The sequence below is a fragment of the Hemiscyllium ocellatum genome, chromosome 36 (genome assembly GCF_020745735.1).
Source record: "Hemiscyllium ocellatum isolate sHemOce1 chromosome 36, sHemOce1.pat.X.cur, whole genome shotgun sequence".
NCBI lineage: Eukaryota > Metazoa > Chordata > Chondrichthyes > Orectolobiformes > Hemiscylliidae > Hemiscyllium > Hemiscyllium ocellatum.
The window spans coordinates 19,327,614-19,571,406 of NC_083436.1; the positions used below are offsets into that span (position 1 = coordinate 19,327,614).

Here is a 243,793-nt window from a genome sequence, read left to right on the forward strand (position 1 = left end):
CCTACTTAACCCTATCCTGTTTTTACTCAGGGTCCTGCACCCTGCTAAACCCTATCCTGTTAATACTCAGGGACCTGCAACCTGCTAAACCCCATTGTTTTAATACTCAGGGACCTGCACCCTGCTCAACCTCACCCTGTTAATACTCAGGAACTTGCACCCTGCTAAACCCCATCCTGTTTTTACTCAGGGACCTGCTCCCTGCTAAACCCCATGCTGTTAATTCACAGGGATCTGCACCCTGCTAAACCCCATCTGTTATTACTGAGGGACCTGCACCCTGCTAAACCCCATCATTTTAATGCTCAGGGACCTGTACATTGCTAAATCCCATTCTGTTAATACACAGGGACCTACACCCTGCTAAACCCCATTCTGTTAATACTCAGAGACCTGCACCTGCTAAACCCAATCGTGTTAATACTCAGGGGCCTTCAACCTGCTGGATCCCATTCTGTTAATACTCAGGTACCTCAACCCTGCTATGCCCCATCCTGTTAATAGTCAGGGACCTGCACCTGCTAATCCCCATCCTGTTAGTACTCATGGATCTTCACCCTGCTGATCTCCATCCTGATAATTCTCAGGTACTTGCACCCTGCTAAAACCCATTCTGTTAATACTCAGGTACCTGCACCCTGCTAAACCCCATCCTGTTAATGCTAAGAGGCCTGTACCCTGCTAAACCCAATCCTGTTAATACACAGGGACCTGCACCCTGCTTAACCCCGTCCTGATAATACTCAGGAACCTGCACCCTGCTAAACCCCATCCTGTTAATACTCAGGGACCTGCACCATGCTGCCCGAAATGTGCATTTTCCTGCTCCCCGGATGCTGCCTGAACTGCTGTGCTTTTCCAGCACCACTCTACTCCAGAATCTGGTTTCCAGCATCTGGAGTTATTGTTTTTACCATGCTAAACCCTATCCTGTTGATACCCAGGGACCCGTATCCTGCTAAACCCCATCCTCTTAATCCTGAGGGACTGCACCCTGCTAAGCCCCATCCTGTTAATACTCAGGGACCTACACCCTGCTAAGCCCCATCCTGTTAATATTCAGGGACCTGGACCCTACTAAACCCCATCCTGTTAATACTCAGTGTCCAGCACCCTTCTAAACCTCAATCTGTTAATACTCTGGAACCTGCACCCTGATAAACCCCATTCTCTTAGTAAACAGGGACCTGCGCACTGTTAAACCCCATCCTGTTAATACTCAGGAATATGCACCCTCTATATCCCATCCTGTTCATGCTCAGGGACCTGCACCCTGCTAAATCCCATCCACTTTATCATCCACTTTACCAATACCTTCCATCCTGATCTCAAATTTACCTGGACCGTCTCAGACTCCTCCCTCCCCTTTCTCGCCCTTTCCCACCCTGCTAAATCCCATCCTGTTATTACTCAGGGTCCTGCACCCTGCTAATCCCTATCCTGTTAATACTCAGGGACCTGCACCCTGCTAAATCCCATCCTGTTAATACTCAGGGTCCTGCCACCTGCTAAATCCCATCCTGTTAATACTCAGGTACCTGCACCCTGCTAAATCCCATCCCGATATTACTCAGGGTCCTGCACCCTGCTAAATCCCATCCTGTTAATACTCAGGTACCTGCACCCTGCTAAATCCCATCCCGATATTACTCAGGGTCCTGCACCCTGCTAAACCTTATCCTGTTAATACTCAGGGACCTGCAACCTGCTAAAACCCATCCTGTTAATACACAGGGACCTGCACCCTGCTAAGCCCCATGCTGTTAATTCACAGGGATCTGCACCCTGCTAAACCTCAATCTGTTAGTACTCAGGGACCTGCACCCTGCTAAACCCATCCTGTTAATCCTCAGGGACCTGCACCCTGCTAAACCCCATCGTGTTAATACTCAGGTATCTGCACCCTGCTAAACCCTATCCTGTTAATACTCAGGGACCTGCACCTTGCTTACCCCATCCTGTTAATACTCAGGGACCTGCACCCTGCTAAACCCCATCATATTAATACTCAGGTACCTACATCCTGCTAAGCCACATCCCAGTAATACTCAGGGACCTGCACCCTGCTCAACCTCACCCTGTTAATACTCAGGAACCTGCACCCTGCTAAATCCCATCCTGTTAATACTTCGGGACCTGCACCCTGCTGAACTCCTTCCTGTTAATTCTCCGGGATCTGCAGCCTGCTACACCCCTTCCTGTTAATACTCAGTGCCTGCACCCTGCTACACCGCATCCCGATATCACTCAGGGACCTGCACCCTGCTAAATCGCATCCTGTTACTACTCAGGGTCCTGCATCCTGCTAAACCACATCCTCTTATTACTCAGTGTCCTGTACCCTGCTAAACCACATCCCGATATTACTCAGGGACCTGCACCCTGCTATACCTCAATCTGTTAATTCTCAGGGGCCTGCGCCCTGCTAAACCTCAACCTGTTTATACTCTGGGACCTGCACCCTACTAAACCCTATCCTGTTAATTCTCAGGGTCCTGCACCCTGCTAATCCCCATGCTGTTAATTCTCAGGGTCCTGCACCCTGCTAATCCCCATGCTGTTAATGCTCAGTGACCTGCACCCTGCTAAATTCCATCCTGGTAATACTCAGGATCCTGCACCCTGCTAAATCCCATCCTGTTCTTACTCAGGGACCTGCACCCTACTAAACCCCACCCTGTTAATACACAGGTACCTGCATCCTGCTGAACTCCAATCTGTCAGCACTCAGCACCCGCTCCATTCCAAACTCCTCCTGCCTAGGCCTTTCATCTTGTGTTCTGTAAGTACCCAACCAGCATCCAGGCCATTCTCCCTTTACCCCATGCTGTCACTGTGGCCACGCTGTTTCTGCTGTAGGGCTCTCACCAAGTGCCTTTCTTCCCCTGCCCCCACCTTCCTAATAATCTCTCAGGCTCTGCAACCTCCCTGCAGCCAGCACGCAGGTCCCTGTGCCCTCCCCCCTTCCTGGCCATTCCCAACACTCAGACACTGGCTCCCTCTTTCCTGGTACTTCAGGCCTGGCCCCTCCATCCTCTCACTCCTGTCCAACACTGGGGGCCACATATCTTTTTCCTCGAGCCCATCCCCTTCCCATAGTCGGGGCATTCTCCCCTCTCTTCCACTCCTGACCCCTGACCTTTGTGTCCTTCTCTGTCTTCCCCCATCTCCCTTCTCCATCATCCACTCTGTACCCACTGCCCACTCCTCCTCTCCCACCATAGACCGAACTCTCCTAGTACATGCAGAAAGAACATTTGAAAAATTCTTCAGGGAGAAGTGTTTGAAAATTGGAAGCCCGCTTGTTTTCTGTCGGCGCTGTAATTTCGGGAAGTTGATGCAATGTGGTGTCCTGCTGTCTTGGAGCTGGAATTCATGGAAGGAAATCTGTTCATGCTGCTTTCCCATTGAGCAGCTGCAGTTCCTTCTGGCCCTTCTGGGCAGTGCCATACTGCTAAGGTAGAAACTAATTTGTGTTGTAATGTGTACGAAATTGTGTAAAAACTGTGCGATTACGGCCCAGTGCCCAGACCAGTGGCAGTACTCCAACTGTCTTGCGCAACTGAAGACAGAGTCTTTGGTTTGATCAGGCTTTAAAGAATCCTATTGCCATGCCGTCTGATTTCACTCAGGTAGAAAGTTGGTAAAGTGGGTAGGGTTGTGGCAGTAACAATCATGGTATACAGTTAATACAGCACCTCTGACAGAGAGAGATATCCCAAAAGACTTCACAGAGGCATAATCAAAAACTGCGACTTAGATCACTTACAGTGTGGAAACAGGCCCTTCGGCCCAACAAGTCCACACTGACCTGCCGAAGCGCAACCCACCCATGCCCCCTACATTTACCCCTTACCTAACACTAGGGGCAATTTAGCATGGCCAATTCACCTGACCTGCACATCCTTGGACTGTGGGAGGAAACCGGAGCACCCGGAGAAAACCCACGCAGACACGGGGAGAACGTGCAAACTCCACACAGTCAGTCACCTGAGGCAGGAATTGAACCCAGGTCTCTGGCGCTGTGAGGCAGCAGTGCGAACCACTGTGCCACCGTGCCGCCCAAAGAAGGAGCTGCTAAGAGGGGCAGTGACCTAAATGAAGCCAGGGTATTAAAGGCTGTTGTAAAGATGAATAGGCTGTGCCATAATACAGAATCCCTAAAAGTGTGGAAGCAGGAAATTCGGCCCATCGTTTCTGCACTGATCCTCCGAAGCGCATCCCACACAGACCCACTCCTCTCTCCTACCTCTGTAACCTTACATTTCCCATGGCTAATCCACTCTGTGTGTACATCTGTGGACACAGCATGGTCAATCCACCTAACCTGCACACCTTCGGACTGTGGAAGAAAACCAGAGCATCCAGAGGAAACCCATGCACACATGTGGAGAACGTGCAAACTCCACACAGACAGTTGCCCGAGGCTGGAATCGAATCAGGGTGCCTGGCGCTGGACGGCAGCAGTGCTAAGCACTGAACCACTGTGCCATTCAATATGGGACTGAGCAGGCCAAAGGTATGGTGTTAATGCTTGGACAAAGGGAGGAGGCATGCAGAAGAGTTGAGTAGTTATGCTGGACTCCATTAAAATGAATTGACAGAACTCTTGCAGATAATGGCAGAATAAAGGAGGGGTGAGATCATGAAGGCTTGACAACATCAGGAAGAGAATTTCAATTCTGTGGCAAGAGTAGAGATGATGTGAGTGGAGAAATGGTGTGGAAAAACTTCAGATAAGCTGAATGGGAGATAGAGGATAAAAGTTTGGTTTAGTCATTGGGATAGTCTAGATAACAAAGACATAAATGAAGTTTTCACCAGGAGATGGACTGAATTCTGAACAGATGTACTTAGGAACAGATTAGCTGGGTTTTCACAGCGTCATGAAGACTCGACTGACCTTTAAAAATGACAAGTTGGACTAGGTGCTAAAACTCTAATTTCCAACACATCCCATGATCTTTTGCAGGGAAAGGGGCAGGCAGTGACTCTCACATGAGGATTCAGCAGGGCCATTTGAATTCAGCGCTATTGTCAAACAAACCCCAAATTCACTGTAGCAAGTGCCTTGGGAGTCTCACATTTATGGAGAAGATATATATGGAGGAACTTTTATGGAGGAAATTTAAATACCCATGAAGGACAGTTGAAGTATGACAACTGTCAGGCTGTCAAATTATTTAAATCTTAAATCCTTTCAAAATTAAAAAGTTTACTTGCCTATGTCATAAGACCATACGACACAGCAGAATTAGTCTATTCAGGCATTGAGTCTGTTCTACCAGTCAGTGGTAGATCTGGTAATCCTCAACTCCACTTCCCTGCCTTCTCCCTATAACCTCCAATTTCCTTACTGATTAAAAATCTCTCTCTTTGAATGTATGTAATGACTACCCTCTACAGTCCTCTGCAGCCAAGGAATTCTATAAATTAACTACATTCAGAAAACACATTTCTGCTTTATCTGTAACTTCATATTCTGAGATTGTGCCTTCTGGTCCGAGACTACCACAAGTGGTGACAACTCTCCACATCTACCCTGTCAAGTTCCCTCAGAATCTTATGTGTTTCAATGAAGTCACTTCACATTCTTCCATATTCTAGTAACCACTGGCAGTCTATCTGTGCCTGGTCTCAGCCTACTGAACCTGTTGTGTACTTCCTCCAATGCCAGTATGTCTTTATTTAGGTACGGGCCAAACTGTTCCAAGTAATCCAGCTGAAGTCCAACTGATGCATTCTGTAGTTTTAACATAACCTCCCTACTTTTATACTCAATTCCTTTTGAATAATGGCCAACAATCCATTTACTCTCCTCTTTACTGCTAAAGTTGGATGCTAGAATTTTGTGATTCATCATCCTTCTGTTCCTTAGCTTTCTCAATTTAAATAATATTCAGCTCCTCTATTCTTCCTGCCAATGTGCATAACCTCACAATTCCTTGCATCATATTGCATCTGGTAAACTTTTGCCCTTCACTTGACCTGTCTGTTTTCCTCTACAGACTCTCACTGGTATCCCCTCATCCACAAACCTAGCGAGAGTACATTCTGTGCTGGAAGAGTTAAAATACCAGACTTATTAAACTTCAAAGCCTGAATAGCCTGTCACATTGGCAGGCTATTGGTGTGTAAACTGCTAAAACGTGCAATGATGTAGCTTGCGTTCCCAGCCCAAAATCTCAGCCTGCCTGTGTCATAAATGTTGAAAAAGATCTGCTCTAGCAGTTATATTCACTGTTTGTAGCCACTCCCCCTTAAGCTGTCATTATTAAAGCTTAACAACTCAATAGGTCAATACATTAATGGCTGCCATCAATGTGGGTTATGAATGTAAACCTTGTTTCTTTTGATAAGTAAATACTGAAGTGTCTTCTAAAGGTTTTGGATGGACCTTCATGAATGGATTTTTTTTTAAGTAAGATATTTAGTTTAGTTTTGTTTTATCTGTACATGATGAATACTGTGTGATTTGGCATGGAGAGGGTAAAGGCCAAGACTGGTGGGCACAGCTACGCAGGTTGGTATTAAGGTGTCGTACGACAATGGGAGATAGCTTGGGAGGAATGAGTTGACATTGAGATGATGAGGGATCACAGGACTGGGTGGGGGCATGATTTGGCATGGGGCTATGCGTAGCTGTGGAGATGATGGGGCATAAAGTAGGCATGGGTGGAGCCTGGAGAGTGGGGGGTGGGAAGGTGAGGGCTGCTGAAACCTAATATTTAACAAAATTAAGTACAGAGAATGGAGGCAGACCATTTAAGCAGCCTACTTCAGCAGTGGACACCTCCAGTCTGAGGTGGTTGAGCCAAGCCACAATACTTCCCAACTGAAGCAGTCGGAGTGAAAAGTCAGTCCGATACCACAAGGTCCGACCTATTAGGGTATGTGTTAAGCTTTACAGTAAACTGGCAAGGCAGATCATTGGTCTTTCATATGATTTCAATGGAATAAAGATTAAACAGGTTGTCTAAATGAAGGGTAATCCATTCGACACGATTACTACCCAAGTAAGGATGAAAACTACCAAATTGTGAAAGTAGGAATTACAAAATCTGTCTGTTTGTCTAAATAGGGCATCTCATGAGGAATTTGCATGAGTGAATTTACCGTCGTTCAGATCCAGTAGTGGTAATATGTGTTGTTTAAGCAAGATAAAGAACCTTTAATATTGAAATTGAAATCAGGTGTGGAAGAGCATCACACATCTGACAGTCCAATGGGCAAATCCGAAAGATTCGACCACCGATTTAGCTAATCTCAGTTGGAGTCATGGTGTGAATGTTATAGTTTGCTACAATCTCCCAGGGTATTGGATTACTGATCTTCTCAATAATTCTTCTCACTAGAAAGCACTATTGGGTGGAGAGAGACTGGAGTTTCCTCTGGGAGGCAGTGAGAAAGGTGGTTCAGATCTAAGTTATCACCAGGGTTCCCTCTCTTGTGTTTTTTTCAAAGTGCATTCATGGAGCATCATGGTTCAGCCAGCATTTATTGCATACCCCAGAGGGCAATTAGGAGTCAATCCCATTGCTGTGGGCCTGGAGTCACATGTAGGCCAGACCAGGTGACAATGGTATATTTCCTTCCTTGAAGAGCTTTAGTGAACGAGATGGGTTTTTCTGAACAATCAAACATGGTTTCATGGCCATCCTAGATTTTGGATTCCACAACCTACTGAAAATGTCAGGAAAGGCATCTAAGTCGTTCATGGTTGAACCCAGGTCCCCAGGTCGTTATTTGGCTGTGTGGACTACCAGTCCAACAATAATATCATTAGACCATCAGCTCCATTGTATCATCTTTTATGGGGTGAGGGTCTTAATGACCCCAGAGATAGATATCCCACCCAATTAATGGCAGGGAAAGGGAATGAAGCACAGGGGAGTGTACCACATTAGGGCATAAATCAGCAGCTTTTCCTACTGTCTGTGCGTAGCATTAAAAACAAGAGAGGATCAGCAACTTCAAAGTAGGCTGAGCAAGTGGAGAGCTGGGAGAGGTTGGTAGAAAGTTAGTAACGTTTTACTACTCAGTAGTATTTTGTCCAAAAGTTCATGTTTTTAAATTAGTCATGGGAAATAGCTGTTGCTGGGTACAGACACATTTGTTGACTGTCCCTTATTGCATGCAGAAAGTGGTGGTGAGCTGCATCCCATGATGACTGAGACCACAGTGCAGTTAGGGGGGGGGAGTTCCAGGCTTTTGACTCAGTGACAGTGAAAGAATTGACAATACAGTTCCGAATCAGGATGGTGTTGTCTGGAGGGAAGGTTGGAAGTCTCACTGTACCCTTGTATATGCTGCCCTTTTCCTTCTAGCCAGCAGCACTCACAGACACAAGACACCACTGTTGGAGAACAAGAGATTGTGTGGGTGAGAAGCAAACAGAGAGGAAATGCCTTTGTAAAACACTTTGGCCTGGAAATTCCACAAGAGCTCAAGGACCCCGGCTGTGACTGTAGCAGGAAACAGCAGATCTGTGGCTGAAGTGGGGCCTTTGAACATTTCTCCATGTCATCCAGTAAAAGTAACAGTGCGAGATCAGAAAAGGGGCACTGTTTTAAACAGTTGCAACTATCTTGTAATTTATATCGGTTATCACAAACCGAAAAAGTTTGTGACCGTTAATAACAGGTTCGTGTCTGACAGGGTAAGTTGGTGCAAGCTCGCAGTCATGTTGCAGATGGCAGAATACCACAACCCTGAAAGCAGCACTGGCAGAGGTCTCACTCAGCTTGGACAAGTGAAGGAAGTTGTGTCGTACCATTGCCAGATCACAGTAGATTGAAGTTCAAACGTGATACTGAGTTTGTTTTGTTCCAGTTTGGTTCTGACACCGATGTTCTTTTCATTTTCCAAGATTTTGTAAGCCACATTTGGGTTTGGAAAGGAGAACTGTTACAAAAAGGGGAGAAAAATCAAGTAACTTTTATTTTATTTTAATGACCATGCCGAAAAGAATTTATTCTTTAGAAAATGGAGAAATTGAAAAACGCTGTTGAGGAGGCATTATCTCTTCACTGGAGATCGTAACCATTGCTGTGGCTTAAACTATGATAATAGTGATTATAATAGTAAATAGGAGCACTTCTTTCCCCAGATCTGTATTGGCAAAAATTAATGGGTTTATTTTCCTTTTTTTTCCATCAGCAGCAGCAGCTACAACAGCAGCAGCAGCAGCAGCACGATCAGATGCAGAGGCATCTCCCCAGAACACATTCACAGTGCAAAGACCAGCAGAGGAATCCATATCCTGTTCAACAGGTCAACCAGTTCCAAGGTAGGCCAGTCAATTATTAACTCTCTCTTAAGTATTTGCAAATGATATGTGTTGTTTGCCCTGTGAGATTGAAAGTTTGATATTAAACTAACCAGCAAGTACATTAAGAACCCATAATGTTCATAGGTTATATTTGTAGAATAAATGGAACAGACTTCAATCAGGGAATAGCCTTCACTTCATAAAAAACTGTTTAAAAAGCAGCCTGTTCTTTAAAATTTATTCATTGTGGGATGTGGGCATTGCTAGCTGGGCCAGCATTTATTCCCAGTCCCTAGCTGCCCTTGAGAAGGTAGTGGAGAGCTACCTTCTTCAACTGCTGCAGTCCACCTGCAGTGGGTTGACCCACAATGCCATTAACGAGGGAATTTCCAAGATTTTGACCCAAGCACAGCAAAGGAACAGTGATCTATTTCCAAGTCAGGATAGTGAGTGGCTTGGAGGGAACTTGAAGATGGTGGTTTTCCCATGTATCAGCTTGCCTTGTTCTTCTCGATTGACTATATTCCAATCCAGAGGGACATAATAACCCTCAGTTTCTCTGGACTGGAGAAAAGAAATACCTTCCCAGCTACTAAGGCAAATATATACAAATGGGCATCAAATAAAGAATAGCTCAGGTTTGATTACAAGACCATAGTAGTGAACTGGCTAGTCAGTACTTCGGGCAGAACTTTGCAAGGGCTTATATCACTGAAGGCTGGCAGTGAGTGACTTATCAGAACAACTTAGGTGCCTTCGCTGATACTTTCCTCACATTAGTAGCAGTGGACAAAAAAAATTGCAGAGCAAAGTACTTTTCTACCTGTGTTTTGTGAAGCTCTGCTGTTGGTATGGCACATAGTGAAGTACCCTCGGTGACTGGGCACATATGTCAGTATGAGGGTATCATTGAGCAAGCTTAATTGTGGAAATTCTCAGACAGGAAAACCCATTGAGGCACTGGCATGGAGATAGCAGGAGAGCATCAGAAACAGAACAAAGCTGGGACAGAGGAGATTGAGATGTTAAGCTTATTCCTTCTGTAGATCTTCCATAGTTGGCTGTGACACTGCCTCCTTGTTTAGCGAAATAGAAGGGGTCGCTGGCAGCTGAACAATGTGACAGAACATTTGCATGTTCCACTCTGGAAACATCACAAAAATGGTGCTTCTTGATTAGGCGCCAGCTCATGAATATTTAACTTCAAAGTAATTTCTCCTTAAGTTTCGAGCTTATATGACATTGCTCGTGGTGACTCAAAGGATACGATGTTGCATAGCAATGGGAGTGTGCTGCCATGTGCTAAATAATGTACTTACCCGGGTTATTCACTTATGGCGATGAATGAATCAAACCTTTGTTAAACACAACTAATTTCCTGTGAAAGCCACAAATGAATGACATTGCTTGTCAGGCTAGCTTTGTGAAATTTAATGGCAGTTGGAGTATTGGTATGTGTGTTGTTTTATCTTTCCTGTGATTGAAAGTGACTCAACTTAGAGTACACTTTTGGAGGTACCTTTACCATTCTGGTACTTGACAGAAGGGACTACCTTACTCCTGTCAGACCAATGAGTGTTGGGAGGGAACTGAGTGCCTGATGTCCAGTTGTACGAAGTTTCTGGTGAATAACTGGCATTCAAAACCGAATGCAGTTCTGTTATACACCTCGTGTTTCAGGCAGAACTCTCCAAAGAAGTTGACACAATGAATTATATTTGGAAGTTTGTTAATTGTCAGGTGGACGAACTGTGCACTACCATTATCCAGGGAGCCATAATACTAATCACTTAGGTGGTGTTGATATGAGAGAAGAATTTTCATCAAGGCACCAGGACAAGTCCTTGTTCATTGTCACTTGAGGCTATAGGATCTTGTAACCCCCAATATCTAATTCAGGGAATGATGCTGTTATTCTCTGGCAGAACACTATTACATTGAAATACAAACCTGAATTATTCACCGAAATCTCAATATGGGGTTCACACCCACAGATTCTGATCCAAAAATGTAAGTGTCAGTATCTGACATACGTAAATATACCTAACGATCAGAGGTAATAGCCTCTGCTGGTTTTTTCTTCTTCCTATTTAAGGGATACTGTGACCAGTGTCACACAGGGGCACTGTCCTGAGCTGTATCAGCTGCCCCAGTTCAGAGAAATGATCAGACCGTGGCCCATGAGACTGAGCCATTAACTGCATTATGAGGTGCCTGAAAAATCGGGGAGACCTTTCAGAATTTATTTTTTCAGAAGTGCGTTTCTTTTTCTGGCTTTCTCAATCTTACACTTTTTCAAAGTTAAGTAAAAAGGATTTTGCATGCATTTCTAAAGCTGTTGTACTGTGAAAATAAGCTAATGTTCAGAGTCAGAGAATTTGAGAATTATCGCTTTTCTGTGTAATTCAAAATGAATCATGTAATAATCAGTCTGCACCCCTTTCCCATTGTATGTTCATGTTACTTAAGCAAGGCTTACATTGGAAAAGAAGTAGATGTTCCAGGAAAACTCTGATGTCTTTACAATTACTAATACTCAAGTGTTGAGCTTCCAAATCCTCTGAATGAAACAGTATTAAATCAAAATATGAAATTCAAGTGTAACTAACATTTTTCTGGGGAGCCAGGCAGTTGGTGTTGATAGACTGCCAGTGGATTCTACACTGAATCGTTTGTTAGTCCAGTAGCCTGTTACTGCAATCACAATTAGAATCTTCCACACCCCTTCCCAAATCTACTCTGCTGCTTCCCAACCCTGGAGTTGCCTGGAACCCTCACTTAGTTCTCCTGTGAGCAGTTAGCAACTGCTATGAGAAATATCCATCTCAGCAACACAAAATAGAATGGTTAGAATGGCCAGCCAACCCGATTGGGTGTCAACGTTAGCTGAAGTTCATGGAATCCTGTGGAGATGATCACTTTCCTCTACTGATGCAGTGCCAGGATGAGACTTTAGGTGGCAGTGTTAGACCAAACCACATGCTAGGGGAGTCTCAGTTATGGGAGCCATGACCTGTTTTCACTCCTTTCCTTGTATCAGCGCTCCAATCTCTTTTAAGGACAGCAATCTAGTGCTTAAGGCCTGCCAGCAAACTGCAGGACCAGAAACTATTTGGTACCAGCAGCACCACCAGTTGCAGTGGCCTACTCCAGGGACTGTAATTAAACAGGAGCAGTAACAATGGAGCAAGTCCAGCAATGGGCCACTGGAGCCATGCAGACAGGCCACTATGAGAGGTGGGAGGGGTTGGTAGATGAGTTATTTTAATCACTGGGCATCGCTGGCTGGCCAGCATTGATGGCCCATCCCTATTTTCCCCTAAGAAGATGGAGATGAGCTGCCTTTTTGAATCGCTGCAGTCCACTTGCTGTGGGTTGACCCACAATACTGGTAGGGAGGGAGTTCCAGGATTTTGACCCTGGAGGACTGGCGGTATATTTCCAAGTCAGGATGGTGAGTGGCTTGGAGGGAACTTGCAGGTGGTGGTATTTCCAAGTACCTGCTGCCCTTGTCCTTCTAGATGGAAGTGGTCATGGCTTTGGAAGGTGCTGTCTAAGGATCTTTGGAGTGTGGGCAGGGGGTGTTGTTATGGAATGGGCCCTTTAACAAAGAAGTAGGCCTCTTGTGGGCCACTTTGAGCCTGATTGGGCATGTGGAAGGGTTGGTTGGGTGGAAGGGAGGCTGCGGGGAAGGAAGCTGTCAGGGTATACATGGCGATCTCCGTTAGCAGTGGGAGCATACTGCTGCTGACAGAGTACCTGCGGTTACCTCACCCTCTCATTATCACTAAATCATTGTGTACCAGGGCCAAAGCTGGAGAGGTAAATCAGGACCAAATAACTGGGACTCGGGGCAGTGCTAAGAACAGGGGCGGGGCCCATGTACTTGGATTAGGAGACATGGGATGGGGGTCCTGGCCTGGAGCAGTTTTATGATTTCTGTACCAACCCCTGCTCTCTGCAGACAGGCTCACTATTACCTAAGGACAGTATCTAACTATTCAATCGGGGGGGGTCCTCTCCATATTGTTTTATTGCACCTCTTTGGAAGCCAAGAAAATGTTTTGCAAAGTAGCTGGTGAGAATGTAAGGCTTGATGGATGCTGCTGAACTTCAACTGGAGGGATCCAACATTTAGCTCGATTCTTCACTTTGATGTTTGTTTTTTTTAAACCAAATCATGTTCCCAGCAGCTATCAACTTTCTCCCCATGACTTTTCTTTTGTTATTTGTAAAGTCGCGTCTTTGTTGAATGAATCATTTCACATATGGTATTTGCCCACAAAGTATTCAGATTGTTTTAGCTTTCTGGGGAACTGTGAAACTAAATGTTAACACTAACACAATGACTCACTCGTCAGTGGAATCACAGCAACCCAAAACAGATCTGTTAATTTAATGCTTCATTCCTGCTAAGGCCCTGTTCAGCAATGCACCTCACATGACAGAATTGGAAGTTTTCAAGTGCACTCAACAGAAGTTTAAAAAAAAATTCCACTAAACTAAACTGAAAAATTTAGTGTAATAGTATTTTACATGTAATTATCCTGACGTTTTAGCTAGCCTGTGTGGTTCATATGGTAAATGCATGGCTTATGGAATCGAGAGATCAGTGAGGATCCAACTTCCATCTGCAGATGGCCCTGTGGCAGCTGCTCTCAGTCAGATGATATTTGATGTTATATAATTAGACCAGACACTCCTGAGATGAATTTGGAAAATTAGTTCAGGTACCTGCTCCTGGACGACTAGAAATTGCAATACTAAACGTAGACGTGGATAATGCATATTGTAATCACCCCCTCCCTGATTCAATATGATGCCAGTCGTCACTGATACAGTGAAAGGTCTAAACGACGACGTGCAGCAACTTGCATTTATGTAGCACCTGTAGCAGTGTAAAATGCCCACAGGACGCTTTGCAGGAGCATTGACCAAATGAACTAAGACAAAATCTGATGCCTTTGGAACTACATGACAATATAAACCACCTCCTGCAGTGAGAGGAGAAGAGGAATTTGAGGCATTTGACAGTTACTGATCATTTTGGCACCTGCTTCATAGAGCACACATGCAAAAGGACAAAGTAATCCCATCAAGTTCTGCTGCATCGTATTGTTTACCCCTGTTTTTGTGTACATAAAGCCTCATTGCTAAAAACCCTGGCTGCAGAATCCAATATAAAATACTTAGCGCATTAAACTGAATTTCTTTTCTCAGCTATTTTAGCAGAGGTGTTGCTCTATTTATTTTAAACATGTTAAAACCTCAGCACAAATAGCCAAAGGTGGAATTTCAGCCAAAAGCATTAGCATTTGTACGCTTAATGCCATGGTATAATTTTAGAGTCTTTTTGTTTTCAAACTGTACTATATCTAGCAAGCATTTCTTTTATGTTTTCTTTTGCCAAACAGCAATTTATTCCATCTCGTTTCCATTTGTTTCCCAGTGAAATTCTGGCAGGAACAGCCATGATGAACAGCATGGTTACCACCAGTGATTACAGCACTACTGTTGCTATGCTATTATTCACCACCATCTTCCATCAGTAGCCCCCACAATCAACGGTGACTTTTTTTTTAACTATAACAACCAATTTTGGTTGAATGCTCTTTGAGTTTTTACTTGATTGATATATTTGGGGACCTTGTACATCCTGTGTCCCCTCTCACAGAGAATACCTCACAATCCTCAAGAAGCTCAATTGTGTAGTTTATTCATTGAAATTACCTGGATAATTTATATCAAATAATTTTATTAATGAGTTAACTATGCACATGTGGAGTTACTGGTCCCAATAAATATTCCATTTATTGCACGTATTTTTAGCTAGAGGATTCCCAATTTATATTCAGCTTTTTCCTTTGATGTTTACCCTTTCCTATCTTAAAGATACTGACTCGTGCTTACATTCTGTATCTTACTCCAGTGTCTATTCTGTTTCTTTGATAGTCAATCTTAGCAAACCATTCGATCATGTGGAAAATCAAGGTTGAGTCCAATGTCAGCTCAGGCATTTGGGCGGGAATTATTAGCTGGCAAATTTCCATGGGGCGCCTCCTGATCCCTCACTGTAACTTCAGTGAAAATCCCCAGCAGTGCAGTGGCCATCAACCGTGTTTCCCAGGTCTTATACTGTAGCACAGAATCAAGAGAACCCACCCCATTGCAATTTGCACTCAGGTCTTTTGAAGAACTGCACTGTTTTTGTTTCAGTATTCCAATTTTGTTTCCCAGAAAAAAACAGTGGTATTTTCTGACTTGAAAATGTGTTGCTGGAAAAGGAATCCTGAAGAAGGGCTTATGCCCGAAACGTCGAATCTCCTGCTCCTTGGATGCTGCCTGACCTGCTGCGCTTTTCCGGCAACACATTTTCAGCTCTGATCTCCAGCATCTGCAGACCTCACTTTCTCCTCGAAGATTATTTTCTGACTTGGCATACTTCAGAAATTTAAACATGAAAGGTCATCTGCAAGGTGTTAGAAAGGATTCTGAGGGATAGGATTTATGACCATCTGGAAGAGCATGGCTTGATTAAATGCAGTCAGCATGGCTTTATGAGGGGCAGGTCATGCCTCACAAATCTTATTGAGTTCTTTTGAGGATGTTACTAGACAAATTGATGAGGGTCAAGCGGTGCATGTGGTGTGTATGGACTTCAGCAAGGCGTTTGATAAGGTTCCCCATGATAGGTTTGGTCAGGAGGAATGGGATACAGGGAAATTTAGCTGTCTGGATACAGAATTGGCTGGTCGACAGAAGACATCGAGTGGTAGTGGAAGGAAAATAATCTGCCTGGAGGTGAGTGGTGTTCCACAGGGCTCTGTTCTTGGGCCTCTACTCTTTGTAATTTTTATTAATGACTTGTATGAGGAGATTGAAGGATGGGTCAGCAAGTTTGCAACGACTCAAAAGTTGGGAGGTGTTGTTGACAATATAGAGGACTGTTGTAGGCTGCAGCGTGACATTGACAGGATGCAGAGATGGGCTGAGAAGTGGCAGATGGAGTTCAACCTGGATAAATGCAAAGTGATGCATTTTGGAAGGTCGAACTTGAAAGTTGAGTACAGGATTAAAGACAGGATTCTTGGCAGTGTGGAGGAACAGCACGATCTTGGCATGCAGGTACATAGATGCCTTAAAATTGCCACCCAAGTGGACAGGGTTCTTAAGAAAGCATATGGTGTTTTGGCTTTAACAGGGGGATTGAGTTTAAGAGCCGTGAGATCTTGTTGCAGCTCTGTAAAACTTTGGTTAGACCGCACTTGGAATACTATGTCCAGTCTGGTTGCCCTATTATAGGAAAGATGTGGATGCTTTGGAAAGGGTTCAGAGGAGGTTTACCAGGATGCTGCCTGGAATGGAGGGCTTATCTTACGAATATAGGTTGACTGAGCTCTGACTTTTTTCATTGGATAAAAGCAGTAAGAAAAGGGACCTAATTGAGGGGTACCAAGATAATGAGAGGCATAGATAGAGTTGATAGACAGAGACATTTTCCCAGGGCAGAAATTGTTAGCACGAGGGGTTATAGTTTAAGCTGTTTGGAGGAAAGTATAGAGGGGATGTCAGAGATGGGTTCTTTACGCAGAGAGTTGTGAGAGCATGGAATGCGTTGCCAGCAGCAGTTGTAGAAGCGAGGTCATTGGGGATATTTAAGAGACTACTGGGCATGCATACGGTCACAGAAATTTGAGGGTTCGTACATTAGGTTTACCTTACATGAGGATCAATGGTCCGCACAACATCTTGGGCTGAGGGCCTGTTCTATGCTGTACTGTCCTATGTTCTATGTTCCAACAATATATTGAGAGGGTGATCCAGAATAATTTGGGTCCCTTTGTGATAGATTTAGATGATTTGTGATACCACTTGTATCCATTATAAAATACAGAGAGGTGCATGGAAACTAAGAATAAATCACAGGAGGAATGAACTAGGTTCAATATAAATACCAGAAATATTGATAGTGGAACTAATGAGCTTAAAGATAAAGAAATATTCTGTGATTTGATAGTTTCCATGACAGAATATTAAAAGAATTAGGTGAGGACATTGTTAAAGCATTAATCGTGATCTTCCAAAATATTCAGGAATTGTCAACTTGGATTGGAAAATTGCCAGTGTCACTCAATATTTAAAATGGCTAAGAGATTGAGCTTGGAAATTATCGACCTAATGCAGGGAAGTTACTAGAATCTGTTATAGGACAGAGTGACTGAACACTTGGAGAGATAATGAGCTGATCAGAGAAAATAGCATGTCTTTTATAAAGGTTATGTCATGTCCAACGAAGCTAGTTGCATTTTTGAGGAAGTAATACAGTAAATGAGGTGGGATCTATAGCAGTTATTTATATGGTCTTCCAGGAGACATTTATTTTTAAAGTGGCTACTGCACTTGACTACAGAGCTCCACAAATACATTAGCTGACTTTTGACAAATGATTTTGTTACAGTTCCACAGAAGAGACTGTTAACAAATACGAGAGCACATGGAATTGGAAAGCAACCTATGGCTTTAATAGGGAATTGGTTAGAACGAACAATGAGTGGGGATAATGGGAATATACACAAATTGGCAGCATGCTGTGATCCCCAGAGATCTGCACCGGGCTGCAGCTTTTTACTATATTTATAAATGATTTGGATGAAGGACAAGAGAGCCATATATCTGAAGGTACCTGTCGACAATAAGTTAGTTGGCACAGTAAATAATGTAGATGGGAATAGGAAGTTGCAAAAGGACAGAGATAGATTAAGTGAATGGGCAAGACCATGGCAGATAAAATAAAAGGTAGGAAAGTATGAGGTCATTCACTTTGAACCTAAGAACCATAAATCAGAATATATTCTAAATGGAAACAGGAACTGTGGTTAAGGGGAGCGATCTAAGGGCCCAAGTCCAGTAATTGCTCAAAGCTAGAGAGCAGATACAGAAACTGATTGAACAGGGAAATGGAATTTTGCCCTTAAAATGAAGAGGAATGGAATAGAATGGGTTGGGAGTGTATTCCAGATACACAGTGCTTTGTTTTAAATTTATCTGGAGTGCTGCCTTCAATTCTGGGGCACTGCATTTCAGTAGGAATATAATAGCCTTGGATTGAATGCATTATAGGTTAACCAGATAGATGCTGGGATTAAAAGGGTATTTTGCATTATGAGAAGAGATTTTATAGGTTTGTATGGAAGGATTGCAGGATGATCCAAATCAAGTGTTTAAGATGATCAAAGTCTTCAGACTCACAGGATCCCTACAGTGTGGAAACAGGCCATTTGGCCCATCAAGTCAACACTGACCCTTGAAAGAGCATCCCACCCAGACCCACCCCCTCCCTATAACCCTGCATTTCCCATGGCTAATCCACCTAGCCTGCATATCCCTGGACACTATGGACAATTTAGCATGGCTAATTCACCTAACCCACACATCGCTGGACATCATCTGATGTTAATATCTCAGGCATTTTATGAATAAAATGCTTTGAAAAAAAATGAGAAAAACAGACTTAAGGTGGCCAGTTATATCAAGGTTATGAAACCAACAATGAGCAAAAAAATCACCCCCAAGTCAAAAGTGCTGGAAAGCTATAAAACGGCACTGAACCTCATGTATTTGTTTGTTGATTCAGACCTTTTTTGGAAGTTAATAAACTGCAATGAGAGGTGCCTACAAACTATCCTGTTTGAAGGAACTAAAATGCTGATCATGAGAACAGATAAGTGAACTATATTCCAGGCAATAGCTTTTGGAGAGGGCAAATGGACATTATCAGCAGATTTGGAAGATATTCTTTCTTCTCCGGTTTTCTTAGGCTCTGAAAAGCAGCATCAACTGGGTAACATATTCATGAGCGAAAAACTATTTTTCTCAGTTAGGAGAGTCCAGAAACAGGGGTTGTAACCTTAAAATTCAAGCTAGGCGACTTGGTGTGATGTTAAAATGCATTTCTTTACATAAATAGGAGTGGAAATGTGTCACCAACCAGTTGTTAAATTGAAAACATGTCATTTGAAAACATTAAAACCAATTCAGATACATTTTTATGATGTAAGGGAAGGAAGGGTAATGGAACCAAAGTGGGTAGTTGGAGTTAAAGTGCACTTATGATTTAATAACCTGGTGATTTAATAACCTGATTTAATAACCAGGTTTAATAACCTGGCTTGAGGAGCTCAGTAGGCCACTCATAAAACTATTTGGCTACAATTCATGGGATCTTCCTGGCAAATGCGGTTCCTTTCTAAACCGTAAAGTGCATTTACCTGCTGAGTTACCAAACTTATTAGAAATATAAACATTAAGAAAAGTGCTTAAAAACTTTTAACTTCTAACTTGGGAGAGAGAAAAGAGATGAGTTAGAACACATTGCGGCATGAAACGATTCACAACTCAATCTGCCAAAATGACTCATATCACTGGGAAAGGAATGGTCAGAGGACAAGTTTGTCACTAAGTGGCATCAACAGCAGCCTTGGAAGATGTCACGTACACATCCACCCTCTCACCATCAATTGGTCTGTTACCCCAAAAACAGAACTGACTATTAAAGAGAAAATACTTTTTAAAACAGGTGGGTGGGGGGGGCGGCACTGGTTACTGGTTTGTTCCATCATAATTGAGACATTAAGGGTACTTCAGAATAGATTATATTAATAATTGCCTGCAAAAGAGATACCAGGAATCAGTCAAGAGCAGTGTCCAAAGTCCAAAAATCCACCTGATTTCCGTATGCATTTGAAAACATCAACATTCGTCACATGCTCTGGACTCAGCAATGTTTTCCTTTTTCTTAGTAGCCCCTCACCCCCACCCTCCCAGCGATTTTTATTAACAAATTTTGCAAATTTCATCCCAATTTGTTAGTTCTGTGCAAAGCTTAACTTATAATACTTGAAGGGTCTGCTACTCCATATATCACAGAGACCTTTAAATGACACGGTGGTTCTATAGTAACCCACCAGCTCCTCCATACATAAAATGCTGAGTTCAAATTACTGCCTTACGTGGAATGTTTAGAGAAATCTGCAGTGCAAGAGCAGGCCATTGAGTCCACGTTGACTGTCCAAAACACATCCCACCCAGACCCACCCCACTACACTATTCCCATAAACCTGCATTTCCCATGGCTAATGTATGTAGCCTTCACATCCTTGGTCACTACAGGGCAATTCAGCATGACCAGTCCACCTAGCCTGTACTTCTTTGGATTGTCGGAGGAAAACAGAGCACTCGGAGGAAACCCACAGACATGGAGAGAATGTGCAAACTGCACAGAGACAGTCACCTAAGGATGGTATCGATCTCAGGTCCCTGGTGGTGTGAGGGAACAGTGCTAACCACTGAGCCACCATGCCATCATTGTTGCAGGGGCTCCACTAAATCCTCAATGGAGATTGGCTTGGGAATGAGCCTATCAGAGCCTTGCAAACCAGAACAGGACGTAGAAAGGAAACTGTGAAATCCTAGTCTGCATCCAAACAAAGATGCTTGACACAAGTCACCAATTTGCTTACTTCTTATAGACCTTGTATGTGTTAAAAAAAAACAAAATCTACACTATTTTAGTGCCAATATCATTTCAGCGGGGTGGCTACATTTTGCCTCAGTACCTCTGATGGGGACGGAAATCAAAAGAATTATCAGTGAAGGTTCAAGCTTTTGATTGCTATCTTATGACTAGTGAAGAATGAGGTGAGGATCAGGTTGAAGTGGGATATCATTCATGGTTATAAGGCCTTGTGGCATGGATTGTCCCGACTCCCATTTGAACAACAGCAGACACAGCAGAGACCTGGCACTTCACCAGGATGTTTCCTCTAATAGTAATCAGGGATTCCTTATTTAAAACAGAGAGGTGGGAAAATATTTTCTCTCAATGGTTATGGGTCTTCCTGAAAAGAGTTCTTGACAATTTTGAAGGCAGAGATAGATAGATTCTGAAACAACAGGCTGAAGGGTCACTGGACTTGAAATGTTGGTTCTGTTTTTCTTTCAAAAGATGCTGCGGATTTGAATTTCTCCAGCACTTTCTGTCTCTGGCTCAGATCTGCAGCATCCACAGTACCTTGCTTTAAACTATTATAGATGATTCTCATTAAGAAAGGAGGTGAAAGGTTATTGGGGTGGACAGGAATGTGGATTTGGGGTGACAATCAGATCATCCATGATCTTTTGCATGTCGAATGGCCTGGTCCTTTTTTATATGTCTGTACAAGAGAAGGAATTTGGAGAGGAAGGCAAACTTTTACACTGTTTGTTCTTTATCTTCATGCTCTGTCAATCAGGCGATCTTCCCATATTTTTGCTCCTGCTGAGCTGATTTCCATGTGATTGCATTCAAATGGAACACATTACATTATCGCATCAGAGTGATTCACTAAATAATGACGTGAGTGAAATCTGCACTGCAGCCCTAATGAACAGGCTTTCCTCTGTCGGCAGTGAGCAACATAGTGAAACCACAAGTGGCAAGCTGCATTTTTCGGTAGTCCAGCCTTTGTGATGTTGAAGAGACCAGAGGGGTCCATCCGTTGTTTTTGTTTTGCTGGAGTATAGATGGATTGCATAATGAGCATTAGTTTAAGTTCAGCTTATTCTGCAGCCAGTGTCACTGTATCCTTAGATAAGGGTATATGCCTTTGTGTTAGTCGCGACACTGTTTACATTTGAATAGCTTGGTTGGGTTTATGAAGAATGATTGATTTAGCATTGAAAGGGCTGGAGACCTGACAATGCCTGTGGAATTGTACTCTGTCTCCTGCCAGTATATCCACACGTGGAAAACAGGGTCTTTTAGCTCGGATGTGGGAGGCCATCACCAATGTTTGCATCAGCAAACCTACCCAGTCTCCTTTACATAGATGAATTAAGATGAATCTTAATGATGGAACGAGAATATTGTGTAATGTCTGAGGTGGAGGCCATACTGTTTTCTAATCTGAAAACAGAATTTCAGTAATGTTTTATCCAGTGCTTGAAAACTAATGGGTAGAATTTCCATAGGTATTCACTGATTTTCTGCTGTGACTGGCAGAATTGTACCATTTCTTTCGGGGTTTCTGCCAAAGCTGTGCAGGAGAATGGAAGAGCCATGACAGAAATGACTGGCCTAGAGATTACCCTGGGCCAGACCGGACAGGGTTAGAATGGCAGGTTTGAATTACCCCCAGCACTGATGGGTGTCTCTAGTCTTAGCAAGTCTTGCCACTTTTCATCCTGGAAATTTATAACCTATTTGGTCACTTTGTGTGCAGAAAGTACTTTCCTGATGCCGTGTCTCTGACAATTTTATATCAAACTCTAATCTTGCTATTTAACAAAATATTTGGTTCACTATTGCCACTTGTTAATGATTTTTCAGACATCTACAAATTTTCAGATATTTCTTGACAAGGTGGAAAAGCCTAATTTTCTCAAGTCTTTTCTCGTAGCTCAATCTCTCGACCTTTGGAATGACCTTTGTAACTTGTGCTCCAGTGTGTCTCTCTTCCTGTTCTGAATCAAACAGAATTGGATGCATTATTCAAGGAATACACTGAACAGAATACTGTACCATTTGGTCACACTTCCTCTAACTGATAGCTGTTTTGCCTGTGTAGTAAAACATTGATATTTTTGTTTGTTTCTCCATATTAGTTGAACATGCTGAGAGTCTAGAGTCAAAATGCGTGGCACTGGAAAAGCGCAGCAGGTCAAGTAGCATCCGAGGAGCAGGAGAGTTGACGTTTTGGGCATAAGCCCTTCATCAGGAATATGGGGGAGGGGAGGCAAAAGGGGCTGAGAGATAAATAGGAGGCGGTTGGGCCTGGGGGAAGGTAGCTTGAAAGGCGAAAGGTAGATGAAGATGGAGGGTGATGGTGATAGATCGGACCAAAGGGTGGAGCAGATAGGTGGGAAGGAAGATAAGACAGGTAAGACAGTTCAAGAGGGTGGTGCTGAGTCAGAGGGTTGGATCCGGGATGTGGTGGGTTGAAGGGAGATGAAGAAACTGGTGAATTCGATATCGATGCTGTGTGGTTGGAGGGTCCCAAGGTGAAAGATGAAGCGTTTTCCTCTAGGCGTCAGGTGGCTAGGATTTGGAGGTGGAGGAGGCTCAGGACTTGCATGTTCTTGGCGGAGTGGGGGAGTGGGAGAGGGAGTTGAAGTGGTCAATCACAGGGCGGTGGGGTTGTGTTGTACTTGTGTCCCAGAGATGTTCTCTGAAATGTTCCGCAAGTTGGCATCCTGTCTCCCCAGTGCAGAGGAGACCACATTGAGAGCGATGGACACAGTAGTTGAGATGTTTGGAGGTGCAGGAAAATCTCTGCCGGATGTGGAAGGATCCTTTGGGGCCTTGGATCGAGGTGAGTGGAGGGGGGGAGGTGTGGGCACAGGTTTTACACCTCTTGCGGCGGCAAGAGAAGGTGTGGGAGTGGTGGGTGGGTTGGTGGGGGGCGTGGACCTAATGAGGGCATCATGGAGGCAATGGAGATGGAGAGGGGAGGGGAAGGAGGTGTCCTCAAACTCGGCACCACCCTCTTGAACTGTCCTACCTGTCCATCTTCCTTCCCACCTATCCGCTCCACCGTCCACTCCAACTTATCACCATCCCCCGCCCATCTTCATCTACCTATCTCATTCCCAGCTACCTTTCCCCCAGTCCCACCCCTCTCCTGTTTACCTGTCAGCCCCTTGGGCTCCCCCTACAGTCCTGATGAAGGGAAAACACCTGAAACTTTGACTTTTCCGCCCTTCAGATGCTGCCTGACCTGCTGTGCTTTTCCAGCACCACACATTTTCACTCTGATCTCCAGTATCTGCAGTCCTCACTTTCTTCTATATTGAGAGTGAAGCCTGCTAGAACAATGCTCAGTTTCGTCCTTAACTATTTCAATACTATCTGTGGGGTGTACATGTTACATTTCTCCTTTCTGTAAGCAGTATTCCTCCAGCTGTCTGCACTGAATTACGTATGCCATTTTTACAGCTGCTTACATATTTTCTGAGCTTCCTCCCTAATGTTCCCCCAGTGTTTTCAGGCAGCAGTTTATTGTCTGGTCACCTCAGTGAAAAGGCTCAAAGGAAGGATCAGCCAGGAGCTCCTGAGGAAGGTGAACCTAAAGCCTGCCTCAAAATGGAATCATTAAACACTAGGCCTGAGGTTTCTTAATGAGGAGATGGGATCCTTACACCTCATTGAAGTCTGCTTTTGCAGCAACCTCCAATCAACCTCTGACCTCCCACTGAGGGACTCCTTCAATCAGGTTGGTGCTGGGCACTTGACAAAGCAGGTGGTCCATATGATGCCTGAAAACTTGCACCACTCCTCTACGTCTTAATTAAAACCTTCGTTATCCCGATTACCTGTTCTTCTACATTGAGCAAGTTGCTAATTCCAATTCCAGTGAAAACTCTCCCTGGGAGACAAAGAGAGAGAAAGAAGAATCTCAAGCATGCTGTACATCTCTATGACTCTATAAGAGAGAGACAAATTGATTCCCCTCTTTTTGACCTACTGCTCAGCTGTCCACGACAAATATTTAGCACACAGCTATCGCACGTCAATTAGAATGTTAACTGAAAGAGAGATTTTGTTAGCAACTAACCCTAAAATAATATAAAATGTGATGCAAGTAATAAATCTTGGAGGGAAAGTCTTCTTGCAGATCAGGAGAATAAAGTTTATACAGTCAAGTAGTCCTCGGAGAACCTGAGGTGTTAGATTCTTTATCTGAGGCCACAGCTGTTTAATCGCTAATCAGCATTCTCAGCTTTTTTCTGCATATTTTTGAGCTCTGTGAATCGTTGTTTTTCTAATTTGCTTTTTCACCAGGCCCTGTTCATTGAGATAATGATGGAACAGGGAGGTATAGAGAGAGTTCCAGCCTTTTTCTTGCAAAATCATCTACCATTTTTAAACAAAAATCTCAATGAGATGAAGAAAATTCATTTTCCTTCTTTTTGCTACTGCTCAAATGCAGCCATTGTAATATAATTCAAAGTGTATTCTTGAGTCTAGCTCCATTGTCTTTCCAAGCTGTTTAACTAGCAGACAAGGTTTTCATTTACCAATAAGTGAAATCATAGAAGCATGAAATAGAGCAGATGCTTCGGATTTCTTAAGGCAGGGATGTACTTCTAAGCCTCGATAAGGCTCTGGTCAGACCACATTTGAACTATTGTGCCCAGTTTTGGGCTCCATATCTCAGGAAGGATGTACTGGCCCTGGAGCGTGTTCAGAGGCGGTACATGAGAATGGTCCCTGGAATGAAAGTTTAATATATGAGGAACGTTTGAGGACTCTGGGTTCATACTTGATGAAGTTTAGAAGGATGAGGGGGGATCTAATTAAAACTACAGAATACTGAATGGCCTGGACAGAGTAGACATTGGGAAGATGTTTCCATTCGTACGAAAGACTAGGACCCGAGGGCATAGCCTTAGAATAAAGGAAAGACCCTTTAGAATGAAAATGAGGAGAAACTTCTTCAACCAGAAAGTGGTAATCAATGGAATTCATTGCCACAGAAGGCCATGGAGGCCATTTCATTGTGTGTATTTAAGACTGAGATAGACAGGTTCTTGAGTATCAAGAAGATCAAGTGTTGCGGGGAGAAAGCAGGAGAATGCGGTTGAGGAACTTATCAGCCATGATTGAATGGCAGAGTAGGACTGAATGGTCCTATTGCCTGGTTTTGATTATTCTTTTCAATTAAAAATTAGGACACCTCAGAATCATTAACACCTCATTTACCTTCCCACGATATTTAGTATTTAAAAAATTCTTTATTGAATTATATTACTTTCACAATACAAATGTCAGATTAAATTATATAGTGCGTTCTGAAGATGATTGACTTATCGACTTTACAGTGTATGATGTGAGACTAGTGCTTTCCTAATTTTCTTCTGTAAATCTTGTTGTGGTACTTGCTGCATATTTACTGCTTCTCTCCGGTATCTCTCACAAGTGGTCCTTTTGCATGTGGGCCTAGACCACATGTATCAATATGACTGTTTGCTTGTGAAGTACCTCATTGCTGAGCTTCTCAACCCAACATCTGCATTTATAGCTATGTTAGTCCAAGTCAACAGAGAATAGGCCCTGATGACTGATGCTGTTTTTTCCTCTTTAGGATGGGGGCAGGGGGGAAGAAGTACTTTGGTACCTGGTACCTAGGCACTGTTTCCGTTAAGATCAACTGACTGAGTACAGATTCAGAACTGAATCTGGGGCATTCAGTCTGTGTGACTGAGTACTTCACCAAGTGCTGTGTTTAACCATGTAGAGTCTACTTTAAGTTGGAAAGCAGTTCATTTATCCTCAGGCACATTCACTACTGTGGATTCATCAGGATGATATCAGCAATAAGGATAGATAGTTATGAGAAATAAATTTTGATAGTATTTGTATTTCTGAGGGAGCAAAGAAGACTATGATCAAGTTTAATGCACATATTTAAAGTGAAGAATTTTGACGCAGTGAATAAGAGAACACTTCACTGATCAGGGAAACCATCAATCACTAGCAGAGTTAGGAAAAGAAAAGGACATAGGGTCATACAACATGGAAACAGAACCTTCAGTCCAACCAGTCCCGGCCAACCATAATCCCAAACTAAACTAGTCTCACCTGCCTGCATTTTACCCATATCCCTCCAAACATTTCTTCCTCATGTCCTTAACCAAATGTATGTTAAACATTGTACCTGTACCCACGTCACTACTACACCTGGAAGTTCATTCCACACAGGAACACGCTCTGTATATTAAAAAAAAACTGACCCCATGTCTTTTTTAAATCTTCCTCCTCTCACCTTAAAAATGTGCCTGCTAGTTTTGAACTCCCCCCACCTTGGGGAAAAGACCTTTGCTATTTACCTTATGATTTTATAAACCTTTATAAAGTCATCCCTCAACCTCCATTGCTCCAGGGAAAGAAAGTCTCAGCCTATTCAGGGTCACCTTATAACTCAAACCCTCCATTCCAGGCAGCATCCTGGTAAACCCTCTGCAGCTTAATAGTTTAAAATATAATACAATGATAGATGTCTGCTAAGCTGTGAGGTTTGAGTTGCTTCAGACAAAGCTGCATCTTAACACATTTCCCTTTCCCTTGAGGGGATAATGGGGAGGTAGTCGAAGGATTCCTAGGCCGATGATCAACCATCAAACTGTCATGAACACTCCCTCTGTGGCCAGTGAATCCTGCTGTGTACTTGAACTGGGAATCTCAGGTCCAGGAAGTAGGAACAACCCACCACACCATAAAGTCTCTTTAGGAACTGCTTCTGTTAAAGGGGAAGAGTTAATAAACACAGATCACATGGAAAGATTGACTTCACTATCGTGCAGTTTGAGTTTGCTGCTCTTACCTGACAATTTGTCACTGCCGGCAATATTTTGGGAATGCTTTAGGGGAAGAAAGGCCTTGTGTTGTGTAATCCTCATCAATGGACCTTTAACATGCCAGGGCAGGGTGTTACTCCAGTGGAGACTTCCCAACTTCCTGATGGAGGTCAGACAAGTTTTTCTTACTTTTACTCAAATACAACGCCAAGTCATCAGTGTGCTTATCCCTCTGTAGGCAGCACTTAACTCAATTCTAATGTGGTCCTTTGAAAAAGACATATTCAGAAACTATGTCTTCAAAATCTTTGTTTATGGTTCAGGGCTGGAGAGAAGGAGGTTGGAAAACACAACAATTGTCAAGTAATAGCTTAGTGCAATGACAGGAGGTCCAAATGTCGCCAACAGGTGTATTGTTGTGATTCTTCGTTAAGTAAGTTTCCAATCTTAGCTTTGTGTGGGGACAGGTTTTCCAGCAAAGGTGCATGCTGGGTGGTTCCTTGTAGAGAAGGAGAGATTGGGGTGTCAGTCATTGCAAGGTGGTGTTACAGATCGAACTCATGGTGGAGTGGTAAGAAATAAGCTGCCTTTTTAAACACTATCAGTTAACTGATAGTTTCTCTGGTGGCTTAATGTGGAATTTTGTTGCATGCTGTCGTCCTGAAGAGTAAAGAAGAGAAAACTCCCAGGTTCAAAACCTGCTAGGTGCTGAGTTGGAAGGTCTCACCTCACACAGTGACAACAGTGCAGAGGTAAATGTAACTACTTGAGTGGAGAAACCAGTTAGTGGATTTTGCTCCCATTTACTGTCCTGCAATCCTTGCTGTAACGTAAGTTGTGCTTATTAAGGTGTCATTCATAGAACATAGAACAATACAGCGCAGAACAGGCCCTTTGGCCCTCGATGTTGCGCCAATCTGTGAACTAATCTAAGCCCATCACCCTACACTATCCCATCATCATCCATATGCTTATCCAAGGGCCAAGGGCTGTTTAAATGCCCCTAATGTAGCTGAGTTAACTACATTGGCAGACAGGGCATTCCACGCCCTTACCGCTTTCTGATTAAGCAACCTGCCTCTGGCATATGTTTTAAATCTATCATCCCTCAAGTTGCAGCTCTGCCCCCTTGTACAAGCAGATGTCACCATCCTCAGAAAAAGACTCTCACTGTCCACCCTACATAATCCTCTGATCATCCTGGGTATGTCTCTATTAAATCCCCTCTTAGCCTTTTTCTCTCCAATGAGAACAGACCCAAGTCCCTCAGCCTTTCCTCATAAGACCTTCCCTCCAGACCAGGCAACATCCTGGTAAATCTACTCTGTACCTTTTCAATGCTTCCACATCCTTCCTGTAATGGGGGGACCAGAACTGGACACAGTACTCCAAGTGAGGCCGCACTAGCGTTCTGTGCAATTGCAGCATGACATCACTGTTCCACCAAGGCAGCTTCAAGGGCTGACATCTGCAAAGACAAAGATTCTGACATTCTAGACTTGTGTGAAGAATTCCCACTGAGCTGAGGTACTAGAGGGCCATCATGCCAGCAAATTAAAGCATGACATATTTCAGTTCCAAGCGACAGTCTTGGTTTCAGTGGTACTGAACCCAGTGAAATATTTGATGCTGTACTACAGTCATACTAAACGACAGAAATAGTCTGATCACAGATGGAATATGGTCTTAAAATGGTTCGGTATCATGTAACAAAATCCAACTAGCGTCTACCTCTTTCTCGTTGTAGGTGCCGCCCAGGAATTGGCAGCTGCACGGAACCAGGCGCTCCAAAATGCAATTCGTCCCCGAATGATGGCACACAATCCAGGCATGATACAGATGACAGCAGTCCAGAATTCTGGTGCGATACCTGCCACCACTGGACAGTCAGAGATTGGCATGGTGTCCTACAGTAATGCCCAGAGTAGCCAACAAGGAATGTACAGTATGAGTCCAGGCATGAACCAAATTCTTCAACATTCAAACCAAAGTAACACGAGCATGGCACGTAATGTTAGCCAGATGCAGAAACAGCCTATTGCAGGACAAGGGGTTGGAATGGTACCTGGTTATGGACAAAACCTACTTGGGAACCCTGTACTAGCCCAACAACAACAGCAACAGCAACAACACGTCAAAGGACCAGGCGGGCAAGCAATGCCCAAGGCTCAAGCTCAAAGACTACAGCTCATTGGAAGCTCCGGTACTCCAGCTCAGAGCTGGCAGCAACACAGTTTGCAGAGCTTGCCCAACAGAACTCAAGCAAACAGTGAGTTGAGTCCATTCAGCAACAAATCAGCTTATCCAATGCAACCTGGTCAAACTAAGATGGCCAAACAGCATTTTTCCCAGACGATGGGGCAGCCAGTTCTTGACACTGCCGGTACAGTTGGAGGACAAATGATGCCTCATTTTGCAGGACACGCAAGGACCAACCAACCGAGACAGATAGTCATGTCTGGCATGACCCAGACAATCCACAGCATGGCTGGTTTTAATCAGGCCACAGGTCAACAGTTGACAGCAGGTTGCTACGCACAGAGCAACCCGGGTCAAGGGTATCACACAAGAACCACAAATCAGGATATGTCCTTTAATTACGTCAGCCAATCAGGGGCTGGCTCCTTCTCTAACTTATCAGACAGTGGCGATCTGATGGACTCTCTTATCAAAAGTGGATCGACGGAAGGCTGGATGCAAGAGTTTGATGAAATATTTGGTAACCAGCAGTAGATTGGATGAAAATGAGTTTTTAATTATTAAAAAAAAGCTGTTAAATTAAGGCTTCCTCTAAATAAAAGTGTTTAGGGACCAAGTAAAGTAGGCCTAGTTTTGTAGTTGCACTGCTGTTGCATTACGGTGCTGATGTACATGTAGATGTGATCCAAACTGTAATGGTTTCATGTAAATAGATTTTTATATAAGTCCAAATATAAGGCTTACCATTGGGTCTACTTCCTGTAAAGAATGGCTCTTAGTTTAACAGAACGTTGAAGTATTTTTATTTCATTTTACAGTTTTCAATTCATCAAGAAAGCAATGATATTGCACTTCAGACAATGTCTAACTAATTATTTTTACTGTAAACTCTAAACAGATGTGTTCATTGAATACAATTTTTTTGTAGATTTCATTTTTACTCTGTATCTTAAGCAGTGCTTGGAACCTGAGCTCAGTTCTTTTTAAATCTGTACAGAATCCTTGACTGTGTAAAAGTGTGATGTTGAATAACATTTTCTTTGGGGCGGGTGGGAGGTGGGAGGTGTCAGGGGATAGGGAGAATGTTATGTCAATGAATCATGAGATCTTATTAAAAAAGAACTTTAATGTGAATTTGCAATATTGGAGGTTTTATTTTTCCAGAGAAGCTTTTGAATATACAATAGCATGAGGAAGCAGGATTCTTCCCAGCCATTTGCCCCCATCCCGGAAGGCAGATGTATCCACCCAACCGTAGTTCACGCTCCTGGGTGTTACTCCACTGAACATGTGTGTGAAATTCAGATGAGAATAGTCGGAGCTACAGTGTATCCACTTAGCCTGCTGTCACCCACTGTTGTAACTCACAGAGAAAGATAGTCTGTGTAGCTATTCGAGGAAGGGAAAATCAATGCCTTCACAAGGAAAAGGTTAGGGGAAACACGACATTTAAAAAACTAGGAGTGTTAACAAAATAGGAAATTGTACACTTCAGAAGGAGACCTGTACCACCTCCTGTCTTTGTTACCTCCAAGGTGCAGAAATATGTTGCTGCCCACCAAACCCTGCCCATCTTTTCTCCAATTCCAAGTTTAAATCGTTCCCATCAGGTTCCTTCCCAGTCCGCAGACTGAAATGGTCCTTTTTAAGGTTACAAATACCGTCTGACCCGGCTGTGTTAAACTGTCACTCCTCAACCTCCTTTAGTCAATGTGCAATCCTTAACACATTGGATCCTACCCTTCACCTCCAGTGTGTCTCTGCATTCTCGCTGGCTGGCTAGTCTACTCTTACCTATCCTGTTGCAGTCTTTGAATCACCTGCAATGAGTTTCAGCTCCAGCATCATAATCTGCTGTATCCCACACACCTGTTCTTAGCACTGTCATATTTCTCAGCTGCAAACTCCTCCTTGACATCATCATTGTACTGTTAGTGATGAACCCTGATGTTACTAGCTTCTCCCACTGATTACCTCATCAATTTTCAGACTGCTTGTCTCTGACAAAATGAACAAAAACCTTCTGAAACCAAATATTAGTAAGACCAAAACCATTGTCTTCAGTCCCTGCCGTTCCTCAGCCACCTATTGCATCTTGCTTTCTTGCAACTATCTAAAATTGAATGAGATTTTTGCAACCTTATTATCCTATTTGATCCTTTCAGAACTTCTGACCAGATTTCTGCTCCAGCACCAAGACAATGTATTTTCGCAGCATCATTCTTCACTCTAGTTTTGCCTCAACTCATCTGCAGCTCGTCCATGCCTTTGTTGTGTGTAGACTTCACCGCTCCTCTACTTTCTTTCCCAGATTCCATTATTCAACCCTATGTAAACTCGAATGGATCCAGCACTCTGTCGTCATCTATCCCTGGCCTTGCCCATCCCTAGTTCTGTTACCTCCTCCAGCCCTTACACGCCTTTATGATCTTCTCACTTCTCAAATTACACCTCTTGTGTAATCTGGCAGCTAATTGCTCCATTATTTGTGCTTTTAGCTGTCTAGCTTCTAATCTCTGGAATTTCTTCCCTCACCCTCTTGGGATTAATGCTTCACTCTCTCATTTAAAACACTGTGTAAAAATTAACAATTTGCCCAAGCTATTAACCATCTGTTTTAGTACGCCTCGTGGCTTGGTGTTGATGTTTGTTTGATTATGGTCCTGAGGAGCTTTGTGACAGTCTCCCATGTTAAATGCATGATAAAGGTGCAAGTTGTTGTTATAAATTTTGTTACCAATTTCGGTGTGGCCAATCTTGACAATAAATTTATTTATATAGTATTGGAATGTTTAGGTTTTATGCATTCCCTGCATGACAGTATTTTCTTGTAAAACTTGCAACTGATTTTCCACAATTATATTTATTAGCCAGTATTGATTAATGCTAAATCCCCTGAAAAATACATTGTAATGTAACAATTAATTCATTCAGAAAACCTTGGATACATTTTCAGCGGCAGCACAGCGGAGAATTAGTATTGCACAGTGTTTTGAAAGTTTATATCTTTGTTGGTAACCTCCTTATGGTCTATGCAATCGTGATATTGGATCAGTGGTGCTGGAAGAGCACAGCAGTTCAGGCAGCATCCAAAGTGCAGCGAAATCGACGTTTTGGGCAAAAGCCCTTCATCAGGAATAAAAATCGTGATACCCCCCTGTTCCACATAATGTAACAACTGCAGTCATCAAATTAGAAACTAGGTTGGAATGAAAATAACTCATTAAGTTGGCTATATTGGACTAATACCTTATAGATAAATGTATATAGTTAATTTTACATAAAAGCCAAGTACAACAGATACAGTACTCGAGATCTGAAATAAACAAAGTGCTGGAAAACCCAGCAAGTCTGGCAGCACCTGTGGAAGAAAAAAAAGAGTTAAAATTTGGAGTCCAATGTGACTATTCTTGGGACCAGTTAATTTTATCAAAAAAGAGCTGGCTGGAAGATGATGAGAGTTTTGAAAGCCTGAGTAGTTTGTTTTTGTTTCTTGCTGCACTTAGTGAGCACCTCGTGTTGGTAAATCTAGACTTAGGAGGAGGCTACTGCTAAACATCCAAACTGCTCTGCAGTCGTAATCGTCGGCTATATTTAAGGCTTTTCTGAATTAAATACACAGCACAGAATACGGTCACTCAGCCTCTCAGGCCCCTGTCATGCCAGCTGTTAGGAAGAACAATGCTATTATTATGGAATGGTGGAGATGGTCGCAATGAGTTAGTATAGACAACAAGGAGAGTGCCAGAAAACCCCAGTAACAGCTGCACAATGAAGACAGTTGAGATGTGTTGGAAGGAGCCATGTATCCATAAGATTGCAGCCTGTATGAGAGGCGAACATGCATTCTGAGGAAAGAAGAGAAAATATTCAAATTATCTTTCATGAGATGTGATTCATCCAATCTAAAATGTCAATTGCTTAAAGTAGTAAATTCGACAGGTCAATGGATTAACCAGGTACAGGGGATGGGTTTGGACAAGATGAATCCCACATCCCATTGAACTGCTCTGAAGAGGTATTAACTGGAAGCCAGACAACTCCCCGGAACAAGGGGGAAACAGTAGCACAAACAGCCCCTGATTTCTAATGGCATACGTTAATATTACTTAAGCCGTCATAAGTTAGAGTAGATTCTGGATCTACCTGAGGTCCTCACATTTAAAATACAGTCCGAATTCCAGGAAGTTGAAAGTGGATGTGACTCTTCCCTTCGTAAAATAACTGCTTTGAAGCAAGGGAGGGAATTCCACAGCTAGTCTACCCAGTGCACCAATAGTCTCCTACTTGACTTCAACAAAGTCCAGGAAAAATCACTGCATTGTAAAGATAATCCCCTAAAGGGACTCGTTGTCATTGCCATAACATGTTGAAACTTGGCATCACTGCAATGGAAGGTTCTAGCCACTTGGGAAATTAGAATTTAATGGAAATGCGGATAGAAAGGAATCTGGGAGGATGAACACCCAAATCACTACAACTTGTGATGCAGGTCAATAAAGTCAGAACAATGGCACATACTAGAGTCGAAAGGGAAGCGGTGAAACCTTAGTTAGACCACACAGAGTACTGTATCCAGCTCTGCTTGTCAAATCATAAAAAAGATTTTAAAGCACTGGACATGACTTGCAAGGAGGAGATCAGATCTGCATAGTATCTACCATAAAGAAAATGAAAAAAGTGAATCTCCTGAAAAAGGCTGAGGGGGTGATTGTGTGGTGTTCTTTCAAATTATGAAAGGTTTTGACAGAAGCCACAGAGAGAGTGTTTTCATATGTGGGGAACAGCAAAACTGGAGGCTGTCAGAAACCAAGTAGTGAATTCAGATTAAACCTCTTCATTGAGAACGTGCAAGTCACTGAATTGGATTAGTTCAGGCCTCATGCTCTTAATGGGGAAACTAGATTTACATAAGAGGGAAAAGAGAACAGAGCGTTATGCTGACAGAGTTTGATGAAAAATAGGAGGTGGCTCAGGATCGAATAAACATTGGGATGGAGTGGTTGAGCCAGATGGCCAATTATGTGCCAATGTTTTTGTCAATACTCTTTTGATAGCCCCATTGCTTGGTCCTTTGAATTTCCACCATATCATTAGAGTAAATGTTTTCATTTCAGCTCCACACTCACAGACTGTCCACCCAGATTTTTAAAGTGGCCCAGCCCTAAGCTCTGGAACAATGATACTATATTTCTATAATACTGTAATGTACAGTAATAAAATGTCCCATAACGCTTCATGGGAACATTATTAAATTAGAAATATCACCGCTGGACATGAAGAGATAGTGAGGTGGATCACCAGAGACTTGTTCAAAGAGTTATGTTTAAGACTTGGACATCTTTAATTACGGCATCTGCCATTTTAATTTAGCACAGATATATCAGAGGTTGCAGAGCTGGGAGATATGGAGTTAAGGAAGAGAGAAACCATGGAAACAAGAATGAGATTTTTAAACTTGGGGCATTATCATCTGGAAAGCAATGGCTTGCACTGTTCACAGGCGTGATGGGTAAATGGGATTTCGTGCAAGATCAGATAGAAGAAAGGGGATCTTTGAATAACCTCGAGTTATCAGACAGTGTTAGTGGGAGATCTCCCCAAGAAATTAATGAAATAGTTGAGTCTAGATGTGACAAGTGTTTATGTGTTGAAGCACAGTTGGAGACAGGCATTGTTCCAGAGATGGATTTTAGTGAAAGAGAAAATGAGGATTGCAGGTGCTGGAAAGTCAAGAGTCATAAAATGTAGGTGGAGCTGGAAAAAGCACAGCAGGTCAGGCAGCATCAGAAGAGCACGAGAGTTGACTTTTCAGACAGGACCCTTCATCAGGATCGGGGGAGGGGAAAGGGAGCTGAGAAATAAATGGGGAGTAGGGCTAGGGGGAAAGATAGATGGATGGGATTGGTCAGTGGGAAGGGTGGAGCAGATAGGGTGGGAAGGAAGATGGACAGGTTAGGTCAGGTCAAGGGGGCAGGGCGGAGAAAGAGGGCTAGGCCTGGGATGAGGTGGGGAGATTTGGAAGCTGGTGAATTCTAAGTTGAGGCCAGAAGGTTGTAAGGTCCCGAGGCGGAAGATGAGGTGTTCTTCCTCCAGTTTACGTGTGGTCTTATTTTAACGGCTGAGGAAGCTCAGGATGGATGTGTCATTATGGAAGTGGGGGGTGGGAGTAGAAATAGCTGGCAACCAAGAGGTGGGGTTGGTTGGAGCATGCGGACTGTAGATGTTCCCTGAACCAGTCCCCAAATTTGCACTCAGTCTCTATGATGTAGAGGAGACCACATCAGGAGCAACAGATGCAATCAATCAGGTTGGAATTAATCTCTGCTGGACTTGGAATAACTCTTTGGGGACTTGGACAGAGGTAAGGAGGGGGTGCAGATAAGGGGAGGGGTGGGGGACAGGTAAGAGGGAAGGTGTGGGGAACAAGTACGAGGGGAGGTGTGGGGTGCAGGTACAAGGGGAGGTGTGGAGGGCAGATACGAGTGGAGGTGTGGGGGGAAGGTAAGACGGGAGGTGTGGAGGGCAGGTAAGAGGGGAGGTGTGGGGGGCAGGTAAGAGGGGAGGTGTGGGGGGAAGGTAAGAGGGGAGTTGTGAGGGGCAGGTACGAGGGGAGGTGTGAGGGGCAAGTACGAAGGGGTGGTGTGAGGGGTAGGTACGAAGGGAGGTGTGGAGGGGCAGGTACGGAGGGGTGGTGTGAGGGGCAGGTACGGAGGGAGGTGTGGGGGGCAGGTACGAAGGGAGGTGTGGGGGGCAGGTACGAAGGGAGGTGTGGGGGGCAGGTACGGAGGGGTGGTGTGAGGGGCAGGTACGGAGGGAGGTGTGGGGGGCAGGTACGGAGGGGTGGTGTGAGGGGCAGGTACGGAGGGAGGTGTGGGGGGCAGGTACGAAGGGAGGTGTGGGGGGCAGGTGAAAGGGGAGGTGTGAGGGGCAGGTACGAGGGGAGGTGTGAGGGGCAGGTACGGAGGGGTGGTGTGAGGGACAGGTACGGAGGGAGGTGTGGGGGGCAGGTACGAAGGGGTGGTGTGGGGGGCAGGTACGAGGGGAGGTGTGGGGGGCAGGTGAAAGGGGAGGTGTGAGGGGCAGGTAAGAGGGGAGGTGTGAGGGGCAGGTACGGAGGGGAGGTGTGAGGGACAGGTACGGAGGGAGGTGTGGGGGGCAGGTACGAAGGGGAGGTGTGGGGGCAGGTACATGGGGAGGTGTGAGGGACAGATAAGAGGGAAGGTGTGGGGGGCAGGTACGAGGGGAGGTGTGAGGGGCAGGTAAGAGGGGAGGTGTGAGGGACAGATAAGAGGGAAGGTGTGGGGGGCAGGTACGAGGGGAGGTGTGAGGGGCAGGTACGGAGGGGTGGTGTGAGGGACAGGTACGGAGGGAGGTGTGGGGGGCAGGTAAGAGGGAAGGTGTGGGGGGCAGGTACGAGGGGAGGTGTGAGGGGCAGGTAAGAGGGGAGGTGTGAGGGGCAGGTACGAAGGGGTGGTGTGGGGGGCAGGTGAAAGGGGAGGTGTGAGGGGCAGGTACGAGGGGAGGTGTGGGGGGCAGGTTTTGCACCTCCTGGGGCTGCAGGGAAAGGTGCCAGGTGTGCTGGAGAGGTTGGTGGGGCGTGTGGACCTAACAAGGGAGTCGCGGAGGAAACAATCCCTGCCAAAGGCAGATGGGGTGGGGAGAGAAATATCATTTTGGTGCTGGATTCAAACTATAGGTGTGTCAATAGCAGAGAGTAATGTGTTGCATTTAGCGATTACTAGGTGGAATGTGAGGACCAGGGAGTTTCTGTCCTTACTGTGGTTGAGGCGGGGGAGGGAAACAGTTTGCGAGCAGAGATGTGGGAAATGTAGGAGATGTAGTTGAGGGCACAAGGGAGAGAGGGAATTGCAGTCTTTCAAGTAGGAGGACACTGGGATGTCCTGGAGTGAAATCTCTCATCCTGGGAGCAGGCACGGCAAAGGTAGGGGAATTGGGAGAATGGAATGGCATTTTTGCAGGAGGACTTGGAATGTCACCACTGTAGCTGCCTATGGCAAGGGGTGAGTAGACTGAAGGTGTGGTACACCCTACTGCCTGCCGATGCTCCATAAAATTCGGCCCATGAGGTTTGAAGTTCAACTCGGCGATTAATTGGATGTGAAGATCACAAATGACTAATTTCTCAAACTCAGTCACGGCCAGCAAGGGGGCTGGAGATCAGGGATAATGGTTACCATCGATTCCCAGACCCAATAAAAATCTGCCAATCTCAATCCAGAAAATTCCAATTGATTCAGCAATGGCCTTTCAGGGGAAAACAGATTTTCTTTTCATGAATAGGAATTCTCCTAAATAACTTTGCTCTAATAACATCATTCTGGATTAGTGATGCTGGAAGAGCACAGCAGATCAGGCAGCATCCAACGAGCAGTAAAATCGACGTTTTGGGCAAAAGCCCTTCATCAGGAATAAAGGCAGAGAGCCTGAAGTGTGGAGAGATAAGCTAGAGGAGGGTGGGAGTGGGGAGAAAGTAGCATAGAGTACAATAGGTGAGTGGGGGAGGGGATGAAGGTGATAGGTCAGGGAGGAGGGTGGAGTGGATAGGTGGAAAAGAAGATAGGCAGGTAGGACAAGTCATGGGGACAGTGCTGGGCTGGAAGTTTGGAACTAGGGTGAGGTGGGGGAAGGGGAAATGAGGAATCTGTTGAAGTCCACATTGATGCCCTGGGGTTGAAGCTTCCGAGGCGGAAGATGAGGCGTTCTTCCTCCAGGCATCTGGTGGTGAGGGAGCGGTGGTGAAGGAAGCCCAGGACCTCCATGTCCTCGGTAGAGTGGGAGGGACAGTTGAAATGTTGGGCCACAGGGCGGTGGGGTTGATTGGTGCTGGTGTCCCAGAGATGTTCCTTAAAGCGCTCTGCTAGGAGGCGCCCAGTCTCCCCAATGTAGAGGAGACCACATCGAGAGCAACGGATACAATAAATGATATTAGTGGATGTGCAGGTAAAACTTTGATGGATGTGGAAGGCTCCTTTAGGGCCTTGGATGGAGGTGAGGGAGGAGGTGTGGGCGCAGGTTTTGCAGTTCCTGCGGTGGCAGGGGAAGGTGCCAGGATGGGAGGGTGGGTTGTAGGGGGGCGTGGTCCTGACCAGGTAGCCACGGAGGGAACAGTCTTTGCGGAAGGCGGAAAGCGGGGGCAAAGGGAAATATATCCCTGGTGGTGGGGTCTTTTTGGAGGTGGTGGAAATGTCAGCGGATGATTTGGTTTATGCGAAGGTTGGTAGGGTGGAAGGTGAGCACCAGGGGTGTTCTGTCCTTGTTACGGTTAGAGGGATGGGGTCTGAGGGCGGAGGTGCAGGATGTGGATGAGATACGTTGGAGGGCATCTCTAACCACATGGGAAGGCAAATTGCGGCCTCTAAAGAAGGAGGCCATCTGGTGCGTTCTGTGGTGGAACTGGTCCTCTTGGGAGCAGATACGGCGGAGGCGGAGGAATTGGGAATACAGGATGGCATTTTTGCAAGAGGTAGAGTGGGAAGAGGTGTAATCCAGGTAGCTGTGGGAGTCGGTGGGTTTGTAAAAACTGTCAGTGTCAAGTCTGTCGTCATTAATGGAGATGGAGAGGTCCAGGGAAGGGGAGGGAGATGTCAGAGATGGTCCAGGTAAATTTAAGTTCAGGGTGGAATGTGTTGGTGAAGTTGATGAATTGCTCAACCTCCTCACGGGAGCACGAGGTGGCGACAATGCAGTCGTCAATATAGCGGAGGAAGAGGTGGGGAATGGTGCCTGTGCAATTACGGAAGATTGACTGTTCTATGTAGCCAACAAAGAGACAGGCATAGCTGGGGCCCATACGTGTGTCCATGGCTACCCCTTTGGTCTGGAGGAAGTGGTAGAATTCGAAGGAGAAATTGTTAAGTGTGAGGAGCAGTTAGGCCAAACGAATGAGAGTGTCGGTGGAAGGGTACTGTTGGGGACGTCGGGAGAGGGAAAAACAGAGGGCTTGGAGGCCCTGTTCTTGGCGGATGGAGGTGTAGAGGGATTGGATATCCATGGTGAAGATGAGGCATTGGGGGCCGGGGAAATGGAAGGAGGTGGAGGGTGTGAGTGGTGTCTCGAACGTATGTGGGGAGTTCCTGGACAAGGGAATAGGGTAGTGTCGAGGTAGGTAGACTTCCTTCTTTAGAGACCGCAATTTCCCTTCCCACGTGGTTAAGATGCCCTCCAACGCATCTCGTCCACATCCCGCACCTCCGCCCTCAGACCCCATCCCTCCAACCGTAACAAGGACAGAACACCCCTAGTGCTCACCTTCCACCCTACCAACCTTCGCATAAACCAAATCATCCGCCAACATTTCCACCACCTCCAAAAAGACCCCACCACCAGGGATATATTTCCCTCCCCACCCCTTTCCACTTTCTGCAAAGACTGTTCCCTCCTTGACTACCTGGTCAGGTCCACACCCCCCTACCACCCACCCTCCCATCCTGGCACCTTCCCCTGCCACCTCAGGAACTGCAGAACCTGCGCCCACATCTTCTCCCTCACCTCCATCCAAGGCCCTAAAGGAGCCTTCCACATCCATCAAAGTTTTACCTGCACATCCACTAATATCATTATTTGTATCCGTTGCTCTTGATGCGTTCTCCTCTACATTGGGGAGACTGGGCGTCTCCTATCGGAGCGCTTTAGGGAACATCTCCGGGACATCTGCACCAATCAACCATACCGCCCTGTGGCCCAACATTTCAACTCCCCCTCCCACTCTGCTGAGGACATGGAGGTTCTGGACCTCCTTCACCACCGCTCCCTCACCACCAGATGCCTGGAGAAAAACGCCTCATCTTCCGCCTTGGAACACTTCAACCCCAGGGCATCAATGTGGACTTCAACAGTTTCCTCATTTCCCCTTCCCCCACCTCACCCTAGTTCCAAACTTCCAGCTCAGCACTGTCCCCATGACTTGTCCGACCTGCCTATCTTCTTTTCCACCTATCCACTCCACCCTCCTCCCTGACCCATCACCTTCACCCCCTCCCCCACTCTTCCAGCACCACTAATCCAGAATCTGGTTTCCAGCATCTGCAGGCATTGTTTTAATCTAATAACATCATGTCCAGTGCTGCCTCATCACCTTCTGGACTAATGTTCTTGGCATAAATTGGTGAACAGGTGCTATCATCGACCGCCAAGTTAATTCTATCATCCAGATTTTTAGGATTGCTTAGCTTGGCAAAAGAATATAAAATGCCAGTTTGTTCTAGATAAAATGTAAATGTAATTCCTGTAAATCCAGGGAAGGTAAATCACCGTTAACCTGGCAGTAGTTATCGTATTGCCTGGAAGGTTGGTGGAGTAAGGATTGATTAAGACATTCAAGAGGGCACTGGATGATTATTTTCATAAATGTGATGTGTAGAGTTACAGGTTAAAGCTTTGTATTAAGTTAAAATTACAGGGAGCCAGTGCAAATAGAAATGTTCCACACCATCACAGTCCTGGGATTCTGTGATTCTGCCACACGCCAATGTTCAATTGCCCTCTGCTTTCTGACCCCTGGGAGAGGATACAAATCCCTCTCAATAAAAAGGCAAATATCCCCAAATTCCCATATTTGAACCCCACCCACTGGCAACTACAATTAGAATGTAGGATCAGGACAGTGTGATGCTATGGTGTCCTCTCCAATCAAATAACCTGGAAACAGTCACTGTCTGGGACCACACACTGTCAGTCACTGTCTGGGACCATACACTGTCAGACAGTCACTGTCTGGGATCATACACTGTCAGACAGTCACTGTCTGGGACCATACATTGTCAGACAGTCACTGTCTGGGACCACACACTGTCAGACAGTCACTGTCTGGGACCACACACTGTCAGACAGTCACTGTCGGGGACCATACATTGTCAGACAGTCACTGTCTGGGACCACTCACTGTCAGACAGTCACTGTCTGGGACCACACACTGTCAGACAGTCACTGTCTGGGATCATACACTGTCAGACAGTCACTGTCTGGGACCACACACTGTCAGACAGTCACTGTCTGGGACCACACACTGTCAGACAGTCATTGTCTGGGACCACACACTGTCAGACAGTCACTGTCTGGGACCACACACTGTCAGTCACTGTGATCATACACTGTCAGACAGTCACTGTCTGGAACCACACACTGTCAGACAGTCACTGTCTGGGATCGTACACTGTCAGACAGTCACTGTCTGGGACCATACATTGTCAGACAGTCACTGTCTGGGCTGAAAATGTGTTGCTGGTTAAAGCGCAGCAGGTCAGGCAGCATCTAAGAAACAGGAAATTCGACGTTTCGGGCATAAGCCCTTCATCAGAAATGAAGGGCTTATGCCTGAAACATCGAATTTCCTGTTCCTTGGATGCTGCCTGACCTGCTGCGCTTAAACCAGCAACACATTTTCAGCTCTGATCTGCAGCATCTGCAGACCTCACTTTTTAACTCGAGTCACTGTCTGGGATCGTACACTGTCAGACAGTCACTGTCTGGGACCACACACTGTCAGACAGTCACTGTCGGGGACCATACACTGTCAGACAGTCACTGTCTGGGACCACACACGGTCAGACAGTCACTGTCTGGGACCACACACTGTCAGACAGTCACTGTCTGGGACCACAGACTGTCAGACAGTCACTGTCTGGGACGATACACTGTCAGACAGTCACTGTCTGGGACCACACACTGTCAGACAGTCACCGCTTGGAACCATACACTGTCAGACAGTCACTGTCTGGGACCACACACTGTCAGACAGTCACTGTCTGGGATCATACACTGTCAGACAGTCACTGTCTGGGACCAAACACTGTCAGTCACTGTCTGAGACCACACACTGTCAGACAGTCACTGTCTGGGACCACACACTGTCAGACAGTTACTGTCTGGGACCACACAATGTCAGACAGTCACCGCTTGGGACCACACGCTGTCAGTCACTGTCTGGGACCACACACTGTCAGACAGTCATTGTCTGGGACCACACACTGTCAGACAGTCACTGTCTGGGATCGTACACTGTCAGACAGTCACTGTCTGGGACCATACATTGTCAGATAGTCACTGTCTGGGCTGAAAATGTGTTGCTGGTTAAAGCGCAGCAGGTCAGGCAGCATCTAAGAAACAGGAAATTCGACGTTTCGGGCATAAGCCCTTCATCAGAAATGAAGGGCTTATGCCTGAAACATCGAATTTCCTGTTCCTTGGATGCTGCCTGACCTACTGCGCTTTAACCAGCAACACATTTTCAGCTCTGATCTGCAGCATCTGCAGACCTCACTTTTTAACTCGAGTCACTGTCTGGGATCGTACACTGTCAGACAGTCACTGTCTGGGACCACACACTGTCAGACAGTCACTGTCGGGGACCATACACTGTCAGACAGTCACTGTCTGGGACCACACACGGTCAGACAGTCACTGTCTGGGACCACACACTGTCAGACAGTCACTGTCTGGGAACACAGACTGTCAGACAGTCACTGTCTGGGACGATACACTGTCAGACAGTCACTGTCTGGGACCACACACTGTCAGACAGTCACCGCTTGGGACCATACACTGTCAGACAGTCACTGTCTGGGACCACACACTGTCAGACAGTCACTGTCTGGGATCATACACTGTCAGACAGTCACTGTCTGGGACCACACACTGTCAGTCACTGTCTGAGACCACACACTGTCAGACAGTCACTGTCTGGGACCACACACTGTCAGACAGTCACTGTCTGGGACCACACAATGTCAGACAGTCACCGCTTGGGACCACATGCTGTCAGTCACTGTCTGGGACCACACACTGTCAGACAGTCATTGTCTGGGACCACACACTGTCAGACAGTCACTGTCTGGGACCACACACTGTCAGTCACTGTGATCATACACTGTCAGACAGTCACTGTCTGGGATCGTACACTGTCAGACAGTCACTGTCTGGGACCATACATTGTCAGATAGTCACTGTCTGGGCTGAAAATGTGTTGCTGGTTAAAGCGCAGCAGGTCAGGCAGCATATAAGGAACAGGAAATTCGACGTTTCGGGCATAAGCCCTTCATCAGAAATGAAGGGCTTATGCCTGAAACATCGAATTTCCTGTTCCTTGGATGCTGCCTGACCTGCTGCGCTTTAACCAGCAACACATTTTCAGCTCTGATCTGCAGACCTCACTTTTTAACTCGAGTCACTGTCTGGGATCGTACACTGTCAGACAGTCACTGTCTGGGACCACACACTGTCAGACAGTCACTGTCGGGGACCATACACTGTCAGACAGTCACTGTCTGGGACCACACACGGTCAGACAGTCACTGTCTGGGACCACACACTGTCAGACAGTCACTGTCTGGGACCACAGACTGTCAGACAGTCACTGTCTGGGACGATACACTGTCAGACAGTCACTGTCTGGGACCACACACTGTCAGACAGTCACCGCTTGGGACCATACACTGTCAGACAGTCACTGTCTGGGACCACACACTGTCAGACAGTCACTGTCTGGGATCATACACTGTCAGTCACTGTCTGGGACCACATACTGTCAGTCACTGTCTGGGACCACACACTGTCAGACAGTCACTGTCTGGGACCACACAATGTCAGACAGTCACCGCTTGGGACCACACGCTGTCAGTCACTGTCTCGGACCACACACTGTCAGACAGTCACTGTCTGGGACTACACACTGTCAGACAGTCACTGTTTGGGACCACACACTGTCAGACAGTCACCGCTTGGGACCACACACTGTCAGTCACTGTCTGAGACCACACACTGTCAGACAGTCACTGTCTGGGACCACACACTGTCAGACAGTCACCGCTTGGGACCACACACTGTCAGTCACTGTCTGAGACCACACACTGTCAGACAGTCACTGTCGGGGACCACACACTGTCAGACAGTCACTGTCTGGGATCATACACTGTCAGACAGTCACTGTCTGGGACCACACACTGTCAGTCACTGTCTGAGACCACACACTGTCAGACAGTCACTGTCTGGGACCACACACTGTCAGACAGTCACTGCCGGGGACCACACACTGTCAAACTGACCACTTGAAGAGTTTGGAAGAGTACAAGACAAGGATTGAAATGAACACAAAATGGGTTTTCCATACCACTGTTCCTCAACCATATAATCAATGACCCCTTTCAACTAGTGCTACTCCACCTCCTCGGTTCAGTCTTGTTGCATTAACCATAGCCAGCCCTTTTGTGGTGCAGTGGATGTGTCCCTACCCCTATACTGGGAGGCCCAGGTTCAAGCCCCACCTGCTCCAGAGGTGGGCAATGACAACTCCGAACAGATTGAGTAGGAAAACAGGTGATGTTAAAATATATATATATTTTTATATATATAGTGTGTAACACAAAATGTATATTAGAATGTGTGTGTTTAATGCATGGACAGCATAACAATGATTTCAGCACCAATTAAACAAGTTCATAATTATTTCTCAAAGAAGAATTCATTCAGTGGATGATTCTTTCTTTAGAAGGATTCATCAAATTTCCTCGACCTGGAATTGCAGCAGAAATATTCCAATAAATACAGTTGACAAAAAACACAATGTTTGATGCAGTTTTCCATTTGCTCATCTCAAATATACTCTTGAGACTACTGGTTCTGTTCCAATCCACCAGAGATTCTAAATATGTGTGTGGTTACGTTTCAACTTATCATGTCAAAATGATGTTGGATTCCTGGTTCATCAGTAACACCACATCATTACTTGGCCTGACAGAGGAACAACTCACACCAACATCCGATCCAACACAGATGCAGCATCATATAGCAAACCTTAGCAGTGCACAATAGAATTTAAACAAGGAGAAAGACAGCTCTCCAGTGCATTTGGAGAAAACTCGTGCCTTTAATAGATGTAATTCTAGAAATAAGCCAATTTCCACTTAGGGAAAGAAATACATTTGACACAAAATACTGCAGCTTTAAAGAGAAATAAATGTTCCCAAATTAGGCAGAGAATACACAAGAATAGGAATACCTCCTGCATATATCTTGATTCCAATCTGGATCTCTCTTTAACAATACAATTATTCAAAAGCAGTTTGCACATTATACTGTAAGCCCACATAAATCCCATTGCAGCTCAGGGCTGGTGATTGATTCTCAGAGTATTAGGAGTTGTAACATGCCATACATTTCAAATATTACAGACAACTTGAAGGGTCTTTATGTCAAGTTCTTACTTCAAAAAAGTTATTACTGGCTTAGAAGAGAAAATCAATGTTAAAATCTGTCATTTTCAGTTTAGTCCCTGAAACAGTTGCCGGGGCAGGAGAATAGAAGGGAACGGATCATTTAAATAAGGTTTCTAGTGAATAAAAATGGGATGGAAGGGATGAGCTTCATTGGAAAATCCACTTCAAACTAATACAGTAAAATATTCAACAAACAATGGGATTTTCTTTGAACATTCCCCACAGTATATAGAGATGCACACGCGCACTTATACTGAATATACATTTCTGTCACACTTTTCCAGATGAATGACGGCTGATGTGACAAGTCAGCATGATGGAATACTCGACTTGCCTGCATCAACAGAGCTCCAACATCACTCCAGAAGCTTGACATCATCAGATCAAAGTAAGCTGCTTGAGTGGCATCCAAACCATAACACTCACGCTCTCCACCAGTTGCCCACAATGAAAGCTGCGAGTGTCATTCATAAACTGCACAACGGCAGCTCAAAGGTCCTCCAACTGTCCCTTCCAAATCAGTGATGTTTCCTGTAGTATAACGAGAATGGGTTTGTTAGTGGTACAATATGCTGACGTAACAATGAAGCCAACAGTTACATGCTGAGACTCTGAGAAGAAAGGAATGGAAGAACTGTATTGGAGAGCCATAACATAAAGGTCTGGTACAAACATAATAACTGTGTTCATTAGAATGTAAGGAACAAGTTTGTCGGAACTCCTGAAAGTCAACCAACAGTCACTCAGAGATACAGCAACCTCGGAGTAGGAACAACCCAGAACAAGAGAGAGCAGCCTCAGCAGTGCAAGATAGAATCCAGACTTCATAATGTCAGTGCAATCATGGAGTCAACTCAAACCACGGTGACAGCTAGAGAGACTTCAATGTTACTGTGAATTGATATATTCAAAAATCCACAAGGAATAGCAAAAGGGAACAAAAGGAAGACTTCAAACAGCAACGATTAAAATGGAAAAATTCCAACAAAGGGAAAAAAAAGTTGGAAGACTTACCTAGGTCAGTGGTGTACTAGAATCTGAAAGGATTCCAGTTTATTCTCTCCCATTCCCACCGCCACTAAAGATTACAGAACGCTCACAGGGAACTGTGGAAACAGCATTTCCAACGTCAGAAAGCATCAGGTCTGCATGGCAAAGAGCATGGATCTTCGTAAAGGCCTAAAGCTGACAACATCCTCATGTGAAAACGACATAGAAGAAACAAAACAGATTTCAAGCCCATTCTTTTGTCAAGAATTTCTTCCACAAGGATTAGATAAGTTACAGAGTCATACAGCACAGAAACAGACTCTTCGGTCCAAATCGTCCATGCTGACCAGATATCCCAACCTAATCTAGTCCCATTTGCCAGCACTTGGCCCATATCCCTTTAAACCCTTCCTGTTCATGTACCCATCCAGATGCATTTTAAATGTTGTAATTGTACCAGCCTCCACCATTTCCTCTGGCAGCTCATTCCACATGTGCACTCACACACACACTCACACTCAGCGTGAAAAGGTTGCTCCTCAGGTCTCTTTTATATCTTTCCCCTCTCACCCTAAGCTTATGCCCTCTAGTTCTGACTCTCCCACCCCAGGGAAAAGACTTCGTCTTTGTATCCTATCCATGCCCCTCATGATTTTATAAACTACTATAAGGTTCACCCCTCAGTCTCCAACGCATGAGTGGGAGCAGCGGCTGAGTAAAAACGAACCTGGAAGACTACAGCTAAGGTAGGACAGTTTGTTTTAAAATTACTTACCTGTAGCGGGCAGCGGTGTTTTTTTTTCTCTTTACAGAAAGAGCGGAAGCAGCAGAGGAAGTGACGGTGAGCAGAGGGACAGCTGGGAAGGAAAGCAGTGAGTATATAAATCAGGAAGGTGGCTAAACCCGAGATTCTACACCTGTAGTATCTCCCACCCACCCTCCTCCTCTAACCTCCTTAACTACACTGCTTTTTTTTTAAGGTAAGGATTTTCTATTTCTTTACCAGTGACTAGTTAAAAATTTATTTCGTTTTTGTGTGTGTGTATATATTATTTTTTTAGGGAAAGACTATAGCAGAGAGGTATCAGTAAGTATTCTAACTCAAACTTGTACAAAGTAACTAAGTAATTAACTAACTAAGCAGAGATGGCTGGGCAGGTGATGTGCTGTAGCTGTATTATATGGGAGCTGGCTGATCCCATTGTGAATGGCAGTGACCACATCTGCAGCAAGTGTTGGTTGCTGGAAGAACTCCGGATCAGAGTTGATGATCTGGAATCTGAGCTTCAAACACTGCGGCACATCCGGGAGGGGGAGAGTTACCTGGACGCTTTGTTTCAGGAGGCAGTCACACCTGGGAGATTAAGTAATTCACATTCAGCTAGTGATCAGGCACATCAGAGTGTGACTGTAAGTGAGGCAGGTAGGGGGAACCTGAGTTCAGGAGTGGAGGAGCCTCAGCCCTTGACCTTGTCCAACAGGTATGAGATTCTTGCTCCCTGTTCGGATGAGGAAAAGGGCTCTGGACAGGATGAGCCAACTGACCAAGGCACCATAGTGCAGAAGGCCATTCAAGAGGGGGGAGCTAATAGACAAGTAGTGGTTATAGGGGATTCTATAATTAGGGGGACAGATAGTATCCTTTGCAAGCCGGATCGGGAGTCTCGCATGGTGTGTTGCCTGCCCGGTGCCAGGGTGCAGGACATCTCCGACCGACTTGAAAGGATATTGGAGCGGGAGGGGGAGGATCCAGTTGTTGTGGTCCACGTTGGTACTAACAACATAGGCAAGACTAGGGTGGAGGACCTGTTTGGGGATTACGAAGTACTAGGCAGGAAATTGAAGCACAGGTCCTCAAGGATCATAATCTCCGGATTACTGCCCGAGCCACGTGCCAATTGGCATAGGGACAAGAAAATTAGGCAAGTAAACACGTGGCTAAGGGATTGGTGTGGGAAAGAGAGATTTCACTTCGTGGGGCATTGGCATCAGTTTTGGAATGGGGGGATCTGTACCGTTGGGATGGTCCCCACCTGAACCGATCAGGTACCAATGTTCTAGCGAAGAGGATAAATAGGGTGGTCAGTAGGACTTTAAACTTCTGAGTTGGGGGGAAGGGAAAGTGAAAGCGACAGGGAGTATGGCGTTAAATGGAAAGATAAGCAGCAGGATAGCATGTGTCCAGGCGGATTTAAAATTGAGGCAGACTTGCAATGCAGAAAAAAGCAAGGATAACTTAGGACATCATATGACTTCCAATATCTCTAATGATAAGAAAGTTAGCATTAAGGCACTTTACCTGAATGCTCGTAGCATTCATAACAAAGCAGATGAACTAATGGCACAGATAATAGTGAATGATTATGATGTGGTAGGCATCACAGAGACTTGGTTACAGGGGGGTCAGGACTGGCAGTTAAACCTCCATGGTTTTTCAACTTATTGAAAAGACAGGGAGGTGGGCAGAGGGGGTGGGGTTGCCTTGTTAGTTAAGAACAAAATTAAATCTATGGCATTGAATGACATAGCGTCGGATGATGTGGAGTCTGTGTGGGTGGAATTGAGGAACCACAAAGGCAAAAAAACCATAATTGGAGTTGTGTATAGACCTCCTCACAGTGGTCAGGACCAGGGACGCAACATGTACCGGGAAATAGAGAAGGCATGTCAGAAAGGCAAGGTCACATTGATCATGGGAGAATTCAATGTGCAGGTGGACTGGGTAAATAATGTTGCTAGTGGATCCAAAGAAAGGGAATTCATGGAATGCTTACAGGATGGCTTTTTGGAACAGCTTGTTATGGAGCCCACAAGGGAGCAGGCTATTCTGGACCTAGTGCTTTGCAATGAACCAGACTCTATAAAAGATCTTAAAGTAAGGGAACCCTTAGGAATTAGCAATCATAATATGGTAGAGTTCACTCTGGAGTTTGAAAGACCGAAGGCAAAATCGGATGTAATGGTGTTACAGTTAAATAAAGATAATTATGAGGACATGAGAGAGGAACTGACAAAAATAGACTGGAAGCAGAGGCCTGTGGGGAAGACAGTAGAGCAAAAATGGCAGGAGTTTGTGGGTATAATTGAGGACACTGTACAGAGGTTCATCCCCAAGAAAAGAAAGATTATCTGGGGAGGGATTAGACAACCATGGCTGACAAAGGAAGTCAGGAAATGTATTAAAGAAAAAGAGAGATCCTATAAAGTGGCCAGGAACAGTGGGAAATCAGAAGATTGGGAAGGCTACAAAAACAAACAGAGGATAACAAAGAGTGTAATAAGAAATGAGAGGATCAAATATGAAGGTAAGCTAGCCAGTAATATTAGAAATGATAGTAAAAGTTTATTTCAGTACATAAGAAACAAACGACAGGCAAAAATAGACATTGGGCCACTTCAGACTGATGCAGGAAGCCTAGTGATGGGAGATAAGGAAATAGCAGGAGAACTTAACAAGTACTTTGCATCAGTTTTCACAGTGGAAGACATGAGTAATATCCCAACAATTAAAGGGAGTCAGGGGGCTGAGTTGAGTATGGTTGCCATTACAAAAGAGATAGTGCTAGAAAAGTTAAAAAGTCTTAAAATTGATAAATGTCGTGGCCCCGATGGGATACACCCTAGAGTTCTGAGAGAGGTGGCTGAGGAAATAGCGGAGGCATTGGTTGAGATCTTTCAAGAGTCACTGGAGTCAGGGAAGGTCCCGGATGATTGGAAGATGGCTGTTGTAACCCCCTTGTTCAAGAAAGGATCAAGACAAAAGATGGAAAATTATAGGCCAATTAGCTTAACCTTGGTTGCTGGTAAAATTCTAGAATCCATCATTAAGGATGAGGTTCCTAAATTCTTGGGAGAGCAGAGTCTGATTAGAACAAGTCAACATGGATTTAGTAAGGGGAGGTCATGCCTGACAAACCTGTTGGAATTCTTTGAAGAGGTGACAAGTAGGTTAGACCAGGGAAACCCAGTGGATGTGGTCTATCTAGACTTTCAAAAGGCCTTTGTTAAGGTGCCACAAGGGAGGCTGCTGAGCAAGGTGAGGGCCCATGGTGTTCGAGGTGAGCTGCTGGGATGGATTGAGGATTGGCTGTCTGACAGAAGGCAGAGAGTTGGGATAAAAGGTTCTTTTTCGGAATGGCAGCCGGTAACGAGCGGTGTCCCGCAGGGTTCAGTGTTGGGGCCACTGCTGTTCACATTATATATTAATGATTTGGATGAAGGGAATGGGGGCATTCTAACGAAGTTTGCAAATGATACAAAGTTAGGTGGACAGGCAGGTGGTACTGAGGAAGTGGGGAGGCTGCAGAAGGATCTAGACAGTTTGGGAGAGTGGTCCAGGAAATGGCTGATGGAATTCAATGTGAGCAAATGCGAGGTCTTGCTCTTTGGCAAAAAGAATAAAAGCATACACTACTTTCTAAATGGTGAGAAAATTAGTAAAGCCAAAGTACAAAGGGATCTGGGAGTGCTGGTCAAGGATTCTCTAAAGGTAAACATGCAGGTTGAGTCCGTGATTATTAAAGCGAATGCAATGTTGTCATTTATCTCAAGAGGGTTGGAATATAAAAGTAGAGATGTGCTACTGAGACTTTATAAAGGCCCCATTTGGAGTACTGCGTCCAGTTTTGGTCCCCACACCTCAGGAAGGACATACTGGCACTGGAATGTGTCCAGCGGAGATTCACACGGATGATCCCTGGAATGGTAGGTCTAACATATGAGGAACGGCTGAGGATCCTGGGAGTGTATTCATTGGAGTTTAGAAGATTAAGGGGAGACTTAATAGAGACGTACAAGATAATACATGGCTTGGAAAGGGTGGACGCTAGGAAATTGTTTCCATTAGGCGAGGAGATTAGGACCCGTGGACACAGCCTTAGAATTAGAGGGGTCAATTCAGAACAGAAATGCGGAGACATTTCTTCAGCCAGAGGGTGGTGGGCCTGTGGAATTCATTGCCACGGAGTGCAGTGGAGGCCGGGTCGCTAAATGTCTTCAAGGCAGAGATTGATAGATTCTTGTTATCTCGAGGAATTAAGGGCTACGGGGAGAACGCTGGTAAATGGAGTTGAAATGCCCATCAGCCATGATTGAATGGCGGAGTGGACTCAATGGGCCGAATGGCCTTACTTCCACTCCTATGTCTTATGGTCTTATGGTCTTAGGGAAAACAGCCCCTGTCTATTCAACCTCTCGCTAGAGCTCAAATCCACCAATCCTGGCAACATCCTTGTAAATCCTTTCCGAACCCTTTCAAGTTTCACAACATCATTCCAATAGGAAGATCAGAATTGCAGTGTCTAGGTTAGAGTAGTGCTGGAAAAGCACAGCAAGTCAGGCAGCATCTGAGGAGCAGGAAAGCCTGATGAAGGGCTTTTGCCTGAAACGTCCATTTTCCTGCTCCTAGGATGCTGCCTGACCTGCTGTGCTTTTCCAGCACCACTCTAACCTAGACTCTGGTTTCCAGCATCTGCAGTCCTTGTTTTTACCTGATCAGAATTGCACACAATACTCCAAAAGTGGCCTAACCAATGTCCTGTACCGCCACAACATGATTTCCCAATATTCAATACTCTGAACAATAAAGGAAAGCATACCTAACGCGTTCTTCACTATCCCATCTACCTGCGACTCCACTTTCAAGGAGCTATGAACCTGCAGTACAAGGTCTCTTTGTTCAGCAACACTCCTCAGGACCTTACCATTAAGTGCATAAGTTTTGGTCTGATTTGTTTTTCCAAAATGCAGCACCTCACATTTATCTAAATTAAATTCCACCTGCCACTCCTCGACCAATTGGCCCATCTGATTAAGATCCTGTTGTAATCTGAGGTAACCTTCTTAGCTGTCCACTACACCTCCAATTTTGAAACCATCTGCAAACTTACTAGCAATACCTCCTATGTTATCCAAATCTTTTACGTAATGACGAAAAGTAGTGGACCCAGCACCGATCCTTGTGGCACTCCACTGGTCACAGGCCTCCAGTCTGTAAAACAACCCTCCACCACCACCCTCTGTCTTCTACCATTGAACCAGCGCTGTATCCAAATGGCTAGCTCTCACTCTATTCCATGAGACCTAACCTTACTAACCAGTCTACCATGAGGAAACTTGTTAAACACCTTACTGAAGCCCATATAGATCATGTCCGCCGCTCTGCCCTCATCAATCCTCTTTGTTACTTCTTCAAAAAACTCAATCAAGTTCATAAGACATGATTTCCGATGCAGAAAGCCATACTGACTAACCCTAATCAGTCCTTGCCTTTTAAAATACGTGTAAATCCTGTCACTCAGAATTCCCTTCAACAACTTGCCGATCACCGATTTCAGGCTCACTGGTCTATCATTCCCTACCTTTTCCTTATCACATTTTTTAAACAGTGGCACCACGTTTGCCAACTTCCAGCCTTCTGGCACCTCACCTGTGACTATCGATGATACAAATAACTCAGTGAGAGGCCCAGCAATCACTTCCCTAGCTTCCCATAGAGTTCTCAGGTACACCTGATCAGGTCCACTTTTATGCATTTCAAGACACACAGCACTTCCTCCTCTGTAATATGGATATTTTTCAAGATGTCACCATCTATTCCCCTACATTCTATATCTTCCATGTCCTTCTCCACAGTAAACACTGATGTAAAATACTCGTTTGGTATCTCCCCCATCTCCTGTGGTTCCACATATAGGCTGCCTTGCTGATCCTCTTGTCCTTAATGTATTTATGAAATCCTTTTGGATTCCCCTTAACCCTATTTGCCAATGTCCCCTTTTTGACATCCTGATTTCACTCTTAAGTATACCCCTATGGCCTTTATACTCTAAGGATTCATTCAATCTATCCTGTCTTTACCTGACGTATGCTTCCTTCTTTTTCTTAACCAAAACCTCAATTTCTTTAGTCATCCAGCATTCCCTATACCTACCAGCCTTCCCTTTCACCCTAACAGGAATATATTTTCTCTGGATTCTTGTTATCTCATTTTTGAAGGCTTCTCATTTTCTATGATTTGGCGATGCCGGTGTTGGACTGGAGTGTACAAAGTTAAAAATCACACAACACCAGGTTTAATCCAACAGGTTTAATTGGAAGCACACTAGCTTTCGGAACAACTATCACCTGATAAAGGAACATCACTCCGAAAGCTAGTGTGCTTCCAATTAAACCTGTTGGACTATAACATGGTGTTGTGTGATTTTTAACTCTCATTTTCTAGCTATCCCTTTACCTGCAAACAATCAACTTTTGAAAGTTCTTGCCTAATACCGTCAAAATTGGTCTTCCTCCAATTTAGAATTTCAACTTTTAGATCTGGTCTATCCTTTTCCATCACTATTTTAAATCTAATAGAATTATGGTCCCTGGCCCCAAAGTGCTCCCCCATTGACATCTCAGTCACCTGCCCTGCCATATTTCCCAAGAATAGGTCAAGTTTTGCACTGTCTCTCATAGGTACATCCACATATTAAATCAGAAAACTTCCTTGTATACACTTAACAAATTCCTCTCCATCTAAACCCTTAACACTATGGCAGTCCCAGTCTATATTTGGAAAGTTAAAATCCCCTACCATAACCACCCTATTATTCTTACAGATAGCTGAGATCTCCTTAAAAGTTTATTTCTCATTTTCCCTTTGACTATAATACAATCCCAATAAGATGATCATCCCTTTCTTATTTCTCAGTTCTGCTCAAAAAATTTCCCTGGATGTATTCCCAGTAATGGTATCCTTTTTTAAAAACACCATGCCCCCTCCTCTCTTGCCTCGTTTTCTATCCTTCCTGTAGCATTTGTATCCTGGAACATTAAGCTGCCAGTCCTGCCCACCCCTGAGCCACGTCTCTGTAATTGCTATGGTATCCCAGTCCCATATTCTTAACCATGCCCTGAGTTCATCTGCCTTTCCTGTTAGGCCTCTTGCATTGAAATAAATGCAGTTTAATATATCAGTCCTACCTTGTTCTCTGCTTTGTTCCTGCCTCCCCTGACTGACTTGCTCCTTTTTCCAACTCTACCAGTCTCAGATTGATCTCTTTCCTCACTATTTCCCTGGATTCCATCCCCTCACCTTAGTAGTTTAAATCGTCCTGAGCAGCTCTAGCAAATCTCCCTGCCTGTACATTAGTCCCCTTCCAATTCAGGTGCAACCTGTCCTTCTTGTACAGGTCACTTTTACACGAGAAGAGATTCCAATGATCCCAAAATGTGAATCCTTCTCCCCTGCACCAGCTCCTCAGCCACATATTCATCCGCTCTATCTCCCTATTCCTGCCCACACTAGCTCATAGCACTAGGAATAATCCAGATATCACTACCCTCAATGACCTCCTTTTTAAATACCTGTCTAACTCTCTATATTCCCCCTTCAGAATCTCATCCTTTTCCCTTCCTATGTTGTTAGTTCCATTGTATACAATGACTCTACTAAAGGCTGTCTTTGCTCCTTCACAATCTACAGACCCAGAAAACAGCACTGTCTTATTGCTCAAAAAAAGAAGTGCTCTGTGCTAATTGAGTAGTTATGTTTATATTATTTTAAAATATATTTTTATTGCAAAAAATGGACATTTTGAATATTTCAACAAATACAAAACATAACAATACAAAGGAACCCACTACTTATATAAATAAATAATAACTAACAATTAACTAATAAATCAAGACAATAGTAATAATTTAACAAAGCTTAATGAAACAAAATAATAGCCCTTGACCACCTAGACCATAAATTTATACATATTCATGTGTTTGTAGTTCCTCCTCTCTGGATACCAGACTCACATTAAACACAATCATCATGCTTATTTAAAGGCCCTTATTACTAAGGCAGATAAATCTGCACCCAAGTATTCCAAAAAGGGCTGCCACGTCTTATAACAATTCTCAGTTTTATATAAAAGTCCACGGGGATGTGTTCCATGACTAGCTTACTCCAGCCTGCCAGTCCCGGGGGGGGGGCGGTTTCAGACACCCACCTGAACAGAATGTTCTTTCTTGCACAAAAGGTGAGGATACTGAAAAGCTTTTTGTTTGTGCGTGTCTAATGGAAGTGGATTAACAAGGCCAACAGGAGGAGATACCAGGTCCATCTCCACTTCCATCCCCAAGACCCTCTCGATTTCACCCACTACAGTGCTGCAGTATGCCCGCGGTCTGTGGCAGGAACAGAGACAATGAGTGAGTGTGCCCATACTCACGTTACATTTAGGACACATTGGAGACGCTCCTGCTTTAAATTTTGAAAGGCCATCTGAAGCCAAGTGGACCCTGTGGAGAATCTTCAATTGCAAGGCATGGGGCCTGTTGCAAATCAAGATCCTTCTTGCATTTTCCCAAATATCCTCCCATTTTTCAGAAGAGATCTCAACGTCCAGCTCCCTCTCCCAAACCTTACAGAGCCGTTCAGACTTGTCCAAGGGATCCTCTCCCAATAGGTGGTAGACATTACTGACAGAAAGTGTGTTCTCAGCACTCAGTACCCTCATCTCCATGTCAGATCTATAAGGATCAGTTAGAAGTGTGGCCTCTTTTTGTATAAAATTTCTACTTTGAAAAAAAATGGAAGAGGTCCCTACTGGGCAACTCGTATTTCCGAGCCAACTGGTCAAAGGACATCAATATGTCCCCTTCGACTAAATCACCCAGGCAAGACACATCCCTAGCTGCCCATAGTTTAAATCCCAAGTCCATCACACCAACTATGGGTGTAAAAAAATGACGTTTTGGCAATATTGCCCTCACTCTGACATACTGCCCTCCATGCTTTTACAGTATTAATAACTATTGGGCTACGGCAATGTTCCTTAACTGTTCTCATTCTGTCTAAGAACATCAAGTTAGTAAGGGGGATCTTGCCTGAGATGCTTCAATGTCCAAGCATAATGAGTGAGGGTCCTCCCAGGGCCCAATCATTCACATAAGATAGCAACGAGCTTAACTGATAGTTGTTGATAGCTGGGAGGCCCACTCCTCCCCATCTGTGAGGTAACTGCAGTTTAGTCAGTTTAATTAGGGGCTGCTTGTGATACCAAATAAAGGAACTGAACCAGCTGTTCAGTTTGCTGTGTTAAAAAGCAGAGGAAGCATTCGCATAGGATACAGCAGACGGAAGAGAATGTTCATTTTAATGAGGGCTATCTGACCAAGAGATGGGAAGCGCCTCTCATCTTCGAAGATCTTGTTTGATTCTGTCAAATAAATGGGCAAAATTGGTTTTAAATAACCGATCGAAGACGAGGGTAATTTATATACCCAAGTAGGGAGAGCCTCCTGTAACCACTTAAAGGGAAATCGAGATTCATCCTCAGGACCAGGCATCCTTGGGAGACCACCCATGGGCATATGATTTCGCAAAGTTGATCTTGTAACCTGAAAAGCCGCCAAACAAATTAATGCATTGTATCAGATGAAACTGTTGAGTTTGATAAGAAGACAAGAACATCATCCACATACAGTGCGATCTTACGTGTTTTTGTCCCCACTTCTGGAGCAGATATGTTGAGATCCCTACATATTGCCTCCACCAGCGGCTCAATCACTAATGTGAAAAGCAATGGTGATAGGGGATAGCCCTGTCCCTCAGAATATTGAAATTGCTTGGCCACACCCTTGGTGAGAACCGCGGCAAGAGGGTCATTGTACAAAACCTTTACCTATCTGATAAAGGCTTCACCCAGGCCAAAGTATAAAAAGATATGGTCGCTTGACCCAGTCAAATGTCTTCTCCACTTTTAGAGAGATCACTAATCCCTGTACCGATTGCTGTTGACATTTTTGGATCATGTTAAATAACCTCCTGACATTATTTGACAATCTGCAAGCTTTTGTAAAACCCGTCTGGTCCTCCTTAATGATAGAGGGCAGCGCAGTTTCTAGTTTTAGTGCAAGAGTCTTAGATAGGATTTTGAAATCAACATTCAGGAGAGAGATGGGCCTATAGAAAGCACAGTCCTTTTTTAAGGATAAGAGAGATGTTCGCCTCTCTTAAAGATGGCAGGAAGAGGCCATGACTATGTGAATTGCTAAACATACTAAGCATCAGTCCTGACAATATACTCATAAATTCCTTATAAAACTCACTGGGAAGTCGGTCAGGACCAGGCGCCTTTCCATTCTGAAGCTGCCTCACAGTCTCCTACACCAACAATGGGGCATTGAGGAGAGATACTTGCTCAGGGGTCACTCCCGGAAGGCCCAAATTCTTAAAAAAAGATTCCATCCTAGCCATCCCAATCTCACAGCTTTCAGACTGGTATAGCTCAGAGTAAAATTTCTGAAAATATTACGCTAATTCCAGTATCTTCCCTGATCGAGGTAATGGCTTGGAGAGCATTCCTTAACCTGGCAGATACGCTAGGTACTTGCCTGGCTTATCCCTATGCTTAACCTTTGGTTTACAAATGTGAGCTCCCTCTAAGCTGTCTATGTGAGCATGGAGTTCGGTGTAGACCGAAGCGTTGTGATCCTCTGCAGTTTAGCCAATGAGGGTCTATTAAAGTATGCCTTTTCAACTGCCTTCAGATGTGTCTTGAGCAAGCATTGCTGCTAACCCTTCTGCCATTTCTCACTGACAGAGTAGAAAATAATTAACTCCCTAGCATAGACGTTAGCAGTTTCCCAAAAAACGGATGGGTTCCTGACTGAGCCTGAATTAATGACTAAAAAAAAACCTGAACTCAGTAGAAAAGAGTTCAGTAAACTTGCTATCCTTGAGGATGAAGGGGCCCAGTCGTCAGTGCTTTGAACCTACCACAATATCCTTACTGTTGACCATTAGGTACACTGGAACATGATTAGAAAAGGTGATATTGCCAATTGGACAGGACACCATCGAGCCCAGATACGCTGGGGGAGTCAAAAAGAGATCAATCCTGCTATGGCATTTGTGCAGATTTGAGAAAACATAAAATCCCTGCTGGTAGGGTGAAGGTGTCTCCAAACATCTACCAATCCTAGTTGAACACACAAATTCCTTAATTGCTTAAATCATGAAGATGATATCGGTGGGTGGGCAATCTGTCTACCATAGGATCTACTGACAATTAAAATTCCCCACTACCATAATATGCTGAGATGTGAGATTAACCAGTTTAGAAAGTGTGCCTATCAAGAACTTGAGGGGCTGGGTTGGAAGACAATAAACATTTAAGATCCAGTATTCTTCCCCATTTATCAAGGCTTTAAGGATTACTGTGGTTGTCTTTAATGTACTGTAATAACTTAAATGGGAGATTCTTCCTAACAAGTGTGGCCACTCCCTACTCCTAGTATTGAAGGATGAGAAATAAACTCAGTCTTACTCATTCTGTTGCAGTTTCAATTGCTCTGCATCATGTAGGTGTATTGCTTGTAACAAGGCAACATCCACCATCTCCCTTTTAAGACTGAAGAGTACTTCTTCCTCTTGATTGGTGAGTGATTCCCCTTAATGTTCCAGGTACACTACTTGAACACGTCCTTAGCCATAACCTTCGACAGCACCATTTAGACTCCAGAGAGGAAGAACTCGAACAACGGGTTGCTAAGCTTCGGAATAAAAAAGTCCTCAAAACACAAAAACTACATAAACTAAAAACAGCTACAACCAAAAAATTTACAAAACTTGCAAAAACTATGTGCACCAAAAACAGAAAAGTGCCAGAGGCACTGATGAGAGGAATTTACCTCCCATTCAAAGGGGTACTTACACATCCTGAAACCCTACTAACTGTCCCAACCAACGTCCAGCACCACAAACACAGGCAGCCCAGGATAAAAGAGCAAAGAAAAGGTAAGAAAAAACAAAATTAGTAATATACACAAGTAAGTTAAAAGTAAATACTCACCCATCTCTTGGTAAAATTTAGAAAGTAAAGGTAAACACTCTATCCATCTCAAGCATAATTTAACACAACTTATTACCAACAAAAGGAGACTCCACCAGGTCCTCTCTGAAGAAGGACAAACCTGAACAACTCTGTTATCTGTACCTATTCAATCATCTGGCTTAAGTTAGTGTATCCACTTTCTCGCTTTCTCTGGCGAATCAAATAAATGTACAGATGCATTATAATTATAATTATTCCAAAGCACCGCTGTGTGTCTTAGAGAGTACTAGTTCCCAAGCTCTCTCAATCTCTTCTTTTCTGGATCATTGCCACTGAAAAGTCTTGGAAAAACATGACCCTGGAGATTTTGCACACCAAGGCCCTCAGATCCTTCCCTTGGGCTCTGGAAGTTTCCATGACTCTGTTTGTCTTTACAATAATGGAACCATACCAGGACAGGGCCAGGGCGTTGGTCCATTCCTGGCCTCAGTGCTGCGACCCGATGGGCTCTCTCAATCTTTATCCTTCCCTTTTCAGCCTCCAAACTAAGGAATTCTGGGAACCACTTCTCAAAGAGTTCCACTGGCCACTCACTTTACATCCCCTACAGCATGCCAACAACACAAAGATTCTTTCTTCTGCCCCTGCTCCAGATCCAGCAAACCACGGACCTGTGTTTCCAGGGCTCCAATCCAACTCTTGGATGAATCAGCCTCTGCTTCCATCCCTGTGGCCTAGCGTTCGAGTTCATCAGTCCTTTACACCAGGTCTTCCAGCTGCTGTTTATGCTTTAGCAGCATAGCAGGGGCCGGGGCCAGCTATTCCTCGATTGTTTTCTTCAGACTGCTTGCTCAGGACTTCACAAGATTTGATGTTCTCCTCGACTAAGGCCTGGTGAGTAAGCAAGTCTGCCACTTCGGTGGATTGAGCCGTGGCCACAGCCCCAGTCAAACTCCCTCTTTTCTTCAGCATTCTCCCACAGTAAAAACGAAGGTAAGTGAAACTTGCAGGTTCTGTAGCTCTTTTACTGTATTTTTGTTGACAGTAACATGGATGGGATGGATTCTAGCTCTCTGTCCTGCCAATGTTGTGGGGCAGAGCCCAGCAACGTGATCCTCCTAGGTCGCCACCATCTTGGATCCCCCAGTTTATATTTTTAAAACTTGATTAAGAGACAGATCTCAATAAAACATATAATCAAGAAAGAACCATGAGTTCAATCAAGAGTATCACATGGCATTATTTAAAGTTGCCTAGATATGTACACTTCCAGGAGGAAGACACAGTTTGATAACCCACATCACAGTGGAGGAATGTCCATTGTCGAGCTGCTCTCAAAGCAGGCTCGGGGCTAAGAACAGTTCTCTACTCCATTAGGGAGCTCCGATTATGTGTTGACACCAAACAATGGAACAAGGGCGTTCAGCAAGAAGGCTATTGATATGATCAGTGAATGAAGATCTGACTAAACATACTAATAGTGTATTCTACACACGCAGCTTTTGACAAAAGTCCCTAAAACAGGAGTCAAGATTATTAGCCACTTACATCATCCCATGCAGTTGAGTAATTTTGGTTGAATCACCTACATTTTGAATTTGGTCAACACCAGATATATTTCCATGTGCAATGTTTCAAATCCTCAAAAGGAAACAGGGAGTATTCTGTCATATGTTGTACCCAATACTTCAGAAAAGGATCATAACCACATAGCTTGTGAAGGCTCTGCAGAGTACAGGCCTCATGTTCAATGAGAAGTATCAAGTTGCAAAGATAAGACATATTATTGAGCGAAATCATACAAGAGAAAGGATTCCCAGTATACCATAGGAAGGTGAAGGCCATAGAGAGTTCCCACAGCCAAACAAAGTCCATGGTATTCAACGCATTTTAGGAACAGTCAGCCTGTGGAGAAATTCATTCTAAATTTGGCTAAATATGGCTAGTGGGGAATATAGTAGAGCAACAATGGCAGGAGTTTCTGGGGTAATTGAGGACACAGTACAGAGGTTTATCCCAAAGAAAAGAAATATAATCCGGAGGGGAATTAGACAGCCATGACTGACAAAGGAAGTCAGGAAATGTATCAAAGAAAAAAGCTAGAGCCTATAAAGAGACCAAGAGCACTGGGAAATCAGAAGATTAGGAAGACTACAAAAACAAATAGAAGATAACAAAGAGAGAAATAAGGAAGGAGAGGGTCAAATATGAAGAGAGGCTAGCCAGTAATATTAGAAATGATAGTAAAAGTTTCTTTCAATACATAAGAAACAAACGAGAGGCAAAAGTAGACATTGGGCTGCTTCACATTGATGCAGGAAGGCGATAACTAAGATAAGGAAATAGCTGAAGAACTTAATAAGTACTTTGCTTCAATCTTCACAGTGGAAGACATGAATAATATCCCAAGAATTATGGAGAGTCGGAGGCAGAGTTGAATATGGTAGGCATTACAAAAGAGGAAGTGCTAGAAAAGCTAAAAGGTCTAAAAACCAATAAATCACCTTGGCCCAATGGGCTACATCCTAGAGTTCTGAGGGAGGTAGCTGAGGAAATAGCAGAGGCGTTGTTTGCAATCTTTCAAAAGTCACTGGAGTCAGGCAAAGTCCCTGATGATTGGAAAATTGTTGTTGTAACCCTCTTGTTCAAGAAACGATCAAGATGGAAAATTATAGGCCAATTAGCCTAACCTTGGTTGTTGGTAAAATTCTAGAATCCATAATTAAGGATGAGACTTCTAAATTCTTGGAAGTGCAGGGTTGGATTAGGACAAGTCAGCATGGATTTAGTAAGGGAAGGTTATGCCTAACAAACCTGTTAAAATTCTTTGAAGAGGTGACAAGTAAGTTAGACCAGGGATACCCAGTGGATGTGGTCTATCTAGACTTCGAAAAGGCCTTTGACAAGGTGCCTCTTGGGAGACTGCTAAGTAAGGTGAGGGCCCATGGTGTTCGAGGTGAGCTACTGGCATGAATTGAGGATTGGCTGTCTGACAGAAGGGAGAGAGTTGGGATAACAGGTTCTTTTTTGGAATGGCAGCTGGTGACAAGTGGTGTCCCACAGGGTTCAGTGTTGAGGCCGCAGCTGTTCACTTTCTATATTAATGATCTGGATGAAGGGACTGGCAGCATTCTGATGAAGTTTGCCAATGATACAAAGTTAGGTGGACAGGCAGGTAGTACTGAGGAGGTGGGGAGGCTGCAGAAAGATTTAGCCAGTTTCTGGGAGTGGTCCAGGAAATGGCTGATGGAAGTCAACGTGAGCAAATGAGAGGTCTTGCACTTTGGCAAAAAGAATACAGGCATGAATTATTTTCTAAACAGTGAGAAAATTCATAAAGCCAATGTACAAAGGGATCTAGGAGGGCGAGTCCAGGATTCTCTAAAGGTTAACGTGCAGTTGAGTCCGTGATTAAGAAAGCAAATGTAATGTCATTTATCTCAAGAGGGTTGGAATATAAAAGCGGCGATGTGCTTCTGAGACTTTATAAAGCTCTAGTTAGGCCCCATTTAGAATATTGTGTCCAATTTTGGGCCCCACACCTCAGGAAGGACATACTGGCACTGGAATGTGTTCAGTGGAGATTCACATGGATGATCCCTGGAATGGTAGGCCTAACATACAATGAACAGCTGAGGAACTCACAAGGAATTAAGGGATATGGGGAGAGTGCAGGTAAGTGGAGTTGAAATGCCCATCAGCCATGATTAAATGGTTGGGTGGACACATTGGGCCGAATGACCTTACTTCTACTCCTAGGTCTTCTGATCTTATGATCACACAATCCCCAAAGGATCTTTTGTGAAAATGTCAACTTGACTTTGGAATTTGGAGCAGAACACTGCATTAAGAAAATGTTAATTTTTTTTATTCACTAACTCATTACAATCCCAGATTGCCCACAATAGGGCCTGCAGGTGCATCTTATACTGAACAAGGCACAATACTTATTCAGGTTAAGGATGATATGAGTAGGAAGCCAATTGACTTTCCATCTAAGGGGCAAACTGAAACAGACCAATGCAGTTCAACTCTAGATGAAGATAATTTAGCTGTTACTTGAGGATGTGAATCTTTCTCAGATTGCCTAGTGGGATTGAAGAAACCATAGCATTAGATTCCAAGGAAGAAGTCAAAATGCCACTAAGAATTCAAAGGTTCTGACTCAGATTGACGAGCTATGACTATTCGACAGTCTATGTCCCAGTGTAGTTACAGATTACAGCTAATGCACTATTCAAAGCAACAATGGGTCAAGCTGAAGATTTCGTCCTTAATGAAGATGGAGCGCCATTTTAACTGTAATAAATTATGTTCTGAGAGAAGCTACCGGAAATTTGTGAGCTCAAAAGGCAGGTGTGGAATGCAGGCAACTTAGAAACTTCTGTTGAGACAGATTGGTTTAAGTATAGTCCAATAAACTAGCTTTTAAATAAATATCATGAACAACAATAAGTCTCGACCATAATAGATGACCTGTTAAATTTTTTATTCACTGTCTGACAATATCAAAACCCATGACTGAATAAATTTTAAGAACTCACAAAGGGCACTGAGGAATAAATACGTTTGTAGGGTTGCCAGGACTTTCAAAAGAAATTGAGAAGTTCATGTCATCTTGCCACACATGTGCAGTTATTGGACATCACCAGTGGAGCCCTTAATATCTTTGAACTTCCTGCTCAGGTCTTCTCAAAGATTAGGGCTAGACACATTCAACTTTCAAAGGAAAGCACAGTTGATATTTGTAGGTTCCTCTTCTAGAAAGATAGATGTTACTCAATATACCTGATTCAATGGTCAAAACATTGAAGAAAATATTTTCCACATAGGTTCCCAGATGAGATGGTTTCAGACAATAATCCATAAATTATGAACAAAACGTTTAAGAGGTTCACAACAGAATCAGGAATCCATTACGTTAGTGGGAGATGGAGGTATAGTAGTAGGATTGAGGTTTCTGGCTAGCACTTAGGGAGCATGGGTTCAAATCCCATCAAGCCAGCTTGTTTAATTAATATATTCTGGAATGAAAAATAAAAAAGCCAGTGTAAGGAATAACATTAGGGCAGCACAGTGGCTCAGTGGTTAGCACTGCTGCCTCACAACACCAGGGACGTGGGTTCAAATCCAGCCTTGGTTGACTGTCTATGTAGAGTTTGCACATTTTCCCAGTTTCTGCTGGTTGCTCTGTTTTTCTCCCACAGTCCATGCTAGATTGGCCATGCTCAATTGCCCTGTATTGTGCATGCTTGGGAGGATTGGCCATGGTATAGTTGGTGCAGGCTCAATGAGCCAAACAGCCTCTTTCTGCATTGTAGGGATTCTATGATTATTCTTTTGCTATGGGCTAAAAATGGGAAAAAATGGACACTGCTTTAACTAAGGAGAGAAAAGTTAGAAGGCTATTTGCACCTTTCAGAACACAAGCAAACCCAACTGGTCCATATAAAACCATTTTTTGGGGGGGACAGATACTTTCTAATCACCGTGTGCAGGGACATTCTTACACAACCCTGGAGCAGATAGAACTTGAATGTGGCCTCCTTGCACAGAGATAGTGCTCACTATCACTTAACCATAAGAGCCCCTTACCTTTCGACAGCATTGAGCCCAGATAAATCTACACCACATGAGTATGTTCAGGGTAATTTTGCCCAGAGACATCTTTTCATTGGCTCCTCAATTAGCATCATTCGTTATGTATTCAGGAGAGCTAAATATAGCAGTAAGCCTCTGATTGGTCAGGATGCAGTTCAGCTCAAACTCTGTGGGGGGTGTGAATCAGACCGAGAGAAGCAAGGAGACCAGTTACTCCAAGTAGGAAGCCATCAGAGTTATAGAGATGTACAGCACGGAAACAGACCCTTTGGTCCAACCTGTCCATGCCGACCAGACATCCCAACCCAATCAAGTCCCACCTGCCAGCACCCGGCCCATATCCCTCCAAACCCTTCCTATTCATATACCCATCCAGATGCTTTTTAAATGTTGTAATTGTACCAGCCTCCACCACTTCCTCTGGCAGCTCATTCCATTTACGCACCACCCTCTGTGTGAAAAAGTTGTCCCTTAGGTCCCTTTTATATCTTTCCCCTCTCATCCTAAACCTCTAGTTCTGGACTCCCTGACCCCAGGGAAAAGATTTTGTCTATTTATCGTATCCAAAGCCCTCGTGATTTTATAAATCTCTATAAAGTTGCTCCTCAGCCTTCAACGCTCCAGGGGGAAAACAGCGCCAGCCTGTTCAGCCTCTCCCTATAGCTCAAATCCTCCAACCCTGGCAACATCCTTGTAAATCTTTTCTGAACCCTTTCAAGTTTCACAACATCTTTCCAATAGGAACAAGACCAGAATTACACGCAATATTCCAACAGTGGCCTAACCAATGTCCTGTACAGCCGCGACATTACCTCCCAACTCCTGTATTCAATACTCTGACCAATACAGGAAAGCATACCAAACGCCTTCTTCACTATCCTATCTACCTGCGACTCTATTTTCAAGGAGCTATGAACATGCAGTTCATATTGACTTAAGAGTTAAAGCACCTTGAGAATGACAAACAAAATGAAATGAGAAATGAGGAAAGGCAGAGGGAACTGAAAAGAACAGAGGTACAAAAAAAATTTTGTATCTCAGAGAGAAGACACAACACAAGAACAAAGGCTTAAAATGGCACAATTTAAAAAAAAACAGAAGCTAAATGGGCTCTGATGAGAGAAATTCTAGATATAATCTAAAATCTATAAGGAAATATTTTAAGTTTGTACAGACCCTAGCAAAATTTGAGATGAAGGTTGTGGAGATATTCCTTATGTCAGTCAAGTGAATAGTGAGATAAATGAAACGGCTGAAGCAACACAGGCCTTCACCCATGCACAGTAACATACAGCTCTAGTGCAGGAAAATGTTGTTTCTCTGTCAAAGGAGTTTCTGAATATTATGATGCTCTGAAGCACATTATTCTGGGTGCGCATGGGTTACTTCCTGAAGCATATAGCAAAAGTTTCAGAATGTAAAAAACCAGGCTCTGTTGAAAGTGGAGTTGAGGCTGAGATGAGATCAGCTATGATGATATTGAATATGGGAGCAGGCTTGAGGGACTGAAATGCCTGCTCCTGCTCTTAGTAGTTATGTAAACCTATAAGAAATTTGAAAGAGTCAAACAGACTAATTTTGAAAGGCGAATAAGGGCATTTGGAATAAATACCATGTACAAAGCCTTTTGGAGAGATAAGTCTCTTAGAAGAATTTAAAACCTTTCCGAAAAAGGAGTCATATTGAAGATCAGAAGGCTACATCCATTAGACAAGCAGAAGTCATAGCTGATGATGACGATCTAATCTATAAAACTAAACATTTTTTTTGTGTCACTCCAACAAACTCGAGAAGGGCTGAGAGTGGGAGAGTGAAAAGAAGACAAGTAGCCAGGATCAATTAAAGGACAGCTGGGAATGTCCCCAGATCAGAAAGCAAGGTGCTGAGGGTGTAGGTGAAAACTAAAAGCTGAAGTAGATGCATTATAACAAAGTGGGAGATTCTTGGTCAGAATGTCAGAATTTGTGAGGGAAATAGATGAGCCATTTTGCAGTGAGTCCAAAAAGGGACTCAAAGGGACAATAATCTGGACAAAATTATAACGTTATATCCAAGCAGGAGACTGAAGGTGAGAACAGGCAAGGTGAATAGGGCAAATGATGTAAAAGAATCTTGTCAAAAGGGAAAATAATTCCTTATCCTTCCAATGATGCTGCTAAACAGGTAAGAACATTAAGAGACATGGGTAATACTCAAACTCTTTTTCTGGAGAAGGATATACCTTTCCCTCCAGATGAGATGAGGAGGAATTTCTTCAGTCAGGGGGTGGTGAATCTGTGGACCTCATTACCTCAGAAGTGTGTGGAGGCCAGGTGTAAGTCAGAGGTAGATTACTAATGTTTTGATTAGTATGGGGGAGAAGGTAGGAGAATGGCGTGGAGAAACCTATCAGTCATGGTCAAATGGTGAAGCAGACTTGATAGGCCAAAGGGTCTAAATCCATTTCTACATCAAATGGTCTTATAATTTCATTACAGAAAGCAAAATGAATGTATAACATGTTAACCTGAACAGTGGTAGTAGGAGTTACTAAGTGATTACCCACAAATGGAGTTGAATTACTCTTAGGGAATGATTTGGCTAGAGTAAAAGGTTAGAGCTGCACTCATAATCACAGAAAGTCTGAATAAGGTTAAAGAGTTCAAACAGGTATAGGAACAAGTTCCAGGTAGTTTTCCATCACTAGAGCAATGGCTAAACAAAACAAAAACAAATATTGCTGGAGAAACTCAGCAGGACAGGCAGCCACTGTGGAAAGAAAGCAGAATTAATGTTTCGAGTCTAGTGATCCTGCATCAGAACTGATGCTGCCAGACCTGCTCAGTTTAGGCAAATGTTAAAATATCTGAAACTTTACTGAAGGAAGGGGGTAATTCAAAAGAAATATTCAGCACGTCTTTGCTAATTGATTCTGAGAAAGTAAATCTGGAGATAAAACAAGTGAGCACAGGCAGCTCACATTGATGCTGAGGCTGAAGGAATTTTGAAGTATTTTTACATTAAAAATGCAGTTCTCCTGAGGAAGTGGAGACATCCATATTGACCTGCAGATGAGGAATGGATAATTATTCATCAGTAGTGGTACTGTCCAAATATCAGAAGGAGATTTTGCAAACAGCACATGAAATTCTGATGGCAGGACATGGAGGAACATGGAAAACACAAACATCGATCAACAGAATTTTACATGGCCCAGACTGAATTAGGATGTGTAAATGAAATGTCTCTATTTATTTCACCACATTATCTATCTCCCATATCCTTCTCCACAATGAACACTGATCCCCCATTTCCTGTAGTTCCACACACAGGCTGCCTTGCTGATCGTTAAGAGGCCTATTCTCTTCTTAATTGCCCTTTTGTCCTTAAGGTGTTTGTAGTATCCCTTTGGATTCTCCTTAACCCTATTTGCCAAAGCTGCCTCATGTCCCTTTTTGCTCTCTTGATTTCCCTCTTAGGGTATATTCCTACTGCCTTAATGCTGTTCCAGGGATTCACTTAATCTCTGCTGTTTATACCTAACAAATACTTCCTTCTAATTCTTAAACAAAACCTCAATTTCTCTAGTCATCCAGCATTTCCTACACCTACCAGATTTGCCCTTTACCCTAACAGGAGCATACTTTCTCTGGACTCTCGTTGTCTCATTTTTGAAGGCTTCCCATTTTCTAGCCATCCTTTTACCTGCAAACGTCCACCCCCAATCAACTTTTGAAAGTTCTTGCCTCAAAATACCATTAAAGTTGGCCTTCCTCCAATTTTAAACTTTAACTTTTAGATTCAGTCTATCTTTTTCCGACACTATTTTAAAAGTAATGGAATTATGGTCACTCCTCCACTGATACCTCAGTCACCTGCTCTGCCTTATTTTCCAAGAGTAGGTCAAGCTTTGCTCCTTCTCTAGTAATCAAAGAGTGTGGTGTTGGAAAGTCACAGCTGGTCCAGCAGCATCTGAGAAGCAGGAGAACTTACGTTCCAGACATAGGCCCTTCATCAGGAATGAGACTCAATATGCCTGAAACATTGATTCTCCTGCTCCTCAGATGTTGCCTGACTGGCTGTGCTCTTCCAGAACCACACTCTTCAACTCTGATCTCCAGCATCTGTAGTCCTTACTTTCTCGTACATTCTCTAGTAGGTACATCCACATACCGGATCAGAAAAATTTCTTGTGCCCACTTAACAAATTCCTTTCCATCCAAGCCCTTTACACTATGACAATCCCAATGTATATTTGGAAAGTTAAAATCCCCTAATATAACTACTCAATTATTCTGACAGATAACTGAGATGTCCTTTTGTTTTTCAACTTCCAGTTGGCTATGAGGGGGGAATCTATAGTACAATCCCAATCAGGTGATCATCCCTTGCTTATTTCTCAGTACCACCCAAATAACTTGGCTGGACATTTTCCAAAGAATATCCTCCCTCAGTACAGCAGTAATGCTATCCCTTATCAAAAACACTATTCCTCCTCCTCTCTTGCCCTCTAACTGCCACTCCAACCGATCCACGTGATCTGATAGGAGTTGCAACCAAACACACTTCCTGCAGACATAATCATCAGTAACACGGAAACTCTCCCTAACCTCCCACATCTGACAGGAAGAGCACATCACTCTACTAAAGACCACCTTTGCACCTTCACAATCTGCAGACCCAGAAAATAATACAGTTTTACTGCTCTAAAAACATTGCTCCAGGCCATCGTAATATCTATGTTTTTATATTTATTAAGTTTAATCAAGAGACAGATCTCAATAAAAACATATACTTAAAAAAAATCCACTCTACTCAGTATTGTAGATTTCTAAACAAACACAGTAAGGTTACACATTAAAATTAAGTCACTTAACTGCTCCCCTGCTCTGAGTTCCCCCACACAGGTTTCTCCAGGTCAGTTGTGAATTTCAATGTTTGTTCATTTTTCTTAAACTGAACTCAGATGTCCAGAGATACTTGAAACCAAACAGTAAAAGCAGTTAGCTGTGCAGGTTACTGCTGGGTCATGCAGCTGTGCAGGTTACTGCTCCATTTGAGTCACTTCCATGTGGTCACTGCCTTGGTCTCTCTTCTTCCTTTTAAAGTGCTTTTTTGTGATTTTTTTTCCAAAAGTTCCAAAATAATGCAATAGCTTATAATATAGTAATTACTGCTCCTAGAATTTGAGGAAATCAGCTCCAATGCTGAAAATATCTCAAAAAGGAGCAGCTGATACAGCCACAACTTTTCCTGTCCTCTGTCTTGGATTACCCAGAATCCTTTCCATCAGATCTGTCCAAAGAAACTAAGTAGAAAGTGGGTTGTTGGGACAGGACAAGGGAACTCTGCCACAGGAAGGAGATTTGGCAAATTATTTTTCTGGACTGAGGACTACAGGCTGGGGAAGGAGATAAACATATCTGGAAAGAGTAAATTGTGAACAGGGAGGGGCGGTGAAGGATGGCTCTTTGTTCAATAGCAGCCTGGCGTCGAGTAAGGAGCAGTGTATAACCACACCTAGCACGGTCACCTCATATTCCATGCGTTGTGAGGTTAGGAAATGCAGGTTCACTTTGACGGTTTGGGTGGGGAAACCTGGAAGGTATAAAGCAGATGGGGTTCATGAAAAAAACTAAGAGGAAGGGGAATTGGTTGTTTGAAGATTTACCAACACCTAGAGCTGAAAGTGGAAGTCACTGATCAAGGAGCACCATCTATTTCTTTCCATAATGTTGGAAATCGAAAGTATGCAATCAGGGAAAAACAAACAACTGCAAACACACTCGGAGTGAGCAGAGTATGGTGTGTCCCAGACTGTGTGAGGGGCTGCAAGAATCTCTGTTGTAAGGCCCTTTAGAGGGCAAGAACATTACACACAGATTCACTGTACAAGATACAACCCTGTAGGGACCCTAATCCCTGGCTATCCTAATCCATTGCTGTGCAGCTCCCTTTTTCAGAAATTCCTGACCAACTCATTCACACCAACACTTTTGGACGTAGAGGTTAGGGGAAGAATAGGGACATTGAAGGATGGGGGCTAACAACAGGACTGTGTAAACACCTCGTTCCTCTTGCAGACAGATGCTGCAGCAGGCTCTCAGGACAGGCATCAATCCGTGGTACATCCGATGTGACCATGATGTAATGTCTCAAACTAGACAGTTACATTCAGGGCTACACAGAGAGATAGTTATAACGTCATAGCTAAATGACATATAGTGTGTCACCAGCTGTGCCACCAAAGTGACGTCAATAGGATTTCTTCTTTCTCTCCCTCCCAACACACCTTAGTGTTGTAAAGTCTAAATCTTCTTACTTTTCTTTATTTTTAATTACAAGACTCCTCTCCTTTGCCCCATCCCCTTGACCTAGACCTCCATGTTGTTTGGTGGATATCTGGGATGTAGAAAGTTGATTGGGGGGTGGATGTTTGCAGGTAAAGGGATGGCTAGAAAATGGGAAGCCTTCAAAAATGAGACAACGAGAGTCCAGGAATGGCATTTGGTAAGATAAGGCACGAATCGGAATGAGGGACACCATGGGTGTGGGATCAGTAATTATTAAGGTAAGTGTGACAGAATATGGAGAGAAAACTTGCTGGACCCCATGGCCAAACTCTTGACACAACTTGCACTTTGTCAAAAAGAATAAAATTCAGTCACTATTTTGTTTGGGTTAAGAACACTGAGTGCTAACAGAATTCTTTCTGAGAAATACTTTCTTTTTGTTGAGAAAAGTGCAGAAGAGTTTAACATGGTCAAATTAATAATGAGAATATTTGAAAGCTTTCTTCTATGCTGCAGTAAATTTTTCTCATAAAACTATGATCTATTTCTCATACATAAAATTATCCATAGCAGGGACATTTTACAGATTGCAAAAATTACAGAATAAGTTAAGAATTTAAGAGAAAGATTATAACAGACTATTAATTCTGTAAAGGAACTGAATAAGGATGAATGTTTTGTTGTCTATGTGCTATGTACATGGTAATGAAATGCATTTAAAAATGTGTTTCGTTTCTTTTAAGGGTAGAATTAAATAAAAGACCACAATATTGCTTGATGGAAAAAGGGAAAAAATGACATTGCTTTAAAGAGGGAAAAAAAAGTACAAGGAGTTGCTTGCAGTATTAAAGAAATATGTTAAGCTGATACATAGGAAACAATATTACTTTTTGGGGACATTGAGTGCAAATAAACTGGCACCATCAGGGTGTAGTCTTTTGATTGGCTTTTCAATTAAAATCAGTATAATGGGTTCAGGACAGCTCAGCATAGCAACAAGCCTCTGATTGGTCAGAGAGTGATGGTAGTGAATCAGACAGATTGGAGGTTTCCTGAAGTTATCAATCTTTTCTCCTCTTTCTCTGTAAAGTTGCTCTCTCCCATTTGAAAGAGAAGGAAAACTACATGCAGAGACATTGAAAGAAATAAATTTAAAACCTAAAGAAAGACCCTGTATGGATCGTGGATGAATGTGGGAAAAGATAGTGCTCTAATGCAAGGAAACTGTGGAAGAGGATGTTTGCAGTTTTAAAAACAAATTACTGGAATAATATTGTGGGTTGATTAACAATGTTGCCTGATTCAAATAGTGAGGGACAATTCCAGACAAAATGAGCATCTGTGTGTTTAGGGCAACTTTGTCCAGACATTGTCAGCACCAGTTGTGGGCTCAGCATAATAACAGCCATTTGATTGGCTCCCAGGCAGGTGGCTACAGCCCTGTGTGTGGATAACACAGCAGCAACATCCAGCCTAGGAAGACAAAAACATTCATGTCTCTCTTTCTCTCCCTCGTGTGGGAAGGAAAATTCCTAGCAGCTAGCTACTGTTCCTCACTTTTGTCTGTGAAATGCTCTCTCTGCAAATCCCCTGTTAAAAGGAAAAGGGATTAGGACCATCAGTAAAATTATCAACTGATGAACGAAAGGGTGTGAATCAGTGCAGCCAGAATCTTGCATCATTAGGAAAGAATGGGAAGGACTTCAAAGGATCTGAAACAACTCAGGAACGTCTATGCTCCAGGCTGATACCAGAACTGTGCTTCTTTGTTTCCTTGCCTCCTCTGCCTACCCACCAAATAACTGTCCTGTCTACAGTGTGTACCTATTTGTATATGTATGGGAATTTTGAGAAAGGGTTCATTTTAGAGCTATAAATTTTCCATGTTGACCTTTTTTTGCGATTGGTTGCAAACAGTTTGGTCATAAATTATTATTTTCTTGCTAATGGGAAGAATCTGGTGCAAATGTTGTTTTAACCTAAATTAGACAGTTTTTAGATTAGATTAGATTAGATTAGATTACTTACAGTGTGGAAACAGGCCTTTCGCCCAACAAGTCCACACCGACCCGCCGAAGCGCAACCCACCCATTCCCCTACATTTACCCCTTTACCTAACACTACGGGCAATTTAGCATGGCCAATTCACCTGACCTGCACATCTTTGGACTGTGGGAGGAAACCGGAGCACCCGGAGGAAACCCACGCAGACACGGGGAGAATGTGCAAACTCCACACAGTCAGTCGCCTGAGTCGGGAATTGTATCCGGGTCTCTGGCACTGTGAGGCAGCAGTGCTAACCACTGTGCCACCATGCTGCCCACAAAAGTTGATGGGGGCCATCTTGTGGCACTGTGGTAGCGTCCCTATTCCTGAACTGAGAGTCCTGGGTTCAAGTCCCACCTGCTCCAGAGGTGTGTAGTAACATCTCTGAAAAGGCTGATATGCAAACTATGTTACATTTTAAAAAATTAGATAGTTACATAGAATTTGTTTTTTAGTTACTTAATCAATGGTTTTTTAAAAACTTGTCATGACGCTGGGAATAATTGGGGTGTGATTTGCTGTGCACTCTCCCAGTGGGTCATGACACCAACCAGTGAACTACAGACCGATCATTGCTGTGCAAGTAACATCAGGGCATCACTGAAGAATTGAGGATTGCAAAACTAACCCATTTAGTTTTATGATTTTTTTTGGACTGGTGATACAGAAATATGTTCCTTTAATTTTCCTTTCCTGTCCACTCATAATAATTGTGCATTTTTCCCCAAGTGTGTCTGTTGAAGTTTTTCAAAAGAATAACGTTTAAATTTCACAAGTTAGAAATCCTTTTACTGTTATTGTTTAACCTAAGATTGTTATAATATTTTTTTTAATGGTTCCTAAAGGGATCATGTTTATCCTGGTCAGCAGTCAGTCAAAGACAATTTGGGATTCTTGGCAGTCAAAGTAAATCTTCATGTTTATCACAACTCTAGGCTTCATTTCTAGTGCACTAATCCAGTGAATTGTGACATTAGTCTCAATAATTGTGACAATGAAACATCATAGCTCATTGTACAAACTCATCTGGTTCACTTTTAGGAAGGAAACTGCCATCCTTACCTGATCTTACCTACATGTGACTCTAGACTCATGGCAGTGAGGTTGATGCTAAACTAACCTCAGAAAATGGAGTTCAAGGGCAATTAGGGATGAGAAATAAAAACTGGCCTTTCCAGTGTTTCCCACCTGTCATAAGGAAATAAAGAAAAGTGACATGTTCTCATCTTCCTCCAGTGATGTTGTTAAAGCCCTTATAAATGGAGAGGAATATGGGATTTTAAATTTGTATTGCCCCCTGGCACATCCTTTTAAATTTATAACCGAAGCCTTCTCAAAATTGATGGCTCTCGGTGCTCGTCATTCAATTATAGCGCAAGATTTTAATTTTATTATGGATCCGGAAATAGACAGGATTCCCAAGAGTACTGCAGGAGTATCTCCCAGATCTAGACAATTGGTGGATTTGAACAAAGAATTAGGATTAGTAGATGTATGGAGATGTCTTCATCCACAGGGCAGAGATATTTCTTTTTACTCCAATCCACATAAATGCCACACCAGAATTGATATGTTTTTTGCCCCCTCAATTTTTTAAAATTCCATATCATCCTGTAAAATAGGTAGTATAGCAATTTCCGATCACGCTGCTGTATATATGGAAATCAAGGCGAGGAACAATGGGACATCCCCTTGGCATTGGCACATGGACCCCTTCCTGATGAAAGTAACTTTGTAAAGTACTTCTCTCAAGAATTCAAAACTTTTTTAGAAATTAATTCAGGTACGGCTAGCAACCCATCAATGACGTGGGAGACCATCAAAGCTTACACGCGAGGTTTGATCATCTCCTACTCAGCGACCCAGAAAAAATTAAAAGGAGAACAACAGTGTCTGCTCGAAGCTTACTGAAAAGAGGCTGATACAGCATACGGTGACAGACCTTCTATTATTAAATTACAAACGATTATGGCCCTTAGGACAGCTCTAAACACCACGCTTACCCAAACGGCTAAGAGGGAAACATTATTTGCAAAACAAAGTTTATATGAATTTGGCGATAAACCAGGTAGGTATCTAGCATTTCTCGTAAAGAGAAAGAAGGCCCCATAAACTATCACATCTATCAAGGAAAGTACAGGTACCTTGACTCATGATCATAAAAGGATTAACGCAATCTTTAGGAAATTTTATTCTGATTTATATAAATCGCAGTATTGCGAAGACAGGACTAGGAGGATGCAGTCATTTTTTTAAAACCTGACCTTTCCGGACCTAACTTCGAACAGGTATCGGGCTTGAATGTTCCCCTAACAATCCAAGAAATACTTGATGCAATCAGGCAACTTCAGAGCGGTAAGGCACCTGGCCCAGATGGTTTTCAAGCTGAATTCTATAAAGAATTTATAAGAATATTGGCTGGTCCACTTATGGACTTGTGTAACTATTCATACAGTCACGGTTGTCTCCGCCTTCACTGAAAGAGGCGAATATCTCTCTTATCCTTAAAAAAATGAAAGGACCCAGAAGATTGCGCGTCATACAGACCAATGTCCTTGCTAAATGTAGATTTTAAAATCCTCTCTATAACATTAGCATTGAGGCTAGAAAGGGTATTGCCACATATTATAAAGGAAGATCAAACGGGGTTTATTAAGGGCCGTAGATCATCCAATAATATTAGAAGGGTTTTGAATGTGATTCAAGCCTGCCATCAGGGAAAGATACCAGGAGTAGTAGTCTCATTAGACGCGGAAAAGGCATTCGATAGGGTTGAATGGTCATATTTGTTTTACACATTGGAAAGGTTTGGCGTTGGAAAAGTGTTTACCAAATGGGTCTCAACATTATATAGTGATCCCAAAGCAGTTGTGGTTACCAATGGATTAGGCTCGGATAGCTTCAGTGTGGATAGGGGCTGCCGTAGGGATGTCCTCTCTCGCCATTGCTATTTACGCTAATAATCAAGACATTAGCAGAAGCTATACAGGCTGACCCTAATATAACGGCCCCGAGGATTGGTACAGGTAAACATAAAATGACCCTTTATGCAGACGATGTTCTTCTATTTCTCAGTAATCCCCTGATGTCCGTGCCTCGCTTAATCCAAGTTATTAATACATTTAGTGTATTTCCAGGCTACAAAATCAATTTCTCAAAATTGGAGGCTATGCCAATGGGTGGTCTTGCTAGTATATCTTATTGGACGGATCCCACTTTCTCTTTCTGTGATCCCTGGAGGGTTTCTTATATTTAGGCATTTTTATTACCCCAGTATTTGGTCAGTTATACAAGGCTAACTTTGTGCATTTACTGGAAAGGATAAGGCAGGATCTCCAGCGATGGGGAGACCTTCCAATTTCCTGGCTGGGTAGAATAGCACTAATTAAAATGAATGTCCTGCCCTGTCTCGTATACCCTAAGAGAATGCTTCCGGTGATGCTGCTGAGGCTGGCACTACGTAAATTATGTGGCTGGTTGGGTTCCTTTATCTGGAATCATAGACGGCCCCTCATTAAGCTGAAGAAGCTACAGCTTCCACAGGCAAGGGGAGGATTGGACTTGCCAGATTTTAGGAAATCACAGTTAAGTTCCCTATTAAGTTACATAGCTGATTGGGTCTTGTCTGACCCGCAATCAAACTAGCTGGACATCAAGGCTTCTCAAGAAAAATGCCCACTTATTAACCTTTTATTTTCAGACAAGAGGAAAATCATTATGGATCAATGTAAAAACCCTATAATACTAAACACAATTAAAGCTTGGAATATAATGCGGCAAAATGAGGGCAGCTCACATAAAACATCCCCCTATGCCCAGATAGTGGGAACATGGGGATTTCAACCGGGGCTTACAGCTGCCACTTTCAAACTCTGGAGATCCAGGGGTGTCTCCTGTTTAGGGGATCTGTTTAAAGGGGTCCTGAAGTCTTTTGACCGGCTGCGTCAGAAATTTAGATTACCTAATGGAGACATCTTTTGATACTTCCAAATTTGAGACTACATACAGAAGAAGACTACGTTATTAGATAGTCTTTATAACTCAGATAGAGAATGTAGAGTGCTACGGCCAATGGGGGTATCTTCCATCAGCACTATTTATCATTGATCACATGATGAATTATTGGGAGATATGCACAATCAGGATTTGGGACTGGAAATCTCTATAGAAACGTGGAATGACATTTGGGAAAATGCCAGAAGAATCACCATCTGCAACAGAACTCAGGCCATTCAGTTGAAGATACTTCATAGGGCCCATATAGCACTGGACCGATTGGCAAAATTTAAGGCAGGAGCATCTCCAATGTGTCCCAAATGTAAAATAGAGGTGGGCACTCTTGTACATTGCCTATGGACCTGTCATAAGATCCGTAGATATTGGACTAAAGTAGCAAGTGCTCTGACAGAAATCTTAGGAACGGAAATTAAAGTGGACCCTGTATCTCTCCTTTTGAGCTTTTCGAACTTACCCACCCTGGATATGCACGGGAAGAGATTATTTTCTATTCTCTCTTTCTGTGCAAGGAAAAATATTTTGGTGAACTGGGTGGCTGAGGGCCCCGCTGGACTTTCAAATTGGCACAGATTAATTATGGAATGTATTCCCACTGACTTCCTTACAAATATGGTGCACCGAAAGACTGAATTATTCCATAAAATATGGCAGCCCTTCTTGAATTACATAAATACAGATATTTCGGCCATCCTAACATGGGCTTTTATTTAATTGAGATGGCGAAGCTGGCTGGTCTGGGGCTCCTTGGGAGAGGAATCCCGTATGAATACGGGTTTTGTTACGATTTGATGTTAATACATTCCGAGCATGTATCTCACCACCCAATTTCTGTGTTATCCATCATTTTTTTTCCTCTTCTTTGAATAACATAAGAGACATAATTATACACTCTGCTTAGTTGTAGGTTAGATTAGTAGTTAGTTGAGTTTTGTTTTTTTTTCTTGGTTTTTTTTGTTTGATAAATTTTGGTTATTATTTAAGATTTAATTGTATATCAATGTTTATACTTTTTTTTATTTGTAAACTTGTAGAAATATGTTAAATTTTCAATAAAAATATCTATAAAAAAAGTAGGTCCTTTATTTGCAAACAAAAAACTGTGACACTGAGAAAGCAGATTCTCAAATGCCCTGAATCTCAGGGTCCATGGACATTTATTTTTTATATCATATTTCTGTGAGCTTATCAGCATGTCCAACAATATTAATCAAACTACCTTACTCTAGCTACACAATAAACCAGTGATGTTAGTTCCCATTATCTCTTTAGTTGCACATTCTACTTAATGTTATTCTAATGTCACAGTTACATATTTAGTGCTAACTCTGCTACAGTGATCTTCCATGTCATGATAGATATTTAGTTAGTCTATCTATTACAATAGTCTCATGTCTCAAGCTGACTCTACTAGCTATTAATTACATATTTTAATGTCATGTCCCAAATATTTATGGTCCCAATCCAATCATAACACTTAACAGACAAACTTGCTTTATTACACGTGTTATCTCATATCGCCAGTGACCTTTCAACCTTAACCTTACTCTGCTAACTGGTGTAAGAATGTTCCACTATTCTTATCCCATCCTGCCTTCCACAGACCACATATTGCCAGTGGTCTTCATGCTTTAACCCTTCCCATGCTTTCATATTTTTTTATTTTCCATAGTATATCCCTCGGCAAAGACAGGACATGCACTGCCTTACATTGCTTGAACATCAGCAACAAGGTTTGGAAGGTACAGACCAGCTTTGGTTTCATGTGAAGCAGCAAGAACGAATGATTATGATTACCGTAGAATATGGGACAGTGAGAACTAAACAACATCAACCATCTTGCAAAATGGCACAGAACTGGGTTAGAGAGATGATGGAGAACCATCAACCTCATTCAAAAGCAGGTGGTGGGGTGGCTTTTGGTAGAGCGAGGTGAGGGAGTTGCAGGGAAGGAAGATATGGAATAAATGTAAACAATTTAACAAATGTTTTGAAATTCTGTTAAAATAATTCAAAAGAAACTTAAGGTAAGATTTAGTATAATGGGAAAGCATATGTTAATGGCATGGTGATGTATCTCGGACATCAATCACATGCTCTTAATGCAAAGAAGAGGAATGGGAGAACTGATGAGAGTTCTGACACAAAGATCACTGTTCTGTACTTTAGTACACAAGTAAAAGTATTTATTGGAATTCCTAAGGGTCAGACAGTTATTCTGAAGTCAAAGACAGAGCAGACTCAGAGTAGGGACAATCCAATGTAAGACAACAGCCTCTAAGCATAGGGATACAATCCAGGGTTCACAGTATCAGTACAATCCATGAGGATCTATCATCTAAAAAGACAAGGGCAGCAGTTGCACGGAAACACCATCACCCACAAAGCTCTCCTCCAAGCCAAATACCATTATGAATTGAATCTACATCACCAGTCCTTCATTGTCACTTGGTCAGAATCCTCGAGCTCCCTCACGAACAGCATTATGGGTATACCTGCATCACCTGGATACCAACAGGTCAAGATGATGGCTCACCGTCACCTCTGCAAGGCCAATGATGTAGAAGCAGTAGATCCTGGTCTCACCATGATGACCACTTTACCTGAGGTAATGAGGAAACCTCCTTCTCAGCTTATCTCGATCAGGTAAAGAGACGAAGCACTTTACTGCCTGTAATCCTCACCAGTGGCAAAAACAAGAATTTTGTTTAAGATCAGTGCCAAGATTGGGCAATCATGTTGTGCTCAAACCATTGATATCCTCTACTCCTGGGCATTAGATATATTTTAAGATTCCCAACAGTGTGGAAACAGGCCCTTCAGCCCAACAAGTCCACACTGACCCTCTGAAGAGCAACCCACCCTGACTAGTGCACCTATCACTACGGGCAATTTTAGCATGGCCAATTCACCTGACCTGCACATCTTTGGACTGTGGGAGGAAACCGGAGCACCCAGAAGAAACCCATGCAGACACGGGGAGAATGTGCAAACTCCACACAGACAATTGCCCAAGATGGGAATTGAATCTGGGTCCCTGGCGCTGTGAGGTAGCAGTGCTAACATTGATGTAATCATCAATGGGAAATGATTACATCGATACTCCTCTGGGAAATAAAATCATCAATAAGTAATGCAAGAACTCGATTTTCTCTCAGCTAACTTTGCACAAGAAGACAATTAATAATGAAGGAGTTTGGTGGGAGCATAAAACCTGGTGTATGAATGACAACATCAAATTTACTTTTGGGATTTATTTATCTTTTTACTTCTTAAAAGTTTGTGAAACAATTACTTCAGTAAGTATCCGTGTGAATATTCAAGTTACAAACAATCAAAAATGATTTTACACCATGTCTTAAATGAGAAACGCCACTTACACAGGAGATTCATGTAAGAACATAGTGAAGGTTTGGGCATGGTTGAAGACTGGTCTCAGCTAACCTTTCCTGGTGAAGTAAATGGATACAGAAAACATTGAGGTGGGGTGGGATTCTGAGTGTCTAAGTTTGGAATGGAGGTTCAGAACTGGTTTCTAATGAATAGTCACCTAGAGCTTAACCTACTCTTTTTTTTAGAAAAGGCAAGTGTGACGAAGTGTGTAATTCCATTGGTCAAGCTACCAGGCTTGAAGCAAAACATACTTTATTCTGACACTATAGTTAAAATATAAATAAAAGAAAGAATAATTGGAATCACTTTATTGGAAAGCTTAACAGAATAATAGATTATTTAATTACCAAACAGCAACTGTTCCAAGATAATAACATTCCATAAACAAATCTTTGACAAAGACAAATTCAACAAAATAGACTGTCTCACATGCAATTCTCCAGTCCAGGAGGAAAGAACATCAAGAGAAAACTTAGAGAGTGAAAGAACTCAAGTGTTTTGCTGTCACAGGGAAAGATGTATCGCAGTTTCCAAACCCTAACAGCTGCTGAAAGTTAAACTAAAATCCTGGATCTGTGGGAGCTTGACCTCACCCCATCAGGCTGCTTATATTGTTCCAACTTTAAAAACCCAAGGCCTCACAAGCTGTTTACTTGACTGGCTTGGACAGACTGCTCTTCACCTTTTGTCTCAACCACTCTTCAGGAAAACAAAAACAGGACCAAGTACACCTCTTAAAGCTGTAGTATGACCACACTAGAAAACCCCAGCTGGACTGGCAGCAGTTGTGGAGAGAAAACAGTTAACATTTCGGGTCCAGTGACCCTTCAATCAATTCTAAAGAAGTGTCACTGGGCCTGAAAATTTTAATGTTTTCTCTCCACAGATGCTGCTGGATTTGCTGAATTTTTCCAGCAACTTCTGATTTCCAGCCTCCGCAGCTCTTTCGGTTTTTTGATGAAAATGTCAACTCTGTTCCTCTCTCTCTAAAGTGGCTGCCTGCCCTGGTGAATATTCCTGGCATTTTCTGATTTCACATTTCTAGTATCTATACTATTTTATTTTGAATCCTGGAATCTAAATGTTTATTTAAGCAGAACGTTCACAATACACAGAATGATGTTGTAGAAAAATAAGACACTGAAAAGACATGTTAAACCTAGCTTACATTTACATATTTATAATCAAAACTATCCTAAGATGCATGGCCAAGGGAACAATTGTATCGGTGCAATTGAGATCCAGGAGGAAAATTAATTAATGTTTTTATTCAGTCAGGAATGAAATATTGTTTTTCAGTAAAAATGAAATTGTGTTTTTGAGCTGATCTCTTACAAAATACTTTGCAAATTCTTTAAATGGAGGTGTAGAATACCTCCTGTCTACAGTGACAGTTTAATTTATTTTGCATCACGTGACATGGAGATTGGAAGCATTTCTTTATCCTGAAGGTTTTAATCTGACAATGTTTCTAGAGGAACAGGTTTCATCAATGTGTAATACACTTGCCTTCAACTTTAGAAGTTGTGGCTGTGACACAGTTCTGAATATGAACTCGATTCAAGATTAAGCGCGTGGGCCAGCACTTTGGCACAAAACTGTTGGAAATGCTACATTTTTCAAGATCAGATGTTACGTGAGGCAAATTCTTCCTGAGGTGGATGTAATGGGTCCTATGAGACTACTTCAAGAAGAGGAAGGTGTTTCCGCGTCAATAATTTTCCTGCAACAAAATACTTCATGCATCTCAGTTGCTGTTTGTGTCTCAGCGATAGTATTATTGGCTTTTAAGACAAAAGACTTGAAGTCAAGCCCCACACCAGACAGGCGTGATGAGAAGTTATCGCAGTGAATGGCTGACAAGCTGCATCTGATGGGTGCAATGCACCTCACTAAAGTCTTTAGCCTTCAGAAAGTATTCCAAAAATAACCACCATTGGGAAGGAATGCCATCTCAGCCACACTTCATCAGTACATGACCATGTGTAGACTTGAGTTCAGACTTGAGCGTAGGATAAACATAGCAAATGGCCTGAAGATAGTAAACTCCACCTGTACTTTGAAGGGATGAGTGTGTCATGGCTACAGCAGCATTCACTACCCATTCCTAATTGCCCAGAGGGCAGTTAAGTGTCAACCGCATTGCTGTGGGTCTGGCATCACATGTAGGCCAGATAAGGATCGCAATTTCCTTTCCTAAAGGACGTTAGTGAAACCAGAGTGGTTTTTCCATCAATCAACAATGGTTTCATACTTAAAACAAAGAGATCACAGCTGGTCTGAAAAGTCATCCAGACTCAAAATGTTATATTGCTTTCTCTCTAAGCATACTGCCTGACCCACTGTGATTCCAGTACAGATTCCAAAATCTGCAGTAATTTGCTCTGGCAATGGTTACATTGTCATCATAGAATTGAATTGAATTTATTGTCACGTGTATGGAGGCACAGTGAAAAGCTTTGTAAATTCCAGATTTTTAAAACTGAATTCTAATTTCACCATCTGTCCATAGCAGGATTTGAACCCAGGTCCCCAAAACATAGCCTTGATCTCTGGATTAATAGTCTAGTGATAATACTGCTAGGCCATCACCTCTCCTGTGGAAATGTTAATGGTATAAAATGTGTGTGAAACTGAATGTAAATATTTGGATTTGAAAATGACTGCAAGAAAATTAATGCTAATTTACCTGAGCTTGTTAAAAATGCAACTAACTAAATAGTTACAAAGTAAGGTTGTGTACATAAATGAACATTAGATTTTTTAAAAAGCCTAGATGATGTGAAAAGTGCTGTTTTTATTTTACCATTTTAAAGTCACACATAAAATCACAGAATGGCTTCAGAGAATGTCTTCATAATAATCATTTTAAAGCAATATTCCCTTTTGTAGTCAACAGCTTTCACATTATGGAAACAATTTGCTGATCTTTTTAGCTATGTTGAAATCAAAATACTCGTCCATCATGCAATTTATGATCGCGACAGAACTAAGACCCAACAGTATGAACAACACTGCGATACCAATTTTGAATCCAGGAATCCTGAAACCAGAAATGCACACGTTAAAACAATGATCAGCCAACTACAATTTATTTTTAAAAATACATGATGGTTTATGTTCTTGTTTTCCTATTTCGGCTTTCAGTAACTCGATGGGCATGTATATCAATTACTGTAGCCTGATAGAACAGCTGACATCAGAGGTACTGTTGGGCTTCATTGCAACTTTCTTCATATCCAAGACAGTGGGGAGAGCAAGTAAAATGCTAAAAAACATACTTTCCTAAACATTAGAATTCCTTCTGATAATCTAAGGGGTGGAAATCAGGTGGGAATCTCAGATCACGGACATGATCCAAGTCAATTGACAGCCTCTGGTCATTCACACGATGAAAGGTATTGGATTTCAGCCAGCACCCATCATCCTACAGTATCAGTGTTGGTGAAGTGGTAATATTCTGACCTACAAAACAGAAGGTTGCAGACTCATGTCCTACTTCAGGGGCTTGAGTGCTTAATCTAAACCGCTGCTCCAACATATCGTAAAGAGAAAACTGTTCTGTCAGAGCTGCCACCTTCCTGATGACATAATGAACCGTGATCCTGACTGGTCTCTCAGATGCAGACAAGACCCTTTGGCACCAATTGATAGGAATATTAATTCCCCTTATATTGGCCACTTTCATCCCTTGTAACATCTAAAAATAGATCATTGTAATTTATTTTATTGCTGCTTTTGGGATCTAGTTGGACCCTAATTATCTGCTGGGTCTCTCACACTACAAATTGCCAAATTTAAGAAAGTACTTTATTCGCAAGACATGTAAGTTCTTTCTTTTTTTTACCTCAGTGTGGTGTCTGGATGACTGTTCAGACCTGCACAGTCAGCCAAGTTTCTTGGTTGTCACTTCTTGAGTGCAGCTGGTAAGCATGAAAGTTCATTTGTCCCTACGCAGTATAGTAAGTGATGCACTTCCAGCTGGATCTGTACATATGCTTCTTACCTACCATGTTAAGGCCTCAGTAGTCTGAGCTGTGTGGACCAAATTCCTGGCTGTATTCTACATGTTCTCAAATAGACTTCAGTGGACAACGAATTTGGATTTCATCATGCACTACTTTATATGCAACATTAATAAATGGCAGCTATTATTTTGGGGCAAGTCACCTTCTCTTCTTCCCCTTCCTACCACACAAAATAGGGGGCAAAAAGTATTGGAGGCAGAATTATAATGAATCTTTTTTATAAAAGGTTTCAAACTTACGACAATCAACATGGGAAGTAAATTACTGATCTTTCAGAGAAGATTGTGCACAGCATGGAAAGATCATCGTGAGAGACAAAAACCGAAAAACAGAAAAAGAAAGTAAATTAGGAAGAGCCTTTAAACACCTACCTTCCTTTCATTGACTCTGCATATCCAGTAAAGTACATGTGTCGACTAAACAGATATACAAGACCCAAGATTGAGGTGATTTCTGAATGAAGGCAAGTAACAAACTATTATTTTAGGTAATTGAAAATGAAATTAATCATATTACACTTTATCAATGTTATGACTGTTGTTTCCGTACCCCAAGAACAAATATAAAGTTTAATTTACTTGTTCCATATGATGATATATGCAATAATCATGAAGACAGTTATACTGAAGTAACCAATGTAATTTCTTGGTTCAGACATCACTTCGAGTGATGATACAGAGTGTTTCCCACTGTGTTAATTCATACAACACACAAGACTGGGTTCTTGGTGAGACAGATGTGTTGAAGTTTATTAACAGTACTATTTATAAGATCTCAGTCTTTCACAAAGTCTGTGTTCCATGCTCACTAATATTACGGCTACATTCCATGACTAACACAAAACACTGCCGACTATGAGCACACTGCTCTGACCCCATTGCACTGTGACTACTGTAGGTGAGGTGAGGAGTTTCTTCCTAAATGGTCATATGTCATGGTACCATCTAACAGTCTTCAAGGTAACTTTTTTGCAATCTATGCAATAATACAATAGTAATGACGTTTAATCCTCAGGTAACCAGGGAATAAACTGAAGTGATAGCAATGTATCTTTATAGCAACAACAAAACACAGTAACCAGTCTCAAAGTCTCCATGCCAGTGACTGGTCCATGTCAAGGGGCAATGATGAGAGAACTGAAGAAATTGCACTCAAGTTCCAGCACTTAACTATGATCCAATTACACAACTCAAAAGTGACATTTATGGACACAAGGTAAGTACTGGATTGTGACAAACTATGATTCTTCTTCAGTTAAGTGTGGGATACTCATATTTCAGGTTGCCATATAAAGAATGGCAATGTAAGTGAGGTGCTGGTGACCCATGCAGTTTGCTGTGGGCTGCAAAGAGACAATCAAATTGCTACAGCTCTGGAGTCGCAAATAGGTCCAACATGGTAGTTTTTCATTCCTAAAGGGTATTTTGATTTCTACAACAACTGATGATAGTTGTCAAAGTTACCTTTATGGAGTTTAGCTTTATATTGCAGAGTTATGAATTGAATTTTGAATTCCATCTGCTGCCATGGTAGGATTTGAACCAGTGGTCCCAGAGCATTAGCCTAGGATCATATCCAGTGTGATTTTCCTGCTGTGGAGACCAAGCCAGTTATCAATGCGTTTACAAGCTAATTTGCACCTCGAATTGGCCTAGAGGGAATATTGTCCTGAATATCTGGATTATTGACCCAGCGACCTTACCAAGTCATACCATCACCCCAGGTAAAGGAAATTGCAAACAAGAGTCTATATTATGATATGGTTCCTGGCAATGAAACGGTATAAATGAACATGCTAAAGTCCTAGGCAATGTCTTTAAAGTAATCCAAGATTGCTTTGAGATATGTTATATGTGATCAATCAGATACCCAAAAGAATGGGGCAACAGATAAATGGGAACATCAACATCTGCAAATGCCCCTCATTTCCAAACCTGACTTGGCACTGTGTCACCATTCCTTCGCTGTAGCTGAATCAAAATCCTCAAACTCCTAACCTAACAGGGCGTACCTACACTACATGGATTGAAGCTCTTCAAGAAATTGGAGAACCGTCATAGTTTTATGAACAATTAGGGATGGGCAATAAATGCTGGTTCAGCCAGTGATGCTCACAACTCATTAAAGAAGAAGAAAATTAAATGACTGCAAATCTGGACAATGTTCTGTCTTGGCAAACTGTCAAGATAAACATGTTCCTGATTGGTCTTTCTTCCCTTCAGTCAAAACTCATCAAACCGAAAATAACTAATCAATATGATCTTCCCTTGATTTTCTACGTTGTTAAAATGTCACATATAAGTCAAGGCTTGAGGTTGTACGAGCAGATCAAAAGAAGGAAGTAGCTATCTGGTAATAGAGAATTTGGGTGCTGCAGAAAGAAGCCACATTTTGTCATAGCTATTCTTCTTGCATTCACTGGGATATTCACAAGAATACCAGTGATAAGGGGGAAACAACATTTCCTATTGCAAGAGAAAGGAACACTAAGTGATTAGCAAGAGGGATCCAATTGGTGGATGTACCATGTTGAATACTCCAATTAGATGATGACTAACAGTTAACTGCCAAGTTAATTTTTAAAAATTAAAGCAGACATGTTGACTGATTTGACTCAGGGCATTTCCCTGAGTAATGAATCAGAAAATGGCAGCCACCTACTTTGTTGAGTTGAAACAGGTGCAGTGCGCGTACATGTTCTGACTGCAAAGAACATGGCCCTGTATTTTAATAGATGTACCTTTCAGTATGTCAAGTGTGCCAGTCTTTGAACCTAATAATCTGAAATTAGTGGTCAGTGTAAATGTTGTCCAGTCATGGAACTGAATCAAATATTGGACATTCTGTTTTGATTTTTGTGAGGACATGGCTGTTTGGGTACAGTCATGACCTTGCCTTTTCCAACGGCTGAAGGGACATGCTGTTTGATACAATTCTCCAGTTTTTGGGATGGGCAGCCTACATATCTAATGGTATATCAACACTGAAGCTCATTAATCATTTGGAGGATGGGTAGAATGTAGCTTTCAGTTTGATGGCAGCAATATGTTAGTGGCAAAGACCATTCTGAATTTGCAGATGGCACCAAATTTTGAGGTGGTGTGGTGTGGCAGGTACAAAAAAATTGAGAATTGGACTGGAGCAAATAAAAAGGGATATTAATAAGCTTGCAGAATATGGTAAACAATTTGAGAATGAAGTTCAACACAGATAAATGAGAGCGCATTTTTGATAGAAAGAATAGAAATATCACTTACTACTTTCAATGTGTCCATCTAGGTAGGAAAGTGGAAGACAGAGATCTCAGGTACATATCACAAAACGCTATCTCAGAGATTAGTAAGGCTATTAGAGGATTACAACTATAAAAATAGGTTTGTTATGTTAACAGTATCAAATGTTGGATAGACCAAACTTACAGGTACTGAGAGAACAGTTCTAGTTGGCATATGATAAAAAGAATATCAAGGCAATGGAGAGGTTGCACAGAGGATTTACTAATACAATATTAGAAAAAAACATGTCTATGCAGATCAGGAAAGGATCAACATGCTAGTTCTCTTCTCTCATGGAAAAGCAAGGCTGAGAGGGTGACCCAAATGAATTTGAGACAATGAATATGAAGAGAATTCTCTCTCATGTGGGGAAGCAAGTAACTAGAAGCCATTAATACGAGATAATCATTCACAAATCCAATTGGACTTCTTTTCAAAACTCTATTCTAATAGTTGTGAGAATATGTAACTCAGAACTACACAGAGTGGTTGAAACAAATAATATAGTTGTGTTTAAGAGGAAGCTGAATAAACATCATGGAAAAGGGAAAGAAGGCTCAAAATTATAGACTTAGATGAATCCTGGGAGGGGAATGACTGGAATGTAAAGACTGTAATCTTATACAATTGTACATATTATAGCACCATGATAAGTAGACATTATAGTAAGAAATCAGTGGTAGAAGTGAGTCTTCAAAAAAATCAGAGAATATTGGGTTTTAACTTGGGAGTAATACAGTTTCATTGCCAAACAGCGTGACAGGAACGATTAGACAATCATGGGCTCTGATTGAAATCTTACTTGACCTGTTCATTTTCATAAAAGGAAGCGAGCTTTATTACAAATGCTCACTTAATACATTTTACAAATGTTCAGAACATCAAGGGTGCAAAATCTGTAAAAATCTATCATATTTTGTCTATATACAAGTGTTTTGCTGGATTATTTGAATCGCATGTTTAAAAAATCATTAAACAACTAATTCTATTTATATTGCACTGTTAAAACAACTAAACATTCCAAGGTGATTTGCAGGAGCATGATAAAGTGAATTACAGCACCCAACCATGTAAGGAGAGATTCGGTCAAATGACCAAAACTTTGAACAAAGTGAAAGTATCTTGGAAGGCAAGCAATGTATACAGATGTAGAGCGTGGGCCTAAGCAACTGAAGGCAGGACCACCAATAGTGGGACAATTATGTTTGGGAATACACAACAGGCCAGAATGCAGGAAGCACAGATATCTCAGAGGGTTTGCAGATTAGAGATAGGCAGAAATAAGGCCATGAAGAGATTTGAAAACAAGGATGATTTGATTTGATTTATTACTCACATGTGTACCAAAGTATAGAGAGAATTGTTGTCTTATGTGCTTTATGGGCAGGCATACTATACCAAGACATCAGGGTAACAGAACAGAGTGCAGGAGACAGGGTTACAGCTGTTGAGAAGGTGCGGAGACATATCAACATTAATATTAAAGAGGTCCATTAAAAATCTGATAACAGTAGGGAAGAGGCAGTTCTTGAATATGTTCATACTTGTGTACAAACTTTTATAGCTTCTGCCTGACTGAGACAGTGGAAGGCAATATAACTAGAGTGGGAGATCTCTTTGATTATGTTAGTTGCTTTCCTAATGCAACAGGACATATAGATGAAGTCAGTGGATGGGAGGTTGGGTTGTGTGATGGACAGTGTTCATAACTCTGTTGTTTCTTTCAGTCTTGGGAAGAATGGTTGCCATACCACACTGTGGTCCATCTGGGTAGAATGTTTTCTTTGGTGCATCTATAAAAAAATTGTAAAGGTCTTTACGGACATTCTGAATTTCCTTAATCTCCTGTGGAAGTAGAGGTGCTGATGTGGCTCCAACTTACAGCTGACCTTTCTTTAGGCTGTCATTCCAAACTGTGATGAAATTCTTTTTTTTCCTGCTCTATCCATTTGTACTCTGTAAGCCACAATTTTTACAATTGGCTGGCTTTTGGGGAACTTATTGGCACCTAGCAATCGTAGCAGGGCCTAATAAATTTTTTTTATAGATCACTTATGAAGATATGGGTGTACCTTTAAGAAAGTTAAAAGGAGCAGAACTACCAGACACAGCACCAAGTGTTCTCAAGAAGGCAACAATGAATGTAACACTGGGTTGAACAACTCAAGTAGTTTGTTGCCTAGAGACAAAAACAAATTTGAATTCGACCAATCAGTTTAAATTATACCCCGATAAAAATATCAATTTCCAATCAAGTTTGAATTGAGTATATTGACAATTTTAAAATCCAATGCTCTGGGGTATAAGACCAGGAGAAAATTGAACAGTTGAGAGGAGAACTGCCAAGCCTAATATTGTATCAGACTGCTTGGAAAAAAAACTCTCTCTTAAAAGTATCTTTTTGATCAGTAACCTGTGACACAAAAAATCCTAACAAGGAGAAGAAAAAGACAGGAAGATCCGAAGACAAGAACCTACAACTGCCTGGTTTTGAGATAAGAAGTGTTGTGTTGTAAATCTTAATGGGAGTTTTATTGGACTAGTATTATAGAAGGGAAGGTAAAAAGATAGGTTAGAGAAAGAAATTGTAAATAGTGGTTAGTTAATTATTCTCTGTTATATGTTAAGAAATAAAGTTGTTAATTTTTGCTTTACATTGTTCTTACCCATTCGAATTTTACAGATTACTGCATGGAATAAATCGTTTCTGTGTTGGTGGGTTTAAATTAAGCAGGAGAGTTTACTCCATGTCGTAACAGTTTGGGGGCTTGAGTCTATGATTTGAACTGATTTAGACAGAATCGAATAGATTTTGGGGTACGAAAAATCCCAGCAGATTTAAACACTTCTAGGTTAGTGTCCTCGAACTCTAAATAAAACGCAGGTGAGACAAATTGTTTAATTTTGGTGATTTGCAGAAGAGGTTCTGGGATTTGAAGATGATTCTTAAATTTGCTGAGAAAGTTCAGAAGGAAAGAAAAAGGCCAGACTTTTAGAATTAGCAAGTAAGTTAGATTTGGGCTTAACCATGGACAAAAATAAAGCTGAAATTGTAAGGGAATTACTCAAACACTTAGGTGTGTCAGAGAAACAGACAGATGCAGGAGAGGTGGAAAAACTTAAATTACAATTGAGGAAAATGGAGTTAGAAGATAAAGGGAGAGAGTAAGGGAGAGAGAGAGAGAGAGAGAATTTGAACTTGAGAAGTTGAGACTTAGTCAGCAAAGTCAAGTTAACAGGATGGACATTATATATATCGCTACCTTCTCTTTTAAACATGTCAAAACTGCCACATTTTGAGAAAGATGTTGAAGTCTTCTTTATTACATTCGAATAATTGGCTAAGCAGATGGAATGGTCTGAGGATTTATGGTAGTTCAGACTAAATTGGTAGGCAGAGCTAGTGAGGTATTTGCTGCATTGTCAGATGAGCTGTCAAGGGATTGTGAAGAGGTTAAACAGGCTATTTTAAGTGCTTATGAATTGGTACCATAAACATATAGACACCGGTTCAGAAACAAAGAAGGAACCAGGTCAGACTTATGTTGAGCTCGCAAGAATTAAGCATAGTCACTTTGATTGATGGGTGAATGCTTAGAAAATAGATAGGATATTTGAGGCTTTAAGTGAGATTATTCTGCTGAAGGAGTTGAAAAACTCACTTCCAGAGATGGTAAGAATTCAGGTGGAAGAACAGAAAGTTCAGGAAGCGAGAAGGGCAGCAAAATTAGCAGATGAGTACAAGCTTCCGGCCAGAATTTTGTCCTCTGAGGGATGTAAGTTGGGAGAAAGGGCGATCCTACACTACTAAACCAAGATTAGAGAGCACTGGTAAGATGTTACCACAGGATTAAAAAGAAGTCCAAGAGAGTGGAAAGGAGATGAAAGGCCTCAGGTGTTTACACTGTGGTAAAGCGGGACACGTAAAGACACAGTGCTGGTCATTAAAGAAGGGTGCTGTGGTAAAAGAAGCTAAGCTAGTGGCATTAGTGAACGTAGTAAAGGAGATTCTAAGAAGAGCTGAGGAGCAGCAGGAGAGTGCACAGCCTAGGCAGGGGCTGGGTATGGAGTTAGTACCTGATCTCTCCAAAGAATTCGCCTCGGTGGGTAAAGTTTACTCAGAAAGACCAAGGGGACAAGGACAAGACGTTATAATTTTGAGAGATACAGGATCTAACCAATCGCTGATAGTAAGGGATGAGTGAATATGAACTCTTTCTGATCTGTTACCCGAGATTGTGGTAATTTGTGGGATTGATGGACAGAAATTTAACGTTCCCTTATGTAAGATCAGGTTGGAATACCAACTGAAGACTGGGGAAGTTACAGTGAGAGTGATTGACAGAGTGTCAACTCCGGGAATTCAGTTTGTTCTTGGGAATGATTTGGCAGGATCCATGGTGGGAGTGACACCACTTGTTGTGGAGAAGCCCAAGGCAGACCAAGAAACTAAGGAGTTAAAACAGAAATATCCTGGTATTTCCCAGACTGTGTGGTAACCAGATCCGACTATCATAAGTCACAACACAAAGTGAAAAGTAAAGAGAAAGATGAAGGAGTTGAGGTTCAGTTAGCAGTTACCTATTTGAGGTAATGGTGCAGGAAAAACCTGAACATCCAGAGGGTCAGACAGAAGTGTTTAGTCCTGAAAGGCTAAGAGACTTACAACACCAAGATGATAAAAAGATATGGATGGATGCATACTCTGAAAACAAGGCAGAGAATATTCCGGAGGGTTATTATCTGAAAGATAGAAACCACAAGATGGAAATGGAGACCGCGGCAGGGTAGTGCAGAGGAGAAATGGGCCGAAGTGCACCAGATTGTGTTGCCTGTAGCATACAGACAGGTGGTGTTACGGGTAGCACATGAACTACCTGTAGGAAGTCACCTGGGGATACGAAAGACTCAGGTTCAGGTACAAAAACATTTTAATTGGCTTGGAATACACAAGGATATGGTTAACTTTTGCCGTACGTGTCATACATGCCAAATAATAGGTAAACCATAGGCGGTAATAAAACCAGCACTTTTGTTGCCAATTCCCACATTTGAAGAACCTTTCATGCGAGTTATAACAGACTATGTAGGTCCCCTCCTGAGAAATAAAAGTGGGTGCCAGTATTTGTTAACCATAATGGATGATTCTACCAGATTTTCAGTGCAATTCCATTATGCAGTATCAAGGCAAAAAAAAAAGGTGGTAGAGGAGCTTTCTTCACATGGAATGGGCTACCTGGAGATTCAATCGGACTAACAGTCAAATTTTACTGCTAGGCTGTTTAAGGAGGTTATAGATAGCTTCAGTATACAGCTCTTTAAATCTAGTGCATACCATCCTGAATCCCAGGGACCTTTAGAAATGTGGCATCAGACCTTGAGATTTATGTTGAGAGTATACTGTCAGGATTACCTGAGTGATTGGGTAAAGGTATCCCCCATTTGTATTGTTTGCCATTAGAGATGTCCCAAACTAATCTATTTTAGTTCACTCCCTTTGAGTTAATATTCATTCATGAAGTGAGAGACCCCTTTGAAATTAATTAAAGAAAAATTAACAGGACCAAAGTCGGAGATCTCACCATTAGATTACTTTTGGAGGAGAAGAGGAGATTAAATAGAGTAGGTGAATTAGCTAAACAGAACCTAAAGAGGACACAGTGTAGAATGAAGAAGGTGGCAGATAGAAACTCTAAGACTTGGACATTTTCCCAAGGGGACAATGTCTGTAGCAAGTAGTTTGTTGCCTGGAGACAAAAACAAATTTGAATTCGACCAGTTCAAATTATACCTCGATAAAAATACCAATTTCCAATCAAGATTTAATTGAATATCTTGACAATATTAAAAGCCAATAACACAATCCGATGCTCTTGGATAGAAGATCAGGGGGAAATTGAACGGTTGAGAGGAGAACTGCTAAGCCCAGCATGTACCAGACTGCTTGAAAAAATTTCTCGCGCTCTCTCTCTCTTTAAAAGTACCTTTTCAATCAGTAACCTGTGATGCACAAATGACTAAGGAGGAGAACAGAAGACCCAGGAAGATCCAAAGATAAGAACCTACAGCTGTCTGGTACTGAGATAACAAATATTGTTTTGTAAGTCTTATCGGCCTAGTGTTATAGAAGGGAAGATAAAAGATAGGTTAGAGAAAGAAATTGTAAATAGTGGTTAGTTAATTATTCTCTGTTATATGTTAAGAAATAAAGTTAATTTTTACTTTACACAGTTCTTTTTATAAATGACTGCATGGAATAAATCTTTTCTGTGTGGCTGTTTAAATTAAACAGGAGAGTTTACCCCATGTCGTAACAATCACTCTGAACATGTCAAGGATCACTGAAGAGCAATTATAGGACTATAGTCAGTTCGAGCTTGTCAGGGAGTAAAAAGTATGCTCACTGCAACAAGAGTGTTAGAAATCGTCCTAATTAGGTGATTAAAAGCCATTGGTTTGGTGTTGGGGCTTAGAAAAATGTCCCAGAAATTATATGATATTTCTGTGTGATTAGGACTCTGGCGAGATCCCAGAAGCTAGTGGATGAAACTGAGCGTCGCAGTTAGGACTCTAAGTCCTGGGAGCCATGAGGGTCTTAGAAAAAGCCAGTGAGCAGTTATTTCAATGCAGAGAGTGGCATGATAGAAGCCTAGAAGTTGGACTTGTTTGGTGCAATTAAGCAACATTAGAGCTCAGGGGGAAAAAAAACTACCCTCTCTTTCCTATCGGAAAGATGTTGTGAAACTTGAAGGGGTTCAGAAAAGATTTACAAGGATGTTGCCGGGGTTGGAGGATATGAGCTATAGGGAGAGGCTGAACAGGCTGGGGTTGTTTTCCCTGGAGCGTTGTAGGCTGAGGGGTGACCTTATAGAGATTTACAAAATTATGAGGGGCATGGATAGGGTAAATAGGCAAAGTCTTTTCTCTGCGGCCAGGGAGTCCAGAACTAGAGGGTATTGGTTTAGGGTGAGAGGAGAAAGATATAAAAGAGACCTACGGGGCAACTTTTCCATGCAAAGGGTGGTACGTGTATGGACTGAGCTGCCAGAGGATGTGGTGGAGGCTGGTACAATTGTAACATTTAAGAGGCATTTGGATGGGTATATGAATAGGAAGGGTTTGCAGGGATATGGGCCGGCTGCTGGCAGGTGGGACTAGATTGGGTTGGGATATCTGGTCAGCATGGATGGGTTGGATCAAAAGGTCTGTTTTCATGCTGTACATCTCTATGACTCTAGTACTAGCTTGGTGAAGGTATCTTTCTATGAAAATCTTAAATTGTGCCTGTGACCAGGTGCTGGAGTGCTACATCCAGAATCCAAGGGGCACAGTTCCCAGAACGGAGAGAAATACCAGGATATGGGAAATCCATGACCGAGTGCCTTTTGAGGGACATCTGAGGTTAATTCCTCATGTGAGATGAATTAGAATCTATTTTAATGCTGTGTCATGAAATCTCATTATATTATGCCACTAACTATTGTGTCTGGAAAGATGGTTAAGAAATCCATAGGTTCTGTCTTACTTACATTTTCTATTTGGAATGGTCTAGAGGGTGACTTACTCTAGTTACTAATTTGCCTCATGCTAAGTCCAGCTTTTAGAACAGTATATCGAACCTTGCGCAATCTAAACCTCTTTGACAAAAATATTTGCATTTTTTGGATAAGTTTTGTTTTAAAGCACTTGTTAATATTATTTAACACAAGAAATCTTTGACATTTTTAAAATACAAACCTAATACAATTGGAGACCTATTGCATTGATAATATCATTCCCCATTAACTTTATTGCGAACAATGGAAGAGCGCAAGTAGATAAGGACTCAGTGCACCAATCAACTTCAGTCATAACATCTTTCATCAAGTGAACATGGACAGCTATAAACCTGCAGAACTGAACTCTAAGTGAGGGAGACCAGGAACAGAGGACACCAGCCCCTTGAGACTCTTTTTGCAGTTCCCTTAGATCTTGTCTTTCATTTCTATTTAGCCCCCACCTTCTCGCTGTATTCTCCATACTCCGTGATTTCTTTACAACGTACGGGTCTGTATGTGCGATAGAACGAGTGAATGTGAAAATAGAACAGGTTGGGAGTGGGCGAGGGTTGGGATGGAGAGCATGGAAGGGACGGGTTGGGAGGGGGGGAAAAATATCAAAAAATGGGTGAGAGGCAGGAAGGAGGCAGATTCAAAAATGGGTGAGGGTGGTGAAGGTGGGAGGGTCAAGAGCAGGCGAGGCAGGGAAGAGAGGCAGGAGGGAGGCAGTGATCAGGAGAGGGAGAGAGAGTAGGAAAGTGGTAGCATGTGGGTTCGAGGAACAAGTGAGGAAGGGACATGCAGCTGCAAAGGAGAGATGTTTGGGAAGCTGGAATAGTGTGAGAGTGGGAGAGAGGGAAAGAAAAGGAGAGCACATGCAGGAAAGAGAGCGTGCAGAGTGAACAACAAAGAAAAGAGAGAGTACAAGATCACGTGGTGCTGAGGAAGAGGCAGGGATGAAGGTACAGCATGATCCTGACCCAGCTGGTGGGATGTTTCTTTGTTTCATGTGAAGAAGCATCTCGCCATTCATTCAGCAACCGCACGTCAAACTAATCTTTCAGAACTTCACAGTAATTTCATACATAACATTGACAAAACCTTAACACAAATTTTATAATTACAGTCAATTGCTGTGTTGATTCAATTGCACATTCACATTTGATGGGTCATGTATTCGACACTAATTCACAACTGAGCCTGTTTTAGTGCTTCAAAGTGGATGCCAACGCTAACAATCCGAGGATAGATTTTGATCTATACAGAAGTCTTGCCTCATGCTCTCCCAGCTTTAGGCCATGCATCCTGCTGTCTTAACAGACCATCATCCTGTCACAATCTGGCCCTGAATAGCACTTCCTCCTGTCTTTCCATCAGCTTCACTGTGACTCAGAAACAAAACAAGGCTATCATTTCCCACAGAAGGCACATTAACAGTCACATTAACTGGTATTAACAATCATGCCCTTGAATGCACAGAAAGTCAGAACTACGGACAAAGATGTTACACAGTAGGTTATGCATAAATCTGTCATGTGACAGCTCATTGACTTTAGTATTGGTGGTCTATTTGGTACAAAAGTGATTTAATCTCAGCCTGTTTCACGTTTCCTTTTGCAGTCTCTGTTCAGTCACTAGTGGTATGCTTAGTCAAGCAACAAAAAAAAACCTCAGACGTCAGCAAAACCTCTCATAGATAAAGCTTTGCACCTAAATAAATTACTTGGCCTGTTTCTTTCCAGGAAACTATTCCCTCCAATTCTCTCCCCAAGAATTAGCAGAAAACATAGGAAATAGGAACAGGAGTAGGCCTTCAAGCCTGTGCTGCTATTCATTAGGATCATGGCGAAATCATCCAACTCAGTGCCTTGATTCTGCCTTCTTCCCATTACCTGGATCCCGATATCTATCTCCTTCTTGTTAACGTTCAATGTTTGGCCTCAACCACTTTCCAAAGCAGAGAATTCCACAGCTCACCTCCCTCAAAGTAACTTCTCCTTACCTCGTGCTAAATGGTCTAGCTTGCATCCTTAGCCTGGTAACAGGGAGCATCTTTCCTGTATTTATCCTGCCTAGTTCTGTTAGAGGTTTGCAGGTTTCTCAGATACTCACCTCATTCTACTAAAAGCCAGTGATCATAGTTCTGGAATCCGTCCGCAAGTCAATTTTTTTGCAAGCTGGAACTCAACACAAGGCGATGGAAAGCAGCTGTTTGTACATTCGGGAAACATTTCTGTTTTGGGTCCTTCAAATTAGAACCATGCATGGGATCGTATTCGTAAGTAAGAGCATTCATGAGGCAGATGTTCATAAATCAGCAATACCCTGTAGTCTCTGGTCTCTATAGGTCAGTCCTGCTGACAGGAATCAGTCTGGTATACAGTGCAGAGTAACAAGGTTGTAACTTTCATATTGTGTGTTAACTCAGTGGTTAGCATTGCTGCCTCACAGCACCAGGGACCTGGATTTGATTCCACCCTCAGGCGACTATCTGTGTGGAGTTTGCACGTTCTCCCTTTGGCTGCGTGGGATTCCTCTGGGCACTCCAGTTACCTCCCAAAATCCAAAGATGTGCAGGTCAGGTGGACTGGCCATGCTAAATTGTCTGTAGTGTTCAGGGATGTGCAGGCTAGGTAGATTAGCCATATAATGTAGGGAGATGGACCCAGGTGGTATGCGGTTTGGAGGGCTGGAGTAGATTCAATGGGCTGATTGGCCTCCTTCCACACAGTAGGGAACAGTACAGCACACGAACAGGCCCTTCGGCCCACCATGTCTGTGCCAACTATGGTACCATTCTCTACTGCACATGGTCCATACCCCTCTTTTCCCTGCCTGTTCATGTGTCTATCTAAGCACTTCTTAAAAGTTACCATTGGCTCTGCTTCTACCACCTTCCCTGGCAGCACGTTCCAGGCACCTATCACCCTCTTTGTAAAAAAAAACTCTGCCCCTCTCATCGATGCCCCCAAGTATCTAGCATTTCCATCTTGGGAAAAAGATTCTGACTATCCACCCTATCCATGCCTCTCAAATCTTTTATGCTTCTATCAGGTCACCCTTCAGCTTCTGATGCCATAGTGAAAACAATCCAATTGTGTCCAACCTCTCCTTATACTTAACCACTCCAATCCAGGCATCATCCTGGTAAATCTCTTTTGCACCCTCCCCAAGGCCTCCACATTCTTCCTATGGTGTGTGGGGAACAGACGTCCATGCAATATTCCAAACGTGGCCTAATTAGGGTCTTATACAGCTCCAACATAAATAGAAATATAAACCAGTTTTTAACTTATTGATTGCTCAAACCTTTTAAATGAGAAAGATTTTAAAAAGATGAGGGGCCTTTTTTTTCATTTTAAAACACAGAATGGTTCATGTGTGGAATGAACTTCCAAAGGAAGTGGTGGATGTGGATATGTTAAAAAGACATTTGGATAAGAACATAAATAAGAAATATTTGCAGGGATATGGGCCAAGCGCAGGTAGGTTGGATTAATTCAGTTTGGGATTATTGTCAGCAATGGACTGGTTGGACTGAAGGGTCTGCTGTACAACTCAGTGTCATATTGTCACCTTTAATTGAATAAATTCAAAACTATGTAAATTACAAGATTGAAAATGCGCCATGCAGAGTGATTTTGTGCCCCATGTCCTTCAAATCTAGCTGACTCAACCTTTCGTTTGTGTTCAGGGTAGCAGAGGAGCACTCTAACTGGAAAATACCTCAAATGATCAGATAATGCAGCCATGTTCAATCGCTAGATTCACACATGTGGAATAGTTCCTCTCCTGCTGGGCAGGATACCTGAGCGTTTCAAGGGCTGGTGGAACGGTATCTCAGCACAAGATAGAACCACAGGGCAAGAGAGAATAAGAGGAGTACGAGGTTGTAAACAGTTTACCTAAATATATTTTCTAAACTCCTGCCATAGTGTTTATGGATACAACATTTAATATCAAAATGCATCTGCTCCACCATGAAAACTGATCAAATAAAACTGCATTTTCCAAATTTGTATTTTTTTGAGCATTGAATTGATTTTCCAATTTTGAAATACTAAATTGAAACTGCATATCAAAAAATTAATTTCTAAAAAAAATCAAATGTATGACACTAGAGATATTTGTTTTAATAACAGTTAACTCCTAAATGAGAAGATGGTACAGATTTATAACCAGCTTTCTTACAATTAATTTGACCTTCCCAGATGATTCATTTGATTTGTCTTATCAGATCTTCAGGTTGAAATGTGACTGTGTGGGACTAGTAATGAACATATTAATTCATTCCCATGAAATTTCTCATTTCTGCGTTTTGAAAGAAAAAATTAACTCACTTGAGTTAAGAGCTTCATTAAAATGGCAAACAGATATTTCATATAAAAACATTCAAACAGTCATCAGTAATTTTACACAGAATAATGTGAACCCCCTCCTGTTTTAAATTCTCAATCTTTCTGATGACAGCACCGAAACTTACCGTACTTTCACACTAGGGATCCTGTAACTGGCCAGGAAAGCCCTTGATTCTAGTGGGCATCAAGTGCTCAGGAAAAATACAATAAGGGTAGAGTTTATCTCGCTCTGCTCCAAGTTCCCTAATTTTAAACTCCAGGGTAACACACAGTGAGACATCTCCATTCAAAATGTGACAAGGTTCTCGAATGATTGAAAATGCTAGTGTTCTGACATGGTGGCTTCTTTTTGTTATTGTTAAAACCAGCTTACTGGAAACATAGGAGTAAATGTTTGACCCAAAGTTGAAAAAGATTCCCCGAGTCTCCAAATCCAAATCAATAGAAGTGACCCAAAAGTTCTGGTTCTTGTCCCAGGCAGTGGAAGGGAAAGTGGGGGAGACAGGAGTTAAAGAGAATCAGACCCTCCAACCCCAGAAACAGTGAAGACAGCCAGGGATGCAGGCGTTGTGAAAGGCCAAATCCAAGAATTGTAAGTGAAAGAATAAAGTAAGAAATAGCCCTCACTACCCCACATACTACTCATGCCCTATCCGTGCTAACTCAACCAAAATGCCATGGAATTTCACACATCCTATAATCCTCTACCTACCCCCAGGATCCCCTCACACCTTCCTTGCAAAACAATATCCCTTCACTTACCTCCATGCTCATCAACACTCCCTATGCCAACTCATGCCAGCCCAGGGCCCCTTTGCCTTTGCACCCTCCATTCCAACATACCCAGGATCCACCATGGGCTCCTGCAGGAGCTATGCTAAGATGAAATAAAACAAAGCTTGAGTGTCTATTGCAAACCTTTTATAAATGTTCATATTCATAAGGACCTATTTGATACATTTAAAATTCCGTTAACATCTGAAGACTTACATTAATTCGTTCTTAAAACAATCATATTCATAGCTCCACAAAGACGTAACTACTTGGAGTTACCAGTCACACTGTGAACTACCATGCACCACATCATGATAATATTTGTGGAATCAAATCAGGCAGTACTAATCCTGCAATGATGAAACTCAGGTTTGTACAAACAGACAGTGAAATTGCAAGCATGGGATTGCTTTCTTTTTTAAATTGCAAACTTCTTTTTAATAAAAAAAAACTTTAGTGGGAGGATTTTAGTGTCTTTAAAGCTCAACAGTTCCAGTAGGATTTTATGCACACTTATGTCCACTGTTATTTTCATCTCTGAAGGGCATCTAGTCTCTCCCAAAGGAGTGATTGAACAAATTCAAAAATGGGTACAGTCACCTACAAATGACTGACAGCTTTAGCCTCTTTCTTTAAGGTTGGTGGTCTTCAGCTGACTTCAAAAGCTTTACTATATTCAGAAGGTTTTGTTAATAGTTGTTCGATGCAACCTTGGTGTGAATGCTGGGCTGAGTTTCAAGCTCACGAATGCATGCAACTCAGGGCAGGTGGTTTCCATACCTTTTTTTAGATTAGATTACCTACAGTGTGGAAACAGGCCCTTCGGCCCAACAAGTCCACTCCGACCCGCCGAAGCGCAACCATCTGTACCCCTACATTTACCCCTTACCTAACACTATGGGCAATTTAGCATGGCCAATTCACCTGACCCGCACATCTTTGGACTGTGGGAGGAAACCGGAGCACCCGGAGGAAACCCACGCAGACATGGGGAGAACGTGCAAACTCCACACAGTCAGTCGCCCGAGGCGGGAATTGAACCCGGGTCTCTGGCGCTGTGAGGCAGCAGTGCTAACCACTGTGCCACCGTGCTGCCCTTGTGCAATGGAACCTCATTACTAATTATTGGCTGATTTGCAAATCTTCCAATGGCTTCAGCTCAGCAAGGATCATTGAAGAGACTGGCAAGAAAACTTGATCGATTTAAGATGTTATTGGTTTTTTTAAATGGACTTTAAATACTACTTGTTTATTTCGATATAGTTATGAGTTTTTCAAAGACTTCTCAAATTTGCTAGAGGACTTATGGGTTTTGCACATATCGGATACTGGGCAATTATGGAGGTGAGAGAGAAGTCACACCTTCCTCTCCAGAACTGATGGACGTCCCGGCGAATGAAAGGGAATCTTTGAAGCCAGTTACTTTGGCAACCGTCCAACTCTGTCTCTACCTTGGACCTGCTGTTCCTGACACCAGCCACCTCCACCACCTGCTATGAAAACAGCATAGGTGGACAGTGACAGTCAGGATACAGGATTGGGATGTTTGGGAAATGACTCCATCTCCAGAGTGCTAAGAGCAAGATAAAAGTTCTGTCCAAGATAAACTGAGCCACATGGTATCTGTTGCACTTACCTTCTCCATTTTCCTTTTGGTTTTTCTCAGTGGTTTGCCTCATTTGCTTTGAGCCATTCATTTACATTGTCACCGAACAGGATCCCTCAGAATCTTGGATATTTCAATTACTACCTTTACCATTGTTCCATACCCATGCTCCACTCCTAACCTGTGTGTTCCACCTCCACCCCCAAAGTCACCAGCAATTTCACAGCCTTGCACCAAGTTGACTCCTCTTGGTGAGACTGTAGCTGAGAAAGAGGCACTCTTACTTCCAAGAGGGGAGGGCTGGATGGCCAAGTTCCAAAGGGCTGAATGGCCTATTCCTGCCCCTATTTTCTATATGTTCCTACTACTATGGACATAGATGTATCATAGAAAGCTGAACCTACCAAGGTAGTGTTAATACATGACTTCATTGGCAAAGGTACTGCTTTCAAAATTGCTTTAGGCCCAGGTGTAGTTTCAGATTAAGTTCATGCTTGAAGTTACAGACATACGTTTGAAGCTTCAAGGATATGCCAGAGGCTAGAAGCTGGAGGCACATCCAAAATTGTCGTTATATTTCCTAGAAGCGTTTGCTTAGATTCCAGAGACAGCTCACAGGTCTCCAGAGTTCTGATTTGATTTAGAAAGGCCAAAAAGGTGAAGACTGAGATAAATGGTTGCCAAAGCAACTGAGTTTCAAAGGCTTACCTCCTTTTGCTGGGACACTCACTTAGTTTTGAAGAAGGTGTGGCTTCCCCCACATCTCCACACTTACCCAGAATTCACTCTGCACAGAATCCATGAGCCTCATAAATTTGGAAAGTCTTTGTTTATTTTGATGAGCTTTTCAAACAGTACTTTTAAAGTCCATTTTAAAAATCCACAATCATTTTAAATCTCAATGTAATAAAGGTTCCTTGCCAGCCTCTTCAGCAAGCCTTGCTGAGTGAAGCCATTAGAAGATTTAAAAATCAGCCAATAATTAATAATGAGATTCCACAGCAGAAATATCTGTTATCTGCATCTGTACTGAGAATGTGATAAGCAGCTATGTAAATGCAAAATTATTATTTCTCCTTTCTCCTCCCTCCCTCTCTCACTTTCTCTCTCCAGCCATCAAATTAGCTCAGTATTCTTTATTTTCTTCCTAACGCTGCTTGGAAAACAGAATATGAATTTTAAGGTGCTTCTTTTCTGCATTGCTTTCCTCTCTTTTCTTAATAACTTTTCTTCATTTCTCACTCCTGTTTTCTTCTGGTTTTCTATCTCAAAGTTTTCATGGTTTTGCCTTCCTTCTATTTGAGTTTCACTACAACTTACTGATTAAGTCCTTGCATCAAACATCAAAAATAGATCATTTTCTCAGAATATGCAGGCAATGTGGCATTGATTAACAGGAGTTACCTCATTTACTCTGCATTTCCCTTTAGACAGAGACAATACCCAGAGACCTTACATGCCCTACTAAAAGTTATTGGTTATGATCAAACTACAAAGTAATTCTGCACAGAGCAATGCTCACACCTCACATCCTAAGCCTCTGATTGTGGTTCTGTTTCAATGAATTATCATTTGAAAAGTCATGCATTCTGTAAAGCTCCCAGTAAAAATTATAAAAGGCTCAAACAAAACACAACTGTTCAAAAGCTCGATGAAAAGTGAACCGTGCATACCAAAAATCCCAGGTCAAGTTTTGATGAGGCAATGCGAGCCAATCCAATTCAAAAGTAGCTGTTGAGGTGCTACAATTATTCTCAAATGCGACAGCGGTGTCCTTGGTCACTATGCTGTTGTGTGAACACACAACCCTTTTCCTCACCATTGAATTTTCCCAGACAGTGTCACTGAGCGACAATATGATCACATTGTAATGCTTCCCCTCCAGCACCCAACACTCAATCTTCAAATGGTCTGCTACACTTAGAAATATGAACAATAATTATTAAAGCAAGAGAATCAAAATCCACCGATCTATATGTCTGCAGAATTCTTCATAGGTTGAAAGGAAGAACGGTGCAAAGTTGAAAAGTTCTGACAAATTGCCTTTTTTCAGCAATACTCATGTTTGGTACAACAACATAACTTGGGGGCAGCACGGTGGCACAGTGGTTAGCACTGCTGCCTCACAGCGCCAAGGACCCAGGTTCAATTCCACCCTCTGACGACTGACAGTGTGGAATTTGCACATACTCCCCGTGTCTGAATGGGTTTCCTCCAGATCCCTTCACAATCCAAAGGTGTGCAGGTTAGGTGAATCAGCTATGTTAAGTTGTCCATAGTGTCCAAGGATGTGCAGGTTAAGTGGATTAAGCATGGAAATGCAGGATTTGAGGGGGAGGGGGGGTGCCCTGTTTGGAGAACTGCGGCAGATTTGATGGGCTGAATGGCCTGCTTCCACACTGTACAGATTCAATCAAAACCTAATCACATTTCAGTCGTTTGAAATGTTTTGGTGATGAACTGTCCACGAGTGCATTAATCAAACTTTAGATTATAATTTCAGCCTGAAGAACATAATTTGCTCCTATACTTCAGAGAAAAATAAAAAGCAAGAGAAATGCATGGTACCACACAACAAATCTAAAAGATTAATCTCAACAGACCCTGTTAGTCATAAATCTTACAAACATCAAATAAGTTTGCATAATCACAAAAATTTTGATTATATTTCAGTAATTTTTATCCCTTTGATTTTAGGAGGTGTTAATGCTAGTGTATGGGGAGAGGGTAGACAGCAGTCACATCTGACAGTCTGAGGAGCTGACTGAATTTGCCTGAACTGTAGAATGCCAAAAGTGCTGGGCATCCTATGTTAAAGATAGTTAGCTGCTGATGTTTATTCAGCTCTCAGCATGCTGACAGGGCTCAGCAACTCCTCAAATAGATCAGCAGCAGTCACCCTTTAAGTATGTAAGCATGCCTTGATGAGACTTTTTTTTCCCCCTGGTAAGGATTATTTGAAAGGTTTACAGAGGTGATATTCTTCTTACAACAATTTCTGGAGATTTCCATTTGCAGGTTCTCAAAGGTTTGCTGACCGAACTGTACTTCAGATGAGCTCAGGCAGTGACATTTGGCAACATCATCGATCGATCACATTAGCATCACAAGTGAGGTTGATCCTGTCTTTGTCTAGTGGTTAGATGTATATTTGTTGAGATTCATCCCGAGCAGCTCCGTGACACAGGACTCTGTGCTCTATTGTCTGCTCCCCAGGACCGATATGGAGACAATTGCGCCTGGAGGACCAGCAACTCCGTGAAAGCTGCTCTTTGGTCTGCCCGAAACTGGTTGGTCTTCCAGAACAAGGAATTGACCTCAACCAAGTGTTGCAGACTGGCACATTCCAAGGTCCAGGACTATGTGCTGAGGGCTGCACTAAAACTCATGGCAGCTGCTGCCAAGGCAAACTGGGGAAAAACCACTGTCTGAGGGCTTTCTCCTGAAGTTTAGTGGGGGCCCGTGCAGTTATTGGACCTTCCCAGTGTCTCATGTCAATAAAATCTAGCACAAGTAAGAAATGCCTTTGCTTTATTTGTTGGATACAGTCAAACTTCGTATGTTACAGTCTGGAACTGAACTGCTTTAGTGACAATGTGTATAAAGATATCTTTATGAATAAAGTATGTTTTTAATTTCAAAAATAGGCTGGTGGTTACAAGTAAGTAGAGAATAGATCACTAAACAGAAAGCAGGCCAATTTTGTTCCAGGTAGCTCATGTGTACTAAGATTAGCAACATTGGTCAGCTACTAACTGGGCTGAAATCTGCTATGTCAGCATTGACCAGGAAAGGAATCCTGAGACTTGTCCACACTACACAGCTTAGTATTGCCCTGGCTGCTACAGTTATCCACTGAACCATGTTAGGAACTAAGAAAACTTAAAGCTATTTTTCATTTTCTTTCGGTCTCTCTGTTCCCTACAGATGTCCGCAATTCTGCTATAGTAGATAGTGGGAGGGAAATCACCAAGTTTCATAATACCTTCAACTTAACCTCCATATAAAGGAAACAATGGAGAAAATGTTCAGCCTATGCCTCATAGATAATGGATGCCATGCAAATGCACTGGCTTTGTTGAAGACCAAGAGTGTGTATTTGGAAAGACCGCTTCTTAAAAAACAAAGTTAAAAATCACACAACACCAGGTTATAGTCCAACAGGTTTAATTGGAAGCACACTAGCTTTCGGAGCGACGCTCCTTCATCAGGTCATTGTCCACCTGATGAAGGAGCGTCGCTCCGAAAGCTAGTGTGCTTCCAATTAAACCTGTTGGACTATAACCTGGTGTTGTGTGATTTTTAACTTTGTATACCCCAGTCCAACACCGGCATCTCCAAATCTTAAAAAACATTACTACTCACCTTGATTAAAGAACATTCCAGAAGTCCAAAATACAACCAAGAACATGGGATAAAATTCAACAGAGTTCTGCCTGCAGAGATTTAAAAGCAACAAGAATGAAATCAATTTCAATGGATGTTTCCAAAATATTTAATTAAAATTGCTTTGAAATGTCCACCCCCAAATTTTCTCCTAACCTCCCTTGAAGGTGCTGAATCATGTTGGGAATTATCTCCACGCAATTCTGATGAAAGATGACAAATTTTAAACATTAACTATTTTATCGCCTCATTCCTGCTGATGCTCTAAGACCTGATGAGTATAATGGAGTTAACATGTAAAAGTAAGAGGTTGTTGCTTCGGCAAGAAGAGTAGAGTATTATTGAAATGGAGTGAAACTGCAAAACATGGTGGCAGAGGGACTTGGTCACTTTTATACATGAATCCTAAAAATAAAATCCAGCGCACAGACACAGTAAGTGGAATGTCAGCTTTTAGTGCAATGGGAATGAAATATATAAGTACAAAAGTTTGGCTTCAACTGTACAGACATTACCGACACCACATCGAGAGTACAAGTACAGTTTTGATCACCTTACCTGGGAGGGATAGTTTTGTATTGGAAACAGTTCACTAGGCGGATTTCTGGAGTGAGAAATTTGTCTTCTAAGGAAGAGTTGGAAGGAGCAGAGGTAATCTTGTTGGAGCATTAAGGATCCTAGCATAGTTTAACAGGATAAATGCTGAGAGGATGATCCCCTTGTATCTAGAACTAAGGAGCAATGATTCAAACTACGTGGTTTCCAGTTAAGATGGAAATGAGGAGAAATTTCAGAGAAATTTCTGGATGTTGAGTTCGAAGTTCATTTTCAGACGTTTTGCCACCATACTAAGTAACATCTTCAATGAGATGCTACTGATTGAACTGAACTGCTTTAGTGACAATGTGTATAAAGATATCTATATGAACAAAGTATGCTTTTAATTTCAAAAACAGGCTGGTGGTTACAAGGATGTACTTGTTTAGAGAATAGATCACTGAACAGAAATCAGGCCAATTTTTTTCCAGGTAGCTCATGTGTACTGAGGCTAGCAACATTGGTCAGCTAATGCATTGCTGATGATTCCTGCATTCTACTTATAGGTTTGGGTTTCTTTGGATTGGTGATGTCATTTCCTGTTTTTTTTTCTCAGGGTGGTAAATCCCATCCAAGTCAGTGTACTTGTTGATAGAGTCCTGGTTGGAATACCATGCTTCTAGGAAACCTCATGCGTGTCACCGTTTGGCTTGTCCTAGGATGGATGTGTTGTCCCAGTCGAAGTGGTGTCCTTCCTCATCGGTATGGAAGGATATTAGTGAGAGAGGGTCTTGTTGTTTTGTGGCTAGTTGATGTTCATGTTTCTTGGTGGCTAGTTTTCTGCCTGTTTGTCCAATGTAGTGTTTGTTGCAGTCATTAGTTTTGCTTGTTGTCTGTATAGGGTCTTTCAAGTTCATTAGCTGCTGTTTTACTGTGTTGGCGGGTTTGTGGGCTACCATGATGCCAAGGGGTTTGAGTAGAAATTTCTCTGAGGGTCACTGGTCTTTGGAACGTCTCTTCCCCATCTGTACCATTAAATCCACTCAAAGTTGAGTTAGACGAGAGGATCGACGGTTTTGGGGATGGGTAGGAAAATAAAAATAAAACCACCCAGACTAGTCATGATGTTACCGAACAGAGAGCAGATGGAAGCTCCAAACGGCCTATTCCAGCCTCAGGTTCTGTCATTTTCCCTTCATTCTACATTAAATCCTCGAGAACAGGCTCAAATCTTATTCTGTTGCACCTGAAACCAAGAAGATCCATGCTGCCAATTTACAAGAGCAAAGAGAGGGCAGAGGTGGAACCGGAATTCTGTACAGCTGGATTCTGTGCTCACCATCCACACACATAACCTTACTTAAAAAATAAATTCTAGCTGAGATTTATCGCTCTGTTGTTAACATCACCATGAGAAAACATTCTTTAAAAAGAAATGCAGCACAATTAAGCTATGAACGTGGTTGTGAGTTACAGCTAACAGAGTCAGAGCTGTAACAGCAGCATGCACTTTCGACATGTGTGTTGTGTTCTGGAACCACGGATAGCGCTGCTAGAAGCTCCAAATTTTCTTCGAGTACATGAACCCCTCTCTCATTCTTACCTTTGCCATTGGTAGGTGCTGAATGAAACTGAATTTATTCACCTTGATGATGCGTACCACTAATTTATGCCTCTGTTATCTGAGCAAGCAGCCATCAAACCTGTTTGGCCACATTAGGAATGCAGCTGCCTTGGCATTTTAGCTCTGGGGTGGAATTCAAAGCCAGAGCTTTGAGAGGAAGGTATGACAGTCAGTGCACAACAAGGGTCAGGTGAATAACCAAGGTCTTTTTCCCAGGATAGGGCAGTCCAAAACTAGAGGGCACAGGTTTAAGGTGAAAGGGGAAAATTTTAAAAAGGGACCTAAGGGGCAACTTTTACACACAGAAGGTGGTGCATGTATGGAATGAGCTGCTAGAGGAAGTGGTGGAGACTACTCCTCCTCATCCTCTGGCAGCTCATTCCAAACAACATTCAGAAGGCATCTGGATGGGTAGATGCTCTTAAGGGGGGCCAGAATGGACTCAGTGGGCCAAATGGCCTGTTTCCACACTGTAGGGATGCTATGATTCCGATTTCACCAGAAATTAAATTGCCCTTTGAAAGAAACATACTGCTGCTTGTCACTTTAAAGATTTTAAGTCAAAAATACTTCCCTTTTTAAAAGGGTGAAATTAGACCAGGACTTCCATTTCTGATCCTTCTAAAGTTTTTTGCTGGATATGGCACATATACAGGTGTCAGGCAGGGATGGGGTGGATAGGGATTTGAGCTGGAAAAAGCACAGCAGGCCAAGCAGCATCAGAGTAGGAGGAGGAGGAGGAGGAGGAGGACAGTCGACGTTTTTGATCGGAATCTTTGTCAGGATACTGGAATGAGCTGCCAGAGGAAGCTGCCTGACTCTCCAGTATCTGCACTTCTTACTATCTACAGATAGGGATGGGGCCAGCCTTGGTTGTGATGGCCTCCACAGGTGAATAGTTCTCATCCAGCTGTTATCTCAGCTCACGTGTGAAGAGAGAACATTTAGGAAATGCACTGGATAGATGTGAATGAGTATTTCTATGTTAGAGAACTATGGTTTTCTCCCTACATATAGTGGGTTTATTGTGAATAAATCTTCCATGGTGTTTCAGGGCTAGAAGGAAAGGACAGATGCTTGGCTAAGGAGGGACCGATTTAGGAGGGTGGCCAACATTGTGTTGGAGTTGGGCAGGAAGGGAGCCTGATTGGGGTCGAAGGAGGGCAAGGAAAGGGCAAACGGAATTTATTCACCTTGATGATGCGTACCACTAATTTATGCCTCTGTTATCTGAGCAAGCAGCCATCACAATACAATTACACACAAATGATTCATGTTCATGTGAAGTCAAATCTAATGTTGTCTAAAGGTTTGCTCTGAATTATTCACCAGCACCATATCATTATATGGATATGCCTCAATTAAGGTAAGGGACTGACTGACGTTAATTATTGGCAATCAAAGATTGTATCTGTAAGCAAATAAAACCTCAACTTTTTTTCCTACTCCAAGTGGAATAAAAGGGAAGGTTCTCTCAGTGTTTTATAAAAATAAAATCAATTATAATAAAGTGTCCAAAAAACATATGACCTCTGTTTCCTGTTCAATCTCAAGCTCCATACTTTTTACAGGAAAATTATAACTTCTTTTGCCTTAACTCCAGGCCACATTGGCTCATCTGTCACCTCATTTGTACCTTTGTCGACACCAGACTTAAAGATCCCAATATTTCTGACTAGACTCCCATTCCCTGAAACATCAGTTCGTACAGAACTGCAGGGCCAATGGCCCATCTAACCATTCAGTGCAGTGTGTGGCTTATTAACGTGTGCCTTTAAACTGTTGGGCATGGCTACACCAATGTGGTACCTTTAAGCCTGCCCTCGGCCTACGAGAAAGTCTGCAGGCTACTGCATAGCTCCTCAGCTTAGGGAGAGCATAACGACTATCCTGTTTCCAAGGTTGTTCTTTTCACCACCCAAATCAGGCTCCCTTCCTGCCCAACTCCAACACAATGTTGGCCACCCTCCTAAATCGGTCCCTCCTTAGCCAAGCATCTGTCCTTTCCTTCTAGCCCTGAAACACCATGGAAGATTTATTCACAATAAACCCACTATATGTAGGGAGCAAACTATAGTTCTCTAACATAAAAATGAGTTAGTAAACTGGCAGAAAGCTCTCTTTATGAAATACAGTAGCGCCTCGACTTACGAACTTAATCCGTTCCGGGACTCGGTTCAGAACTGAATCAATTTTTCCCATTGTTCGGATAGCGTAAGAATGCTTGGATGGCTGTTCACAGCGCACGCGCCAAAGACGAACTGAATGAGATCACGCGGGGCCCGAGAGCTTTTGCGTTCAACAAGCACGTAGCAAAGCAGAACAATGAAACCACGTGGTCGCACACGGGCTTTTTGCCTTCGTACCTTGAATTTCATACGTACATTGAAGCAAAATTTTACATACAATCCTGTTCGTAAACCAATTTGTATGTGAATGGGGTTGTTCGTATGTCGAGGCACTACTGTATCATGAACACTTTCAGTAATACCACTCTACAATTTGCTTCAATTCTCTGTGAGGGAAGGTGAGGCTGAAAGGAAAATCTGCTTTGACCCTGCTCCTGATTGGTATCTAACCAATTGGAAAGTAGATGCATTTGTAGATATTTGACAGAACAAGACTAGCTTCAACAATAACTTATTTATAATTGCACCTTTTACATAAAAAAGGTATGTTTACATTACAGGTGACATTACAAAGCAAAGTATAACAGTGGGCCACAAAATAAGATAGGAGGCCAGATGGCTAAATGTTTTAAAAAGTAAAGTGGAGAGGAGTCAGAGATGGAATTCCACAGCTTTGTCACCAACCGTGCAGAAATTATAACTGGGAATGCACAAGAATCTAGAATTAAAAGGAGCACACGTATCTCAGAGGATTGTGGGGTTGGAGAGGGTTTCAGAGACAGGGAGAAGCAAAGCCACATTGGGATTTGAAAACAAAGATGAGAATTTTAAAAGCAACCCATTTCTGTTTCTCAGCAGCAGCACGAAGAGCAGGAGCTTGGACCAGGGGCCTGTCGAGAGCAGTGAGCCACTGATTTGAGTCTTACATCTGACATCAGAGATTTCTGGGAAAGGAGGGACTTTCTTTTGTTTCCCTCCAGCTATATAAGTGAGTGTTTTCTAAAAACCGAGACCCTACCTTTGTAGGGCCTCCGACTCATCAACCTCCTCTAACCTTAAACACCAGGGACACATCAGGTAAGCTTCTCTTCTTTTTAACTTTCGGATAAGGGGATTAGCAGGGATGGCAGTGCAGGGAGAGGAATGTTCCTCCTGCATGATGTTTGAGATGAGGGACTCCATTAATGTCCCAGCCAAGTACATCTGCAGGAGGTGCACCCAACTCTTGCTCCTCCAAAACCGCATTAGGGAACGGGAACGGGAGCAGGAGCTGGATAAACTTTGGATCATTCAGGAGGCAGAGGCTGTGCTAGATAAGAGTTACAGGGAAGTAGTTACTCCTCGGCATGAAGAAAGATAGGTAACTGTTCGAAGGGGGGAAAGCCATTCAGTGCAAGGATCCCCTGTGGTATACCGTTTTGGATACTGTTGGAAGGGGGGAGTACGACTTACCAGGGGTATGCAGGTCTCTGGCACAGAGCCTGTCCCTGTTGCACAGGAGGGAATGAGCGAAAGGAGGAGAGGGTATTAGTCATTGGGGAACTCAATGGTTAGAGAGTCAGATAGAAGGTTAATTGGGAATGAACGAGACTCACAGTTGGTGTGTTGCCTCCCAGGGAGAGGGTGACCAGCCTCAAGTCATGGTCCACGTAGGTGCCAATGACATAGGTAGAAAGAGGGATAGGGATGTAGGGCAGGATTTCAGGGAGCTAGGGTGGAAGCTGAGTGCTAGAACAAAGAGTTGTTATCTCTGGTTTGTTACCCATGCCACGTGATAGCAAGGCAAGGAACAGGGGGAGATATCAGCTAAACATGTGGCTGCAGGGATGGTTTCAGGTACATGGATAATTGGGGCTCATTCTGCAGAAGGTGGGACCTCTAGAAACAGGAGGTCTTCACTTGAAGCAGAGGGGTAATAATATCCTGGGTGGGAAATTTGCTAGTGATATTCAGGTGGGTTTAAACGAGCTCAGAAGAGGGATGGGAACCAAGGTGTAGTTCCACTGTACAGGAGGATGTAAGTAGGGAGGACAGGGACAGATTTCATGGTCAGAGGAGTGTGCTGGCGGACAGCAAGTTGATTTGAAGTGCGCCAAGAGTACCCGGAATAAGGTAGGTGAGCTAGCAGCATGGATAGGTACCTGGGACTTTGATGTTGTGGGCATTTTGGAGACATGGATAGAGCAGGGTCACAAATGGATGTTGCAGGCTCCAGGATTTAGAAGGCAGTAAAAGAGGGGGAGATGTGACCTTGTTAGTCAAGGACAGTATATGGTGGCTGAAAGAACTTTTGACGAGAACCCCTCTACTGAGGTGATATGGGCTGAGGTTAGAAACAGGAGAGGAGAGGTCACACTGCTGGAAGTTTTTTTTAAAAATAGGCCTCCACAGAGTTCCAGGGATGTGGAGGAAAGGATCGGCAAAACGATTCTGGGTAGGAGTGAAAGGAACAGGGTAGTCCCTATGGGGGACTTTAACTTCCCCAACATTAACTGGAAATGCTATAACTCTAGTACATCAGGTGGATCCGTTTTTGTCCAATGTGTACAGGAGGGTTTCCTGATACAGTACATCGAAGGGCCGACAAGAGGGGAAGCCACACTGGATCTGATGCTTGGTAATGGACCAGGCCAGATGTTTGATTTAGTGGTAGGTGAGCACTTTGGAGAGAGTGACCATAACTCAGTTACGTTTAGGTTAGCGATGGAAAGGGATAGGTACATGCCACAGGGCAAGAGTTATAGATGGGGTAAGGACAATTATAATGCGATAGGGCAAGACTTAGGAGGCATAGAATGGGGTATCAAAATGCAGGGGATGGGGACAGATGAAACTTGGAGTTGGTTTAAGGAACAGATATTGCGGGTCCTTGATAAGTATGTCTCTGTCAGGCAGGGAGGAAGTGATAAGGCAAGGGAACCGTGGTTTACTAAAGAAATTACATCTCTTGTTAAGCAGAAGAAAGAGGCTTATGTGACGTTGAGATGAGATGGTATAGATGAGGTGATGGAGAGTTACAGATTAGCTAGTGTTAAGAAGAGCAATGAGGGGACATGAGCTGTCTTTAACGGGTAGAATGAAGGAGAACTCTAAAGCTTTCTCTGGGAATGTGACGAATAAAAGGATGACTAGGGTAGGAATAGGGCCAGTCAAAGACAGAAGGGGGAAGTTATGTGTGGATCCTGTGGAGTTTGGAGAAGTGCTAAATGAATATTTCTCATCTGTTTTCACTCACAAAAGGGAGAATATTGTCGAGGAGAGGAATGAGATACGGGATACTAGCCTAGAAAGGATCGAGGTTGGTAAGGAAGAGGTGTTATCAATTCTAGAAGGAATGAAAGTAGACAAGTCCCCTGGGTTGGATGGGATTTATTTGAGGATTCTCTGGGAAGCTAGGGAGGTGGTGTTGGAGCCTTCGGCTTTGATATTTGAATCGTCATTGTCTACAGTTTTAGTACAGAGAACTGGAGGATTGCAAATGTTGTGCCCTTGTTCAAGAAAGGCAGTAGGGATGACCCAGGTAATTATAAACCAGTCAGCCTTACTTCTGTTGTAGGAAAAGTTTTGGAAAGGATTATAAGAGATAGGGTTTATAATCATTTAGCAAGAAATAATTTGACTTCAGATAGTCAACATGGTTTCATCAAGGGCCAATCATGTCTCACAAACCTCAGAGTTTTTTTGAGAAGGTGACCAAGCATGTGGACAACAGTAAGACAGTTGATGGACTTGAGTAATCCCTTTAATAATGTTCCACATGGTAGGCTGTTCAAGAAAATGCAGAGGCATGGGATTAAAGGTGATTTAGCAGTTTGGATTAGAAACTGGCTTTCTGTAAGAAAGCAGCGAGTGGTGCTTGATGGAAAATATTCAGCCTGGAGTCCAGTTACTAGTGGTGTGCCACAAGGATCACTGCTGTTTGTCATGTCATTTCATTTTCATAAATGACTTAGACACAGGCATTGGTGGTTGGGTTAGTAAGTTTGCAGATGACACTGAAGTCGGTGAAGTAGTGGACAGTTTGGAAGAATGTTATAGGTTGCAGGGGGACTTGGATAAACTGCAGAACTGGGCTGAGAGCTGGCATTTGGAGTTCAAAGCAGATAAATGTGAAGTGATTCACTTTAGGAAAAATAACAGGAAGGCAGAGTACTGGGTCAATGGAAAGATTCTTGGTAGTGTGGATGTGTTGAGGGATCCTGTACATAGACCCCAGAAAGTCACCATCCAGGTTGATAATGCTGTTAAGAAGGCATACAGTGTGTTAGGTTTTATTGGTAGAGGGATTGAGTTCCAGAGCTGTAATGTCATGCTGCAACCTTACAAAACGCTAGTGCGGCCACACTTGGAATATTGTGTCCAGTTCTGGTCAGCCCATTACAGGAAGGATGTGGAAGCATTGGAAAAGGTGCAGAGGAGATTTATCAGGATGTTGCTTGGTCTGGAGGGAAGGTCTTATGAGGAAAAGCTGAGAGATGGGAGTCTGTTCTCATTGGAGAGAAAGCGGCTAAGAAGGGATTTAATAGGGACATACTAGATGATCAGAGGATTAGATAGAGTAGACAGTGAAAGTCTTTTTCAAGGATGATGACGTCAGCTTGTACAAGGGGGCATAGCTACAAGTTGAGGGGTGATAGATTTAAGACAGATGTCAGCGGCAAGGTTTCTTTACTCAGAGAGTGGTAAGGGTGTGGAATGCCCTGCCTGCCAATGTAGTGAACTCAGCCACATTCAGGGCATTTAAACAATCCTTAGATAAGCACATGGATGATGATGGGATAGTGTAGGGGGATGGGCTTAGGTTACTTCACAGGTCAGCGTAACATCGAGGGCCGAAAGGCCTGTTCTGCTCTGTATTGTTCTATGTTCTAAGACTTTGCTAGATGGGGAACCAATGGAGTTGAGTGAATACAGAAGTGATAGAGGAGAGTGCCTTGCTGTAAGTTAAGACATAGGCAGAGTTCCAGATGAGCTCAAATGTACAGAGACCGAAACATGGGAGACTAGACAGATGTGGGTTGGAATAACAAAGTAACAAAAGGCACGGATGAGGATTTCAGCAGTAGGTCTGCTGAAATCAGGAGAAGTGCAATGATATTATGGAGGGAGAATGGGCATTCTTTAGCCAGCACAAATATGGTCAGAAGCTTACTGGAGTATCAAGTGTGACTCCAAGGTTGCAAACAGATTGTCTTTATCACAGACTGTTGCCAAGGATGTAGGTAGAAGACCATAGCTAGGGAATGGAGTTTGGAAGGGATTTGAAAACAATGGCTTCCAATTTCAAAGTATTTTTATTACTGCTAGACCAGTACTGGATATCAGATAAGCAGTCTGACAGTTTAACAACAGGGGAGGAGTCAAGGGATGTGGTAGTGGTGATGGTGGCGAGGTAGAGCTGGGTGTCGTTAGCGTACATGTGAAAACTAATGCCATGCCTTTAGATCATGTTACTGAGGGGCCAAGGATGGATCACTTGGAGACACCAGAGGAAATGAGGTAGAGCAGGATGGGAAGCCATTGAATGCAATTTCCTGATTATGATTAGATAGTTACAGATAGGATCAGTGCCCCCTTAGCTGGGCAACAACGAGGAAGAGCTTGGATGAGGAAGGTGCAGCCAACCACGTCAATGATTACAAACAAGTCAAAACAGGCTCAGCTGTGATGTGGTTTATGGTTAAAAGTTTACTCTAAAAGATTATTAATGAGGCTCATTGATACCTGTACCAATTCTTGATTAAAGTTGAAAAGCAAAAAAAAGTCAAGCCGTTCGAGAGAGGAAGGTAAAAAAATTAGAAGAAAGTGGTTAATTACTTAATAAAACTGAAAATGTGTTTGAAAGTCTGTTTTTGTTCCTGCATGTGATTGTAACTGTGTATAAAGGTACTTATTGTTGTACTGGCTGCCAAATACTAGTCCTCCCCTACCCTTTGTGATCTAGTGCAGTTCAGGCTGGGTTGTTGGGAACTGAGGCTATCGTTCTGAATGGCCAGAGTCATGGAAATGGCAGCGTTGCTCAGAATGTCTATCTCGACAAGGTCTTGCTCTTCTCCAGCAATGTTCTCAACTTGAAAACCCTGCTAATTATTTAACTTTTTCAAAAAAGAATGAAAAACCCAAGATTGATTCATGCCTAACAAGACAGTTAATTAAGAAAAGTGCAGTAAGAACTTCCTTTTGATTTTGTTATTGATGATAAAACGAGAGTCTTAAAATGACCACACTGAAAGCTTAAGCACAATTTCATTTGGGAAAAATGGGAAGAAGGAAATCTTCAGTCAATTCTTCAGTGTTAATAGATGTTATAAAACTTACTGTGCACGAAATATTCTTTCAAAATCAGGAGATCCTGTAACTGATGGTGGAGCAATTTTATACTTCTTCCTGGCACTTCCTACTTGCTTGGCAAAATGTGCTGCATATACAAGGGAAAGGTTATTTCAAAATGCAGAGCAGTATTAGAACAGTACAAATAAAGGGAGATATGCTGGGACAAAGATTTAAACACATCGTATGAAAATACAAAAAACATAGATCATAGCATTCTCACAATCGAAAGTGTGGTGCTGGAAAAACACAGGTCAGGCAGCATCCGAGGGACAGGAGAACCGACGTTTCAGGTTTAAGCTCTTCATCAGGAACAAGGCTTGTGTGCCAGGGGGCTGAGAGATAAATGGGAGGGGCAGGGGGTGGAGCTGGGGGGGGGTAAATGTAGCTGAGAATGCAATAGGTAGATGAAAGGCAAGGAGAAGGTTATACGTCAGAGGAGGGTGGAGCAGATAGATAGGAAAAACAATGGACAGGTCAAGAGGGAGGTGCTGAGTTGGAAGCTTAGGACTGGAACAAGGTGGGGGAGGGGAAATGAGGAAACTGGTGAAATCCACATTAATCCCGGGTGGTTGCTGGGTCCCAAGGCAGAAGATGAGGCATTCTTCCTCTAGGCGTCGGGTGGTTAGGGAGTGGCGGTGGAGGTGGCCCAGGACCTGCATGTCCTTAGTGGAGTGGGAGGGGGAGTTGAAGTATTCAGCGTCAGGGTGATAGAGTTGGTTTGTGCGGAAGGATTGGTTAGTATGGATGTTCCAGAGATGTTCTCTGAAATGTCCGCAAGTTGGCGTCCTGTCTCCCCAATGTAGAGGACACCACATCTGGCGCAACGGATACAGCAGATGACATTAGTGGAGGTTGACTCTGAGCTCCAGCACCTGCATTCCGTACTTTCTCATAGCATTCTCAGTCTAATGAATGCTCCAAGCAATTCTTAATAAATTAAATGGTCCTGAGGTCAAAAGGTCAAAACACACAGCAGAATACTGCAAGTGAAGGCATTGCCCGATGAGAAACTAAAAGGCAGGATACAAGATTCACTGCTGGGGTGGGTTTTATAACTCATGTAGTGGGTTGCTGAGAATGAACCTCAACACACTGCCAATTCATCCAGCTTTTCAAGCCAAATTAGACTTGGAAAAAAATGGATTAGACATTTAATTCCTTTTGTCTTCAGCCTCGTATTTTCTTGTTTACAGCTATTTATTACCTTGCAATAAACTTGCTGGTTCCATAAACCTTTCCTGATGTTTTGAGGAACAAAGATCAGAAGAGAGTCATCAGGCCATAGTAATATACAGGATAGAAACAGACCATTCACCACATCCATACAGGCACCACCCTCTGCGTGAAATAGGTCCCCCTTAGGTCTCTTAAATCTTTCCCCTCTCACCCTAAACCTATGCCCTATAGTTCTGGAGTCCCCCAACCTTGGGGAAAAGACCATACATATAGTTACCCTATCCATACATTTCATAATTTTGTAAAGCTCTATAAGGTCACACTTCAGCCTCCGACGCTCCAGGGAAAACAGCCCTAGTCTGTTCAGCCTCTCCCTATAGCTCAAACCCTCCAACCCTGGCAACATCCTTGTAAATCGTTTCTGAACCCTTTCACGTTTCACAATATCCTTGCTACAGCAGGGAGACCAGAAGTGCACACAATACCCCAAAACTGGCAGAACTAACGACACCTGTACAGCCACAACATGACCTCCCAATGTCTTTACTCAATGCACCTACCAAGAAAGGAAAGCATACCAAACACCTTCTTCACTACCCTGTCTACCTGCGATTCCACATTCAAGGAGCTATGAACCTGCACCCCAAGGTCTCTTTGTTCAGCAACATCCCCTAGGACCTTACCATTAAGTGCATACATCATGCTCTGATTTGCCTTTCCAAAATGCAGCACCTCACATTTATGCATTTTAAGACCAGCATCTCCTCCTCTGTAATATGGACATTTTTGAAGATTTCTCCACATTCTGTCTTTCATATCTTTCTCCACAGTTAAAACTGATGCAAAACACTCATTTAGTATCCCATCCATCTCCTGCAGTTCCACATGGAGGCAGCCTTGTTGAACTTTAACAGGTACCTATTCTCTCTCTCGCTATCCTCTTGTCCTTTATCTATTTGTAGAATCCCTCTGGATTCGCCTTAACCGTACTTACCAAACTTATCTCATGTCTCCTTTCTGCCCTCCTGATTTCCCTCTCAAGTATACTCCTACTGCCTTTATACTCTAAGGATTCACTCGATCTACTCTGTCTATTCCTGACATATGCTTCCTTCTTTTTCTTGACCAAACCCTCAATTTCTCTAGTTATCCAGCATTCCCTACACCTACCAGCTTTCCCTTTCACCCTAACAGGAATACACTGTCTCTGGACTCCTGTTGTCTCATTTTTGAAGGCTTCCCATTTTCCAGCTGACCATTTACCTGTGAACATCTGCCCCCAATCAACATTTGAAAGTTCTTGCCTAATACCGTCAAAATTAGCCTCCCTCTAATTTAGAACTCCAACTTTTAGATCCGGTCTATCTTTTTCATTATTATTTTAAAAAAACTAATACAATTATGATCGCTAGCCCCAAAGTGCTCCCCACTGACACCTCAGTCACCTGCTCAGCCTTAAGTCCCAAGAGTAGGTCAAGTTTTGCACCTTCTCTAGTAGGTACATCCACACTAATTCCTTTCCATCCAAGCTATTAACGCAATAGCACTCCCAGTCTATGTTTGGAAAATTAAAATACTCTACCAAAACCACCCTATTATTCTTACAGATAACTAAGATCTCCTTACACGTTTGTTTCTCAATTTTCCACTGACTATTGGGTGTCAATAATACAATCCCAATAAGGTGATCATCCCCTTCTTATTTTTCAGTTCTATCCAAATAACGTCCCTGGAGGTATTCCCAGGAATATCCTAAGTACAGCAGTAATGTTATCCTTAGTCAAAAACGCCACGCCCAATCCTCGTTCTATCTTTCCTATAGCATCTATACCCTGGAACATTAAGCTGCCAGTCCTGCCCATCCCTGCATCACATCTCTGTAATTGTAAGAGATAAGCTCAACTCCGTTCTGTCACTGTTGTTCCTTTTAGTGGACCAATGCACAGTCACGTCACAGAATCAATAGCTTAAATCAGAGAGATGAGCTCCACTGACATAAATTGTAGAGCCCAGATTAATAAATAGCAACAGTGAGCTTCCTCGTTTACATATTTCAGTATTAAATCAAGCACTTTCCATCCAATTTTCTCCACAACCCATCTTCTCCCAAACTGGGTAACTTGCTCTGTATCAGAAATATTGGCCGTCTGACACTGATTGCTATCAATCTACCATCTTTGTGACTCCACTTATACTACAAACCGTTCCATATAACATGAGGGAGCCACAGTTAATTCCGGCCCTGTCCTCACCTATGTACTATATATGTACATTTCCAACAGGGGTCACTGCTTAAAAAACACAAGCAGATAGCTTGGTTTGATACTCTCTCTCTCTCCCAGGGTTGCAAAATCTAAATTGTATTCACACCCACTGTTGCCCAAGAGACCAACTAATCCAGCACACATGCAACTAAATTTGTGGCGTTCCTAACCAGTTCTTAATCAGTAGCATGACAGGTGTGAATTTATCTACTGATCATTCTACAAATATGACAGAAAGAGAAAATGCATATCATCTGAGAGGTCAATTGCATTGTACTATACTGGAGTACACACCTAATGGAGATTACTCTTCATATAATCTACCTAGGGCCTCTAGTGGTTAAAATTTGGTATTACAATAAAATGCAAACAGCACAAAACATTTTGACATGAAATCACAGAAACTGGTGACACATTCAATTTTGCACACACAATTTCCTGACTTGAACTTATTCACGTTTAGGACAGGGTGTTCGGGACATCCTGTTTTTGACTACTTTTGCACAGAAATATTTTGTGGTTTCCTTAGGACAGGGGAAAAGTGAAGCTGCAGGTTTGAAAATGCAACAATCCTTTGTTTCATTTCAGATTTCTACGAACTCAATTTCTATAAAAATCAGCTCATATTTCCATCATCGGAGGCCCGATAATGCAGAATCTATTTTGCCTTTTATTGTTTGCGAATTTGAAGTGCTTCGGATTTCCACAGCTACCTTCAATTGTCAAAGACAAATTATTTATACCTTAGCTCAGATGTCAACCACCACATGACTTGGGAACATATCTTCACACTTGGCTGCAAGCGTCTCTCTCTCTCTCTCGCTCTAGATTTACTTACTGATTCTCCATGTTTTTCTGTAGGTTTTTTTTGTTATCTGGCAGTTTGTTTCTATTTTCTTTTAAGAGATATGATGTAATATTATACATTTAGTCTCAACATGTCAAATATAGCTTCGTGTCAGCAGAAACAGTCTAATTACATTGATTACTCAAATCTATGCCACTGGTGTTACAGTGGGTTACTGGCTATCCCAGCAGGCTACCAGATGATATAAACTGATGAGGCAGATGACAGTAGTCCAATGATTGACTGGTGCACATTGCTGATTCCAACCAGAGAGCAGATAGGCAACTGCTAGGGATCAAGTGGTGGGGGTACATGCAGTACTGTATAACTCAATCAGCAGTTGGTACCCTCAAGACATTGTTTGAGGACCTGATGGGATCCTTTACACCCAAAGTTGATCTAGATTCATCCACAAGAAAGAAAATTCCTATGATGAGATCCGTGGAGGGATTCTTGTATTTGAATGGTTATCTTACTAGTCTACTTGGAAAGAGGAGATGAGAGTGATAAATACTTGGATATGAACATCGCTCCAACTAAACCTTGAAAACACTACCATATGTCATTCTAGCATAAGGTCACAAAGATCCTCATCTCAAAGAAAGTAACGTCATTTGATATATAAGGAGTTAACTTCAAAATTCAAGGAGTGGCTATAAAACCACAACTACTGCAGTTGGCAAAGCAGTGTTAATGGGTTGTGAACTTACCCCTCAACCATGTCATAATCCGTCAACGAAAATCTTTTGTACGGAATTATTGAAGGTTTTATGCTGCGGGTTTAGTACGAACTAGACAATTGCTCACCTAATACAATGAACCGACAATATATCGAATCACACATTGAAGACCATGGGATTACTGCGCCAAATTGCTCACAGAGGACTCAATCTCTACTAAGGTATGGCTTAATATTTCCCTATAAGAAGGAAAATCATTCAGACGAAGATTACTAGGATTATGTAAGTATATAACATGGAGCTAGGTGATTCAGCCCAATTAGTCCATAACAGTGTTTTGTGTTCTGCTACAGCCTCCTCCCATCATTCCTGATCTAAATCTATCATTGTAACCCTCTATTTCTTTCTGCCTATATTGTTACTAATCTTTGGGTACCAATCTGAGTGCCCAATTGCTGCACACTAGTGATAACGTGCCATTACTAGCATTCTGAAAGCAGACATTAAACACCCCCCCCCACCCCACCCCCCACCCCGAGAACAGACTACAATAATTCAAAGACTTCCAAGAATCAAAATTCTCAATGCATTCAATTGGACAATAGCCTGATACTTCCACCACTACCAATAAATGGAATCCCAATCACAGTTATGTCACCATGTGAAGACACTACCAAGGAATCAATTGCTGTCCAGAGTCTCCATTAGGAAGATATGCAAATCCTGCAGAAACTTCACTGATGAATTCCCTTGCAAAGACCTAGCCAACGAAAGTGAAGACAATGAGGATTTTACAGTCTTGAAACAAGATGACAAAATAATCTAAAATAATAATTAGATAATTATATAATTAATCACATTGAAGTTAACCAGTGAATTAGAACAAGTCCAGAACTGGAGGACATAGTTTTAGGGTGAGAGGGGAAAGATATAAAAGAGACCTAAGGGGCAACTCTGTCACACAGAAGGTGGTACGTGTATGGAACGAGCTGCCAGAGGAAGTGATGGAGGCTAGTGCAATTGCAACATTTAAAAGGCATTTGGATGGGTTTATGAAAAGGAAGGGTTTGGAGGGATATGGGCAAGTGGGACTAGATTGGGTTGGGATGTCTGGTCAGCATGAACGAGTTGGACTGAAGGGTCTGTTTCCGTGCTGTACATTTCTATGACACTTGGTATGGTCTCTCAGCCAAAGATTGTCCTACATCCTCATTGTGCAGCCCCCAGTCCTTACCCCAACATCCGTTATTTGAAGTCAGGTAATGTTCCAGGTGACATTTACCGACTGGCTCACATCAGAATTTAAACAGACGCCTCTGATTTATATGGTGCAGTTATTCACAATAAACCTGCTAATGCAATGAGGCAGCCCAACACATTGTACAGATTTAACATTAATGATCTCACTGGAGGAAATACTTTGGAACAGTTACTAAGTCCAAAAACACTGTCATTAACTCGGATCATTATTCCTAACATTTAATTTTCACCATATTATTTCAGTGACCTCCACATTTTGAACTCAGCATTTTCCTCAACGGAGGTCCTGGTTTTACTTATTAAGCAGCAAGACAAACAGAAAAAAAAGTCAGCAAAACAAATACAAAAAACCTTAGAGAATCGGAAGTGATGAAAATCTTAAAGAGGTGGGACTCCTCAGCAGAAGGAATGGAGTGGGTGACTCCGGAATGAAGTTTAAATAGTGTAAGTCTTACACTGTGCTGATATGACCAAACAGCAAGAGATATCAAACTGCAAGAGATGCAACTGGCTTGCTTTTGCCTCCTAACTGGGAAAGCTTTTCATTGGTTTCTACACAACAGGACAAATCTAATATAAAATGTTATTTGTAGCCTCATATTCCAAAGATTTCAACATATTTTGCTGATTGGAAATTTCTGACAAAACATAGATAAAATTTTCTTTTCCCTACAATGAATTTCTGTCCTTGGTGTAATGTACTTTTATTGCCCTTATCCTGCCCCTATCACAAAGCAATGGCATAGGGATGAATTCATTCAATGTTCCATCTCACATTGAGTCTACTTTATTTCTAAACCTTTGGCTCAGCTACTACGTGGGATCCTACACTCCTCAGGAGCAACAGCACTAGGATCCCCCAAAATGCCACGGAAACTTATGTCCTGATCAGAAAACCAGTAAGCCAGATCAACCTTTCTCTGTTTTGGGTCTTCAACTCGTCACAAACCTGGTCTTCAAGCTGAGGAAGACTCTCATCCATATTCCATCCAGTATACGAAAGGGTCAGCATTTTCTCTGCTCCAGACGCCTGCGTGTCTGGGCTCAACTCCTTTTGTTCTCCAACCCTCCGCTAGCTGCAGAATCAACAACAATGCTGTGGAGCTGGAATCATATGGAGACCTGACCAGGTCAGGATTTTGTTCCCAAGTGGGAAGTCGTGAATGAAGAGGTTTTAATAACAATCGACTGTGGTTACACGGTCACTATTAGGCTGGGTTTTGGTTTATTCCAGCTCCAGGTTGGCCGAGGTAGTTGGGCTTGTGGAGCAGGTAGAACCAGACAGTGCGAGGCTGGGGGACTATGAGGATGGAGGCAGTGGAGGGGAGATCACTGGAGGTGATGAGGTCACAGATGGTGTGGGTGATAGTGGCCTGATGGGCCATGATGGGATCGTGGTCAAGAGAAAGGTAGGATATGGTGTCAGATAGCTGACTTTTGGCCTCTGTACTGCAGAGGTCCATCGTCCAGACTACCACCATCCTGCCTTTGTCAGCAGGTTTACTGGAGAAACGGCGATTGGTGCAGAGAGAATGGTGTGCTATATGTTTGGAGGGAGTGAGGTTGGAATGGGCAAGGGGGGTGGAGAAATCAAAGTTGCTGATGTCGCATCCGGGGCAGACAACAGGCAAGGAGCAAGTATCCAAGGGGAAGGGGAAGGATGGAGATGGGGTCCGCAGAGGTTGGGAGTCTTCATCAAAGAAGAAGGCACAGAGGTGATGGTAAAAGAGCTCCATATTGTGATGGGCACCAAACTTGCTAAGGTGGGGGCAGTGGGGCATAAACGTGAACCCTTTGCTGAGGACAGACCATTCGGCCTCAGGGAGTTTAAGGTCGGGGGGATAGTGAATATGTGGCAAGGCTCCAGAATGGGGTTCTGCGGCAGTCTCGAGGAGGCACCCAATGTGGTCTCTATATCAGTGAGAATAAACGTAAACTAAGGGCACATTTCATTGAGCACCTCAGTCAGATCAGTGAGAACCAGCCTGACCTCCCAGTCACTGCCCATTTAGATTCCCTTTCCCACACCATCTCCAACATGTCCATCCTCTGCCTCTTCCATTGCCACAGTGAATCAGACTGCAAATTGGAGAAACAACACCTCATATTCCACCTGGGCAGCCTACAGCTCGGAGGACTCAACATTGAGGTCTCTAATTTCAAATAACCTTCCCAGCCATCCCCCATTCCCTTTCCAGCCCTGCCTCCTCCCTTTCATTCCACCTGCCAATCCTTCCTTTCAGCTACCAACCAGATCCATTCTTCCCAATAACCTACCAGGTCGTACCTACCCGCTATGTTCACCTAACACTACTCCACCCCTCTCCTCACCAGTAACCCTTCCCCACCCACCTTCCCCTTTATTATCTGCAGCTCCCCAGGCCTGAAGGAGGGTTATACCCAAAATGTCAACTTACCCACTTACTGACGCTGCCTGGCTTGCTGTGTTCTCCCAGCCTCCTGCCTGTCCCTCCTGATGCTGCCTGGCTTGCTGTGTTCTCCCAGCCTCCTGCCCGTCCCTCCTGATGCTGCCTGGCTTGCTGTGATCTCCCAGCCTCCTGCCTGTCCCTCCTGATGCTGCCTGGCTTGCTGTGTTCTCCCAGCCTCCTGCCTGTCCCTCCTGATGCTGCCTGACTTGCTGTGATCTCCCAGCCTCCTGCCTGTCCCTCCTGATGCTGCCTGGCTTGCTGTGTTCTCCCAGCCTCCTGCCCGTCCCTCCTGATGCTGCCTGACTTGCTGTGTTCTCCCAGCCTCGCTGTGTTCTCCCAGCCTCCTGCCCGTCCCTCCTGATGCTGCCTGGCTTGCTGTGATCTCCCAGCCTCCTGCCTGTCCCTCCTGATGCTGCCTGACTTGCTGTGATCTCCCAGCCTCCTGCCTGTCCCTCCTGATGCTGCCTGACTTGCTGTGTTCTCCCAGCCCCCTGCTTGTCCTTTTAAGTGGTGTCTTGTGACAATACAGCTGGTGAGTCAGCCCATTGTACCCAGAGTTTCAAAAATGCTATCCCATCTATCCATTTCCCATAGTTCTATATTTGTTTTATCTTTTCAGAACTTATCCAATTCCTTCCTGAAACGAACTGCTGAATCTTTTTTCTGTCAAAGTATTGCAGCTCACAAACAACTACGAATAGATTTTTGCCCGAAATGTGGATTTTCCTGCTCCTCGGCTTTTCCAGCACCACAGTCTCCACTACAAACACAAATGTCTGCCCTCGGCCTCCTATTCATTTGCCAATAATTCTAATAGGTATCCTGCCACAATTGCTTCTATGTATTCAATCAAAACTGGGCATTTCCCCCACCACCAAGACACCAATCAAATCTTTAAACTGCAGAAGCATCTGAACTTCCCTCAGGCCTACTGCTGTAAAGTATACTTCCACTGCACCTTCTCCAAAATTTCATATCCCACCAAACGTGTAGGGCCTGGAATTGGACAGTGCGTTTGTTGAGATGTAAAATTGTTTACATGTACGTAGTTTAGCACAACTTCCTGCATTCATGTCAAATTCCAGATTAAACTGCCCTCTGCCTTCCATCCACGCCTTTAACCTTTCACCAGCTGAAAGAGATAGGAATTACCTCAAGGGGTTCTCAAGACAAGGGGACGAAAAACAAAACCCGTTGAAGCTGTTCCTCATTATCCGAATAAAACATGTAGAATTTAACTGGAATTCATGTGGCAGTGTTCCGAGCTCACTGGGCACGGTCAAAGGTAGGCGAGAGTACAGGAGGGAGTGTGCATTTGAACAGGAACCATAGGAAATGGGGAATGATACCTGTTACACATACAAAACCAACGCCTTACCCTGCTGGACGACAGATAACAGTGAAACAACGGCTAACAAGACATAATCCTTCGCCATGGCTCCAAACAACCTGGAAAAACCAGGGAACAACAACAGGAACACTCTGGGAGGAGGGTGGGGAATGGTAATTTAGCTCCGCCCATGAGGTGCAATCTCAGTTTCTGCTGTACGTGAATGTGATAGACTCTGCTTTTTCACCTGGGGGCGGGGGCAGAGCTTAGTGTTCAAATCATTCAGACATTGTAGACGTGGTTAAATAAACCATCAGAGGTGAGGAAAGGCCTGCACAGAAAACCTGTTAGTTAAGCATGATGGTTCAGCAGCGTAGTCTTCCCTCATTCTGTTGAAATGATTGATGCTGGGCTTCACACTTTGAAAGCGGTGATCGGAGAGTGGGATTGTGTCTCGGTTTTATTTTCCCGTTATAAAGCTCCGACTGTTTTGTAAAGTACTGTCTGAATTCCATTCCCACTGAAACTGAACTGCAGCTTACTCTTAGCTGGTCACTTGCAGATTAAAGTCTTTTTTTTCCCTCACGCTGCAAACGATTCAACTTGGGAGATAATTTACAAACCTAAATTGCCTTTATTTTGGTGTAGATTTAAATCCTTATATTGTTTTTTAAAACTATGTTCACTATCAAATGAACAAAATCTGGCGAAGAAACGCCTAGTTTCTATATAAAATAAAAGTTTTTTTGGAAAAAGAACTACTCTATATCACATTCTGCAGCAACATCTAGTGATTTACAGAGGAACTGCACCATGCCTCTTTAGCCCTTTATCCCAAGTTTCAAAGACTTCTCAGACAGACCCTCGATATCCATGGACTGGTCAGGATGGACAAAGACTAAGGATCAAAAACAGAAATTGCTGCCGGAGAAGGCAATGTTTATGTTTAGGAATCTGGCGAGTCTTGATCAGAACCGAATTTCTCCAGCAATCTCTGTTTTTGTTTCAGATCTCCAGTAACCACAGCTCATTGTGTTATTTTTGTGATTAAGATTCAGCTTATGGTCCACCCTCCTTCCCGCCCTCCTCCATAATTGCCTTAATTTCTTGGAAGTGTCCAATTCAGGCTAAATTAGAGACATATTTAACTTTTACTTTATTCCTGTCTTTTTTTTAAACTCACCCATTCATGTTGTAAAAGCCAAGCACAAAATGTGTTCTTAATTTGTACCCATCCCTTGACATTCAACAGCATTACTGTTGCTGAATTCCCCAACATTAACATCCTGGGGATTACTGCTAACCAGAAACTGAATTGGACTATCTATAGAACTACTGTGGCTACAAGAGCAGGTCAGACACTAGGAATCCTGCAGCAAACAGCTCACCTCCCGCATAGGTTTAAGGTGAAAGGGGAAAGATATAAAAGGACCTGAGGGGCAACGTTTTCATGCAGAGGGTGGTGCATGTATGGAATGAGCTGCCACAGGAAGTGGTTGAGGCTGATACAATTACAACATTTAAAAGGCATCTGGATGGGTATATAAATAGGAAGGGTTTAAAGGGACACGGGTCTAGATTAGAGTGGTGCTGGAAAAGCACAGTAGGTCAGGCAGCATCTGAGGAGCAGGAAAATCAATGTTTCAGGCAAAAGCCCTTCATTAGGAATAGAGCTCTATTCCTAATGAAGGGCTTTTGCCTTAAACGTTGATTTTCCTGCACCTTGGATGCTGCCCTGACCTGCTGTGCTTTTCCAGCACCACTCTAATCTAGACTCTGGTTTCCAGCATCTGCAGTCCTTGTTTTTAACTTTAAAGGGACATGGGCCAAATGGGATTTGATTAATTTAGGGTATCTAGTCGGTGCGGACAAGTTGAACCATAGGGTCTGTTTCCGTGCTATACAACTCTGACTCAATGACTTGACTATAAGGCACAATGCAGAAGTATAATGAAATGTTCCACACTTTCACTTTCTAAACAGTCAAATGTGTGATGGACACTCTGGTAAAATGTATGAAACAGACATGTTGGAAATTCAGCAATTGCAGCCGGATATAACTTGAGAAATAGTGCAGATTGGTGAAGGTGTTGACTAATAAGGATGGGATTCAGCATAAAATTACTATATAGTTTTTTTTGCAAAAATATGTTTTATTTGTGAAATAAAAGTAGGTATCAAACTACTTTAAAATGGACAATATGGAAAATGCAGTCATATACAATTCTTCATTGTACATATAATCAATTCAATTTAAATACCTGATATTTAATATGTGCATTCATTGATAAGTATACTGCCCAAGGATGTTATATAAGTTACCAGACCCTTAGTGTACAATGAATGAAAGACTTCCAAAGCCCCAGGACCTGATCAGGTGTACCCTTGAACTCTGTGGGAAGCGAGGGAAGCTATGCCCCTTGCTAAGGTATTTTTATTTTGTTAGCCACAGGTGAGGTGCTGGAAAACCAGAGGTTGGCTAATGTGGTACCACTATTTAAGAAAGGTGGTAAGGAACAACCAGGGAACTATAGACCAGTGAGTCTGACATCGGTGGTGGACAAGTTGTTGGAGGGAATCCTGAGGGATAGGATTTACACGTATTTGGGAAGGCAAAGACTCGTTAGGGATAGTCAACATGCCTTTGTGCATGGGAAAGCATGTCTCACAAACTTGATTAAGTTTTTTGAAGTAAAAAAGAGGAATGATGAGGGAAAAGCAGTGGCTATGATCTATTATATGGACTTCAGTGAAGTGTTCGACAAGGTTCTTCATGGCAGACTGGTTAGCAAGGTTAGAACACATGGAATACAGGGATAGCTAGTCATTTGGATATAGAACTGGCAGAGGGTGATGGTGGAGGGCTGCTTTTCAGACTGGAGGCCTGTGACCAGTGGTGTGCCACAAGGATCGATGCTGGGTCCACACTTTTTGTCATTTACATAAATGATTAGGAGGTATGGTTAGTAAGTTTGCAGATGACACCAAAATAGGTGGTGTAGTGGACAGTGAAGAAGGCTACAGAGACTAGAAGAAAGCGAAAACTGCAGATGCTGGAGATCAGAGTCAAAAAGTGTGGCACTGGAAAAGCACAGCAAGTCAGGCAGCATCCGAGGAACAAGAGAGTCAATGGTTGAGCATATGCCCTTCATCAGTGAAGAAGGTTAACTCAAAGTACAACAGAATCTTGATCAGCCGAGCCAATAGGCCGAGAAGTGGCAGATGGAGTTTAATTTAGGAAAATGTGAGGTGCTGCATTTTGGAAAGGCAAATCACAGCAGGACTTATACACTTAATGGTAAAGTCCTGGGGTGTGTTGCTGAACAAAGAGACCTTGGAGTGCAGGTTCATAGCTCCTTGAAAGTGGAGTCACAGGTAGATAGGATAGTGAAGAAGGCATTGAGTGTAGGAGTTGGGAGGTCAAGTTGCGACTGTAGAGAACATTGGTTAGGCCACTATTGGAATGCTACATTCAATTCTGGTAGGCCTGATGTAGCAAAGATGTTGTGAAACTTGAAAAGATTCAGTAAAGATTTGCGAGGATGTTGCCAGGGTTGGAGGGTTTGGGCTATAAGGAGAGGCTGAGTAGATGCGGCTTATGGATCAGTACTTGGAACTACAATGTTGTGGCCATTATGGAGACATGATGTCACAGGGACAGGAATGGTTGTTGGATGTTCCAGGGTTTAGATAATTCAAAAGGAATTGGGGAGGGGGTGTGATGGGATGGGGAGGTAAAAGAGGTGGGGGAATGGCATTGCTAATCAGTGATAGTATCATAGCTATAGAAAGGGAGGTCATTGAGGAGGGTTTGTCTACAGAGTCAGTATGGGTGGAAGTAGGAACAGGAAAGGAGCAGTCATTTTATTGGGAGTTTTCTACAGACCTCCCAATAGCAACAAAGACATAGAGAAGCAGATTGGGAGGCAGGTTTTGGAAAGGTGCAGAAGTAACAGGGTTGTTGTCATGGATGATTTTAACTTCCCTAATGCTGATTGGAACCTCCTTAGTTCAAATAGTTTGGATGTAACAATGTTTGTCAGGTGTCCAGGAAGGATCCTTGACTCAATATGTAGAGAGGAGAAAGTGAGGTCTGCAGATGCTGGAGATCAGAGCTGGAAATGTGTTGCTGGAAAAGCGCAGCAGGTCAGGCAGCATCCAAGGAGCAGGAGATTCGACGTTTCGGGTATAAGCCCTTCTTCAGGAATGAGGAAAGTGTGTCCAGCAGGCTAAGATAAAAGGTAGGGAGGAGGGACTTGGGGGAGGGGCGATGGAGATGCAATAGGTGGAAGGAGGTCAGGGTGATGGTGATAGGCTGGAGTGGGGTGGGGCGGAGAGGTCAGGAAGAAGATTGCAGGTTAGGAAGGTGGTGCTGAGTTCGAGAGATTTGACTGAGACAAGGTGGGGGGAGGGAAAATGAGGAAACTGGAGAAATCTGAGTTCATCCCTTGTGGTTGGAGGGTTCCTAGGTGGAAGATGAGGCGCTCTTCCTCCAACCGTCGTGTTGTTATGGTCTGGCGATGGAGGAGTCCAAGGACCTGCATGTTCTTGGTGGAGTGGGAGGGGGAGTTAAAGTCGCCTACTTGCGGAACTTTTTAGAAAACACCTCTGGGACACCCGGACCAACCAACCCAACCACCCCGTGGCTCAACATTTTAACTCCCCCTCCCACTCCACCAAGGACATGCAGGTCCTTGGACTCCTCCATCGCCACACCATAACAACACGACGGTTGAAGGAAAAGCGCCTCATCTTCCACCTAGGAACCCTCCAACCACAAAGGATGAACTCAGATTTCTCCAGTTTCCTCATTTCCACTCCCCCCACCTTGTCTCAGTCAAATCCCTCGAACTCAGCACCGCCTTCCTAACCTGCAATCTTCTTCCTGACCTGTCCGCCCCCACCCCACTCCGGCCTATCACCCTCACCTTGACCTCCTTCCACCTATCACATCTCCATCGCCCCTCTCCCAAGTCCCTCCTCCCTACCTTTTATCTTAGCCTGCTGGACACACTTTCCTCATTCCTGAAGAAGGGCTTATGCCCGAAATGTCAAATCTCCTGTTCCTTGGATGCTGCCTGACCTGCTGCGCTTTTCCAGCAACACATTTTCAGCTCAATATGTAGAGAGGCTGACTAGAGGGGAAACCATATTGGATTTGGTGATTGGCAACAAACCAGGCCAGGTGTCAGATCTCTCGGTGGGTGAGCATTTCAGTGATAATGATCACAACTCCTTGACCTTTACTGTGGTCCTGGAGAAGGATAGAAGCAGATGGTTTGGGAAAGTATTTAATTGGGGGAGGAGGAATTACAATGCTATTAGGCAGGAACTAGGACACCTAAATTGGAAACAGATGTTCTCAGGAAAATGCAGGACAGAAAGATAGAGGTTGGTTAGGGAGCACTTGCTGCAAGTGCTGGACAGGTTTGTCCAACTGAGGCAAGGATGGGATGGTAGGGTGAAGGAACCTTGGATGACAAGGGATGTAGAACATCTGGTCATGAGGAAGAAGGAAGTTTACTTAAAGTTGTGGAGGCACGGATCAGACAGGGCACTACAGGGTCACAAGGTAGCCAGGAAGGAACTGAAGAATAGACTTAGGAGAGCTAGAAGGGGGCATGAGAAAGCTTTAGTGGGTAGGATTAAGGAAAAATCTAAGGTAAAATACTTATGTGAGGAGCAAGAGGATGGCCAGATTGAGGGTAGGACTGATCAGGGACGGTGGAGAGAACTTGTGCCTGGAGTCGGAGGAGGTGGGGGAGGTCCTTAATGAACACTTTGCATCAGTATTCACTACTGAGAGGGACCTTGTCGTTTGTGAGGACAGCATGAAACAGACTAATATACTCAAACAGTTTGATATTTAGAAAGAGTTGTGGTGAAAATTTTGAAAAATGTAAAGATAGATAATAGAACATAATAGTACAGCACAGTACAGGCCCTTCAGCCCACAATGTTGTGCCGAGTATCTATCTTAATCTAAGATTAACCTTAGCTACACACCCCTCAATTTATTGCCGTCTATGTGCTTGTCCAGCAGTCGCTTAAATGTCTGTAATGTCTCTGACTCTACTACCACTGCTGGTATTGCAGCCCACACACCCACCACTCTCTGCATGAAGAACCAACCTCTGACATCTCCCCTGTACCTTCCTCCAATCACCTTATAATTATGAACCTTCGTGATAGCCATTTCAGTCCTAGAGAAAAGTGTTTGGCTATTTAGTCTATCTCTGCCTCTCATTACCTTGTACACTTTTATCAAGTCACCTCTCTTTCTTCTCTCCAGTGTGAAAAGTCTGAGCTCATTCAACTTCTCTTCATAAAACACGCCCTCCAATCCAGGCAGCATCCTGGTAAATCTCCTCTGCACCCTCTCTAAAACATCTACATTTTTTCTACAATGAGGCAACCAGAACTGGACACAATATTCCAAATGTGGTCTAATCAGGGTTTTATAGAGCTGCAGCAATATCTCGTGGCTCTTAAACTCAATCCCCCTGTTAGTGAAAGCCAAAACACCGTACGCCTTCTTAACAACCCTATCAACTTGGGTGGCAACTTTGAGGGATCTATCTACATGGACCCTAAGATCCTCCACACTGCCAAGAATCCTGTCTTTAACCCTGTATTCAGAATTCAAATTCAACCTTCCAAAATGAATCACTTCGCATTTGTCCAGATTGAACTCCATCTGTCACATCTCAGCCCAGCTTTGCATCCTGTCAATGTTATGTTGCAACCTACAACAGCCCTCGACACTAGCTACAGCATTACCGGCCTTTATGTCATCAGCAAACTTACTAACCCACCCTTCCATTTCTTCATCAAAGTCATTTATGAAAACTACAAAGAGCAGAGACCCAAGAACAGATCCCTGTGGGACACCACTGGTCACCAACCTCCAGACGGAATACTTTTCATCCATTACCACTTGCTGTCTTCTTTTGGTCAGCCAATTCTGTATCCAAACAGCCAAATTTCCCTGTATCCCATACCTCCTAACTTTCTGAATGAGCCGACTGTGGGGAACCTTATCAAATGCCTTACTGAAATCCAGATACACCATATCCACTGCTTGGCCTTCATCAACTTGTCCTGTCACATCCTCAAAGAACTCAATAAGGCTTGTGAGGCATGACCTGCCACTCTCAAAGCCATGGGTCAAGAGTGTGGTGCTGGAAAAGCACAGCAAGTCAGGCAGCATCTAAAGAGCAGAAACATCGACATTTCGGGCAAAAAGCCCTTCAATCAAACTATGTTTTTCCAAACAGTCATAAATCCTATTTCTCAGAATCCTTTCCATAAACTTGCATATGACAGACGTAAGTCTGACTGGTTTGTAATTCCCAGGGATTTTCCTATTCCCTTTCTTGAACAGAGGAACAACATTCGCCTCCCTCCAATCATCTGGAACGACTCCTGTGGAGAGTGAGGATGCAAAAATCATTGCCAGAGGTGCAACAATCTCATTCCTTGCTTCCTGTAGTAACCTTGGATATATCTGGTCCAGCCCTGGGGACTTATCCATCTAGATGCTTCCCAGAATTTCCAGCACATCCACTTTCCTAATATCAATCTGTTCAAACCTATTAACCTTGTCCATGGTGTTCTCACTGTCACCAAGGTACCTCTATCTAGTGAATATTGAAGTAAAAAACTCATTTAGGGCCTCCCCATCTCTTCAGCCTCCAGGCATAAATTTCCTCCACTATCCCTGATGGGCCCCTTCCTTTCTCTGATCATTCTCTTATTCCTCACGTAGGTGTAGAACACCTTTGGGTTTTCCCTAATCCTTCCCACCAAGGCTTTTTAATGCCACCTCCTAGCTTTCCTCAGTCCCTTTTTGAGTTCTTTCCTAGCTACCCTGCAATTCTCTAAAGCTGTACCAGATCTTTGCTTCCTCAATCTTAAGTAATCTTCCTTCTTCCTTTTGACGAGAAGCTCCTTGGCATAAGTCCCCTGGGCCTGACAGGATATTCCCAAGGTTACTACTTAGAGAGAAGAGATCGCTGCGCCTTTATTCCCCTGCCCGAGAAGTGGAATAGGAATAATCCTGGTTATTACAGACCAGTCAGTCTTACGTCTGTGGTGGGCAAATTATTGGAGAGGATACAGAGAGACAGGATTTATGATTACTTGGAAAACCATAGTTTGGTTAGAGATAGTCAGCATGGCTTTGACGGGGGCAGGTCATGCCTCACAAACCTTATTGAATTCTTTGAAAATGTAACAAAACATATTGAAGATAGAGCAGTGAATGTGGTGTACATGGATTTTGGCAAGACATTTGATAAGGGTCCCCAAGGTAGACTCATTCAGAAAGTAAGGAGGCATGGGATACAGGGAAATCTGGCTCTATGGATACAGAATTGGCTGGCCCATAGAGGACAGAGGGTGGTGGTACATGGAAAGTATTCAGCCTGGAGCTCGGTGACCAGTGGTGTTCCACAAGGATCTGTTCGGGGAGCTCTGCTCTTTGTGATCTTTATAAATGACTTGAATGATGAAGTGGAAGGGTTGTTTAGGAAGTTTGGCGATGACACAACAGTTGGTGGAGTGGTGGAAAATGTGGAGGGCTGTTGTAGGTTGCAACGGGACATTGAATGCAGAACTGTGCTGAGATGTGGCAGGATGGAGTTCAACCTGGAAAAGTGTGAAGTTATTAATTTTGGAAGGTTGAATTTGAGTGTAGAACATGGGGTTAAAGGCAGGATTCTTGGCAGTGTAGAGAAACAGAGGGATCTTGGGGTCCATGTCCATACACAAATTTGCCACCCAAGTTGATAGGGTTGTAAAGAAGGTACACAGTGTGTTGGCTTTCAGTAGCAGGGGGATTGAGTTTCAGAGCCATGAGGTAATGCTGCAGCTCTGTAGAGTCCTGGTTAGACCACACTTGGATTATTGTGTTCAGTTCTGGTTGCCTCATTATCAGAAAAATGTGGAAGCTTTAAAGAGAGCAGAGGCGATTTACCAGGATGCTGCCTGGACTGGAGGGTGTGTCTTATGAAGAAAGGTTCAGGGAACTAAGGCTTTTCTCATTGGAGCACAGAAGGATAAGAGGTGATTTGACAGAGGTGTACAAAATGATGAGAGGCATAGATAAAGTGAATAGTCAGAGACTTTTTTCCCAGGACAAAAATGGTTATCACAAGGGGGCATAATTTTAAGGTAATTGGATGAAGGTTCAGGGGAGATGTCAGAGGTATGTTCTTTACTCAGAATGGTTGGTGCATGGAATGCACGGCTAGTGGTTGTCGTTGAGACAGATACATTAGGGACATTAAAGCGACACATGGATAGTCATATGGATGATAATAAATTGAAAGGTATGTAGGTTAGTTTGATCTTGGAGTACAATAAATGATCGGCATAACATCAAGGGCCAAAGGGCCTGAACTGTGCTGTGTTGTTCCATGCTCTATGTTATTTTTCCTGGAGCATCAGAGGCTGAGGGGTGACCTTACACAGGTTTATAAAATCATGAGGGGCGTGGATAGGATAAATAGACAAAGTCTTTTCCCTGGGGTAGGGAAGTCCAAAACTATAGGGAAAAGGTTTAAGGTGAGAGGGGAAAGATTTAAAAGGGATCTAAGGGGCAAATCTTTTAAGCAGAAGATGATGGGTATGTAGAATGGGCTGCCAGAGGAAGTGGTGGAGGCTGGTAGAATTACAACATTTAAAAGGCATCTGGATGGATACATGAATAGGAAAGGTTTAAGAGGGATGTGGTCCAAATGATGGCAAATGGGACTAGGTTAATTTAGGATATCTGGTTGGCATGGACGAGTTAGACTGAAGGGTCTGTTTCCATGCTGTACAGATCTATGTCTCTATGACTTCATTGAGGCCTTTCCCTACTGTGTCTTCGCAATGGCTGCCTCAAGCTTTACAGTATTCCTTAGCACACTGTCGTGATCTTTGGAATGTGCCAGTCTGCAACACTTGGTTGAGGATGACTCTTTATACTGGAAGGCCAGCAAGATCTGGATGATAACACAGTGCTTTTTGCTCTGTTGTTGCTCCTCCAGCCACAGTTGGCGTTCGGTTTGCTGTGCATTTCCAGAAACAGCTTGTGGAGCATCATGGGTGTGCTCGAAATGAACCTAGACAAAAGCCATTGCATCTCTCACAAGACTTTCTTTGAAAAGATGCATTCCAGGAAGAGGTGTGCAACAGTATCTTCACATCTGCAGCTTTTTAATGCAAAGAGAGAAAGGTGAATGTATTTGTCCTATTCTGTTTACACCAAAAAGCTGTTTTCATCTTTATGCTGGTGTCAACAGTAATTACACAAATGCCACAGCCTTTCTCATATGCTAACTGGTAAATTGAATTTTTGTGTTTTGGTAGGTGCCAATCAATCACATGTCGGTAGGTAGGATATTGAAGAAGGCGTTTGATATGCTTTCCTTTATTGGTCAGAGCATTGAGTACAAAAGTTGAGAGGTCATGTTGCAGCTGTACATAACATTGGTTAGGCCACATTTAGAATATTGTGTGCAATTCTGTTCTTCCTATTGGAAAGATGTTGTGAAACTTGAAAGGGTTCAGAAAAGATTTACAAGGATGTTGCCAGGGTTGGAAGATATGAGCTATAGGGAGAGGTTGAATAGGCTAGGGCTGTTTTTCCTGGAGCATCAGAGGCTGAGGGGTGACCTCATAGATGTTTATAAAATCATGAGGGGCATGGTTAGGATAAAGAGACAAGGTCTTTTCCCTGGGGTGGGGGAGTCCAGAACTAGAGGACGTAGGTTTAGGGTGAGAGGGGAAAGATATAAAAGAGAGTTAAGGGGCAACTTTTTCATGCAGAGGGTGGTACGTGTATGGAATGAGCTGCCAGAGGAAGTGGTGGAGGCTGGTACAATTGCAACATTTAAGAGGCATCTGGATGGGTATATGAATAGGAAGGGTTTAGAGGGATATGCGCCAAGCGCTGGCAAAGGGGATTAGGTTAGGTTGGGATATCTGGTCGGCATGGATGAGTTGGACCGAAGGGCTTGTTTCCATGCTGTACATCTCTATGACTCTAAGTCACTTTTAACAGTTGGATTGATCATATGATTATAATGAATAAGATAAGCGAGATTTTCGATCTCCTCTGCACTTTCTGGAATATTCGTCCACATCTTCATCATTCTTCCTGACATATTAAAAGAACCCTTTTTTGTAATTTGTGTTCTTATCTCAATTTGCAGCAATATTCTGTATGAATTTGTTTCTTATATACTCTTAACTTCTGTGTATCTCCATAAGATCATCTCTCGGTTACCTCCCCTTGGTGAAATGCATAATCTCCTTCAGTTATTTTCTGAAGTCCTTCAGAGTGGAGTTTGTCTCTTCCTCTTCCCTGCACAGTCTGCAGAACCTGAACGTGTCTCTTGTTCCTTGGTGACCAGAACTGACCACCATTTTGCTGCTGATCTGACAAGAGCACTATAAAACTTGATCACTACCTGTTTAAAATATTAATGCATTGTTTTGGTTATTTGATGATCTATATTGGCCCCCAGCCAAGCAATGTCTTGGTTTAAATTTGTATCCTTGTTTCCAAATCCGTGCTGGCTTCATTCCTCCTTACATCTGCTCCCCTAATTCTAGTTTCTTGACCATCCCCAAGTTCTTACAGTTCTCTATCTCATATTCTTTTAAGACACCCCTTAAAACCCACCTCCATGAGATTGTTATTATTTGACTTAGTGATACCACATATGGTTCAGCATCATATTTTGATTTATAATTCTCTTATGAAGTACTTTGGCACATTTTATTGCATTGAAGGTGCAATGTAAATTGCTGTTCAGATGGTTTTTCTGCTCTGTATTGCTTTGGTTGATTCAGCACTCAGTCTACTCTGAATTCTTTATCTTTTCTAGATACATCCATAGTTCTGAAAATGTGTGGCTGGAAAAGCGCAGCAGGTCAGGCAGCATCCAAGGAGCAGGAGAGTCGACGTTTCGGCATGAGCCTGAAGAAGGGCTCGTGCCCGAAACGTCGACTGTCCCGCTCCTTGGATGCTGCCTGACCTGCTGCGCTTTTCCAGCAACACATTTTCAGCTCTGATCTCCAGCATCTGCAGCCCTCACTTTCACATCCATAGTTCTCACAACATTACTCGTGCCCAGTTCTTTGCCTTCCAGTGTATTTCATTTTACATTTCTCCGCATGAAAATTCATCTGTCCATGTGTATTTTGTCTATTTCATTCTGTACTTTCTAAACTGCTGCTTCCTGTTCCATTGTCCCTCATAGCTCTGTCTCTTCTTCCAATGTGATCCTGCTGCAATCAGTTCTGATTGTGAAGTGCCTCGTCATAATTTTTCTTCTTAACAGCCATCATCTTGATAAGTGTTTAAGTAATTTGAAAAGGAGTTGAAAGTGATTGAGAGTCTAAGTAGACGTGATGTTAAACATGTCCAAATAATGCAAGGGATTTATCAACAAAGTTGATAGGCTGTTGAAATAACCGCCCAGCTGAGAAAGAACTTTGATTTTTTATGCTGGGAAAATAGTGTTTGAGAAGTGAGCTTGTTGAACTACGATTATTAAAGTTCTGAGAAAACCCAAAGTAATGCTTCAAACTGATTCAGTACTTTACTCACAGATATCAAAATATTCTGCTTTACAACAGTAACCAATTCTGTTTCACATAAACAGTAAGCAATACATAATAATCTTTACATATAACAAATATAAAATGCAGCAGTGCAAGCAAAAAGCGTGGGCTTTAAAAAAGCACTATGACATGTGGACTTCAGAGATTTTGTGAATTAAAAAGGACCAAATTGTATTTCTCATCTATCATTATATTTTTAATGTTAGCTCAATGAAACAAAGTTGCTAGTATGCAGTTTTATTTATTAAAACTTCTCATGCCCCCAATCTTGTCAGGCACTGGCTCATGCTTTGCTAATACTTAGTACCTGAATGGTCATTGTTGACATTTGAGCTTAGAAAAATATGACAGAATCAGTACTAAGCCAAACTCTCATGTGGTCTTTCTAAAGTTGATCATTGGATGCCATTTAACAATGAATATCTTAGCAGTTTTACTGAGCACCCTCTACAGCAAGTGAAGACTCAACCCATAGTTCCAAGGCTTGTTGGTTTGTGGGAGCCAATATTACCCTCCATTTCTGGACTAACATCACACCAACTGCTGCAAATGTTATGTACATAGAATGAATGCTCATGTCCTAGCTGTTAATCAGCCTGCCAATCCTTCCATTACTTCACATTATTCTGAAAGGGAAACATGTGAAGACGTGAAAACAACATTATGTCCTAATGTTTCACTTCCACAAATTGAAAGTCAAAGGACTGATGTGATTGTCCTATTCACATCAATGATTAAATCTGTGAAATTGGAAAAATGCAGCAGAACAAAAAAAATGCCTAATGACTTATCAGAGAAAACTATATCCAGTGGTAATTTTCTTGCTGTGTTGAAGATTAACATGTACTTATGGCAGCATGACAGTACAGTTGGATTGATCTAAGATAGGAAAGGTATGGGACAGTTCAATTGACCCCAGTGCTCAAGGAAAGAAATGTTCCCCAGCCAACTTAACTAACTCATTCCTGCTGTAGCACCAGGGAAGAAATATCTTTTGTTTGCATGCTCAGGGAGGTTATGACACCTTTCTGGAACAGGTGACAGGTGAATAAGGCCTTCTGGCCTGGAAAATGGGACATTACCACTGCATTACAGGAGCCCTTGGGCTCCAGAAAGTCAATGTTTTCTAATTGACCTGTTCAGAGATGTAACTATATATGTCTGGAGCAGTTGGGACTTAAACCTTAGCCTCCTGATTCAGAGGCAGGGACACTAGAGCGCTCAGGAAGGTATTGTGATGTACCTACACATTCATTCATAAGCTGTTAACAATCAATCCATCATAATAATGTGAAAAAGAAACAGGAAGCACTTCTGAAATTGCAAAGAAAGAATAAACTGCTGTTCATCTCCCACCATCAGTCATTTCACTGCACTCTCAGTACACTTGGGCAAGATTATGTGTACATGACCTGAAGTGGGCCTTGAATCCAAAGACTGAGAAACAATATGTTATTAATTAAACCAAGCTTGTTTTTCCCAAATTGTTTTCCAACTAGGAGAGCAAATTCCATTTTTGCTGCACACTCTTGGGGAAGAATGTTCATTGTTAACACCCTCACTTATTCATTTCAATGCTCTTATAGAGTCATAAAGGTGTACAGCATGGAAACAGACCCTGTAGTCCAACTTGACCATGCCGAACAGATATCATAATCTAAACTAACCTAGCCCCATTTGCCAGCATTTGGCCTATATCCCTCCAAAGTGCTCTCCCATTGACACCTCAGTCACCTGCCCTGCCTTATTTCTCTCCTGAAGCCCATCCTGATGGCAACATTAGTCACTAGGAGCTTGCATCCAGGCAGAATTGCTAATTAGCTATATTTAAATCGATTTAAGCTTCATTCTATCTTGAAATTAAATAGACAAGTTAAGGTGGGCACAGCAATACGTGATTTCCTTTTGAAAATATCTGCATTCAAATCAGACTTAAAGCTGTACAGTTCTGTCCACATTAGAACCCTAGTTCTAAATAACAAGAATGCCATGAACCTTCATGACCATATTGTGTAGAGTCAGAGATGCACAGTATGAAAACAGACTCTTCAGTCCAACTCATCCATGCTGACCACATATCCTAGATAAATCTATTCCCATTTGCCAACATTTAGTCCATATCTCTCTAAATTCTTCCAATTCATATCCTCATCCAGATTCCTTTTAAATGCTGGCACTTAAACTCCTTCTGGCAGCTCATTCCATACACGCACCGCGCTCTACATGAAAAAAAGTTGCCCTTCTCACCTTAAGCCTATGCCCTCCAGATTTTGATGCCCTCACACCAGAGAAAAGACCTTATAAATGGAGTTCCAGAAGATATTCAATGACATTGCAAAGATGGGACTGTTAACAACTATGAGTACATAAAACTAGAGGCAAACTATTAGTTTAATCACGGAATTGGGTTAATGGTGTTGAGTGGATGCTGTTAAGAGGAGTATTCCCCCTAGATGTCGGGACATTATCATTTGGAAGTAGCACATGCAGAGTGGTCGCTGTGAAAGCATGGTAGCGAATTGCCTTGATGTAGCATTGTAACACAGAGCAAAATGTCCAATCATTGACTGACTGACAATTGCTCGACTTGGTGTATGCATCAAAAAGTAAAGAAAGATTGTGAACACTAGTTGAGGAGGCAACATACAGAAAGGCAAGGCAGAGATGCTGTGAGCATCCACATAGGTATTAATTGAGGGAATGCTAAGAGAGCAGGTGAGGAGTCCTGACATTCAGACTGGTCCAATCCAAGAGCTGGTTGTCTTTGCCTGTCTACAAGTTATCTTAGCTGTATCATTATAACGAAAGGTGCCAGTGTGCTTCAAAGTGCAACATTGAAGTTGAGGACTGTATTGTAGGTGGGTTAAAGATGTGCCATAATTATGTGGTGGGTGCTGTTGGTTGCTGCCCAGTTGATTATGCCCTGAGATGTTAGAGACTGCTAGGCAAGACAGAAGTCTGGAGGAGTAAACAGTAAGCTGGAGTCTGCTCTGACTTTCATTTTATGGATTAACATTGACTAGTTTCTTTAATGTGTGTGTGAAAATAAGGAAAATGCATATAAATAAGAAAAGTTTATGTACTAATTGCATTAGTGCATGCAAATAGGTCTCTCAACCACTCAGTACAGAGATTTTTGTCTTGTCGTTCAAAACTTGAACTACTTTCTAAACATTGAGAATCTTATTTTTCCAATCTCGCCACATTTGCCCAACTAACTCGCCATTGCCTGTATTCAAGATCTGTGAAGGTACTGCCCACAGTTTTAATACATAAGTAGCAAATGATACGTGAGTCTTGAATATGCTGAGCTCCAAGGAGGATCAATTAATTGGTTTTATTCGGTCTGCAGTTGCACTGTACAGTGTTGAAGTGACTGACAGCAGCAGCATTAACTCAGTCAGCATTAGAAACCTTACTACTCTGGGCAGTATTTTGTTGGATCAATGACCATTCCCATAAATCCAGGACAGAGACTTGATTTTCTTCAGGCTATTGGTCACAAATGCTTTCAACATTTTTCAGCATGTTCTTTAACCAGTGAACTAGAAACTGCAGCACTATTTGGAATTACAAAACTGACATCGCTGTAGTCAAGAGGTATCATCGAGAAATCGCTGCTGCAACAAAAGCTTTTCTATCTGAGAAAAGGCGAGAGGTGAAATTATCTTAAGTTGGAAGATGAGCGCAAGATAGTAAATGATGTTTTAAATTGTGCCATAATAGGGCAGTTAACGCTAATATGTAAAAATGAATATCATTGACCTGGTAGCATCTGAGGAGAGAGAAACAATTTAACATTGAGTCTGATATAACTCTGCTGTAGAAATATAATGGGTTTTATGATATTGAAGATAGGAGGAGGAACAAAAAGGAAGGTCACTTCTATAACACAGCAGTCCAGACAGTCAAACCTGGGTTTTATACCTTATCCTGGACCATATTCATTTTAAAAATTAGCCACTGACCTTCAAGTGAGTTCTGTGCTTGTGATTCCCGAACAGGGGCCTCCTGCAATGAACCAGAAGTGAAGAAGATTTTCATAGAAACCATTTGTTCCTCTACAGCACTAAGTGGGGGTCGGTGAGTGGAATGCCTATTCAGGGTGGGTTGTGGGGTATAAGGTCCAGGGAGCAGGGAGTAAAGGGTGTTGGGTTGGAAGTGGGGTGAGCTTGCAGCCAATAGTTAAAGACAGTCATGTCCAGCAAGAGTGTTGGGTCCCTGACAGGTGTTGATTTGCAGAAGAGGTGGGAACACTGTGAGATAATGTAAAGTTCAGAACTTTCATGACTGCTCATAGACTGAAAGAATCATGATAACCGTGTCTGGAATAAACAGGGACCACAAGGACAAACTGTCATGCAGGAATTGAAAGCAATTATTCATGTCTGGGAAAGGAAGGAGCAGAAGCTACACCAACCAAACTGTTTTAATGACTGCTTAATAACCTACTGACTTGTGCTACAAGGACAAATGATTGGCTTGTAGAAGAATTTAAAGAGTTAATCACAGAAAAGTTGTGTGTTCAAACAAAGAGTCAATGCTGTAACAAGGAGCAGGAGAACTACTTTTAATAAGAAGGTAAGCTCCAAACTTGATAGGTCCAGAGGAGTAGTCAATATTTTGGTGAAAGAATCTAAAGGATCATCAATAACGTCACACACTTAAACTCGAAGAACATAAATTTGCAAGAAGATTCAATTCCAGGGCTCCTCAGCACAGAACTTCAAAGAGAATTCTGGTCTCCCTCCTATAGGAAAAATGTTGTGAAGCTTGAAAGGGTTCAGAAAAAGTTTACAAAGGTGATGCCAGGGTTGGAAGGTTTGAATTACAGGCAGAGGCTGCATGGGTTGGGCTGTTTTCCCTGGAGTGTCGGAGGCTGAGGAGTGACCTTATAGAGGTTTATGAAATCATGAGGGGTATGGATAGGATGAATAGCGAAGGTCTTATTTCCATGGTAGGGGAGTTCAAACTAGATGGCGTAGGTTTAAGGTGAGAAGGGAAAGATTTAAAAGGGATCTAAGAGGTAACTTTTTCATGGGGAGGGTGATGCATGCATGGAATGAGCTGCCAGAGGAAGTGGAGGAGGCTGATACAATTACAACATTGAAAAGGCATATGGATGGGTCTATGAATAGGAAGAGTTAGAGGGACATGGGCTAAATGGTGGCAAATGGGACTAGATTAACTTTGGATAACTGGTTGGCATGGACAAGTTGGACCCAAGGGTCTGTTTCTGTGCTGTACAGCTCTATGACTTTAACAACACTGTACAAATGGCGACAGTGAGGACTGCAGATGCTGGAGATTCGAGTCGAGAGTGTGGTGCTGGAAAAGCACAGCAGGCCACGCTATACAGAGATTGAACACTGGGCATCCAGGGAAAAACACTGTTGGTTGGAATCACATCTAAATTCCACCATTAATCGTGTAATACCACGTTGGGTTGTGAGGCTTAACTCGCTGACTTGAGGGATCATATTTTTGGTTGCTACATGCAAAAAAGATCAAGTTATTGTTTCAGTTTTTACTTGTCCATGAGACTTCTTAATACATTGCTGAATTAAAGGTGGCTTGTGGTAACTTACCCACAAAAACTGGCCTGTCAGTTTGGATTGAACATGTCGAGGTGAGGTTGAGTATTTGGGATCCCTCATCAAGGACAGTCAGTGATGCGTCAGGAATCCTGTTTTAATTAGGCTAGGCTTTTATACCACTAACGTTGCTAGGGTAACTGTTAAATCGAAGTGAGTCTGAAACTTCCAAATTCCTCTATTTCGTTATGTTTTATTGAAGGGTCCCAGACACAGGCAAATTGGAATCTTTAATTTCCTGGGACTGCTTTAGGAACTCTGCATGGTTCCATTGCATAAGTTCTGTTCAGGCTGCAAAAAATGACTACCTGACAATTGGAATATCTGGGGAATGGTCTTGGTGATGAGGTAGTGGCAGCAGAGAGTGGGGAAAGCAAAGGAATCAAATTCCTGAACTCCATATCCAGCTTCCGGGGGGGGCGAGGGGGAGGGGGGGAATATCCTGCTCCAGAGATGTGCAGATCGAGAATCACCTCCTCATTCATGTGAAGGACCACTATTTGAAACGGGCAAAGCTCAAATTGCAGGACAGCTGATGACAAGTTTTTACTCCTTATAAAAGAACCAATTATGATGAAGATTAATATTTCTTGACCCGAAGGTGGCCTGATAGAGCCACAGATAGAGGGATGGTAGTGGAATAACAATGGCAGATATTTATGGGTATAATGCAGAAGATGCAGGATCAGTTCATTCCAAAAAGGAAGAAAGATCCTAAGGGGAGGCAGGGGTGGCCGTGGCTGATGAGGGAAGTTAAGGACCATATAAAGACAGAAGGGGAAAAGTATAACATAGCAAAGATGAGTGGGAAATCGGAGGACTGGGAAGCTTTTAAAGAACAACAGAGGATAACTAAAAAGGAAATACGCAAAGAAAAAATAAGGTACGAAGGTAAACTGGCCAAAAATATAAGGGAGGATAGTAAAGGCTTTTTTAGGTGTGTGAAAAGAAAGAAAATGATTAAGACTAAAATTGGGCCCTTGAAGACAGAAATGGGTGAATTTATTATGGGGAACAAAGAAATGGCAGAAGAGTTGGGGAAGACACGAGCAATCTCCCAGATGTACTAGTGGCTGAAGGACCTGAACTGAAGGGAATTAATATTAGGCAGAAAATGGTGTTGGAGAGACTGTTAGTTCTGAAGGCTGATAAGGCCCTTGGACCTGATGGTCTGCATCCCAGGGTACTGGAGGAGGTGGCTCTAGAAATTGTGGATGTATTGGTGATCACTTTCCAATGTTCTATAGATTCAGGATCAGTTCCTGCGGATTGGAGGGGGGCTAATGTTATCCCGCTTTTTAAGAAAGGAGGGAGAGAGAAAACAGAGAATTATAGACCAGTTAGTCTTACCACAGTGGTGGGAAAAATGCTGGAGTCAATTATAAAGGATGAAATTACGACACATCTGGATAGCAGTAACAGGATAGGTCAGAGTCAGCATGGATTTATAAAGGGGAAATCACGCTTAACTAATCTTCGGGAATTGTTTTGAAAATGTAACTCTGAAGATGGACAAGGGAGATCCAGTGGATGTAGTATACCTGGACTTTCAGAAAGCCTTTGATAAAGGCCCACATAGGAGGTTAGTGAGCAAAATTAGGGCACATGGTATTCGGGGCAAAATACTGACATGGATTGAAAATTGGTTGGCTGACAGGAAACAAAGAGTAGTGATAAATGGCTCCATTTCTGAATGGCAGGCGGTGACTAGTGGTATGCCGCAGGGATCAGTGCTGGGACCGCAGCTTTTTACAATATACATTAATGATTTAGATGAAGGTATTAAAAGTAATATTAGCAAATTTGCTGATGACACAAAGCTGGTGGCAGGGTGAAATGTGAGGAGGATGTTAGGAGAATACAGGGTGACCTCTACAGGCTAGGTGAGTGGACGGATGCATGGCAGATGCAGTTTAATGTGGATAAATGTGTGGTTATCCACTTTGGTGGCAAGAGCAGGAAGGCAGATTACTACCTCAATGGAGTCAAGTTAGGTAAAGGAGCAGTACAACGAGATCTAGGTGTTCTTGTACATCAGTCAATGAAAGCAAGCATGCAGGCACAGCAGGTAGTGAAGAAGGCTAATAGCATGCTGGCCTTCATAACAAGAGGAATTGATATAGAAGCAAAGACGTCCTTCTGCAGCTGTACAGGGCCCTGGTGAGACCACACCTGGAATATTGTGCGCAGTTTTGGTCACTAAATTTGAGGAAAGACATTCTGGCTATTGAGGGAGTGCAGCATAGGTTCACAAGGTCAATTTCCAGAATGGTGGGACTATCTTAGGCTGAAAGATTGGAGCGATTGGGCTTGAATATGCTTGAGTTTAGAAGACTGAGAGGGGATCTGATTGAGACATACAAGATTATTAAAGGATTGGACACTCTGGTGGCAGGAAGCATGTTTCCGCTGATGGATGAGTCCCGAACCAAAGGACACTGTTTAAAAATAAGGGGTAGGCCACTTAGAACAGAGTTGAGGAGAAACTTCTTCACCCAGAGAGTGGTGGGTGTATGGAATGGTCTGCCCAGAAGGCTGTGGAGGCCAAGCCTCTGGATACTTTCAAGAAAGAGTTGGATAGAGCTCTTAAGGATAGTGGAATCAAGGGTTATGGGGATAAGGCAGGAACAGGATATTGATTGAGGGTGATCAGCCATGATCATTATGAATGGTGGTGCTGGCTCAAAGGCCAGAATGGCCTACTCCTGCACCTATTGTCTATTGTTACAACTCAGTTAACCCATTAACAAGTATTTTGGAAAATCGTGTGATTTAATTTTTAACATTGAAATAATTAACACGATAACTTTTAGCATATAAATTAAATGTATTAAGGCTGTTAACAAGTCCTATCATTTTTTCCCCATTTATGTTTTGCTGCATTAACAAGATGGGTACCAATTTGAACATCCCTTTCCCACTCTCCCACTTTTACATCCCAATTGAGAGGACCAGTTTCCGAAGACACACTGATCTCTGTTCCTTCGCACAGCAGCACAAATAGCGGGAAAAAAACTGGGACTGCTTCCCCGTCTTTACCTTGATTTTCTGCTGTACTTATAAACCATACATTTGCAACAATGGATTAGAGATAAGGGAACTGGGCTTTTGTTTATTTTGAGGAGAGAAGCAAATGAAGTTTGTATTGGCTGCACTCACAAGCACTGAAATTCTGAGCTGGCCCTAGTGAAAATGTGGCAAGCTGTTGGTCAGTGGACTAGAAAATTAGTTTGAAAATCAACTCTGCTACCATTCAGCACAATTTGGAAAGGTTCCAGCAAAGGGAGGTGGAGACAATGCAAATCCGTGTTGACAATTTTAAATACTAATATCTAAACCTTCAGCAGCGAGAGGTAACTGATCCCAGAGGCAACTGCATTGGAAATATTCCTAGCTAGGTTTGTCATGATGCAGTGTCCCTATCTCTGAGCCAGAAAGCCCAGGTTCCAGTCTAAAAGGTTTTCATAGCATTTATGAGCAGGTTGATTAGAAACTATCTTGGAGATATTCCTGGTGATTTCCTCGCAAGGCTTCCTTCGACAGGACTACCCAGGTAGACACAGTGGTCAAGAAGGCACAACAATGCATTTTCTTCCTCAGGAAGTGAAGGAACCTCTGCATGTCCATGAGGATCCTCATCAACTTTTATAGATGCATCATAGAAAGCATTCTATCTGGGTACATCACGGCTTGGTAAAGTAACTGCTCTGCCCAGGACCGTAAGAAACTACAGAGAGTTGTGAACAGCGCCCAGACCATCATGCAAGCCAATCTCCCATCCACTGACTCCATCTTCTCATTGACCCGGAAAAGCAGCCAATATTGTCAAAGACCCTCCAACCCCGGTTATAAGCTCTTCCAACCTCTTCCATCAGGCAGAAGATACAAAACCGTAAAATACATGTACTGAAAGGTTGAAGAACAGCTTCTTCCCCACTGTTGTTAAACTGCTGAATTGACTTCTCAAATTTCAAGTCTAATGTCAATCTTGTTTTTGTATACCTCCTGTGCAGCCATAACCTTGTAAGCCTTGCTCTGTTAAATCACTCTATGATCTGTATATCTTTGGATGTTAAGGTCTGCCTGTATTGCATGCAAAACAAAACTTTTCACTGCATATATACACGTGGCAATAATAACTCAAATCAAATCAAATCTGTCGCATTACGTGTTCAAATCTGCAAAACTTGAGTTGCTCGCAACAAACGTATCAGTAAAAGGCAACAGCAACACATTTTGAATGCCCCAATGATTTTCTCTTGCATTGCTTGCAGTAATGCCTTGGAGATTTGATCTTTAATTCTATATTTTAGAGTATCAGCAATGTTATAATAAGGAGAAAGGGAAGAAAGCTACATTTTTCCTTGGGTCCCATCAGGGCCTCTCTTCCTTCCTCAGAACAGCACTGTACAGCTGATTTTGGGGATTCTGGCTGGAGTGGGTGCAGCTATTGTATGCCCTTGGAGAAGAGCTTTTGCCACCTACTGTGTATTTGGAAGACCATGCATAGGACCAACTATGGATTCTGCTAAAGTTGGCAGAGTAGGCTGATGAAAAGGTCTTTTGCCACCTACTCTGAGTGTTCCAATGACCATGCATAGGGCCAGCTATGGAAACTATTAAAAATGGCAGAGTATGGTGATACAAATCTTTGCCTGTATAGTGTGTTTGTTTAGGGTCTCCACTGATTCCAGCCATTGTTAGAGGGCATATGTAGGATGCTTCTACTTAGGATAAAGTTCCAGTGACACAGGACTTCTGCTCACTCCTGCAAACACCAGCCTCAATAACTGCCTCTCTCCCTGACCTCCAAATTGTTTCAATGAGTCAGGGCTTCTTAGCCATGCACAGTGTTGTAGGAGAACTCCTATCACCAAGAAGAAGCCTGGAATTGTGAAGAGGAGACTCATAATATTGTTGGAACTGAGACACAATAGTAGCATCAAAAAATACATGGGGCAGCGGAAATAGGTCAAGTGTGTTGAAGATTGTTAGTCTTTCACCAAAGACCCTGGGCCAGACATGGATCCTCTGGCAGGGAAATGCTGGGGTCCAGAGTTGAAAAAATGAAAGTTGATAAAAGGGCCTATTCTTCCCAAGGTCAACAAGGTGGACTTCAAAGATTTTCCCACTGATTTCCGGGACCATATTATGAGATGGCGGTCCGCGTTATATAGTCATAGTCATATAGCAAGGTTCAGTTCAACTAGTCCATAATCTCACACTATTCTAGTTCCTGCGCTTGATCCATATGCCTTCAAGATTTCTTATTCGTGGACTTATCTAAATGTCTTTTAAACAGTGTAACTGTACCTGCATCCATCACTTCCTCTGGAAGTTCATTCCACACACAAACCACTCTTAAAAAATAATTGCCCCTCATGTTTTTATTAAATCTACCTCATCTCCATTTAAAATGATGCCCCCTAGACTTGAAATCTGCCCACACTAAGGAAAAGACACCTGTCATTCACATTATTTCTACCCCTTATGATTTTATAAACCTCTATCAGGTCACTTTTCTACTTCCTGCACTCCTGTGAAATAAGTCTCAGCCTTTCCAGCCTCTCTGTATTGCTCAAACCTTCCATTCCCAGCAACTCCTGATTAATTTATTCCAAATCCTACCCACCTTAATAATATCCCTCCTATAACAGGGAGACCAGAACTGGATTTACTATTCCAGAAGAGGCCTCACCAATGTACTGTACAACCTTAACATCATGTCCCATCTCCTATCCTCAAAAGATATGAGTAATGAAATCAAAAGCTTCTGAACCACCCTATCTTTATATGATACAAACTTCAAAAGAATTACGAATCTGATCCCCTAGCTCTCTCTGTTCTTCAATACTACCCAAGGCCCTACTTTTAATTGTTTAAGTTTTGTCTTTGTTTTACCAAAATGCAAGACCCAGCATTTATCTAAATTAAATTCCATCTGCCACTCTTCAGCCCTTTGATCCAATTGGTCAAGATCTTTTCGTAATCTTAGATAGCCTTCTGTACTTTCTACTACAAATCTTGGTCTCATCTGTAAGCTTACTAACCGTGCTTTACATATCCATCTAAATCTTTTATAAAAATGACAAACAAAAGTGGACCCAGCATCAATTCCTGGGTAACACTGCTGGTCACAAGCCTCCAATCCGAAAAATAACCTTCCACCATCATCCTCTAACTCCTACAATTAAACCAATTTTGTATCCAATTCACAAGTTCACCCTGAATCCCGTGTTACCTAACTTTATTAACTGGTATGATGCCTGGTTCCTTCAAAGCCCACAAAAGTAATGATGGGTCCCCAGCCGCCCATTCCTCTTAGACTGTACAGGCTTTGAACAATGCAGAGTCAAGCGATTGAATGACAATTCCCCCCAACCCCAGTTCACAACACCAACGCACCATCTCTGATGTAATGTGTATGGAACTGAATGCAGTACTCCCAATGGGGTTTCACCAGAGTCCTTGTACAGTGGTAACATAACTTCCATCACTTTATAATTCAGACTTGTTTAAATATTCCAACAGCCTTTTAAAATCATTTATATAATTGATTTTACTACTCCAATTAATAGAGTTAATTACATTACTAAATAGCTGTCTTTTTTAATATTATAAAACTTGTCTAATTTCATTTGCTAACTATATCCATGACTGTCAAGAGACCATTTTAGGAGTAAATGCATCTAAAGATAATCTAGAAAGCAGTTCTAATCTTTAATTTTGATAGAATCCCTACAATGTGGAAACAAGCCCTTCAGCCCAACAAGTCCACACCCACCCTCCAAAGAGTAACCCACCCAGACTCACTTCCCAATATTTATCCCTGACTAATGCACCTAACCTATGCAATCCTGAACACTATGGGCAATTTAGCCTGGCCAATTCACCAAATCTGCACATCTTTGGATTGTGGGAGGAGGAAACCGGAGCACCCAGAGGAAACCCACGCAGACACAGGGTGAACTTGCAAACTCCACACAGACAGTCGCCCGAGGGTGGAATTGAATCCAGGTCCCTGGCGCTCTACGGCAGCAGTGCTAACCACTGAGCCACCGTACTGCCCAAAAAGAAGTAAAATAGGTAGTACTATTTTCTTATCTGGGTAGCACGCTAACATTAAATAGGAAACAAGAATGGTGAAACAGCACATAGCACTTGCAGAACAAATGTTCCGAAAAATGTCAAACGTTTTTTAAAAATAAGAACATCTGTATGGAAAGAAAATTGAGATTACTTTGTCCGAATGTGGAAGGTGCTCACAAGGCAGACGTGTGAAGTTAAATTACAGGCAACTGAAAAGTAGCTGCAAGTTTTGAGGTATACGATGAGGATCCTTTGGGACAATCCACATAACACTGAAGTTCTACAGAAAGCAGGTATACAAGTACAAACGTTTGAGGTTATCACAAAGTCACACTACAATTCTTTGGCCACATTCTTGGTAGAGAGAAACAAGAAGATCTGATAATAATTGGTTAAAACAAGGTTAGCAGGGAAAAAGGGAAATAAAGGAAGAACTACTCCAAAAGCTTGAAAACAAGTATGCTTGTTAAAAACACTGAAATACTGATTTTCATGGTCCTTGATAAAAGCCATGATTGTTGATGTTGTAAAATATGACACATGAGAAAAGGCAAATCACTCCTAGTCTCTCAGAAGTTAACTGAAAGCATTAAATTGGTCTCAGTATCATTCAGACAGAATCTTTAGGGAAAGGCAGACAGACAGCATAGATCTTGGTGGATATTTGGCATGCACATGAACAAATTTGTGCTGATACCATTTAATCAAATCAGTACAAAACAAATGCAAAACCTGATCTAACTATTTTAAGTACTGGCAACCAATGTAAACCCTGATACATTCACTCATAATTTGCAATCATCCAGCTCACAGGTTTGAAATCATCCGCACAAATGCGTGTTTCCACGTTTAATCAATGAGGGGTGTGTACTGGAGACATGATGAAAACGATGTGGATATTCATACAGACTGACCTGGTCCTATTTACAAAGAAGCTATTCTAATGCTTTGGAATAGGGTAGTATCTAGCTCACAAACTGAAAAGGTAGCCCACAGTTAAACATTTGCTGATGTTGCAGCTGACAAGAATCATGGCCATAACCAAAGTAATGCTGAATCTTGACTATAATGCAATATGCAACATAATTAATCCTGCATCAACAAGAATATCAGTAATTGAAACATATAATTCTTAATTTATTTTGGAACCAAATTATAATATCTGAGAATTCAAGATAAATAAATACTTAAACATCTACCATTATTTCATGCAAAAACTCCTCTTGCCCCAACATTTTGAATTCTGATAAAGTTATTTCACTCACTGCATCTTAATGCAGTTTCTAATTTTGTCTGACAGTTGAGGGTGAGAAGCCAGACAAATGCAAAAAAAGGTTGTCCCTGCTGATCTCCATCTAGATCACAGTTGGATGTCATTTCCGTGTGTCCTATTAATGTTGCTTCCTATTGGTTGAACTTTAATGTTACGGTGTTAGTTCTTATCACATCATCTTTGAGACAGATGTTTTTTCCACTTGTAGGATGTGGGCATTGCTGGCTGACCAGCATTTATTGCCCATCCCTAGTTGCCCTTGAGAAGGTGGTGGTGAGCTGCCTTCTTCAACTGCCGCAGGTCACGTGCTGTATGTTGACCAACAATGACCTAAGAGAGGGAATTCCAGAATTTTGACCCAGTTACAATAAAGGAATGGTTATGATTCCAAGTCAAGATGGTGAGTGGCATGGAGGGTATCTTGCAGGTTTTGGTATTCCCACATATCTGCTACCGTTGTCCTTCTTGATAGAAGTGGGAATGAGTTTGGAAGGTGCAATCTAAAGCTCTGCAGAAATTCACCAAAGATCATCTTGTAGATAGTACACACTGCTGCTGAGCATCCACGATGGAGGGAGTGCATGCTTGTGGATGTGTTGCCAATCAAGTGGGTTACATCGTCCTGGAGGGTGTTAAGCTTCTTGAGTGTTGTTGGAACTGCATCATCCAGCCAAGTGGAGAGTATTCCATCACATTCCAGATTTGTGCCTTGTAGATGGTGGACAGGGAGGTGGGTTACTCACTGCAGTATTCCTTATCTCCCACCTGCTCTTATAGTGCATTTGTTGTGATTCCAGTTGAGTTTCTAGACTATAATAACCTCCAGAATGTTGATAGTGGGGAATCTAGTGATGATAACAACATTGACTATCACGGGTTGGTGGTTAGATTGTTTATGGAATTGGAGAACTTAATTTGCTTATAATAATTTAACATTTCTTATAGAGTCTTAGAGATGTACAGCATGGAAACAGACCCTTCGGTCCAACCTGTCCATGCTGACCAGATATCCCAATCCAAGGTCTCTTTGTTCAGCAACACTCCCTAGGACCTTACCATTAAGTGTATAAGTTCTGCTAAGATTTACTTTCCCAAAATGCAGCACCTCGCATTTATCTGAATTAAACTCCATCTGCCATTTCTCAGCCCATTGGCCCATCTGATCAAGATCCTGTTGCAATCTGAGGTAACCTACTTCGCTGTCCACTACACCTCCAATTTTGGTGTCATCTGCAAACTTTGTAACTGTACCTCTTATTCTTATATCCAAATCATTTATATAAATGCTGAAAAGTAGTGGACCCAGCATTGATCCTTATGGCACTCCACTGGTCACAGGCCCCCAGTCTAAAAAACAACTCTCCACCACCAACCTCTGTTTTCTATCTTTGAGCCAGTACTGTATCCAAATGGCTAGTTCTCCCTGTATTCCATGAGATCTAACCTTGCTAACCAGTCTCCCATGGGGAACCTTGTCGAACGCCTTACTGAAGTCCATATCGATCACATCTACTGCTCTGCCCTCATCAATCCTCTTTGTCACTTCTTCAAAAAACTCAATTAAGTTTGTGAGATATGATTTCCCATGCACAAAGCCATGTTGACTATCCATAATCAGTCCTTGCCTTTCCAAATACATGTACATCCCGTCCCTCAGGATTCCCTGCTACAACGTGCACACCGCCAGCGTCAGGCTCATTGGTCTAAAGTTCCCTGGTTTGTCCTTACCACCCTTCTTAAACAGTGGCACCACATTTGCCAACCTCCACTCTTCCAGCACCTCGCCTGTGACTATCATGATACAAATATCTCAGCAAGTGGCCCAGCAATCACTTCCCTAGCTTCCCATAGAGTTCTCGGGTACACCTGATCAGGTCCTGGGGATTTATCCACTTTTATGCATTTCAAAACATCCAGCACTTCCTCCTCTGTAATATGGATGTTTTTCAAATTGTCACCATCTATTTCCCTACAGTCTATATCTTCCATATCCTTTTCCACAGCAAGTACTGATGCAAAATACTCATTTAGTATCTCCCCCATTTTCTGTGGCTCCACACAAAGGCCGCCTTGCTGATCTTTGAGGGGCCCTATTCTCCCTGATTACCCTTTTGTCCTTAATGTATTTGTAAAAACCCTTTGGATTCTCTTTAACTCTATTTGCCAAAGCTATCTCATGTCCATTTTTGCCCTCCTGATTTCCCTCTTAAGTATACTTCTACTGCCTTTATACTCTAAGGATTCACTTGATCTATCCTGTCTATACCTGACATATGCTTCCTTCTTTTTCTTAACCAAACCCTCAATTTCTTTAGTCATCCAGCATTCCCTATACCTACCAGCCTTTCCTTTCACCCTAACAGGAACATACTTTCTCTGGACTCTCGTTATCTCATTTCTGAAGTCTCTTCTTACCATTAAAGCCAATTTTTTTTCTGTCTCCATGAGTGGGTAGAGATTAGATTAGATTACTTACAGTGTGGAAACAGACTCTTCGGCCCAACAAGTCCACACCGACCCGCTGAAGCGCAACCCACACATACTCCTACATTTACCCCTTTACCTAACACTACGGGCAATTTAGCATGGTCAATTCACCTGACCTGCACATCTTTGGACTGTGGGAGGAAACCCACGCAGACATGGGGAGAATGTGCAAACTCCACACAATCAGTCGCCTAAGTCGGGAATTGAACCTAGGTCTCTGGCACTTGTGACGCAGCAGTGCTAACCACTGCGCCACCGTGCCGTCCACAGCTATCATTTTTGTGCATTATCTTTACAAGCCTTCACTCATGACAGCCATGCAGACAGAGCCTGGGACATTCTCTATACTTCAGTCCATGTGCTGCTAAAAGGTACATTGACTCTCAGATAGCCCTAATGGCAGTTGTAAAGAGCTATGCCTACAAAATGAAGATACTAAGCTTTTGTGATTTATGCAAAAGGCACATTGACTAATAATCATTTTTTTAAAAATTCAGCATGAAGTTGTACTTATCACCAAAGTACTTGGGTTTGAGCCCCTCTAGAATATGGATTTTGTGTGGAAATCCTTTCAATGTCTAATAACGTTGCCTGGATTTCCATCAGTGGGGTATGGTGACATCTTTCTCAGCACACAAATGATAGAGTTGCTGCACTTAATGTGGTACTCAACCTTGCAGGTTATACTGTCACCTTCAATGCCTATACTTCCATTTTGAGTTTGTCCTCAATGTGGACCCTATATGTGTGAGAAGGATCAATTCCACAGTTGGCATTATCCTTGAGATTAAAAAGAAATGAAGGAACTGCAGATGCTGGAAATCAGAGACAAAAATCAAAAATAAAAACAGAAATTGCTGAAAATACTCAGCAGGTCTGGCAGCAGCTGTGAAGAGAAATCATTTCTGAACGGTCACTGGACCCAAAATATTAACTCTGATTTCTCTGTAAACCTTGGTGTCACAGACTCCTGAATCGTTGCAATCTGAAGAGCTTTTCACATTGGCAAACCAGCAATGGCTGGACCATTCATTTCAACAATGGGGCAGGTCATGAATATAGGCTAGAGAGTTTACACGGAGGGAGAAATGGAAGAGGAGAAGACCGTGAACTCTGAGGTGACAGAGAGTGTGATGAGTTGAGATAGAGATTAAAATTGCCAGAGTAGAGGATGAATGAAGAAAACCATGGTTTACGAACATGGCAAGTGACAAATAGTCAAGACCACAGCAAAGTGAGCGCCAGGCGTGCAAAGATCTGTTGTCTACAGGAAGTGGCAGCTAGTTGCCAGGAAGGAAAATATTATCAGGAGGCAGGAGACTCCAAGACTGAGCAAAGAAGTAGTTGCCAGCAATCTGATAAATTGCAGGACAAATTTTGCAACAATTAGGTAAGAATTCAGGACGTGAGAAGTCTTAACTTTACTCAACAGCCAAAATTAAATGCTTATTTTTAAAATGTGCTTGTTTGGAAATATTCATGCCCTGAATCCACTTCCTACTAGGTTCTTCTGGCAGGAAAACCAACACAGCATTGCCACTCAGCCATTTGTTCAAATAGCATTTGGCCAACTGGGCTGTGTCGCTGCCAAATTTTCACATTTATAGAATAACTGCACCTGTTTGAGTGGGTGTTTTCCCAACTACTCAGATGAGTTGCTTAAAATGGAAGACTGCAAGAAGGATTTGAATCAGTGGGGCTATTACCAGGGTGACTTTAATTGCCCATCCACATTCCAGACAGAATTATAATTAACCCTAACTTCACATTGTCCTTGAAGCTCTTTGGCCCCATTTAATATTAATTTGAAATATGTTTCAACCATCTGTGATACACATTCATTAGCTTTCTCTTCTATTTAAAGCTGCCTGCTTTTTCTTCTTTGTATTTTCCATTCTTTTCTCAATTTAAATTTTGTTTTGTGTTTACTTGTGCCAAATATTCCTATTGTGTTGTAGATTGTTTCAGCAACATATGCGCTTCAGTTCAAACCATGACATGATTTTATTGTGAATTTACAGTCTGGGACATTGTCATAATGTATGTGTTAAGGTTGGGATGGTTAACATAGACAAGCGCTGCTAAATGCATGTTAATTAAATGGATCAGCTGCTAACTTTGTTGGTCACATTTCCTGACTCAAGATTCTGCATTCAATCCTACTAGAGGATTTGAACAGAAACTCTCCATTGATGTGTCAGTGCAGTTTTGAGTGAGTGCTACATTGGTGCTATCTCTTGGGAGAGATTTGAAACCAAGGCCCTGCTTGGATGAATGGAAAAGATCTCATGCTGCTATTCCAAAGAATAGTAGAAGAGTCACTTCCATGGCTTTGGCTAGTATTGATTTCTGGTTATTATCACGTTGCTGTCTGCTGTTGCCAAATTGGCTGCCATATTCCCCATATCTCAATGAGGTTTATGCTTCAAAAGTACTTCACTGAAATGTAGCACTTTGAGACATCTGGTGCATGTGAAACATGCTATAAAAATGCAAGTTTTTTTTCTTCTGAGGAAGATGGTTCCTGATGCACCATACTAGCAGCAGCTTTGAACAGATGCAACCTGACAAGTCATTGTTTCAGAACAATATGAATCTCTGGTAAGATCATGTATCATTTTTGTTACACTAGTGTAGCATCAGCAACTTCTGTTGGTTGATAGTTACCCATTCATGGGTAAGTATTTACTTTAATGAGTATCAGATAGCCTTTGTAGTCATGAACTACTGACTGTATTAGCTGGAGAAATTAGCATACTTCAATTTTTGATCTTGGAAAGCTTATGGATTAAGAAACATAGCACTTGGCTGCAGAGTAGATCATTTGGCCCTTCAAGCGTGATCTGATTGAGGAAACTCTTGCCTCTCTCCCCTCCTGCCCAACCCTCCCCAATCTGTTTTTAAAAATCCATCAAACTCAGCTTGAATGAATGCCTCCACTGTTTCATGGAGAAAAGAATTTCACAAATCAATGACCTTCTTGAGAAAATATTCTCTTCTGTCTCAAAACCAAATCTCACAGGTGGTTAAGACTATCTCCTATAAGTTCAAACAGGTCAATAAAATTCTCATGAAATGGTGGAAAAGTTTTCAATCATTTTGTACTTTTTTCAGGGGGTTGGGAGGTTTGCCAGTCTTTCAATCAAGTTACAAGATCTAGAGAACTCCTACAGAATTTTTGCGTGTGTGAGAAACATGAGAATGACGAGAACGAGGATAGATCTGATCAAGGACAGTAGTGGGAGACTGTGTATTGAGTCGGAAGAGATAGGAGAGGTCTTGAATGAGTTTTTTTCTTCAGTATTTACAAATGAGAGGGACCGTATTGTTGAAGAGGAGAGTATGAAATGGACTGGTAAGTTAGAAGAGATACTTGTTAGGAAGGAAGATGTGTTGGGCATTCTGAAAAACTTGAGGATAGACAAGTCCCCCGGGCCTGACGGGATATATCCTAGGATTATGTGGGAAGCAAGAGAGGAAATTGCAGAGCCGTTGGCAATGATCTTTTCGTCTTCACTGTCAACAGGGGTGGTACCAGGGGACTGGAGAGTGGCGAATGTTGTGCCCCTGTTCAAAAAAGGGAATAGGGATAACCCCGGAAATTACAGGCCAGTTAGTCTTACTTCGGTGGTAGGCAAAGTAATGGAAAGGGCACTGAGGGATAGGATTTATGAGTATCTGGAAAGACATTGCTTGATTAGGGACAGCCAGCACAGATTTGTGAGGGGTAGGTCTTGCCTTACAAGTATTATTGAATTCTTTGAGGAGGTGACCAAGCATGTGGATGAGGGTAGAGCAGTGGATGTAGTGTACATGGATTTTAGTAAGGCATTTGATAAGGTTCCCCGTGATAGGCTTATGTGGAAAGTCAGGAGGCATGTGATAATGGGAAATTTGGCCAGTTGGATAGAGAACTGGCTAACCAGTCGAAGTCAGAGAGTGGTGGTAGATGGTAAATATTCAGCATGGAGCCCAGTTATAAGTGGAGTTCCGCAGGGATCAGTTCTGGGTCATCTGCTGTTTGTAATTTTTATTAATGACTTGGAAGAGGGAGTCGCAGGGTGGGTCAATAAATTTGCAGACGATATGAAGATTGGTGGAGTTGTGGATAGTGAGGAGGGCTGTTGTCAGCTGCAAAGGGACTTGGATATGATGCAGAGCTGGGCTGAGGAGTGGCAGATGGAATTCAACCCTGTCAAGTGTGAGGTTGTCCATTTTGGAAGAACAAATAAGAATGCGGAATACAGGGTTAACGGTAGGGTTCTTAGTAAGGTGGAGGAGCAGAGGGATCTTGGGGGTCTATGTTCATAGCTCTTTGAAAGTTGCCACTCAGGTGGATAGAGCTTGCAAGAAGGTCTATGGTGTATTAGCCATAGGGATTGAATTCAAGAGTCGTGAGGTGATGTTGTAGCTGTACAGGACCTTGGTAAGGCCACATTTGGAGTACTGTGTGCAGTTCTGGTCACCTCACTTTAGGAAAGATGTGGAAGCTTTGGAGAGGGTGCAGAGGAGATTTACCAGGATGTTGCCTGGAATGGCGAATAGGTCGTACGAGGATAGTTGAGAGTGCCAGGTCTTTTCTCATTGGAACAGCGAAGGATGAGGGGTGACTTGATAGAGGTTTATAAGATGATCAGGGGAATAGAGAGAGTAGATAGTCAGAGACTTTTTCCCCGGGTACAACAGATTGTTACAAGGGGACATAAATTTAAGGTGAAGGATGGAAGGTATAGGGGGGATGTCAGGGGTAGGTTCTTTACCCAGAAAGTGGTGGGGGCATGGAATGCGCTGCCTGTGGGAGTGGCAGAGTCAGAATCATTGGTGACCTTTAAGTGGCAATTGGATAGGTATATGGATAGGTGCTTAAGCTAGGACAAATGTTCGGCACAACATTGTGGGCCAAAGGGCCTATTCTGTGCTGTATTGTTCTATGTTCTATGTTCTAATTTCAAGGTTACAGAGTTTTGGAATGAAGTGTCTAAGAAGGTTATTCAAACACAAGTAACAATTCGATCAATTTCTGGAAAGAGAAGAAATAGAGGGATGTGTTGAGAAGATGGTAGGCAGAATTAATCTGTAAAAAGACAATTTATTGATCACTGTAGCCATACAATTTTTTTGTATTGTTTTATAAAGAGGCTTCGCCAGCTTTTTCAATGCTAATTCAAAAGAAAATTCAAAAATCACAAGATTAACATATGCTACAGTTGCCGACTGCTTATCAACAGAGTATTTCAGACTTAAGATTAGAAAGCCACTCTGCTCAAAAAAAGTTTTTTTTTAAGATAACCTTAATTTCCAAACTCTGGCAAGAATTTACATGTTCCCAGTTACTCTTGTGTATATTGACCTGCTTAATATTTTTTTAAAAAAGCTTTGCAAACTAGTAGATATTTCTAGTTTGTAATAACCACTTTGTGTGGGAACTTTGTCACAGCTTTATATACCCATGTATTATCTAAAAAAAACACTAACACTTTAAAAGCTGAGAAATTATTTCTGCGTCTGCCTTGACTTTTAGATCCAGACTGCATTCCCAATGTTGTTAACCCAGTTCATGTTATAGTTAAGCTTTCTCCTCTTTATTCCCTGGCAATATTTTAAGTTCACGTAATTCAGAAATGATCTGTAATAATATGCTTATTACTTATTTGACCATGCTCTCAGCCAATATCATACAACTTACCTGATTTCTGTGGTTTGGTGTCAGGACTCCAGTTGCCTGACTAGTATTTCCCACTCCTATAACAAGAGGGAAATGACTGCAGAGGCTAGGTCCTGTTACCAAGTCACCTTTTATTTACTAGCGCATAGTACACTGTCTGTGGCCAGCCAGCCAGTCAGCTTGGAGTCAGCTCTTGAATGGAGGAGATTAGACTCTCCTGGTTACATTATTTAAGACACTAAAGTAATGCTCCTGTTTTTCTTTTTATTCCTCTTCTGGATCCAAGATTTGTACCTAGGTACTTAGAACATAGAACAATACAGCGCAGAACAGGCCCTTCGACCCTCGATGTAGCGTCAACCTGTGAACTATTCTCAGCTCGTCCCCCTACACTATCCCAAAATCATCCATGTGCTTACCTAAGGTTTATTTAAATCTCCCTAATGTGGCTGAGTTGACTACATTAGCAGGTAACGCATTCCACATCCTAACCACTCTCTGTGTAAAGAACCTGCCTCTGATTTCTGTCTTAAATCTATCACCCCTCAATTTGTAGTTATGCCCCCTTGTACAAGCTGACGTCATCATCCTAGGAAAAAGACTTTCACCGTCTACCCTATCTAACCGTCTGATCATCTTGTATGTCTCTATCAAATCCCCTCTTAGCCTTCTTCTTTCCAATGAGAACACACCCAAGTCTCTCAGCCTTTCTTCATAAGACCTTCCCTCCAGACCAGTCAACATCCTGGTAAATCTATTCTGTATCTTTTCCAATGCTTCCACATCCTTCCCGAAATATGACAACCAGAACTGTGCACAATATTCCAAGTGTGGCTGCACTAGCATTTTGTATAGTTGCAGCATGATATTGCGGCTCTGGAACTCAATCCCTCTATGAATGAAACCTAACACACCATATGCCTTCTTAACAGCACTATCAACTTGGGTAGCAACTTTCAGGGATCTATGTACATGGACTCCAAGATCCCGCTACACATCCACACGACCAAGAATCTTTTCATTGACCCAGTACTCTGTCTTCCTGTTATTCTTCCCAAAGTGTATCACCTCACATTTAGTTGCGTTGAACTCCATTTGCCACCTCACAGCCCAACTCTGCAGTTTATCCAAGTCCCCCTGCAACCTGTAACAGACTTCCAAACTGTCCACTACTGCATCGACTTTAGTGTTGTCTGCAAATTTACTAATCCATCCACCTATGCCTCCATCTAAGTCATTTATAAAAATGACAAACGGCAGTCATCCCAAAACCGATCCTTGTGGCACACCACTAGTAACCAGACTCCAGGCTGAATATTTTCCATCAACCACCACTCGCTGCCTCCTTTCAGAAAGCCAGTTTCTAATCCAAACTACTAAATCATCCTCAATTCCATGCCTCTGCATTTTCTCCAACAGCCTACCATGTGGAACCTTATCAAAGGCTTTATTGAAGTCAATGTATAGCACGTCAACTGCCCTACCCTCATCCAAGTACTTGTACCAAAGATTGTAAAAACATTTCACTGTACTCCTGTACTGAAGTACACACGACTGTAAGTGTTATTCTATTTGCATGCTTTAAGTAAGTTTATAAGATTTTTGAAACAATCTCTTTAACATGTTTTGTAAAGTTTTTATCTCAATAACTGTGGTTATCTGGAAATCTTAACTGAAGTGAGTAGATCTTTCTTACTATTGATGACAGATCTAAGCTGACTCCAAGCTGACTGGTTGGCTGGCCACAGACAGTGTACTATGCGCTAGTAAATAAAAGGTGACTTGGTAACAGGACCTAGCCTCTGCAGTTATTTCCCTCGTTATAGGAGTGGGAAATACTAGTCAGGCAACTGGAGTCCTGACACCAAACCACAGAAATCAGGTAAGTTGTATGATATTGGCTGAGAGCATGGTCAAATAAGTAATAAGCATACTATTACAGATCATTTCTGAATTACGTGAACTTAAAATATTGCCAGGGAATAAAGAGGAGAAAGCTTAATCATAACATGAACTGGGTTAACAACATTGGCAAATGCAGTCTGGATCTGAAAGTCAAGGCAGAAATAATTTCTCAGCTTTTAAAGTGTTAGTGTTTTTTTTAGATAATACATGGGTATATAAAGCTGTGACAAAGTTCCCACACAATGTGGTTATTACAAACTAGAAATATTTACTAGTTTGCAAAGTTTTTTAGAAAAATATTAAGCAGGTCAATATACGCAAGAGTAACTGGGAACATGGAAATTCTTGCCAGAATTTGGAAATTATTTTTATTTAATAAATACCTTTTTTTTAATGCAGAGTGGCTTTCTATTCTTAAGTCTGAAATATTCTGCTGATAAGCAGTCAGCAACTGTTCTGTTGATTAAATATAAACCATATCTGTTACCATGCAGGGTGCTTGAGCTAACTGCAGAGGCCAGGTCCCATTACCAAGACACTTTTTATTCACTAGTGTAGAGCACACTAACTGTAGCCCATCAGTTCTTAAACTGAGGAGATTAGAATCTCCTGGTTATTTTTATTCACTTCTCTTTCTCATCTCTTTGTTTATATTGGTCAGCAAAGACTTTCCTGATTGGGATCATCTGGACTTTGATTGGGGGTGTTAACCTGGGCCAATCAGTACAGAGAGAGTTAATACTAGATTGGACACTTACATGTACTGTTCCTTACAGCGTTAGCCAAAATTGGCCCCAGGACTTGGATTACAAAATCAGAAATTGCTAGAGAAACTCAACAGATTTGGCAGTATCTGTGGAGAGAAAGCAGAGGCAATATTTTAAGTCCAGTGAAGAAGGGCCAGACATGAGTTTCGCCAGCAATGTCTGTTTTAGTCTCAGATTTCCAGCATCTTTAGTTTTTTTTAATTTTATTTCAGGATTTGTATTGTTCCTTCTGGCTTGCATAGTCTTCTTCTTCCAGTTCCCATTTAAACTGGTGACTTGATTATTTCCTTCCTCTTTGATAATTTTCTGATGTAGTAAACAGGAAATGTGTTTTTGAGGATGTTTTATATACATAAAAGAAAATGATATGTTGTCCTTTCTTATAGTAATGTTTGAATGTCTGGATGGTACATTACTGAATTTGCACTCCTGGGAAATTGCAAAGACAAATAAGATGAAAGATGGGACTTTCCAAGTTACACTGAGTGTGACAAGGAAAGGGATGAGTTAAAGGAATGGGGTGCTGAAGGTGCAAGGCAGTTTTGGAGTAATGAAGATTGAATGTGCTTACTGGATGGGAGCTGATCAATTTTATAAAATTAAATCAAGGCTCTTGCAAGCAGCAAAGGAGGGAGTAAGAATGGAAGGATGACTTACATGAAGATGATTATAAGCAAAGCGTTTTGTTTAATGGTTTAAGTTGATGGGAGCTGAGTAGAAATCAGATTGTGAAGACAGGAGATTGAGAGGAGACAGGATTGCCAAGAGTAGGGCTAATAGGAGGGAATAGATCACAAGTGATATTAGAAAACCGGCAATATAAAAATACCAAACAAGATGGCAAAAGATTAGAGATGACACAGGATGAGAAGATAATACAAATGGAACTGGAATATAATGAGAGTAACAGGGATAGATGTCCGTTTCATTGAAATTACTGAAGCCAGATCCTAAATTATTTTTTTCACTCATGGAACATGGGTATTGCTAGCTGGGCCAGTGTTTATTACTCATCCCTAGTTGCCCTTGAGAAGGTGGTGGTGAGCTGCCTTCTTGATCTACTGTAGTCCACTGGCTGTAGGTAGACCCACAATGAGAGGGGATTTCAGGATTTTCACTCAGTGGCAGTGAAGGAATTATGAAAAATATTCCAGGTCAGGGTGGTGACTGGCTCGGAGGAGAACTTGCCGGTGGTGGTATATCATTCCTATTTACCTTTATTTTATCATTTAGGTAGAACAGGTTTGGAAAACATTTGCAGTGTGCTTTAAGTTGAAACTATGCAGTCTTTACTTGCTGCCAGGAGTGTGAACTTAGAAATTTACCCCTATAATAAACCTTTCTGAGGCCACCTATAAAGGTTCAATTGCTAAATAGCCAACAATAGCTGAGACATAGAGACTAGGATCTCCAGTGTGTTTTGAATTAATAGATCTTATCTGGGCCAGCAGTGGAGGCATAACAACTGAACATGGTCTTCATGCTGATCAGGAACAAAACTGGGGAGGTTAAAAGCAAATTACTGCGGATGCTGGAATCTGAAACCAAAAGAGAAAATGCTGGAAAATCTCAGCAGGTCTGGCAGCATCTGTAAGGAGAGAGAAGAGCTGATGTCTCGAGTCTAACTGACTCTTTGTCAAAGGGGAAAATAGGGGAGGTGATGGCTGAGTAGTATTTTTGCTAAACTACTAAGCCAGAGACCCAAGTAATGTCCAGGGGACCTGGGTTCAAATCCCACCATGTTAGATGGTGAAGTTTGAATTAAATTTTTAAAAAGTCTGGAATGAAGAGTCTAACAATGACTGTGAAGCCTTACTGATTTAGTTAAAAAGAAATTAGCCAGTGCTCTTGATGAAAGTATAAAGACATAGGTGTCAGCTCAAAGGTGCTGGTAATTGAACAGCACGAGACCACAAATGTAATCTCAGTAATTTATTGAAAGGTAGTTGGTAATGTTGGGAGTGGTACAGATGGGCACTGGGAGCAATTCAAAAACACAGTATTGAGGAATAGAACATACACAAGAATAGAGTACAGGGCACAGTTTGAAATTTAGTTGTTGAACATAAGACTTGGGAGCAGGGATAGGTCATTCAGCCTACTGCGCGTGCTTCACTAATCAGTAAAGGTATCAAGGTTTACAGGATGAGGCAAGAAAGTGAGTTGAGGCTTATCAGGTCAGCCATGTCCATACCATAAGACCATAAGACATAGGAGTTGAGATATGTCTCTTATCTCAAGAGGGTTGCAATATAAAAGCAGAGATGTGCTACTGATACTTTATATAGCTCTGGTTAGGCCCCATTTGGAGTACTGTGTCCAGTTTTGGTCCCCACACCTCAGGAAGGACATACTGGCACTGGAACGTGTCCAGCGGAGATTCACGCGGATGATCCCTGGAATGGCAGGTCTAACATATGAGGAACGGCTGAGGATCCTGGGATTATATTCATTGGAGTTTAGAAGATTAAGGGGAGACTTAATAGAGACGTACAAGATAATATATGGCTTGGAAAGGGTGGATGCTAGGAAATTGTTAGCCATTCCTGATGAAGGGCTCTGGCCCGAAACGTCGATTTTCCTGTTCCTTGGATGCTGCCTAACCTGCTGTGCTTTAACCAGCAACACATTTTCAGCAATTGTTTCCATTAGGCGAGGAGACTAGGACCCGTGGACACAGCCTTAGAATTAGAGGGGGTCAATTCAGAACAGAAATGCGGGGACATTTCTTCAGCCAGAGGGTGGTGGGCCTGTGGAATTCATTGCCACGGAGTGCAGTGGAGGCCGGGGCGCTAAATGTCTTCAAGGCCGAGATTGGTAGATTCTTGTTGTTTCGAGGAATTAAGGGCTACGGGGAGAACGCTGGTAAGTGGAGTTGAAATGCCCATCAGCCATGATTGAATGGCGGAGTGGACTCGATGGGCCGAATGGCCTTACTTCCACTCCTATGTCTTACGGTCTTATGATCTTATGGTATGGACATGGCTGACCTGATAAGCCTCAACTCACTTTCTTGCCTCATCCTATAAACTTTGATACCTTTACTGATTAAAATTCTCTCTATCTCAGCTTTGAATGTAGAACCAAGGATAGGCAATTCAGCCCCTCAAGCCTGTTCCACCATTCAATGACATCATGGTTCTACTGTGGCATAACTCTATATGGATCAAAGGCAGGTACAGTATATCCCTTAATACCTTCGCTTAAGAAAAAATTGATCTATCTCAGATTTAAGAACTAGTCCAGCATCCACTGACATTGGTGGATGAGAGTTCCAAACCTCTACCACCCTTTGTGTATAGAACTGCTTCCGATCATCTTTCCTGAATGGTTTGACCCAAATTTTCAGACTATGTCCTGCGGTTATAGAATCCTCAACCAGTAAAAACAGTTTATCTTCTCTGTCTTTTCCTATTAATGTTTTGAAGTCTTCAACAGACCACCCCTTAATCTTCTAAATTCTGAACAAACCAGGCCTAATGTCTCCTCATTATTTAACTCCTGAAGTTGAGGTCTGATCCTTGTAAACCTACATTGTACTCCCTCCAAGGTCAATACATCCTTCCTAAGGTATGGTATCTAAATCTGCTCTCAGTATTCCAATTGGGGTATGACCAAGGTTTTATATAACTGCAGCATAATTTCTGCATGCTGGAACTCCAGTCCACTAGAAGGAAAGGCCATAATTCCTTTAACTTCCTTTAGTATATTCTACACCTTTTTCTGACATTATAAACATATGCACCTGAACCCCCAAAGTGTGTTTGGTCATCCAACTCATACCATCTAAAGTGTACCCCAATCTATTCTTTGTCAGTCCAAAATAGGTAACTTAACACTTGCTTACATTGAACTCCATCTCACACAATTTTATCCATTCATTTGGTCTATTGCTATCTGCTTGTAAATTGATGCTATCATACACACTATCTACACTGTTACCTGACCTTGATCTGGCCTCAACAGCCTTCTACAGTAAAGATTTCGAGAGTCATAGAATTGTACAGCATGGAAACAGATCCTTCATTTCAACTCATCCAGGCTGACCAGATATCCTAAATTAATTTAGTCCCATAACCTTTAAACCCTTCCTACTCATGTACTTATCCAGACGCCTTTTTAAATGTTGTAATTGTACCAGCTTCCACCACTTCCTCTGAAAGCTTAGACCATACATGCAGAATCTCTATGTGCAAAGTTGCCCCTTCAGGCCCTTTTAAATCTTTTCCCTCTCACTCTAAACCTATGTGTTCTAGTTTTTGACTCTCAAACACTGGGAAAATAAAGGGTTTCGATAAAGTCGCCTCTCATTCTTCTTAACTCTTATGAATACAAGCCCAACCTACTTAACCTCTTCTCCTTGTCAATCCATAGCTAGTATCAGCTTAGTGAGTCTAGTGAATATATATTAATGACTCAGGCAGAAGGTGATTTTACTGTAATCAAATATGCAGATGGACTAAAATAGGTAGAAAAACAAGTTGCATGATGGATACAAACGATTCACAGATATTGATAGGTTAACTGGGCAAAAGGTTGGTAAATAGAGTATAATACGGGAAAATGTGAAGTTGTTCATTTTGGAAGGGAGGACAAAAGAACAGAACATTCTTTAAATGGAGAAAAACTGCAGAATGCTACAACACAAAGAGACTTGTGTGTACTTCTGCATGAAACACAGAAAGCTATCACATAGATGCAGCTTATAATCAGGAAGGCTAATGGAATGTTACCTCTTTTGTCAATGGAATTGGAGTCTAAGATAGAACAATCCCTCCACATCCTATGTGTGAAGGCTTAGCACAATGGGGCTCACTAGAATTTAGAATAATGAGAGGTGATTTCATTGAAACATATAGGATTGTTGAGGGGCTTGACAGGATAAATATTGAGAAAATGTTTTAGCTCATGAGAAAGCCTAGACCAAAGGGCTTCACCTCAGAATAGTAAAACGCATAAATGTAGATATGACCTGATCAGGTGTATCCCAGGACATTGTGATAAGAAACTGGGGACCCCCAAGCAGAAATATTTGTATCATCCACAGCCACAAGTAAGGTGTTGAAAGACTGGAGGTTGGCTAATGTTGTGCATTTTTTAAGGAAGGCTGCAAAGGAAAGCCAGGGAATTACAAACAGTGAGCCTGATGTCAATGCTGGATAAGTTGTTGGAGGAAATTCTGAGAGACAGGATCTTGCGTTTGGAAAGACAAAGACTGAATAAAGATAGTCAACATGGCTTTGTGTGTGGGAAATCATGTCTCTCAAACTTGATTGGGTTTTTTGCAGAAATGATCAAGATGACAGAAGACGGCAGAACAATAGATGTCTATATAGACTTTAGCGAGGCCTTTGTCAAGGTTCTTCATGGCTGACTGGTTAGTAAGGTTAGATCAATGGGATCCAGGGAGAGCGAGCCAATTGGATACAAAATTAGGTAGGAATGCGAGGGTGGTAAAGAGTTGTTCAGACTTGAGGCCTGTGACCAGTGGTGCACTGCAAGGATCAGTGCTTAGCCCACTGTTGTTTGTCATTTTATATTTAATGATTTGGAGTAGAATATAGGAGGCATCGTTAGTAAGTTTACGGATAACAGTAAAATTGGTGGTATGAAGAAGACAATGAAGAAGATTATCTAAGAATATTTTGATCAACTGGGCCTGTGGGCCATGGAATGGCAGTTGGAGTTTAATTCAGGTAAAAATGAGATATTGTATTTTTATAAGACAGACCAGGGCAGGACTTAACTATTCAATTAATGGTAGGGCCCTGGAAAGTGTTGTCAGAAAGACCTAAGGATGTAGGTACACGGTTCCTTGGAAGTATTGTCATAGGTAAAAGTGAGGGCTGCAGATGCTGGAGGTTAGAGTTGAGAATGTGGTGCTGGAAAAGCACAGCAGGTCAGGCAGCAACCAAGGAGTAGGAGAATCGATGTTTCAGGCAAAAGCCTTCTTGATGAAGACCTGCTGTGCTTTTCCAGCACCACACTCTCGACTATTGTTATAGGTAGACAGGTGGTGAAGAAGGCATTTGGCAAAGCATTAGTTACAGGTGTTGGGACTCGTGCAGCTGTACAAGACATTGGTAAGGCCATATTTGGAATGCTGCATAATTTTTGATTTGTTTGCAGTAGGAAGGATGTTATTAAATTGCAAAGTGTGCAAAAATGATTTACACTAATGTTACTGAGACTGGAGGGTTTGATTTATAAGGAGAGGCGGGATAGGCTGGGAGCTTTTGCCCTGGAGTGTAGGAGGCTGAGGAGTGACCTTATAGAGGTTTTACAAAACCATGAGGGGCATAGATAAGATGAATAAGGTCTTTTGCTCAGATTAGAGGTGTCCAAAAGCAGAGGGCATAGGTTAAAGGTGAGAAAAGATTTAAAAGGGACTTGATGGTCAAATTTTCCACATGAAGCGTGGTGCATATATGAAATGAACTGCCAGAGGAAGTGGTAGAGGTGAGAACAATTACAACATTTAAAAGATATTTGGACAGGTTCATGGATAACAGAGGTTTAGAGGGATATGGGTCAAATACAGGCAGGTGGTTCAGTTCAGGTAACCTGGTTGGCATGGACGAGTTGGACCAAAGGTTCTGTATGAATTTATGATTCTATGAGGAGGATTTTCTTCACTTGGAGGGTCGTGCATCTTTGGAACTCCTTGCCACAGAGAACTATAGGGAATCCTTGTGAATATTTAAGGCTGAGATAGATCAGATGGGAAAGAAGCATTATGGGGAAAGGGCAGGAAAGTGGTCTTGAGGAATGAGAGACTATTGAATTGCATAGCCAACCTGCTCCAGGTCCTACTGCTTGTGGTCTTAGCCTTCTCTGGACTGCCTCCAATACCAGCACATCTTCCCTGGCATCTGACGGACTACGTCTTTTGGTGCAAGTGTCCCTCCGAGTGCCTCTCCAAATGTAGAAGTTGGTGTTGGGGGAAGAGAAGCGCGTGGTGGAGTGATTGATGATTCTTAGTTTCATTACAGCGTGTGATTGAATTCTCTGAGGAGGGAGAGGGGTTGTAACTGTCAATCATGGCAGATGGGCATTGGAGTGCGAGAGACTGCGGCTGTCAGTGAGAGGAGCAGCTGCTGACGGTGGAGAGGGTGGGTAGAGACTGAGGCTGTCGATCAATGCAGGAGCTGGAGCTGGGGCTAGGGCTGGGGAGGGGGAGGAATGATGTCAGTGCCTGATTCCGGTTTACGCAGCGGTAACTCGCAGTCTAAGCAAAGGCAGAGTTGGACCTAGTCTCTCTTTGTGGGAAGGAGCCTCAGTTACAGCCAAAGCCAGCGGTATTATGGACAGTGACGACGACAATGTGGAGGAGACGGTGGAAGGTGAGCTGGGAGTGTTCCAGAGCAAGGGCTTTGGTGCCTTACCTCCTGGAACAAGCCGGGGGGGGAGAAGGGAGGGACAGTGCAGTGCGGATATACCCGGCCCCAAACCGCGCGGCTTCAAACAGATGCCTTTTATTTATTGCTTTTAACCCGCGCGTCGAAAATCAATTGCATGCCAGTGAATATACTTGGCTTTTTTTTTAAAAAAAATGTTTTGGAAAAAGTTTTTCCTCCCAAGATTTTGTTTTGAATTGTTGACGAAATGTAAATTTAATTCGTCAAGATAAAGCCCATAATTTGGTTTTTGCAAGGACGTCGAAATTCTATTCTGATTTTCTTGGTAAATGGAATGGATTATTTTTAAAACAAAACAAGTGCGATTCGCTTCAAAATACAATGTGCTACTTTAACAGTTATGTAACCTGGATTATTGTGATGCTGGCAGTACAAGACAGTCCCTCGGAGGAACAGAGACTGGGGCTGTGTTTATAATTTGTTGCATATTTATAATCTGAGACAGAAAGCCTGGAAACTTTTCTCTTCCCTCGTCCCATACCTTTTTAAACAATGTAATCTTTACATCACAGCGAAGTCTTTAAGGGTGGTCATTGTCAATGTTGCCAATTTGCTGCACGATTCCCAGTATCAATTGTTATTTCAGAAGAATTCAGGAATAAAGCTTTTCCCAATTGTTAATGCCATACACAAGAGAGGAAACGAAGAAGCAATTTCTCCTCCTTCGTGACACTGAATGTTCAGCTGTTGTTTTCACTCGTAATAAATAACCCAGTCATAAAAAGTCACCTCCAAACTGGATTTCGCACCAATGAGAAAAACTGTTAAGTTGATGCCTTCCTTTTGATTTTTAAGTGGACAGAATTCCTGGTGATATTTAGTCAGATGTGTAGTGGTCATATATTGCAGTAATTTGCATTGTTTTTTTCTTTGGATTTAAGATGATGCAATTTACTTTTTGTGTGTCTGTGCTGAGGTTCAGTAAGTTTAAAATGTTCCTGTTGTAGGTCCCCTGGATGAAGATAACCAGCCACATGGGTTCTGTAAAGTTACCTATTCCTCTAGTGACAGATTTGAAGGGCATTTTGTGCATGGTGAGAAGAATGGTCGCGGGAAGTTCTATTTTTTTGATGGCAGGTAAAAAAAAATCAAAAGTCCATCAATTTGAAGCTTATTACTTGTTATTTAGATATTTGCTCTATCAGAGGAGTTTTTTTGCTTGATCTAAGTTAGGATTTCTTTCGTTGTTTGTCATTTGGAATGTGATTAAATGTGTTTACTGGGAAAAAAGGTGGTCCCCTCCTGTTCAGCCATTTGCTGTTGCACTTAATCTATAAATCAGAAGTTTATTGACGCTATCAATGTTGGTGATTCAAATTTCATATGGATGTTTAATTTCAGTTGATTTATAAAAAATATTTGGCAGCATGCTTGTGGCAGAATGTCTCGACAAACTGCTCCTTTGTAATACTGCCCAGTTTGAAAATAAGGTCTTATGTTTCGACACCCACTTTTTGATGGCATTATGAGTGTAGTTCATATAAATTAAATTACAGATATTTCCTGTTGTGGAGGGAGATTTCCTGTTTTCCTTTTTTTTAGATTTTCATAATTACTTTTCAGAATGGAGAAGGAAGGGGGGGGGAGATGGATGTTTTCTATCAGTGTCAGTACTGCCTTGCCAGCAGAAGTTGTTTGTATCATGAAAACACTATCTTCATACACAAATGTGTATGCAGCTGAACTGTGAAGCACTTTTTTGTACAAAATGCATTGTTTGTATTTGGAGAAAAAGAGGAAAAAGTATAGAATGATGTCAATTCAGTAAATATTTATAGAACTATTGGATGGAGGGGGAGGTAAATCTTTAAAGTTGCTGTACATGAGAGAAAAAATATGATCTAAGGAACTAAAATTTAAACATACAAAATTTTATTTCTCCAAATAAATTAAGTTCAAAGACTCCAACTAAGAAATAGTGGTCTAATGAAATCATATTTAATATGTGTCTATAATATTTGTACTCATTTACTGTAAGAAAACTTCACTCTCATTATATTTTGCTATGATTTTTGTATCTATTTTTCCTTTCTACATAATGGCTAGGGAATTATAATAATGGAATAAACTTCAGGGTTGTGTATTCTGGTGTTCACATGCCTGTAGGTCATTCTAAATCTTTTCTCCAGTTTCTCTATCTGAAAATTTTCTCAAGAACCAAACATTTCATATCTCTGAGGTTTTGTAAAAAAAAATTAAAGAATACCAGATCCTAGTAACAAAATTAAATATTTCATTAAGTTTCTAATAGGTTCATTTAAAAGACACAGCCTTTTCCAAAAGTTCAAATTGTAACTGGGTTCAAAATATTCAGTGCTGCAGTTTGAGCTTTTGAAGTGTATCTAATTTCTTAGCCACATTGATTAAATATTTTTCTTTAGCTGCAAGCCTCCTTTGATCTGTGGCAAAATAACCCATTTCCAAAGGTTTTTCATTTGAAGGAATCAAATGTATAGGAGGTATGGTTATGAGATGAGGGAAAATACATGCTAATTGCACTCTTAGTTCTGTGATCTAAAAACACAATGAGCATAAAATGCTAAAAAAAACTGAACACTAATGTCAATTATCTCTTCTGTGAGATGTTAAGTTTTTAAAAAAGTCTGTGCTAAGCAATTATACCTGTGAAACTGATTCAAACTGAGATAAGAGTAGTAGACATTTATTTGAGAAAGTGAGACAGGCAGAATGAAGTAATTACAGAGAAAGAAGGGCAGTTTCTTATAATTTTATTTCCTTACAAATAAAAATTGAGAGCAAACAAGCTTTCTTTAAAAGAAAGTTTGGAAAGAAAGAAAGGAGGAGGAGGAGTAAAGGGAACTACTTACCACCTGCTTTTGTGGGCAGGACTGATGAAGTAATTAATTTAGTGGCGTCATAGTTGAAGAGTAGGACGTGAAATGACTGACCATGTAAATTAGAAGTAAAATAATGTGTGATGTAAAATTTGCAACAAATTCAATTGCGTCAGTTTCCCTTGTGTTGTTAATAGCTCCTGGTGTTCCAGTTAGAACAGTTGTAATTGGAGTTGGGGAACAAAGAAGCATATATCCACAATCAGTCTGATAACTGGGATCATGAGTTTTCAGATGCACTATTTCCATAATATCCCATTCCAAATTAGAAAGAGAACCACAATAACTTTTTTTCTCCAGGTATTTCATTTGTTTATTCACATGTAAGACAGAAATAAATACACTAGCTGACTTGCAACATTGCTAAGTAGGAAAGTATTTGTGGTGTGATCTTGTATCAATCCTCTGGTCCTTGTACTTAAAAATATCTTTGTGTATTATGCTATTCTTGGGTCTTTACAACCAGAGCCGGAAGGAATTTTAAGGTAAAGGAAATCAAAGATACTAGAAATCACAAAGAACCACAAATTGCTGGGATAACTCAGCATGTCGGGCAGCATTTGTGGAGAGATAGTAGAGCTAACATTTCAGAAGAAGGGTCCCTGGCCCTGAAATATTACGCTCTACGTTTTCTCCACAGATGAAACTGCTAGACCTGCTGAGTTATCTCGCAATTTCTGATTTTGTTTGGAATTTAAAACTCACAGGAAGACACTTCGATACTTTTTGAGAAATGGATATTCAACTCAGAGGCAGATATGATTTGGAAATTGGGAGCATAACAGACAATGAAAGTCTTTTGAATTAAAAGCTAAATAATGTAATTGCTGAAAATATGAAACAAAATGACACTGAAAGCAACAACAAATCAGATAGCATTAATTGAAAAAAAATGTCAGCTGACATTAAAGGTGTACACCCTTTCTTAGAACTGAAATGTATTAATGATGAGTTAAATAGGACCAAATCAATTGTCAGAGTGTAAAATATGGTGCAAGCAAACTTGTCTGGTGGAAAATCCAATAGGCTCAGCAGATAACTTAGTAAAAATATGGAAGTGAATTGTCTAAGCGATATGAAATTTGATAAGTTAAGGAAATGAGACACACACATACAAAGACTTTTTATATCCCAAAATGATTTACAGCAATCACAATTGAAGTTTATTCACTGTTGTAACGTAGGAAATATGGCAGCTAATTTTATAAAACAGCTCCTACTAATTGTACTGAGGTAATGACATTTTTTAAATTGTTCTTTTACTTCTTAAAAATATTCTTATGACTTTGTAAGAGTACATTACATAATTCATCTTTGGATGTCGCATGAAATCTAATAATCAGCTTCTTTCAATACAATACATGAAAGATTTCCCTACACGTGTAAATATAACCTGTACTAAAAACTTGTATTTGCATTTTAATGTCAAACCATGCTTTGGTTATAGCGCAAGGTATTTTACAGTTTCTAGTCTCTTGGTCTAATATGGCAAGAGGGGTCTAAGAGTGTGGCCTTTTGTGCTTGAGCTTTTGCAGTGGTTACCATGGGTTTTAGTGTCTCTTGTCACAAGAAATGGGGGATGCTGGTTGTAGATGGGCTGGCACCATGTTCAAACTGAAATCTGGTCAGCAACAAGTAGTTGATTGGTTTGTGGAGTTATGACCAATGCAGTCTGCCTGCCAATAACTGTGGTTAGATTCTGAAAGCTGAACAACATGTAGGTGTGAATGATATTGCCAGAAGATTTTGGACCTCTGGAAAGGGAGATAGTTTGTCTCTTTGAAGTAGTAAATACTTAAAGCCACCTATTGGTTTAGACAGAGACATTAATGTTTGTTAGCCACTTGCCAGTGCTGTCTCTGAGGAGCTGAAGAGAGCCAAGAGAAAACAGACTGAGAGACAGCAAAGGGTTCTGGCTAACAAAAGGACCATCTCTGTTAAACCCTGTGGACAAAAGCCATTGAATTATTTTTCAGTTTTTTTTCCTCCCTCCACCTGTGTGCATATGTAGGGGGAGTTTCATGAAGGGGTTAAAGTTTGAAGTGGTAGAATTATGTAGTAAAAATCACAACACCAAGTTAAAGCCCAACAGGTTTATTTGGAAGCACTAGCTTTAATATTGCTGCTCCTTCATTAGGTGATTGTGGAGCACAAGACCATAAGACACAGAATTTATAGCAAGAGATTACAGTATCATGCCACTGAAATGATATATTGAACAAACCGGATTGTTGTTAAGTCTTTCCTCTTTTTTTTTGAATGTTTTGGTTTATTAATATGTAAATTGCAGAACTCCTTCCAAGTCACCTTCTCGATAACATAAGGTTTTACAACAAAAGGTGACATCTCAGCTCAGTGCATTAAAGATGTGAGGTTAGAGTCTAGCTGTATTCCGGTCTTGAGTCAGACTGGTTCTATTTCCAAAGTGGAATTTACAAAGTATTACATGTATTGACTGCTTGCGGATTATGCAATTTTTTGAGCAAAATAGAATGTATCTCCAGTACAAATTCACCTCATAGATTTGTATGTGTGTGCATGAGTGAGTGAGTGTGCACAAGCTTAGTGATGTGTGGGTGTGATGGCATATAAACCTGAGAGAGGGTGGGTGCTTGGATGTGAGTGTGGGGTGTGTGGTGTGTGTGTGTATATGTCAGAGAGGGTCTGCATGAGTATGAGAGTATGTAAGAGAGTGTGTGTAGTGTAGTGTAGTGGGGTCACCCAATCAAATAGGAGTTCAGTGCACATTTCAAAGTTTAGTGGTAATTGTGTGGAAATGAGAAAAGAGAGTGGGAGTGGCGCACCCTGCTGGTTGTGTCATTGGGAATGGTATTTCATTTGGTGAAATTTTGTCAGTGATCCTCACTTGGAGAATGTATTTAGTCTTTTATTCCTTTTTGTTTATGGAAAACAAAAGCTGGAAGTAGGACATTGTTCCTCTGACTATTTCTGCTGTGATGTTGTTATGTAATTACAGGCTATTATATTATTTGACTGTGAAACCTGTCAACATTTGAAACTACTCCTGTTCACACCTGATGGTCACGTATGCACTTACTTGCAGCAGGGGTCTGTGAACAGGTGTAAGAACCTTAGCCAGCTTACCTTGACCCACTCTGGCGTAGGGCTTCTCTGTTAATTAGCATTGGGTGAGTTTAGCTAACTCAGCACTGGTGTGGTTTTGATGGGCTACAAAGCTTAGTGTTGTCATGTGCTCAGCTTCCCCTCCTAAAATATGATGGAAGGGGACATTTTGCAATTTGCAAAATACCAAGGGATAAATGTATAAAACCATTGGCAGCAGACTAACCTTGCTTCATTTTTGAAGTACTCTTTTACATTGGCAGGGATAAAAATCTGTGAATTTCTGCTTATACTTCCCATCAAGGGTCAGTTTGTAAGAAGCTAAGGGCTCTTGTGGCACAGTGGTAGTTATTCTGCCTCTGGGCCAGAAGATCCGGGTTCAAGTCTCACCTGTGCTGGAAATGTCTCAACATGTTCAAACAATAGGTTGATTAAAGATTCCTAAAATTCAAAGGTACAGTGTAATGCTTTCTTTGCTACATTAGCCTTGCATTCTGAACCCAAACATAAGGAATTGGTACACTGAACAAAGTACTGAGGTATTCATTGTGAAACTTCTCTTTTAGGGAGGAGGCAAGAAAATTCTTGGCGCTGAATGACAAGTTTCTCTACATTGTGTAGGTTTAATGGTCAGAACACAGAATTCCATGAATATTTTTGTGAAATTATGGAATAACTTACAAGTATGAGGATTGCCTTATTTCTAATCAGCTATAGTGCCCCGTGTAATGGATTTCAGGCTGTTCTTGTAGCCTCCACTTCTTTGTGTGGATATTATTTTGCCAAAGTGGCAGCACATCCTGCAACTACAAACACATTCCCAGCATACCTTTTGAAAGCTGGTCTGAGGACGAATTGTTAACGTGACCATAGAATGTTGTGAATGCTGAACTTTGCACGACACTTGGGTTTGAAATGTCTGTTTAACTTAAAGCAAAACAAAGTTGTGAAGAGAGGACTGCTGAATGTCACCCAATTTCTACAAGATCTGAGATTGACATAGGGAGAAATTTGAGAGTAAACCCAGAGTTTTGAATGGCAGTTCTAGCACATTAGACAAGTGCTCATAAAACTGAATAAAAACTGTGTGGCTGTAGAGAAACCCAGAACTGCTTGAGTAAGCAGGATAATTTTGAAGGGTCCAGTTTCTGCTCAAAAGTAAGATTGTCAAAGGACTGTGGAAACTTTGACCTGCCAATGATTGGTAGAGGTGAACCTTTTGCTGGAAAGCTGGAAGTGTCTTTGAGACTAATTTTAAATTTCTGTATAATTGTCAGAAGCATGGTATAGAGTGAATATTTCCTAAGTCTCAATTCAATTATCTTAGTGCAAAACTTAACTTTTCTTTGTTTGAAATCAGTTGTCTGTTAATTAGTGTTTGACCAATTTATTGATTTTAGTCTTTACCTGTTTGTTCCAGTAAAAGTCCTGAAATGTGAAATTTTGCTGTTCAGCTATTACTGTTGGTTGTTTTATCAAAAAGGTTAATCGCTTATAGGTTTATATAGAGGTTGTGATGACTGGTCAAGAGTGTTCCTGGAATGAAAGTGAGAAGTAAATAATTCTGTAAATACTTTAAAGCTTTTTGCCTTCCTTCTGGCCCCAGTAATTGTGACATTCTGTGCTCGAATGCAAGTAGAGTACAAAAATCCACTGGGAAGTGCACATACTGTTTATTGGAAGAAGAAATTAAATGATTTTAAGTGGCAAAGAAACAGAGTACTGCTAGAGGCCAGTGATGTGGTGTCTCATTTACTTGACCTTATTAACTTTACCAGCTACTGAGATAGGTCAGGGGCTAGAAATAGTTGCAAATTACCCTTCTGCCAATTGGAAAGTGTCTCTGTTTCCTTTCCCTGTGAAGGCCTAATCAAGGCAGCAGCCTCCATGGGATGAGCAGCATTTTGTTGCAACATGTTGTCCAGCTGCTTGGAGGAAAAGGTCAGTCAGTCAGTCTTGGTGGATCTCTGCCATCAATAAAGCTAGCACAAAATCAAACTGGAGCTGTGCATTCATTAATGTTGAATGTTTATCTTTTGAGGTGGTGCTGGTAAAATCCCCACATTTAATATTTAGGTGGGGAGAAAATTGCATTACTGCTGGTTTTGCAGATAAGTCATTACCACATATTCCATGTTCATTGAACAATCTTGCCTTTGATATTATAACTTCACTGAAAATTAAGTGGTAAGAGAGAATTTGAAGTTAGAAAAACACTTTTTATTTCAAAATGAAATTTATTGCACCAGTCATTCCCTTGGATTGGAGATCAGATCCATTCTGCAACTTAGACTGATACAGCTACTTCATTAGGATTAAACTGTTTCACTTCCTGTTGATGAATCATTATTTTTGTTTGTATGTTTACCTGCCCACTAATTAACTGAGTTCCTGTTTAATTGGACATAATCTAGTTTTGCTTTCAAAAAAAAAGTTGTATACACAAACAGAAGTCCAACCAGTGCAGTACATCGTTTGATCGTTTTGAAATGTGAAAATCTCCCAACAAAATTACTCATAACCTGAATAAATATTTGATGGGAATCTTTCAATTTTGCTTGTAGGCAAAACCAACTAAGTGACTTCGGGGGGGTAAAATGTGTAACATCATGTATCCATTTTTATTATTTAGCACTCTGGAAGGGAACTGCATTGACGATGCTTTACAAGGACAAGCTGTGTACACCTATGAGGATGGCAGTACCCTCCATGGTACCTACATTGATGGAGAACTGAATGGCATAGCTGAGGAATATGATTCAGAGGGACAGTTGACCTTCAGGGGTCAATACAGGGATAATGTTCGATGGGGTGTTTGCTGGATGTACTTTGCGGTAAGCTTCAGTTAACTGGAGAAAGGCTCTGAAAATCGTGGTTAACTTGCACACTAAGGATCTTTTTCTATCCCAGCCTCTGGAAAATTATCTGATCTCGGCAAGGTCAGCTGTTTGGTGCTTTAATTGGGCTCAGTACACCTATTTAATTTCCTGAATATAACATCCACTTGTACTTCCATGAATAAAATGTTAACTTTATTTTATTGCCCTATACAACGTGCACCCAAACTTTTGTAAAGCTATGGTCAAAGTGACCCTTTAATGACCAAGATAATGAGCAAACCCAATCAAGGATGAGCATTGAACACGTTTGCATTGATAAGACAATTTTAAAAACAAGAAACCAAAAAAAAAAATTCTTGGCAGAATATACTGTGTTGAAATGATAATTCAGCTATATCTAGACTAGAAAGAAACGTATTAAAGTATATTTTCTGCTCACTACTATCAAATAGAGTAATCAGGCAAAATAAATTATATTGAATTGAAGTATGGCTATGTAAATTTAAAGCCAGTACCTGGAGGGCCTGTTTCCATCTTTTTGTTTAATGGTGGGCTCTCACATTTATGGATTGTTTGAAAATCGCACGTGACACTACTTCATGTGCAATTCTTCATAAACAGAGGTTTTCACCCTCTGACTCACTTGCGGTTGCAGGACAATCCCTTGCGGCTGCGAGCGGTGAGCCAGTGATGTTTGTGAAGCAAAGAATCTGGCTGGAGTGCAACTTTTTCTCTTCCACAAACTGTTCATCAATGGGACAGTTTTTTGGTACTCTTGTTTGCCATTCAGTTCAGCTTGCACATGGGCTGACCAGGGGCTTCTGTGGGTATCATTATAATTCATGGAGGCGCTTTGTGTGCTTGCATAATTTTTAGCTGCCATCCAAGTCTTTCAAAAGCTGTGGACAAAACCATTGGCCCTTATCTAACATCACCCCTGCAACACATTCCCAACACCACCTCTTCCTCCCACCACCATGGCCCACAAAATGGGGTTGAATCAATCTTCAGGCATTAAACTGGAGTCACGGTGGGGGGAATGAAGTTTACAAAGTTTCATGAGTTTATACCCTGGCTGCAAAACCACCTATTTTGTTACCATGTGTATTATTCACTCTAGCTTCAAGACTAATTTTAGGTGTCCATCATATTCAGAAAGGTATGGTAGGCTCTGGGGGGAGAAACTTTATTTGGGCATTGCCCCAACTTTGTGATTCAGAGGCTCATGTGCAGCCAGTTGAACCACAGCTGACACATGGTGAAGATGGAGAAAGCTGGCAAAACAAAGGTTAGGTTTATTATATAAGAAGTTACCTTGTATTTGAGTTTTCATTGCCACAATCAAAGTGTGTGGTGCTTACTACTGTGTTCAGAAATTGCCTCAGAACAACTTCTATTTTGTTGCTGTAACTGTTACAGCATTGCAGAAACCCCATTTTTGTAGGGATATGGTCCTTGTCTCTTTGGTGACAAAGTGAGAGCAGGTCTGAGAAAAATCTCTGCCTATATTTCCAGGACTTTTGAACGAAAATGCAAGATGTGAACATTGTGTGAAATGAACAAAGTGACGTATTATCTTTATTTGACAGGATGGAGGCTGCCTTGTAGGAGAGGTGAATGAAGATGGGGAAATGACTGGTGATAAAATAGCTTATGTATATCCTGAGGGAAAAATAGCCTTGCTTGGGAAATTTGTTGATGGGGAACTTATTGAAGGACATCTGGCAACTCTGAAGTGTGTATCCGAGGGGAAACCCCAGTTTGAGCTGGTACCAGATGGTAAGAAATCATGATTTTATCATTACACTGTTTCATCTCATAATGCACACCTTCGTTTTCAATCACCTTCTTATATTTTTAGAAAATTCTGAATGTTTTGCTCAGGTTAAAATGGTGGATAGTGATCAAGCCAACAAGTGTCATATTCTAAACTTAGAAGTATTTGAAAATTTTGAATGTGAAGTATGTTAAGGTGTAAGTAGTATTTAATTCCCTGGATGGCACCTATGGAGAGAAACGGAGTTAACATATCCAATTGACTTTTCACTAGAATCTTTCAACCAGTGGCATTAACTCTGTTTCCGTCTCCATAGAGACGCCCTGAGCTGCACTGTATATCCAGGACTTTTTGATTTAATTTCAGATTTTTTGCATCTGCAGTATTTTACATGTTTTTTTTATTGTAGTAACGCTGCGGTGTGGAGCAGTCTGAAAAGCATCCCTCTACCCTATACCTGTAACCCTGCATTGCCTATGGCTAATCCACTGAACCTGCATATTCCTGGACAACACGGAGCAAGTTTTAGCATGACCAATCCACCTAACCTGCACATCTTTGGACAGTGGGTGGAAACCCACGCAGACATGGGGAGTATGTACAAATTCCACACAGTCACCTAAGGGTGGAATCAAATCCCTGGCACTGTGAAGCAGCAGTGCTAACCACTGAACCACCATGCTGTGTATGGAGCCGGAAAATCAATGTTTCATCTTCCTGATGAAGGGCTTTTGCCCGAAGTGTCGATTTTCCTGCTCCTCGGATGCTGCTTGATCTGCTGTGCTTGTCTGGCACCACACTCTTGTCAATTCTTATTGCTTTCCAATCTCTGCAGTATTTTTATTATAAGTGCTTTATGTAGGGTGTTAAGAATGTATGGAAGAGAGAGGAATAAATCAGTCTATGTCTCTTCTGCTGGTAACCAAATGGGTCTAGTAGAGAGTTGTGCAATGAAATGGAGTGAGTGGATTTGAGTTTAGGATTTGGTAGGAAGGGTGTTGATGATTTCTCCTCTGTTGAGAATGATCATAGCCTATGGTTTTCTCATCTCCATTTAATACAAGGGAATTAGGAAGGCAAAGATGAACTACAAAATTGAACAAATATAAGTAATAACTAAGTAATTTACAAATGCCTAAATAACAAAAGAAAGATTTAGGGTAGTGACTGGGCCACTAACAGATGCACCTAATCAATTCATAGGTGATGACATAGAAATTCAGTTAGTTCCTGTAATTCAGTATTTACTAATGGACATGACATTGCATATCTTAGTGATAATGTTATGGTAATTAGTTCATACTTTCCTGGACATGCTGTATACAGAAAATACTTAAAATAATTGAGGCATTCCTGTGGGACTACGGTAAAAACTGAGATGAGGACAAACTTCACATAAACTGTTGATAATCCATGCATTGTGTTTCCTGGGTTGGTGTCTGTGAGAAGACCAGTTAGATTGGTTACTTACCCTGCATGATAACATGATGTGCAGGACTCTCTGGAGATTCCTTGACTTGCTGTCCATTTGAAATAACAGTAGCCAAAGGGAAATCCGGAGATTGCTAAATCTTTGGTAACTATCTTCAAGGCCAATGGTGAGTACCATCATTTCACCAGCATCTACAAAAACAAGACCTTTGTGTTGGTGTACAAAGTTTTATAGACCAGACCCCCCTCAAAATACTTTTAAGAAGATAACCAAACCCTAACTTTTTCTTAATTTAAAGGCAAATATAAGTGCTGTGTTCCAGATGCAATTCGATAGGTCAAACTAGTCAACATTAAGCAAATGTAATTTATTCAAACACTATAGTGTTAAAATACAACAGAAGAAGGAAGTTTTCCAATAGATACAGTAACTATTATTAACTAAAGTGTCATCCCATAAACACACCCTGGGCAAAAAAGACAAATTCAGAAACAGATTCTCTCTGCTCTATTCCATGTATCTCCCAGAGAAAAGAGATCAAGCAAAAACTCAAGAGTAGCAGCCAGGTGACACCTACTGCAGTTTCTAACCCTTTTGAGACTCCAACATCAGGTGCTGAATCTTAAAAAGTAAAGAACTAAAAACTAGATAATCTGGTCAGAGAGAGTTGACCACACCTTTCCTGGCTGTTTCTAGTGTTCCAACTTTTTAAGAACCAACCCAAGGCCTCACAAGCGGTTTGTTACCGTAAGGACAAAATATACTTCTTAAAGCTGCAGCACTGTCACACAATGTTTTAAAGGTGTCAGGAGAAACTGAGAATTCTATTTTTAAAACAGCATATGAGAGCCAGCCTTTAGAATTACAGGCATAGAGTACAGTGCAAATAAATCATGCTGAACATTTATAGGATAATGGTTAGGCCTCAGTTTGACTTATTATTATATTTTGATTCTGGCCACCTCATTTTAATAGTATTTAAGAAGCCTTGGAAGGGATGCAGATGAGATTTAGTTAAATATGCCAGAGACACAGTATTTCATTTGTCGTGAGACTAGAGAAATTGGGTTGTTTCAAGAGACTTCAAAATCATGCAACATTTTTGATAGACTGCATACAGAGAAACCATTCCCAGTGACAGAAAGCTTGGAGGATTTAGATTTAAGGCGATTTGCAAAAGAACCAGAGGTGACATGAGGAATTTCTTTTCTTAATGTGCAGTGATTTGTTACGATCTGGAATGCATTGACAGAAAGAGTGGTGAAACCAGATTCAGTGTCTTTTTTATTTAAAAAGAGAAAAAAGACTTGAAAGGAAAATAATTTTCAGAGCAGCAGAAAAGGAAGGAACTCATTTATAACTCTAAGTGTCAGTACAGTGGTCTCCTTTGTATCATTCCATTTTGCTGTAAATTTTCTGTCCTATGATCCTGCTCCACTAGCTAGCTGACGAAAGAGCAGCGCTGTGAAAGCATGTATTCCAAATAAACCTGTTGGACTATAACCTGGCGTTGTGATTTTTAACTTTGCCCACCCCAACTCCACATTATGACGCAGAAGACCAAGAATCCTAGCCATTCTGACTCTCCTTTTTTAATCTTGATAATTTGTACAATAGGATTGTGGGGAGATTTCTGTTTGTACAAGCTGCAGGGAATCATTTCAATCTATATAATTCCTGTTTGGATCATTTTTAAATCTTTTGATATTTTACTCGTAGAGTTTATCTCACATGAAAGATTGAACAAAATTATTTTAAGTATAATCCTCCTTCAGTTAAATTTTGGATTAAATCAATTCAAGTTGTTAGTGGCACAGAGGTATGTTACATCGTATTCAAAGTAAAATGGCAAGCTCTGAACATACTACTGCCCAGTATGAAAGATTGTGAACAATTACCTTACCTTAAATGCAAGTAGGTATCCCTCACTTGGATTTATTTTCATTTCCCATTTAGAGTTTACTACATATTTGCTGCATTGGTGTAGGAAGCAGTGTATAAACTCTCCTGAATTGAAAAGCTGTAACTTTAATAAGAACAAAATGTAACTGTAGAGCATCTTTAACTTGTAAAGCACAAGGGATATTTAACCAAGAATATCCTCAAACAATATGTAACACAGGATTGGTGACCAAAAACTTAAAGAACAGGTTGTAAGAAGTGTCTTTAAAGGAAAGTAGGTAGGATTAAAGAAATAGTACAAAGTATGGGATTACACCGCTAAACGGTCAATGGAAAATAGTAGAGCAGCTAGTAGTAGTGGCATACTGATACCTGAAGATAACCTGCCGGAGGAGGTTATAGTTTGGCAAGGTGAGACCATAAACAGTTTGCAAATCAAGGTATTGTTGAACCAGGAGCTGACGTGGGTCTGCAGGTAAAGGGTGAAATGAACAACTGTGTAATAGGATATGGACATCCGAGTTTTGAATGAGATTTAGCCAGAGTGTGATTGTTGACGACCTTTCTTACTGAGTACTTTATATATTCATAGTTTGCCATGTTACTCTGAATATAGTGGAATATACTTCTGCTCCATTAACAACTTCAGTTGATTTTATTCAAAATTAAATGCTGAAGAATGATTATGCTCAAAATAATTCTGTTCATCTTTCAACAATAAGGAGACAACTGGTTTTGTTGATTCTGAGGATGGGTATTGTTCTGTTTAAGATGTATATTTAAAGCTAATAATTATTTTTAAAAGATTCCTATGGAAAATTCAAGAAATATTGCCTGAAAGTCTGAAACTGTTAAACCTAATATCCTCCTTTCTTCACAACAGGTCCACTTTACACTTTCGACAAGTCCAGCTCATTTTGCATTTCTACAAATTGCCTCCTGCCTGATCCTTATGAAAATGAAAGGTTGTTTAAATTTATTCCCTCCATAAGCTGGCTTTTTCATTTTTAAATATTGAAATTACTGATTGTTGAAGAAAACAAAATTATCTATCTTGTCAGTGACTGTTGTCAATATGAAATAACTGTTCTGGTTGTGAAAAAGGAAATATAATGTATTCAAAGATTAAAGAACAGCAAAGGAAGTACTGTAGATTCATTTTTGATCTTGAACTAGAACGTGCATACCAACCAGGAGGTGGGGGTTGCAAGACGAGCTTGAAATTGAGTCTCATTAACTTTGAGTGAGTCACTCTTGACCATAGTATCAGCACTTGCAGTTCAGTCATTTTATAAAGATCAGTGCCTATCTAGCTGTGGTTCAAACTCAGCCATAAAAGAGCAAAATGGACAATAGACTGATACCAGACCAGCGTTTCTTGCAAATACTTGGAAATGTGTGTGGTTTTCCTGGCTCTGCAAGCTTAAAATGAAACTTGTCTTTTAATCATTGGCCACTTGCTAGAATGTGTCCATGCCTGGAAAACCTGAACGGACCAGGTCTGATATTTCCCTTGCTGAGAGCAGGCCGGGTTTCTTAAGATACCCTATCTAGGCATTTATCCCTTCCTTAGCACATGGAGTAGTACAATGAAGTCTATTACCTGTTGTAAACAGCCACCCCAAATGTCTGAACAAAAAGCCAACCTTAATATTGGGACTGATGCCTCTTAAGGTGTCCCTGAAGGTCAGGATGTCAGTATCTGAAATTGCCCATCGTCGTCTAATTCTAGACGATGAGCACAACAAGATACAGATATACTATACAGTATTTCCAAACATTGGAAATGCACATTAGCATCTGTAAAGGGAGAGCCAGATCTTCACCCAAGATTAACTAGTATTTTTCTTTTCAGATGTAATAGACACTCCGGTACATTTTCAGCACTTTTTGTTTTTATTTCAGAATTAGATTTTCTCAGACTGTTGTATAAGTTTTCTATCATAGTTCAGTTTTTGTTCAAATTTCTTTTTTTGATCATCTTTGAGTTGTAAGTTTTAAAAATGACTATTCCTATACTGCAAGTAATGGGTTAGCTTCACTCCAGTTCAATTTTACATTGTGCTTAATGTGAAACTCGATCAGTTTCTTCCTAAATATGTTCAAATTCTTGGCTGAAGTTTAGTGATAAATCAGTTTTACTCCAACGTTTTGATCAATGATCTGGAATAACAACCACTTTCTTGTTGGATGGTTAATTATGGTTTAAATTTTAATAAGTACTTAATACTTTAATATATTTACAAATTGTAACAATTGGTTTAAAAAAGTTTTTCAAAACTGTCTTGCATGAAGCAGGAATAATTGTTAAATGTGATGTAAATTTATGAATTTGAGTGCATTCTGCAAAGAAAATTTCTTCAATCTCTCTTTTGATCTGTCACCATGAGCTGATCTTTATTTTGTGAAGTGATTGAGGTAGATCTTTGTCTTTGCCAGGACATTTAGCATTTCCTGGGCAGAACGCAAAAAGCAATATCAGGCAGGGAGGATTGCACACCTCTTTTGGTACTTGTCGAACTTTCCTTCATTTCAGTGGATGGAAAATTGGACAGATCATTTACTGATCAGAAATGATCCCTGACCGATTTTTCTGTCTTCACTCAAGTGATGCTTAAAGGCCAGGTAATGTTTTTAAAAACAAAAAAAGCCCAACCTGAAACCGTACTGAACCCATATGAAGAAGAATTGGAAATTGCTGGAAAAGCTCAGCAGATCTAGCAGCGTCTGTGAAGAGAAATCAGAGTTAACATTTCAGGTCCAGTGAGAAGGGTCCATGACACACTGCCACTTTCAGTAACATTTCATGGTTCAGAAATAATGGATTAATTTGTTAATTATTATTCCATAACTTCAGGACTTTCAACTATTAAGGTAGTTGGGAGAAGAATATCACATTCCCATTATTTTGGCAAAGATACAAGTTATGGAATGTCGACTGTGTTCTGAATTGAAAGAATAAGCAAAGTTGAGGTAAAATGAGAAATGATCAGTTGATGTTGAATTATTGTGGTCACAATCGTGGTGACTCACTTTCTGTGATCGTGTTGAAGGGGTGATTGTCTGTTATGACACCATAACTGCACTCATGAGCAGCGAAACAAATGCAGCACCTAACATCATTGTTGACCTGATGTATTATGACACCAATCTATAAAATCCTCAATAAAAGCCAAAAGAAAAGTGGATGCTGTAAATCAGACAAAAATAGAAAGTGGATATCATGAACTGGGGAGAAAGTGTTATTTTCATCAAATCCGTTGGTAAACATAACTTTGGGCGACTGAAGTCAGGGGAAGTGGATGTTCTGTACATCTTGCTGAACAGTATTTTGTCAAAGGAAGAGGTCCTAATAGTGCAGTTTTAAGATGAGATAGTGTGGCTGTACTTTTGTCAGAATTCTCCCTTTTCTACGACCGTTCGAGATATTGTTGGTTGCAAAGGCAGGGACTCCAGCAAAGTTAGTTATATTTCCTATATTTTTGTAAAAATAAGCTGGTCAAGATCAACAAGCTCATTATTTTTCATTGGAAAAAGCAAATGCTTAGTTCTACTTTTAAGTATATTGCAGTGATTGCATATTTGATCTAAGGACATGCATAAATGTTGTTTTGTTATTTCTCCTGAATTAGGGTGTATGTTACTGAATCTCTTATTCCACATGCTGGGGAAGGTTTGTTTGCAAAAGTAGCAGCCGGACCTGACACCGTCATGGCTTTCTACAATGGAATACGATTAACGCATGAAGAGGTGAGCATCACAATTCCAGAGTTTCTAATCAAAGTAAAATTTATTGGTCAGAAAGACTGCAGATAAGTCAGTTTGTTTGTAAGAAAATCTTATATTTTCTTTCCAGGTAGATGCTAGAGATTGGTCGCTCAATGGGAGCACTATATCCTTGGACGGCGATACTGTGCTAGATGTTCCTGAGCCTTACAACAGTACAGAACATTATTGTGCCTCCCTGGGGCACAAAGCAAATCACTCCTTTACTCCCAATTGCAGTTATGTTACGTAAGTGTTTTTTCTTTGTTATGGTTGGTACTTTTGAATGTCGTAATCAGAGTCCTAGAGATGTACAGCATGGAAACAGACCCTTTGGTCCAACCATCCATGCTGAGGAAGTTGATTGTATTTTTTTGTTCTTCTTGGCTGAGATGGCCAGTGCTGACATGTAGGTAATGAAAATGTCATCTTCTTGTCAACAAAATTCTCTCACTAAACTTTGCATTTTGCCAAAGACCACAAGTTCAGATTTTTAGAAATCTGTCCTCTATTCTTGGGTGAAAAATTGAGGTTGGAGTGCAAGATCAAAATCTCTTGAACGTGATCTTTCCTAACTTCTAGCTGGGCAGAGCATACCTGAAATAAGCCCTGGGTAACCTGGTAATTCAGATAAGGGTCCTAATGGTGGTGTAGGATATTCTATTCAAATTGATCATTGACTGGAGCCATGCATCCTCCCTCTAGTCATTTAATGCCTTTGGCCTTACCAATAGTCCATTAAGGAGACTGTTAATAAACACACACACAAATGTATGGAAGGTTTAGTTTTGTCTTCTCTTGGCTCCACAGATGTGCTGCTGGCCCGGGACTTTGCGCCCCACTCCTTGTCTTCCCAAGGTCTGTCTGCAGACCTATGTGGATTGTGCGGAGGTTAATACCTCCCAGGATCTGGTGACAAGCTTCACTGGATTAGACCTTGGGCTGACATTGTCAAATTTGCAATGCAACCCCAGTGGCTATTCCATGCTAAGAGCCAGTACCACAGAAATGTCTCCCTTTCTTGTGTAGGGTGTAGAGTACCAGAATGATGTTCTCCGTTTCACTAATTACCTTCAAAACGTGAATGATTGTTTACAGATTTAGGGGAATCTTTGGGCTCTAGAGAAGGTGGGAGCACAAAATAAATTAAAAGGTCTTGACATCATCAGAAAATAATGAAGCTCTGCTGCTTTTGTGTGTTTTTAAAACAGAACTTCGTAATGAGTAGAATGTAAGTTTCTGCCAGTCGTAGATTTATACAGTGCATTGATGAGTATACATCAACATAACTACCACAAAGTGTACTAATTCTAAAGACTATGTCCTATACCCTAGAATGTTAATTTGTTTCAAATGCTCAACCAAATAGTTTTTTTTTAAAAAGGTTAAGGTTTCTGGCCTCCGCTACCTTTGTAGGCAGTGCATTCTACATGCCCATTACAGGCTGAGTGAGAAGGTTTTTTTCTTAAATCCACTCTGAATCTCGTGCCACTTAACCCTAAACTGTGGCTCTTTGTGATTGACCACCCAACCAAGGGGAACAGCTGCTCCCTACTGATCCTATCCATACCTCTTGTACTCTTCTACACTTCAAACACGCCCCCCCCCAGTCTTTTTTGCTCTAAAGAACAACCCAAGCCTGTCTAGTCTCTCCTTACAGCTCAATTGTTCCACCCCTTGTGAACCTCCTCTGTATCACATCCTGTAGTGAGGTGACCAGAAATGCGCACAGTACTGCAGCTGTGGCCTAACCAACACTCTGTACAACTCCAACATGACCTGCTTGATCTTTATACTCTATGCACGACTATCAAAGCAAGCATCCCATATACTGCCTTAACTAATCCTGTAAATAATTATTTGATTATCCTTCTTAGGCTACCCAGCGTCCCATCTTTCATTAAATACTCCTTCATCTTGTTTCTTTTTCCATGGTACATCACCTTGCCCTTATCAGGGTTAAGCAGATCTGCCACTGCTCTGCCTATCTTCGTTGTTAACCACCCCACCAATCTTGATGTCTTCTGTAAGCTTGCTTAACATTCCCCCCATTTTTTAAAATTTATATCATTTATAGAACATAGAAAAGTACAGCACAGAACAAGCCCTTTGGCCCACTATGTATTGTCGAGGATTAATCCTAATCTAAAATAAAATAACCTAACCCAACACTTATCACTGACCTCCAGGCAGAATACTTTGCATCTACAACCACTCTCTGCCTTCTGTCAGCCAACCAGTTCTGAATCCAGAAAGCCGAATCTCCCTGTATCCCATACCTCCTGACTTTATGAATGAGTCTACCATTGGGAACCTTATCAAATGCCTTACTGAAGTCAATATACACCACATCCACTATCTAACCTTCTTCAACCTGTCTCATCACCTCAAAGAACTCAATAAGATTTGAGGCATGACCTGACCCCCACAAAGCCATGCTGACTGCTTTTAATCATGCTATGCTTTTCCAAATAGTCATAAATCCTATCCCTCAATTCTTTCCAAAACCTTGCTGGCCACAGATTTAAGACTGACTGGTCTGTAATTACCCACCTTGAAAAGAGGAACAACATTCGCCTCCCTCCAATCCACTGGTACGACTCCTGTGGAGAGTGAGAAAGCAAAGATCTTTGTCAGTGGCTTCGCAACCTCCTGTCTCACTTCCCAGAGCAACCTAGGATAAATTTTGGTCTGGTTCTGGGGACTTATCAATCTCAATGTTTGCCAAAGTTCCAGCACATCAACTTCCTGAATCTCGATCGGTTTAACCCTGTTTCCCAGCTCCTCAAAGTTCTAATTCACAACAAGGCCCCTTTCCTTACTGAAAACCAAAACAAAGTACTCATTTAGGGCTTCCCCTATCTGCTCAGACTTCACTCAAAAGTTCCCTATGCTATCCCTGACCGACTTTACCTTCTCCCTGATCATTCTCTTATTCCTCACGTGTGAGTAAAATACCTTTGGGTTCTCCCTAATTCTTCTTGCCAGGCCTTTTTCGTTCCCCTCATGGCTCTCCTCAGTCCGTTTTGAGCTCTTTTCTTGTAAGCCTGTAATCCTCTAAAGCTGTGCTAGATCTTTGCTTCCTCCACCTTGCATAAGCTGCCTCCTTCCTTTTAAGGAGAAGCTCCTCTGTTCTCATCATCCAAGGCTCCTTATTCTTACCCCTTCTTGCCTGTCTCAGAGGAACAAATTTATGCATCACTCGCAACAACTGTTTCCACACGTCTATTGTGCCCTTTCTGTGGAACAATTTCTCCCACTTTGTATTTTCCAATTCCTGTCTGATGGTCTCATAATTTTCTTTTACCCAATTAAATATCTTCTCATGGTAACTGCTCCTTTCCTTCCCCATAGCTATGGTAAGTGTGAGGCAGTTGTGGTCACTGTCACCAAAGTATTCTCCAACTGCGAGATCTGACACCTGTCCTAGCTTTTTGCTGAGCACCAAATCCAAAATGGCCTCTCCCTCATCGGCCTGTCTACATACTGAGTAAAGAAATTCACCTGAACACACCTGACAAAAATAGCTCTTTCCAAACCATCTGAACTAAGGAGGTTCCAGTCAGTATTGGGAAAGTTAAAATCACCCATAACAACATCTGCATTTTTCCAAAATCTGCTAGCTTGTGAGTTCTTCGATCTCCCTACTGCTATTAGGGGGTCTGTAGAAAACCTCCAATGAGGTAGCTGCTCCCTTGCTGTTCCTAGCTTCCACCCATACAGACTCAGTAGACAGACCTTCCTTGACAACCTTCATTTCTGTAGCTGTAACGCACTGATTAGCAACACTACAACCCCTCTCGTGTTTTTCCCCCTCCCTGTTCTTTTTAAATGTTCTAAACCCAGGAACATCTAGCAACCGTTTCTGTCCCTGTGAAACCCATGTCTCCATTATGGCCACAACATCATAGTTCAAATACTAATCCATGCTCAAAGTTCATCACTCTTATTTCTGACACTCCTTGCATTAAAGAGGACACACTGTATTTTTATGTATATTTATGTATATAACAAACAAAAGAGGTCCTTTTCCCTTGAAAAGAACCAAGAAAAATTGATGACCACTCAAAATTAAAAGCCTCAATACATTCACTTAAATCTGTTTAATTCTCACTTGAGTAGTGTACATTTAGTTGACAGATGTTGCTTATGTATCTTCCTGGCATTTGGCATTGATACTGCAGTTCTGATACTGTGAAAACAACATCTGATTCTTATTTTCCTTTTAATGCTGTTGACCTGGAAAGAGAACTTATGGTTTAACTTACAGTACACTTGAATTCAACCATGTTTTAAAAATTACTTTTTGGTATATCATTGTAACTTCTTCTGTCAAGGTTTATTCATCCTCGGTTTGGACATATTAAGAGTATCCGTACCATCCAGGCAGTACAGAAAGATGAAGAACTTACAGTTGCTTATGGATACGATCACTATTCTGCAGGCAAGGGCGGTCCAGAAGCTCCTGACTGGTACAAGCTTGAACTGCAGGCCTTCCAACATGTTCAACGGAAATGAAATTTATACAGCTTTCTCTTTAAGCAGGTAGCAAAAGCAGAAGAAGCTATGCACTAAAGCTATGTGGAACTGCCAGATCAGGATCATTAAAATGCTCTGTTCTAAAAATTATCATATACCTTGTAATTAAAATATTCAAGGTTAGATTTATTTGTGAAATACAATATATAAGGCACTTGAACAAGTAGATATACATTTGCATCAGCACATGGAAATTTGTTATGTAGCAGTAAACACTATTAACCTATTAATTATACAGTGTAGCTTGTCCTACCCAGCAGTGTTAACATGTGCTTTCTAAAGTGGCTCATGGACTGCTAGATACACCTTGGCCATTTTTATTGTTTCAAATCAGCATTATCTGTTCTACTTTTAGGCAAGTCTAACTCTACACATACTGTTTATGGGTTTATAGTGTTCACCTCCTAAATGTCCAAATACTACCAATGATAGCTGTTTCATCTTTAGCTGAATTGATTATGACTATTCATCATTTGATGTTGTAACTGGGGTTTTAGTGAAAGCTAACACCGGCTAGTTGTAATGTTTGTAACTTGTCCACTTTAATTGCGAATTAGCACCATTTGATAGATTTTGTCCTCTGAAAGTTAGTGTCTGGAGAAAGCATTTTGAGTTGCATATCAGTATCGCTAGGATGAAGTATTGTTATTTATAGATTTTGCAGATAGCTCAGTGATAATTTAAGCATTTATTCAATAATGTTCAAGTGCATTAGTTGGCATTTATCATCTCGTGTCATTTGCAAAGTATTTAATATTAATATTAAATATAGCAATTGACAACAATGTTGCACTCTGATCTAAAGATACAACAGCTTAACTCATGGTGATTCGTGTGACCTTGTTGATAAGATGCAAGACATCAACCTTGCACTTTCTATAGTTTGTTTCACAACACTGAGTAAACAAAGCCAGCAACTGAAGAGATGCAGCATAATCCAAATAGAGCATTTTTATGTAAATGTGACAACATTGTTTCAAATAACAGTTAACCTTGCTTCAGGTATAGAAATATAACCATAGCCACATGCAAGCATTTTTCTCCTAAAGAACAGTAGCACAATCTAAAATTGTGTTTCAGTACAATGCTCTTTCTTTCTTGAAAGCTTGACTAGTTAAACTCTGCATTTTGTAACTGGTGGTTGCAGCCTTATTAAATTACATAGTTTTGCTAATGTAACCGGAAAAAAAAGCTTAACTGGGTGAGAGTATGGGAGATTGGAGTGGCTCCAAAAGTTTACAGATTCCCCTCTAGTCTTCTGATTGTGTGTATCCTCTTTCAGTGTATTAAAGAAAGTGTGTGCATTTTATAAGAATGTCTGGGTGAGCATGAGAATTGTTTTGGTTAATCAGAGTGGGAAAGCATTTATAATATGTTTTGGTTTTGACAAAATGAATTATGTTGTAACCAATATATGAAGTTGATAACTTGGTACAGGTCAAGAAAAATTGTTTTCTAATGGTGATTTAAACAAAAATGTGGTAAACTGTGAATAAATGGAATTTTTTTACTGTAAAGATAGAAATATGCAGAGAAGAACAAATCATGGATCTAATTGATTTTTTTTTAAGAATTGTAATGTATGTCACTATTTCAGTGCATGGTTTGTTTTCAAATATGAAATGCTCAGTTTGAGTCTCAACTTTTGTCATTCTTTTGCTTCGGATCAGTCTTGTTTGACTGAAAATGAGGGTGGGTTCCAGTATTTCAGAATAAAAGTAATGGACTCTCGATCTTTTTACAGCATTGTAGTGCCGTATCCATCAGTAATGGCATTTGTGGATTTGTCAACATATTAAACAGCAAACTCTAGTGCAGAAGTTCTGCATTGCTGACTCAATTCATATTATAGCAATAGGTTATCAGTGGTAATAAATGCTCCAAGCTTACAATTGACTGGACTCTTCACTATTTTCATCGCCTAAGACTTTAATCCCTGTGCTCTGCTTTTTAATTAAGTTTTCAAGGTGAATTATCAGTTATTAAATATCATTTTTAAGATATTTAATTGCTCATTGGTTATAGGAACCATGTGGTTTTGTACTGAACTGTATATGCCAAAAGATATCAGAGTTCATTCTTAGTTCAGTGCTGAGTAAGTTGCTCTCTGAGCAGAGGAAAATATTAATTTGGATGATGAGCAACCACAAGGAATAGCTTATATAATAGAAACATTTTTGGAAGTCAGGTAGTATTTGTGAAAAGAACCAGTGAATGTTTCTGAACTGAACAAGTAATAATTATCGAACTTCTAGGTTGATTGCAGATAATTGGGCTGCTCATTTTATTAGAATTGTATTAGAAACAAGGCAGTTGCACTTCAGGCAGGCTGCCACAGATCTTTTCAGGCACATTTTTGCAAACCACAATGAACATCTATGGAAACAAATAGAATACCTATTGTAGATGTCTATTTGAAGACTAAATGTCAGCCAATGAACAGTAGAATACCTCTCTCTGAAATGTTACATAATATCTTTTTAATTTTAGGCCACCTGAATTGAAGATTGGGCCTCAGTTTATTGGCTCTTGCAAGTATGTAGCATTGCCTCAATGATGCATGAGTGGCAACTTAATTTATGTGCTCCAGTCCATAGAACCAGAACCTGTTCCTACTTCATTATACGCTATACACCTTGGAATAAAGCAGCTGCATACACTAGGAACAAGCTATTTCTGTATATTGTTTTATTATGACTGGCAATTTGTTGTAAAGTACTGCATTATGAAACATTACACATTTTTGCCAACTTACAAGCAAGGTTATGTTTAATCTCAGAAACAATTTTAAATGCAGCTCCCAGAGGTGAAAAGATAGGCTTAGATTTTTTTTTGCTGCAAGTGGGATTTTGGTAGCTGGGGAGTGTGAAATCTCAAGTGTAGCATGGACCTATGAAGAACAGGTCTAGACTTTGGCAATTTATTTAGGTAGCCAGCATACATGTTTGGAAGAGTAAGATTCTTCATTGGATATGATGCTAAGATACCTTTTTGGGGAGGTAAGCTGCCCTTTAGAATTGTTAAAAATGTGCATAAATACATTACTGTCAACAGGTCTGTCAGAAGCAACTACTAAAGGGAACTGCCAAAGATTTGGAAGTCCTAGTCTACAGTGTCAATACCAAATGATTGCCTGTTAAACCTACTGTCTGCTGACTTAAGCCAAGAGTTTCCATTATTGCATTAGTGACTGAACCTGTTTTCTTCCTTTGTATCATTTGCCTCCATTGTCAGCTTCTGACCACGTATCAATACCATCACTGTGGTTGCTCATGTCCACATTTTAAACATGGCTTTGCTTTAACTCAGCACATCTGCTGCTGAATTCTTACCATACCTTTGTAAGCTCAAAACCATTGATTGCTGGCCTGCCATTTTGTAACCTCTGTACACTATTCCAAAAAATTGCCCTTATTATAACTGTGAACCACTCAACCATCACTGCCATCTCCCTGATTTATTCTGGTTCTAATATTAAGAAATTCCTCTATTTTAAAATTCTCTTGCTCCTGTTCTGAACCTTGCATGACATTGTACCTACCTAACTGTGATCTCCCAAATGGTGGCACCTTGAATGTCCCCAGTTTTAATATTTCCATAATTGACAGCTGTGTTTTGGGTTAACAAGTCCTTAAGCTCAAGAATTTGCTTCCTAAACCTCTTTACCTTTCTCTTACCTTTTAAAGGAACTCTACTACATCCTTGTATGTCTCATGTGGCACATTGGATCTACAATACTAAAATATCGTGGAAAATCAAGTTAGTGTTGGTTAACACTTGTATTTATTTTAATAGCAACACTTGTGTGTTGACATGAATTCCTGAAGAAGATTATTAAAAACTAGCATAAAAGAAATGATTCAAAGAAGTTTAAATGTTGAACTGAATAAAGACTTGCAAAGGTGTGGCCTTTAAATTTAGATTCGGAGATTAAAAATTTTAAAAGCTAAGTTGTTAAAGCTGCCAAATTAAATTGATTTATGGGTAAAAAAAAGAGGTCTGCAGATGCTGGAGATCACAGCTGAAAATGTGTTGCTGGTTAAAGCACAGCAGGTTAGGCAGCATCCAAGGAACAGGAAATTCGATGTTTTGGGCATAAGCTTATGCCCGAAACGTCGAATTTCCTGTTCCTTGGATGCTGCCTAACCTGCTGTGCTTTAACCAGCAACACATTTTCAGCTAAATTGATTTATGATAAAGAAATGGTTTTCTACAGTAAACATAATTTACTATTATGATTTCTTGATATTAAATCAGAGGTAATGTTGCATTAGTCTAGCAGTTATGAAATAACACTCAACGTAAACTTGTGTTGATATGTGATATTTATGTAACATGTCTACCCAGTTGCTGCTTAGTGTTACAAACCCACTTAATAACATTAGTGCAGATAGTCAAACATTTGCTTGTGGGTTAGTTTTGAGGACCATCTTAATTTCTCACTGACTGTTTGGGGGGTGGGGGTGGGGGTCTTTAGTACTTGAAAAACACATTTGGAAGGTGATCTGTTATCTATAAGAATGGTAGGGGATTTTAACTTTCCAAACATACAGTAACTGCCAGTGTTAAGGGTTTAGATGGAGAGGAATTTGTTGAGTGTGTACAAGAAAGTTTTCTGATTCAGTATGTGAATGTACCTACTACAAAGTGCAAAGCTTGACCTACATTTGGGAAATAAGGCAGGTGAGGTGACTGAGGTGTCAGTGGGGGAGCACTTTGGCGCCAGCGACCATAATTCTATTAGTTTGAAAATTGTGATGGAAAAGGATAGACTGGTTCTAAAAGTTTAAGTTCTAAATTGGAGGGAGACCAATTTTGATGGTATTAGGCAATTTCAAAAGCTGATTGGGGGCAGATTTCACAGGTAAAGGGACGGCTGGAAAATGGGAAGCCTTCCAGAATGAGATAATAAGAGTCTAGAGACAATATGTTCCTGTTAGGGTGAAAGCAAGGTTGATAGGTATAGGGAAGGCTAGATGACTACAGTAATTGAGGTTTTGGCTAAGAAAAGGAAAGAAGCATATGCCAGGTATAGACAGCAGAGATTGAGTGACTCCTTACAGTATAAAGACAGGAGGAGAATACTTAAGAGGGAAATCAGGAGGGCAAAAAGGGGACATGACATAGCTTTGGGAATCCAAAGTGATTTTATAAATATATTAAAGACAAAGGAGTATTTAGGGAGGGAAGAGGCACCCTCAAACATCACACTGGAAAGAAGAGCACTGGAAAGAAGAGCCGTGGAAGAACTCTGAAAAGCTAGAAATATCGTAATCAGACCAGCAGACAAAGGGTGGATGACAGTCATCCTGAACAGAACACTATATATTTGAAAAGCAAACACGCTACCAGCAGATACTGACATCTACCAACAGGTGGCGATGAGTCCGACTCCACAGCTAGAAAACTATATTACAGCGTACCTGAGGAAATTTCACAAGACAGGTGAAATTAACAAGATAGACCTCCAAAGAATGAAACCTGAAGGATCCATTTCTCCGGATTATCAAAGGTACACAAACAAGGCCCTCACTTCCTGCTACAGACATACAGACTAGCAAAAGAACTGCAATCTAAACTGAAACACCGAGTACAAAACTCAAACCACTCCATCCAGGAATTCCTTAACATCAAAGACACCAAGGTAGAGGACGACCAGGTCATGGTTGCCTCACTGCAAGACAAACGAAGGACACAAAGACCTGACAGCACCAACTCCATCAGCAAGGACAGCATCCTCCAACTAGTAAACCTGTACCTCACAACCCACTTCACCTTCAATGACCAGAACTACAAACAATTCAATGGGGTGCCTATGGGATCACCAATATCAGGACTCTTCGCAGAAGCAGTTATCTAGAGGTAAGAACAAACAGCACTTCCCACGATTCAGCCCAAGCTTTGGGTCCGCTATGTGGATGATATCTTTGTCATCTGTCATCACAAAACGTAACAAAATTAGAAGAAACATAAACAACATCCTGACTGGTACGAAGTTCACCAAAGAGGAAGAGAACAACAACATACTCCGTTTCCAAAAGGGGTAGAATGCAAAGCCAATGGAGAGCTACAGACCAGTGTTTACAGGAAAGCCATACACACTGAGCAGATACCCAACTACGGGAGCAATCATCCCAACACCCACGAACGGAGCTGCACAAGGACATTATTTAGATAAGCCACAACACATTGCAGCACCCAGGAACTACAAGAAGCTGAGGAAAAACACTTCTACAAAGTATTCAGGAACAATGGGTGCCCGATAAGCAGAGTCTGCTGATTCCTACACAGCTGACCAAAACAAAACGACACAACACGCCCAGAGACTCTAGCCACCTTGGCATACATTAAAGACCTCTTGGAGATGATGACCAGATGATTCCGACCCCTCAATGTCATGGTAGCCCACAAACCTACCACCACACTGAAACAGCTCCTGATGAATTTAAAGGACCCCTAACCAACAACCAGCAGAACAAACATCATGTACAAAATACCTTGCAAGGACTGCAATAAACATTACATTGGACAAACTAGCAGAAAATCAGCCATCAGGATACATGAGCATCAAGTAGCCACCAAAAGTCATGACCAACTATCACTGCTATCCATACACGCAGATGAAGAGGGACACCAGGTCGACTGGGACAATACATCCATCCTGGGACAGGCTAAACAAAGACACGCACGTGAATTCCTAGAGGCCTGGCATTCAAACCTGAACTCTACTGACAAACATATAGATTTGGAGCCCATTTACCAACCTCTCAGAAAAAGAACTGGAAGTGATATCACCCACCACAACAGACCAAGACAGGTAAATCACCTAGGATATAGTGAGGTCTGCAGATGCTGGAGTTGACAGTATGTTGCTGGAAAAGCACGGCACGTCAGGCAGCATCCGAGGAGCAGGAGAATCAACGTTTCAGGCCAGAGCTCTCCATTCCTTATGAAGGGCATCGGCTCGAAACGTTGATATTCCTGCTGTTCGGATGCTGCCTGACCTGCTATGCTTTTCCAGCAACACACACTCAAGACAGATAAATAGCAAGTGGGACACAACACCAGCGCTTCATCAGAGGCTTACTGATGATGTTACCTAGCATGGTGATGAAGCACAGGAGGAGATGGTACAGGATATCCTAAAATATGTAAAGGTAGATAAATCCCCAGCATTGAGTAAAGAGGTTGGGAGGTCATGTTGTAGCTGTACATATCATCGGTTATGGCACTTTTGGAATATTGCATGCAATTCTGGTCTCCCTCCTATCGGAAGGATGTTGTGAAACTTGAAAGGGTTCAGAAAAGATTTGCAAGAATATTGCCAGAATTGGATGTTTGAGCAATATAGAGAGAGGCTGAATAGGCTGGGGCTGTGTTTTTAACTGGAGCATCAGAGGCTGAGGGATGACTTTAGAGAGGTTTATAAAATCATGAGGGACATGGATAGGGTAAATAGACAAGGTCTTTTTCTAGAGGGCATAGATTTTGGGTGAGAGGGGGGAAATATTTAGAAGGGACGTAAGGGACAACGTTTTTACAGAGTGTGGTGCATGCGTGGAATGTGCTGCCTGAGGAAGTAGTGGAGGATGGTACAATTGCTGCATTTAAAAGGCACCTGGATGGGTATATGAATAGGAAGGTTTTAGAGGGATATGGGCCAAGTGCTGGCAGATGGGACTAGATTAATTTAGGATATCTGGTCAGCATGGATGAGTTGGACTGAAGGGTCCATTTCTGTGCTGTACATCTCTATGACAGAAAGACAGTTTGAGAATATGGAGAGGTTTAGGGTGCAAGTTCCACGGTTTTGGGTCAGAGCAGCTGAAAACATTACCATCAGTGGTGAACGCATTCAAATCTGACTCAGCAGAGGCGATTACTTTATATAGGGGTGACATAGTGGCTCAGTGGTTTGCACTGTTGCCTCACAGCACCAGGGAACTGGATTCGATTCCAGCCTCGGGTGACTGTGTGGAGTTTGCATATTCTCCCCATGTCTGCGTGGGTTTCCTCCCACAATCCAAAGATGTGCAGGTTAGGTGAATTGGTCATGTTAAATTGCCCGTAGTGTTCGGTGCATTAGTCAGAGGGAAATGGGTCTTTGGAGTGTCAGTGTGGACTTGGGCCGAAGGGGCTGTTTCCACACTATAGTAAATCTAATCAGAGGATTGTGGGGATGATGGGTATTACAAATAGGGAGAAGCATAATCATGAAGTATTTGAAAGCAAGAATGAGCAATTTAAAATTAAGCATTCCCTGGCCTGGATGAAGTGGCGGTGGGTGAGCAGAGTAAGGAGGGTGAAAGGGAACTCAGTGCCTTAAGAACATAGGCAATGCAACATTAAATAATCTCATGTTTGCAGAAAGTAGAATATGATAAGATGGCCAGAAGTGGGTTGGAGTGGAAAAGCTTAGGGGAAAATAAAGGTCTGTCTAAGGGTTGTAGTTGAAGATGAAGTGAGGTAGAGGAGATTTGGATGGTCACCTTATACTTAAGTGGAAGAAATCTTGGCTTGTATAATGATGGGCTAACCCCAAATCCTTGCTAGTTTTTGATACCCAAAATTTCCCCCATAAGATTTAAAATGGCCTTACTCTTCATGGGTGAGAGATGCTCCGACGAGAGTTTGAGCTTGTTCTTCACACCAAAAGTTCTCAACGTTGGCAGGCACAGCAGAAAAATGGATTATCCTGATTATCCTGCCAGTGAATACATCCACTAAATTGCCTCTGGCTGAGTAACACTGCATAGTCTACGGAGGCCTACACGGAAGGAAGGTGACTCCACCCAGGAATGGTGTTTCACCCAATAAAGGGTAAATAATACATTAACTTTTAAAGAGAATACAAAACTGTTGCAATTACTTTGGCGAGCATTAGTTTGGAGGACGTAGCCTTACATAATCGGTGAGTTTCTAGAAAAAATTACTGAAGTACGAAACCAACTCTACAGTGACAGATGACTGGGACAAGGGCATTTTTTCAAAGAAATCAAAGTAAACTTGCAACAAACGCTTCTGTCTCCCGTGAAAAGTAAAGAGAGAAATGTAATAAACAAATCTGAGAACTTTAAAAAGTTGAGAACAGCACAAAAATCAGACGGTTCCTTGTAGCTGTGCCCAGGAATGGGTTGGATAGGGTTAATGAGGGAGGTGTTCCTGCTGAGCTAGTTCCACCTGTGAACCTGGATCATGGAGTCCGCAGAGCTCACTTGTCGAGGGAGACGTTCGGAGTCGCTGTAAAGGAGGACAGAAAAAGAAAGTAAAACTTCTCCGAGTGCGACAGCGAATTTTAATTTCGAAGCAAGTAAATATTGCCTCAAACCAGGTAACCAAGCCGATCGAGCATTCATCGTGTGGTACTCGCTTTTTATATTGAGACACGGTGGTGAAGGTAATGGTTTCCGCTCAACGTGGTGATGGGCTAGAAATTGGATCTGGATGTTTGGAAGCGAATTCCTTTTGTTCCTGGTGTACATGCGCTCGCTTTGAGAGAAGGAAATGTGTGCGTTCCCGGGTGAAGAGTCCAAAATTGCTGCGAGTTAGATCCTGGTTAAACAAGGTGGGGGGAGCCTAGAGACTCATACAGGATGGAAACAGACCCTTCACTCCAACTAGTCCACTCTGGCCATGTTCCCCAACTAAATTAATCTCACCTGCCTGTTCTTGGCCCATATCACTACAAATCTTTTCTATTCATTAACTTAACCAAGTGTCTTTCAAAAGTTGTAACTACCTGCATTCATCACTTCCTCTGGCAGTTCATTCATACACTAACCATTCTGTTAAAAAAAAATTACCCCTCACATCCATTTTAAATCTGTCTCCTCTCACCTTAAAATGCCAATAGTTTTGTCGATCCCCGCCATCGGAAAGACTTTTGCTATTCACCTTATCTATGCCACTCATGCTTTTATAAACCCCTATAAGGCCTCCCCTCGACCGCCTGTGCTACACTGAAAAACGTCCCAGTCTATCCAGTCCATTTTTATAACTCAAAACCTCTATTCCTGCCAACAGCCTGGTAAATCTTTTCTGAACCCTCTCCAGTTTAGTAACATCCTTTCTATAACAGGGTGACCAGAATTGCACACAGTATTCCAAAAGAGGCCTCACCAATGTGCTGTACAGACTCAACATGACATCCCAACTCCTATACTCAGAAGGTTTGAACAATGAAGGCAAGCAAGACAGACACTTTCTAAACTACCCTGTTTACACCTGTGACATAAATTTCAAAGAATTATGAACCTGAACCCTTGGTTCTCTATTCTACAACACCATCCACGACCCTACCATTAATTGTATAAGTCCTGCCCTTGTAGGTGTTAACAAAATGCAATATCTTGCACTTAGAATCATTAGAGTTGTACAGCACAAAGACAGACTCTTGTCTATGTTGACCAGATTGCCAACATTGCATGATATCCCTCTAAGTTCTTCCTTTTCATGTTATCCCAATTAAACTCCAATTTGCCACTCTTCAGCCCATTGACCCAATTGATCAAGATCTCTTTGTAATCTTAGAGGAATAAATTGTTTGTTATTCGTGTGGAGAACTGAGAAGGGAGCTTGTTTGTGAGACTGTTCAGTAGAGTTTGGTGTCGAACTGGAGGGGAACAAATAACTGAGTTATGAACTGGTCCCTTAATCTTTCATTTACATTTAGGAATTTAATGAGAACTGTGTGGATTTAATAATATTGACTTTTCTTGGGGCACTCGAACAAGTAGGCACAGTATACACATTTGAAGTTGTATAGCTCACTAAATCATTTAGAAATTCAAAATAAGATATTGAGCTGTCCAAATGTAAAATAGCTCAACAATTCAGGGAAGCGAAAGTGAGGACTGCAGATGCTGGAGATCAGAGTCAAGTTTAGAGTGGTGGTGAAGAGCACGGCAGGTCAGGCAGCATCTGAGGAGAAGGAAAATCGCCATTTTGGGCAAAAGCCCTTCATCAGGAATGAGGTTGGGAGCCTCCAGGGTGGAGAGAGAAATGGAAGGTGGGGGGGGGTTAGAATGATGCTGCCTGACCTGCTGTGCTTTTCCAGTTGACACCAGTGTTTGTCAACCTTCATCTTTTTTAGCAGCAGATCAAATATTTTAAAATTATAAAACATGAAGGAATTACATGTCAATTTTTTTCATTCTGTGGCAATATTTAGAAATGCCCAGAATTCCCACCCTTAATCAATTTAAACAGGAAAAAAAAATGTCAGTTTTTATGTTAGCTTGTGGACATAAGTCGGTACACCCTCCAAGTACTTTCGCTTGAGAAGTACTTCGAGATGTTTCAATGATAAAGCTGTTTTTAATCGAACACAATGATATTGTTTAAACTGCATGTTAACATTGAATGTTGAAAAGTTAGTTTTTAGTGTTTCAAAAGCCTAATTGTGGACCAGTACAATTGGTTAACTTGGAAATGCCAAACTGTTGTAATGGGTCATTATATCACTTGTCACTTTACACTAGAATGGCCTGTCCTTGCAGCCTGCTTGTAAAACTTTTTTTTGTCTCCAATGTTTTTTTTGCAGCATGCGCAGAGCATGAGAGTATTGCATGCAAGTAAGTGACTTGACATAACATCTCATCTGACTCTGAACAATGCTGCTAATACCAATAGAGACGATGTGCTCAAATCTAAAGCAAGGCTTAAACGTACAACAGAATTAACATTTTGGGTCCAGTGACCCTTTTCCAGAACACTTGAGTTTGAAAGAAGGATTAGAGTCAAAGAGATGTATAGCATGGAAACAGACCCTTTGGTCCAACCCGTCCATGCCGACCAGATATCCCAACTAAATCTAGTCCCACCTACCAGCACCTAGCCCATATCCCTCCAAACCCTTCTTATTCATATACCCATCCAAATGCCTCTTAAATGTTGCAATTGTACCAGCCTCCACAACTTCCTCTGGCAGCTCATTCCATAAACGTACCATCCTCTATGTAGAAAAAGTTGACCCTTAGGTCCCTTTTATATCTGGTCTGTTTTATACTTTTCCCCTCTCACCCTAAACCTATGCCCTTTAGTTCTGGACTCCCCGATCCCAGGGAAAAGACTTTTTCTATTTGTCCTATCCATGCCCCTCATAATTTTGTAAACCTCTATACGGTCACACCTCAGCCTCCAATGGTCCAGGGAAAACAGCCCCAGTCTTTTCAGCCTCTCCCTATAGCTCAAATCTTCCAACCCTGGCAACATCCTTGTAAATCTTTTTAAAACCCTTTCAAGTTTCACAACATTTTTCCAATAGGAAGGAGACCTGTATTCCAACAGTGGCCTAACTAATGTCCTGTACAGCCGCTACATGACCTCCCAACTCCTGTACTCAATACTCTGACCAATAAAAGAAAGCATACCAAATGTCGTCTTCACTATCCTATCTACCTGCGACTCTACTTTCAAGGAGCTATGAACCTGCACTCCAAGGTCTCTTTGTTCAGCAACACTCCCTAGGACCTTACCATTAAGTGTATAAGTCCTGCTAAGATTTGCTTTCCCAAAATGCAGCACCTCACATTTATCTGAATTAAACTCCATCTGCCACTTCTCAGCCCATTGGCCCATCTGGTCCAGATCCTGTTGTAATCCGAGGTAACCCTCTTCGCTGTCCACTCCACCTCCAATTTTGGTGTCATCTGCAAACTTACTAATGTATCGCTTATGCTCACGTCCAAATCATTTATGTAAATGACAAAAAATAGAGGACCCAGCACTGATCCTTGTGGCACTCCACTGGTCACAGGCCTCCAATCTGAAGAATAACCCTCCACCACCACCCTCTGTCTTCTACCATTGAGCCAGTTCTGTATCCAAATGGCTAATTCTCCCCGTATTCCGTGAGATCTAACCTTGCTCATCAGTCTCCCATGGGGAACCTTGTCGAACGCCTTACTGAAGTCCATATAGATCACATCTATTGTTCTGCCCTCATCAATCTTCTTTGTTACTTATTCAAAAAATTCAATCAAGATTGTGAGGCATGATTTCCATGTTGACTATCCCTAATCAGTCCTTGCCTTTCCAAATACATGTACATCCTGTCCCTCAGGATTCCCTCCAACAACTTGCACACCACCAACGTCAGGCTCATTGGTCTATAGTTCCCTGGCTTGTCCTTACAACCCTTCTTTAACAGTGGCTCCACGTTAGCCAACCTCCACTCTTCTGGCACCTCGCCTGTGACTATCAATGATACAAATATCTCAGCAAGAGGCCTAACAATCACTTCTCTAGTTTCTCACAGAGTTCTTGTGTACACCTGATCAGGTCCTGGGGATTTATCCACCTTTACCCGTTTCAAGACATCCAGCACTTCCTCCTCTTAATCTGGACATTTTGCAAGATATCACCATCTATTTCCCTACAGTTTATATCTTCCATATCCTTTTCCACAGTAAATACTGATGCAAAATACTCATTTAGTATCTCCCCCATTTTCTGCGGCTCCACACACAGGCTGCTGATTACTGGATCTGAAATGTTAACTTTGCTTTCAGTCCACAGATGCTGCCAGGCTTTGGGAATTTTTCCAACAATTTCTGTTTATGTTTAAAGATTGAGGAGTTGGTCTCTTAGGAAGTTTCTGCAGCTCTAATGTGTATGAAAATAAATATATTAAGCCTTTTGAGTTGTAAAGATATCTTTCCTTCCTAAGTTCAGTTACCAGTGCTTAAAAATAAATTGTCCATCATTATAGTTTAAATTAGAATATAGAAATAGGAGCAGGACTAGGCTATATAACCTCTCATGGCTGCTTTGCCATGTGGTTTGATCTTGGTCTCAATTCCACTTTTCTGCCTATTTTCCATTAAACCTGGACTCCTCTATAGTTCAAAATTCTCTGGTTCAGACTTGAAATTAGCATGAAGTACGTTCAATGTTTCAGCCTCCACACCTCTCTGGGAAAGAGAATTTCAAAGATTTGCAACCCTGACAGACAAGAAATTAGTCTTCTATCCTAAATAGATGATCCCTTATTTCTAAAACTGCCCCTTGCTTTATGTTGAAGAGTCATAGAGATGTACAGCATGGAATCAGACCCTTTGGTCCAACTTGCCAACCAGATATCCTAACCTAATCTAGTCCCATTTGCCAGGACTTGGCCACTATTTCACTATACCCTTCCTATTCATATACCCATCCAGATGCCTTTTAAATGGAGATGTTGTACTGGCTTCCACTACTTCCTCTGGCAGCTCATTCCATATACGCACAACCCTCTGTGTGAAAAAGTTGCCCCTTAGATCCCTTTTGTATCCTGTCCCCTCTCACCCTAAACCCATGTCCTCTAGTTCTGAACTCACCCATGCCAGGGCAAAGACTTTGTCTATCTATCCTATCCATGTCCCTCATGATTTTATAATCCTCTATAAGGTCACCCTTCAACCTCTAACACTTCAGGGAAACAGGCCCAACCTATTCAAGTTCTCTCTTTAGCTCAAATCCTCCAACCCAGGCAAATCTTTGTAAACCTTTTCTGAACCCTTTCAAGTTTCGCAACATCCTTCTGATAGGAAGGAGACCGGAATTGTATATAATGTTCCAAAAGTGGCCTAACTAACATCCTGTACATCCATAACATGACCTCCCAACTCCTATACGCAATACTCTTACCAATAAAGGAAAGCATACGAAATGCCGCCTTCACTATCCTATCTACCTGCAACTCTACTTTCAAGGAACTATGAACCTGCACTCCAAGGTCTCTTTGTTCACCAACACTCCCTAGGACCTTACCATTAAGTGTATTAGTCCTTCTCTGATTTGCCTTTTCAAAACACAGCACCTCACATTTATCTAAATTAAACTCCATCTGTCACTCAGCCCATTGGCCCATTTGATAAAGATCCTGTTGTACTCTGAGGTGACCTTATGAGATATCCTCATTCCTCATAAGACATTACCTTTGCCCCAGGAATCAACCTTGTGGACCTTCTGAGAACTACCTCCAAAACGAGTACATCTCTGCATAAAGCTTACTAATTATATGCAGTGATCTCCCCAATGTCCTGTGCAGTTGTAGTGAGACTTTCTTACTTCAGTCCTGAAATATTTATTCCATTTGCCTTTGTTGTTCCATTTGAATTTCATGTCTGAAGACAGCTAGATTCCTCTCTACTGCAGCATTCTATAGACTCTATTCAAACAATGTTTTGATTTGCCTTGCAGAATCTGCCAAAGTTTTGCCCACTTGTTTAAACTACCTATATCCACTTGCAGACCCTGTGATTACTGCACAATATACTATCCTGTATTTTATATCAGCAGCAAATTTGACTACAGTGTTCTTGCTTCCTTCATCTAAGTACTATATATATTGCAAATAGTTGAGGCTACAGCACAGATACCTGTTACACCCCACTAATTACAAATGACCTTTTGTCCCAACTCTTGTTTCTGTTAGTTAGCCAATTATGTATCTATATTGTTGTTATTATTTTATCCCCAACACTATAATTTCTTAGGAAGAAATAATAATATAGGATGAGGGGTGGGGGAGTCCAGAACTAGAGGCCATAAGTTTAGGGTGAGAGGGGAAAGATATAAAAAAGACCTAAGGGGCAACTTTTTCACACAGAGGATGGTATGCATATGGAATGAGCTGCCAGATGAAGTGGTGGAGGCTGGTACAATTGCAACATTTAAAAGGCTTTGGGATATCAGGTTGTCATGGATGGGTTGGACCAAAGAGTCTGTTTCCAGGCTGTACATCTCTGTGACTCTAACTATGAGGAGCAGGAGGTCTCGAGATTCCAGTCTGCCCTCTGTAACCCTCAATTCCTATCAAAACTCCTATCTAACTTGACCACTTACTTTGTGTAGTAGCCTAACTTGTTGTATCTCATTGATTATCTTTTGACCATATTGAACAGAATCCTGGAGTTATGACTGGTATTGAAGATACCATTTAACAATTCCTCAAGTTAAAAGGTGATCTAATGATTGATATCGGCAACCAAATGTGCAGAATTCCTATGAAATGCAGCAATAATGATGTGCACGGGAAGTTAATTTTTCAGTTGTATTATGTTTACTTCACTGAGATAATTAAACATTATATTACAGACACAGCTGCTCTGTTTGAGAAGGAGGGAGAGAGAGAACACATAAAATAGGCTAGCTAGCCTAACGTTTATCACTGAGAAAATGCTAGGATCCATTGTTAAAGTAGTTGAAAGATGCTTTGAAATTGAATATAAAGAGGCAGAAGGAATATATCTTCGAGTAAAAAATGAGGTCTGCAGATGCTGGAGATCACAGCTGCAAATGTGTTGCTGGTCAAAGCACAGCAGGCCAGGCAGCATCTCAGGAATAGAGAATTCGACGTTTCGAGCATAAGCCCTTCATCAGGAATAAGAGAGAGAGAGCCAAGCAGGCTAAGATAAAAGGTAGGGAGGAGGGACTAGGGGGAGGGGCGATGGAGGTGGGATAGGTGGAAGGAGGTCAAGGTGAGGGTGATAGGCCAGAGTGGGGTGGGGGCGGAGAGGTCAGGAAGAGGATTGCAGGTTAGGAGGGCGGTGCTGAGTTGAGGGAACCGGGCGGAGAGGTCAGGAAGAGGATTGCAGGTTAGGAGGGCGGTGCTGAGTTGAGGGAACCGGGCGGAGAGGTCAGGAAGAGGATTGCAGGGGCGGAGAGGTCAGGAAGAGGATTGCAGATCCTCCCACTTCCTCCAAACTAAAGGAGTTGCCATGGGCACCCGCATGGGCCCCAGCTATGCCTGCCTCTTCGTAGGATATGTGGAACAGTCCATCTTCCGCAACTACACTGGCACCACCCCCCACCTTTTCCTCCGCTACATCGATGACTGTATCGGCGCTGCCTCGTGCTCCCACGAGGAGGTTGAACAGTTCATCAACTTTACTAACACCTTCCATCCCGACCTGAAATTCACCTGGACTGTCTCAGACTCTTCCCTCCCCTTCCTAGACCTTTCCATTTCTATCTCGGGCGACCGACTCAACACAGACATCTATTATAAACCGACTGACTCCCACAGCTACCTGGACTACACCTCCTCCCACCCTGCCCCCTGTAAAAACGCCATCCCATATTCCCAATTCCTTCGTCTCCGCCGCATCTGCTCCCAGGAGGACCAATTCCAACACCGCACAGCCCAGATGGCCTCCTTCTTCAAGGACCGCAGATTCCCCCCAGACATGATCGACGATACCCTCCACCGCATCTCCTCCACTTCCCGCTCCTCCGCCCTTGAGCCCCGCTCCTCCAACTGCCACCAAGACAGAACCCCACTGGTTCTCACCTACCACCCCACCAACCTGCGCATACAACGTATCATCCGCCGCCATTTCCGCCACCTCCAAACGGACCCCACCACCAAGGATATATTTCCCTCCCCTCCCCTATCAGCGTTCCGCAAGGACCACTCCCTTCGTGACTCCCTCGTCAGATCCACACCCCCCACCAACCCAACCTCCACCCCCGGCACCTTCCCCTGCAACCGCAGGAAATGTAAAACTTGCGCCCACACCTCCACACTCACTTCCCTCCAAGGCCCCAAGGGATCCTTCCATATCTGCCACAAGTTCACCTGTACCTCCACACACATCATCTATTGCATCCGCTGCACCCGATGTGGCCTCCTCTATATTGGGGAGACAGGCCGCTTACTTGCGGAACGCTTTAGAGAACACCTCCGGGCCGCCCGAACCAACCAACCCAATCACCCCGTGGCTCAACACTTTAACTCCCCCTCCCACTCCACCGAGGACATGCAGGTCCTTGGACTCCTCCACCGGCAGAACACAACTACACGACGGCTGGAGGAGGAGCGCCTCATCTTCCGCCTGGGAACCCTCCAACCACAAGGTATGAATTCAGATTTCTCCAGTTTCCTCATTTCCCCTCCCCCCACCTTGTCTCAGTCGGTTCCCTCAACTCAGCACCGCCCTCCTAACCTGCAATCCTCTTCCTGACCTCTCCGCCCCCACCCCACTCCGGCCTATCACCCTCACCTTGACCTCCTTCCACCTATCCCACCTCCATCGCCCCTCCTCCTAGTCCCTCCTCCCTACCTTTTATCTTAGCCTGCTTGGCTCTCTCTCTCTTATTCCTGATGAAGGGCTTATGCTCGAAACGTCGAATTCTCTATTCCTGAGATGCTGCCTGGCCTGCTGTGCTTTGACCAGCAACACATTTGCAGCAGAAGGAATATAGCTTTGTGAAAGGAAAATCATGTTTGGAAAATGAGTTATTTGAGGATGTAAGATTCAAGCTGGACAAAGGGGCATCAGTAATGTATCTGGATTTCTAAAAAATGTTTGTTGAGATATCACACATAAGATTATTGAACAAAATAAGAAATCATGATGATGGGGGTGTTGTTAGCATATAGTGAGAAATGGATCATTTTCAGGCTGACAAGCTGTGAGGATGGAGGAAGTGACTATATCATCAGCAAATGTGGCTACAATATAAAGGCAGGCAGAAAAACAGGTTGTGAGAAGGATACAAAAATTCTATGAAGGAATAAAGTTAGGTTGTAAGTGGGTATGATAATTTTCTGTCCTTTTTTATGTTTTCACTGGATACCAGGTCAGATGTCCACAAAGGAAATGTCACGCTTATCACCAACATTGATCCATTCTTTGCTGCTTGCTTAAAAGTATTTATTCTCTGACTTCACTGGCCTTCCTTAAGTCTCTCCTCTAAATAAAATCTCTTCTTATGTTTACAGCCACCCCTCAACTTTGTAATGGCCCATAATTTCTTTATTCCTATGCTCTCTATTACTATAAAGTAATCCTCGACCATTTCCTTCTATGCCTCACGACTTCCTATCCCTTAAACCCCACTTCTTCATTTCCTGACCAGGGGTGAGAATAACATTTATAATTCTTGCTCCTCCCTAAATTTGCTATATGATCTTCTGCAACTGTAAACATACTTAATTATCTTTCACCTCCATTTTTGTCTTTGTCTTCAGCAAAACCTTTAGGGGAGGCAGTGGCATAGTGGACCAGTAATTCAGAATGCCAGGCTAATGTTCTTAAGGACGTGGATTTGAAAACTGCCACTGTAGGTGAGGAAGCAAATCTGGAATTTAACTAAAAATAGTCTAATGGTGATCATGTAACCACTGGTGACTGTTGTAAAAACCCATTTTGTTCACTGATGTCCTTTTGGAGAAGGAAGTTTGCCATCCTTAACTGATCTGACCTTATATGCAACTCCAGATCCATAGCATTCTCACTGACTGTTAAATGGCTCCTGGACAATCAAGGATAGAGAGTAAATGCTGACCTTGCCAGTAACCCCCACATCGCATAAATGAATAAGAAGAACCTCTCAATCCAATCATTTCTCTGATTTTGACCCATTTTGTGCCGACCAGAATTGGCGTGGGGACTAATGGTGGGAACACAGACTTAAAATTTAGTGCTGTTCTCGTTTATCCATCATTGTCACATCAAAATGCTATTCAGCTGCTTGCTTCTCTGTCAAACTCTTTCCCAGAATCTGTGTGACCTTTCTTTTCACTCAGCAGTTTCATAAGTTGTTTCCTCCAGTTTGTACCTGAAGCAAATGCAAGGATGTTATTGATTTCTTTGACATACAAGACTAAACCTGAACATTCAGCTCTCCTGGCTGACCTTTCTGCTTGCTTAAAAAGTTAAGTCATGAACTACTCTTTGATCATGACCACTGCAAGCTGATTATGTACATGAAGTCCATCTATTGGTGTCTTGACCTATTTTGACCAAACTACTAATGTGCCTTCCTAGCTCCAAGCTAGCTGACAAGTTCTGCTGGCTTTGTCCTCCTGCTGTCAAAATGTCCATCGTCATCCCAGTCCTTATAATACTCACACTCTATCCCTCTGACACAGTATTAAGCCTAACCAGTGTAAGAAAAATATATTCTGACTGTGATTCATCATTCTGCCCCATGTTTCTTGAACACTGTACAGCTTCTGAAACAGTTCACAATGCTGTTGTCCTCTATTGTCCAGCATAGGGAAGGTTAAGACACAAGACGGTGCCTTCAACACCTGGTTAAATGAGCATCAGAATTTAGTGCCAATCTCCTGCTTTTTCCCCCCACACCCTTGCATATTATTTTATTCAAATAATTTCTTTATCCAAAATTATTTATTTGGGAAATATATAGCTGGGGCTCAAGCACTAATCCCTGCTAGTCCCCATTCGTCATAAAGTATAAAGTCATAGAGATGTACAGCATGGAAACAGACCCTTCAGTCCAACCCATCCATGCCAACCAGATATCCCAACTCAGTCTAGATCCACCTGCCAGCACCCAGCCATATCCCTCCAAACCCTTCCTATTCATATACCAATCCAAATGCCTCTTAAATGTTGCAATTATACCAGCCTCCATCACATCCTCTGGCAGCTCATTCCATTCACCTACCACCCTCTGCGTGAAAAAGTTGCCCCTTAGGTCTCTTTTATATCTTTCCCCTCCCACCCTAAACCTATGCCCTCTAGTTCTGGACTCCCCAACCCCAAGGAAAAGACTTTGTCTATTTATCCTATCCATGCCCCTCATAATTTTGTAAACCTCTATAAGGTCAACCCTCAGCCACCGACGCTTCAGAGAAAACAATCTCAGCCTGTTCAGCCTCTCCCTGTAGCTCAGATCCTCCAACCCTGGCAACATCCTTGTAAATCTTTTCTGAACCCTTTCAAGTTTCACAACATCTTTCCGTTGGTCAGTACTTTCCACTTAGAAAATAACCCATTTATTCCCATTCTGTTTTCTGTCTGTTGACCAATTCTTGACTCATGCCAATACATTATCCCTGATAACATGTGGTTTAAGCTTGCCCATTAACCTCTTATAATATCCCTTGTCAAATGCCTTCTGAGAATCCAATTATACCACATTCACTGGTTGCCCCTTATCTACCCTACGAGTTACATCCTCAAAAACTAAAAGTTTTGACAAGCATTATTTGCCTTTCATACTCTCATATTATTTTGTTGAATCCCATTGATGATTTCGAATGTTCTGTTATCATGTTTTTTATTATAGTCGCTACCATTGTCCTCACTACTGCTAGACTAACTGGTCTGTAAAACTGTTTTATTTTCTCTCTTTTTAAATAGTGGTGATTACTTTGCTAGTCTCCACTCCGGGAAAGCTCCAGAATTTATAGAATTCTGGAAGATAAACACCAATGTTTCCAGTATTTCCAGACTCCCTCCCTTTAGTGCTCTGGAATGTAGATTATCAGGCTGGTATAATTTGTCAATTTTCAATCCCATTAATTTCCCAGCACTCTTTTTTTTCTTACTAATACTGGCTTCCTTCAGTTCTGCCCTCTTACTAGACCTTGCTTCCTTAACATCCCTGGAAATTTATTTATTCCCCTTTATAACTTCTCTGGCTTCTGACTGGGATCTGCATTTGTCTTTACTAATCATTTTCTCTTTACATATTTATAGAATTTTTTTGCTGAGTTGTTTTATGTTCCCTGATATTTTACTCTGGTTCACCCTTGTGATCAACTTCTTTGGTCTTTTGCTGAATTCTAAATTGCTCCTGATCCCCAGGCAATTTGGTGCCACCTTGCTGGTCTGAGAGAAGTTGCATTTTCTACAATTAAATATTGGGAGCACTGATGCCTGTTCGGTACCAGAGATCCCACTTCCTTGTAACTGAATCCAGTCTCTCAACTTGAATTGCACCTTACTGTTGGTAACCTTGGTATCTTATGTGATTGAAGTTAAGCTCCAGCCTCTCAGTCACAAAAGCTTACAGCCACATCTTTCGCTACCTCAACCTGTTTGCTGCTGGAAAAATCATCCTTGTCTTGTAATTTCTAAAGTTAACTATTCTAATGGTCCATTGGCTAGTTCCCATCCATCAGACACTTAACTTCTGCTCATCCAAAACACTCCATAACCTATGTTCCGTGTTCTACTCACTCATCACCTTGGCCTTTGTAGACTACATGAGCTTCTAATCCTAAAGTGCTTGAAATTTTAAATTCTCATTCTTGTGTGGAAATTCTGTTGTGGTCTTTTCCTATCTATATTTATCCTTGTCCAACCTCCCAGCACCTTTCATTCTCCACTATCCCTACCCCTCGACCACCTAATTGTCTGATCTTTGTCAGCTCTTGACTATCTGTTAGCCTTTCTAGTATTGCATTACCTATTTTTATCTCATTCAATATCACAAATTATTCTTCATCTAGCATAGATGATCGTCAAGAGGTGATTTGGTCACCTGGTCCAATTTAGATACTGGGGTTTTGCCAGAGGAATTGTAAATGTTGCATGTTTGTTCAAAATGGGAGGAGGATAGTTTGATTACTGGCGAGCTAATTTTACCATTGCAAAAATCAATCTGGAAAATCATTAATGGCAACTTGGCTTTGTGTAGGCTGATAAAAGTCAGCATAGCCTTAAGCATCATCTACAAAATTCCATGCAAGGACTGCCACAAACACTATGTAGGACAAACAGGAAGAAAGTTAGCCACCAGGATACACGAACTCCAGCTAGCCACAAAAAAGACACGACCCTCTCTCCCTCGTAGCCCTACACGTGGATGAAAAAAAAACACCATTTCGACTGGGCCAACACATCTCTCCTGGGACAGGCTAAGCAAAGACATGCCATAGAATTCCTAGAGGCCTGGCATTCCAACCACAATGCCATAAACAAACACATAGATCTAGATACCATCTAACAACCCCTCAGAAAACAAACAGGAAATGACATCACCAAAATCTCAGGAACCCCAACCAGGAGAAAGATATAAATAGAAAGCAGGAGACAACAGCTTTGCTTCACTTGGAGGTCGCTATTGATGATGTTACCTAGCCAAGTAATGAAACGTCTGGATATCAAACCTACAGCTCAGCGAGCAAACCTACACCCTAAACCTCAACCTGAGCTACAAACCTTGCAGCTTTAAGTGAAATTCATATTTGACAAATTTTGAGTCTTTTGGTGACAACAGTGAGTGAAAGTGAGGTTCTTTGTGTTGCGTATGTAGACTTCCTAAGGCTTTGAAAATGACTACACTACGGAACTTGGGTAGTAAAAACATAGAAACAAAATTGGCTCAACAGGAAGAAACTGGTGTGGTGACTGGTTGTTTTCTGGACTTTAATGTGGTGTGCAGTGCTGGTCCCTAGGGTTCAGTATTAGAATCAATGCTGATTTGATATGCATTAGTGACTTGTGGGTACACCCGCATTTTGCAACTTTATAGAAGATGTGAAACTTGGAAATGAAGCAAACAGTGATGAAACTAGATTCAAGAGAATGTAGGTTGATTGACCAAGTGTACAATGACAGATGAAACTCAATGCAGAAAATTGTGAGCTGATTCATTTTGGGAGAACAATTGATGAAATACAATGGAAGCTAAATGGCACAATTTTAAAGCAGGTGCAAGTATAGAATTACCTGAAGTTGTTTGTAGGTAAGTCGGAAAGGCTATTAAAGCCTGGGCTTTGTATATAGTGGAATAAGAGTATAAACCCAGGAAATTGTCAAAATATGTGAAACGCTTCAAGAAAATGGCTTGGAAGGGTGAGAATGGTTCCAAAAATGAGGAATTGCAGTTATGGTCAGAAGAAACTGGGATTGTTCTCTTTAGAGCAGAAAATACTGAGAAGAGATTTGATCCAAGTGGTTAAAATCATGCATCTGTTTGGACTAAGTGAAAATTGTTTCCACCAACTGAAGGGTCAATAACTCTCAGCCACAGATTTAAGGTGATTGATAAAAACAGAAGTGACATGAAGACAAAACCCTTTTAATACAATGATTAGGATTTGGAATTCACTGTCCAACAGATACTGCAAACATATTCAGTAGCAACTCTTCAAATGAAAGTTGAGTAAATACTTGGAGGAATAGATACAGAGATGTGTGGGAATAACTAAATTGCAGTTCAAAAGAACCATACAGACATGATTAGCAAGGTTTGTGAAGCTTTATAGCTCAGGTTGAGGTTGAGGGTGGAGGTTTGCTCGCTGAGCTGGAGGTTTGATCTCCAGACGTTTCATTACCTGGCTAGGTAACATCATCAGTGGTGACCTCCAAGTGAAGCAAAGCTGTTGTCTCCTGCTTTCTATTTATATGTTTGTCCTGGATGGGGTTTCTGGGGTTTGTGGTGATGTCATTTTCTGTTCGTTTTCTGGGGAGTTGGATAGATGGCATCTAGATCTATGTGCTTGTTTAAGGCATTGTGGTTGGAGTGCCAGGCCTCTAGGAATTCTCTGGCATGTCTTTGCTTAGCCTGTCCCAGGATAGATGTGTTGTCCCAGTCGAAATGGTGGTTTTTTTCATCCGTGTGTAGGGCTATGAGGGAGAGAGGGTCGTGTCTTTTTGTGCTACCTGGTGTTCATGTATCCTGGTGGCTAACTTTCTTCCTGTTTGTCAGAAATGACAGCCAGACTACTGAGACCCCTCGGAATCCTAGTAGCACACAAACTCACCAATACTCTCAAACAAAAACTAACAAACTTAAAAGACCCAGTACAACCCATGGACAAAGCCAACGTCATCTATCAACCCCTCAGAAAATGAACAGGAAATGACATCACCACAAACCCCAGAAACCCTATCCAGGAGAAAGATATAAATAGAAAGCAGGAGACAACAGCTTCGCTTCACTTGGAGGTCACCACTGATGATGTTACCTAGCCAGGTAATGAAACGTCTGGGTTTCAAAACTACAGCTCAGCGAGCAAACCTGCACCCTAGACATGATTAGCTTCATTCTGTGCTTTGTTATTCAAAAATGTAAAATACAGTGATCCTGATTATTCTAATTGAAAGCAGTAAAATTTGGGATATTTGTGTGGTGTATTATTCAACTTTTTTTTTCTCCTAGGTTGAATTGAAGAGCACTTTGCCTTTTACCAACAGGTATTAAGATTGTTACCACTGGTGAAGTTGTTGGCAGCCGATGGCACGTTACAGATACTTCATATTTAATCAGCGTGGTATGGTTATCTTGGGATTTCTGCAGATAGCCTGTGCTGCAGTGTGTGTAATGTCTGGCTTTATGGATACAATTTTTAGAAAAAGTTCAGCACTGAGTAGAACTAGAATCCCCGTCTGGACTGGAATGGTAAATCCAAATGATTTTAAAAGTGTATTATGACTTTATTTATTTTAAAATCAGTAAACCCATGATAAACATTATTCTTGCTTTTTCAGGCAATGGCCATTCCAGGAGTTCTGGCATTATTTTCTTCTCAGAAAAAGAATCCTGTTCTTGTAAGTCTGTTGCAGTAGGGTAATAAATTGTCATTATCATTTTATGTGGAAGACTAACTTAGAAGATTGTGCAAAAAAAATTATAAATTTTTTTTTAAGTCCACTTTGGTATGTGCTTGGGCACATATGACTCTCAAGGGTCACTTTCATCCCATTGTCTCTGAAGATCTGAGTGTATTTCGATTTTGATTTAGTGAATTTTTTTCAAATAAGCCTGTTTTACTGTTTTACTTTTCATTTCTATTAAACTATACACAAAATTACTATAACCAGTTTCTTAAACTCACTGGCTGAATTTTGAGGAATTGCCTTGGACATATAAAAGTTTCAATTATTTTCAGGTGGCTGAATTCTTGATACATTTGGGAGAACAGTGATTTGTTCAGTCTCCAATATTAGGAGGTAGACGGATGAGTCTTTCAGTTAAAGGGTACTTTCTTTCCATATCACAATAGAACTACATTTCCACATATCCCCACTTCCATGGAATGCTCACTCATAAAAATCCATATAGATGATGCACTGATGGTATTGTACACTGTTGGGGAAGGGTTGCGATGGTGGCAATGTTCTTCTGCCCTCATCTGATGGAATTGCTTTTGTGTCCAATCATCTGAATTAAATTTGAGGCCCTCTGCATCAATATGTTGGATCAGCCCAATTTCATAGTTTGAAGCAAGGAGTTGGTTCATGTTCTGGTTGTCCTCATGGAATATTATAATCACTTATCTTTCAGGAAATAACAAAGTTTGTTTAGTGAAGCAACCATGATTCATCTTGAATTTACCGATCAGTTGAATAGATTCCAAAGTTACTTTGATATTGAAGTTCATGTTTGCAGCATTAACACAAATGAACATCTGTGGAACCTAGGAATTTCTGCTTTTCCTATATTCTGCAATTCACGCCCTCAGTGATGAAATATGAAACTTTTAGAATATGCAGAACAGCTTCCATTTCCATCCCTTGTACTTTTCAAGCTTCTAATGTATCAAGTTTTTAAATCTTCTACACAGTATTACACTTGGGAGCAAGAAGTCTTTGGTATTACTAAAGATGAAAATTTAATATGCAGGACTAACATCTGTATAATTTGTAAACTGCACTCATAAGATGGTGTTGAAACTAGTACTCACAAGCTAATGTCATTTTCTAAGAAATTAGCTTCTAAACTGGTATGCTGAATTCTAAATTTGTTATTGAAAATTACCTTATGTGTTTGAATAACGTACCCTCTCATACTACGTCAAAATTAGTTTTGCTTTAGTCAGACATTTTGTAATGACCATGTATTTTCATTTTTTAAAATTGTTGATTGTGAAATAAAGTGGGAAAAGTGGTTTAAAAGCCAAGAATTTTTGAAAGATTGGTGTACTTTCTAAAAGCAAGTTACTTGGCATTCATTGTAGGTGCTATTTACACAGCTGTTGGTTCAAACGGTGGAGAAAGTCCAGACAAATTGGGTTGTGTACAAAGGGAGATTTGGTCAGCATCAAGAAGCTGATTGGTCTATGAAACGATCAGACAATGGCCTGCTGCCTGCCAAATAACTCTGATCGGCTGTAAGATAGCTGAACAGTTTCAGGATATGAATGTTCAGGTCAGAAACCATCATATATCTGGGCGAGAAGGTGTTGCTTTGTTTTGCAGTAAAATACATCTCAATCTAAACTTTATTTCCCCTTACCAGTTGCCATAAGCTATGACTCTTAATTACTAAGTCAGAGAACGTTCAGTGTGAACTAGTCACTCTCTGTTTCTTTAAAAGACAATTAAAAGTACTTAAGGAAGGAAGAACGAGAAGAAGCATTCTGATTTGTACAAGGATAATCTCAGCAAACACTGTGGACAGACCATTGAACTGCCTTCCTAGTCTTTCCCTTCACCCATAACACCTATGTTTTGACTGTGTGTGTGTACATAGAGGGGGAGTTTTCTAAGTGGGTTAAAGTTTTAACTGGTAGTGTTATGTATCAACAGTTAATCGTTGTTTACCTATAGCTAGAGTCTACTTGTAATAAATAGTAATTCTTGTTAAGATTAGATTAAATTAGATTCCCTACAGTGTGTGAACAGGCCCTTCGGCCCAACAAGTCCACACAGACCGTCCGAAGAGTAACCTATCCAGACCAATGCACCTAATACTATGGCCAATTTAGCTTGGCCAACTCACCTGACCTGCACATCTTTGGAATGTGGGAGGAAACCGGAGCACCCAGAGGAAACCCACACAGACACGGGGAGAACGTGCAAACTCCACACAGATAGTTGTCCAAGGCTGGAATCGAACCTGGGACCCTGGCACTGTGAGGCAGCAGTGCTAACCACTGAGCCACCATGCCCCAATAGAATAATAGGTACAGGTAGATGATCCTTTATCTGAAATCTTTGGGACCAGCTGTTTTTTGGAATTTGGAATTTTTCAAATTTCTGAATAAGTGACAGTTTGTTGGTGAAATTTTTAAAAATCTTACAAGAGGAGCAGACTTAGTAACTAAAACAGGCCTTTCGAGAGAATCCAGGCCTGCTGGTGCTGGGACACGCACTCCGCCCTCTTTTCCACATCCACATCCACATCTGAGTGACATGCATCGAATGGGTGTCGACCTGGGTTAACTGTTTGCACGCCAAACAATCTTGTTAATGAGAAAAAATCTTCTCAAAAAACCTTCGGATTTCGGAGCTTTTCGGATTTTGGAACTTCGGATTAAGGATCATCTACCTAAAGCATGCTTTCTGTCCACCTCGGTCTAAACGAGAGGTAAATTGAGAAATAATTTTTGAAACCTTGACAATTCCAGGAAGAGTGGGAGTTGATTTCCAGCATTCTACACCAAGAGATGTAACAAGCTTCAGATTTGAGTTAAGCTACAAAATGTGTTCAATTTTAATAATATGCAGTAGCAGTATTTAGTTATTTTACAGTTTATATTGAATTCCTTGCATTCTATCTAGGTGAGCAGTATGGTTGCATCGGCTGTATTTTCCTGGATTACTACAACTATTTTGATAATATATGCAGCTTTGACGTTGAACTATGGTGAAGATGATGATGAGGTGTTCCAACATAAACCCAATCATGTTATTCATATGGTAAGCTATTTTAAAATGTAAGTGAAACTTATTCTTTAAGCTTACTTGCTGTTTTTCCTGCAGATAACAAAGTCTTTGGTGTTTTACATGAACATTTGAGGGGGGAAGAATCACATTATGTGCCTTTTAGTTCAATTCCTTCACAAAATACTTGACTTTATTATGCAGGCATTTCCCACAGTTCATCGATTAGGATATAAATTTAGAGCTGTAATTTAATTTGTCTGTAACATAGATAGGAAATACTTCTGGAGTATTCAACTAGAATTAATGAGAATTCTAGGAGCAATGTAAACATAATTGAAAACATTTTAATAGTTTCCAAAAATAGTCTAAAATTAGCAGTATACTTTACTTTAATTTAAAGCCAAAAGCTTTTCAGCATTACTCAAGTTCTGTCTTACACACCAACTATCTCACCTGTTACTTATAATGGCTTTCATTCATGTGTTCAGATACTTAATTTAAATTGCAGTACACCATAGAGTCATAGAGATGTACAGCATGGAAATGGACCCTTCGGTCCAACCCGTCCATGCCGACCAGATATCCCAACCCAATCTAGTTCCACATGACAGCACCTGGCCCATATCCCTCCAAACTCTTCCTATTCGTAGACCCATCCAAATGCCTCTTAAATGTTGCAATTGTACCAGTCTCCACCACTTCCTCTGGCAGCACATTCCATTCATGTACCACCATCTGCATGAAAAAGTTGCCCCTTAGGTCTCTTTTATATCTTTCCCCTCTCACCCTAGACCTATGCCCTCTAGTTCTGGACTCCCCGACCCCAAGGAAAAGACTTTGTCTATTTATTCTATCTATGCCCCTCATAATTTTGTAAACCTCTATAAGGTCACCCCTCAGCCTCCGACGCTCCAGGGAAAACAGCTCTAGCCTGTTCAGCCTCTCCCTCTAGCTCAGATCCTCCAACCCTGGCAACATCCTTGTAAATCTTTTCTGAACTCTTTCAAGTTTCACAACATCTTTCCGATAGGAAGGAAACCAGAATTGCATACAACATTCCAACAGTGGCCTAACCAATGTCCTGTACAGCCGCAACATGACCTCCCAATTCCTGTACTCAATACTCTGACCAATAAAGGAAAGCATACCAAACGCCTTCTTCACTATCCTATCTACCTGCGAATCCACTTTCAAGGAGCTATGAACCTGCACTCCAAGGTCTCTTTGTTCAGCAACACTCCCTAGGACCTTACCATTAAGTGTATAAGTCCTGCTAAGATTTGCTTTCCCAAAATGCAGCACCTCGCATTTATCTGAATTAAACTCCATCTGCCACTTCTCAGCCCATTGGCCCATCTGGTCCAGATCCTGTTGTAATCTGAGGTAATCCTCTTCGCTGTCCACTACACCTCCAATTTTGGTGTCATCTGCAAACTTACAAACTGTACTTATTATGCTCGCATCCAAATCATTTATGTAAATGACAAAAAGTAGAGGGCCCAGCACCAATCCTTGTGGCACTCCACTGGTCACAGGCACCCTGGTCTTCTATCTTTGAGCCAGTTCTGTATCCAAATGGCTAGTTCTCCCTGTATTCCATGAGATCTAACCTTGCTAATCAGTCTCCCATGGGGAACCTTGTCGAATGCCTTGCTGAAGTCCATATAGATCACATCTACTGCTCTGCCCTCCTCAATCTTCTTTGTTACTTCTTCAAAAAACTCACTCTCAAACTGAATATGCAATTCAATTATATAATCACTTTCCTAGAAGATGGTTTATTCTGAGATTGTTATTTGGTGATATAAAACTTGAGTGTTGCTGAAAAGAGAGATATCCTGTCATAGTTTTTCACCTTACCTCATTGGGCCACTTTGCAAATGTATTAATTCAAGGAGAAAATAATCATTTATGATGCATGAGAAAAGAATAGTAATTGGTTGGTCAGCAGACTCTGATTTGAAGAGGCAGTGCCATGGAGAATGATTGTATTAAAGTTAAAGGCCTTGCACATTGCAGATTCTCCGGCAGATATTGTCCCATTGCAGAATCATTAAGACACTGTGCCTTGAGATTTTCAAGCATGGGCTGTTTGGGCGTAGTCATACCTTGCCCATTTGTGAACAGTTGAAGGAGCAAGCTGTTTGATACAATCTGCCAGTCTTTAGGACAAATGCCCTGCAAACCTGGCATTACCAGCTCTGAACTTCATACATCATATTACTTATTTCTGCGCTGAGCAGAATATCTTTTTGCATTGATGGCAGCTACCTCTTACTCGGGGCCATCACTTGTGTTGATGCTGCATAACAGCAGCATGAAGCAACTATATTCATCTGCAAAAACTCCCCTTAAAAGATACCTTCCAGGGTAATTAGAGGTAGACTAGACACTTTTTGTTAATTGGAAAACATTTGCTGGACAACCGTGAATGTGGAAAGAATTTTGCTGACAATTACTTGAGCATTATCAGTTAGAGCCATGGTGTGGTGCACTTGCATGTAATGGAAGCTAGATATATTTATTGACAGGACATGTTCCTTGGAGACAGATTGAATAAGTACACATACTGCACCTGTTTCAACTGAACAAGTAGGTGACAACCATTCACTGGTAGATTTCTCAGAGCAATGCCTCACCTATCAATCCCTGAAAACAACAAATACTGGAGATCATAGACGATCAGACAGCATCCATGGAGAGAGAGCAAGCTAACATTTTGAGTCTAGATGACTCTTCAGAGTCTACCTGCCTGGCTTAAAATTTAAATAATTGGCTGTTAATTGTCACTTATCATTAATGGGTATATTGTCCATAACAAGCCTCCGTCAGTCAGCATCCACTATGCAGCCAATCAGCATTCTCCTCTCGTGCAGCGTGAATGTTGGTTTTTATATTCAGTTGATGTTCATATAAAGTGCTCTGCTGTGTGCAAGACAAAAAGCTTCAATAAAATCCATCTTTTTCTCAGCAATAATTAACCTTGCCTCATTTATGCTATACTAAATCTAAAATAGCTCCATTGCTACCATTCCAAGCATAGTGTTTTAAGAAGATAGCTAGGTAACCTACCCTAAATATCCAACCTGAAAGCCAGCAAGATTCAAAATCTGTCACAGACTCCATCCCAACGTAGCCAGTTTGAGATGCTATCTGTGCCATTGAACTTTCTTCCTGTCCTACTCTATTTTGTTTTTACTTAAATTGCAAGTCTGTTTTCTTCTTTTGACTATTGAGATTTCTAAAGCTCCTTTATCTGTCTTCCTCCCCCTTTAAAGTTCTTAGCCATTAATGCAAATTCACCAGGGACACTGATCTAAGTTGTTGGTAAAAATGGGGCCTATTCCAAAATTGGTACCAGTGCCTCGTGAATTATAACTTCTCCTTTCCTCATAAGTCATTTTTCATTGAGATTCATATTTGCTTTATCTGTGTCATCTGTAATGGATGGAATGAATGATGTGGTAGCAGCCTGTTTGGATTTGTTTAAAATCTGTGCATATATAGATATAAATCTTACAGACCAATGTATTTTGAAATCTGAACTTTTTTGAAAAATCTATACAAATCTGTTGGATCTTGCCTATCTGTATTTCCTACAATCAGCATAAAAGATTTCAAGATTTATTTTCCCAAATTGTTGCCATTTATTGTTTCCTGAAACAGTTGTTGAAGTTGATTCTTCCTATTCCGATTTCGTACACTGAGTTTAGCTGCTCTACTGTGCCATCTGCAGCATTGGCCCAGAGATCGTTCTTTTCTCCTTTTCTCTGTCTCTGTCTCTATCTCTGTCTCTCTTCCCTTATATTGACAACAACCTGTGAAGCACCTTTGGTTTATCCCAAAGTAAAAGATCTCATCAGTATCCAGTCTTGGGTGTTCATATGGCATGTCACATTCTACACCACACAAATGCCAGACAATGATGATCTCCACTGAGAGACAATCTAACCATTGCCCCTTGACATTCAATGGTGTTACCATTACTGAATCCCCCACTATCAATATCCTGGGGAAGGGGTTGGTGATGGAATATTTCACACTTGGGAAGGGTGCAGCTTCAACAACACTCGAGTAGCTTGATACCATCCAGAACAAAGCAGCCCACTTTATTGGCACCACATCCAGAAGCATCCACTCCCTCCATCACTGACACTCACAGAAGTGTGTATTCTTAGACAGCACCTTCCAAACCCACAGCTCCTCCCATTTGAAAGCACAAGGGTAACAGATTCACGAGAACACCACCACTTCAAGGTCCCATCCAAGCCACTCACCATCCTGACTTGGAAATACATTGCTGTGTTCCTTCACTGACATTGAGTCAAAGTCTTGGAATTCCCTTCCTAAAGGCATTGTGGGTCGATGTACAGCAAATGGATTGCACCACCATCTCAAGAGCAACAAGAGAGCATAATAAATGCTGTTCCAGCCAGGAACACCCATACCCTGGGAGTGAATAATTAAAAAGACCCTAAATAAGTGTAAATTGTTAGAGAAGTGATTTAAAATGAAACTTTGGTTCCAGTTACTCAAGATAGTGCCAAATAATTGTTCAGTTCTGATTATTGATGATATTGTACAAGAGCTATTAAGCACAGTGATGTAATTAAGCTGGATCTAAAGTGCTTCAGGATTCAATCTACTACTGACTGGTAAATGTGATTTATGAACTTCGTGGAAAGTACTGGGTTTGGACTGTTTTTTGCTTCCTTGCTTTCTCTTTATCCTACTCGTGTTCGTTTCTCTAGATTGCAGCAATCGACTGTTCCAATGCTTCACTCAAGTGAAATAGTTAAAGATCACAACACCAGGTTATAGTTGGGCCTGTTGGACTATAAACTGATGTTGTGTGATTTTTAACTTTGTCCACTGCAGTCTAACACCAGCACCTCCTCATCAAGTGAAATAGAAGAGAGATGGTGAAGAAGATTGGGTTTCTTATAAGGTTTTGCCCTTGCACTACCATAGTTATGAACCATTACCATAAATAGAAGGTTGTAATTAGTGCTGTTAGGTCTATCTATATATTGTAGGTATACATCACTAACGAGCAAAGCCCCTGTCCTCTTCAGTGAGGTGACTCTTTATTACAAATGCTAATCACTATTTCCAGTGAGATAACTATTGATCACTGTTAACTGCTGCCAATCATTGATCCTTCAAAGTGGGCATATTGTTTAGTGAAAGTTTAGAGTAACTGTTCCCAACTGACAAGAACACCATTTCCAAATAGGGCATTAAATAATAAGTGGAACCATGGTTGGTTCACTTAACCTGTGGACACTGAGATCCTCACAATGTGCTCACTGTACACGGGATTAAGTCCTGAATCTTGGACTTTCTTCTCTATAGCTCACTGCTTTGCCATGAAGTGCATTCACTTATTCATCATTGTGCCATATTTTACTGTTTTCCTGAAGTTGGGAGTAAAGTGCGTGCCAACTTTCTTGCAGGAATATATACTGACCAAATTTGTCCAGGGAGCGAATATGGCCATATTGATTGCATCTGTGATTAGTATGATGACGACAACCATAATAGCATTTCTAGGTTGTCGGAGCCTTCCTATTTGTGGATGCTATGACAGCACAACTGGAATGGTAAGTGTTAGTTACTCAAACCCCAGTTCTTAATCACACATTTACCATTTAAAATTATTTGTGATCTGCAAAGTGCGTAGCTGCCTATTTTGTAGGGTTTACTGAGACAATTTGTTTTCGTAAAACAATGCTGCGTGACCACAAAGGTTTGCTCTTGATTTCAGAAATTTTCTTCTTCCTCTCTAAAGTGTTGGCATGTGGTTCCATGGACCCAACTACCTGTCTTGCTCAAGGAATGACTTGAGAGAAGGTGGGAAGATAATGGAAAGTAGATATCCAAGCTTACACAGCAAAGGGTTATGGCAACATCAACTAGAAAGGGAGACAAAATCAAGAACTATAGGAGAATTAGTTTAACATCTGTCATTGAAAAGAATGAAAGAGTCCATTATAAAGGATGCAATAACAAAGCATTTAGACGTACATAATATAATAAAGCAGTGTCAGCATGGCTTGATAAGGCAAAATCATGCCAGTCAAATATATTCAAATTCTTTGAGGGGATGATAAGCATGATAGATAAAGTGGACACAATATACATAATATATTTGGGTTTCTAAAACGTGATGGATAATGTACCATTTGTTAGGCTGCCTAATGAAATAAGAGCCCATGGTATTGGGACAGCATGTTAGCATGGGTAGTGGATTGTGTAACAAAGAGAAGACAATAGATATAAGGGAGGCATTTTCAGGATAGCTATTGGAGTGCTGCAGAGATCATCGGTGGGGCCACAATAATTTATAAAAATGTTAATAACTTGGATGAGGAAGTACATAAACTGTTGCCAAGTTTTTCAGTTTTCATAGATATAGATGGGAAGGCAACTGGTGAGGGTAACATAAAGGGTCTACAGAGGAATGTGGACAGGTTAGAGTGAGCAGGCAAAACGTTTGCACATAGAATATAACCTGGGAAAATGTAAAGTTATGCACTTTGGCAGGAAGAATAAAGGAGCTGAATATTAATTATATGGAGAAATACTGCAGAAACCTACAGCTCAAAGAGATTTGGGAATGCTCATGCGTGAATCGCCGAAACTTAGCACACAAGTTCAACAGGTAACAGCGAAGACAAGTGGACTGTTGGCCTTTTCTTTTCAAAGGAATTGGAGTAGAAAAATAGGAAAACTTGATAAAACTGTATAGGCAGTAATCCGAACACACCTAGAATAAAGTCATCAATCTTGGTCTCCTATTCAAAGAAGGATATATTGGCATTGGAGACAATTGACTAGATTGATCCTGGAGATGGAGGAATTTTTTTGAGGAGAAACTTCATTTGGGCTTGTGCTCATTGAAGTTTAGAAGAATGGGAGGTGACCTTATTGAAAGATACAAGACTCTTTGACAGCTTGACAGGGTAAATACTGAGAGATTGGTCTTAGACTATCCTATGTGGAGGGGGGGGGGGGGGGGGGAAGGAAGAAGGCATAATCTCAGAGTAGAGATCCATCCTTTTGAGGCAGAGATGAAGAGGAATTTCTTCTCAGAGTAATGAGTCTGTGGAATTCTTTACCCCAAATAACCGTAAAGGCTGAGGTCATTAAGAATATTCAGGGCTGATATGGAGAGATTTATTAATCAAGGGTAATGTGGAAAAGGCAGGAAAATGGAGCTGACAATTGAATGACAGAGCAGACTTGGTGGCTGAAGGGTTTATCTTCACACTTGTAAATTAAGATCTTATTTAGGAGCCTGGGAAAGCAGGTTGTTTGAAAGGAGGGGACTAATTCTATCTTTATCCATCATCCATATATGCACATTTCCAGCAAGGATTGTACATGGTGTTCTTTCTTGGGACATGTGTACAACTGGTAGGCCAGCATTTATTGCCAATTTCTTATTTCTCTTGATGTTGATAAACTGCCTTGAACCACTGCACATCTCCACAGATTTTTTTGTAATCATCGTCCAGTGTGACTCAACCGCATGAATCTGAATTCATGGGAAGGATGTTGCCCAAAATGTTATAAGTATCTCTCAATCATTTTTTGTTTTGTTCCATTTTGGCTATTTTCTTTTGGTTCAAACTTAATTTTCTGGAGAAATGTTTCAGATAAAGATTCATCTTGGCCAATGGTGTGAAATGGCTCATGTTAGATTGGCTGCACATTCAGTGCACCATTTAGTATTGAATTCCATCAGTTGCAATGGAACCAAGTGTCAGACATTTCGTAAAGGAGCCACAGATCCAATGCCACCCATTTTATGCCAGCAGCAAAAACTAATTTCCATTCCATAAATGGTAACACTAAAATGTACCAATCTAGTTGCCTGCTAATTCTAAACATTAAACTCTTACGTGTGTTTACATCTTTTAAAACCCCTTGCTTAAAGTTGGCTTTATTGGGAACGGGTTACTCATTTTCAATGATGCAACATTTAGTAAAAAATTATAATTAAAGCTGTGATGATACTGTGGTTTTAAGAGGTTTTAAGACAGAGGTGACAAACAGCCTATTTGAATCCAATTAACAGCTTGTGAAAAATTGGAACAATAGAAGCAACCTGAATGGGTGGAGTCAATCACCCCCAGAACCAGGAGTTTTAGTTTGCTTTTCAGTAGTAGTTCTCTCTCGCTCTCGCTCTCGCTCTCGCTCTCTCTCTCTCTCGCTCTCTCTCTCTCTGTCTCCATTTTCTCTTGATTTATTTTTCTCCTGAACTGGAGAATTGTCTGTGAGATGACCTATTTTACTGACTTTGCCTTTGCCAAAGGTGTGTTTATGGGATGTTACTTATTGGAACAGTTAATTAGCAGTAGTTAATGTATCTATTATTTTGTTAATCATTTTGATAGAATTATGGTTAATTCATTCTTTTTTAATTGGTCTATATTTTAGTTTAAAATTGTGTGTTTTGCTTAACGTTGAGTAGTTTGACCAATTGAATTGTGTCTGGAATGCAATACTTAGCCTAGAGCCTAACTTTTTCTGATTTAAAAGCTATGTTCTGAATATGTTTTGAGGTGGTTTGGTCTGGTCCTTGACACAACAAATTGGAACAAAGCATCAGTTTGCACCACTTTAAAGAACAGTCAGGTTAGTGTTTTGTGTGTATACCCTCAAAATAGTGATGGATACACTTTCAAAAGGCAACTAGACATGTACTTGATAACTAATATGCAGGGTTAGGAGGAAGATGCTGTGGTTTAAGACTAAATTGAACAGGTCTTTGAAAGTATTGGCACAAGCAGGATAAAGTAGCTTAGGCAGACTTCACTTCTGAATTTCATGTTCCTAAAAGGGGTCAGCAGTATCCTGTCTATCTTGCTGTCTCTCCCTCACTTTTCAACATGTAAAGTAAAAGCTCAGTCAGACTGTTGTTAACTAAAAGCATAAAATGCCAGAAACATTCAACAGGTCAAGGAACATCTATGCACAGACAGAAATGGTCGTTTATCATTTTCTTTGAGGGAAAGGAAAGTTGCAGTTGCAGATGCAGGCACATGTGACAGCAATCGTTGCTGAGTTTATTTCTGAGGCGAGGGCTGATCACAGCAGATTTCTAAATGAGGAAGGAAATCATTCCTGAAGATTACATTCAGTTCTGTTGTAACATGTTTCTTCAATACAAATTGGCTGTAATGTAGTTGAAAACTTTAGAGCATTATTTGTAGAATGGAAACTTTCCTTACCCCCATATTGGCTATAACATGATTCTGGCCCCATTAAATGATATGGCTATTGTGCAATTTTCTTATAATGTGAGATTGCATGAGAGAAGAACTATTATGTTATATCAGAACTGACTGTATTTGGAAAATAGAGGAGGGCAACACAGTGATTCTTAGTTAGATTTACCTCTGCTAATAATACCAAACCTGTTAACTGGCCATTTTGTTTATTTTGCTGTCTCTGGGTCCTGTGCATAGATTTGACTGTTGACATTTAGCAGCAGAGATGTTGTGTTTTGAAATGTCATGAGGACAATAAAGTGCTACATAAATGTAACTTTGTTTCTTCAACTGTAGCGTTAGAAGTTCACTTCAATATCCCATTTCCTTTTGCAGCAGTCATTGATTACAGAGGATCAACAGCCTCAGACAATTGAATTGGTGTGTACCTGGCAAGGTAAGTTTTTACATGCCATTCATAAAGAAGCAGTGATAGTTTAAACCTTTCTGGCACTTGAAATGGGCACAGATCTCATCTTTAGGTATCACTTTGTGCCAATTTCTGATGTGGATTCGTAATTCCAACTTGATGAGTTGGAGTCTTCTAATTTTAGGTTCTGTCTGCTGACTAGCTGAGAGTGCCAAGAACATCTCCCAACCCCTTGCAGACTCAGCTGCAATGATTTAAAATTTTGTGTAGGTAAATACTACTGCTCTCCTGTTACCAAGATTATTGGGTTTGAATTAATCAAGGATTTATCCAAATCAATAAACAGGTACACTATTTCCAGGATATGACCAGTTAATGTTCCCCAAAAACCAGTTTTGGAACTTCAGAGACTCATCATATTTATTAATGATTTGGGATAATAGAATGTAGCAAAATACTCAAAATGTATCAATGACAAAAAAAGATTAGATCCAAGAAGATGAGGGAAAGCCAGAAACAATGGATGTCTAAAGAGACTCTGGGGTTCATAGACCATTAAAATATGATGCATATGTAGGAACAGAAAACAATCAAAGACTTTTGGAATGCTAATAGAGTCATCCAGCATGGAAACAGACCTGTCGGTCCAACTTGTCCATGCTGACCACCTTTCCCAAACTACACTGGTCCCATTTGCCTGCATTTGGCCCATATTCCTCAAAACCTTTCCTGTTCACGTACCTGTTCAAATATCTTTTCAATATTGTAACTGTACCCACTTCTACCATTTCCATATATGCACCACCCTCTGCTTGAAAAAGTTGCCTCTCAGGTCCCTTTTAAATCTTTCCCCTCTCACTTTAAACCTATGGCCTCTGGTTTTGAAATCCCCTAGAGAAAGTACCTTTGCTATTGACCTTATCTGTGCCTCTCATGATTTTGTAAACCTCTATGAGGTCATCCCTCAACCTCCTATGCTCCAGGAAAAAAAGTCCCTACCTATCCATCATATCCTTATAATACAAACTCTCCACTGCCGGTAGCATCCTTGTAAATCCTCTCTGCACCCTTTCCCATGGTAGAAGTCCTGTTTTAGTCATACCAAGCCTTAGTTAGACTATACCTGGAATACTGTGAACCGAGCTGGGGACCACACCTTAAAATGGATATATTGGCCAAGCTGAGTGTAGCACAGACTTACCAGAATGACACCTGGACTCAAAGAATTAACTTGTGACGAGAAGTTGTTCAAACTAGAGTAGTATTCCTTGGAATCTGGATGCTTAAGGAGTAATTTGATTGAGGTTTTCAAGATATTAGGAGGAAAGATGGGGAGAAAGTATTTCCACTGGTTGGGGAGTCATAAGATTAAGATATGTATTCTTCAAAATAGATTTGGACTATTTAGAAATGATATTAGGAGACACTCCATAAAGATTAAAAGTTTGGCATGCTCTCTTAAATTTAAAATTGAGATTGATGTCCACCACAGATATGATTGGATATGGGGCCAAGGCAGATAAAGGTCACTGTTCAGTCATGATTTTATTCAATAGCTGAACAGACCTGAGGGGCTTAAAGGTGTATTCGTGTTCGGAATTCTAGCATTCCTACTGTCCTGATGGCTAATTTAACGCAGATGAGGGTGTGAAAAATTTTGTTTAAAAATGATTACTTATGACGTGGAATACACAGGAAGTGATGGAAAATAAATCATCAACTTGCAGAAGGAAATTGGACATATCATTTTTAAAATATGAGACTAGAGAGGCCAGAAGAGTGGAGTTAATTGGGTGCCTTCTTTCAAAGAAATCATTCAGCAAATCATGCCATCTTTATAAGATTAATATTGGAGATGGCATTAGGCACCACCCAATCTAATAACGTCATACAGCGTTGGATAAGGAAGATGAGTCGAGCCTGAGATCACATTGGGGTCAGACATTCCTGGCTCCTGATTCGATAATAATTAAGACTATAATTGTACCTCTTCCCATAATGCAGTGAACTATATTATGTTACAATAATTATACCAGTGTTTCATCCTTTACTGTAAGCCAAACAGATCTTTAGACCCAGTATAAGAGGGAGGATTAGGACTCTTGTGGCATGGTGGTGGCTTTCCTGCCTCTGAGACAGGAGGCCAGGTTAAGTCTCACCTGCTCCAAAGTTGCATAATAACATCTCTGAACAGGGTGATGAGGAGAATATCTACAATGCCAGTTTGGTTTTGAGAGCGATCTTGTGGTGTAGTAGTAGTATTCCTACCTCTGGGCCAGGAAGTCCCACCTATCCCAGAGGTAAATGCTAATATCTCTCTGAACAGGTTGATTAGAAAGTGTCTAAAAAGGAGATTGGAAGCAGCATTTTACTGCAACTATTAGCTGCTTTGTTCTGCAGCATATACAGCAACTTCCTTTTGAGCTGTAAGATTCTATAATTAAGTATTGATATGGATTCATATAGTTTAATATTATAATTGACCAAGTCATTAAAGTATAGCAACAGGATCATTGACATTACCTTAAGGACAATAGGAAATCCATAATGGTACCCAGCAGGAACATTTTCAAGCATCAAGCAGGTTAGTTTGATAACAGTTTCGGCTTTCCCTTTAATCTCCTTTTTCTTTTCCTTGGCACACAGTGGTTTTGCTGGGTACTTTTGAAACAATTATTCATCTGAGATTTACATTTATAGGCAACAGTATGTTCAAAATATCACCACCTACAATGGAGCAAAGTCACCAGCTCACACTTTTATCAAAATATTTTGAAACATAGGAACAGCAAAAGACCATTCTACTCCTCAAGACTAACCACATTGTCAGTTAGATCTTAGCTAATCTGTATCTCAACTTCATTTATCCACTATTAATCATTTACATTGTTGCTTTTTTTTTGTTAGCTTTGGGTATCAATGGGTTTGAATTTTCCCAGAATCCATTGTAATTTGAGGTTGAGAGACATGCTCATTTCCATTTTATTTTTATTCCTCCCGATTTCACTCCTAAATGTCTTAGTTCTAATTTTAACACAATTTCCCCTTCCTCTGGATTTTCCCACTAGTTTCTATTTACCCAAGTTAAAGTACACATCATTTTGACTTAAAACATGCCCCATTCAAGGGAACAGAACCAAATTTATTTAATCTGTGTTCCTATGAAGCATTTAAGCCTGGTATCACTCTGACAAAACTGCACTGTACCCCTACCACATCCTCACTTCAATTCCAACTCCTTTGAGATAAATGCCAACACTCAATTCACTTTTTTTAAAAACAACTTTGCACGAATTATTTTGTGATTTTGTGTACATGGACATCCAGGTCAATTTGTGCTTCCACAGCCCCCCTCACCTTAAAATGTTGTTTAGTTTGAATTTATCTTTGATCCAAAATGGATGACCTCTTACATTTTTCCCACATTAAATATTATCTGACATTCACTCACACTCTCTATACCCAGCGAGTTGTGTGGCTTCCCTTGCGTTGAGGCCTTGAGTAGGCAAGTACCATAGATTGAATGCAAGTTCTTCATATGTACAATTTGATGCCGTACTGCGCAGTGCATTTATCGAGTTGGAACACAGCGTTTAACTTAATTTGTGCAAAGTATCTGACTCAATCTGGGACATGTTACATGCAATGAGCCGAATCCTTTTGAAACAAATTAATGAGTTTCTTTTTAAAACAAGGTGGCGGTGATCAGCGAATTCTAAATGATCCAGTAGGATACAACGACTGGAATATAGATACGGAAGATTCAGAGCGGACGTCAAAGCCAGTACCTTACACCCAACTTGCTTAAAATACTTTTAGCTGCAATCACATTTGGTAGTTGTATTTACTGTTTTTTGGACTATGTTGGCATGATTTTTTTATAAACTGTGAAGATTAAGCCTCACTCACTCTTCAAATTTGAAGCATTGAAATTCCATACATTTTAGTTGTGATGCCTTGACAGTGATAATTGCAGTTCACATCAGTGCTGGGTGTATTACACAAGTAATTACACCGTGGGGAGAATTGGATGTTGAGTAACTTTTTGTGCCATTTTGAATCTTCTGAAGATAAATGTCTTTGATGTGTACAGAGGATATGTAACTGCAGTACTGTATTAAGTATCTGAGAATGAACAACTCCGACCTTGGCAGTAATTGTCTAATGAATTTGCTTCAAATTGGAGTGCTGCCAATTCTTAAGTTATAAATTAAGCATGGGAAAAGTGGATGTTTTTTTTTAAATTGTGCTTTGTTACTCAAAACGGTGTAGCCTGCAAAAACAAATGGCAATTTGCAATTTTATTTTTTTACAAAGACCTGCTATCAACATCTTGAACCATATGGAAATAATTTCACTTGTGATCCAGTTATGTAGGTTTTTTTTTAAAAAAAAATCTCCTTCTTTTGTTCACTTTTACTTGCTTATTGCCCTTGGCCATAATCATACATATGGAAAATGTCACAGTGAAGAGAAATCATATACTTTGGAATTGAGAATCAGTTTGGATGATGCATTCCACCACCTGAGCCAAGTATTTATTCATTGTATGAGACAAGACAGTGTCAGGGACAACAACTGATGGCACTGTAGTTGTTCACCCATTAGCATTTAATGCACACATTCATGACAATCACTGGGTAGCAATCCGCTGCAGAAGCCTGCTAGATTCCCCAAACAGAGTACCAGGACAGTTGTGATTCTGACACTGCTGTAGTCAACACAGATCAGGGCATCTACCTGGGGCAATCCTGGCTGTTGTTACTAACGTAACGAATTGGGTTGGGTAGCTTAAATTTGACATTGATTTGAGCTGATGCACTGTTTTTGACATGAGACAGATATACTAATTCTTTTGAAAGTTTGTCTCTGTCTAATGGGTTGATGTACAGGAATGCAATGTTTAACAACTTCATATTGTGTATAATGTGCTTATCTTTTATTTCTCAAGTCTTCCAGTGATGTGAACCTATTCCCCAGCTGCCACAGAGACTAATATCTGCTTTGAATTCCCATTGCCATTCTAAAAAATTCAGTAAAATGTGTAATGATGAGCTGAGGCACTCTTCTTTAGAGCAATTAAAATGGTTACTTGCTGTCCTGGTTAAGATTGGAACCAGTGTTTCCTCTTTTCTCTACATGGAAGAAATTACAAAAAAAACCCTGCATGCTGACCTCTTTACAGGATTGTGCTACACTAGAATTATGCAGCATTTTATCCCTGGCAAAAAACTTCCTGTACATTAGTTGACCATTTTAGGAATAGAGAAAGTAAGTGTGACTAGTCCTGAAATAATCCATAAGTTGGCTTTTAGAATTTATGTCAAATTGAATGAGTGAAAGTTTACCATGTGAATTTTCTAATTTTTTTTTAAGAAAGGGCACTAATGTTGGTGTTCATATTTTTATGTTTGCAATTATTTAAAATAAAGTATGCAAGAATTTTCCAGGACAAGCACAATGAGGTGTTTTGCTCTGCATTTGGTGATACAGTTCAACTATTAAATGGATGTGCCCAGCAAGCAATATGAAAATTACCTAGAGAGTGTTGCTTTTGATGGGTTCTCCCAATTAAATTAAAGATATAGATAAATCCCAAGCTCTAGCTCGACTAAGCACATTTGTTATAATTTATAATTCTACACTTCTGTAACTAACCAAAAATCCATTGTTGCTTGTTAGGATTGTTTGGACTCTGAGGAATTTTATCTGTTTTGACAACTTTTAGAATCTCTAAACTGACTGACTTCTCAAATGTCTAAAATATTTCAACTTGACAGAAGAGGAATATTTAGTCATCAGCTCTCCTCCAGTGAAATGAGCTGCCTATTGATACTGAAGGGTTAAATAGGCCTTTGATGAAAATAAATGAAGATTTAAGCAACCACTGTAAAAAAACAGAACAGGACGTTTGTATGACACAATGAAACTGTTTGTTGGGTGGTAGCTGTTGTTGAGCATGACTTCTGCTTGGTGAGGCAAAAATCAAAGTTCATAGAGAGTTGAGATTGTGGTTACAGACCATAAGACATAGGACCAGAAGCAGTCCATTTGGCCCATCGCATCTACTCCACTGCTCAATGAGATCATGGATGATCTGATAATCTTCAACTCCACTTTCTTGCCTTTTTCCTGACCATTGAATCGATTGCTGATTTAAATATTTCTATCTCAACCTGACATTTACTTCTTCTTTAGATATTTTTATTGAAAGTAAATTTTTTTTATAAAATTACAGCAAACCAATTTGTATGTATATAAAGACAAAATAACAAACAAAACACAGCTATACTCATGCAAAATAACCAAATCAGTAAAAGTAATTAACAAATAAATAAGTAAATAAAACAACTCAGAACAAATTAACATTAGCTCCCAACCTCCGAGAGCATTGGGTAATATACATAAGGTTATTTGAAATTCTTCCTTCGAGGACATCAAGTTCATTAAATTGGATTGTCATGTGAACACAAAAGCCTAATTAAGATAGCAGATAAATCTAACTCTAGATAGTCTAAAAAGGGCTGCCATATCCTATAAAGATTTCTTGTTTTCCAGTGTACCATATTCACAAAAACTTTCAAAGAAATATGTTCTGTGATTAGCCTATGCCAACCCAACAGACCCAGGGGAGCTTTCAGAGACCCAACGCATTAAAAGATTTCTCCTTGCACAAAAAGGGAGAATATTAAAATGTTTTTTCTCATGAGCATATAGAGAATATATATTGGGTAGGCCCAGGAGAGAGAGAGAGAAAGGGTCCTCTTAACTTTGGTTCCCCAAGACCCACTCTATTACTCCTGCCGCTGCACTCCAATATATACGGACCCTGTGGCAAGGCCACAGACAATGAGTGAGAGTACCGATACTTATTTTCCGCTTAGGACATAATGAAGATACTCCCACCTTAAATTTGGAGAGATGGTCTGGGGCCACATGGATCCTGTGCAGCCTCTTTAGCTGCATGGCATAGGCTTATTACAGATCAAAACCTTCCTTGCATTTCTGCAAATGTCCTCCCATGTCTGCAAAAGAGATTTCAACCCCAAGTTCTCTCTCCCAGACCCCACAATGTCGCTCATAGTCTTCTGAAAGATCACCCCCTAACATATAATAGAGTTCTAATGGAGAGAGTACCTTTAGCCTGAAGCACCCTCTTCTCTGAGATAGATCTGTAGGGGTCGGTCAAAAGCGTGGTCTCTTTTTGAATGAAATCCCTTACCTGAAAAACACCAAAGTGGTCTCTGCTAGCTAAAGCATACTTACCAATTATTTGGTCGGAGGACATCATTATTTCACCTTCAAATACATCACCCAAACAGGAGATTCTCTTATCTGCCCGAAGCTTAAATCTGGGGCTGATTGTCGCCAGCATACCAGCTATAGGGGTAAGAAAGGATGTTTTGGATGTATTCCCCTATGCTGCATTGCCCTCCATGCCTGAACAGTATTCATAATTATCAGATTATGGCAATATTCCATAGCTGTCTTCATTTTATCTAAGAACAACAAGCTATTGAGGGAACATTTTGCCTGGGAGGCCTCAATATCTAACATATTGACACTGGGTCCTCACAAGCCCAGTCACTAACGAGGGATAGGAGGGAACTTAATTGATATATTTTAATATCTGGGAGGTTCACTCCCCCCCAATCCCTGTGATAACTGCAATTTAGCCAGCTTGATAAGAGCTACAGCAGCAAATAAAGGATCGAAATCATCCATTAAGTCTCCAGAATGTTTGCCTTGGAAAAATTAAGAGGAGTGTTCGTCTAGGGCATAGCAAATGGGGAAGGACATTCACTTTAATAAGAGCTGCTCAACCCAGCCAAGATATTAGAAGTGCCCACTATCGCTGGAGATCTTGCTTAATCCTATCGAATGAATAGGCAAAATTGGCCTTAAACAGCTGATCAAAGACAGGAGTAACAAAGAAACCTAATTAAAGAAAACCTTCCTGTGACCGTGATTCACCCTACCCATCAAAGATTCTCCTAAGAACCCCCATCGGCATGTCCTCCGATTTTGAGAAATTAATCTTAATAACCCAAAAAGGAGCCAAATGAATCTGTACATTGTATCAAATGGAGGTACCGAGACCATGGGATTCGACAGAAAAACAAAACATCATCCGCATATAATGTGAACTTATGTGATTTTGATCTTACTTCCGGGACAGCTATATTGGGATCCCTATGGATAGTGTCTGCCAGCGGCTCAGTCACCAATTAAAAAGTAAAGGTGAGAGGGGACAGCCTTGCCGACTGTCTCTACAAATATTAAAATTGCTAGCTCTCACACCATTGGTGCAAACTGCCACTACAGGGTCACTATAGAGGACTGTCACCCACTTAATAAAAAACCTCCCCCAATCCAGATTGTTCAAGGGTATAAAAAAGGTATGGCCATTCAACCCGATCAAATGCTTTTTCTGCATCCAAGGAGACCACTAATCCCTGAACCGGCTGCTGTTGACAAGCTTGGATCATATTCAGTAACCTCCTGACGTTATTATATGATCTACGGCCTTTTAAAAAAAATCAGTCTGGTCGTCTTTAACAATGAACGGCAGCACAGTTTCCACTCTTAATACAAGAATCTTATACGAAATTTTAAAATCGGAATTTTAAAGTGAGATGGGCCTATAGGAGGCACATTCGTCTGGGGTCTTATATTTCTTAAGAATGAGAAAACTATTAGCCTCTCTTAAGGATGATGGGAGGTGATTGTGGCTGTACGAGTAATTACACATATCTAATATCGATCCTGACAATATATTTATAAATTCTTTGTAAAACCCACTAGGAAGACTGTCAGGGCCAGGCGCCTTCTCACTCTGTTTATGCTTCACAGCCTCCTGTATCTCTTGCTCTGTTAAAGGAGGATTAAGGAAAGACACCTGTTCAGAGTTAACACCTGGAAGATCCAAGTTTTAGAAAAAGACTTCATCTTAGCCCTCACAACGTTCAGACTGGTAATAGTCCAAAATAAAATTTCCAAAATGCAGCATTGATCCTTTTAGAATCACAAGTGACTATCCCGGTCCCATTCCTAATTGAGGTACTAGATTGGGGGGCATTTTCCTCCTGGCACAATATGCCATATACCTGCCTGGCTTGTCATTATGTTCAAACAGTCTTTGTTTCACAAAGGACAGTGCCTTCCTTGCTGTCTGCGTAGGCGTGGAATTCAAGGTGAACTGAAGAGCTGTAACCTGCTGCAGCTTAGCCACCAATGACTTATCTCAGCTGTCGTTAGCCAGCCCTCGAGCAGGTGTTGCTGCTCCCACTTCTGTCACTTCTGATTGGCAGAGTAAGAAATCATTATTCCCCCCGTATAAGTCTCAAGCAGTTTCCAAAGAATACACGGGTTACTGGCTGTATCTGAATTGGTGTCTAAAAATACCTTAAATTCATTGAAGAAATACTCAATGTACTTACTGCCCTCAAGAATAAAGGGATCCATTCGCCAATGCCGAGAGCCTGTAACATTGCCTTTAACCTCAATCTCTAAATATATTCCAGTGTGGTTAGAAATAGTGATGTTTCCAACTGTACAGGACTTAACCGAATCCAAGGATAATGCAGGGGCTCGGAAAAGATCAATCCTAGTATGACATTTGTGCGGATTAGAAAAGAACGTCAAGTCCCTACCTGTGGGGTGGAGATGTCTCCAGATATCCACCAATCCCAGTTCAGCTCATAAGTCCATTAGTTGCTCAGATTGTAAAGGAAGTGTTGAGGGATCCATGAGGCAATTAAAGTCTCCTCCTATAATTATCTGCCACGGCGCAGGAGCCATCAGTTTGGAGAAATCATCTATCAAAAATTAAGGGGGTGTGCTGGGGGGCAATAAACATTCAAATACCATACTCTTCTCCATGTATTGAGGCTTTAAGAATGACAAACCGCCCATACTCATCATTAATCTGATCTAGCAACTTAAATGAAAAATTCTTCCTCATGAGTATGGCCACTCCCCTGCTCCTAGTATTAAAGGAGATGTATGCCTGATCAAACCCATTCTGATGCAATTTCAGATGTTCCTGATCATCGAGATGAGTCTCCTGCAAAAGGGTAATGAACACCCTCTCCTTTCTAAGGAAGCACCTTTTTCCTCTTAACTGGTGAATGACTCCCTCTAATTTTCCAGGTGCACCATTTGAGGACACAATTAGCCATGACTCTCTGTAACATCATTTGAACTCCAAAAAGGAAGAATTTGACATACCAATTGCTCAGCATAAACAAAACAAAACTCATAAACCCTAAAAAAAACAACAAACCAACCAACTAAACCAAATTCAAGGCACTTAATGAGGGGCTCTATCCCTAACCCACATGGGGTCACTTAAATCTCTCAAAAACATCTTTATACCTCCTTCCAGCCTGAGCCGTCTCCCAGGCCCAGGCCAAAAAAGGAAAGAGAAACCAAAAAAAAATCAACAACGAAATTAAAAATAGACACTCTACCCATCCCCAAATATACATTAACACGCATTAATATCAGAAAAAAATCTAACAACATTGTCTTTAAGAAAAGGAGAGAGAGAAAAGGAAAAAGAAATACTATTGTCCACATCCTTAAGTTATCCGATCTATTTTAAAAGGTCCAAAAATATTTTCATTTTGTCTGAAGAGTCAAATGAGTGCACAGACCCATCATAAGTGAAGCAAAGCACACCAGCGCCAAATACCTCGGGGAATACTGGATACTCAGGTCTCTCAGTCTTCTCTTGGCTTCATCAAAGGATTTCATTTTACAAATAACAGATGCAGAGAAGTCCTAAAAACACATTATCTTGGAACCTTCGTAAGTTAAGGCCTGTGGATCCTTTTTCTTTGTTCTGGAGGCCTCCATAACTTCAACATTGTCCCTGTAACTGTGGACTCGCACTAGGCCCCACAGGGGCGCTGATCTGAGCCGGGCTTGCGCACCACTTTCACCCAGTCTGACACAAACTCCAAGCCAAGAAATCGCAGCAGCCAGCTCTCAAAGAAGCTCGCTGGCTGGTCATCTTCCGCTCCCTCCGGCAGCCCCACGACGCAAAGATTCTTCTTCCTATCTCTGTTCTCGAGGTCGTCGACTTGTTCC

The 243,793-nt window shown here is 41.6% G+C and overlaps 4 protein-coding genes across 12 annotated transcripts in view; 3 read left to right on the forward strand and 1 right to left on the reverse strand.

Annotated features, from left to right (window-relative positions):
• Window positions 1–30,801, forward strand: part of maml3 (mastermind-like transcriptional coactivator 3) — a 540,993-nt gene extending 510,192 nt beyond the window's left edge. The window contains exons 4-5 of one of the 2 annotated variants that reach the window (XM_060851629.1): window positions 9,160–9,289; window positions 29,352–30,800. In XM_060851629.1, the coding sequence (XP_060707612.1) occupies window positions 9,160–9,289; window positions 29,352–30,337 (1,116 nt within the window). In that variant the 3' untranslated portion in view covers window positions 30,338–30,800. Of the gene's footprint in view, window positions 1–9,159; window positions 9,290–29,351 lie in introns of both variants that reach the window. The other variant, XM_060851628.1, reaches the window with a different exon arrangement.
• A 50,692-nt stretch (window positions 30,802–81,493) lies between these two features.
• mgst2 (microsomal glutathione S-transferase 2) lies at window positions 81,494–203,571 on the reverse strand. 2 transcript variants are annotated; one of them, XM_060851315.1, is made up of 8 exons: window positions 203,350–203,571; window positions 192,765–192,814; window positions 184,584–184,735; window positions 144,327–144,369; window positions 117,740–117,839; window positions 107,111–107,181; window positions 85,566–85,647; window positions 81,494–84,209 (listed from the first exon to the last, which is right to left on the reverse strand). In XM_060851315.1, exons 1-8 carry the CDS (start codon window positions 203,502–203,504, stop codon window positions 84,074–84,076), a joined length of 789 nt encoding a protein of 262 aa, XP_060707298.1. In that variant the 5' UTR covers window positions 203,505–203,571; the 3' UTR covers window positions 81,494–84,073. The 2 variants fall into 2 exon arrangements, with proteins under 2 accessions (XP_060707298.1, XP_060707299.1); XM_060851316.1 differs by lacking the exons at window positions 144,327–144,369; window positions 184,584–184,735; window positions 192,765–192,814; window positions 203,350–203,571 and adding an exon at window positions 127,789–127,918 and having other exon boundaries at window positions 81,495–84,209.
• setd7 (SET domain containing 7, histone lysine methyltransferase) lies at window positions 172,318–196,652 on the forward strand. Its single transcript, XM_060851314.1, has 8 exons — window positions 172,318–172,481; window positions 173,504–173,633; window positions 181,128–181,329; window positions 182,925–183,114; window positions 187,330–187,411; window positions 190,079–190,196; window positions 190,303–190,460; window positions 194,549–196,652. Exons 1-8 carry the CDS (start codon window positions 172,442–172,444, stop codon window positions 194,727–194,729), a joined length of 1,101 nt encoding a protein of 366 aa, XP_060707297.1. The 5' UTR covers window positions 172,318–172,441; the 3' UTR covers window positions 194,730–196,652.
• On the forward strand, window positions 203,511–238,247 carry zgc:113425 (uncharacterized protein LOC541425 homolog). 7 transcript variants are annotated; one of them, XM_060851320.1, is made up of 8 exons: window positions 203,512–203,570; window positions 213,709–213,804; window positions 219,603–219,842; window positions 219,932–219,991; window positions 222,947–223,084; window positions 228,508–228,654; window positions 232,666–232,726; window positions 236,395–238,245. In XM_060851320.1, exons 3-8 carry the CDS (start codon window positions 219,678–219,680, stop codon window positions 236,505–236,507), a joined length of 684 nt encoding a protein of 227 aa, XP_060707303.1. In that variant the 5' UTR covers window positions 203,512–203,570; window positions 213,709–213,804; window positions 219,603–219,677; the 3' UTR covers window positions 236,508–238,245. The 7 variants fall into 7 exon arrangements, with proteins under 7 accessions (XP_060707304.1, XP_060707303.1, XP_060707300.1 ...); XM_060851317.1 differs by lacking the exon at window positions 203,512–203,570 and adding an exon at window positions 203,902–204,081; XM_060851319.1 differs by lacking the exon at window positions 203,512–203,570 and adding an exon at window positions 203,902–204,081 and having other exon boundaries at window positions 219,638–219,842.
• The last annotated feature ends 5,546 nt before the right edge of the window (window positions 238,248–243,793 follow it).

Coding starts and splice junctions, on each gene's coding strand:
- setd7 (XM_060851314.1), top strand. CDS start 172,442: ATGGACAGTGACGACGACAATGTGGAGGAGACGGTGGAAG. Junction 173,634..181,127: donor TTCTATTTTTTTGATGGCAG/GTAAAAAAAAAT, acceptor TTTATTATTTAG/CACTCTGGAAGGGAACTGCA. Junction 190,461..194,548: donor CCCAATTGCAGTTATGTTAC/GTAAGTGTTTTT, acceptor TCTTCTGTCAAG/GTTTATTCATCCTCGGTTTG.
- zgc:113425 (XM_060851321.1), top strand. CDS start 219,678: ATGGCACGTTACAGATACTTCATATTTAATCAGCGTGGTATGGTTATC. Junction 219,843..219,931: donor TCCCCGTCTGGACTGGAATG/GTAAATCCAAAT, acceptor TTGCTTTTTCAG/GCAATGGCCATTCCAGGAGT. Junction 232,727..236,394: donor ATTGGTGTGTACCTGGCAAG/GTAAGTTTTTAC, acceptor TTTTAAAACAAG/GTGGCGGTGATCAGCGAATT.
- mgst2 (XM_060851315.1), bottom strand. CDS start 203,504: ATGCAGTGTTACTCAGCCAGAGGCAATTTAGTGGATGTATTCACTGGC. Junction 192,815..203,349: donor GCATCTCTCACCCATGAAGA/GTAAGGCCATTT, acceptor CACTCTCCACAG/GAGTCGTACCAGTGGATTGG. Junction 144,370..184,583: donor ACATCATGTTATCATGCAGG/GTAAGTAACCAA, acceptor GGTTCATTGCAG/GAGGCCCCTGTTCGGGAATC.